Consider the following 269,666-nt stretch of genomic DNA (forward strand, 5'->3'; position numbering starts at 1 on the left):
CCGCACAAGAAGGATACGAATATTTTGTCACGGGAGCCATCACAGGACTGTCAGGTCTTTTGTCTGTCTGCTTCTCATGTCTGTGTTATTCTCAGGTCTGTGTTTCATTCCCAGTGTTTTTCCACTCACCTGTGTTCATTTGTAGCTCCGCCCCTTCGTCCCAGGTGTTTCCTGTTCCCTGTGTGTGTGCACCTCTATTTAAGGTCCGTGTTCCATTTCCCCGGTGTCGATCCTTGTACGTTTATCGTCTGTCAGTGCTCCATGTTTTCCCAAGTTTCCTCAGTCCTGTTTTTCGGTAAATCCCTGTGTATTTTGTATTTGTGTTCGTTAATAAATCCCTTTTTGTTTGCATTTGCGTCCGCCTCCGCGTCCTCCCTGCACCCGCACCTGACAGAAGGATCGACCTCAATATGGACGCAACAAACAAGTGGACCGGCTCCAGGTTGGCGATCCGCCATGCACCATGCGGGACCCCGGCGTTGGAATCCCCGAGGCCTAAAGGACGCCACAGGCCTCGGGGTAGACGTTCTAAGGGGTCCCGCCAGCATAAAGAGGATCCCTTTACGGGGGAGGATTTTCTTGGGGGGGCGCTAAGGGTTGGTGCGTTGAGCCTCGGGTCTCATCCCGTGTTTGGCAGTAGCCATGAGTACCCGAGGCAAGTGGCGCGCAGCCCGTGGGACTACCTGGGATGTGCGCCCAGTAGCTCCGAGGAGGAGGAGGAGCTCTACCCCGCACCAGCCCGTACTCCATTGCCGTTTCCCCCAGGGGCTGTACTCTACTCGCGCTCAGTGACTTTCGCGGCCGAGATGCCACGCTCCGTGAAGCCAGCGGATGGGACGCCACGCTCTGTGACTCCCGTGGCTCATCCACGCTCCGAGAATCCCGCGGCCGAGACGCCGCGCTCCGAGTATCTCGCGGCCGAGATGCCGCGCTCCGAGAATCCCGCGACCGAGACGCCACGCTCCGTGAAGCCAGCGGATGGGACGCCACGCTCTGTGTCTCCCGTGGCTCATCCGCGCTCCGAGAATCCCGCGGCCGAGACGCCGCGCTCCGAGAATCCCGCGGCCGAGACGCCGCGCTCCGAGTATCTCGAGGCTGAGGCTCCGCGCTCCGAGACCCCCGCGGCTCATCCGTGCTCCGAGAAGCTCGCGGCTGAGGCTCCACGCTCCGAGACCCCCGCGGCTGAGGCTCCGCGCTCCGAGACCCCCGCGGCTCATCCGCGCTCCGAGAAGCTCGCGGCTGAGGCTCCGCGCTCCGAGACCCCCGCGGCTGAGGCTCCGCGCTCCGAGACCCCCGCGGCTCATCCGCGCTCCGAGAAGTTCGCGGCTGAGGCTCCGCGCTCCGAGACCCCCGCGGCTCATCCGCGCTCCGAGAAGTTCGCGGCTGAGGCTCCGCGCTCCGAGACCCCCGCGGCTCATCCGCTCCCCGAGACTTCAGCGGTGGCTGAGGCTCCGAGAAGTTCGCGGCTGAGGCTCCGCGCTCCGAGACCCCCGCGGCTCATCCGCGCTCCGAGAAGTTCGCGGCTGAGGCTCCGCGCTCCGAGACCCCCGCGGCTCATCCGCGCTCCGAGAAGTTCGCGGCTGAGGCTCCGCGCTCCGAGACCCCCGCGGCTCATCCGCTCCCCGAGACTTCAGCGGTGGCCGCGCCGCCCCCCGAGAAAGCGCCGGCGGCAGCGCCGCTCTCTGAAGCTCCGGCTAAGCTAGCTAGCCTGCTAGCTCCACCGCGCTCTCAAGCCCCACCTGCTTCCAGCTCTCAAGCCCCACCTGCTTCCAGCTCTCCAGCCTGGCCGGATTCCAGGTCTGCGACTCCTGCTCCAGAAGCAAGCTCCGGTCCGGTTTCTACAGCCTCGCCCACTGCTGAATCTGCGGTTCCAGGCCGGATCTTGGCGGCAGCCACACTCTCAGCTCCCGCAGAATCGGCGTCTTCGCCAGCTGTATCGGCGCTGCCCGCGGCTCCGGCCGTCTCTGTATCAGCGCTGCCCGCGGCTCCGGCCGCCTCTAACCCTGTTCCCGCGGCTCCGGCCGCCTCTGACTCTGTGCCCGCGGCTCCGGCCGCCTCTGACTCTGTGCCCGCGGCTCCGGCCGCCTCTGACTCTGTGCCCGCGGCACCCGCCGCGCCTGCCCAAGCTGCACCCGCCCACGTGGTGCCCACTGCTTCGGCTCCAGTGCCAGCGGTGCCCGCCGCTCCTGTGTCTGCAGTGCCTGCCACCCACGTGGTACCCACTGCTTCAGCTCCAGTGCCAGCGGTGCCCACCGCTCCTGTGTCTGCAGTGCCTGCCACCCACGTGGTACCCACTGCTTCAGCTCCAGTGCCAGCGGTGCCCGCCGCTCCTGTTCCTGTACCTGCTCCAAGAACAATGTTTGGCCCTAGGCCCCGTGTCCCTAGGCCAGCAAGGCCTCCTGACTTTGCCACCAGTACTGTGCCCAGGCTGTCCCCACAGACTTTTGCTGGTCCTGGGCACCCTCCTATGTTTTTGGTCCCCCTGTCTCTCCCTGTCCTGGTCCCCGTATCTGTGTTCGTTCATGTTCCTGTCCCCTTAGGTTTTTCTGTTCCTGTCCCCATCACTGTGCTAGTTTCTGTCCCTGTAAGTGTATTTGTCCCGGTTCTCTCGTCCACAGTCCAGTCTCTGTCCCAGTCTAACGTCCAACCCCCTGTCCAGTCTTTCGTCCAGTCTCCGTCCCCTGTCCAGTCTTTGTTCATGTCCCCTGCCCTGTCTGCATCCCTGCCCGATGTACAGCCCTCTGTCCAGTCTCAGTTCTCGTCCCCTGTCCGGTCTCTGCTTTTCCCACCTCCCCGGTCTCCATTCCAGTCCCAGTATGTATCCCCTGTCCAGCCCGATGTCCAGTCTCCGTTTGTGCCCACTGTCCAGTCCCCTGTTCAGTCTCGTTTCCCATCCCCTGTCCAGCCCAATATCCAGTCTCCATTTGTGTCTAGTGTCCAGTCTGACGTCCAATGTCCGTTCACATCCTTAGTCCAGTCCCCTGTTCGATCTCCAGTCCAGTCCCCTTTGTTGTCTAGTGTCCAGTCTGTGTTTCAGTTTCCTGTCCCGTCCTTTGGCCAGTCTCCTCTCGTCTGTGCTCAGTCTTAGTCTTGTTTGGTATCCTGTTGTGTTTTCCACCCCCTCTTGCCCGGCTCCTGGGGATCTGTTTTTACGCGCCCCGGGAGTTGCGCGTTAAAGGGGGGGTTTTGTCAGGTCTTTTGTCTGTCTGCTTCTCATGTCTGTGTTATTCTCAGGTCTGTGTTTCATTCCCAGGGTTTTTCCACTCACCTGTGTTCATTTGTAGCTCCGCCCCTTCGTCCCAGGTGTTTCCTGTTCCCTGTGTGTGTGCACCTCTATTTAAGGTCCGTGTTCCATTTCCCCGGTGTCGATCCTTGTACGTTTATCTTCTGTCAGTGCTCCATGTTTTCCCAAGTTTCCTCAGTCCTGTTTTTCGGTAAATCCCTGTGTAATTTGTATTTGTGTTCGTTAATAAATCCCTTTTTGTTTGCATTTGCGTCCGCCTCCGCGTCCTCCCTGCACCCGCACCTGACAAGGACAGCTAAGCGTGCATACAATAAAAATAGTTCATTAAAAGAGAACTCCGTTGTAAAATGGACTTTTGATGTAGTAAAACGTGATAAAAAGTACTTACCTTTAATCAATAGCACACCTCCATTCTCCCACAGCGTTCCGAGATCCAGAAATTTTAACAGTTTGTCCAAACACCCTCTAGACTGGGTGACACGGGGCATAATTTACCCCGATAAATCGTTTTTTTTACCGTTATCCAGGCTCTAAGTAGCTCCACACCTCCTTGCTAGAATCCGGAGAGCCCTGACATTTAAAACGGCATTAATAACTTAAAAAGTCCACAAGAAGCTTACTAAAAACCACTGTTCACATCCCATAGCGCTAGCTGAAAATAACATAGACAGCCGGTGCCAGGAGGCAGTGACGACATATGTAAACCATGCCACACCAAAACGAGCTTTCAGAGGATCTAGAATAACATTTTTGATTTACATAAAGCTAAAAAAAGGTAATTTTAGAAATTTGTCAGTCTACAGTAAGGTAAACAATCTATAAATGGAGACAATTTGGGACTGTGGCAACTTTGCCAAGAAGTGGGCATCCAGTCACCTCCCCAAGAGCACAACTTACCTCAAGAGCACAACGGAGACTCATCAATGTGGTGAGCCCTACAGAAAAAAATCTCGAACAGGCGTGGTGTCTATGTTAGGACTCCACAAAGGAAGCCACTGCTTACTAAAAGCACATTGCTGCAAGCCTGAAGTTTGCAAAAGAGCACATTTACACTCCTTAGTTGTATGTAGGAAAAATATTGTATATATTGTTGGATATTGTAAAACCAGTGTGTAGAGAACATATCTGAGCAGCTCCACCCAAGACTTACATCACTAAGCACAAAGAGAACCCTTTTATTGTTATATAGAGGTTCTCAATAATAAACAATATATAAAAATATCACCTATTACCTTAAATATCAGAGGCTTTGGAGAATTTATTATGTGATACCTAAATTGAAAACAGGGCAGTGATGATTCTCAAACTAGTCATCATGGCCCACAAGAAGGTCTAGGATTAAACTGAGATCTCAATCTCTTGGCAAATCTAAAGAATGTTCTCTTTTTCAGCCACAACAATAAAACCACTGTGATGTTCTAGATGACTCCAGATGACTCAAAACATCTTCAAAACTTCAGGCAGGTATTGTGGGGTGTTCTCGGTATGCAGTGGTCAGTAGCTATCTACATCATGCAATAGCTTGGGTGTTTTGAATTTTTATCGAAGGGGGTGGTACCCTCTAGGGGACATACCATGCAGCTACAGGCTTTACTAGTCAAACAACCGGGCAGTTCAACCACCTTCCAAATTTCCTGAATGCAACCAAAATAATGTCATAAACATACCCTGTTTGTGTGTGTGAGCAGATGTAGACCTGCAGCTTTTAATAACCACTGGTGTATTTCCAAAGGTGCCTGCCAATCAAAGCTGCTGGGCTTTGGGGAGGTAGAAGATGGAATCTGGCAGCTTTACACCAAATCACACAAAGCCCAAGCTGATTACCTCCAAACCAGCAAACAAACAGGAGTGGAGGCACGTTTTGCTGGTGTTGTGAGTGTGTTTGGAGGCTGTAATTCTGTCTGATACTCTGTGTGTTAGTGGATTAGCTCTAATTTGCGATTAGTGGTCAGAACATCTGCATGCTCCGCTGAAAATGAATCACGGTAATCCTGCTCCTACCACAGACCACATCAACACACACATAACACAGGCCTCTTCGCCTGCTTCCCCTGCTTCTCAAAAACACAAATCTTTTTTAATCTAAGAGGTCGGACATCTAGAGGCGAGTCTAAACAGGGTTTAGTGAAGAGTACCAACAAATTAGGTGAAGGTTCTGCAATAATGTTCTATTTTTGTGAAAACATACCATAGCATCACCAGGGGCAGAGCAGCCATAGCTCCACTCTGCTATTTTATTTTATCAAGCACAAAAACAGAAAAAAATAATAAGCAGTCACAGATACCATTAGAAATCAGCCCAAGTTTGCCTGGTGATTGGCATCAGAGTTTCAAAAGCGACGTGGGCCGGCGCTCAGAGGGAGCAAAATTAGCCCTGCTCCCTCCGGGTGGGTAGATGGTGCTCTCTCCCTTTACGCTTAAAGGTGGTGCTGGGCGGCACAAGGCGTCTGTGAACGGATGAATCGGAACCTAGCCGCTGTGCTTTCCTGCTAGCTGCTCAGGCAATGATTCATCAGCAACAGCTCGAAAAAAGAGGTGATGACTTCACACGTGTCGGAGAAGGCATGTGCTCGTCTACATCCTCCAAGGGTCGCAGGTGCCACCGGTGATGGGGACACAAAGGGGTGAGACAATTGGATAACCAAATTGGGAGAAAAATCAGAAATAAAATTATTAAAAAGAAACAGCAACAAAGCTAATTAAAAGAACCCAAAAAGTGTTGCCTCGTGCACATATATTGATTTTATGCACCGATATTATTAACAGCATTTTATTTTTGTTTTATTTGCTTTAATCTCTCGCATTAGTGCAAAATAAACTCCCTGTTTTTATGATAACCGACCAAAAGTATAAACAAATGTTTTTTTTTAATGGCATCCATTTCCATCCTACCAAAAAACAACACATGTCAAGTCGTATGGTATTACACAAATGCCTTAAATCTAAATTTAAGGAAAAATTATAATTTTTATAACCCACACAGAAAATTTTTATCAAATATTTCTAAATGCATTTAACATATACTTATTCATAAGAATGCATGTTTAACTGTATATTAATTGTAGGCTTGTTGGGAGCATCAGCTAAAAGAGCTGTGTTTTGGCCGATGAAGTTTCAGTGGACTTTTATTTTGAAATAAATCTCTGACAGTTGCTGCGTGCACTTCACAGAGAGAGAGAGAGAGAGAGAGAGAGAGAGAGAGAGAGAGAGGCTGTGATTGGTGGGAGAGTGTGATGGCTATGAAAAGGATTCAGAAGGTAAAGATCCGCTTTCTTTAATATTTTATTGTAATAAACTGGAGCGGACAGCGGGCCGGCTGTGCTGAGCGCTGTGTAAACGGTTCCGTTTGGTCCTGAAAGGAAGGGTCAGTTAATGGATGTTTGTTGAGGCACTTATCAGCTCAATGTCGAGAACAAAGCCGGCTGTGTTGGAGTACAGAGAAAAGCAGGGACACGATTATAGCTGTTTACTGAAGCAGGGCTCGCTGCTGATCGGTAATAAGTTCCCCTGTGGGTGGCCGATACGGTTAAAACACCGTATCGCCGTATCGAGTCAAGATATTTATAGACACGTTTACTATTGGATTGCGAGTCAATATGATTGTTTGGCACAGAAAACAAAACGCATCAGTCGAGACAGGTTCTTAAAAACTGATATAGAATCTGGGGTTTCAGTCAGGTGAGTTTACTAGTCAGGTGTGTTTACCATTCAGGTGTGTTTACCAGTCAGCTGAGTTTACTAGTCAGGTGTGAGTTTACTACTCAGGTGTAAATTTACTACTCAGGTGTGTTTACTAGTCAGATGAATTCACTACTCAGGTGTATTTTACTAGTCAGGAGTGTTTACTGGTCACGTGAGTTTACTAGTCAGGTGTGAATTTACTAGTCAGGTGTGAAAAATAGGGGTTTTGCTTGCTGGAAATGCCCAAACAGTTTAAAATTAGGTGGGTGAACAGAAACACCGCCTATTCCACTTTGTTAAAAAACATAAGGATGCCAGAGACATTTCTTTGGATTAAAGGCACACTTTGCAACCCTTTGTTGATTTTCTTTCCTGGTGTGCTGCTGTTCCTCTGGGTTCTTACCCTAGCCATGCTTGATTGTTTTAAGTACAACAGATGGCAAACACAACAAAAAAGGTTTTGGTCATTATATGGTTGAAAGTAAAATACAATCAGAAAAAAATTATCAGTCTAGGGTCATCAGTAAACGCTAATCTAGACAGACTCACATTGTTTTTTTTACGCTAAGGAGTTATTATACTGTGATATGAATTTGTTAGACTCCACTAAACACATGTAAACAAGGTAGTTTAGAAACTACATGATACAATAATTTATTCTGTATTGGGTATGTGCTTCTCACTGTGCCCCGAAATTTTAATAGTATTAATTTATTAGACATAGCTCGTCTTAAAAGTACTTTCCAGCACTTTGTTTAATGCTTTTAATGCTTTTAATTTTAGTCCATTACCTAATGTTACCTATACAAATAACGTATATTACTAGAATTACTCTACAAAACTGAAACTCGTTCCCTGCCAGTATGATTTGGCCTGTTTTCAGGGTATGGTTGCAGTGTTGATTTCAGCTATCAAACTGTGTGATGTGTGCATAGGTTTAGAAACAGTGTAATTACATGGCTTACTCCAAAGTGTTTGTGCAGCCATGCCAGCAGTTGTCATGCCACAGACAAACACAGGGAGACTTTTCCAGTCATAAATTAGGCCCAAATGCAGTATTGGACTAGATGTTTCTCTCAGAAGATCCTTTGTGTAACTGAAGATCCTTTGTGGACTGTTATATTTCTTGCTTTTGGAGTGATCTTTGTTGGTTGACCTCTCCTGGCAATGGCTACAAATTTATTGGAGTTACAATGATGAATTTCTGCACAATCTGTCTGACTGAGGATTGGTGTATAAAACACTTCATGATACACTTCCACAAATGTGTTGTGAAAATCAAACTTAGATAGATCCTCAAAAAAATGGGGCTTCACCCACTCACACCTGATCAACATCCCATTGATTGAAAACAGTTGGAGTAGATTTTGCCACATTTCTGTGAGGGTTTTTGTTTGCATTGAGAGACTCTATAAGCATTAGCCAGGTGAGGATGTCAAATGATCATCCTATGATAAATCCCACTGTAGTACGAGCACTAAAAAGCACAATATAGGACTATTTATTTTTTATTTTTTTTGTAAATGTTTTATTGAAATTCTTTGTAATATTTTTGGGTGAATTATTTGGGTTTCTAATTTTATTGCTTTTAACACTAGAGAGGATTACCACCTACTTTTGTTATATCTGGTATAATGACAAATAAAGATAATTTTGATGGTCCATTATTCCAGAAAACACAGTTCCACTGCTGCACACCTCAGTGCTGGGGGGCTTTATACTTCTTTAACCCATATCTATCTTTAGGTTGGCATGGCACTAAAAGTTTTTTTTTTTTTCAGCTCCAAAGACTCCTGTTGTATTGTCAATACTACTATCTCAAGCTGTGTGTGTGTGTTTGCACATCTGTGTCAGCAATGGGTGCACTAGCTAAATAAATGCATTTATTAGAAGGGGTGTCCATAATCTATTGGACATATAGTGTGTGGTCACTGCTCAGCCTGATTGCTGTTGGGCTGTTACCACAGCATAGCCTTAATGTTTGGTTCTTTAATCTGGAGTCAGTTTTCGAATGGAAATGAAGTCACCATTCCTGCAGTTCCCTGGCACTGGCCAAAATGAGCCAGCAGGGGCTTGGGTATAAGGATGGTAATGCTGTCAAGCTGTTGCCTTCTCAAATTCCTGCAAACTGACTTCACGCTAAAGGACTAGCATCCTGATTTATGGATTTTTCCTTGGAATTTTCCATTACAGTAGGCAAAACACATATGGAAATGTTGTACAAACAGATTTTTCGGTATCTAAAAGCAAAGAACTGTTCTAAAGTGTCTCTATGTACGTGTGTGTGTGTGTGTGTGTGTGTGTGTGTGTGTGTGTGTGTGTGTGTGTGTGCGTGTGTTTGCAGGAGTTACAGGACTTGCAGCGAGACCCTCCTTCACAATGTTCAGCGGGACCAATGGGCGAGGATTGTGAGTATTTCTTTAAGCATGGTTCTCAGCAAACCGCAAACATGCAGTCACATACACTGATCAGCCATAACATTAAAAGCAAAGAGCTTCATTGAGTTAACTGATGATCTGTAAATGATCTGAGTGGATATATTAGGCATCAAGTAAACAATAATTTCTTAAAGTTTATGTGTTGAAGCAGGAGAAATGGACAAATGTAAGAATTTGAAACACTTTGACAAGAACCAAATTGTGATGGTTATATGTCTGGATCAAATCTATCTTAAAAACATCAAGTAGCTCTTTTGGGTTGTTCCCAGTTTGCCATGGTCAGTAGCTACGAAATGTTCTCCAAGGACGACCAACCAGGGATTATGGGACCAGTCCTCACTGATTCTTATGGAGGCTCACCTCACAACCTACTGAACTGGTGTTGCTAGATGATGTGTTGAATGTTGTTAGAATAATCTTCTTGCCAGAATATCCAGATGTCAGAGGTGTTTTAGTAGCACAAATTGGGGGCGTGAACAATATTAGGCAGATGGTTTTAATATTTTGGCTGATGGCTAACAATATTCTCAACTCTCATACATTTAGCAGATGAATAAAGGGAAATTAAATGGTTGTTGTTCTCACCCTGCTGTGTGTTGTGTTTCAGTGTTTCACTGGCAAGCTACTATAATGGGACCAGTAAGTACATTTCTTAAAAATGCATTTTAAATATACATCAACATGCCAAATGTCATGGGACAGGAACTTGTATGATGTCCCATGACTTTTACCATGTTCCATGGATGTAAAAGAAGCTACACTGACCTGTGGAAGTGATTTCTACTGAAGTCACTTGTTTGTGTTTCTAACTCAGAGCTGCCGATCACAATCATTACCACCCACTGCACTGTCCACTGTGGGTAGTAACGCCTTCTATGATGTATTCCTGGTGCACATGTTGAACATGTTTATATTTTTGGTGAACGCCAGACTGAATAACTCAAAGTTTACAAATAATGAAAATTACTGTAAACCACCAGTGGGTACAAGCGTTGGTCATCTCATGCCTCAACTTCTTCAATGCATTTTCCTGGATCGAGCAGCGCACATTGTCTTTAACCAGCCAATACGGCCACGTCACTCCACTGCTCATTGAGCTGCACTAGTTGCTAATTGAGTTGCTACTCGTATTAAATTCAAAGCTCTTAAGATTGCCTACAAGATGATGATGGAACAGGCTTCTCCTACATGCCCTCGCCCCATAAAGTTCTATGTTACCCCCTGACCGCTGCACTTCTCCAGTGAACGTCGCCTAGCTTTACCAAACATTCACACAAAGCAATCCAGACTGTTCTCATACAGAGTTCCCCAATAGTGGAACAAACTACCTTCCACTACCAGAGCAGGAGTGTCCCTCACTACCTGTAAGCACCTGTTAAAGACTGAGCTTTGCCATGAAATGTCTATTAGAGGATATTGACTTACCTCCAAGTGGTTTTAAGAGACGGTGTGTTAGCTACATCACTTGTTAGCTGCCTTATTTAAATAGTTTAAGTGTAAAACAATTTAATTATGTTATTAATGTTGTAACACACTATATGTTACTAATTTTCAATTTCTTCTTTCCTGCTCTCAGGGTGACAGTCCATTTCAGGGTGGTGTTTTCTTCTTGACTATACAGTTCCCTACAGACTACCCCTTTAAACCACCTAAGGTAAGCTGAGAAGTAACCTCAGGATCTGTGATCTACTATTCTGTAGATACATTTTTGTTTATGTTTTTTAATCATACAATGCCAATTACAAGACATAGACATAAAACATAGCATAGAATATAATGAAATTTGTATTTGTTACATTATTTTTTTGTTGTTTCTTGATAAAAAAAAATTTTTTTGAAAAGCCTGTTAATTTTTCTTTTAAGTGGTGATATGATTCTAAGCAACATGCATTGTGGGAGGAGCAACAGAGCTGAGTATGTGGGTTGCTTGTGGGTAGCCTATTCTGCTGTTGACTCGTTTGGTGTTTGAGGATCTTCTTGGGGTGTTGTCTTCTTGGGACGCCCAGTCTTCTCTTCCTAAAGCTGTCTCTCCCTCTTTCTTACTTGCTCTGTCTCTCGCTAACTTTCATCAAATGAGATGTTTGGATAAATCTGGAGAACTGTGTGCAAGGGACAAGGCAAATAAGGTCAAGGGGAGTCAATATTGGATGCTTGTGATCTTCAGGCAGAACTGTCTTAAGGGTCTCATTCCATCATTTTTTATTCATTTTATTTTTTGTGAGTGCTCAAGTGTTTCTATTTAGCCCTGCTTTAGATCACTGAATTACTGGTCTCTGACGAAAGACAGGATTTGGCTCTTGCTCATAAATATTCATACATGCAAACATATCACCTCTGATTGGCTAACAGCACTGCAGTAGAGAACGCCTACCTGCCTTCCCCGACAGTCAAATTTACAGCTCTAAAACTCAAAAGACAAAATGTTTTCAGAGATACAGCCTCAGTTAAAGATACTGAGTGCTAGGTAAAGTTAACCCTTAAACTTGGCTTAACATCAGACTCTCAGCATCACGAAGTCTCATTATCAATGCCGCGGTGCGAGCGTAGGCTGCCTGTTGCGGCGCTGCTCTGATCACACTGATCGACATCTTAATTCTCTCTTACCCCTTAGGTTGCCTTCACAACAAAAATCTACCATCCTAACATCAATAGTAACGGCAGTATCTGTCTAGACATCCTGCGCTCACAGTGGAGTCCTGCCCTCACCGTGTCTAAAGGTGAGGTTGTAAAGAATTGACTGGCCTATGTATAATAGAGACTGCTGAAGGTTTATGGGTAAGGTAAGACAGGGGCTCTTGAAATTTTTATTACATGCCACATAACTCTGGGTGATTCATGCAACATCTGAATTATAAGTATAGTATAGGCTTGTTTGAAATGGGGATGTACTAGTATTATTCATTATGTGATGGTTCACTGCATGCAGTCATGGATAAAATATATGATGAATGCAATGTTAGCAAGTTAGCCACATGCCACCTTAAGCTACGCTTAGCCTAAGCTGATTGCCGCCTGACAATGGCAGGTGCAAATAACACACAGATCAGACTTACTCTTTTCACTGAATGCAATGAGATTCTCACAGCAATGTTTCAGAATGTACTGTTACTGCAGCAAACGCAGGATAAACTCTATTTAATACCCTTTAGTTTGTAACAAACTATGAATGAGCAGATGTCCTAATACTTTTGTCTATATAGTTTGTGTGTGTATGTAAGTGCCCTTTTTTTTAAATAATGCTAGATTAAACATAGTAATTAAATCTGACCTTTTGTGTTTGTGTTTGTTGTCTTCCAGTGTTGTTATCCATATGCTCGCTACTGTGTGACCCAAACCCAGACGACCCTTTAGTTCCAGACATAGCGCACACCTACAAATCAGACAAAGACAAGTAAGGCATCTTTCCATATCGCACTCACACTGATTAGACCTGAAAGTGCAACCTTTGCCTTTATATTAGGGTTGCAACGGTATGAGATTTTCACGGTATGATAACCGTCTCAGAAAATACCACGGTATCACGGTTATCACGGTATCACAGTTTGTTACATATATTATTAAACTGAACCTTAAAGAAATTTCAACAAAGGTTTTTTGTTCAATTAACTATTTATTGTAGAAACCTGGAACAATTATATAGATAATGTCTCCTTTAAAAAAAATAAGCTGTACACCATCAGGTGAAGGAAATTAGTTTTTTCCACTACTCTTAAGGGCATTAAGAGTGTATATATATAAAAAAAAATATATATATATATATATAAGTTTAAATTATTTAATATCTGATAAACTGAGCCTGGGTCAGTGTCTGATCAACAACTGTTGTAAACGTTCGTTTTACTGCCAAGTTGGTATATAACCAGATACTGCAGAAAGAGGGGATTTATTTCTGACATGATCCTCACAATAGAGATTACTATTTTAAGGCTTTCACACCGAGTCTGGTTTTAACATATGAAAAAAACGTGAGCAGAGTTGCACATGCGCGGGTGAGTTTCTCCGCTGGCTTGCGTTTTACCGGTAATAAGCAAATACACACGGTATGATAACCGTGCATTTTAATACCATGGTATACCGTGAAACCGGTTACCGCTGCAACCCTACTTTATATACTTTTTTATATACTTCTAAAAAAAATAGCATTGGATTGGTTAGACTGTTTACCAATCATTTTATTTTGACCATTATCTGACATCTGTCTGAATATTTTGCACTGTGTAACTGACACACATGCATAAAAGATGACGCTTCACATTGAGGGCGAAGGATACATCGGTTGAGTCCCTGCAAATTGCTTTGAATGTCAACCACATTTCTAGGCTGTATATGAAGGAACAGACAGTTACGGTGGTGGCTGAGAAATGCAGCCAACCTCAGCTGTCACCCGGGTACAGGAACGTGGCTTCTGCCTGACTGTAACAAAGAGAATGGCATCTATATCATTCCCACTCTCAGCTGGAACACTGCTACTGCACTACTATGGAACTTTACACAGGAGGCCCCTCTACACAACTTCATAACACTTTAACCCAAGATATATTTGTGTAAAATATTATGCTACTGCCTCAGTCCACATGTTTTCTTCCACTTCCACAGATGTTTCTTCTGTATAGAGTTTAGATTGTCTGCTCGAGCCCGATCCAATTCCCAACCTGAACTCCCGGTTTCCCACCACTTTCCTCAGGCTCTGCTGGGTCAGGTTCTGGAAAATGGTCTATGATGTAGGCCTATGTTTTTAATGCTATGTTTATGATATTTGATCAGGATATTGCAAAGTAACAAATCACACTGCAATGATGACGTTGTGATGATACTGACATAATCATGCAGCGCTGCTCTGTGCAGTGGCACACCACAGCTCCTCAACTTGTTTGCAGCCGAAGCCGTTCACTCGGCGTTAAGTAAAAGCATTTGCTCATCGGTCAGTTAGGGCGCCGCAAACGTCGTGGTGCTGTGTATGTGGCCACCAGGCACAATAATAGAAACTTTTGTTGGGCAAAAATCTGGAAGTAGCTACAAGCACCTACAAATTAGAATTGTAATTGACAAGGGTGGTCGATATGCCCCTAGAATAGAATCATGATATTTCATGCCTTTTTTGCGATAATGATACTTATGACAAAACACTGAATTGAAAAAAATGTATGTGTGTTCAAGAATACACTACTGTAACAAAATGAAAATGTAATTTTATTATTGCATAGGATATTATATGGCACACCTCTAACTGAGATATAAAAAAATGCAAGAATTTTATCAGATTTCTACTAATAATGCCCTCCAAATATCTCCATATATTCAGAACTGAAGTAAAATAAATGATATTGGACAGATGTCTCTATGAAAATAGATATATGATGGGAAATGAGAACAGTATTCATTTTTCTAAAAACAGCAAAAAAGTAGTACCCTCATGTAATAATTAGTGTTGGGTGATATGGCACGATATTTCAGGATATAATATTGTTCATGATATTTTAAAATGTTGGCAATATTATTGCATACAATACAATATGGCACCCCCTACTACTTACTAAAAACAATGATGGCGTTTAAATCAGGCTTGGGCTCATAATGGCAGTTTTATGGGGCAGACCAGGTCGAGCTCGAACAGATCTTGCACAGGCTCAGGTAGAGTTGGGTTGAAATTTTGGGGCCGAAACTCTATTCTGTATCTCTCAATTCATCAACAAATGCACATGTACAGCAGTTCATAAGGGACATGTGTATAGCGGTGTAAAAGTGAATTACACTCCCCACCTTTAACAAAATATACCAATTCATGCCTATTGCTGCTTCAAAGTTATTGTTGCTGGCTAAGTCCTGTCACTATGATCGGGAGGTCACTGTCATGTAGCTCACCATCAGCTGCCGGAGTCCCGTGAGCGCACAAGTAGCAGTTGAATAGGCCTAGCTACATTGTGAGAAAATAGGAAAAAATGTATAATAAAGTTAAGTTTGATGCTAAGCCGTGTCTCTTTTTTTTTTCTGTCTCTTACCCTCTCACTCTCAGGTACAACCGACTGGCTAGAGAATGGACTCAGAAATATGCCATGTAATTGCCTCTGCCACCCAGGATGGGCAGGGTTTCAAATGGTTGCATGTGGACAATAGTGCAGATGGTACTGTAAAGCACCTGAATCAAAACTGGTTGAGTTTTTTTCGTTTTCTTTACAGAGGATATCCTGTAACTGAAGCTGCTTTACGCAGTGAAGCCTTTTGCTTTTATCTTTATTTTTTTCTTTTTTGAAAAGATACAAAGGATCGCAAGAGTCATCGTCAACCAGCTAACTGCTTATAACAGAGTTTGGGAATTTGGGAAAAGCCAAAACAACAAAATGCAAGAGGAAATATTTTGAAAGTGATTTCTTTTTCCTGTGTTATAGATACACCCTTTTCTTTTAGATGTTTTATTGTATAGTAATAACAATCTATACTGAAACTATTTTTATTATTTTGCATTAAAAAAAGAATAATAAAAAAAACACTGGTGGCTGATTGTTTTGCAGTAATCAGGAAATATTGCTGTGTAAGGTTGTTATTTACAGAATGTGTGATATGTTTGTGTTATATAGCTTTGATGGTTTCTTTACACTGGACTAAGCAAACAAAAGCATTATTAGCATTATTTTATGGCTACAGGTAATTTTAAACTGTATTACAAATAGGCTTATTTTTCATTAAAGTTTAAGATTGTAAAACATACCATATCAACCCTTCTTGGATACCATGACAACCACATAGCAACCATCTAGCCACACCCAGGCAACCACCTAGCAACATCTCATAATTATGACTTAACATATAGTAACTATGGCTTACCATGTCATAACTTTGACTTAGCATCTCATAATTATGACTTACCATCTCAAAATTATGACTTAGCATTTCATAGCAGTCTGATTAAAACATAAACCCGACTATGTGCACTATGTCTCCTGCTCTCTCTCTCTCTATATATATATATATATATACAGCTCTGAAAAAAAAATAATGGACCGCTTAGAAATTATGAGTTTCTTTGATTTTACAATATGAACTTGTTTTCTTTGCATTATTTGAGGTCTGAAAGCTCTTAACCTTTGTTGTTATTTCAGCCATTTCTCATTTTTTGCAAATAAATGCTGTAAATGACTATTTTTATTTGGGAGAAATGTTGTTCGTAGTTTATAGAACAAAACAAAATGCTTATTTTACTCAGTACCTATCTATTTAGTATTCATACACTATTTAGGATTTCGTAATTATGACTTAGTGGAAAGCTTATATTTTAAGTGAATAAGTGCAGGAAATATGCTTCCATAAAAATGTGATCTTACCTTTAAAGATTAAATTTCACGTGTATTTAAACTTGAGCGCGAGGGAATTCTGGGGTCCCGCCCCCTCCTCGCGCTCGAGATTGGAACGCTGGGGGAGGCGCGCGCTGGGCTTCTGATTTTGGCACGTGAACGTTTTAAAAAAGTTCGTTAAGTTTTCTTCAACGGTTTTCAGCCTCGGCCGGAGTGGCAGGAGAGGGTCAGCGGGAGGATGACGGGGGTTAGACGGGCTTTCTGAACGGGGACTCGAACAGTAACGGGCAAGAAACGAGAGAAAGTACGTCTGCTGAGTCGTTCTATGAAAATCTCCGTCTTTCTGTGCGTGTGGAGAACAGTGGCCTCAGAGCAGCGGCGTTTCTGTAAACCATGGCCGCCCAGCTTACCCCTCCGAGCAGCTACTCTCCTCAGCCGGACCCGGGCTCCCTCTCCAACAGCGAGCGGAGCGCCGACTCTCCGCTGCCCGCCTCCGAGGACGATTTCAGCGGCCACGTCTCTCCGCCGGACCCGGCCTGGACGGAGGAGAGGTTTCGGGTGGACCGCAAGAAGTTAGAAACCATGTTACTCGGTAGGTTTAAACGAGAATAAAGTTTGTTTACTGCGAAACAACGTTTTACACAACAACACAAGACATTCGTTTCTTACTTTTATGTACTTTTCCTGAGGAGAAAAGTAAAAAAATAGCAGTTTTTTGTTACCAGTAAAGGGCCGTTAACCTAACGCTAGCATCCTTTTAAACATAGATGTTAGAAACGAACCTAGCTAATATGGTGACCTAGTTAGCCAGCTAGGGCTGATTATTCGTGGCGAAGTGCATATTAATACAGTTTTTTGTTTCACATGACTAACTTTTAATTATTAATTTTAATTATAAACTTTTTTCTTTGTGAATTTGTGCTGAATATAACTGTGGTTAAACTGTGTGTCAGTGTCTCACTCAGCCAGCAGATGTCGCCACTGAGCTTCATGTGTGTCTTGGGTTTGCCAGATTGTTCCATTGTAAAATATGCGTTTGTGTTTCAAGTAGCGTTAAATAAAATAGTTGCCTTAAAAATATTTTTTTTATTTATAATATTTAGTAAGCAATAATTATCATTTAGAAAACCCTGACTAGCACAGTATAAGGCTTTCACAAACAAATTTTGTGATAAAATGGTATGTTTTTATATCGTTTTAATAATAATAATATAAAAACCCTTAAAGGACAACTTAGATGTGCTCCTTTTTTAATGCATTGCCAAAGTATCGGATCAGGACTCGGTTTTGTCAGATACTCAAAATCAGATGACTTGGACTCGAAGGCAAAAATCAGGAAATATTGTAAAAATATATATCTTGATATTCTTCTAATATATAAACGATTTATGATTACAATATAGATTTTAGTTCTTAGATAACAATTTCATTTTTTTATTTGTAAAAAGACAGCTCAATCCTAATTGAAATGCAGTTAATTGAGATCTGGGGGTGTGTTGTTCCCAAGCTCCTTTGCTGTTTGTTGGTAGAATGTTGTAAAGGACACTAGGGGGAGCTCTAATGGCTACATTGCAGTAAAACTCACATTTCTGCTCAGAGCGGTGCCTAAAGGCAATAATTAAATATCAGCCAGCCAATATATTGTTCGATATATAATGTTTCTTATTAGTTCGATTTGGTTCTTTGCTTTTAGAACATGTGAAAATATAATGCGATTTTACTTCTTTTTTAAACTTTATTTGGTAGGGCAGCTTGTGTGCTTGGATCGTTGTCTTGTTGCATGACCCACATTCTCTTGAGGTTCAGTTCATGGACAGACATTCTGACATTTCCATCAACCATGGCAAGTTGTCCTGGCCCAGATGCAGCAAAACAGACCTGACATAGTCCCTAGGGGATTGCAAGAGTGATGTTAACAAAGGGTGTATTCTCAGCAGAATGTTTGAAGGATCAAATCCGGATATTATCCAGAGTTGTCCTTTCAATGAATTACCCACCCGTTCGCCTTTCTGCTCGACTCAACTCATCTTGATTCAGATTCAGTCATGCATATATGGTCTACACATCTAGGCTTACTTGACTTGGCTTACTTGACTTGGAAACCAGTGAAAAGGGTCATTTTCAGAAACGTAAAATCTCATTTGGAACTTCTTTATGTCTCAGTACATCACACTTAGTGATTAAACATATATAATTGTTATTAGAGTAATGCCTAGGATTTGTTTATGTGAAGGAAGGGGTTGCAATATTTTGACCTCTAACAGGAAGTGGGACCTCTTCTTCAGTATAATGTCTTTAGAGCGTGTAAGAAGTCACCTAGAATAGCAAGCCTGAAATGCATGTAACTTTTGTCTCTGTGGTTGTCTGGTTGTCCTCCCCCACTGACCTTTACCCTGTCTGAGGTCACAGGCCAGAATAGGTTCAGTAATTGTAGGAGAAGCGTGAAGCTTTTAAACCAGAGCTGCTTCACCGGACCAGAATGAGGCATACACAAACATACACTCATCCAGCATGATTCACAGTCATGGTCCTGACTGTCCAGCCCACATGTGTAACATCTGGCAGTGTTGTGATTGGCTGGGAGTGTGTGTTTATTTGGGAATCAGTCCTATAATTGGTCAGACTTTAGAGTGGGTGTGATAAGAGGTTCATTTTGTGGAGGCTGGGTTTTATTGCATGTGAAGGAACTGAAGACCCTTTCCAGGAATTGACAGAGGGAGGATACGAGGAAATCATCATTGGTCAGTTCTGTAATTTCATGCTCATTGAAAGAAAGGAGGAGTACCTTTTGTGTGAACTGACATTTCACTGTATGTCATTTTTAATAGTTTAATGTAATGTTTAATGTATTGTGTCTAGGCATGTCCTGATCAGGTTATAAGACAATAGTAGAAGTAGGGGAATTTTCAGTTCTTAGATGCATCTCAGTTTGAATGTGGACAATTCTGAATTGATTCACAAATGCCAAAAATGTTCACATTTTGCGTAACAGGTCTGCATTTTGACTTCCTATTACGCTTGTACAATTCCATGTTCTAAAATATCGTTTGATCTCATATCGTTTGATCTCATGTTTTCCTCAAATTTGTATGTGTGCTCACGTCTGCTTGCGCTGTAGTGCTTTTGTTTTAGCAAAAACGCAAAAACAGCAAACTACCTACTAGGGCTGCACGATTTGGGCAAAATATCTAATTGCGATTTTTCCACAGAATATTGCGATTGCGATTTAAATTGCGATTATTTTTAATCCATCAAAAACCTAAACCTGTATTAGTGGTTACCATACCTATCAAATAAATTTATAAACTTCTTCCACATAAAATATTCACAGGTATCTCAGATTAAATGCAGTTTTCAGTTTTATTTTTAAATTGCAAGTAACAACAAAATAAATAACAAGGTTTAACTGCAACATCAGTAACTGTAAAGTCTGAGTTTTGAGATGCATTTTTACAATATAAATTAACTTAAAAGTAAATCAGTTTTTTTGCACATTAAATGCAAAAGTAGCATCATTAATGCTTGCATGCACAAAAGGTATAACTGCAACATCAGTAACTGACTGGTCCGCTGTGGACAGTAATGCCTTAGCAGAAAAGCTAAAAAAAAAGCAAAATATCGGTTTTATCCTAAACTCTTTGAGTTTTGAGATGCATTTTTACAAATAAATGAACTTAAAAGTAAATCAGTTTTTAGCTGTTAGCTTCATACTGGTAGCTACCAGTGTTGGGCACGTTACTTTGAAAAAGTAATTAGTTATAGTTATTCATTACTTCTCCAAAAAAGTAACTGAGTTACTAACAGAGTTACTCCACTATAAAAGTAATTAGTTACCAGTAAAAGTAACTAATCGCGTTACTTTTTAATATTCGCCCATCAAAAAAGGAAATCAATTATACATTTACTATTAGAAAAATAACAAACGAAAATAAACCCAAAATGTTGACAAAAATATAATCTAACGAATTTAAAAAAAATAAAACGAAATTCTCCACACAACCAAAGAAAATTACTAAAACTTGTAATACTGAAAAAAACGGAAAAAACGGAAAAACGCGTCTGGGGATGAAATTAAACATACCAAGCCACCCTCAAAGGAAATATGTATATATAAACAAAAAAAATAATGGACAAAAACAACAATCTAATGACCGTTAAAATGGTATTAATATAACAACAGCCTTGCCAAAAGAGAATAGAGCTTAGATCAGGCCCAAAACGTGCACGTTTTGCAAGAGAGAAAGAAAGAGAGAGAGAGATTTCTGGTGTGAGTTACTACTCACAGGTAAATATTCTCACGCTGTATCTGCTGTTTCTCTTTCATCTGCCTGGCGCTCATATTGTAATCCCATAGATAGTTCTGCAGTTTCTCAGTGTTTTCTGTCGTATTTTGCGGCTAGCGCGAGCGCTTTACACAAGAACTAACGCCACGGACCAGGTGCCACGCGCTCGGCACAACACCGCCCGCTGTACAACTCCGCTGTACAACAGCGCTTTTAAATTAATTTAACACGAAAATGAGGGTATTCTATCAGTAATTTCAGTTAGTTGTAGTTAGTTTTATAAACACAAAATACAGTTCGAGATAGTTATGTTATTTTCTTTTAATTGCCGTTTTTATCAGATTCAGTTAACACAAATGTTTTTCACTTTCAGTTTTCGCTATTTCGTTCGCTTTAGTGAACAATAATAATTGGTTACTTAGCAACATTATGATTAGCACACCAAAGCTTTATATAAAATAAAAATAGGAGCCCGATTTCGGGTCGGTCCTCGGGTCAGGTCAGGTTCGGGCAGAAAATCTAAGCTCTAAAAGAGAAAGCAGCAGCACCACAAACATCGGAGCAGCTAAAAAGAGCTTAACGTCCTTAATTCGGAACTTGGCTTGTCCACGGCAATCACTGAATTGATTAGAGCAGCAAATCGTCACAATTGTGCCTCACTTCACCACGCCAAACCACAGGCACAGCGGCCAGAAGCTGTTTTAACGCCGTTACTCCCAACACTGGTACAAACTGATATTTATTTATACTGTTTATATATTACTTTTATATTTTATTTAATAATCCCCAAATACTAATAAAATTACAATATAACGAATTCCAAAAGATATAAACGAAAAACGGCACGCAATAGCAGAAATAAAATAAAGAAATATTATTTCTGCCCCAAAAAGACGCGTCGTCACCCCGGCGATGTGTGCGGCGCAAACCGATTAACCCACGCGCGGAGCTTTAAACAGGCAGAGCTGCAGCTGCTGACACGCGTGCAGCACTGTGTGATTATAACAGTGTAACTTGTGGTACATCATAAAGATCATAGTGTGATTTGTTGTATTAAAACAGATCTACCTCACAGACCATTTTCTGGAGCACCATCTGACAGAGCGCAAAGGAAAGCGGAGGGAATTCTCTGCTGACCCGGCGCGAGTTCGGGCATCAAGTCAGGTTCGGGTTCGCAGACAATCTGAACTCTACAACGCATTTAAACAATTGCACAGTGTCCGCCTGGCTTTAAATTATTTTATCCAAGTCTTCCACTCATGTCCAAGCGCCACTTTAAATTTAATTCACCCTGATGTAGCTGCAATGGAGAGAGCGGCAGTGCATGCTGGCTTCGTTGCGTTGAACGCAGCCCCGCCCTCCAGTGAAAAAAATATTCAAATGAATCCAGCCCCTGCTGCATCAGGCCAATCGGAGAAGAGCAGGCGGTGTGCTCACACACACACACAAGCCTCTCAGACACAGAACAGGCGCTTTTAACCACATAAGTTGGAAACACTTGCAGGCTATTGGCTAATTCAAATCGCAGCTCCTGCGATTGAAAAATCGCGTCCATTCAAATCGCGATTTCGATTAAAAAACGATTAATCGTTCAGCCCTACTACCTACCTACTAAGCCATCCGCTTCATTTTCCTCCAAACTGTCGAAAAAGCGTTGCTGTGCTGAAGACTCTTAGCCTCTCTCTTACTCTCTTTATCTCTCTCACTCACTTTGTGATGCACAAACACAGCTTATGGCACAAATATGCAGCTACACTTACGCTTAATTCCTTCATTAAAGCTCCCAGTTACTTCATCTTTTACACTAGAAGGCGCACTTAAAATACTTCAATTTTCCTAAATATCATCAGAGTGCCTTATAATCTGATGCGCCTGTATAAATGTTACCAGCAAACAAATGTTACCAACAAATTTTGATTTAGTTTTAGTGTCTTATGACAAAAATAGCATTTAGTGTTAGTCATACATTAGTTATCTGAAATGTTTTTAGTTTTAGTCGACTAAATATCATAAGAATGTAGTCGACTAAAACTACAGTAAATTTAGTCGACTAAATTTAAAGGGTGTAAATGTAAATGGTTTTTCATCAGTTCCCTTGAATTATTACCTATACACTTTTAAAAAATCACTTATTTTATTGTTATATTTTCATTACATCTCTTTCCTTTCTGACCTGTTCCTGCTGTCAACACTAGCTAAATGTGGGACTAAACAGATGATCTTAATGAGTGAGTTCTGTATCAGTAAGATTCCCTTTACAGAACAGCAGTGGTGTGTTTTAGTATACAGCCGAGTTAAACACACCATCAGCTCATGAAATAACATTAGCACTGAAACGCTGATCTTTGCATGCACGCTGATCTTTGCACGCTGATCTCAGGCTTCAGCATGTTTGCAGAAGCTGAAAGATTTGTATTGTTATTACCGGAGATGGAGTTGCTTCACACGGTTTACACGTTGTCGCGACATTAAAGGAGAAATATATCGCCTCTTTCTCTCTGCTGACGCTGTTGAGTTAACTCCGAGTCGAGCCCCGTAAGTAACGACAGTTTACGCGAGTCTGTCCTCCTGGGTTTTTTATGTGAACGCTGCAGAAGAGACAGGTACTGATTGGTTGACTACTCCGCTTGTCCCGCCTCCCCACTTACGCTAAAGTAGTAGTGATTGGATCTCTTCCTAATTGGTACCTACCTTTCACAAAACTAAATCAGTTCTGATTGGATTTCGTCCCTGCCAAACATTTTCGTCTCGTTTTTATTCGTTGACGAAAATGTCAGTTAATTTTGTCTCGATTTTATTTTTTTTTATTCTGGTTTTATTTAGTTATCGTCTCGTTTTCATCTTGAAAAAAAGCTTTGTTGAGGAAAACTATGATGAAAATTATTCGTCAACGAAATTAACACTGGTGCATTGTTATACAGGAGTTTTAGTTTAGTTTACCAGCACCGAGGCTGGAGCAGTATTAGCGTTAGCTGCTAGCTCTTTCGCCATTCAGAGGTGAGTATTATCGACCTGTAGCCTGCTGCTAACCCCAGCGAGCACTGCTGAAGTAGCATTACCCGCTAAACGCTAGCTCTTTCGCCATTCAGAGGTGAGTATTTTTGGCCTGTAGCCTGCGTGTTTACCATGTTAAAACAAGTTATGTGGGACGAACCACTAGCTAATATTGCCCTGGCTTACCGAAACACTCAGGGTTCCTCAGTGTAGCGCTGTCGGGCAGCATTTACTAGCACTAATCGCCAGTAGCGGTTAGCCGCTAATGCTGCTGCACCCAGCCTTAGTGGAAATTTAGAAATCTTACTGAAAATAAACAGAATTGCTTTACTCACCCAAATAAGAGTTTTTTAGGAGAGAAAACTGTGTACACTAACAAACAGCATTCATTTGACTTTAAAATATATATATTTTTAAAGAATTACAGTTTTGTTTACCTAGCTCAGCTTTACTTAACTCTTACCTATCCTTATTGTTTGGCATACCTTGAGTTATCTTGTGCATGTACTCACACCATTTTCTCTTGATGGAACTTACATATGGAGGTTATACAAACTAGTTTTAGCAATAGGTTCCTTACACTTAAAGAATATATAGTAGTATATAATAGATGTATAGTGTATGAGAAGTGTTATTGTTCTGTTTTTTAAATGCATACAGTTAGCCTCTCTGTTTCACATTGCGTCCTTGGTGCAGGTGGTGCATGCGAGACCTGCTAATGACTCTCAGCTGGCTGTGATTTAGAGCCTGACTGGCAAATTCAGCTAATATTACATTTTATTATCCAACTGCTCAGAGTTAAATGTGAAACAGAAGGTAGAATCTGTCTAAAATGATTTGGTGCTTGTTTGTCTTTAGTATTGTTGATAGATTGTTGAAGTAATACTGGAGTTGAAGTAAGCTAAAAGAACCGAATGCCAGCGTCCCATTGAAACATTTAATACAGTGTGTGCATGTGTTTTTTTTTTTTATCAAAAGCATCAGTATGTAGTAATTGTACCCTTATATCAGCAGCTTTAGAGTCATGTTAATGGTACACTAACTGTAATATGGAGAACCGGTGTGTCCTCGCCAAACTGTGTAACGCTGCATAACCCTAGTCATATTTCTGCAAAATGCTATAATATTACTTTAGGTCTTCAGTCCACGTTATTCTTTTACTTAATGCTTCTTTTGTATTTATTTGTGTGTCAATAAATTCACATCTTTGTTTATTGTATGATTTCCTTAAGAAGCAGCATCAGATCAGACTTTCCCCATGGCATATGAACTTTAACAAGGTGGGGCTGGGCAATATTGTACATTTTTTGTAAAAAAAAATCTTGATATTCTTCAAATATTTAAGCGATTCTCAATCACAATTTAGATTTTTAGTTCTTACATAACAACTTCACAATGATGCACTGTAAATGGTTAAGTAATAACTTATTATTTGTTTGTTCATCAAAGAACTATCTGATTCTCTCTGTGTGAATTTCAATCGTGTGATCTACTGTGGCTTTATTTGTCTTCATATGGCCTTATGTTAGATGTAGCACTGTCAAAATGCATGGTGGTGTGCTGTGGCAGCTGAGAAAATGATTACTCAACAATGCATCAACATATCAGAATAAAGCATATATATGACTGCAAAGAACAACAGAAAATCTTATTGTTTTTAAAAACTACGGCGTTATCGCTCTCCGTGATTAGTCCATTGTAGAAAATAATAATAAACACTTCTGCAGAGTGTCTTTCACAGTAACTTTCTGTGACTGGTTTCCTGTTTTTTTTTATTTTATTTTTTTTATCTCCAGTTCTCAATTCTGAAGTATAACCCAGTGTCTGAGGAGAGCTATGTTGTTTCCCCTGTGGCTGTGCTTACACCAACTTAGAACCTCATGTCAATGCATGGGCTTGTTTTGAATCATTGAGTAAAATTTACACTCAATGTCTGAACCGATTTACTCAGTGAGTCAAATCTACACTTAACATCTTTTCTTCCATACACTACACATATCACATGATAATTCACTAAATATTAGCGGATTTTCAAGTTTAAATGTCTCTCAGCCGCTAAGCAATAATTTTGGTATAGTGACAACAATGTTTGTGACAGTTTGTTGCTATATATACACATTCACAGTGTGAATTTAATATAACTATATAATAATAATAATAATAATAATAATAATAATAAAACAGTTATCTAAAAAGGATACCAATTGGTCGTTCATTTTTAAGTAAAAGGTTGTATTTTCTCTTGTGTATTTATAATTGTTAAGCAAGCAAAAGTTTTATCTGATTACTCAATTAATTGAAGGAATTTTCAGTAGAATACTGGATTACTAAAATATTCTATAGCTGCAGCCCTAAACTAGAGCAACATTTAGTGAATAATTATAGGCTGTTTCATAGCTTTTTGAGGGTTTGGATTTTAGAAGGTGAAGCTGGTCCCAGAACAGTTATTTTTGTCGGCTACTAAACATTCTTCTTCTGTTTCTGAGCTCTGTGGAACTCTGTTCAACTCTGAGCTGAGAGAAACACATTGAGGCAATTAGCTACTCTCATTCACTCGCTTACTCAACACATTCCTCGCTCTCTTTCACAGTATGAAATTTGCCGGAGCTTAGTTGTGACTGTGTGCTTGAATGTATAAGTAAAATCGAGAGAACCTGCGTCTCATTAGCACACAGGAACACACTCAAAAATTGAGTTCTGCTGAACTACATTCCATACAGAGCAGGAAAGAGCTGAAATCAATGCCTGCTTTTCTAATTCTCTCTCTTTCTCTCTCTCACTCACTTACTCTCACACACACACACACACACACACACACACACACACACACACACACACAATCCACTTAACATTCTATCTGGTTAGTGGTTTGCTATTTTAGCCTTTTCTTTCTGTTGTCTCTGTATGTATGCTTGCATTACATGAGTATATGCTTCTATAGTATATTTTGGTGCATCTTTGTGGAAATGATATACTACATTACATATTTAAATTATGTTCATATAAGTGATGCTTGTGCAATTATGTAGAAGTATTTTAAATACAATTCCAAATTAGAAAAGGTTTGGGCAGTATGGAAAAGCAAATAAAATGCAATGTTTCTTTACATTTCCTTTGACTTTTATTTAATTGCAGACAGTATGAACCCTGTATATTAAATTTTATTTGTTAATAAACATCCATTACTGTATTTCAGGCAAGCAACACATTATTTATTATTATTAATTAAAATACATGGATATTCCTGGCAAATATACAATCTTGTAGCTGCATATGTTTCTGTTTGATCTCAATGTACATTTTTGCATTAATGCTGCATCACAGAAGTTAAGTAACTCCTTAAGGTGACAGATTTTGATTTTGAACTGATAATACGATTGGTGGTTTGTAGATCCCATCACTGACTCCTGTCTATTGGAGGATCTGTTAGGATGGATATAAACTTGCTGTTTACTACACGTTTATGTACGCATGATGGCTGCCCAGCGTATCCTCTGTTTGTCTGAATTGTTGGTTGTGCACGTCCTTCAGAAATGTATGAGATCCGTACGCAAGGTACAGTGCACACAAAACCACTAGTGCAGCACTCGGCGACATTAAACTGATTTAAAGTTGTGAGGTGCAGTGGTATAATGTGTCCTTTCCTCTCCATAGAGATACATACTTTTTAGAACCACTGTAGAAAGATCAACATTGTTTAAAAAGATGTTGTGGAAACGTGTATATTGAAATAGTAACAATCCGAACACAGCTATGTCTGCACACAGCAGGAGATAAGCTTCCAGACAATACCAACCCTGGGTCGACGTTGGGGATTTTACTTGTTTTACAAATTTTGCTATGAGACAGATTGTTACATTTTACCAAGGTTACATTTCTGCTGCTGCTTACAAACCCCTTTTTTTAGGGAAGACCGTGATTGTGCAAACATTGCTGCACAGTAAAATAGTGCACCACCACTAACTCGGCTAAACTTTCCTAAGCCCTTTTCACACAAGTGGCGTAACCCAAAGCTTTTCGGGATATTTTCAGCTGTATTCAAAATTTCATATCAGTCATACTGGACATTATCTGAATATTGTCCTGCCAGCCCTGAACTGAGTTATTTACATGTGAACTTTTGGAGTTAATGTTAATGATTATATTTATTGCTCTTCCAGATTTCATCTTGACCTCCACAGTTCCCCTGAACTAATTTTTTTTTTATAACATCCTGCACTGTGGGATCTTTAGGCTGAAAATTCTTGGCAATTGTCTTATATTTCTTGTCTTCTGGACATCACTTGCTTTTGTTTTCAGATCTTAAGACGTATGCTTAGATAAACCTATGGTGTTTAATGAGTGTTGGAACAAATTTGGAAATTTAATTCAGCTGAGATTTTCTGATGGACATTGTTGTGCATCGATCAAAATCCAAACATTTCTTGAACATCTTTAAAACAATGCTCCCAAACATTTAATAGCCCCAAATATATTGTGTGAAGGTCTCTTCATCCTTACTTTGCTTTTGATTTATATTTTGCTTTTGTTTGTCTTATCTTTTCCTTTAGAAGTCTGGTGTTGTGATTGCCTAGTTTTGATAGTCAGTGTGATACTTCGGATCAGATGGATTAGAAGATAAACACATTTTTGCTTGGTTTGAACTGATCTGACCGGATATGCCATTAAACATGCCTAATTTAATTAGCTCTGTTTTCCTCTGGAATGAGGATAATGTTATTTGAGTCGGGTAGAGGTATTAATTTGGGGTGTTGTTATAATAACAACAGGTAATTCATGTAGAGATAAAGGTCATTAACAAATCTGCCTCTCCTTTTCTCAGCCTTGTATGATTCAGTGAGAACTCTTTCTGTATAGATTCCAGACTCCTAGTGTTTCAGGAAACAGTGGTCAGTTCTTGTTGCAAAAGTTTATAGAAGAGAGAGGAGAGTGGTTACACTTTGTGGATAAAGTACTCAGACATCTGCTTATTCATTGTTTTTTTTTCTGAAGTCAATATTATTGAAAGAGTTTATCATATGCTTTTGTTGGAGCAACTGTCTCTACTGTCCTGAAAGGGCTTTCTACTAGATTGTGGAGTGTTTCTGTGATCATTTGACTGTTGTGATTGCTGTTGGATGATCACCATCCCATCTCATCCCCAACTCCTGAACTCATCCCAAGAGTATTCTATGGAGCTCTGTCATTCCAGAGAACACAGTCCTTCTACAGTTTCGCAGCTCAGTTCTGGAGAAAGGCCTCGCTTCACATAAGGCATGGTGCCAATGTTTATCTGCTTCAGCTAGTCCTACTGTTTTGGCAGTACTTCTTTAAAGGGACAAGACAAGGTGTGTGTTTGAATTTGCACATCTGTGTCAACAATAAGTGTAAATTAAAGTATCTGATTGCATTTATTGTAAAGACATAAAGTGTATAGTTCTATTCATATCACAGCAGTTTAGCCCCGCCCACTCACAGTGAAGTTACTAGGAGAATTTCTGTGTTTTGTCTTTTGCCAACCCTTAAATGATTCTGTGCTTGTTTTTTGTTCATGTACCATAACATCCATCATTGTACCACTCTACTCTGCTCCAGTTCGTTCCACTGGTCCGGCCAGTGACCGGGGAGCTGATGAATAAAATGCACCTTCTGAGTGAGGAGGTGATGACTGGGCTGACTGAGCGGTTCAGTTTCTGGGGTCAGCGGTGTTTGATTTGTTTTCGAAGGAGAGCCCTGGGCTTCACTTCTTCCCGTCTGGAGCTCCAGTGTGTTGCTGAAATATGGAGAAACATGTTTATGATTATCCGTGTAATCAGGTCTTCCTCGTTTCAGCCTGGCCGGCCCTGATCCCTATCCCGCCTTTGGCAGCGGCAAGGAATTCCCGGATGGACAGATGGGCTTTCAGAAAAGTGATTTGTGGTTGATGCGGAGGGGTGCACGAAGGGTCTCTCTATCTTTATTTCTCTTTCTCTCTCTCTGTTTTTCACCCTGTCTTCACAGATTGTTATCTGCACACACTTTCACACACAGGCCTGGATACATTTTAGGCTCCTAAAGCTACCAAAAATAATAAGCTGCAGTGTTTTTATTAGCTGAGAGTTGTCTGTGCTTCAATGCTCAGTATAAGGTAGTATGATATGGACAAAAATTGCAGTTTGTGTTAAAAGTATTCTATATCCTTATAAAGATAATGTGAAACGAGATAAGTAAATAGATTTTTGGACCCTTGGCTTGGCCGCATTCATTTTAGTTTAAGAAGCAGTTTGGTATGTGCGTTCACTGGGGACCTCTACCTTCCTCTACATCGCTCTGCCTCCAGCTTAGTAAGGTGAAGTGAGTGATATTACGCACTATATAGTGTACACACGGGGATAATGGAAATTGAGCTTGGTGTTGTTCACAATGTTATCAAAGCTCTGACAATGTGTTTATCATGAAAAGTCATATCACCTTAACAGCGCTATGCGTCTGGGTTGTTTTTACCTCTCCAAGTTTGGCACGTTTATGCATGTTTCATGCAAAGTATCGAAAACAGGCACCACATTTTTTCTTTCGGGACTTGGTAGTACTGAGACATTTCGATACCAGAAGCTATGGTCCTCAAAACCTTTTGTCTACAACAGATCTAAAAAAATGTTGGAACCACTCGTTTAAAATGTGGGTTCACCTCATCATAATTCATTTCCATTAGCAGTAAGAGCAGAATCAAGCACTGCTGAATATTTGTGTGACTCTCTTTTCTTCTTCCTTCCAGCAGCGAGTGGAGGTGAAGACTTCTTTCAGAAGGTAAGACTGCCTCTCTTTCTAGAGTTTTCCTGTGTTTGGATGGTTTAAATGTAGGGTGGGGGAACGCTGGTCCTAGAAGTTCAGACTCCTACACATTGTGTTGTGATTTTCCAGCTTTTCCATGCTCACCTATTTCAACTCCCCTGGTTTGCTGCCGGGTTAAGGGGGTGTGCTGGGGAAGGGAATTCAGCAAACTGTGCTGGACTCCAGTCCTCAGTTTTCACATCCTTGGTTTAAATGGTCCATGGCCAGGTTAGAGAGTAGTTTGTCGGGCGAGATGTTTATTATTACTTATTGGTGTTTTGAGCTGCATTTAACAGACTAATATGTGCTATTCAGGGTTAAGACTGAATTCTAAGGATTCTGAGGTTTCTGCTCTGAATTTTGTTTGTAATTATGGTATATCAAGTATTTCTGCTTCTCTCTTTGTTCTGTTGTGATAAAAAAACAAAAAACTATATTATCGTCAGGACTGCATGGCATTAGCACTCGCTGCTTTACCATTGGCCTCTTGTTTTTATAGTTTCCCTGGAATCAGCAGCGGAAGTCAGGGAGACATTGTGTTGAAATGTTACAAGCTCCCTGCTGAAATACCACTGAAGTGGGTCACATTCGTTTGTATTTCTGCCCTCATGAGGACCACATGGTTTCTCTCACAGGTGTTGACATTTTTCTCTCCGACTTTAGACAAAACATTTGCCCCAACATCACCTTGTCTGACATTAAGACGCAAAGGAATTTCTGAATCACAAATTTCAACATCCCTTTTTAAATCCAAGTTTTTTTTTTAACAAGTTGTTGTTATTTAAGTGCCATATTCTTAGGTACACTACATGGTAGGGCTGGGCAAAACAAATTGTAAAAAACAATCGTTATTTTTTTCAAATATATTCTCAATTACAATTTTTTGTTCTTACATAACAACTGATTTTTTTATTTGTAAACAGCACCAATTAGTGATTTAATTATTTTTTTCCTTTTTATATGAATAGTATGCAGCCCCCTTGAACTTTTTTGAGCTTTTATATTAAACACGGTGTGAACATAACCTCCATTTTAGTCAATGAAAAGTGTAAAATATGAAAATCACTGTTATATGAAAGTTATTTACAGGTTTTTCTATTGAAATTTCGCATTAAAACAGTAATTTAATTAATCAAAATACATTTAATTAACCTCCCAGCCCTACTACATGGACAAAAGTATTGGGACAACTACACATTACACTACACAAGCACTAATGACATTTGGTACTAAATTCCTAGGCATTAATAGGGGGGTGCAGGAGTGCTTCTGTCGGACTTTTGGCTCATTTATTTATTCAGAAGTGCATTTATCAGAGACTTAATGCTGGATTTAATAAAGATCCCTATTCAAGTTTATCCTAAAAATGTTTGGTTAACCAGGGTCATGGTCTGACCGGTCAAGTTCATCCACCTCTTGCTTTGATACCTAGAGCAGAATTCATGGTGAAACAGAAAAGGGGCATTTGCCCAAACTGATTAAACAAGGTTGAAAGCCTAAAGTTGTCCAAAACATTTTGGTATGCTGAAGTATCAGGATTTTCCTTTACTGGAACTAAAGGGCTTGAGCCAAATTCTAATAGCCTCATAGCATTATCCCTCTTTCACCAAACTTTATAGTTGGCACAGTGCAGTCAGGCAGGTAACATTCTCCTCATGTTTTCCAAACCCAGACTTGTCCATCAGATGGCCAGATAGATAAGCGTGATTCATTACTCTGTAGTGGATAAGCAGATATGAAGATGAATGAATGAATGAATGGACGGCTAAAATTGATGTTAGCAAATCAGTCACTGTGACACCAAAAGTCTTTAAACTTATTTTATTTGTAAAAAAAAATGTTTGGTGCATCCGAAGACATCCAACACATCGAACAGGGATCAAATGTGGATTTTGGACTTTTATGTTGCTATACCAGATCTAATAAAATATGCCTGGTTTGGTTCAGTACATGCCAAAGTAAAAATGTAAAAAAGTTTTATTTCTGAGCACAGTGAATCATGTCTAACCTATTATCGGTGGTGATAATCACCATGAAAGAGATGCAGCAAGTGAAAATCAGAATGTTATATGCCTTTAAAGAGCTGGCCAACTAGATCAGGTGTTATACTTATATATTAACATATCTGTACAACTGCAAATAATAAGTGTCTCACAGAGGTATGTTATGGGTCTGTCGTTAAAACGTATATCAGACCACTTCAACTGTGTGTGTGGTCCACTGGAGATCTCTTCCATCTGCACACTGCCAAAAACAGCAGTGAAACGGGGGCTGTGGGAATGTGCTAATACCCATGGAAAATACCACCATAGAGCGTCATGAAAAGCATCGTGAGCTGGGTATGATCCTGATTTCAGTGAATTTACAGTTATTGTGTCTGTTTAATATTGTTTGCATGTGTTTAGGGCAATTCTGTGTACACCAGGTCACTTCACGTAAGTAGTATCTAATGTATTTAAATTCAGCAGTCTAGTTGTTCAGCAGACCAAAATCTGTGTGGGATAGAATATGCAAATTTGCATATTATGTGGAAATCATATTTTATTTTTTCATTTAAGAAGTTTGTTTGTACATCTGCACAATAGTTACATTGCAGGAAGTGCGATGTTAAATTACATGCAAAATTTACACTGTTCTCATTATGTGAAAAAGATTCGGATCACTGATTTATTTAACAAAATTACAGTATGTTAAATTGTTACTCCACAAGTGCACTATAGATAGCTGCACTTGCTTAGTGACAATACCCATGCTGTACTGACACTGGCAGCGACACACACAGTCCTTCATATCACCCAAGTTTGTCTGTTGTGAGTGTTCCTAACCACTCACATGCACCCGCATATGCACACACACTCACACACACAGCCTGATTTGGACGCTGATGGTTTGTATTGAAGCATAATGAGATTTTCATGTTCCCACACAGTGAGTGTTAATTTGGGATGCTAAAGCTCTATAAAGATGATACATGTTGGTAAAATGACTTGAGGTAATGGCATAACTACTGTTTCATAGTAGTGCTGGGCGATTTTCACAATAAATTGGGTTAATTTGAATTACAGTTTTAATGCAATTTTCAAAATGAAGTAATTCAGATATTTTATCTTTTTAATCTAAAATATCCGAAAATGCTACTCATTTCTGAAGTGTTTATCCTTCTTACCTTACTTACTGGCACCTCCCACAGACTAACCTGCGCATATTTTCTAAATGTTCCGCTAAGGACTGAGCTCATACCGAAAATCTTCATGCACTTGCAACACACACACTTGGTTGGATAAAACATATATTTGGCAAGAAATAAATTCTACCGCTTCTAAAAACTGCAGCATCATCGCTCTCTGGTGAGGATCTGTGATTATGTGGAATGGTGGAAAACAATAAGAATCTCTCATTCAAAGTTTCTTGTGTGACTCATTTAGTGTGTTATTTCTTATTTTTTAGTCACATGATTATTTAACAAAATAATTGAATATATATAAGTTGAAAAAAAAAAGAAAAAAAAAAAAAATATATATATATATATATATATTCATTGATTAAATAGATTAAAATCGGAAATCAGATTTTTTTTAGATCACAGGGAATCTGCCAGTCAGCTTGCATTATGGGAACTGGTTCTAAGTGCTTGTGGTTCAGACTCTTGAATTCTTTCTTTCAAGGTCACGTGTTGAGCATTTTTAGATGACGTGACTTTTAGCATCATTCCTCAGCTTTTCGCTGTTGAGTTTGGATTACGAAGTGCTGGAAAAGCCTCTATTTCCCGTCAGAGATGTGACACAGGTTTGCAGTGTGTTTAGACGGTTAATAGCTCTGTTGAAATCCAAATTACAGCCCTGTAACAGCTGGGCACACATGATTTAAGACAGAAGCTGCAGCTGTATTCTTCCACTTTCGAGACATTTTCCCGCACTGCAGAGAAGGTTTCCTTTTATTTTGGTAAATTTCAGTGTTGGTGGGAGGAGGATTTGGTGACACAAACCAGAAACACGCTTTGTAACACAAGCCTCCCGAGCTGATTAGAATTAAGAGGAGAGATAAATTCTTCAGTGAGACGCAGACCAGAATGTTTCCGAGTTATTGGAAGCATTTCATTTGAGGGGAACCTATGAATAGAGCGATTCTGTGTGCGGTATGCGTGGGTTTGGGGAATTAACGTGTCAGTGGAACATTAAGACCATGGCTTGCTCACGCATTTGAGGACGGTGTCCTGGCTGCGTTCTGGTGTAGTGCATTCATTTGCACGCCAGTGTTCTCGTGCCTGTTGCTAGATATGACCCATCACACAGCTTTTAGCTATTATATATGAGCTAAGAGGCTATAATAGCTGTCTCAGATACTGATATATTAGATAACTCACTGTTGATTCCTTTAAGACTTGGAGAGATTTAGATCATTATGAACTGGATTTCCACATTGGGCTGTGCACAGATTTATACTGTCCAGGGAACAGCTTCAGGGTTTGTTTTATTGTTGGTAGGTGAATCCTATGCACTGTAAGCCTGAATATGTTTAATTTGCTTAAATAATTTGAGACAACCGTTTGCCTTTTATGCTTAGTGCAAACTAATTAAAAATTCACTTAATTCATGTTTTTATTATATCAGTTGCATTGCACAATAATTCTACATCACATTTTATGGGCAGGTGAATAAATTTATTGTAATATTAAAGTTTACAATCTACAAGTTTACCTAAGTCCTTGATATTTTCGTATTATTATCATTAGCAATTTAATATTATTAGTGTGTTCTGAATTTAGATCAAACAGAAATGTTAATCGAATGTCAGTGGTTGGGTCTAGATGGAAAACCTCTGGTTTTAATATCATGTGGCTGTTGGTTGATGACCAACAAAGCATTATAGTGTTGAGCATCTTTTGGACCTCAAGTAGAACAGTGGTTTTGTTAGCTGTAGCTCATGCAGCTCCATATAAACACTTCATGAACAGTGGTAAAAAACGATGGTGTGTTTTGTTCTGAAGTCGTTCCATGTGGAGGCTAAATGCCTGGGAGACGTTTTAGAGCCAAAACCTCTTTCATGAGGATCATGAAGTACACAAATCTCCAGACCTGAGCCAAGAGCTTTTTAGAATAGAGAGGGAACACAGAGGAAGTATGTGCAGCTCCACCAAGCTGTTGCAGTTCGGTTTCAAAAGCAGAACCAATCTTTTCATGATATTTATGTCCACATTACTCTACATGCTTTATTTATGTGCTGGTTTTGGTTCTTTCTGTGCAAGCCTAATTAGCCGTGGTTCTGCTGGACTGAACGTAATCTGTTTCTGGAAACTTAAACAGCTCTGCAATCAACCATCACCTGCCCACAGTTAGATACGTCTACAGAAAGAGTTTTATAGTGGAGCGTGTGTGTGTGTGGTACACTTACATCTGTCTAGAACTGGTCAATATTACAATATTTATGGTAATAAATTAGGAGTGTGTGACGCATAGACATGTGTTGTGTATAACCTCAAACAGGAGCATGATAAATTGAACATTTTACCTTGATTATGATTAATGATCAATTATACAAAAAAATCTTTTACTTGCTCATGTCGTATTCTGGAGGTCATGTGACTACACATGTGGCAGTCCAATTTCAAACCTTGAGGAGGAAATTATTACCAGTATTGAGTTAAATTTCATATCATATTCATATTTTATTGTATTAACAGTATGATCTAATAAAAATATTGAGGATATAATCAGTACTTAAAGAACACTGACCCAACTCCACAGTTAATTAAAGAGAGATAGATGATATTCAGGAAAGAATGAATAAACATCACTTTACTTTTTAGGAAAGAGTATCTAAATAGCAGAACATCAGAATCTGCCATTGCTGAGGCCTTTTGACTATGTGTACATGTTAAATGTATTTGTTGTGAAATAAATTTTGGCCATATTATCTCGCCCTATTACAGCTTAAGCTTTCTGGGTAGGACTCTCATTCTCGTCTACAATTATCAATCTTTGTCCACATACATACAGTTTCCTTTCGTTTTTTTCATTCACCTTCTGTTTCTGATATTCTGGACTTTGAATAGTATCCCTGACAGATAAGGTAAAAAAAACATTGATTTTTTTTTTTTTGTATCTGTCTAGCAAGTAAACAGTCAGTTTGGGAATGTTTGTGTTAAGCAGAAAAATTAGACAAACGTAAGAATCTGAGACACTTTACCAGATCCAAACTGGGGTGACTAGTAGGGTTGGGCGGTCATAGTAGGGTTGGGCGGACTAGTAGGGTTGGGCGGGGGGGGGGGGGGTTGCATAAGCTGCGTAAGTCCTGTGTTTATGTGGCTACAATACCATCAAATTCTGTTATTTTTAAGCTGAAAAAGGATCAAATATAAAGTTCATTTTTTTACAGACTAAGTAAACACTGCACACACATTTAAGTCAATCACACATTTAATGTTGAACCATCAGTCTAAGAGATTAAAAATGTTTTAAAAAAAGCTATCACTTTCAGAATTAGTTGAACATTTTATCCTAATTAACTGATGATTAATTTACAATAATTTCAAAGAATTATGGGCTAACCTTTTTTTCTGATACAGTTGACTCGAGTTTCTCAATTGGCTCAGTTGTTGAGTTTTCCACCAAATTGTTTACATGTTGCAGACAAACAGTGACGGGAAGTATAAACAAAATAAATTATTACAATTACAAATTGTTACAATGTGCTAAAATAACCATAAGCTGCTCTTTCTCTTTAAAACAAAAATGAATTTGACTTGTTAACCATGACTTGTGCCTGTTTATTTGAATATTTTATTCCTTTTATGCTTTATTCCTGTACATGTCCTGCTGTGTTACAATGCTGGTTGGATTTGCTTCAACACACAAAGGACAAATGCCAGGCTGACTGGCTTGTGTTAGAGAAGATAGCTGGTGTGTGTGTGTGTGTGTGTTTGTGTGTTTGTGTGTGTGTAAGAGAGAGAGCATGCTGCAGCCCTGGAGATGTTTTTCAGGTTTTCTCTGAACAGCTTGAACACATTTGTCGGATTTAACATTTCAGCTCGCTCATTTTAGCGTAATTGAATCGTACACACATTGGTCGAAGTTGTGGGCGTGTGTTAAATGTCAAATCTGTGTTTTGTCACTTGTGCGCCTGTGCCATATGTGCTCGTGTGTGTGCATAAATCTAGCCTGGTGAATGTACGGGTGTCTTAAAGTGCTTTTAGTGTTAATTTATGACTTCATAAAACCTTTGGAAACAGTTTAAAGAACAAACTTGGAGTTATTATAGGATGCATAGTGTTCTCTGTAGGATTTATGTTTCTCTGTTTGTTTGGAGCAGATGGAAATAAAGAGCCCTTACTGTGTGCTGCAAAGCCAGTGTGACAGTCACCAAATTTATGATGTAGTTTAATTACAGTCTTATTAATAAGTTTTAGTTAGAAATCATATTGTGCTAAAATGTCAATATAAATTCTTGTCTGAACATAATGTAGATTGTTGTTGTTAATGCTTTAACATTAACATGTTTCATTACAGAGTGGGTAAAATATTCTTCCAAATTAAGTACTTAAATGCATGGAATATTAATAGTAATGATAGTTCATTACTAGCTTATACATTACTAGATAAATTGGTTAAAATTAAAACATGAAGTGATTCCTTGTCATGTGTGTGTTGAAGTTGATCATATTTAATTTAAGTATAGATGCACCAGAATATTAATCATATATGCAGTTACCCATAGTTTTATTGTTATCACAATATTTTTCACAACAAAACACATTGTAAGAGCTGCAGGATTGCTTTAATTAACATTAAATAACAGCTTCAAACCATATTTTTAAAACTAACAGGTTAAAATAAAAGAATAGGCTTATTGAAAATAATAAAAACATAAATGCAGTTTGCTTAATCAATTAATTTTAAAGTAGTGCGGCCAGCATCAGCCAATTGTAGTAGTGCCTTCAGTGCCGCTTGGTCCCTTTCCAGCATACAATAAATACATCAGCAAGTAACGGCTTCAAATATTATCCGTCATTGTGCATCCCAAATAATAAAATATGCTGTTTTAGTTCTTAAGTTGTAACAAATGGTAACAAAAGCATCGTAGCTTTAACCCATCTGACTAAATTGTCTGATTATTTTTCCACATCTCCTGCATCTGTCATTTCAGAATAAGAGCCCTCTGCAGTGTTTTGTAATTGCAATAATAATTTTGCAGTGTTGAGCGAAATTAAACAAAAAATCTGATACTTTTTAAAATTGATTTTAAAAATACATTCAAATAAATAAATAAATAAATAACATTTTAATTTATGTGTTTTATAAATGATAAAAAAACTGTTCTCTGTGTTCAGATTTGTGACTAAATCTGAAGGCACATTGATATCATTGATAACTGTGTGGTGTATACAGTATTGTGGATAATTGAGTACTCGATTCTACTCTCACTCCTTTATCAATACTAATACTACTAATAATAGTCAGTGTTTGTAGTCACTGATATAGCATGCATTAAGTGTGATGTCTGACCTAATGTGTGCTTGTGTGTTTTTTATGTGTTTTGCAGGTAATGGATGAGACCAACACTCAAATCACATGGCCCTCCAAACTGAAGATCGGAGCCAAGTCCAAAAAAGGTCTGGACACACACACACACACACACTCACACAAACAAACATGCTCACATTCACACACAAACATCCACAAATACACACGTGCACACACATACAGTCCCCTACCAATCACTAAGCATTTAAAGGGGCAAATAATGGGAAAGCTTCCTAGTAAGGGGGCAGATATGAATTAAGGTAACACTGAAAAGAAAAAAATGTAAAAAGTCTCCCTCCCTCTTTTTTACAATATAAACGCACTTGTATTCCTGTCTTTGTAAGAAAAATACCATGTTTTTCTATAGATCCATGGCGGTTTCATACTCTTTCATTGTGTGCGTAATATCACAATATGTTTGTTATTAATTTCATAATATTATACTGCAACTAATAAATATTAAAGTTTATTTAGTATAAAGATAACAGTTTCATTCATTCAATAGAAACAAAAAATCTATGGACAGTAACTTTACCAAGACTTTGATTTTATATAGAATAATAATGTGTAACAAATTAAAAAATGTTAATTTGTTTAATTTGTTAAAAAAAATTTTTTGTTTGTAATCTACCATAAAAGGGAAGTGAAGCATATTTAGTGTATCCATATAAACTGCAAACAAATACAGTAAATAGCAAAACAAACAATAGGCTGCTTTCAAAAATTTTATCACAGTGTGATTTTTTTTTTATTGTGTCAGAAAAGTGTGCAATGTTATTGTGTATTATACGATATGGCACACCCCTACTGTGTGTGTTCTGTAAACAGTCTCATTGTCTATATACAAAACCATAATGTATGAAAGTTCATGTGTGGCTGCCAAAGGCTGAATGATTGTGTTTATTCACACACAAACACACTCTTATACTTTTAACAGCATTCTTTTCAATGTGCAGGAATTAACACACACACATAAACACTGGAAACTGATGATTTCCATATGGCAGGAAGGGAAACCATTTCGGGTGTTACACACACACACACACACACAAACCACCTCTAAACTACAGCTCACGTGTGTGTGTGCGTGTATGCGTTTGTGTATACACCCTATCACATCACCCTTGGCTCAGTCCTGATCTACTTTCCTAATCTCCTAAACTCAGTCCAATATTTATAAATGTATACACACTCCCAATATTCCATAAGCAACCCATAAACATGAAAGAGAGTAAGTGACAGAGAGAGAAAGAGAGAAAATGTTTATTTTTGTTAAAAATGCACAGAAATTAACATTTTTAATCGACACTGAAAGCAAACAAAATGGAAAACATTTTTTTTCTTTTATATTCACACTTTTTTCCGCCATAACACAAATTAAAAAACCTAGATGTATTTTTCTAAAAAAAAAAAAAAAAAAAAAGCAATTACAAAACTATAGTTAATAAATATGTATTTACCAACAAACTTCATAACATCGCAGCAGAAAAACTAACAAAGGGCTTTTAATTATGAATTAAAGATGCAGACACACCAGCCTTCTACCCTAGGTCTGGAGTAGCTTAATCTGGTTGATTGCTAACAACCAGATTAAAGTATGTAATACTGCAGGCCTCGAATGGGCTGGAGAGTTTTAGCTCAAATGCTAGCCAACTGTTTTTCCCAGCTGGATTACTCGCTTAGTTAATGACAGACCAAAGTCACTGTGTGTGTCTTCAGACATCTCTGTGACTACAGGACTAAAGCCCTCCTGTCATTTTTTGGCTCAGTTTTGGGTTTTAGAATCCAGTGCGATTGCTGCTGAAAATCATCCAAACGTTAGAGCAAACACTGCAATATAGCCTAAAATAAATTAGCAATTTTTCAGTACAAATTATTCAGTCTTTTCACTTATTCAGCAGAACTCTTTTTTTGGGTGGCCAAATATTCAGTGCATTTCTAGCTTTTGTGTATTTTTAGTATTTCATTGTATTGGTGTCAGTGCAGATTAGGGCTTCAGTTAATTCAGACTGTAGTAACTATCATTCTCTCTCTCAAAAAATCCGACCCGACCCAGCCCGAGCCCGTGCACGTTCTGCCCGAGCCCGACCCAACCCGAACCATGAACTGTCATTATGAGCCCGACCCGATCCGCCCCATAATTTGGCTGTTTTCGGGTTGATTGAATGAGCGAAATATAATTAGAATTATGTTAATTAACACTGTAACATAGCATAAAACTATTATTTAATTAAAATTATTTTTAAGAACAGCTACACACAGTGCTGCAAGTCAAATGCGGAGGCGTTCACGTGCGCCCAGAGCTACGTGATTACATTTTTCATTTTTATTATAGTTTAATTTTATTTTGTTTTTATTTTTTCTCCTACAGTTCAGTAAGTTTTAATTTCTTTTTAGAGTGGGCTTGCTAGTTTTTATTAGGTTTCACATATCTCATTAGAGAGATCAATCTAAGAAACGAGAGAGAGAGATAGAGAGACAGAGAGAGAGAGAGAGAGAGAGAGAGAGAGAGAGAGAGAGAGAGAAAGAGATCTGCGTGTTCTGGTATGAGCTACTCACAGGTAAATGTTCTCACACACTGTATCTCCTGTTTCTCTTTCATCTGTCTTGTGCTCATATTGTAATCCCATACATAATTCTGCAGTTTTTCAGTGTTTTCTGTCGTATTTTGCGGCAGCACGAGCGCTTTAAACGAGAACAAACGCCACGGACCGCGAGGTGCCGCGCGCTGCCGCTGCTGTGCCGAATTCGACTCCCTGCTGAATCCGACTCCGCTTCTCAAACAGAATCGGCGCAACACCGCCCGCTGTACAACTCAGCTGTACAACAGCGCTTATAAATAAATTAAACAAAAAAAAGAGGGTATTCTATCAGTAATTTCAGTTAGTTTTAGTTAGTTTTATAAACACACAATACAGTTCCGGTTAATAATGTTTTTTCACTTTCAGTTTTCGCTACATCTCGGACTATTTTCTGGAGCCAGACCCGACCCGGCCCGAGCAATGTGGTGGGAAATCTCGGCCCGGTTTCGGGTCGGTCCTCGGGTTAGGTCGGGTTCGGGCAGAGAATCTAAGCTCTAACCCTGAGATATTGTAATAAAGTAAAAAAAGGTTCTGTTTTGCCAGGTCTAAACCACACTACTCTATTATTACTGTCCCCTCACAAACACAGGGAAAAACATGCATTAAAAAATTAATTATGATTATATTGAATATTTAAATGACAAAAAATACTAAAATAAATATAATTTATTTTTGTCTAATGCTGCTATTTCTTAAAAAGAACTCCTAAAAATAAAGTGCATCCAGCAGTATGCTTAGGGAAAATATTTATGGTTTAAGCAGTTTAAGTTAGGTTTTTGTTCTTAGTAAAAGCACCACAAACAAAATGCTTATTGTGTTTATGGTGACAGTATGAGAATAAGATAACTCAGGTTAGCTGTTAAATAAATATATTGTGGAAGAATAATTCTTGAGTTTTGCTTTTTTTTGTTACAATTTAGAAAAAGGTATTGAAAAAAAGTATTGTTTGGGTGTCGGTGTTCAAAGTATTATATCGTGATCTAACATTTTAAAACAATACCCAGTCCTAATGCAGATAATACCTTTTTATTTAAACATAAATTAGCCATTACATTAACATAACTGACTGGTGAAGTGAAAATAAATAATTTTCTTCACCAGTGGTGGGTGCTAGGGGTGGGCGATATGGCTCTAAAATAATATCACGATATTTCAGGGTATTTTTGTAATAACGATATACTTGGCGATATAGGAAATAGTATAACAGTATAATCATAATGTGGCAAAATAAATAATATAGCATAAAATAATATAATGCAGCAAATAATATTGCAGAATTTTTAGTGCATGCATATAAACTGCAAACTAAAACAATTATACAATAAATACACCTAAAGCTTCACAGTAAATAATAGACTACTTTTAAGACAGAACAGCCCTATTATCACGATATGGATTTTTAATATCATGATATTTTTGTGTCACGATATATTGTATACGATATAATATTGCCCACCCCTAGTGGGTGCTGCCAAGGTAACTGTGTGAGAACATTTTCAAATCATCAGGGGATCATGGGACCCAAGGCGTATTGATGGAGACCACAGCTCTTAATCAGGTCTTGGTGCCAGATAGTACAGAACTTCTTCAGAAACTGTGCTTCAATCAATCCTACCATGGACCTATACAATCTTAGACAAGAGGCTTTAATGTTATGGCAGGTCAGTGTATATTTTTAGTACTGATCACATAATATAAAACACATGGGAGAGATTTTGATACCACATGCTGACCATGTTATAAAGAGTATAAGAACAAGCCTCTTTAGCAATGAGTACAGCCCATCATGCACTCTTTACAATCAGCTGGAGAGGACTATTTTTAGAACACAGCTATAAATCTCATGCACATTCCACGTGGTGTGTGTGTGTGAGTAATGTCGATTTCAAGGGTAAGAGTGTGGCTTACTGGAAAGTGTGTGTGTGTGTGTGTTTGTGTGTTAAAGCTAGTAATTAGAGGAGTGCTGTGATTTCCTCCGGTAAGTTGTCCAATCTGAAAGCCACAGTCTGTAGAGTTTATTAAAGTTTTTTGTTAGTTTTTATATTGTTAGAGTTGCCATATTTGCATTTTTGTCTATATTCATTTTACATGGGATATACACTGACAAGCCACATATCATGGGTGGGGCTGGGTATTATAATTTGATACCAAAAAGTTACCGGATAAAATGTCTTGGTACTACCAAAAGGTACCGAAAGCTAAAAAATAACACACACACACACAATGGTGCCCTGACACACAGTTGTGGCGATTGCACACAGAAACACAGGCAGCGAGGTAAACATGTCAAAGTGCTCTACCTCTAATACACCACTATTATAAATATTATTTAATTTTGTCAATCTAACGCTAATTGTTTATTTATAACCTATTAATAAGTGCTTCATAGAAATTATTGTTGGTGGGGGCAGCACAAGTGGTACTGTTGTTTTTGTTCTTAATAAAGCGCCACAAACAGAATGCTTATTGTTTTCGATCCAGTAAGATCGAAAAAGATGACGCCCCTTATAGGGACAGTATGAGAATGAGATTACTCATGTTGGCTGTTGAATAAATACCGGTATGTAATATTTTCACTTATATATTTATAAAAAAAAAATTGTATTATCACTTTTTGCTTTGTTTTTGTTAAATCTTACATCTAAAAAGGTGTTGGTGTTTCCAAGCTCTTGGTACTTCCAAGAGGTTACACTTCAGGATCTGTTTTACAAACTCCTGTCCCATGACTTTTGGCATGTTAGGGTGTTATCTCCATCTTTCAGTATTGTTCAAATGATATCCAATGTCTTTATGTTTAAGAATGTTTAAAAGATGGGGTTTTATGATCTGTCCTGATTTTTTCACGTGAAGTTTAGGTAATAATTTAGTAGCCATAGCTGTTAAGTAATGCAGTACTGTCTGGTCTCGTATCTTTGACCCTTGTTCTTTTTCCTGTTTCTTCTCTCCAGACCCTCACATCAAGGTCAGTGGGAAGAGGGATGATGTAAGAGAAGCTAAAAAGAGAATTCTGTCTATCCTCGACACAAAGGTGAGTCACACAAGATGTGTATAGCCTTTATGTGTAAATCTTGTGTATAGCCTGTGTAATTGAATGTACAGTTTTTTCAGTGTGGTCTAAGCAGTGATGATATACACAAGACTCATATGTCGAAACAACAAGAAAATTTATCACAGTACGAAAAAATTATTGTCAAACTCTGCTGTGTTTCGTACTTTGCTTTCGGTTGTTAGTGATCCAGAGTTTTCAGTGTCATCATGTGTTTACTGTGACTGTTTGATCCCTGCAGAGTAACCGTGTTACGCTGAAAATGGACGTCTCACACACAGAGCATTCTCACGTGATTGGGAAAGGAGGGAATAACATCAAGCGTGTTATGGAAGATACAGGCTGCCATATTCACTTTCCTGACTCCAACAGAAACAACCAGGGCGAGAAAAGCAATCAGGTACATACACACAGGCATCACAGTGGCTTTCTGGTTAGCACAATTGCCTCCTAGCGCTGTCTGGGGTTCAAGACCCTATCTGTGTGGAGTTTCCCTGTTCTCCCCAGTTTCCTCCCACAGTCTGAAAACATGGAAATCAGTATGTGTGTGAATGTGTGTATGAATGTATTCCCATATAAGGATTGGCACTCCGTGCTTGTTCCTCTGTCAGTTCCTCAGTGCTGTATGCAGTCCTCCAGGTGGATAGTCATTTCCAGTTGAGAGTACACTGTACACAATTGGCTGCCACTTCTCACCGGTGTGTAATGATTGGTTGAGTGCTGAGTGTATATGATTGTGTGTATAATGTTATTGTAAGCGTCCTTGGGTGTCTTAAAAGGCAATAATGCACTATATAAGTCTAATTGTAAGTAAGCAAGTAAAAAAACAACACAAACAGCTAGGAGAGGACGAGTTACCAGGTAACAGTAACATGCTCTAAATTGACTTAAAATAAAAATGTCTTACATTGAAAAAAAATAATATCTAAAAATGTTACACATTTTCTTCCATTACCCTGTTTCTAAGTACACCCAACAAAAAAGCAAACCGTATCCTGTTCTCTGGCTTTGCTTGAGCTAGAGAATGAGAACCAAAATTTCTGTATGGAACCGACCTCAACTTCAATCTCACTCAGCTGAACATGGAATAACCAATAATTATCAACTGATACATTACCTGAAGTGGCTGTGTTGATCATGGTTTGAGACCCTAACCTGAGTCTTAAATCCAACCCAGACCCTGTGTGGAGTAGATTATGATCACTGGCTTATAATGTAAAAATCATTTTCAGATCAACACGTTTGCTATCGTTCATATACTCTCTGTGTTCAAAGTCTGCGGAAAAATTTGACCACATACTAAAGGGTCCCGATGGGGGCTGTCCTGCAGTTAAGTGATTTTCATTGGCAGAGAAACAAGAAGCTGATTTTTATTGGCTCAGATGATGCAAGTGTTTTGTGAAGTGGTAGATCTGATTGGCTCAGGGTTGTGAACCATTTCATATGAGGTGCTGACAGCTCCAAGAGGGTGTGTTGACAGACTTGCGCACTCTGATCTGACCCACTGAAATGAATTGTAAAGACTAACAGCTCAGTTATACTCTCTTTACATATAAAAATAGATACATTTGTGTTTAATGATGAATCTGTCAAAGCCCACATATTTATGTGTGTCTTTTGCATTGGCATGGGGAATTAGCAGTACCCTGTAAAGGGCAATTTAGAGTCAAAATTCTCTGACGACAATCAAAATAGCAACAGTTTTGGACGTAATTATCAGGGTTGGTTTATGGAAAGCCGATCCACTCCGAATATTTGCTGCTATGTCAGAAAAGAACAGCAAATACTAAGGGAGCCCGGGGTGAGTCTGAAATGAATGGAAGCTAATGGAGTGAATGGAGCTAAACGGCCAAAATCACAATAAATTAAAAATAGCAAACTTTCCAAAAATAACTATACACTTGACAAGGAAATTTATTGAATTTTGAGAAGTAGAATATTTTAAGTATTATAGTATATATTATGTATAAGTATTTTGCTAAAAAGGCAAAGACAACTTGCCTATATTGGTCCATATTTCTTCAGCAAACAGGTTTCAGACAATATATTCCTTAGCATTACTGCTACTGTAAGCTCTAAATGAACCCATTCATTTTGCACTCACTTGCTAGCACCCTCTGGTGGACAAACAAACCCATAAGAGTGGGTATTCTCCCGTCTATTAGAGATTCTCTGATTATGATAATGTAAAAAGATGAGTTTATTTTCTGCCAAAGGTTAGCGTTCATGTTTCCTTTGAACTATTGAAAACACTGTCAACAGTTTTCTGCGGTACTGCTCATCTGTGTCCATCTGTATCCATAAGCTTTTACATAACGTGCACAAATGCGTACAAAATGAATGCAGAATATGGACAGAAGTTGCTGTCCTTATCTGTACTTAAATGTAAATGCAACTTAAGATGACATCCTAATGAGCCTAAATATTATGACAACTTGGTCTGTCTAGGCCTACGGTTCTGAAGATAATATACATTGTCCCAGAAATAATTGCGATAAACCATGTTATTGTCATTTTAAGATTTTTTGGCACTGATATATTAGCAGTAGCACATTTTATCGTTCACACTGCCAAAGATCTGTGTCACATGATGGAACAGATAATATTTGGGCCACTTAACTGCATGGACTGACTAAGTGAAATAGCATTGAAAGAACTCTCTCTCTCTCTCTCTCTCTCTCTCTCTCTCTCTCTCTTTCAGGTATCTATAGCAGGGCAGCCAGCAGGAGTAGAGGCAGCAAGGGCCAAAATACGGGTAATGTAATACTATAGTATGTTATGCCAATAATAATAATAAGTGTTTGTTCTTTGCCTCTATCTGATTTGTTATATTGTTTTCCAGTTCTACCAGTTTATTTTGACATATTTTAGGTACTGTTGTTTTGTTTACTATATTAGTGAAGCTTTTTGGCTCTCACTGCTTTAAGGTATAAAACTTTAGGGTGAGTATTGTAATTACATTTCTTTTACTTTCTCACTGTCTTTTTTCTCTCTTACTTTAGGAACTGCTGCCATTGGCTCTGGTATTCGAGTGTGGGGGTTTGCTGGAGCAGTTAGACTGTAACTCTCCAATCGTCCAGCACATCTCCCAGTCCTGCAATGTCACCATTGCCTGTAAACCGCCTTCGCATCTCTATGGCAACACTGGCGTTGTCCGCGGCAACCAGAGCAACGCCGCTGCAGTCAAGGTTAGAAATAAGACAAGAGTCAAGTTACAAACCCAATAAAAGTTGTTAACAAATTGGCTATACTAAATTAAATCTACAGTGACTTGCAAAAGTATTCATACCTCTTGAACTTTTTTACATTTTGTCACCTTACAACAACAAACTTAATATATATTTTATTGAAATTTTAAGTCAAAGACTGTTCTCAGAGGAATTATTAGAGACACAATGATGCGAAAAGACAGGGCTAAAGAGACTGCTCTGTGTTTAGCAAAGAGTTTTTAGTATAGAGAGAGAGAGAGAAACTAGGTCATTGTGTGGTGAGTTAATGGGAAATGGAGAAAGTCTGGCTTCACTTTCTCCAAAAGTTACTCTCTCATACACACATACAGAACAGCAGTCTTCTCAAACACAAGCCTGTGACCCTGTCATTTGTTCTTCTTTTTGTGAGTGTGTGGGGGGTTATCGGTCACATTGGTCACCCCAAAGAATTTCTTTGAGGTGAGGAACATTTTATGATGAAGTGATTTCATCTCCGGATGATATTATGTGATCTGAATCAGTGGCTGCGCCAGGACTGCCGACAAATTCTTGGGTGGGCCGAACCCTTAATTTTATTCCTGTGGGCAAGGGAGGGGGGCTACAGACTTCAGTACAACACTAACCATAACTGAGAATTCACTAAGCATTAAGTTTAGCACAGAGGAACAATTTCTAAACACAAAACATATAGTAAGAACATAGTACAAACTCTCTTATGGGTGATTCTCATGAAGACCTTCACATTAACATAAAAACGTTTTTCACCTCATTGCAGCATTTTTTCAAGTTGAAAAGCTAAAATAGAATGTGTATTTTACTATATTGATTATTTTTTCATATAATTTTTTAAAAATAGAATTTTATTACCATTTGAATCTGAAATGATCCAGAATAATTCTCATTACCGTTACAGTAAATGACGAAGCTAGATCAATGGTTCAAAACATTTTTTGATGATTAATTTCATATTTCCACAACATATTCCATCAACTTAACAGCACAGTCCTTGACAATTATTTTGATCTTTTTATTTATTTATTTATAGTTAAGCAACTCTCATTACCGATACAACATTTGTAAAATATCTTTTAATTTTTTAATTAATGGAAATGATTTTAGAATATGTTTGATCAAAAACTCATGTGGACAACAGGTGAGGGATATACTATAATAAAATGAAGAAAAGTTGTGATAAGATGTGAAACATTTAAAAAAATTTAAAATTTTAGATCCATAACGGTAATGAGAACACAATAAAACGGTAATGAGAATAAATGTAATGGTAATGAAACTTAGTTAAGGCAATTGTTTAACAAAACATGGAACCAGAAAAACAAGCAAATTTCAAGAAACTGCAGCCTTGGCTGCTGCCTTCTTGCGTTCAATCTCTGTCAGTCTTTAAAAAATGAATATAACCAGTAGACTAATCAAAAGAGTAAAAACATCAATGACATTGTTTATATATATTGTATATATATATATATATATATGTAAAACATTAACACTATATATATGTATATATATATATATATATATATATATATATATAATAATTATATATATATATATATATATATATATATATATATATATATATATATATATATATATATATATATATATATATATAATTTATCATTTATGGTAATTTATTTTATATATATATATAATGAATTACCATAAATGATCAAATAAACTCTTTTAAATGACTCTTTTAGCAGTCTTACATAAGAATCTCATTACCAGCTCAATGGTTCTTATTACCGTTATGGCCCTCACAATGCATGGTAATGAGAATATTGAGTAACGGTAATGAGATGCTCTTGGCTAATTTCACAAATAACTTAAAATGCTAATATGCTAACAACCTATAACTTTGCCAGATGTCAAAGCCTTATATTGTGATAATATTCATGAAATAATTTATTTTTATATTTCTTAAAGTAATGAGTATTAAACCATAACGGTAATGATAATAGACATTGTAACTGAGGACAGTTTTATCAATATTAACACAGATTTCTCAAAGGGAGAGAGTGACCAACTGACCTTATCTCCAATTTGAAGCTTGTCTCTGAAGTGATGCATCATGGGATAGCTGATCAATTTAAAGGCACAGTGTAATTTTTATAGGGGATGAAATCATGAAACGGTAATGAGAAAAAAATTGTTCGGACACAGTTATTTGTTTAAAATCAAGTACATTTTTTTGTTCAACACAAAAAATATTTATATTATGTATAAATATAGATATTTTAAATGGCTTTACCCTATTTTATTTATTTTATATGCTTAGTAATTTTTATATGGTTTAACTTAAAATTAGAAAGAAGGAATATGGACACATAACGGTAATGAGAATTTCCATATATTTTTTATTTAATTTATGTAAAAATAATTTTATATGATGATGAAAACAATTGATCCATACAGTACTCCCTATTTGCTTTACACACAATATCAGAGTTTTTATGAATTAAGTATTGATTTAAAAAAATTGTCATGGACATGTTCCCTGCAGCTTCATGAGAATCACCCTTATAGAGATATTTAAGCATATTATTCTTCTCCTCTTCACATTCTAACGTAGTGAGTTGGGGAGCATGCGATCAGCCATGCTACAGCAAGCATGGAAAAGAGATGGTCTAATACCATGTTCAAGGGCACAAATGCCTTGTGCTGAGCGACATCACCCTAGGAGTGATTAGGGGAGAGAGCACCATCTACCCACCCGGAAAACAAGGCCAATTGTGCTCCCTCAGGGCTCCGGTAGGCAAACTGCATGAACAGGATTCGAACCTTCGATCTTCCGATCATAGTGGCAGCAATGGCAAACTGCATGAACAGGATTCGAACCTTCGATCTTCCGATCATAGTGGCAGCGCTTTAGACTGCTGGACTACTCGGAGCCCACTCAGCTGAAAATTAAATTTATTCTAAAATATGAGTATATAATGTATTGAATACTGCATTTAAATACTGAATACTGCACCTGTGTGTGTGTGTGTGTTTGTGTTTTTCACAGCGAGGCACTGCTCTCTTATTGGATCATCTGGCCGGTTCGATGGCTGGATCTGTCCTGGTCAGCACTCAGCTGGACATCGCGCCTCAGCACCACTTGGCTCTTCTGGGCCGAAATGGAGCCAACCTTAAACACATCACCCAGCGGACCGGCGCCCGCATCCACTTCCCCGACCCCAGCACACACTCCCACTCACACACCAGCACACGCCGCTCCACCGTCTACATCCAGGGCAGCATAGATGCTGTGTGTGACGCCAGACAACAGCTCATGGTATGAAGCACTCGTGTACACATACACAAATACACACACTTGCTTTGGGCGCTGGAATGTTAACTAAAAGCAAACAAAACTGTAATTCTTAAATTAAAAACACTTTCTTTTAATGTCAAACAAGCACTGAATGTTAATCTACACAGATTTCTCTCCTGAAAAATATTTATTTGGGTGAGTAAAGCACTTCCGTTTAGCTTAGATTGCTCCTTACAACCTGACTGGTAAAATTCATACATAAGGTGCACCGGGTCACTTGGCACAAAACTTAAAAAGTTGCTGTATATTGTCCAAAAATAATTGGTTATTGTGACAGGCCTATGTGCTTTTATCACAGAAACGTAAAGCAAGCACTGATTCTCAACAGTGCAGTTAAATTCAGCTTCATTCGTATAGTGCCATGATGAATCCACTTTATAAAGAGCAGAACCCAGAACCCTTCTTTCTGAACCACCATCCACACCTCAGTACAGAGCTGCTCAGTGTGCTTAGAGAGCAATAATCACTCCACTTGAACTGGGTGACCGTGCAGGTTTATCAGTCCACGCATGAAGCAGAAGCTCAAAGGGGTTATGTAGGCCAGGGTGTGAGACAGACAGAGAGAGAGAGAGAGAGAGAAAGAGAGAGAGAATGGTTGAATTATAGAGTATCTCTTTGAGAGGAGGGCTGTGGTTTAGCCGTGAGTCTGCAACAGAAGCTTGTGTATGTTCTTACTGAAGTGTGTGTTTCAGGGCTGCCTGCCGCTGGTTTTAATGTTCGATGTTAAGGAGGAAGTGGAGATTGAGACCCACTGTATTAACACATTAATGGAGCAGCTTGACGTCTTTATCAGCATCAAACCCAAACCCAAACAACCCAGCAAGGTAATACATACGTGCACATACATTACCAGTCAAAAATTCACATTCCAAATGCCCCAACACACACTTTCTCTCTCTCTCTTGTTTTCAGTCTGTGATTGTGAAGAGTGTTGAGAGGAATGCAGAAAACATGTATGAAGTTCGTAGGCTGCTGCTGGCAGTGGAAAGCAGCTGTGGAGCATCTCCCAGTATCCCACTTTCTCTCAGTCCTCCTGTTTCTTCTGAAGCTCCTTTTCCTCCTGATACTAGCAGCATCTCGGTGAACGGACACAGCCCTGCCTCCCCCCTTCTTAACCCTGTGGGTCTGGATATCTTTGCCTCAGCTGGACTGGGGCTGAGCACTCTAGGTAATGTGGGTTTGTAACTGTTTGTCAGCCTCTTGAAAATCAAGTATTTCAAACTGGAAACTTTGAGGAAAGTTCTAATATAAGTTGGCTTGGAACAGCTAATAATGTTGAAAAAAGTTAAGGAAGCTAAAGAAAGAAAGAGGGAGCGGTACAGAGAGAAAAAGCAAGAGGTAGAGAGAGTGAGAAACATTTTGCTCAGTAAAATAATGTGAGCTGATTTTTACAGCAGCTGCTACATACGCAGACAGTAATGAAAAGCAGAGTAAAAAAGAGAAATCAGAATACTGATTTTTACAGTTCCTGCTACAAAATGTGGACAGTAGAACTGTTTAAAATTTTAACAGGTTTTTAAACACTTTTACAGTGATTCCTATGGGAAAAATCTGAGCCGAAATATGCCCGCTGTACAAAAAACCTACAGACATAATGCATGATTAGATTAATCAGAATTACTTATATGCAATACAAAACTGTTCCTCTCCAGTAAGAAGAAGACAAACTAAATGATATCTTCATGGATTCAAACAGAGGGAGATGATGATGGTAATCCAAAAGCCCAATTTTTGTATCATCAGAAATAAAAGACAAACTTTCAGTGCCGACACTTAACAAGAAATAAACAAAAATGGGACTTCCTACACAATGTAGTTTGAACACCCCTTCTAATGAATGCATTCAGCTGCTTTGAGTGAAATTCACTGCTGACACAGCTTTTGTAGTGCCTGTAGAGAAGTACTGTATAAAATGTGTTAAACTTTCTGAGGTAGAAAAGGTTGAGAACCCCTGTTATTGATGATGAACCATTAGTGTTACCATTTACAAACTCAACATCAAACAGATTCTTTATCATTAGCAGGCACTTTCTGAGCTAATCACTGTAGTAATAGTGTGAGCAGACCCACTTAGAGCCTTTGTGCATCAGTATCTTGTAAACACTCCTAATGCTGCTGAATATGTGCCATGCTCCATATCTCATTGGAGTGTAATTACTACTGTCTGTGTCAGCAGATTACAGCTTACACTGCCAAACGTATCCAGATTTAGCTTCTGTTTTACTCATGTGCTTGCACACGTGTGTGTTTGTGTGCTTTACTTTTCATAAGTAAGAACACTTCATTGAATACTGAAAAGAAGAAGTCTGTTCATGTATCTGGAGCTGCTGGGTTTGTGTTAAATAAGGAGAGGTTTAGTAGAGAGGAGTGTGTGTCTGTGTATAATTGTCCTTTAAAAGGAGAATGTACTGATTGTAGTTTCTAAATATATCATATGAGTTATGCTGCTCTAAAGATGTATGAGCTGCGGACAGTTGCCCCATGCTGGGTTATGTATTTACTCCTGCCAGTGGAGTACATCTGAGAGTCTCTATAGCTCAGATGTTTTTCTTTCTACAGAAGAAGCTTGGCTTATGCAGTGATCCTTCACTCCATTTTTTCTTTTTTTTTCTTTTTTTTGCAAACGTACAGATGTCAGAATCATTTGCACAGAATGTTCCCTTTAGCCAGTTTCTCTTTATTCATTTCGGATACCTGGTGGGAAGTTTAAAGTAAGCACTGTGTAAAATACTGTATTTTTCGCACTATAAGGCACAACAGATTATAAGGTTCATTATCAATGAACGTCTATTTTCATACATAAGGCACACTGGATTATAAGGCTCATTCAGCGACACCAGTAAGGAACAGGGGTGTCGCCATGTTTTCCTTTTAATTCAGCAGGTCTTGCCACTGGTTTTGAGACCTGTAAAGCTAAGCCAAGTTAACAAATCTATAATTCATTTTCTTCATTTCTCAAGTCAAATGAGCACTGGATGTTTATCTACACAGATTTCTCTCCTGAAAACTGGTTATTTGGGTGAATAATCCGCTTCCATTAATTTATAGTAAGGTTACATTTCCAGATTTTCACTAAGGCTGGGTGAAGCAGCATTAGCCACTAGTGCTAGCTGCAATCAGGGGCTAATGCCGCCCTATAGCTACACTGGAGAACCCTGAGTGTTTTCCGGTAAGCCAGGGTGATATTAGCTAAATTGACGTAGACACAGAACTTTTCCTGATCAACTCGTTTTTTGAGGATTTTATTTTCTTAGCTACTGCAGACAATGGGGGTTGAGGAAGAGTTTTATGTGCAGCATGCATATACAACACAGAGAGACCTATAGTATTTAACAAAGAACAAGAAAAAGTTGATTTTAGCAGAAGGAGACCTTTAAAGACAATACAAAGTGTTTAACAAATGCATGAGCAGTGCGAGATTCTGATATTTTGCTATTTAAAAGCTGTTTAATGTATAGTACAGTGATTTTATACCCTTTTTTGCTGCACATCATCTAATTAAACAGGATTTCTTACACTATCTGTAAACAAATGTACAGTTAGGTCAGTGTTCTTTTAAGTACTGATAATACACTCAATATTTTTTTTTTGTTGCAATTATATCAATATTTTGCCCAGCTTTTGTCTGACCCTCTCGTATTACCAGAACAAGACACACTAACACACCACTGTCATAGCAGTGTTACTGCAATTCTGAGAATTACCTAATTATACTGCTCTGTGATGATCCTGACTATTGAAGTGCTCCTATATGCTCAGTGGAGCTGAAAAAAATATAGAGAGTGTAGAATCTAGGAGGTGGTTTTGCTTATAGCTGGTGCATATTAAAAAGTAGAAACTAAGAACATAAAGCATCAGTTTTTCTTAGTGATTCTAAACTAACTAAATTAGCTAGTTTGTATGTGTATGATGTTTTTACCTACAAGACCTACTAAATATTTAAACAGGAGCAGGGTCCAGTGAATGTTTGACTAAGTGATGTACACACTTACATAAATCAGGGTTTGTACAGTCATGACAAACCTGGTATAGTCCTGAAATTTGAAAATATTAATATCCAGGCCTGGATACGTTTTGAAAAAATAAAAAAGTTTTGGAAAAGTCATGGAAGTTTGGTGCACAAATATTTGTGTTTTAGCTATCAATGGAGAAAATCTGTTTTGAGCTAACAAATACGTCAGCTCAGAGTTAATTCAGTAATTTAGCCCACACACAATGGAGCTCTCAGGATCTGACACACATTTAATTACTGAAGATTGTGTGTCAACATTTTATTGGTTAAAACGTTAATTTAACTGATAATTACTCTCTTAATTTTTCTCTGCAGGCCTCTCTGGTTCCTCAGGCATTTCTTCTCATAACAGCTCTTGTAGCCCAAACCCAGTTCTGACTGGAAACAGTTCTGCTCTGAATGGACCTAATAGGACAGTCAGCACACTACAGGACAGCAATCAGTCCAATAACACACACTCCAACACCCATGTGTACACGCCCACACTCTCATCTATACACAACCCCTCCTTCTGGACCACTACACTTAGTACAGAGAGTAACACTGCAGGTAGGAACCGTACGGTTTACTTCTATTTTCTGTGATCTGGATCTGTTTTGTTTGCTCCCTCTAGTGGAAAAAAAGAGAGCATAATTAATCTGGGTTTTTTTCACTCTCATTTCTGTCTCAGTCCTTATTGTTTGTCTCTCCCCACTTTTATTCTATTCACTTTTTTTTCGTTATTTTTCTTTCTTGTTTCTGTTTCTTTCTTTCTACGTTTTTATGAACATTTCTCTTCTCCTTCTCCCTCCTTCCTCATTTTTTCCTAATCACACTTCTGTCTTAATTACTTTCTTCTTTCTTTTTTTTTTCATTTTTGTTATTTAGGATATGTCCTATGTCCATTCATTCATGTCTCATTGCCCCTTATCTCTCTATACATTCTTTTTGTCTTTCTCTTATACGTCTGTCTCTCTCTCTCTCCCTCCCAGGGTTCTCCTCTGTTCTGATGATGCAGTCTGTCTCTCAGGGATCACTCAGCGGTCTGCTGCTCTCTGGGGTCCACAGTTTCAGCCCGAGTCACACACACAATCACACTCACTCTGCCACTCACTCTCAAGTCCACACACACACTCCTTCCCCTCCACCAGGACTGGCGCCTATACACAAACCAGTCACCCCAGAGCAGCTCAAAACACATGTGAGTGTCGGTCTGGAGATGGAGTTGGTTTGTTCATGTTAAAATACTATATTTTAAGTAATACTTAACTGTTTCCAAATGTTACAAATAAATTACTTAACTTTAACACAAAATATGCATGTGTGTGTGTGTGTGTGTTGCAGATTCCTGGGTCTGTGTACCAAGGAATTTCGTCTCTTTCTGAATCTTTACTTGGCCCCTCCCACTGCGACTCAGTCCAAGAGATTAATGGACACAGCCAATCAGAAGCTCTCTCTAGCAAGTCTAGCTCAAATGAAGGTAGAAAGTTCACACCCTCATTCACTCCCTCTCATTCAGTCTCTCTCACACACACACAAACCAGCTAAAAATTGCTAAGCTTGAATACGCTTAAATTTTTATACACACATATAACTTTTATTTAGCTGCTTAAAAACATTCGGTAAATATGTGATAAACAAAGATATTTTTTACATTCATTCATATGTTTTTTTGTTTGTTTGTTTAACCATCATCAAGGCTCAGATACGTTTGTTGAAGTAGGCATGCCCAGAAGCCCATCTCATTCAGCCAATGGGAACGACCTAAAGCAGATGCTGGCCTCCTGTTCAGTATCACCTGGGAAACGGCCCATGGAGTTGCTGCAGGGCAAAAATACCCATCTCCAGTAGGTTCCATACTCCTTATCATGGCTTCACACACATTCTCACATATACTGTATAGTCAAATGTAGTGCTATTTAATGGCATTGATGTAAAGATCATACAGTGTGTTCAAAATGCAGATTTTCTTGTTAGTTTCGTTTTTTTGTTTTTAATCAAATCTTAAAACTGTCTTAAAAATCTCCCTCCTGTGTTCTCTCTTTCTCTCTGTCAATTACTCAGAATGTTAGAGTTATAAAGGTGCTCTTTCTGTAGCTCTTCCCAAGTGTATAGAAATATTGTGTGTGTGTGTGTGTACAGTTCAGATTGCCTGTTGTCAGATTCAGAGGCTGATGCAATAGCTGATAAGAGAGCTCCAGGCAGTGAAAGAGCAGCGGAAAGGAACAGACTGGCACCTCATGTACAGGTCTGGACACTCACACACTATATTTTTCTGTCCCTGTCTGTCTGTTATGTTTACTTGTACAGACAAAAACATTCAGACATGTTGTAGAGCTGTGCCTGATTTGTGTCTGTTAGATTAATTCAAATGCTCTTTTCTGTCAGAACCAATTTAGGATTCTAGAAATGCTACTGTGACTCCAAACTACATCGGTCCCATCCACTGTAAAACAGACCATCATTAGATGTTTCCCTGTCAGTGTAACTGGTGGAGATTGTGATACTTTAGGGGTTTTATGTTACACCCCACCAACTGTCTATTTTCACACCTTGTACCCAAGCCATGTAAATACCAACAAAGTTTATGAATATGAATATGAATATATTTACGGCAATGGATGTGGTGAACTTTGAGGTGTATTGTAATCTCAGCAACGAAAAACACAGGTGTGCCACTAACCAATTTGAACTTAGCTACGCAGGTGCACAAACACAACTTTTACATCAGCAATAAACAGAATACATAATAAAATAACAATTCTGTTCTAATAAATTAGCTGCTTTCGCACCTTCACAGCCTAAACACGCAGGTCAGTTTCCTCTGCTGAGAATGGCAGAAGCGCTGCATCATTAAAATAGCAATCCGCCAAAGTCAGAGCACACCATGCTCTTAAAGGGAATGGCCAGTGACATGCTCATTATGGTTTTTTTTTCACAATACATCCAATAACACACCAATAATTAATTAAGAGAAATAGTTAATGACTTTTGCACATTTTTAGCTCTGCAAGGTATACTTTTCCTGTCGTTAAGATAGCAAAGACACAGTGATACACCTTAAATGGTGTGGGACGTAGGTCTTTATATCTGCCTGGGAAGTCCTGACAAACAAGAAAGGTTGTCTTACTGGATCTTCCCAGATCATGTAAATAGACAATTTTCCATTTGATCCTGTTGTTGCCACCAAAACGTAAGAAAGAAATAAGTCAATCACTGTAATTCTTGCTTTACTTGTGTAACAGTTAAGATTACAAAGAAATGTAATTTTTTTTGTGGAACCATCAAGGCCTGAAATACTTCTAGGATTCTTCGCTGATGAACAAAAACAAAGTGTACAGGGATTTCATGTATCTGTATGACATTGTGTATTTGTGTGGTCTCTCTGCAGGCATACGATTATGAACAGAAGAAGTTACTTGCAACTAAAGGTTAGTGCATATTTATTCACAGTAATGCAGTATAGTAAGTAGTAAGTAGTCTATTGTTTTCTCAAATTACTTAATTAGTTTTTTGTTAATCTAAGTTAATCTATTGACCACAATGTTGCTTTAAACTTTGCATGTGTGTGCTCAATTTACAAACCTTTTTTATCATTCTAGTATATACCAAAATAGTTTAACATTCTTTAATTAATTGAATGTACAATGATGTAAGACCATTAAAGTAAACAGAGAGTAGGGTTGTCACGATACCAAAATTTTGACTTCGATACCGATACCAACTGTAGTATCACGATTCTCGATACCAAAACGATACTTGGAAGAAAAAAAAACAATAAAAATATCTGAACATAAAATGTTTATTTTTGACTGAACTGGATTGAACACTGAACAATCGGTGCAAGCGTTTTTATTCTAAAATGAAACATTTGAACAAAAAACAAGTTTTGTTATTATAACCTTAACTATAACATAATTATCTAAACACTTCCTAAAAACTAAAACTAAAACCAGAGGTAATGGTAGCCTGACTGTGTGAACCTGACGGGCGGGCAGAAGTTAAGTTCTGAATAAGGAAAATAAAGGACCACGAGGTGCCGCCGCGCTTGTGCCGAATCCGCTACTGAATCCGACTCTCGCTTCGCGGACAGAATCGGCACAACACCCCCCGCTGTACAACTGCGGGAGTGAAAACAGCGCTAATAAATAAAGTAGTTTAGTTTCACTTTCAGTTTTCGTTATTTTCGTTATTTTATTTAAAAATAAAAATTATTAAAAAACAGATGCCTACATCTCAGACTATTTTCCCACACTTCACTCCTCGCGCCCGTTTTGTCCACAAGTCACGGACGAGAGACATCTGTTATTTTAGCCGTCGCCATTCTACACTCGCTGCTGCTCTGCTGGCTTGCGCGTGAATCGATTCATTTGTTCAGAACACTAAGTTTGAATCCTGCCACACCGACTGCTGCGGTGTGAATCAGTTTTCTTATGAACTGAATCAAATCGCGCCTTTTAATTTGACTCATTTGAAGCTAGTGACTGGGCTATATACAGTATCGAAAGCATCGAACGCTAAAGAACCGAATCGTTTGTGATGACGTAGTATCGAAAAAGAATCGAACCTTCGGTACACCGTGCAACTCTAACAGAGAGATAAGTGCTGGTCATGTGTTGCAGCCATGCTGAAAAAGCCAGTGGTGACAGAGGTGCGGACCCCCACAAACACCTGGAGTGGACTAGGCTTCTCTAAGTCTATGCCTGCAGAGAGCATCAAACAGCTACGCAGAGCCAGCCGTACAGCATACAAACCTGCTGTCAGAACCACGTATGAGGTATTTGTACAAACAGGCACTCAAAATGTTTTATACTTGAATATTTTATGATACACATGACTGTTCTCACAGATTGCAGTACACTCTGTATGCTTACATAGCTTCTGTTGTTTTTCTGTTTATAAACATTTCAATTACGTTATACCTATGTAGGGCTGGGTATTGCTTTAAAGTTTTTGATACCGATATCCAAATTATTTTTTCCTAATGTAATAAAAAATACAAAAGCAATAATTATTTAACAGTTGACATGAGTAATATGATTCTCATATTGTCACCATGAGAGGCTCCATCTTTTTGGATCTTGTTGGAACAAAATAATGAGCATTATTTTGTGGCACTTCATTAAGAACAAAAACAGCAGCATTACTTACTAACAGTTTACACTATAAATATTTTTCTTTAAGCATCCTGCTGGATTTCCTTCTAAGAAATATTAGCGTAAAATGCTTGCTCTTTCCTCACTGATGGAATCACCTGCTGTGGAGAAAATCCACTCCAGAATTTTATGAGTATTTTTTTATTTTTTATTTTTTTTTATTTGTACAATTCACAAAAAGTTCTAAAATTTTGAGGAGAATGATAATAAAAGTTTTTAAGTTTTTTTTTACATTATATAAAAATGTAATTGTAAAAGTTTTAGATTGTGTTAGCCTTTGCTTAAAAATATTACAATATTACCTGGTTCTTAAAGGATAATAATCAATATATTCAATATTGTTATTGATATATGTTCAATATATTAATGGAAATTGTATATTTAAGGCATTTTTTATTTACTTGAGTGCACATATCAAACAGTCCACATAGCAGTCCTAAGCATTTATTAAGGGGGTACTTAAATTTAAATAAAAGAATCAACATTAGATTGGCAAATTTTAATTTAATTAATTAATTTGTAAAAATCCTTGCTGAGCGTGCTTGCCGCATTTGGCATGTATATGTGCTTATATTTCATGTAAACTAGGGGTGTAAAAATATCTATATATCGAAGTATTGTGATATTTTGTTTTGCAATGTTGTATTGATTTTCAAAAATACAGTATTGATATTTAATTATTAGCTCAGATGTAAGGATTGGTGGTTCATTTTTTGTTGTGATTAAACCGTGACCACTAGGTAGCATTCTATAATTAGATACCACAGTTCTGACTGGATTAAAAAAAAATTTAATTAGATTTTATAATTATGTGTTTTTGTACTATAACTATTTAAAACTATTACATTAAATTGTGTTATTTACAATATTGCAAAATATTACAATTGAATCCTGTATCGTGATACGTATCATGTTAACAATAAGCATGTGTGTGTGTGTTTTCAGGGTCCTCCTCTCTCCTGTGTGGGCAGTGGAGGAGCTTTGAGTAATGGCAGCAGTGGGGACAGCTGGAGGGAGAGGAACGGAAGTGCTGCTTGTAACAGTAACGGAGCAACAAACGAGTTCCCCACGACTATCAGCCCACCAGAGAGGAGCAAGAGCCGTACTGGTGAGATAAAATCAGCTCGAAAACTTTTGGTCTATATTTGCATAAACACTGCCAAGAACCCTGTGAAAGATGTCTGTGCTACAAAGTTATTAATATGAATTTACTTTTGGTCTACAGGGGCTTGCAAATGTATTTGTACACCTTGAAATTTTTCACATTTTGTCACCATACAGCCACAAATTTATATGTACTTTGTTAAGATTTTTAGTGATATACCAACACAAAGTAGCACATAATTGTAATGTGCAACGAAAATGATACTTGTTTTAAAAATTAGGATCAAATAAAAATCTGAAAAGTGTAATTTTATGTGACTGTGTTGGTCAATTACTTAAAATCTCAATAAAATGCAGTGTGTTTTACAGGCCTTTACTTTAAAAATTACATTATATACATTTGTGTATTTTTACAGCTATAGATCAGTATTTGAGCAGCAGTAACTATATGGACTGTATCTCCTCCATGGGTGGAAGTAAGAGCTGCTCTCTGAGCTCTTCTCTGAAAGGGACGGACTTGCCAGAGCTCTTCAGCACTCTGGGACTGGGCAAATACATTGATGTCTTCCAGCAGCAGGAGGTATACACACACACACACACCTAACAGCAGATTTATTCTTTTACCCAGCGTTCACACTGGCAGGCGAAAATGTGACAAGGGACACACACATCGAGATTTTCTCAACTTGCAACATGCAAATTACTTGTGATTGAATGAAGCGATATTCTGCAGCGATTGGCCGAACAAGTTCTTCTGGCCAGTCACAGACACGGAGGTCTGAGGTCCTCACCCTCTGCTCTGTGAACTTTTGACTCCCACTGTACTTCATTCATATCCCCAGCAGTGTTTTATCGTTTGTGTCTTATTATTTGTGTTGAAAAGACTGAAGCGTTTACACTGCTCAACATGTGCTTCAAATGCGTACGCTTGTGTGATTCCATGTTCTAAACTACGCATTTCATTTCCCACAGCCAATCAGAGTGCTTAATTTTCACCCAAACACTCTACCCGCCTAGTTTTAGTTTTAAAATGTTTGTTAGTTTCAAGCAAATCAAAAAATGTCTTGAATATATAGTTTCCATTAACAGATTGAGTAACCAATCCTTGAAGTGCAGGCTAGTGCAAAATAACACTTTTACAAACATTTTTGAATAATGCCAAATATCACTTGTTGTTTGGTTTCTTGCAGGCTTTGAGTGTTATATTCATATAATTTTTTTTCAAGTTAGCACTTAACTTAAATATCAGTTTATAGAACCAGTTGCACAGTGTGTGTGTGTGTTTTAGATTGATCTGCAGACGTTCGTCACACTGACGGATCCAGACCTAAAAGAGCTGGGAATCACCACATTTGGAGCACGCAGGAAGATGCTGCTGGCTATCTCAGGTGTGTGTGTGAGTGTGTGTGTTGCTGTATGACGCAACCTGAAAACCTATATATACTTCTAAAAAAAAATGTAGATAACTTTCTCTTTAAAATATATGGATTCAGGATTTTTTCTAACCAGTACAGTTTTTAGTGTAGTTTTACATATTTATTGATTTATCAAAACTGATCAGTAACAACAAAATTTGGTTCAAATGTTTCCTAAAGAATGGGACTTTAATTTTACAGTTTTGCTGTTTGCTTTGTTTTGTCCAGAGGTGGAAAAAGTACTGAAAAAATGTTTTTAAGTAAAAATACCTTTACTTTGCCATAATTTTACTCAAGTAAAAGTAAAAATACCCATCTTTAAATCTACTCAAGGAAAAGTAAAAAAGTACTAAATTTAAAATGTACTTTGATTAAAAGTTACATAGTTACTTTTAATTATTTGATGTAAAAAAGTACAACAAATCATAAATGAAATCTTTTTAATTAACTATTATTCCAAATAATAATTTGGTCCTTTTAGGCAGTATTTGTTCAGACCACCACATAAAACATTTTCAAGAACAAGTGGCATAGGTTTCTATGATCTATTTTTTTCTTTACTGTTAAAAAAAAGGTCAAATGGGTGACTCAAAACTGTATTTTTATAGTTTTACAGTTCATTATTATTTTTTAACGTGCCATTGCTATGCTTTAACTACTATTTACATGTATTTTTTTTACATTCAAGCAGATTGTTTAATGTTTTTGAATAAAAACTTAAGGAATTATCATTAAAAACATGAAATCATACAAAAAAAAAATGTTGGTCGGCGCATGCGCAGTATCATAAAGAAGCACATATCTATATATATATATAACAAGTATATAAGCATCATTATAAGTAATAAGCATTACTGGGAAAAGTTTAGCTGCTGTACCATGGAGAACAAAACTCATTTTTTTTAATTCCTTTTTAGTTTTAGTTTTAGTTTTTTTTTTTTCTCCCAGTATTTAATTATTTACTCAGTAATGGGGAGTTTTCCAACGTAGCGAAGTAAATTACTTGTCATAATGTACTTGAGTAAAAGTAAAATTACCTATTGTAAAAACTACTATAAAAACTACAAATTACTCATACAATCTACTCAGTTAGACAATTGTGAGTAAATATAATCCATTACTTTTCACCTCTGGTTTTGTCTGATATCAAATTTAACTACTTCTTTTTTGTGCTTTTGTTTCTGTTTAGAACTTAATAAAAGCAGGTGGAAGCTCTTGGAGCCAGCAAACATCCCCTCTTCCTTTCTGGATGGCGGTGCAAGTGGACGACTCTCACGTCAGTTTCACGCTGACATGGCGAGCATTAGTGGACGCTGGTGAGCTCCAGTCCTCAGGACTCGGCCATAAAAGGACTGCTCTACTGACAGTGCCTCTACCTGGGCTGCACACGCCCCTAACCCCACCCACGAGCCTGGTGCTTCTGAGTATGTATAGCAAATTCTATAGAAATGTAAAGGCACCCAAATTGCAGGTTTATAAAAAAAAAAAAAAAAAATCCTATAGTGCCAAAAAAGAAAACCAGATCCTCAGATATATGAAGGGTTGGCTGCTAGTATATTGATGGTGTTCTTTCTAGTTATTGATGAAGTTAATCTAGTCTAAATGTTTCTAAAATCATGAAGATTTGATGCAGTATTAACAGGAAGTCTGTGCAGTTGTAGCAGGAAAAAGCAGAACAGACATCATATTATCTTTGGTACTCTCGCCGTTTCCGGGCAGGTATCAGTTTAAAGCACTTTAAAGAAGCTTTACCTGTGGTTCTATCTGACTTTGTTCTGTGTGTATGTTGTGTGTATGTTTTCCTAACCAGTAAAGGTTAGCACTTACTAAGCTTCAGTGTTCAGGCAGAGTTCATGTATTAGTCAAAGCCATGTTCTTCAGTCCTCTGTAGACGCGCTCAGTATTGTAAGGCTGCACTTATTCAATTATTGTATTACTTTACAAGCTTTTTTACGTTTTAATGGGTCTATTTTGTGTTTACCTTTAAAATATTGCGAGTTTACATTTTCAGCACCAATTATTTTACATTGGATATGAGTTGTATTTTGGTTTGCTTGTTTGTTTTGGCACCCCATCTTTAGAATTACTATACTTGTCCACTGGGGGCAGTAGAGAGAACAATTTAATAATTAAATTGCCTTAAGTAATTGTTGCCCTCTGCCACAAATTAACTTTTACTGTTCTAAACTAATGTAATACCAAATAGAGTCTATAGAGTTTATTCCCTCCTGCTAAAATCAGAGCTGATAGGGTGTTAACAATGAAATCCCAAGCTTTTGTCTTGCAGCCTAGAAATACCTTTAAATATAGAAGATGCCACAGAAAACACTTTTTGGTTCCAGTAAGAACCAGGGTTGGGTTGACTCCCCTTTATACCACCAAGTTGAGTCACAGGCTCTGAAGGTGTTCTGTAAAATACAGCTCCAATGCTAACATTAGCATCAGATCCTTTAAATTCAGAAAATTGGAGCAACATGATTCCTTAAGAGTGTATAGAACAATAGAAATGTTTATGAAACATCTTTTGGAATCAAAAATGGTTCTACTGTGACATCACTTAAAAAAAACAATTGGTGTCCTGTAATACATCACATTTCTATAAAAAATACAAACATTTCTCAGGGAATTAGACAGTCAAGTTGGCCTTGTTTCAGGATTAGCCTGTGCATTAAATACGGAACCCAAACAAAAAGTGCAAAGACGTTATCTGGACAATAGAGGACATTATATGTGTTTCCTTCATGAATAAATGCAAACAAACATTAATCCAGTGGAAGGTTTGAGTATCCTATGAGTTAGAAGATCACAGGTTTGGTTTGGCTATAGGTTTCTTCTTGATGCCACAGCTATTCAAATATCAATCAACTTGTTGTCTTATTCATGAACTAAATCATGAGTTATATTATTGCTGCAAATAATGCTGGATACTACAGACTAATACCATTTATATTAATGTTGTTTGTAGTTTTTATCCTGATATTATTATAGTACATCAATCAGCCTTAACACATGTAGGTCCCATTTGTCCATTTGTGCCTCCACAGCAGCTATTAGCATAAATTTGACAGGAGAGAGTGTGTTTTTTATAAGTTTTATATTTTCTGTTGGCCATACTTTTATTTTGCTGTTTTGTATCATTATACTTTTAATGTATTTTTGTATATCTATTTTTTTTTACTTGAGAAGCTTTTTGATTTATGTTCTTTATGTTTTTATACAAAGGGATGAGCTCAGAATTCCAAATGTTCCAGTCAAATGCCTTGTAGCCTTTGGATTACAATGTGTATGCTTGTGATTATTTTCAGTGATGCTTATAGTAGGCTAACGGTAGGCAGGAGTGCACAACCCCAGTCCTGGAGGGCATGTTCACAGCTAAATTTGGTAGTTGCCCTATTTAACACACACTTGACTCAACACATTACTCATAATTAATTCCTTACCAGGCAAGGTAGGTGTGGTTGGTAGGACAGTTACTAAACGTACTGTTCTTAAAGCTTAAAATCTCCAGGACCAGACTGTACACCCTTGTTATAGTGCATTTAAAGTGCACTTTGGTAATATTGACACAATCCTGATTGTATAGAGCCTTTCTTTGTTTATGCTTCTGTTTTTATGCAAGTCAATGTTTAAATGCACAAAAGGTACCAAAATAGGAGTTTTTTTATAGTTTACATTTTCCAGTGAGAATAGCCTTAAATTTACTTATCATTTAAATATGCAGAGTATTGATGCATATATATATATATATATATATATATATATATATATATATATATATATATATATATATATATATATATATAGAACACTCTTAAAAATAAAGATGTGGCAAGATGTTTTTATTTGTTCTTTATGTGGTTCCATAGAAGAACCACTTAAACGTGAAGAACCTTTGAAAGGTTAAACCAGTGGCTCTTAATGCATCCTGAAGTGGTCTTCTATGGAATCTTTCAAAGGACCCTTGGCAGCACCTTAAGTTTTTAGAGTGTACTTACACAGTACATAATTAACTGCAGAGAGCTAAAACATAAATATCATACACAGACTCACCTACAAAAGAAATATACAGGTTCTAAAAAAGCCACTGGAAAAAGATTAATTAAAATCACCTTTTTGATTCTACACTCACTGCTGTTGAAGTTGTATAATAGTTCTGTATCTGTTTTTATTTTTTGCATATTTTTTTATCATTCTCCTTTTGCTCTGTTTTTTAATACTCAGGACCCCACAGGATAGACCACCACAGAGCAGCTATTATAATTTGGGTGTTGGGTTGTTATTCTCAGCACTGCAGTGATTGATTAGCACTGATTAGCATGGTGGTGGTGTATGAGGTTTTAGTGTGTGTTGTGCTGGTACGAGTGGATCAGCAGTGCTGCTGGAGTTTTTAAACACCTCAGTGTCAGGACTGAGAATAGTCCACTAACAGTGTCCTGTAGGCGACATCTTGAGAACTAAAAGAAGATCAACACTGTAAACTGTGCAGATTCTGTCTCTGATTTTATCTACAAGGTGGAGCAGCTACTGTAGGTAGGAGTGTGTAACAGAGTGGAGGACAGTGAGTGATTAAACACAATGTTTAAAAACTCCAGCTGCACTGCTGTATCTAATCCATTGTACCACTGTACCAGCACAATAAACACAAAAACCTGATACACCACCACCATGCTGATCAGTGTTGAGAATAACGACCAAACACAAAACACCCAAATAATAATAGCTGCTCTGTGGTGGTCTGTCCTGCTGGTGGTGTCCTGAATATTGAAGAACAGGGTAAAAGAAGAATAATATTGAAGTATACAGAGAAATGCAGACATAGAACTACAGTCTTTAATTATTATAGAACTAAAAAGCGATCCTGTATAATCAAATGGACAGTGCATGTAGAAACTAGGTGGTGATTTAGATGAAGTGATCAGTCAATGTGTTTACAAGTAATAATATTATGCCAATGGCTTTTATAGAACATGTATATTCTTTCTGTGGATGAACTGTGTTGTCCTTGAACTGAGTTTGTTTACACAGTGTTCGACTTGAGCAGTATCTCAAACTCTGACTGTGTTCAGCTGTGTTACTGTGTTGGTCTGTTGCCAGACAGTTGTTGTGGAGGTCTTTTTTCGTCTTTTAAGAATCCACACCAAAGAAAAAGCTGAAAGGAGCCCCTCTTCTAATAATCTAAAAAAGGGAACCGTTTTTTTTTTTTTTTTTGCCTTTAAGATTAGTGTCCCTATAATGGCAGAAAACAGCCGCTCCACTGTGATTGTTACAGCGATCATATCTCTATGTTGTGGTACAGAGCTGTATTCTCTTTCTCTCACAGGAAAAAAAAGCAATAATGCATAAAAATAATGTGTTAAAATAAATAAATGGAAAAACAAAAAACACAAATCTCAATGTGTATATCCATTGTCTAAACCAGAAGTCTGGTGTTCACTAAAGTCCATTAATAATATGTAAAACTGCTTTTCATGATGGATTCACAGAATTCAAGGTTGTGCAGCTGAATAGTTAAAATAAGGGTTGAAAAAACAAGAAATAGAAGAGTGAGGATGAGCATGTTTAGAGCTTAGGGACCTGGGGTGGGTTTCCCGAAAACGATCAATCTTAGGGAATAACGAACGAACTAACGAATGACGTGAGTAAAGAACGAGCCAGTTCTGCGAGTGTTTCCCAAAGAGCTTCGCAAAGTGAAAATTAACGAACAAGGTTAAAGAACGTCTTTGTTGACTCCTCCTCCGACACAGCGCGCTCAATCGATCCACAAATATCGATTCAACACTGCATATATGCAGTATTTATTCACTATTAGACCATAAAAACGTAGAACTGTGTTGTAATCATCAACATTATACATATTCTGAAATTTAAATTACAAAAGGATGTACTTTGGCATTAATAAAATACTCCTAAAGATACAAATGACTAAATAAATAATAAAAAATCTAATCTATTTTAAAACATTAAACTTTTCTTACTTTTTTAAAATTATTATAGTTAATATATATTATATTAATAGATATTATACTAATATTATTAATAGTAATATTGATAGTAATATTAATGTATTATTATTATTATTATTATTATTATTATTATTATTATTATGAATAATTATATAAAAATAATATAAAATATATAAAAAATAAATTATATAAAAATAATATAATAATACTTATACGTATGTATATAAAAATATGTTTTATATACACTCTATGAGGCTCCTGCTCATCCTAAATCACTCAGTTGAGTTTAAAAGTGTAAAAAAATAAAAAATAAAATAATTAAATGAGACGTGTCCAACTTTTGACTGGTACTTATATATTTGCGAGTTGACACACCCCAGAGTTTGCCCAGATGAACGGCCACAATGTTGGTTAGAAGCACCTGAATAAGGAATATTATTAAATATTACCTGCACATTCACCGATACCCTTTACAATACGTATAGGTGGGATTAAAGACACCGCAGGCGTCCCCTGCACCGGACCTACTTTGCAGCTTTGCTTAAACCGTGAGCATCATCTGCAGGAATTCACTGATTGCATTTCTTGCAGCATTAATGTCAAGAACTCCAGCATCGCTAATCTGGATTTTAATGATTTATTCGTGGGTTTGATTGGTCAATTCCAATATGCCCAGTTATACTACAAGCCACAGACAAAGTTGGCATTATAATATAATATAATATAACATAACATAACATAACATAATATAATATAATAATATTGATAATTATATAATAATATAATTGATTATAATTAATAGTAATATAATATAATTGTTCAACCACGGAAATAATATTTTTTCTTCTTCAAAATTGGCGGTCCCTGGTGTTTAAGGTGCTGAACTGCAAGTCGAGATCCCCTAAAGAAGCTCTTTAAAAATAACGACTGGGTCAGAGCACTCGTTAATCTGCGAGCGAGTTTACGCAGTACTTTAGTTACGCACGGGTTTGGGAAACACTCTTTAATTAACGATCAATCTTAAGTACGAGTTAACGAAGTTCTTAGCGTTACGAAGCTTTCGGGAAACCCACCCCTGAACTGAAGGAGTTCATGCAGTGTGGTGGTTATAGAGTGAATAAAGTTCCAGGCCTTGGCAAAGGATGAAAATCAATTCAAATAAACTTTATTTATATAGTACATTTTACAACTGATGTTGTCACAAAGCAGCTTTACAGAAATGTGGTAGCAGGACAGAGAATCAGCCAAAACAGTAAACATACACACAAAACCTCCAGTTAGCAACAGAGGCAACAACTCTCAGAGCTGGGGGAGGACTACTATAGTTACTATTACAAGTACTACCACATGTACTATCACATGTACTATCAAGGCTAATATATAAGGGGGGATCCATCTTCCTCTGGTCAGACAATGTATAAACGATTGTTATAAAGTCAGTATACACCAGCACAGGTCTAATATATTTAGATGAATATCTACACCAGCAGTGGCAGCAGTTATATAAAAGCCTAGAGTTTATATAAAGCTAGTCTGAGGCAGGTGGAATAAATAGGCAGTGAGCAGCTTATCTGTGGTGGGATGACTTGCCAAAATTCAGTCTGGCTGGACAGAGGGTGGAACGTCCATTGGTTATCAGATTGGATAGGTAGGCAGTCAGTAACTTGAAGGAAGTCAAAAAGATGGAATTAGTTTGGACTGGATTTAAGAGGAAGAGACAATAAAATTCAGCATTTTCAGAGTGTGGCTAATGACTCCGGCAGATATTAATATTAACAGCCTAACTAAAGGAAGAGCACCAGAAGGTAACATAGACACGGAGGCACCCTCAGTGAAAGTCAACGTACATTTAAGAAACACTGCATGTTTATATTTTTTTCATTTACCGTACTGTTGGGGTTGTATAAAACTCGTGCATTTAGTCAAAAAGGTGTGAACAAGCTCACACAGTCTGACAAAAGCACATCCACATTTAATGCAAGAGATACCACACGCATATTCACAGTTTAATTGTGTTCTCTGGAGAAATGAGGGGGCTGCATCCAATATCTCTAGGATGAGTTGGAGAACAATCAATCCCTCTTATAGCGAGGTTAATTCACTGTCCTGTGCAGTGGGCAGTAAAAAGAACTAAATGTGATTTGTGCTGTACTGGTCACCTCCAGCAGGAGGCAGCACTCGCCGTCTATCAGGTAGGTCTATTCAATCTGATTTACCCCACCACATTGGTATTATAATAATACAATCATTCTTCTTTCTTTTCTCTTTCTTTCTCTCCTTACTTTCTCTCTTACTCTCCCCTCTTTCTTTTTCTGCAACTCTCTGTCCTATCTGTTGTTCTCCCTTTCTCTCCTGCATTTTTTCCTTTCTCGCTACCCTATAGCATCTTTTTTTCTTTCTTCTCTCTGTCTCCTTCTGATTCTTCCTTTGCCACACTCTTCTTTATATCCTTTTTTTCTCTCACTGCTTTATCTCCCCTTTCTGTCTTTTTCCTCCCTAATTTGTCTCACACTTTCTCTTAATTCCTTTTCTCCCCCTGCATTTCCCTTTTTTCTTCATTTATTTCTCTTTTGATCTTTCTCCCATCTTTCTTTCTCCCTTTTTTTCTTATTCTCTATTTATTTCCACATTTGTTTCTCTCTCTCTTTCTCCTATTTTCGTTTTATTTTTTTGTTTCTCTTTCTTTCCTTCTCCTACTTATTTGTCTTCTCTCTCCCTTTCTTTCACTGACTCAGTCTCTACATTCTTCTTTGTTTTTCTTTTCCTCTCTCTTTATTTCTGTCTATCTTTCTTAAGTGTCTTAAAAAAATCTAAAGACTTAAAGAGGGGAAAAAGATAAGGGATATTGACATTTAGATTTGTTAAAGTGTCTTTCTGTGAAAATAAGTACAATTAAATAATACAAAATAAATAGACAATAAATAGATAAATTATTATTATTATAAAATTTAACATAAGGTTATTCAGGTTACACAAAATGAATATGCTACTACAGAACATATGCACATGTCTCTAGTTAGTGGATGAATAGTTAAGAAATATATTTTTAACAAAAATCAGCTGCTATTAAATTATTAAAAGCTATTAATTTCTACAAATTGCTGTGTATTTTTCTTTATTTTATATTTAAAATATGGACCTTTTTATTCTCCTGGTAGGATTACTCGAAACACCCCTAGTCTCTCTCTTACTTTCTCTCTGTCTTTCTCTCTTGTTGCCTCTGGCGTGTGCGTGCTCGCGCGAGCTCTGCTGAATGTTCGCGCATTAACAGAGTTTCAGTCTCGTGCTGCTCGGCGCTGTGGAGGCGCGAGCCCCGTTTGGTACCAAATAAGGACATGAGCACCAGACACGATGACGTCAGTGAGAACGGATAAGGAGAAATGGAGGGAGCGCGAGGAGGAGGAGGAGGAGGAGGGGCAAAAAATGAGATTTAACTGGAGAGAAAAAGCCAGTTACATAACAGAGAGCATAAGAGAGAAACGGAGAGAAAGAAAGCATGAAAAAGAGAGCATTAAATAGAGAGAGAAGGGAAAAGGAGAGAATAAGAGTGAGAAAGCTGGTTTGTGTGAGGTGGAGGTGTATTGGTTCTGGATTAACACTGTTCTAATGACCATTCGTTTGTTTGTTTGTGTTTATTGTCTCATAGTAAACACCAATAATGAGGCTGGAGGATTCCCCTCTCCCTGGGAATGATTCCCAGTGGAACAGACAGAGTGACACCTAAGGAGTGAGATAGTCAGCATAAGAAGTGAGAGATACTCAATAAGATTGTGAAGTGGGAGTGACGAAGAGTAAGGCTGGAGAGTGAGCGTCAAAAGAGTGTGAAGAGGAGAGAGAAAGTGAGATCAAAAGGGACAGAATAGAGTAAGAAACAAAGTATGAGAGGTGCTGGACAGAATAAGTGAGAGAAGAGAGCAGAGTACGAGACTGAAAGGGGGGGAGGTTCCTGATTGGAGCAAGAGAAACAGAAAAAATCTAAAGGAAAAGATTGAATGTCAAAAAATGAAGAGAAAGGAAAACAATGAGACTATAAAGTAAGAGGAGACAACAGTTCTGAGGAGAGATAGAAAGAAATAGTGAGCAGGGAGGGATAGTCAGAGTAGAGGAAAGAGACATGTGAAAAGAGAAAGCGAGATGGGGGTTATGAAGGGAGAGAGACAACAGAAAGAGTAAGAAGAGTGAGAGACTGGACTAAAGGTGTGAGAGGAATGTGAATTGACAAGAGGCAGAAAGCTTGACTAGAAAAAGCTTGACTATTTGAGTAGAAAAAAATAAAGAAGAAGGAAACAAAAAGATGAAGTGAGAGATGAAGAGTGTCAAAGATTGAAGAGGAGAAAAGCAAGTGAGACTGAAAGAAATAGAGGAATAAAGTAAAAAGGAAAGACATTAATAGTGAGAAACAAAATGTGGGAGGGGTGAAAGAGTGACAGGAGTGAGAGGGGTAAGTGGATGACAGGAGTGAGGGGGTAAAAGAATAAAAAGAGGGATGGGGTAAGAGAATGACAGGAGTGAGAGGGGTTGTAGAATGTTTTGGAGAGATTAAATAGACAGTGACAGGAGTGAGAATGTTGCAGAGAGAAAAGAGTGAGAAAATGTGGGAGGGGTGAGATGATGTGGGAGAGAGAGAGCGTGATTGGAGTAAGTGAAGTGAGAGAATGTAGGAGAGAGAGCGACTGGAGTAAGATGAGTGAGAGAATGTGGAAGGTGGAGAGAAAATAAAAGGCAAAGGAGTGAGAAAATGTGGGAGGGGTGAGAGAATGTTGAAGGGGGAGAGAAAGTGAAAGGCAAAGGAGTGAGAAAATGTGGGATGGGTGAGAGCATGTGGGAGAGAGAGTGTGATTGGAGTAAGTGAAGTGAGAGAATGTAGGAGAGAGAGAGCGACTGGAGTAAGATGAGTGAGAGAACGTGGGAGGGGAGAGAGAGTGAAAGGCAAACGTGTGAGAGAATGCGGGAGGGGTGAGAAAGAGTGAGATAATGTGGAAGGGGAAGAAAGAGTGAAAGGCAAATGAGTGAGAAAATGTGGGAGGGGTGAGAGAATGTGGGAGAGAGAGAGAGTAATTGGATTAAGTGAAGTGAGAGAATGTGGAAGAGAGAGCGACTGGAGTAAGATGAGTGAGAGAACGTGGGAGGGGAGAGAATGTGAAAGGCAAACGTGTGAGAGAATGCGGGAAGGGTGAGAAAGAGTGAGATAATGTGAAAGGGGAAGAAAGAGTGAAAGGCAAAGGAGTGAGGAAATGTGGGAGGGGTGAGGGAATGTGGGTGGGATGAGAGTGACTGCTGTAAGAGGAGTGAGAGAGTGTGGGAGCAGTGAGAAAGAGTAAGAGGAGTGAGAGAACGTGGGAGAGAGAGAGTGACTGGAGTAAAAGGAGTGAGAAAATGTGGGAGGGGTGAGAAATTGAGAGGAGTAAAAAAATGTGGGAGGGGTGAGAAAGAGTGAGAGTGGGTTTGGAAGGGTTGAGAGTAAATAAATAAACTTGATATTTAGATTTGATCCGTTTATTAGTGGGTTATTAAATGTTATTAAATATTATTAAATATTATTAAATGTTATATCTAATGCGCTGTTGGTCACTAATCTACTGACCGTTGGAGGCGGGGCTGCGGATGACGAGTCACTGACGCAGAGAGAGAGAGTGAGAGAGAGAGACTGACCGCCTCCAGAAGGGTGAGGACCGCTCGTGCCTCTCTTTCCTCTCCTGCTCGTGCCAAAAAATAGAAAACTCCCCTTTAACCGGATTGCTGTCTGACTGCGCGCGAGCCGGACAGACATGGAGGCTCCGGGTCTCGGCCGCGGCGTCCCGGCGAGCCCGCGCGAGGGCCTCGTGAAGAACGTGAGCCTGGAGTCGCTCCAGCTGTGCGAGAGAGACGGTAAGAGCCAGGGGGGCGGGCTGGCGAGCAAGCGCGCGCGTCCGTCCGTCCGTCCGTCCGTTTACCGGCGAAACGCGTCCTTTGGGGTGACGCTGCGTTTTTACGGGTCTGTTGCTTCTAATTCATCTCCGCGCATACCTTTCATCTCGCTTATTGGCTCGTGCGCTGGTGTCATGACATTTCTTGGTCTTTTTCTTTGCATGAGCTCGAGATGAGCATGCCGAGTCATCATCGTCATCTTTATCATCATCCTTAGCATCAGCATCCTCATCATCATCAGGCTTTAGGTTCTGAGGGCTTTTCTTAATCCACAAAACCACCGCCAGGCTCCGGTTCAGCACCAAATGAACGGTGGCCACCAGCCCTGCCTCCTCCCTGCAAGCTGGAGCTCACACCCTACCTCGAACCCCACCTGCCTGATCCTCCTAATTGCTGCCTTCAGGAATCCCGGGGTCCCTGATTAAGCTGAGCGAGATGATTTGGTAGTAATTTGGTAGATAGATGTCCAGCAGGACGGTTAGAGTGACCACTGCTTTCTGTTAATGGTGCTAATGGACTTTACAAGAGATAATTTCAGAACCACGGACAGCATCATCTGAATCTCTGCACCAGATTTAGACCAGCTCTGTCCATGGTTCTGAAACTAAAACTAAAAACCCTTCTAATATAGTAATGAATCTATGATACTAGCTTGTGTGGAGTATTTATCTATATGTATATCTATATATACTGATCAACCAAAACATTAAAACCTGTATATTTATTGCACTGAATATTCAGCAATTTCAGCCAAAAAATATTTGGCTGAAATTAAAAAGAAAAAAAAAAATTATTTGCGCTGCAATAGAAAAAGCTCTGGGTGAACTAATATTTATGTTTAATGTAAAGGAGTCCAAAATAATTCTGAAATTATTTAATGATTTATTGGCAGCGATGCCCATGTATATCTTATTAAAGGAGGTGTTGAATTTAACCCAACATGATTGTACTGTCTCTACTAATCAAGATGTTGTAGTGGATTTTTAGTAATCTTTCAAAAATGTAATAATTTACACTGAAAAAGGATTCATTAATAATTCATCATTTATCATATATGCTTTGTTGGTGTGTCCAAACATTTGCTGGAATGTTTAAAAATGTTAAGTGTTTGGCTTATTTATTCCCTGTCTAGGAAACTGACCAATAGGCTATTTCATTAATTTAATAGTGAAAAAAGTGGCAAAAAGGATGAATAACTAAAACCTGTGCATATTCTGCATTCAGCAATTGGTATAATTCCGCCTACAACCAAATGTCTTATTTTGTTGGATTGTGATTTAGCAACAAAAAAAAAAAAAAATTAATTGCAGCCTTATTTTAAAACACCTACCCAAAAGAATATAGGTCCCCCCAAACCAACAAAACAGCTCTGACCCATCAATTTCTCTAATTCCTCTTATTCCTCTCACTGTTTCTTACCATCATTCCCACATTCTCAATCCTGTCTGCTCCCATGAGCTTGGATGAGGTGTGGCCTGCATGGCCATCAGTGTTGGAGTCTTAGATGCCCATTTCCCCCCTAAATTCCGCTGCTGATTTACCAGGTGTCCTTTCTTGGAGCATTTTTGACAGGTACGTTCCAGCTGTGTACCAGCAGCATTTACACTGGTGCTATGGTATGGTAATGCTAAAATATAGTGCAGTATAAACTATATACATTTCAGCATATCATAATGTAGAAGTCTACTATAATGGTGAAGATATTCAAACCTCCCCTGGTTCCCTGGTTGTAAAATGTTATTATAGCATTATGTTATGATTACTATAGTAATGGACTCTGTATAAAAAGGGTTCTAATGACAGTAATCAGTCAGCACAAATGCCAGCATAATTGCTACTGTAAGGCGGTCAGCAGGCGACCGTAATGTTTATTTTCATCCTCCTTTGGAGGCCGAGAGGCAGACAGTTCATCAGCATTAGCATTATTGCAGTATTTCCCCACTCTGCTCTGGATTCCCCCGACCACATTACAGTGCTTCTCTGATTTAACACACCAGTAAACCTAATGAAGAGCTCGGAAATGAACTTTCAGCCGGGGAAGAGTGAACATGTGCGGTAGAGGAATCCTAAAAACAGACAGACACATAGACAAATTATATTCCCTGTATACTGTGTTTTAGGATATTTCTGTCTATTTTTGTTTTAAATTAATGTTTTGTTCTGCAATAAGAGATCTGTTGCTTCATTAGTTTCTGTAGATCTGTAGCACCAGAAGGAAGTCTTGTAATCCTGTAGATGTGTTGTAATCATGAACATCCTATAGATCTTGTAGATATGAAATCATGTAGCCATTGTAGACCTGTTGCTCCTGTAAACCTATACATGTAGACATGCAGATCTGTAGAGTTTTATCTCCTGTACCTCCTTAAGACCTGTTGCTCCTGTAGCTCCAGTAGATCTGTAGATCTATACCTTCTTTATATCTGTACACCCTGTACCAGTCCTACTTACTGTTGATCTGTATACCCTGTAACTCCTGTACCTCATGTACATTCTTTACCTCCAGTGGATCTGTACCTCATGTACACTCTTAACCTCCTGTACAAATCCTGTAGCACCATGGATACCTATAGTCCTGTAACTCCTGTATCTCCTATTGGCATGTAGCTTCTGTAGTCCTGTTGCTCCTGTAGTCCTTTATTCCTTTAGCCCCTGTGGTTCTGTAGACATGTAGCTACTGTAGCTCCGGTAGATCTGTAGACCTATACCTACTGTAGTCCAGTAGCTCCTATAATCCTGTATTCCTGTAGCTCTGATAGTCCTGTAACTCCTATAGATCCTGTAGCACCTTGGATGCATATAGTCCTGTAACTCCTGTATTTCTTATTGTCATGTAGATCCTGTAGCTCCTGTAGTTCTGTATTTCTAAAGCTCCTGTGGTTCTGTAGACATGTAGCTCATGTTGCTTCAGTAGATATGTAGACCTTGTACTTCTTGTAAATCTGTAGCTCATGTATATTCTTGATCTCCTGTAGCTCCTGTAGTCCTGTAACTCCTACAGATCCTGTAGCACCTGGCACACCTGTAGTCCTGTAACTCCTTTATCTCCTATGTCATGTAACTTCTGTAGTCTTATAGCTCCTGTAATTCTGTGGACATGTAGATTTTGTAGCGCTTACAGACCTGCACCTCCAGCACAACCTGTAGACCTCGTAACCTCTATAGATTCTGTAGCACCTGAGATGCCTATAGTCCTGTAACTTCTGTATCTCATATTGTAGCTCCTGTGGTTCTAAAGACAAGTAGATTTTGCAACTCCTCTCCTGTAGACCCTGGTTCTCCAGTAGATCTGTACTTCTATACTTCCTATACTTCTTTTAGATCTGTAGACTCTGTGTCCACTGAGACACTGTGTCCACTGTAGATTCTTTACCTCCTGTAACCCCTATTGTTCCTGTAGCACCTGGGATGCCTATACTTCTGTAATTTCTGTATCTCCTATTGTCATGTAGCTCCTGTAGTCCCTGCTACTATTCTGAATCTGTTTTTATATTTCAGTGTTTATGAAAATGTGCCCACATTGGAAAGTGTGACTGACTGCAGAAACGTATCAGTCTGGCATCTTTCAGAGTGTTATTTTTCACCGTTTTGAAGATCCCATCCACACATGTCTATCGGGGTCACTCGTATTTGCTGTATGTGAAATACTCATGGCGTTTGCTGGGGTTTGTTTTGCCAGATTCAGTGTTGCTCATAACAGAACACAAATAATAGACGTGTTTGTGTGTACACTAGAGTGGTGACCAATAGCACCGCAGATCTGAGGAGAAACAGAACAGATTACAGAACTGTTTACTGTGGGGATTGTACAGTATAGTTAGAGTAAAGCTTTTCAAAGTAGGTTCTGGTATTGGCATTTCTTAACCCCTTAACGTTTGTTCACCTCTGAGTTACTGTTGAGTTACTTAGTTATATTCAGGGGCGTCAGAAGCATCTTTAATATGTATGTATGGGGTGGGCCGTTGGTTACTTTTTTTTTAATGAACTAAATGCCTTTTCCTGCATTCAGGTGTATTTCTGATAGTATGTTTAAGGTCTCATTCCATCATTTTTTCATTCATTTTAAAATGTCTAGTTGTGGTCCCTAGTATATATGAATTTCATGTGAGCTTTTTTTGTGTGAAAAAAGTGCTCCATTGTATCTGTATAGCCCTGCTTTAGATCACTGAATTACTGTTCTCTGAAGAAAGGCAGGATTTTGGATCTTGCTCATGAATAATCATACATGCAAACATATCGCCTCTGATTGGCTAACAGCACTGCAGCAGAGAACACCTTCCTGCCTTTTCCCCTCTTAGTCAATTTTACAGCTCTAAAATTCAAAGGACAAAATGTTTTCAGAGATACAGCCTTAGTTGTTAAGATAGCACTGAGTGCTGGGTAAAGTTAACACTTAAACTTGGCTTAACATCAGACTCTCAGGGTCGCTCGGCTTGATGCCCGCCTTTACCAGTGTTCTGACGAGTTGTGCTAACTTGTTAAACCATGCTTCCCTAGTGTATATTTAAGAACTCTGTAAAACGTGGAATCCACAGGAGATCCAATTTAAACCTATAGTTACTTACATAAGATAGCTAACATTACCTAGCTGGTGTAAACAGAGCTGTAAGCTCTGTCAGCTCTGTCTCCTCAGCTCTGTCTGTGAGCCGTCCCGAGCAAAGGAGGCAAGGCCATGAACGATGCTTTTCCTGACCAAGTATTTTCTTTTACTAGCTGCTGCAGACAATGGGGGTTGAAGGCTTCAGAATTTCATATAATATAATACCCTCTTGATTTTTTTTTTATAATTATTTAAAGGCACACTGACCTATAAGATGTGAATCAAAGTCATGCTTACTGATTTATGAGTAATAAAGCCTCACAACCTCAAGCACTCAAGCCAGTGCTTCACCCGAGAGCATTGCTGCGGTCCAGTCTGACCCTGGAGGCTGAAATAGTGACTGAAGTGCTCATGGCCGATACTCTCGGTATCATCCAGCTGCTCCTGGGTCTGACCGCTGCCGCTGTCCTTGAGAAAGCCTCTTAATCCCAAAGCGCTGCGGGCAGCTCAAGCCAGGCAGCCCCGTCACCCTGACACGCCTGAGCGCTGAAGTGGAAAACGGAAAAGAGCAAAAACACTCAGTTTCATCCCTCCAAGCCTTAAACGGCATTACTCTCTGCTTTTAATAAAAAAACACCTGTGTCCACTTTGATACAACAGCGCTGTAATGTTGTAGCAGTGTAATACAGATGGAACTATAACATTTAAATAAGTGTTTTAAAGGTGTCCTTCTACTAAAATCCACTATTTCTTGTTCTTTGTGAAATACAATAGGTCTCTGAGTTGTATATGTATGCTGCACCTAAAACTCTTCCTTAACCGTCCGTAAATTGCTTCCATTTATTTAGAGTAAGCATAGATTTCCAATATATTTTTTTTAACAGCACGGTTAGCAGTAAAGGTTAGCAGTGCTTAGCGCTAGTAAATGCCGCCTGACAGCGCTACACTGAGGAACCCTGAGTGTTCAGGTAAACCAGGGCGATATCAGATAGCTGTTTGTCCCCCGTAGTTTGTTTTAACACGGTAAACACGCAGCCTACAGTCCAATATACTTACCTCTGAACAGCAAAAAGCTAGCACTACAGTTAGCAGCTAATGCTAATACTGGGACAACTTTTGTTGTAAAAAGCGCTATATAAATAAAATTAAATTGAATACTGCTTCACTAAAGCCCCTTTAAAACGCTGCTCTTCAGTGGAGTGGCTTTACTGCTCCTTAATAGCTGACTGATAAAATTCATACATAAGGTGCACCGGATTATAAGGCACACTGTTGATTTTTGGGAAAATTAAAGGGTTTTTAAGTGCACCTTATACACTGTGTTCCAAATTATTATGCAAAAAGTGTTTAGGAGTGATAAAGTTAGATTTTATTTGTTTGTCAGTTAAACTCATTGATGGTGATGTGTGTCAGGGCTCTTTATATCACTGAAAGCAATTGCAGACACCTGTGCTAATAAGTTTGGCAGGCGTGTCCAATTAAAAGCAAGACTACTTAAGAAGGCTGTCCCACATTATTAAGCAGCCTACATTTTAAGCCAAAATGGAAAAGAAAAAGGATGTGTCGGCTGCTGAGAAGCAACAAATTGTGGAGTGTTTTTGTCAAGGCATGACTACAATCAACATTGCCAAGACACTTCATCATGATCATCGCACAATCCAGAAGTATGTAGCTGACTCAGAGCACACACGTGTACGTGCTGATAAGGAAAAATTGAGGACTCTTTCCAACAGGCAATTACAACAGGTTAAAAGAGCAGCTGCAAAAATGCCTTGTCATAGCAGCAGACAGGTTTTTGAAGCTGCTGGTGCCTCCAACATCCCCCGAACAACAAGATGCAGGGTCCTTCAGAGGTTTGCAGCTGTGCATAAGCCATCCTGTCGACCTCCTCTATCCACTGCACACAAGCAGAAACAGCTCCAGTGGGCCAAACAATACATGAAGACTGACTTCAAAACTGTTTTGTTCACCGTTGAGTGCCGTGCAACAATCGATGATCCTGATGGATGGAGTGGTGGATGGCTGGTTGATGGACACCCCATGCAAACAAAGCTACGGAGGAGGTGGAGTAATGTTTTGGGCTGGAATCATGGGGAGAGAGATTGTCGGGCCCTTTAGGATCCCTGAAGGGGTAAAGATGACCTCCATAATGTTTGTGGAGTTTCTCAAACAGCACTTCCTGTCATGGTTCAAGAAGAAGAACCGTGCATTCCACAGCAAGATCATTTTCATGCATGATAATGCACCGTCTCATGCTGCAAAGAACACATCTGCATCTCTGGCTGCTATGGGCATAAAAGGGGACAAACTTATGGTGTGGCCCCCATGCTCCCCTGACCACAACCCCATTGAGAACCTCTGGAGCATCATCAAAAGGAGTATCTAGGATGGCGTGAGGCAGTTCACATGTAAGCAACAGCTCTGGGAGGGTATTCTGTCCTCATGCAAGACAATTGAAGCAGATACCATCCAAAACCTGACAAATTCAATGAACTAGAGAGTTCAGAAGATCCTTTCGAACAAGGGGTCCTATGTGCAAATGTAACATCACCTAGAATAAAGTTTTGACTGGAAAACTGTTTGATTTCAGTTTGTAATAACTTGCTAATGCTTATAATTTCACAAATGACCATTTTTTTGTTCTTCATAAAAATGAAAAGGTTGAAAACTCTGCTGTGCATAATAATTTGGAACATGCATTTTGAGTGCATTTTGAGTGTATTATTTTTTTTTATTATACTGTTATCATTGGCAGTTTGTTCAAAAATCTTTCAATTGTACTATAATAGTTGATGACTGGAAAATTACAATAACTGCAATTCATATAGGTAATTTTGGAAAATCTGAGAAAATATTATTTGCATAATAATTTGGAACACAGTGTAGTGTGATAAATACGGTACTATTTGTAGCTTGAACTCAATAACAGTATAGGACAGAAATATTAAACAAGTAACCATGAACTCATAATAATCATAGATCACAGAAAGATAAGTGTCCCATTAAATATAAGTTGTAACAAAAAAAAAAAAAACAATCAAACAGTTTTTTTCCAAGGTGCCATCCAGAATCACAACTGCATCCTCCTACTGTACATCCTAATCAGTTCTGCATTTGCATGAAAAAGACTGTGCTGTTGCTCTTTAGAACCCGACTCTTGCTAATGCTAATTTCATGCTAATGCTAGCAGAGTGACTCATCAATTTTTTTCTCTCTCTGTTCGTTTAAAGAGCAGTGAGTCTTTATGGTCCTCATGTGAGAGACTGTTAACAGCAGTATTAATCAGACTACACCAGGGCCCTGTTTTCTCACTGTGTGTTTCCTCATCTCTTTCACACGCCAGTGTTCTGCAGGTTCGCTGCTTTCATGTGTAGCAGCTAATGGGCTGAATAAAGTGAGGAATGATCCTGGCTGTGGATCTGGCACGTTTTTTGGGGGAGAACAAAGGCACAGTGTTTCAAAGGTGCTTTCCAGAGAGTCTGATCTGAGCTAAAAACACATTGAGGCTGGGCTGCGCTGAGGGGATCCCCAAAGATGCTGCCAGTTTTTCTGTCTCTTTTTCCTTTACACTGCCTAATAGTGTTTGTGAATACTCTTGCTAATGCTTATGAATGAGCATAGGGACCAGCAAACAAATGAATAAAATGTTGGATAAAGTATCAGACTGCAGTGCTAGTCGGAAGGAAGATAAAGGTTACCAGGAACGATAAATTATTTAAAAATGTAGACTTATATGGGCAACTCTTGGTCATATTTATTGAGCTACACATACAGTAGTAGTGCGTAGTGCATGTGTAATGCTGCAGCATGTCAGCATGTACACTCTAAAAAGCAATTCTGATGGCCTTTAGCCAATACTTAAATAAATCCCCTGTTTTATTAAGTTGTAGTGACATAAAAATGTCAAAAAATGTTGTTTCAAAACACTTTTCTGACTAACCCAGACTAAATATATTTCATTAAACACAAAAATACAAAAGCCATCTTCTTCTAGTTATCTGTAGAGGACAACTTAATTTTCTCGAGCTGTGTGACCAAAGTATCGAATAAAGTTAATTATACTTTTAAATAATGACATTGTTTGACTTTATTAAGACAACTTCAGCAAAACTGACATTATAGGGGAAATAGAGAAAGTTGAGAAAATATATTATATGAGCAAATCAACAAGATTAATAAATCATTTTTGGTAATGGTTATGCTACACTAAAAAACAAAACTTAAAATTATCAGCTAAACAAGAAATATTAAATTGCAACATAAACTATAGCAAACTAATTACCTCAACTAACTAAAAGTTGGCGTAACTAAATCAATTTTGTTTCCATATATATATTTTTAATTGTAGTTAAACTTTAGTTTAGACTAATCCAACTACTCTGCACTACTGCACATGCTCAGTTTAACTCTTTAGTTAAACAGGCTCTAATAAGCACTTATGCAGAGGCTTTCACCTGATGTTGGTCACGCTATTTGCATTTTTTTTTATCACTATTAACATCAGTTTTCATTGGAACACCACATGATCTATCAACAGTTTACTACAGTTTCTGCACTACAGTTAATAGATAAATAAGGTAGTAAACACTGTAGTTCACTGCTCAGCTCTCTTGTTGTTTATTTTCCTCTGTTTAAATCCTGATTCTGAAATTCTCAGCAGGATAAAATACTGTTTTAACCAGAAACAACAATCAAACAAACAAATTATAAACCATAATGCTATTTTACAGACTGCGAAAGAGTAGGAAAGCTCCACACAACAGAAGAGTAAAGAACAATTGGCAAAAGATATAAACCATTTAGCTTACTGTGTATAAGCATGTGTGTGATATGTGTATTCCTGTGAAATGGCTTATAGGAGGTTCTTAGTTTTGATTTTAGTTTTAGTTACGTGGTCTCACTGGCCTAGTAGATCTGGGCTAAAAACCCTTGTTTGAGCAGGGTCTGCTCTTAGATAAAGACTAATGGCTCATAATTGAGCTCACAGTGATGCATGAGGATGGATCGTTAGCTCTAATGTGCACAGAGTAAATCATTTCATCCATAATTTTTTCCAGGAACCTTCTCTGTAGCCGTGGCGGGATTCCCGCTGCACAGTTCCTGGCAACAGCGAGTGGAGAGTCAGGTTTAGACACCCAGAGTTACAGTGTCCTTAAAATACATATACAGAGTTCTGCAGTTAATCATATTTACAGCCTGGGGCTTACAGTTAATACCCAACACCTGTTAAACAGAGAGAGAGGGAGAGAGAGAGAGAGAGGCTGACAGAGATAGAAAGAGACATAACATACTTCAAATAAATAAATAAAAACATCAATCTGGTGCTGGCTCAGTACCAACTGGGCTTAAATCACTTCCTTTCCCACAGCTATCCTCAAAACTCAACTGTAGGACAGCTAAAAATCAAAGTGTTTACTAATAATGTTACTGTGCAGCTAGCTAAATCAGCTAATACACAAAACTAGCTACTGCTAACCCAGCAGCTAGGCTAGTTTTGAAGCTTGGTTAGCAACTCTGGCTAACACTAGAACATTATTAAATATTTTTACATTTAATTTTACCTATCCTATTGTTATAGCCGCATCTCTTGCGGTAGGTATAAAATTACATAACCTACAGTACATGAAAAACAGTTCATAATGTCCAAATTGGCTAGCTATCGCTAACTAACTAGATAACTAAGCTAACTAACTAGCTCTTTTTGTTGCTAAGCTTGTGAGCCTTAAAATGACATAAACTCCAGCTCAAAAGAAATTTAGGAACAAAATATGAAAGACTATATCAAAAAAACAGATTTTGTACCTTAGAAATAATAATACAAAAATACTGACAAAAATACTGTTTTTTTTTTCTGAAATCAAGGGTATTAAAACGAGTCTATTCTGTTTTTTATATTAATAAATTAAATTAATGAATTAATAAATCAAATGATTTATTAATTCACTATAATTAAGTTGTGACCCACTCTAAAAAAAAATCAATAAATACTACAAAGAAACAAACTATTATTCTGTGTGAGCAGAGAATTGTGGGTGACCAAGGACTGCGAAGAATACATCAGTTGCGTCCCTCAAATCGCTCCAAACATTTCTCCACTTTGGAGTGTAGATTCAGGTGGTAAATTTTACAACATGGTAATAATTTTTGGCTTCATTTCTGTAGAATAGAAGCGAATGGAGGAATCATGTTTATATACAGTCAATATTTTCTCCACTCTGAGCTAGCAGACTGTGGTCTTCTAACGAGTCAGAGTGAGTCAGAGTGCTGATGAATGCTCTTCTGTTTGTTATACGACCAGGAGGACCCGATCTCTGATCCATATGGGATCTGATCTGAGTAATAAAGTTAAATCGTCGTTATATTTACTCCCAGTGCAGTCGTGTGGCTCCCACTGATGTTGATGTATGAAGATATAAATGGTGAGGTTAACACACCTCCAAGACCTATGCAATAACTCATAGCTTATTCTTCAGTCAGAGATGAACTAATGGAGTGTGTGCAGTGTAGCCTGCTTCGGTGATGCTGTAGTTGGTAATAATATGGATGGGTCATTGTACTTTTATACTGTGCCTTTTTTCATCTTGTAAAAAAAATTAAATAATAAAATGACAATATTTGTCATATTAATAAGATACATGCATAAATCACATTGTCCTATCTTAGTCACTGTTTATTTTTACTTATTTATGTCATGCATGCGTCCACTTTGTTACGGCAAGCTACAAGGCAAGGCAGACAATTTTTGTAAAAATTAGCATTTGATGTTGTTGACCTACAGTTGCAGACAGTTGTTAATGATGACCTTGTTCTAATTTAAAGGTATGTTTAGATTTTCTAAAATTAGTTTAATTATTTTGATTTTTACCAACATTAAAATTCATAGTTAAAACTTCCAATGTTTCAGAACTGTCCAGTGAAAACATATATCTCCAATTTTTTAAATGGAAGTCAAAGTTTAGTAGAGTTTTTTTCAGGTCATTTTAGAGAATATGTATTGGTCCATTTATCAAGAAATTGTAAAGTTAAACTGCAAACTGCAAACATAGAAAACACAGAAAACCCACCCTTTACGTTAAAGATAAACTGTATAAAATCTACAAAATGTACATAAGATAAGGGTGAACATTTGTCAATATTTGTAATAACGTGTCAATTCAGAGTAAATCATGAAAAATATATTATTATCAAGTGTTTGTGTGAAATTTAAACAAATATGCTGTGGACACAAAAGACATGTCTTATTAAAATTGGCCCAGATGGGCAGCATGACACACTGATATTTTTACTGTAGCCAGGCAGTGTTTGCTCCGTTTGCACTTTTTTTCCCATTATCGCCTGTTTCAGGCTAATGCATTAAACCCTGCTGGGACTAGCAAGTGAAAAGTAAGTGCTTTAAAATGCTGGAGATCATTATTACAGTATGTAAAGTCAAGTTTATTTATCCAATGTTTTACCAACAGGCACTGGCCCAAAGCAGCTTCACAGAGATCCAGGTCCTACCCCTGAGCAAACAATAGTGTCAAAAGTATTTACATTAATTACTCATTACTCAGGTAGAAGTATAGATACTGGCGTCTAAACTATTTCTTTATAAACTAAAGTATCAACTCAAGCATTTTACTCAAGTGTAAAAGTATCGGTTTAAAAACTAACTAAACTATAAAAGTAAAAGTAATGTTAGGGGTAAAAACACTTTTATTGCCAAAAGCTTAGGTCGTGCCAAAGGGTCCTATAGTGCACTACCCCCACACTCCAAAACACATTTTTCTAAAATCCATAATGACTATTATGTTATATTAAAATGTTAATGTTGATACATTCGGGATGTACATTGGGGATGTACATTCGGGCTCACTGTTTCAGCTGCATATATGCTCATTGAAAATTTATGTATTTTAGTAGAATGCAAATTAGTTGGACGTTTGTCTCGAGTTTTCTTCAGTCTATGCACGGATCATCTTCATACAGGTGTGATGCATGGTATAAGCCAACAGGGTATCAGAATGGTATTTGAGTCTCTGGGATCAGGCATCAGAGGTGATCATGCTAGTAAGGTTCTCAGGCTTGGGTGAAGGGTAGATCCAGGGTGGTGGATTCAAACTACAAATCAAGCAGCTCTCCTTGGTTGACTAGAATCCTTTTCAGGAGCAGAATTTAGTGTAGTTTATCTACCCAACTAACAGATTAGCACCAATTCCACCAGTATAAAACTTAAATTTGTATCAAATTCTAGCTTTCAGCAAGATTACAGCTTTTCATTTTAAATACTCCCATGTTTCGGAGGCTTTGTGTTTTACAGTGCTCTCTGCTTAACCTGAAAATAAGCCTCCAGTGGTAAATATGGTAGGTATGGAAAATAAACCACCCTATGGCTAGCCATTTGAAATACCAATGAAATAATACAAACTGTAAAAAGCTGATATGCTATTTGTAAGTTTTATGTAAAATGTATCTGCTGGTGGAATGGGCAGTAATGTGTTATGTATCTAGGTATTTATGTTGATATTGATTTGCGATGCAGTGTCTCTGGCAGGCCTCACTATAATAGCCTAGCTAAAAAAGGCCACGAGGAAGCATAGACATAACTCTATGTCCAAGAACCTTTTGATTTGAACCCTTTATCTAATGGGGAAAGTTCCAAACACTGACTGGTTAATGCCAACCTGGGGGTCATTGGTCTTTCTAGCAAAATCAAAAATATTTAAAATAGTTTATCATGCTGTTATTAGAGTAAGCTTTTTGTATTTGTGTAACAAGATACATATTAATGTGATCAAAATGTTGGCTGATCACCAACCCACCTCATCCCCAACTCATCAACTCATCCCAAAAGTGCTGGATGGAGAACCATCATTCCAGAGAACACAGTTCCACTGTTCCAGAGCTCAATACTGGAGGACTTTATACCCCTCTAGCCCACTCCAAGCATTAGGCATGATACCAGTAGGTTAATTTTATCTGCTCTATCTGCTTTAGCAGAACGTTTTTACAGGGACTAGAGAAGTTGTGTGTGTTTGTCAGGAATGGGTGCAGCTTAAAGTAGCTGAATACAGTCATTAGAAGGGCAGGTCTGGTGTTGTCTGTTCTGTGTGCCTGAGGTCTAAAAGCCAAGACTAAGTGTATCCTATTTGCATTAGTCTCTGTGTGTGTGTGTGTGTGTGTGTGTGTGTGTGTGTGTGTGTGTGTGTGAGAGAGAGAGAGAGAGAGAGAATCCCAGAATAGTCTGCAAGCCCCAGCGGAAGCTTTTAGCAATCCAGCACAAGAGCAGAAAGAGTCTGAATATATAACCTCTCTCACCCTCTTTACTTCTATCTTTCTTTCATATAATAATTACTCTCCCCCTTTGTCTTCCCCCCTTTTTTTCCTTTCCCTGTACTCTACCCTCTGCCTTTCTCTTTCTACCTCTCGATACACCCCACCCCCTCCCCTTTCTATGTCTCTTCTCTCTCTGCCTGACTCAGCAGGTGTGTGTGCATGTGTGTGCTCACAGTATTTCCAGAGCAGATGCCTTTGGAAATATTTCAGATTTGGAGTCATTTTAGGACACACTCCCATCTATGTAAATTGCTGGATACTGTATTTCTACTCTCCTATATTTCAGGTGCTTTAAGCTGCACTGTAAACTCAATAAAGGTAGGCTAAGAAGCTTGGCCTGGAAGCAGGGGGCAGGTCTATCCAATGAGTAGAGGCTCTTCCTTGCAAATGCATTCAAACACAATTAGTGTAGTTCCTGTAGAGAAGTGCTGCCAGTAGTGTAGGGCTGTCTGAAGTAGATAGTCATAAACCTACTGCTACCATGCCTAATGCCAGGTTTGATCTACAGGGGTGTAAAGTGCCCTGGCATTGAGCTGTGGAAGAACTGTAGATCTGTCTTCTCTGAAATGATGGTGCTCCATTCAATACAAAACCCAGTAGGATTATTTCCCCCTGGACAGTAGAGACAGTTATTTCAACAAAAGCAGGATAAACTCTTTTCAATAGCCCTATTTTAAGAAGAAATAATAAATGAGAAAATGAAATGGCCCATCACTTTTGTCCATTTTGGAGTATGTTTGTTTTAAACCAGGCAGGTTGTCTTGCTGGAATTTTCCATGCTGTTCAATGCTGTTCTGACTGGAAGCTCAACGTTTCTGTTCACAGCCAGAACTTTCTCTTTAAATGGATCGAAATGCACTGACGAACCAGCTTGCTGTGTTGTCATGGAAACTGCTGAACCTCTGTGTGTGTGGAGTGTGTATGCGGAGAGTGTGTGCCGTGTGTGTGTGTGTGTGTGTGTGTGTGTGTGTGTGTGTGTGTGTGTGTGTGTGTGTGTGTGTGTGTGTGTGAGAGAGAGAGGGGAGCGAATTATGTTCCCATGACAAAGACATTTCTCTTGTTCTGGGTGTAGCAGCACTGAAGCTACATTACTGGTTATTAACAGTACAGTGTTTTATAGCAGGCCCTGTATACGCTGTTCTAAAGGCTGATTTTAATTTTAATTACTTTTTAAAATTTTATTCATACAAACCAAGCACTGTATTAAGAAAACAATACTGATATACTACTAAAGGTATCAATTCTTTGTGGCATGGATTCCACAAGATGTTAGAACAGTTCCTTCAGGACTCTGATCTATGTTAATATGATCATATTACACAATTTCTTTTGGTTGGAATGTGAAATAAACCAATCAGTGTGTCACTTGCCATTCCCTTTAAGAGCCAGATGCACTCTGACTTTAGCAGATTGCTATTTGCTAACGATGAAGACCTTTTTTTAGCGCACCTGTGTAGCTAAGTTTATATAAATTCTGATGGAAACTTCTGATGGGTGACTGTTGTCAGGGTTTAATTCAATCAGTGGTGCACCTCTGTTTTCCTTTGCCCAGATAGTAATACACCAAAAATTTACCTGAACACCCCTAACCTTCTGACCACCATGCCCATCAGTGTAAATATATTTGTAAACTCCAATGCTGTTTTAATGGCACAAGATGTGAAAAGCATTGGGAAAAGCATCGGCAACACAGGGTCACGAATTACACCATTTTTCATTGTCGGAAATCTCAGCCTCATTTGGCTGCTTTCAAACACATGTTTTGCCAAGAAAACTAAAGGACTAAATGCACATGGGAACTAGTGATACCTTGCAGAAGATACATTGGTTGGAAACCATTGGTGGTTCTGTCTCTTTGTGGGGGAGAAGGTAATTACAGCAATGCAAGAAAAGGAAGAAAATGGGAGTAGAATTTGATAAATTACACAAGCATTCTAAAAAGTAAAATAACTGAAGTCCAGCTTATTGTTTTCTCTGATGCACCCTGGAATCTAGTGTATGTTTTTGGAGGAGAATAGCTGATAACTGCTTACAAATTATGAGTTTCTTTGATTTTACCAAACTGAAAACCTCTGGAATATAATCAAGAGGAAGATGGATGATCACAAGCCATCAAACCAAGCTAAACTGCTTGATTTTCTGCACCAGGCATGGCATAAAGTTATCCAAAAGCAGTGTGTATGACTGGTGGAGAACATGCAAAGATGCATGAAAACTGTAAATAAAACCAATGTTACCAAATATTGATTTCTGAACGCTTAAAATCTTATGAATATAAACCTGTTTTCTTTGCATTATTTGAGGTCTAAAAGCCATTCAGACATTTCTCATTTTCTGCAAATAAATGCTCTGAATGACAATATTTGTATTTGGAATTTGGGAGAAAGTTGTATAATAAAATATATGAATAAAAATAAAATAAAATAAAATGAATAGAACAACATTGTTCATTTTACTCAAACATATACCTATAAACAGCAAAATCAGAAAACGGATTCAGAAAGTGGCCTCATTTTTTTTCCACGGCTGTACAGTACATTTCACATCCAGAGAGCAGAATTAATCCATGAATTGTCTTTGATTCTGTTAAAGCAACCAGAAGAAGTATGTAGTGTGGAAGATGGAGCTACAGTTTAAAGTCATTGCTAAGAAGAAAGAGAGTTGTAGAGGGAGAAACAGGAGGGTTTAAAACTATTAGCCCAGAAGATACTTTACTGTTTTTAGCCTTCCTATTGTAAAGTTTTAATCTGTGCAGCAATTTGGACAAGTTTATGTTGTTTTTTGCTCATTGAGACTGTTATTCACATCACCCCATTCTGATGTTTGAGGTAAGCTGCATCTGCATGTATGCATTGCACTGCCTGGTTATAAGTGCAGGAGGGTGATAGTAATGTCAGGGAGGATCCGTTTGATAAGCTTAGTGTGTGAGAGTCTTCTCTTTATCTTCTGGACACACTCACTTTCTCAGCCAAGTAGCGGTTAGTTTTTCTGTTAGGGGATAAAGACACTCAGGCTCTGAAATGGATCAGCTTTGTGAGTAAAATTTACTCAGGGGGGTGTCAAGGGAGTGGTTCGTACATGGTGTCCTGCTGCTGAGCTTCTTATGTTCGTGTGAGTGAAGTTCAGTGTGTCGGAGCTGAGAAAAGAGGTGTAACTAAGGAATATTCTGTAATGCTGCGCTTTAAGGCTACTCACTGTACATTCACAGAGACACCCGAGAAATAATCTGGAGAACTACTGGATTTGGGCCCAGGTTTGCAAAAGCTGGAAAAGAGAGAGAGTTCTGTGTAATGCTTGCTCAACCATTTAAAGAATCAGCTTTGTGAAAAGATGCTTTTAAAAACTCAGCCGATGCCAGTAAGTGTTTGAATACATAAAAGAATATTAGAATATATACAAATGTATGTGTGTGTGTCTGTGTGTGTTAGTTTAACCATTTTCCGGTGTTTTCTTGGAAGAATACTAACGCAGAATGATAACTGACTGTTTTTAACTGCAATAAGTTTCTCAGAGGAGAAACTAATTTACCCGATTTATGATCATATGATTTATATGAGAAAAACATAAAGACTGAAAAGGTTTTTAAACATATTTTTCTCTTTTTATTAAATTTTTAGGTAACACTTTAGAATAAGGATAATTAACAGTACTTTATGACAGAATGTCTCAACTATTTATTAATTGACATCAGTGTAGAAATTATTAATCATTACATTACATTTATTAATGTCTAAATTCTCAAGTATTAAATGTTAGCCATGTTAAATAAAGCCTTAACTAGTGTCAATAATAATTAGTTAAGATATACTGAACCATTTAAGTGTTTATTACTGTAGTAAGTACTGTTCACTGTGTCCCTTATTCTGAAGTGTTACCAATTTGTATTGTAAATATAATAACATCCTAAAAAAGTACATTTTATGCTAAAAATATGCTAAATATTTATTGATTGTAGATTAAAAAAAAAAACAGCATTACTAATAGCATTATCATAAAAAATGTCTTTTTATATATGGCAATGTTGTAAATAGTTTGTGTCAAAAAATGTTGAATCAACGCTCAGCTCATTTCAACGCTTCGATGGCAGACATGATTTATGAGTATATTTATTTTATGTTGAATCAACATTGATTTAATGTTATGCTTTTATATGTGATATATGTGATTCTATTCTTAAAGCTTTCTGTTGTGTTCTTGGTGTGAAAAAAATGACATTAAAATAATAATAACAATAATTATAATAATGTTTTATTATTTGTGGGAAGCATGTTTTACCTAGCATTGCTGTGGGTGTAGATTCAGAGCCCCAACCTTTCAAAACCATTTAATAACATTGATTCAATGTCAAAGTTTCAACATCAATGTTCATCAACAACATTAAATGATGTAATGCAACCAAATAATGAATGCTTATTCAATGTTCTTTGCTTTCAGGGAACTGTCTTACTAGCTTTAATGTGAAGAAATAGCATAAAGTTAGGTTAAGTTTGAGCTTTAGTGTTATATTTCAACACAATTAAAGATTAGTACTAGTATTAGTATTCTACCTTAGCTTTCATAACATGGTATGATTATCACTCTCCTGAAAGAAGACTTAAAAATTTAACTAGGTTAGCTAATAATTAGTTAGTTAATTATCTATTATTCTCTCTCTCTTTTATCTTTCCAAAGATAGAGACTATCTATCTATTTTTTTATAACTTTAACAAGATAGATATAATTATAGTTAATAATTTAGCTTTCAATTTGAATATTTGTTATTCTAGCTTTAGCATGTAACAAAATGGAGAATAATGATTAAACTAGTTAGCATTGGTTAGCTAGCTAACTAGCTAGTACTAGCTAGTTAACCTAGTTAATTCACTATTATTCTTTCTCTAGATTTAACTTTCCAAAGAGGTTAGTTAGTGATTTTTCCAGCTTTTAACAAAGTAAATGTTAATAATTTTGCTTTTGATGAGAATATTTATTATTTTAGCTTTAGCATTTAACAAAATAGATAACAGTGGTTAAGCTAGTTAGCATTAGCTAGCTAGGCAACCATCTAGCTAGTTAGAAAACAATCTAAATCTTAACTTTTGAAAGATAGTATTACAGATTTAGTTTTCTTTAGCTAACTAAGTTTTCAGTTTTCAACCCCCCCCCCCCCAAAAAAAAACTAATCTAGGTTAGCTCTGGTAACGCTAGGTTAGCTTGTTACAGTTATTACTCTGCAATTAACTTAAAACTTGTAAATATAGAGATAGATATTACTCTAGCCTTAGCTTTAAATTTAATTAATAATAGTTACATGAGTTATTATTCTAGCTTCAGCTTTTAATTTAAGAAAAGATATAGGAATTAATATTCTAGCTTTAGCTTTAAATTTAATAAAAATAGTTATGAGTTATTATTCTATGTTTAGCTTTAAATTTAATAAAAGATAGTTATATGAGATATTCTAGCTTCAGCTTTTAATTTAAGAAAAGATATAGGAAGTATTATTCTAGCTTTAGCTTTAAATTGAATAAAAAATAGTTATATGTGTTATTATTCTAGCTTTAAATTTAAATTTGTAAAGACAGATGAATTTTATCTTTCAACAAAATATAGGATAGTCAGCTTAGCTAGTCTGAATTCTAGCTTTAGTTTTAAACACACAAATAGCTCATCAATCTCCAGTATTAATAACTGTTGTTACTGTTTGTATTTCTGGTGCAGTGTTTATTTATTCTAAACTATTTGACCAATTTACTCATTAATTTACAGGGCAGAGAATTCTATAAACTTGGATATATATAAATAAATAAATAATATATTTAGTAATAATATATTTAGTAAGTTTTCTCATTGTTAGGTCATGCTTGTATGCTTGATTCTATTTGCGTAGATCCCCTAGATCCCCATACTGTGATTTATTGTTTATTATTTATTCTTGTGTGTAGGTAAGGCGGAGGACAGTGGAGTAGTAGAGATGGAGCTTCCAGTGCCTGTGAACATTAGGATCAGTAACATCACCTGTGACTCCTTCAAGATCTGCTGGGACACGGACCCTCGTACCAAAGAGAAAATCACCCACTACTTCATCGACCTCAACAAAAAAGAGAACAAAAACTCCAACAAGTTTAAACACAAGGTAAAAAAAAAAAACACAAAATCATATGAAAAAATTCATATTAAATTATCTGAACTAAATATGAAGGAGTATCATGTGCTGTACATAATGATCCTTAAATCATTAAATAGTTGTTTTGATATGAGGTTCATTATTTAATTTATATATAAAATATATTCTTGAGTGAGTGCCTCAATACTAGAGATAATTTACAATTTAACTGCTTAAATCAACACTTTAAATCAAATCAAATCATATGTTCAGGTAATACATTTGCAAGGTGCAAATGTTAAAGATGTTAAACTGCTTTATTAATTCAGAAATGCCTACTTTTAAGAGAACAAAGACATTCAGTGCTCACACTGCAAGATCCAGGCAATAAAGAGAATTTGCTTTTTTTATTGTAAAAGAAAAAATAAAACACACTAACACACCAACACCATGCTAATCAGTGTCACTGCAGTTCTGAGAATAACCCACCATCCACCAAAGTTGTGTTTATTTTATCATTATTATTATTATTATAACTATGTAACTTATAGCTTGTTTTATCTTATTGCATTTTATTGTATTATTATTGTCATTTTATTATTTGTTTCAGACCTTATCATTATGGTGGTGTGTTATTATTTATTTTTTTTTAATAATAAAATATATTCACAAAAAATATTATAGTATTATAATATAATAACCCACCATCCAGCTCCTTGGTGGTCTATTCTGTGGGGTCCTGACCCTTGGAGAACAGGCTGAAAGGAGGATAATAATGTATTTAGAGTAATAGATACAGGTAGAGTGAAGTCAAACCCATATTTTACTGCAGTGTAAAACATTCAAATACTGTGACATTAAAAATGTTTAACTGTGCCATTGGAAAACCAGCCGTGACATATTGCATCTCCCCTTCCCTCCATCCCTGTATCCAGGATGTTCCCACAAAGCTGGTTGCCAAGGCAGTGCCGCTGCCGATGACAGTGCGAGGCCATTGGTTCCTGAGCCCGAGAACAGAGTACACGGTTGCTGTGCAAACTGCATCCAAGCAGAGTGATGGAGACTACGCTATTTCTGAGTGGAGCGACATTGTGGAGTTCTGCACTGCCGGTAAAAGGCGCTTACCTTATCATCAGCATAATTTAATAACACTGACATCTCTGGGTTAATCCTAATTAAAGGTTTGATTAAATATTATTCCATACCTGAAGGTAACCCCCTCATTCCTTACCTCTGTCAAATGTTTGGAGACACCAAGGTTTTTAATAAAGGTTTAATAAAATTTTATAAAATTGACTGTTGGCAATAACTTAATGATATAATGATTTTATGTTTATGACACATTTAATAGACTACAAATGTACAGTAAAATGAAAAAAATGAGGACATTGCATGAAAATCTGTTTTTGCACCTATATATTTCTGTGGGACAGGGATATACTGTAAGTAGTTTAAGTTTTAAATTTGAGCATATAGTGCCACTAAGGTGTTTAAATTGGTGTGAAATGGACATTTGTCAAATAGCCCGCCTCCATTCTCCAGCATTCTCAAATACAGTGCTTTTAGCTGATGCTCTCAACAATGTCAAAAAACAACCAATTTTTGTTATACATTATTTCCCCAAACAAATAAAAAAAATGTATTTGCTTAAATGCCCTTTCTTGGTGAGGGCATTTAAGGCTCAATCACATTTTGAGATTGTAATTAGATTTAATTAGATTTTTTTTTTTGTAAAATTTGATCAAGCTGTCTGTCTTGCCCTGCAGATTACTCCACGGTCCATTTGACTCAGCTACTTCAGAAGGCTGAGGTCATTGCTGGCAGAATGCTCCCTTTCACCGTCTTCTACCGCAATCAGAACCAAGAGTACTTCGACCACTGCAGGTATGGGATTCCCATCAATCGCATCAGTTTTGAGGTCAATCACAGAAGCACACAACATGTGTTGGACAAAAAACAGTGCATGTTTTAAAATAAAAAAGTTTCAATACCCATTTTGACTTTTAAGGTTTTCTCCTTAAAAGCTAAAAGCTGCCTGATACTCTGAATTATCTATTGTAAACATTGTAAACTAGTCAAAAATATGTATAATAAAAGTACATTCATACTGCAGGTTAAGCTAACACTCCACTGAAACAACATAATACTGTAAAACCAACTAAACCGGCTACTGGGTTTGGAACAGTTTTTACAATTTTCTGCCATTCATAAATCCAGGGTCTTGCAAAAGAAAAAAAACTTTTCACATTTTGTCACTCTACAACCACAAACTTAAATGTATTTTATTGAGATTTTAAGTGGTAGACAAACACAAATCCATGAAGTCCAGTGTGATCAATTGCCTTCAGAAGTCACTTAATTAGTTAATAGAGTCTAGCTGTGTGTAATTTAGTCTCAGTATAAACACAGCTGTTCTGTTAAGCCTGTTAGATTCTTAGAACCAGAAGGCCTCTGGTTTCTTAGAAAACACTAGAGAACAAACAGCATAGTAAAGACCAAGGAACTCACCAGACATGTCAGAAATAAAGTTGTGGAGAAGTTTAAAGCAGGATTAGGCTATAAAAACATATCTCAAGCATTGAGCATCTCAAGGAGCACTGTTCAATCCATCTTTCAAAAATGAACCCGAAAATGTATTCTACAATTGCAAACCTACCAAGGCATGGCCACTCAAAATACCAAAAAAGTAACACTGCTCATCGATCCGAACACACCATTCCCACTGTGAAACATGGTGGTGGCAGCATTATGCTGATGGAATGCTTTTCTTTAGGAGTCACAGGGAAGTTGGTCAGAGTTAATGGGTGGGGAAGATGGATGGAGTTGAATACCGGACGATCCCAGAAGAAAACCTGTTGAAGGCTGCAAAACACTTGAGACTGGGAAGGAGATTCACCTTCCAGCAAGACAATGACCCTAAACATACAGCTAGAGCTACAGTGGAATGATTTAGATCAAAGAATATTAATGTGTTAGAAGTTCGAACACAAAGTTCTGACCTTAATCCCATTGAGCTTCTGCGGCAAGACATGAAAATTGCTGTTCACAGACACTCTCCATCTTGAGTTATTCTACAGTTTGGAATAGAATGCTTTTACACATCAAAATTTCCAAATTTTTTATTTGATGAAAAATTTGAAAACCATGTAGAAGTTCCATTCTACTTTACAATTATGTGGTAAACTGTGGCTTAAAATCTCAATAAAATACATTTAAGTTTGTGGTTTTAAGGTGACAGAATCTGAGAACGTTCAAGGGGTCTGAATACTTCTGCGAGCCCCTGTATTTTGTTAACTTAATATTCTAGAACTAAGCACTAAGAAGTAACAAAATATTACATTTATAGATGTAGGGAACATGTATGAGCTGGCACATCAATTTGCAAATTAGACCATTCAATGCAAAAATATGGTAAAAATGTACATATTTTGGTTTAGGCACACAAGTAGATCTCATGTCCATATTAAGATCTGTACCAAAACTAGTCATGTTTTCTTTACAGAGACTCACAGGGTGGTCGAATGCTTCCATCTGTGAAGGACAACAGTGGCAGCCATGGCTCTCCTTTGAGTGGAAAGCTGGAGGGCATCTTCTTCAGCTGCAACACCGAGTTTAACACGGGCCAGCCACCACAGGACTCACCGTACGGTCGCTACCGCTTCCAGATCCCGGCTGGGGAGCTTTTCACTGCAGACACACGGGCCTACTTTGGCGACTTCTACTGCATGTATACGGCCTACCACTACGTCATCCTGGTCCTGGCACCGCGAGGCTCCCCAGGGGACATCTACTGCAGCGAGCGCCTGCCTGAGCTCGACGTGACCGGTAACCGCTTCCTGACACGCGTGTGCGGCCCAGACGGGCGCGTGGAGTTTCGGCATGCACAAGACGTCATCCTGGAGATCATCTACACAGATCCTGTGGAGCTGGCACGGGGCAGCGTGGCTCAGATCAGCGGACATCAGCTCATGAGCCTGTCCACCGTCAATGCAAAGAAAGATCCGAGCTGCAAGGTCTGCAACATTAGCGTGGGGCGCTAACGTGGGAAGCTAGCGGACGCACACAAAATTGAGCTGGACCTAATGACACACCTCAAGAACTCTTATCATTACTCTAACATTAGCATGGACTAAGTCATCACAACATAAACAGATTCATCCCAAACACACTAACCAACTGTGTCCTCACCCTAGACGCTGCAACATTAGCATGGGGCGCTACACAGGCTAGCACTCGTGCACACTCAAGCTGGACTTAACCATTTATTAACCAGTTACCCTCATGTCTTAACCTCTAACCTGGACTAACACATCCACATCAACTCTCAACATAAACCTGCTAACTAACTGTATCCAAACCTCAGAACACACACAGACACACACACATACACACAAGAGCTGCAACATTAGCATGGGATGCTAACAACACCATTACTATGAGGGACACTAATACTGTATCACAGTCATTCGCAAAAATTAGACTGGACCTACTAACTAACTGTTTCCAAGAAATCTGACCACACACATCATTAGAGCTGCAACACTGGTGAGAGAGGTTATAACTATTAGTATGCACTGCTAATACTGCTTAAAACAAGGTTACAGAGTTTATTAGCGCAGGCTACACTAAACAAATGCAAACGTACTGTAAATTAGAGGAATTTATTAGCCAATTGTTGCAACTATTTTTCCAAATTTCTGCACAGTCCATTCTCTGAAATGTAATAATTTAAAGTCATTTAGAGTCAATTTTGATGTGAAATTGTGGTAAATTGTAGAGAAACATGCCAACTCTTAATTTCTTCACAGTGGTGGGGAAGGGAAAATTGTGATATAACTACAACACAAATACAATATAGCTGTTTTATTTAGCTAAGTTTTGAAGATATGAACTACTGATGTAAAATAGTAAAAAATTGAGAAAAACTCTCTGGTAAACTATTGTTAACACCTGTTTTTCTGCATGTATCCCTACACCATAATTGGATTTAAACATACAGTACATTCTATACATAATTGTTTGACCACAAGAATCACAAAAATACCCTGTTTACACCTGGTCCCTTCATGTGACTAGTATCTAAATGGTACTCAGATACGATTTTAGCCACATGTATATACACTTGGACAGGTCTCTGGTTAGTAGAACTGATTCCTGATTGCTGTATTGGACAGAATATGCAAATTTGCTTGCTGTGCAGCAGTTATTACTGATGCATCTTAGATCACCTCCTGAAGTGATTTATTGGAGTGATTGGTTTTGTATCTGTTTTAAATGTGCCTTGAGTGCGTTTAGACTTTTTTTCAGATATGCAGAAAGGGACCAGGTGTAAATGGAATTAAAGTACAAAAATGGAAAGTTGATTCAGATTTGGAACATTTTAGGGCCTGTTCACACGCAAAACATGGTGCTACAAAATCTCAATTTGGGCTGAGGACTCGATACAAAGAAAATGGGAGGCTCTCATTGTAACGGGTGCTGCCTCCTCCAGTCTCCAGAAATATAATCATAAGCGCATTAAGAGATGCATTTAAAATGCCAGGTATGAAAGACTATGAGTTTTGGCAGTAATTTGGGATCAGATCAACCAGAACCCTTGTTAATGCAAGATAATGAATAGGGTTGAATGGAAGCGCACTCTCAACCATTTAGTTTAAAAACTGAGCTTTTAAAGGTTCAGACATCTGCCTCCATTCACCACCACTGTAAACAATTCTGAATGGAAGCGTATAAAAACACAAATTCTGGAAAAAAAGATGGATATTTGGGAATATCAACCTGTTTTTTGTGTGTAAAGATGAATACCTTATCTAAAATGAAACTTCAATGTAATTGCAATTTTAAAATCCCCCACACACCATACACATTTAACTTTAGCTTAGTTTGCTAGCCTTGGCTGTTAGAAGCTGACATATAACCTACATTTATGTAAATGTAGAGATTTCTCCTTTATTATAGCACAGCTGTGCTAACCACAACATTCAGTTTGTTATTATTAATAAAATTTTAAGCAAAAAAATATTAATATTAAGAAACACAACAGAATAGAAACCTGATTTCTGATTTCTAACATTACGCTACATAACATGGACCCACACACAGAAACACACAGAAACACAGCTTGTTCATGCTGATGTTTTCCAACCCCCTTAATTCTGCCACATCCTCAAGACCCCCCTCCTGCTAGCTTCTGGCTATCCGGTTAGCTGTTTTGGTTCAGACTGCAAACCAACGCTGAAGAACTTCTGAATGGACTCCAAAAGGAGAACACCAGTGAAGCCATGGCCCTGAAAGTTTATAAGAAGAGAAATAAATGAAGGACACCACACATATCATTCCTGGATGCTTCTGTTTCACATTGTGTGTCTTAATGAGCTACAAGCCGAGGCCTAAACCTACGGACGTTACTGAAGCCAACTGTTCCGTTCCTGCCTGCTCCCAAAATCCTCTCTGCAAAAACGGAAAAGAAGTGAAGAAGAGTAGAAAGAATGCAACTTTATGAGCATCTTTTATCCCCCCTGTCCTGACTGTAAGCCACTTATATTCTTTAAAAAAAGAGAGAGAGAAGAACGAAAGAAAAAGAAAACACAGAAAACCTGGCCTTATCTGTTCATCTTCACTACCTGCTTAAGTTTAACCCAGATTTTTCAGGTAATAATGATTTTTTCAAGCTTTATCCGGAAACAAACAAACAAACAAAAATATTGAGTGAAGTCTCTCCATTATTAATATAGTCAAAGACAGGGCTTGCAGTAGAATTCTACTTTGATTCTGCTAAATTCTCCCATACTTTAGTGTATGAGATGTCAACAGAGTCATTCAGAGTGGAGGTTTGATGTGAAACTGTGCTTTCAACAACACTAATATAGCCATGGACTGCTGAAGCACTGCAGAAAATGTCTTCTTAGCAATCTTAGCAAGTGAAATGGTATTAAATATAGTCTCCTAATATCTAATATATCTTATTTTAATACTCGTAGTAATATCCTAAGAATCAATGTGTTATTTCTAATTTTGCTTTTAGTGATTTCACCTTCTAAACGTATCTTAGTGCACTGGAAGGTAATTGACTTTTTTCAAGAAACAACATATATTTTAGTCTTGGTTAAGAAATACAGTTTGAAACAAGCAAAAAGATCTGCCAATGGAATAAGACACTTAGACAGTAGATCAAATTACTTAAATCAAGCCAAAATGTACACAATACACAAAATGGCTGTGTATGAGAGAGAAAAAAATAGTGTACTTTTAGTGTTTAAGTGTATAGTGTGAGTTTATATATTTTGTCGAGGGTAAAACTGTGGTAAATCTGAACCGTTGTTTCTGTTGTACAATGCCCTGCATGATTCCCTTCAGCAGTTTAATGATATGCAGTTTTAAAATCACATTATAGGCCCAAAACTTTAGACCTCAGAATTCTGGTAAAACTGTGTGTGAGGCATCAGGCAGTTGGATTATTAACTATTAGAGGTCATTTTTTTTCTGTGAAGAATAAATATATACAGTTTTAGAGCTTCAGCCCTCTGCTTTCATTCACCTCTACGGTCACACCAAACCTCACTCAGAATGACTGTTTACAACTTAAAGGGAGAAATCTTGTGTGAAATTCACTTGGTTTATAGTGAAACATGGTAACGAGTATGAGCTTTTGTTGAATAGCCCACCTCCTTTCTCCCCCAGTATTCCCAAATATAGTGCTTTGAGCCGATGCTCCCAACAGGTTTACGATGCTAGTAGTAAGGGTATACCCATGCAAAGAAATCACTATTTTTTACACCATTAACAAACTCAAAGTAGCTCCACATTTGATTAAGGCCCTGACATTTAAAACTGAGAGCTTTGAAAGTGCACAGTTAGTTTATTAAAACACTGTTTATACACAGAGTACATTCAGGCAGTTCTCCGGACGACGCCATCTTGAAATTAATATGATGATAATTTGACTGATGGGCACAATTGAATAGGTAAGATAAGGGGAACAGATATTCAGTGAAAAAAGCATGAATATTAAAAATACTTTCAACAACTGTAACAGCTAAAATTCATGCATTCCTATAGAGTTCATTTCTGTTAATGGTGTACAAATAGTGATTTCTTAGCATTGGTAATTTTATGCCCCCATTACTAGTATTGTAAGCCTGTTGGAAGCATTGGCTAAAAGCCGGGGGAGAACATAGGTAGGCCATTTGACAAATCTTTGTACTCATTATCATGTTTCATTACAATCCAAAACCATTTCACACCAGAGTTCAACTTAAACTATTAAATTATGCAGAAATTTGAATTCCTCTTTAATCTCTAATCAGAAAAGCAGCACATTCTGCAGGCTTTCTTCTTACAGTATTTCATCAGTTGTTTCACTGATTTTATGCCTTTTCACTGTTCTTACACAGTTCTCCTTTAATCAGTCTTCATTTTTCTTTTTTTTGTATGTTTATGAAAATTGCTGTTTTACTTTATCTGAAAGTTGTTTTTTATTTTATATTTTGTAAGAATGAAACCTTGTGCATTATGTGTGTGTGTGTATGTGTGTGTGTGTGTGTGTGTGTGTGAGTGTGAGGAGAGGTGTTTTGTTGGACTGCCCAACAGTGATTTTTTTTTGTGCATGTTCATTGTGATATAGTTGTAATCTTGTTAAAATCTTTTTTGACGTTTGCAGACCCTCAAAGCTGTGCTATTGTATGCCAAAGGTATCGCGGTGAGAAACGTTTAGCCGAACTGTGCTTAACACGCACCTGAACACGCGGCAGAGACAACACGAATCAACCCAGTTACTGCGTACGTGGAGGTGAGGATATTAAACAGAAAACACAACAGCCAATTCACCTGGGGAAATTTGATCTAATTCTACATTTCTTTAAGCAGAAATGTTTATTTTGTGGCCAATATGAGTTTGTTGCAGCTGCACAAATTCGGTTCTGTGCATCAAAGCCTTAACTGTACAGATGCTTTGTTCTTTTATTATTATTACTGATAAATTGTACATCAATTAACTACAGCTTAATCACTTTATATACTGTTGATCAACTGCTAAGTTTTTGAAATCAGTTCAATTAAAAATGGCAGTGATCCACCTGAATATCTGCACTGTTACACAAAAAACATTCTTCACTTTTTGACATAATGTGAATCTTGTTATTTATATTTTATCAGAATTTCATAAAAAATGGACCAATAGCAAGGCTGCAAAATGTAGGAATTTCAATCCTTTCTTGTTAAAATAACAGTAGTAAAATGAAAAATATGTATGTACATTATCTTAAAGCCACTAGGGGAAAAATGTTAAGCTAACATTTTAGCTGTTAGCTTATGTTCTTTCTCAGATATGTGCTTTTAAACTGTGTTATTAGTATTAATGTCAGTATTTGATTATAGGTTTTGGTTTAATTTAAGTTGCCAAATAGTGACACGGAAGTGTAACTAGTGGCACATTCCATTCATTTACAGCTATAAAAAATAAAATATGTTCAGTTATATAAAACAACATTTTATTAAACACACCTGCACAAAAAAAGGCTAGAACAGTAAAAATAAAAATTCAAAAAGTCATTTTTAGCAATTTTATTCGTCTATTTCTCATGAAATCTGATAAAATATTACGAAAATTTTTCAGACTTACATTATGTCAAAAAAGTGGGAAATGCAAAAATGGAGACACAAGGTTTTAGCGTGACAGTGAAGTGTATACAACATTACGCTAACAGCAGCCATCTTGTAGCAGCAGCATTGACAGACATCAGCTCTGAAAACTCACATTTCATATGGGATTAGGATTACCATACGGTGGTCATTTTGATACTCTTTTTGCCAGTTGTGGTCACTGTGAAATGAGCTGTGCAACATTTAGCCTTTGGTAATACAAAATAATTTATACAAAAGTACTCTTTTTCATTTTTTTTTTAAACAACGTGATTGCATATTTGCCACTGATAACATTTTTCATAAATAATTATAAACGATTTCATATTTCAGCGCTGCACAGACAACAAACTGTATCTCTCAAAATTACAAAATTACAGTCCGTTAACAAATACGCTCCAGTCTTCAGCACGGCAGGGGCTAAAGCCTCGCTCACCCGGCTGCTTTCACAGTGTGTGTCTGTCCCAGCATCCTTTTCAGCAACTTTAGCCTGGCTTTCAGAGTTTCGTAGCGGTCGTATTCCGCCGCCATGGGAACCCGGTCCTCTCTCTGTGCGCTCCTGCAGTAAAGAATAGAAAAAATTGAGAGAGAGAGGGATCTATAAGCGGCACTCGTTTGCTCGTCGTTATTGCCTTACTCCGATAGCTGTGTATAGAGACGATTCAGACTGAACCTTTAAACAAGCTGTACATACTGTATGTATTATACAAAGAAGCCACCCTGTCTGTTTAAACATATCTATCCATCTATCTATCTATCAATCTCTCCTCCTCCTTCTCTCTGGGTGGTGGGCTTCACACCGTCATATCCTTTGGCAGTTGCTGTTCTGTGAATGTTTTTTTCTGTTTTGAGTTACTTGATGTGTTCCTGAAACAAACAAAAAAAACTAATGTGACTGTTCAATAAAAGCTATGTCTGAATGAGAGCTGTGTCCTTTTTCGTACAGTTATGGTAACTTTTAGAGTTACTAACAACAAGTGGACCTCAGGCTGGGCTGTAGTTAAAATGACCAGTGTGCCGTATCGTATCATACACAATAACAGTGTTATATTTTTTAAATGCTAAAAGTTCAGGTAGTGGAATTTATTTAGTTATTTACTGTAGCTGAATTTTTTATGTTTGCAGGTTAGCACTAAATATTCTACACTGTGGTATTTTTTTTTTATGTTGTTTTTGTTACGGTATTATTATTTTGGTATTGGGAGGTAGGGCGGCAACGAATAACTGTTTTTTCATGGTCATTAAGCCTGTTTATTATTGATTAAATATTAATATTTTCTTTTAGTGACAGCTCTGTTATTTTTCTTTGGATGAGCTGTTTGATGCTTTCCTTTTGTCTGTTCACATGAGTCAATGTTCTAAGCTTTTTACTGAAAAAAATGATCTGTAGAAACAGAACACTTTTTAAAAAGAGGGGTTTTGTTTTATGTTATCCATAGTAAAGTAGTACAGTACAGTAGGTCTGGATACACTTGAAAAATATATAAAAAAAAAAAAAAGTAATTAAATATGGTCACATTATCTGCAATGCTTTCACCACTATTGTTTTCTTCTGAAATCAAGGGTACTAGATCGGATTGCATTCAATGCTTTCACCAATACTTACCAATTAAAAAAAACATTTAAAAAATATGTTTAATTCTACCCAACCAATCCCTCTTCGTAAGTACTTTCCATTAAGTCTTTTATAAGAAAATGCATTTATGTATTCATATGAGATAAATATTGGAGTTGTGGATGAGACATACTTGCCAGTCTTCAAGAGAACCGTCTCCTCAAACTCTTTCAGAATCTTCCTCTGCCGTCTCTTCTCTACCCTGGTTTCTTTCAGTTGCATTAGTATCTCAGCCCTACAATCACACACACACACACACACACACACACACACACACACACAAACACACACACACAGAAATCATCTATACAAGTTTGTAATGTGCGCTTTGTTTAATTCTGTGTGTACAGGCGTGTGTGTGTGTGTACCTGTTGATGGAGTGTGTGTTGTTTGTCTGAGCTGTTGTCAGTTTGATCTCCTCCAGCTGCGAGATGAAGGCAGGATTACTGGCCTCTTGTGTCGGCAAAGTGCTACAAAGTGTCTGCTGGATCAATTTATCCAAGCCCTTATCCCCACTCTGCAACAAAACAAACACACACACTAGAGGTGTGCCAAAAAATCGATTCACATAAGAATCTTGATTCTCATTTACTACGATTCAGAATCGATTTAAAATGTCCCAAAATCGATTCTGAGGGGCGGGTTTTAGACTGATTTTGGGCTGGGTATTTTTGTTGGACCTGGCAACCCTGGGGATAGCGCTTGTCCTTTCAAACGGAGATCTTCCAGACACACACAGAGCGTAGGTGTTTGAGAATCACCGGTAAGATGGCAGAACAAGCACTATATTACATTAGATTAACGTGTAGTTTCAATGTTTTATGGCAGAATGCTTCATAACAAGCATAAAAAAGATCGCTAGTAGTTAGTTTCAGTAACTGTTAGCTAGCTAACTAGCTAACTTTCCAGTTCCACCTTAAATAACGCTACAGGTGGCAAGGGGCTGCTGCATTTAAGGCGGAACGGAAAAATACAATAAGCTAATCAGAGCTAATTTCAGCTCCTCATCACAGAGGAATTAAGGAATGGACCATATGAATTAATTTCTCCACCTCCTGCCCCCTTTCTGAAGAAATACAACGACCTTAAATTAACTAGTTAATCAGCAGCTGCTCCTGAACTTTAGCGCTCCACTGCTATCATCACATCAGCCCAGCAGCGTCACCTACACACCACCGCTAGTAGCCTGGTAATAAAGCAGTGTTATTTATTATTTATTTATTGTTCATTAACGTCATTGTGATATCCCAGTGATTCCTCTGTCACTGAGGACCCACATTCCTGCACATTTTATTGTTTTTGTAACACATTACCTGCTCCAGGACCAGTGTATATTATGGAGGGTTTTTTTTCAATAAGATTCATAAGCCAGAAGCAGAAATTTTTATAAATCAAATCGTTTTGAATCAAAAATCGATTTTGAATCGAATCGTGGCCCCCAAAATCGGAATCGAATCGAATCGTGAGATAGTAAACGATTCCCACCCCTAACACACACACACACACACACACACACACACACACACACACACCCATCCCAGTGTAGTGTAGGTCTACACAGCAATGAAATTCAGTTATTCTGACGTTCTTATTTTCTATTTTTAGATGTGTCAATAAATTTATATCTCGCTTATGTTTAGCAAACAAGTTTTGCTAAACTGGTTGTCCATTCTCTTTTTCCACTGTTCCACCTTAAATTTCACCTGAACAGACAAGTTTTAAAACGTGTCTTAGTTCTAAGATAAGACAATGTTAGTGACAAGTTTTTTTTCTAACTTAAGGTTACTAGAGTCTGCTAGAGTAGTTAAAAGTCTATTTTCAGTCATTTTATAGCTCACTTATGTTTAGGGAACAAGTTAGAGTTCTCTATTTCATCTTTTCCACCTTTGGAGAAGCTAGCGTTAACAATAAGTTTTAGTTTTTTTTATTAAATTGAATTGAATTGTAAATCTGACTGCCTTGGCATGAGTGAGCTGGACAGTGTTCAACTGCCCTCACAAGATAACTACTTACATCTTAGGTGTGGGTGTAACACTTTTTTAACTTCTTTTCATAGTACATCTAAGTGTTCATAATGTTTTGGTTCATTGGTGTACATGTCTGTACATGAGGGAGACTGAGAAAGGGAGGCTTACCATCGTATTGGTCTGTCTGTTTGATGAGTAGAACGCCTGCTTTACCAAATGATAGCGATCGTACAGATCTCTCATCACACTCCTCTCCTCTTTTGATCTCTGAACAGGACACACAGATAAAAGTACTAGATTTAGAACCATCATTTCCACTGCTCCACTGCTCAGGAGGTTCTTAGATAGTGAGGGACACTCCTGATCTAGTAGTGGAAGGTAGTTTGATCCACCATTGGGGAACTCTGTATGAGAACAGTCTGGATTGCTTTGTGTAAATGTTTGGTAAAGCTTAGCGACGTTCACTGAAGAAGTGCAGCGGGGAAGAGATAACATAGACCTTTAGGAGAGAGTTCAGGTAGGAAGGAGCTGTTCTGTCATCACCTTGACATCACCATGTGGCCTCAGTTGCTCGATCCTGCCGCTTCACGCTTTATAACATCAGAAAAATTCGACCGTTTCTGACACAACAGGCCACCCAACTCCTGGTACAAGCAGTCGTCATCTCACGCCTCGACTACTGCAATGCCATACTAACTGGCCTCCCGGCCTGTGTACTAAAACCACTCCAAATAATCCAGAATGCTTAGATCAGCCAAAACGGGCTCATGTCACCCCGCTGCTCATTGAGCTCCACTGGCTACCAGTTGATGCTCGCATCAAATTCAAAACTCTTACAATCGCCTACAAGGTGATGACAGAACAGCTCCTTCCTACCTGCACTCACTCCTGAAGGCTTACGCTACCTCCCGCCCGCTGCGCTCCTCCAATGAACGTTGCCTTGCTTTACCAAACACTCACACAAAGCAATCCAGACTGTTCTCATACAGAGTTCCCCAATGGTGGAACAAACTACCTTCCACTACCAGATCAGGAGAATCTCTCGCTATCTTTAAGAGACTCCTGAAGACAGAGCTCTTCAAAGAGCACTTACTCTCTTAACACCTCTAACTAACTAACTACTTCTAACCCCATTTCCTTCTTCCCCTCCTTCACTCCTCTATCCCATTATTTCCCTTTGACCTTCTTTAAGCCCTATCTAAAGATGTTTTTACCTTTAACTTCTATTACGGGGAGTAGTCAAGGTGTGAGATGACCACAGCTTGTGTTAAGAGTTGGGTGGCCTGTTGCACATTAGGAACGGTCAAATTTGTCTGAAGTTATACAGTGCATAGCGGCAGGACCGAGCACTTGGGACAACTTGGTGTGAATGTATTGGATACATATATATATATATGTCTGTGGTCGCTTACCGGTCTGCCATGAAGACTCTCGTAGTAAAGCAGACTCTTCTGCAGCGTCATCTTCTCCAGAGCCAGCTGATCCAAAGACATGTCCTACACACACAAAAAGGAAAATAAGTAGCTATATTTATCCACTTGCTGGTCTACCATCATTATAGCAATTAGAAATGTATCCAGCAGTGGCTACTGAGCGTAATACCTGTACCTGTAAACGCTCTGGCAGGTTAAGTTCCAGTCGTTTTTCTTTCAGGTGTTGCGTTAGTGTTTTCACTGTGTCCTCCAGTGCAGGTTTAGTCACGCTGACCCCCTGCTGGACAGTAGAAGAACTGCAGAGCTTTACTGATCCGTCCACACACTGCCTCGATTGTAGGTCTATAGGAAGAGAGAAAGGATGCAAAAATCTATCTATTAAACCCTTAAATCTACTGACACCAGAAACATGAATTATACAGCATTCCACATACCTGTAAGCTGCTTACGGGCTTTATCCAGGTCAATCATTAGACTCGCCACTCTAGGATCAGCCACCTTATCATTACGTCCAGCCTGCATTGACAAATAAACAAAAAAAACATTAATAAATAATATCACATCTTGCTTTGCACATCTTTGCATTTTCTCAGTCTGTTTTATGAGGTAGAATCAACAGGAATGGCTTTCAGTTAACAGCTGTGCTGAACTGGTTAAGAGTTAATTACTTAAATTTCTTGTCTCTTAAAGTGTTTGAGAGCATCAGTTGTAAAGTTGTGAAGAGGTAGTTTGTATACTCAAAGTCAGTAAATCCAAAAATGTTTATGCTGTCTGCCACATCTAATTTAAATACATTTATTTAAATTGTTCAATTAATTTAAAATTGAACACAATTATTTCATACAAAATAAATAGCAATACATATATTGCATTTGTTTTTGTTATTGCATTGACCATATGATAATGTGAGGAGTGTCAAAAACACCCACAAGAGACAAACTGTGGGTAATGTGAGCCACCAGAGGGCGACAGAGTAGTAAATTATGAATATACAGAATAGACTCCTAAATCCTCTCTATTAAAAATTACTGTGAACACCATAGCACTACACTGCAGCTGTGGTGAGGGTAGGTGTTTGCATCTTAATAGCAAAAAATAAAATAAAATAAATAAATAATATTTAATAAAAGAAAAAGGACATTATCAATAAATACAATATTAAAACGAATTACTAACATTAATATTTTCATTAACAGAACATCTACATGAAAATAAACAGCAAAAAGCTATACCTACAACCTGTATATTTTATTTTATTTATATTTTGCATTATATATACAGATATACATTACAATATACAAATAATACATTTAAAAAAAGACATCTGATAATACATTATGAATGTGATCTTGAGTAAACTACAGTAACTACTGTGGCATCATCTCAATACAGAAACAGGTCAACAGGACAGGATCAGTTCACTGACACACACACACACACACACACACACAGATACTCACAGACATACATACATACACACACACACAGACACAAAGACACACGCACATAAATACACACACACATATATGCACACACATTTACACAGACACACCTTGTAGTACTGAGTGTACTGGAAAGAGTTATCCAAGCCCCTGACTGCTTGTTTGAGGTTGTGAATACGGCGCTGCAGCAGAGAGACGGACGGCTCAGTGGAATCTTCTGCACTATTCTTACTGCTAATACAGTCAGACCTGCACACACACATGCAAACACACACACACACACAGTAGCCAAGTGACCAACGCGTTCAGAGTAATCATTCAGCTCTGTGGAAAATGTCATGCTCATGTTTATAGGCTAAACATATAGTATATATAGCTATTAAAATAAAAATCTACATCTTGATATCAAATAAAGAGTATACTATATTGTATATGTTATATTCCAAGACATTATCATATATGATTCTTTTGTCATTGCATAAAGCTTGTTTGTATCTAAAAGTTCATTACATAACTTACATAACTTGTGACTGGCTGGAGGAGACAGAGCCTTGCTCGCTGCTTAAGTGCTGATTCTGACTTAAGATTGGAGCGTGAGGAGAGGGAAGTGCACCCACAGGCCTCCAAATAGGAGCTACAGAGAGAAAGAGCGGGGAAAAACGTCAATCTATTAAAATGTCCAGAAATGATAAAAATATCTGGAATGATATATTTAGTACACTTTCAGCTGTTATTGTGACACTGATTAAACCAGAAACATTAATTGCATTTTTGGTTTTCTCATCCAGTTTACTACTTTCACTTTTATTCGTGGCTGTGATAGATATTTGGAACTTTGTATATTAGGATTTCTTTTTCCCTTTCCATTTCCAAGTGAACAGTGTACACTGTTCTTTAAGGAACCAAAACTGGTTCTTCTATGACAGCGGTTCTCACACTGGTGGTACTCAAAGCATCCCAAACTGGTACACTAGATATCCTCAGAAAAGAAATCTGCTTGCATTTAAATATTAAGGACTAAATGTATCAAGTTTAATAGAATGTAGTAATTTTGCTAACATTACATTAGTTATTGTTTAGTTTTTACCCGATAGAACCTGTATTTAAGCTACATTTCAGTCCTTCACAGTAATCTAGACGTGTAAGTATCTAGAAAAGAAATATGCTTGCATTGAAATACTAAGGACTAAATGTATCAAGTTTAATAGATTTATTAACATTACATTAGTTAGTGCTTAGTTCTTTACCAGTTAGAATCTGTATATATAAGCTACACTTTAGTCCTTCACTCTCAGAACTACAGTTTTATCATTTTTAACATCGGTTTCATTGGTCCTAGAGTTGTGGAATACCACAAGATCTGCTCTATCAACCAGCAGTCACCAACAATTCACTACAGTTTCTGCAGTATAGTTGACAGATACTTACACGTCTAGATTACTGTGTATGAAATGGCTTGTTTGGTGGAACCCAGTCTAAAAAGTTTGAGGACCTCCCTGAAAGAACCTTTTGAAGCACCTTCTTTTGTTAAGATGATATCTATGAATGCCACCAGTACAGGAAGAGTGGAGGAAAGCAGATAATAATGAAGATGCTGATAAAAATGCTTTACCCCTGCTGTCACAGGTGGGCTGTTCACTGCCGGATGGTGGGCTGGCTCCTTTTTCCTGTGTGTCTACATTTTGAGTGTTGCTGGACTCTGTGGAGTGTATGTGGTGGCTCTGCCTGTGTGAGCTGCTGGTCTCTGGGAGTGTGTGGCTGGACTCTGTGGAGTGTGTGTGGTGGCTCTGCCTGTGTGAGCTGCTGGTCTCTGGGAGTGTGTTGCTGGATGTGCAGTGTGTGTGCTGGCTCTGCCTGTGTGAGCTGCTGGTCTCTGGGAGTGTGTGGCTGGACTCTGTGGAGTGTGTGTGGTGGCTCTGCTTGTGTGAGCTGCTGGTATCTGGGAGTGTGTGGCTGGACTCTGTGGAGTGTGTGTGGTGGCTCTGCTTGTGTGAGCTGCTGGTATCTGGGAGTGTGTGGCTGGACTCTGTGGAGTGTGTGTGGTGGCTCTGCTTGTGTGAGCTGCTGGTATCTGGGAGTGTGTGGCTGGACTCTGTGGAGTGTGTGTGGTGGCTCTGCTTGTGTGAGCTGCTGGTATCTGGGAGTGTGTGGCTGGACTCTGTGGAGTGTGTGTGGTGGCTCTGCTTGTGTGAGCTGCTGGTCTCTGGGAGTGTGTGACTGGACTCTGTGGAGTGTGTGTGGTGGCTCGGCCTGTGTGAGCTGCTGGTCTCTGGGAGTGTGTTGCTGGATGTGCAGTGTGTGTGCTGGCTCTGCCTGTGTGAGCTGCTGGTCTCTGGGAGTGTGTGGCTGGATGTGGAGTGTGTGTGGCAGGTGGTTTTGGTGTGTGAACTCCTGTTTGGAGTGTATGTGTGGCTCCGGGTGTATTTCACTCTGGTCTTGGGGTGTGTGTGTCCAGTCCTGTTGCTGGTGTCTGAGTGTGTGCCACCGCTGCTCTGGGAATCTGTGCTGCTGTATAGGGTGTGTGTGTTGTTGCTCTGACTGTGTGAGGTAATGGTCTCTGGAAGTGTGTCGCTGGTTTTGGTGTGTGTATCCCGGTTTGGAGTGTATGTGTGGCTCCGGGTGTATTTTGTTTTGGTCCTAGAGTGTGTAGTGTTGCTGGTTTGCTCTTTTAAATGTGTACCGCCACTCTGTGAGTGTGTGTTGCTGTACGGGGTGTGTGAGTGTTTGTTGTTGTTGTTGTGGTTTGGAGATGGCGGCTCTTCTTCAGTCTGTCTCTCCTCTTCTTGTGTCCTTTTCTCCGCCTCTGATTCATCTGAGTTGGAGGGGAGTGTGTGATTGCTGTGGGGCAGAGATACGGTAACACATCTAAATCACTTCAAGGGAAGAGTAGCATTTAACAATTTTCAATGTCCACAACTTATTAACTTCAAATACGTATTAATTATAACATTAATTATGGGTTTTTGCTTTGCTTTGTGCAATGGTGTGCAGTCATGTTAGAACAGGATGCTAAAGTATTAAGCGTTCCTTCTACTGGAACTGGAAAGGGCCCGACAGCATTATCCCCCCTCCACCAAACTTTGCACTTGGCACAATGCAGTCAGACATGTTCTCCTGGCAACTGCCAAAAACATACAGGATTCATAGACAATGCTCTACGGTGTCCAGTGGCGGTGTGCTTTACACAACTGCATCTGATACTTTGCACTGCCATTAAAACCACTTCTTTCCATGAAGCTCTTCTTGGGCTGAACTCAAGAACGTAGCTGCTGCTTTTATACACCTGTGGACATGGAAGTGATACAGGAACACCTGAATTCAATGATTTGGATGGGTGAGGAAATACTTTTGGCACTAAATTTCCTTCGGAATCAAGAGTGTCTATCTGTCTATCTATCTGTGTGTCTGTCTGTGTGTCTGTCTATATATCTATCTATCTATAATAGGTTATATACCCTGAAACTCCCATCTGTTTTCAATATGTTGAGTACACTGGAAAACATTTAAAGGATAAAACTACTCTTAAAGGAATCTAAAGATCATTGCATAAACTGCTATTATACTATAATCAGAAATACAAAAATAAACAAATGGTTAATTACAAGATTTAAATTAACAGGTGATTACTGTGTAATCATTTATTTCTCTAACTATATAAAAAATCCTTTTAAACCCCTATATCTATTATAAATATGACAAGTCTAAAGCCAATGTGCAATTCCAGGGGTGTGTAAGGGGTAAGGAAACACACCTGCTGTTCAGTGCTTGGGTCTGTACTGCAGTCAGTAGGTCAGCTTTCATGTCTGTGTCCTTGCTGTGATCAGTAGGTTGGCTTGTATCCGTGCTACTGTCACACACAGCGCCCAGATTACAAGACTGGACCTTTAAAACATGCAAAATTACATTAAAATTGATACATCTCATACTGTCCTTATACAAACACACACACACACACACACACACACGCACACCAACACAGTGCTTTCTCACCTGGTGTAGCTGTGCCATATCTGCTATAGGAGGAGGTGGCAGTGTGAGGTCCCCGCTGTGTGTATTTGGCATCAGGTGTTTGTGTTTCTCCAACAGATACAGAGTGAGGGTATTGCAGACCGTCTGTTCCTCCAGCATCTTGGGGCCCTCAGGGACTCTGCATGCACACACACACACATGCACACATTTAATGCAAATCCAAATTAACTATTTCTATCTATGTATATATTTAGTGAGTATATATATTCTACAGCTATGGTGATTATTGGTTGGATATGCAAACAGGGTGTTTGTACTTTAAGTTAAGTACTCACATGGGCCATTACCAGGATACCAGGATCGCTACAGAGCTTGGACAACCAGTAAGTAAAGAAAATGACTTGGCTCAATCTCTCACATGCACCTACGAGACGCAGCTTAACTCACTCTAAAACTCTTACAAACTTTCAGAAAATAAAATACAGATCCTTCAAAACTCACTCTTAGTTCACAATTACAGTATAAACATCTAAAATGACATCCACAGTATATACGAATACAAAATTAGCATTGCTGCTCACCAGTTTAAAAAGTGTAATAAACTGAATAACTCTAAAAGTTGTGTTATGTCTTACGTCTGGCAAAATCACATTCAGAAGTTCCCATTGGAGATACAACTCTATTGGTGTACAAGATGCTCTTGCAACGTACAGGATGCTCTTGAACTTATATAAAAGTATAAATCTTAAAACAACAAATACAGGAAATGGAGAAATAAAGGCAGGCAGAGGAGAGAAAAGAGAAAATTGAATAAACTAGCTGATGTTGTGTTTTACAGGTAATTCACAACAAAATGTAAAATTTGACTAATACTGTAAAAACCAATACTAATTGTAAAATTAAAGCCATGTGGATAGTATGAGAACCACTGTGAATAGATTTAGTGAGGGAAATTTACACACAGAAAGGAAACCTGCCTTTTCATAAACAAACAAATGCTAAAGCTAAGTTAGCTCAGCTAACGTTACTATCCTGCCCTGTACAGCTCATACCTTTCAGCTGTAAAACAGACAGTTTTAAAGAGGTACACAAAGGAATATTACCCAATGAATTCCATTTAATTTATGCCAGTAGAGTTTAAAAATGAACTTGAACCTGGCATTTACAGGCTCTCCTTGCCAGGAGGTGGTGTAAACCATGGGCCTGGAGCTGCTGCTTGAAAAAGAGTAAACTAGAGTAAACACTTCATCGTGTTTTGGATTGTTTGGCCACTTACTCATGCCATATTTGCGTCATTCACTTTTTTTGGTATTATAGCAAGAGGAAACAATTCAGAACCTGAACCTGCTGATACAGAGTCTTAATCCAGTGTGGATGTAATTCGGAATTATGTAAGTATGCAATTCATTATGTAATTACACTAATCCTAGGTGCTAAGGGTTAATACACTTCAAGACGTGAAGAACCTGAAATCCAATTCACATTATCAAATCTACTACAGCCTGAGTAATCCAATCAAAACAAGCACAAACCCAGTGACAGAGGCCTAGAAACAGAGGGCGAGAGACACATATAACAGCGAAAACTCATCATCTTACCACTTGCATAGCTGTAGGTTTCCATCAGGCCATTCAGGGGCACTGCTATATATATATATATGTGCATGTATGTGCTGATGTAGGTACACATGTGTTTTAATAAGGGGTCAAAACTGGTGGGTGTGTTTGGAGCAGGTGCTCTTGTTGTTGTTTGTGTGTATATGTGTGTGTGTGTGTGTGTGTGTGTGAGTGTCCTTCTGGCATGGTTTGAAGAGGCGGAGCATTGCAGCAGGGGTTCATGGGAAAACAAAATGCCAAACATGGCGGAGTGATATTAATAGCGTTGTTTATTAGGAAGTGATAGAATCTAATAAGCTGAGAGTCTCTCGCTGATGTAAAGAAGAAGGCTTCATCCATCATCTCCCTCCTGCCCTGTCTGTCTGTCGCTCTGTCTGTCTGAGGGTTTCTTCAACCCCCTCTCCCGTTTCACACAGTCTCTGTGTTATGCACTGACAAGCCTGGAAGATCTCTCTCTCTCTCTCTTACTCACTCGCTCGTTCTCGCTGGCGCTCACATTTCCTGTGGTGTTTGGATCTGGCCTGATCAGCTGCACTGACTCAGCTCTGTCCAGTCATACAAACACATCCAGATACACACACACAGCAATCCAGCACACGCGGGGGGAGACACGGACCGCCGTGCCCAGAGTATAAATAAAGATTTTTCCATCTGGAAGGACAGAGAGGGGAATTAAACAGGGTCATGTCTGTTTACTTACAGCTTCTGTAAACAGAAGCTTCAATACGTTCACACAAACACACACCCCCGGAGCAGCCCTCCAAACAGCCCCCCCCAGTTTCCAGCACACCCCTTCAGCTGAGGTGGCCACCAGTCATTAATCTACTTCTCCTTTAAAGGAACTGTGATGGAACTGGGTGTGTGCCAAATCCTATCGTAACACAATAATATCTCCCTTCGTTGCTAAAACTATCAATAATCTATATTGTGTTAATATTTCTGCAATATTCACCCTGGAATCTGGCGGTCTATTTATATTTGTTTTGCTATTTACCGTGAAGCTTTAATGGTATATTTGTATTTGTAAGAGTTTTGGTTGCAAGCATATAAAATCCAAGCAATTAAAATTCTGTATATTATATGTTATTGCAAAAATACCCTTAAATCTTCTGATATTATTTTAAGGCAATATCGCCCATCCATAGCATGTACACATGTTCCGGGTCTGAAATGTGCACCTTTAGTTTTGTACTAAAACTACAAGGCTATTTTTATATATATATATATATATATATATATATATATATATATATATATATATATATATATATATATATATATATATATATATATATATAAACCATTGCATTAGAACCACTGACAGGTGAAGTGAATAGCTAACATTGATAAACTGGGTCCAAGGGTACCTGTTAAGGTAATGATAAACAAGCCAATATTACCGATTTGATGTGAAAAATGGACAAGTGAGAACAGAATTGTGAACTGTGATCTATATGACTCGGTCAGAACATCTCCAAAACATCAAACATCAGTTTTAAAGAAGGGCGGCAAGTTAACTGCAAACAAGGTCATAGGTGTCCAGATCATATTAATGCTAATAGATGCATCACCTCAAAACTTAAAGGAATAAAAGAAATTTAAAGCTTATTTTTCTTCTTTTTATCTGATTTCTGTTTTGATTGCCTGTCATAATTGTGCGTCATATAGAGAGAAATGGTGAAGGACTCCTTATAACTTCCCTGTGATTGTGTGAGGTGGCGTTGCTGTTGGCTGAATAGGCAGGTCAATATAAAAAATGTACAGCACCAATTTTATCACATGTAAAAGAAAGAAATAACTAACTTATGGCAAATATGGCACTTGTCTGCATAGGTACAGTATCATTTCTAAATATTTGCCAATTTTAACACATTATAAATTATCTAATGAAATGTATCACACTTTTGCTTATTTATCCCAGCTTCACTCTGTGTAATAATCTGTATCAACCAAATGGACCAATAGAAACATTCCAAAAGGAACAACAATTACACTGACGTCCAATGAAAGCTAAGAAGAATTTGCTATCTTGCGCATATGATGTAATAAATAAATAAAATGAAACATAATGTATATGAGACATGCTTTATCTGTTGTGCATACATTTGAAGTTGTATTATTTGTTCATGTGAAATGTGTTAACTGTCTATTACCATGCAGAAATATAATATATGATATATACTAAGGCTAGGAGGTTAATCAGATTAATTTGATTACTCGAATTTCTGTTTTAATGCACTTTTTTACATTACATATAGGAGCTGCAGAGGGAATCTCAATATACAGACATTTGCTTCTGTCAGAAACCTATAAAGTCTCTTAAAATGATTTTATGTGGCAGTGATTTTCATATTTTACACTTTTCCTTATATTTAACTAAAATTCAAGGATGTTCATGTATATTTCATCCTTGTTTAATATAAAAGCTGCAGACATAGAAGGTAGAAGGTGTTTTCATAGAAGGTAGAAGCTTTTTTTTTGTAAAAAAAAATACATTAATAAAAAATAAGAGGAAGGAGGAAATAATGTGTAAAGAACAAAATAGCTGGCACATCACTTTAAATGGTGCTATTTGTTTGCAAATAAATATGTAAGTACTAAAAATCATAATCGTAATAAAGAATTGCTCATATATTTGAAGAATATCAGGATTATTCTTTTTTCCACAATATCATTTCATCATATCTTATTATATTATATTATTTAAAGAACTATTCCCATATTTATGAAATATGGCTGTATGTAATTTTGTTGTTTGTTTTTTTTATTTCCAGATATGGACTGGTCAGACATGATGGGATGAGAGTGAGTGCTTTGGGAGTGAAATCATTCAGAGGTGGCTGTCTCAAAAAGTGAACCTTGCGAGTGCGTTTTAACCCATGTTTTAGATAACTGTATATCAGTGTCTACTATAAAGAAGTGGACAGGCAGACAAGCGAGCAGCCTGTGGGTGGTGGGAGACTCCAGGCTCTAATCTCCCTCAGCTCTCGGCTCTGTCTCTTTGGCTCAGAGCGTAGCACTTAGCCCCGCTCACCTCCCCCTGGGGTGTGCTTATGAAGGACAATGTGTTCCCACTGCTCTCTGCCTGCTTTAAAACAGCTTCCAACAACACTCCCAGCTGCCAGAAAAAACTCCTGAGAGAACATTATGAGGAACTTAAAACGCTGAGATCGACCGTGCGGTGCAAACTGTCAGAGAGGTCAGAAGATATAAACACACACAGACACACACACACACACACACACACACACACAGACACACAATCTCTGTCAAACTCACCGGAAAATGCACGGCCCAAACACTGTGGCCAAGTTTTCTGAGGTCATGTGATTCCACTGGCTGTGGGCGGCCACTCTGGACAGGAAGTGCAGGAGGTACGACAGGATGTTGTAATTGTCATCAGGGAGACGATTCAGGGTTTCTTTCAGTGCCTCAAACAGCTCCGCCCGGCCTTTATGGTCTGAACATACAAACGCATATTAAACTTTAAAGCAATAGTTCCTTATTGTTTTAATAAGATTTTTTCCTTATTGGATGCACTTTCTTATACTTGAGAATACTTTTAAAGTTCTTGAAATTCTAAATCAACTGAAGTATTTTTTATTTACTGAGTAGTTCTTGACATATGGAAGAGAACATTATTCAAAAACTCTACCCCTTTACAACACAACAGATGCTCTCAAACACATTAAGAGGCAAGAAATTCAGGTAATTTACTCATGGTGAGGCACAGCTGTTAACTGAAAGCCATTTCAGGTGAAGCTGACTGAGAAGATGAAGCAAGAGGTGCTACTTTGAAAAATCTAAAATATATAACATATTCTGGTTTGTTTAACACTTTTTTTTCATTTGCTTAATTATTCCCTTTGTCTTTTTTCATATGTGACTTTAGTATTAAATCAACAATGCAGAACATTTGAAAAGAATGAAAAACCACTGAGGTGGTTTAAGTTGACTACATGATATACAGTAGTATGAAAAAGTTTGGGCACGGCTGATCATTTTTAGGATTTCGGATCAGCAATTTCAGTTAAATATATAGTCATATAGCTGATGCACACAGTGATATTTAATTGAGTTTATAGGATTTACAGAAAGTGTGCAATAAAGCAGGTGCATAAATGTGGGCACCCTTGTCATTTTATTGATTTGAATCCCTTTAGCACTATTTATATGAACACAATATTTGTTTGATAATGCACGGTGAATCTAATTATGAGAAAGGGCTAATGTGGCCAACTGCAAGTTTTTTCTCCTCTTTGCATCTTCTCTGAAGAGTGGCAACATGGGAGCCTCAAGACAGCTCTCAAATGACCTGAAAACAAAGATTGTTCAACATCATGGTTTAAGGGAGGCATACCAGCAGATATTAGCAGATTTTTGATCTCATGCTCAGAAACCATCAAACCTGACTGAACTGGAGACGTTTAGTAAAGAAGAATGGTCAAAAATACCTTCAACCAGAAGGCAGACTCTCACTGGAAGCTATAGGAAGCGTTTAGGGGCTGTTATTTCTGCAAAAGGAGGTTCTACTAAATATTGATGTAATTTTTCTCTTGGGGTTCCCAAAACCTTCCTAATTTTGTTTCAAGAATTATTGCACATTTTCTGTAAATCCTATAAACTTCATTTCACTTCTCAAATATCACTGTGTTCGTGTGCTATATGATATTTAACTGAAATTGTTGATCTGAACAACCAATGATTTGTAAAGAAAAATTATGAAAATTATCAGGGGGGCCCACATTTTTCACACCACTGTAGCAATGCTAGAATTGTCAACTGCCAGAATCAATAAAGCCAAATCATCTGCTCTTGAGAGAGGGAGGCAAATGTGCTGGGCCGTAATATATAGATTGAAAACATGACGTGAGGCATAATAAACTATTTGTATGTATATGTTTTGTAATATCTATAGGTGTATGTGTATAGGTATAATTAGAAATGTATGGACCAGTGGGATTAGGGGGAACAGGGAAGAAAAGGGTTTCAATTTTCTTTTTAAATGTTTCAGTTGTATGTGTTTGTTTGTATTACCTTGATCTTAATATTGCATTGTTAATGAGTATGCAGTGTGTATACACTTGTAAACACTTACTGCATGAATTTCCTGTGTGTGTGTGAGTGTGTGTGTGTGTGTGTGTAGTCGCATGTGCCTGTAAGCACGCAGGGTGTGTGTGTGTGTATATCTGTGTTTGTTGCTGGGAACATGTGCTGGATAGATGAAGACTGCATGTGTTTACACTTTGTGTGTATCCAAAAGAGTTTGCTGGATGAACCAGAGAGCTCTTGCTGCACGTGTTTATTCAGTTTATTTATCTGTGGGTTTTTGGCAGATCGGTGTGTATGCAAGTGTGTGTGTGTACCTGTGAGTGCCTGCTGCATGCACTTGCTGTGTGTGTTTGGTATTAGTCCACAGGGCAGTTCCCTCAGAAAGAGTTTTAGCAGAGCGGCCACAGTCGGAACGTCTCCTCTCACCAGATCCAAAGGTTCTCCGCGGTCCAAACTCAACCTCAGCAGCTTGCAGCGCGGGGCTGATCCACACACTCTGAACACACCACTCTGCTGAAGACCTAGGGACACGTGGACACACACACACACACACAGACGACAGGCTGTGTGTTGGATATGATGTGCATCACAATACAGGGGTTACCATTTAGTACACAATATTATACACAGAAAATCACAATAAATGAAAAGTATCCAATCAGAACAGTGGGATTCTAGATACAGCACTACTATCTAGCAATCTATTTTAAACCCAAAACTAAATTAACTGAAACACTGTCATCAATATTTACCTTGTAAATTTTTAACAATTAACAATTTACAGATTTTTTTAATTGATGCAACATTGCAAAATATAATATCAAAATACTCTGATATGTCAATATTTTCTTGCACCCCTACATTCAACTGGCCAGTGTCAGTAGCAACCGCCACACAAAACCATAGTAGGTTTTCCATAGCAACCACCTGGGTTTTCCATAGCAACCATAAAATAAAAGAGCAAATTAAACAGGTGGTGAGTGCTGTTTTCACAATATTGTGTGTACATTTTGCAACACCAGTTGATTTGAGACGCATACTAATTAGTAACTTATAAAACACCATTATTTGTTTTTGTTAGCTACTTTAGCCTTGTAACATCAGTGCATAACTAAATAAAAAAACTTTATTGTGGTATAAACATATATTGGTGGTATAACACTAATAGCATAAAAGTATCTCCAAACAGAGAGTGAGAGCTCACTAATTGTCACTCTCTGAATAACTCAGGCCCTCCATAGTTTAGCAACTGGCGAGTTAAAGGAGTAAAAGGAGTCTGCAAAATGTGCCACCAACAAGTTGAAAACACTTCTTAGACCATTCAATCACTGTGTGCTCTAAGATTTGAGGATTATATGTCTTCTCCACGACACATGACGTTATCATCGTCAGCAGCAGCCGCACTGCACCACCCCCATAATAAACATACCCTAAATTAATATTTTGAGAAAAACTGTGGATATCACCCAGACCTTTCCCCAACACACTCACCGTTCTTTTCCAGAAACTCCACCATGTTTTTCAGCACTACTGGTACCCCATGCTGCAGCTTCCCTGCCTCCCTTAGCTTTGACAGAGGGATACCGAATACTGCCCTGGGGTCTGGATCTGGGGCCTGGGGCTCTGGCTCCACACGAGCACTGTGCTTCAGAACCCTCACTGATGACTGACTTTGCTGAAATCAAGCAAAAACAAAAAAGGATCCTTTTCTATTGGCAATATGTCTGAATAGGGACTAAAGCTGTGTCAGCAGTAGATGCACATTAATGTAGCTGAATGCATTCATTATAAGAGGTATACTCACACATAGACAGATAGACAGACAGACAGACAGACAGACAGACAGACAGACAGATAGATAGATAGATAGATAGATAGATAGATAGATAGATAGAAAAAATGCAGTGCTTTTAAACCTCAAATAATGCAAAGAAAACAAGTTTATATTCATTTAGAACAACAATACTAAAGTTTTATCTAAGGAAGAGTTCAGAATCAATAACTGGTAGAATATCCCAGATTTTTAATCAAAGCTTTCATGTGTCTCAGCATGCTCTCCATCAGTCTTTCACACTGCTCTTGGGTAACTTTATGCCACTCCTGGCTCAAAAAATCAAGCAGTTCAGCTTTGATTCATGGCTTGTGACCATCTTCTTCTTAATTGCATTCCAGGGGTTTTTAATGATGGTTCAGGGCTGGAGATTGTGCTGGCCATAACAACCAGTCCCCAGGGTTGGGGAACATAGCTAGAGCAGAAGGAAGCAAGTTTTCTTCCAGGATAACCTTATATGTGGCTTGATTCATACGTCCATCTCAAACATGAACCTGCCCAATTTCAACCTTGCGGAAGCATCCCCAGATCATCACTGATCTTCCACCAAATTTCACAGTGGGAGCAAGACACTTAGGCTTGTACACCTCTGCAGGTCTCTATCTAAACATTTGATAGCCAGGTGTTGAGCAAAGCTGAAAATTGGATTAATCAGAGAAAATGATCTTACTCCAGTCCTCTATGGTCCAACTCCTATGATTTTGCACACTTCAGCATGGCTCTCCTTTGCTTCTCATTGAAGTAGGTCCTTTTTCTAGCTTGAATCCTGCCTCTAAGAGATTTTTTTGAACTGTTCTTGCCATGCACGTCACCCTAGCTGCCATTTGCCATTCTTTTTATATGTCATTTGATGTTATCCTGCGGTTGCTGACTAAGTTGATGTTCAATCTCCAGACCTGAACCCCATTGAAAAACTTCTAAATGTAATTATGTAAGATGTAAGTTGGAGAACCAGGAGTGGCATAACGTTATCCAAAAGCATTGTAAAAGACTGGTGGAGGAGAACATATCAAGATGCATGAAAACTGTGATTAAAAATTTGAGTTATTACTCCAAATATTGATTTCTGAACTTAAAAACTTTATGAATAAGAAGTCTGCATCTTTTTTGTTATTTCAGCCATTTCTCATTTTCTGCAAATAAACGCTCTAAATGACAATATTTTTATTTTGACTTTTGGAGAAATGTTGTCCGTAGTTTATAGAATAAAAGAACAATGTTACTGAAGTGGTCTTTTAATTTATTCCAGAGCTTTAGATAGATAGACCTACAGATAGACAGACAGACAGAAAGATAGATAGATAGACAGACAGACAGACACTTTATTGATGCCAAAATAAATAAAGGAATGTATTTGTTCTGTAAAAGAAGAAAGGCTATACAGATAAAGTGTATTTAAACGCTTCACTGCAGTACTTATATAGACTCAGTACTGTTTGTAAAGCCTGTAAATACTGGTTAATTAGTTCTAGTTGCTCTCAGCTGCTTTACTCATTACTGTTCTTCACTCTCTCTCTTTGCTGAGAGCTTTATAGCTAGCACTCCAGGCTCTCCTGCTGCTGGAGCCTGACCAGCAGTCTGTGGTTCTAGATAGCTTGGTTCTCTGGAGGGACTGAAGTTACTCACACAGAGCGACAGTGAAGCTCCTGCTCCCATTTTAATCTCCTCCGAGGGCAGAATCCATTACCCCGCACCGCGGCTCAGCCCGCCCGCCCTGCTGCTGCTACTGGAGCGCTATCTTAGCTTAGCATAGGTTAGCCTGCTAATCTACCGCGTGACAGCGCGACCAGCGGCCCCAATTTTAGCTCTGCTGAGGAGAATAGCGCTTTATTTTACTCTTGATTAACTGAATTAATAAAATACACTGTATTCATAACTGCACCGCGGCTCCTCAGCCGGACTGCGGGGTTAGCATTAGCGCTAGCTCTGAACGCGCAGCTCACCGCTGCTGTTTACATGTTGCTAGTCATGTGACTACTGTTCCGTTTCCATAGAGATGGTTGTCATGGTAACAGATGCGCCATGTGGATATCAGTCCGGTATCAAATTTATAGTAATCATAATCGATCCGTTAACTATTAATAATAAGTATATTTAAAAATTAACTAATAACTTCTAAAACTAAAACTATTTTAAAAATAACTTGATTAATTAAAAAAAGATCTGAAAATAATCTGATTAATCTCCTCAATCTTCTAAAATTGTCAAAATGGAATTATGTTTATATTATTGTTGTCAATCGATTTAAAATAATCATAATGAATTACAACATATAACCACAATAGTGTATATAAAAATCTGAATAAAAGAATAAATGTAAAATTGGCAAAATGGAAATATATTTATATTAGTGGTGGCTAGAATTCAATATCTATCATCTCTGGTCATCTGCCCAGTTAAGACCGACATCATGAAGGTTCATTCATGAATTTCTCACAGATTGAGATTAACCAAGTTTTTTTATTGGCACTAAAAAACAAACAAACAAACAAATAAACAAACAATGTAAAGCATAAACAAATAATGCATACAATAAAGAACAGAATAAGACAAAGTAGAAATCTAAGATAACAAAAAACCAAGCATTTCGTGGCATAATATTTTCTGCACATCTGTATCAAATCAAAACTTTCAGACCTCAAAAATCCTAAAAATAGCCAAACAATTCTTAGTGACAAACTCAAATACACATACACTCACATACACACACACACACACACACGCACACACTGTTGTGAACACACCCGTTCAGTGCATGTAAAAGGGTTGATTTTCAAATTCACACTCATTCAAACTTAATGAAACAGACGTCAAATCTCAGGGACCAGCCTGCTTAAGGACTGCCGACGGCTAAACTACGTCTGAATATCACACACATCACAGAAATCGCACAATCGCACTGGTTCTTCCTAGAGTTGTCTTTTTTTTCTCTTTTTTTTTTCTACATCTGTGACTGAATTGCTAATCCTCAGTTTTATTTGTGTGGTTGTTCACCTGGTAAAGTACAGTAGTAACAAACATGCTGCGGCTCTTCCTTTACTTAATAAAGATAAAAATAAAGGTGCTTCAAGTGGTCATTTGAGCGATGACACAAAAAACATGTTTCTTATAGGTGGACATTATGGTATGGTATACGATGTGGGGTCACAGTTTGGTGCATGCAGTTGCACAGAGAATACACACTATACCGTACACATACGTTAAGGCTCAAGCTCTATACAAAATACAGATATGGATATGGACAATCCTTCTAAGGCATCACTGAAACATCCCTTTGAAGCACCTTGCTGAGTTTGTTTTTACAGTAAGGCTGTTTGCTGGTCAGGCATAATGCATGAGTGGTGGACTGTGGCATAGGAACAGTTCAGTCCACCAGCAACTTTGGTTTAACACTGAAGGAATAAAAGTAGGAGGAATCACGAGGAGAAGGACATAATGGATGATAATGTAAGATCTGTGTGCTTGAAGAGCAGATAGAAGAGTTGTGAAAAGTCAAAATCACACATCAAGTTTTCCTCTTAAGTCAAACGCGAGCAAGACATGTTTGGTCTGTCGACTGTTGTGACGAGGCCAAAAAATAAAATATTCTAACTGAGCACATCAAGTATGTCTTGGACTGGGAGAAAAAACTGTGTCGGACTTTTCAACGCCGTGAGGAACCAGTCAACAGGTAGCAGATTTTCTGATTCTCTGGTTATGAAAGAGCTAAGAGCTCTTGACTGGGCCTTTAAGGGCATTTTCGCAACTGATTTTTTTCATGTTCTCTGGTTCAATTAGAAATTTTCACAAACTGGTTTCTTTGGGCGGGTGTAAATACGGTAATTGCACTTGGATGTAGATCAAACTCTGTAGACTAAACACACTGAGACACTTAAGGTGATCCAATACTTGGTTGAATTAACTAAATGTCCGGTTTGTTTGTGCTGAGAACTCTGCAGGTCTGAGATAATATGTTTTTACACTATAAGGCACACTTTATGTGTGAATTTTACCAGTCAGGTTGTAAGGAACAGTAAAGCCACTCCACTGAAGTGCAGCGTTATACAGGAGTTTCAGTAAAGTTCTCCAGCAGTATTAGCTTTAGCCGCTAATGGCGCTAAGCACAAGCTCTTTAGCCATTCAGAGGTGAGTATTATCTGTCTGTAGCTTGCTGTTAACCCCAGCTAGCACTGCTGGAGCAACATTAGCATTCCCTGATAGCAGTTAGCCACTCTAAGTAAATCTAAGTTTACTGTAAATAAATGGAAGCGCTTTACCCACCCAAATAAACAGTTTTAAGAAGAGAATTCTTTGTAGATTAACATCCAATGCTTGTTTGACTTGTCTAACTTTTTTTAGGATTGTTAGACCAGAAAATAGACGTTTATTTGTAGGGTAAAAATACGGTATACACTAGTCCAGAACACAGGACCTTCTTCTTGTATTTATTTTCTTTCTTTGCTCCAGACAGGTCCCACCAGTAAAAATAAAAAAGGAGAGGTATCACGTATCACATATCATGGTTTGTTGTGACGTGTGTTTTTTTGTGCACTTGCATCTTTTTTATCTTCTTTGTGGTAACAAACCAAACCAAGGGGTAAATGTTAACTGACACAGGCCAGAGCAAACCAAATATAAATGTGAAAATGCCCTAAAACGGATTCCCTACATGATTCCAGTCTCTGTCAACATTCCCTGGATGATTCCCACCACCTTAAATCTTTGGAGATGGAATTTGGCGCAGGTGGTGGAGCGAGACAGCCCAGCAGTGAACACTGGGCGTTCCACTGCTCATCTGAACAGTCTAAGGCCTTTTCTTGTTAACGTCTCATTGCGGCGTTAAATTCCCGGATTGTCTTTACTGTGTCACATTGCTTGTGTCACAAGTCTTGATTCCAGACGTCTTCCAGGCTACAGTGCTTGGACTCCACGTTGTGTCTGGCAAGACTGAACAAAGGCTCCTCAAATGTTGAAAACCCACTGTCTGCTAACTGACTACTAGTACACTGTTGCCACTGCTGATGGGCCTCCATAAATGAGGCAGTAATTATTAGTTTACAGGTACGAGATACATAAAATAGATACATACTAAAATTAAAACATCTCTAGAAACTATACAAACACATACAAATTGCATTCAAAATCAGTGAAAAATCAGTCTTTTTGTGTGTTTCTCTGGTCAAATCTGGCACTGAAAAAGAGTTGTCTAGCTAGAGCTAGCCAGGCTTACTGGTAAAGCAAGAAATAAAGAAAGAAAGAAGATAAATTAAAGCATTACAGTATACTGCAATATATACTGAACTATTTGGCTGCAGTAAGGCATTGCAATAAGGAAAGGGTCAGGGCTAGAGGGCAGGCTCCAGTGCTACTCTAAACTTTTGTGGTTTAGCCAAAAAAAAAAAAAAAAAAAAAATCACACAGCTGTTTGAAAATACATAGGCTGTGTGTTTAGTTTTACACTGGAGCTAAACTGGAGATAAAGCTAATAAATGTAATAGAAATACAGACAAATCCAAAAGCAGTACTAGAATCTGAAAGCTGTGAGTCCAGTTATGCTCTCTGCGATTCCCAGTCACGGAGGGCTGTGGCATCACTAAAGACTGACCGATGATCTCCCAGTGATACCTAGACAGACCAAGCGCTTAGACAGTCACCCCACTCGGGAGCCCTGCACCAAGCATGGTTGGACTGACTATAATTAGGCTAAGTCTGAAGTGTGTACTTGGCTGATCCTGCACTTCAGGCCACAGAAGCCACTTTATCACAGTCAGATGGGTTTTGTTTATCTGGATCAATCTCAGGAACATTCCTCGCTTTCTCCCTCTGGTCCCAGCAGGGCAGGGCAGCCAGAAACAGAATCAGGCCTCCCAGCACCACACAGCACCCACTGAAGTAGAACGCCAGGTCGTATGACTGGGTCCAGTCGTAGAACCAGCCTAAAACAGAAAAAGAAAAGAGAGAGAAGAAAGAGAGAGGGAATTAGTAACAAGAGCCTGGCTTACTTCTGTACAATGTTGAACTGTTGAACTGATTTTTTTATATGGACATTATCACATACTGTGGAACCCCTGTGTCGATAACTAATCAAAATCAATAAATGAACATCTCAAAATAATAACTGATGAAATGTAATTATTTTCCCCTCTAGAATTTTTATTAGATATTTACTTTATGATTTTGCAGTACAAAGCAAATTGTACTGTCAGTTTTTCACTTTTGAATGTAACAGTTATTCTTTTTTTATTGAATGAAATTTCTTTGAATGGACACACAGAAATGTTTATACTTTCTTTGAAATTTGACAAGATTTGAAAATATTTTGCCCATATAAATTAATGTGTCTTCCAATTTACATTTTTGAGATACACAATTTTTGTGAGACAGTGATGATATTCATAATATTATATTCCAATTAATCCATTTTTTGACCCCTTTTAGGGGGGCTCAAGCACCTGTAAAATAAGGCCCAGCACCCCTAAACTTAAAAAGTCATGTTTTGTTGTTTTTTTTTGTATCTGAAATAATATACATAAAATGAAAATCTTAGAACATAGATTATTAAACAGAATGTAAAAATTTAAATATAGTAGTCTCCCGTTTGCAGCATGATCCATTTGCAGTAAGAGAGAGGCTAGCTCTGCTGCTATTGGTTGGTCTATGTGTTTATATTAAAACTGGTGTGCTGAGCTATAACTGTCTATATGTCTATCAATTAATGCTCCAATAGCTAATGTGGGAGTGATGTTTGAAAAATAATGCAAAAATGTAGCCTTAAACAGTATATTTCAATAGCAATGAAAACACTGAAATGCACAGAAACATCTGATAGATTTAGAAAGAATGGACAATTACATTTAGCTGGTCGATTTCCATTTGCCCAGTAAATTGGCCACTAGGGGGCCTGTTCTATAAAAGCCTTTTAGCATTGTAAAACTTATACATTATTTAATAAAGACTCAAAAATGACTAAAAGAAGCAGATGTTTAAATAGTTAATCTTTAGTACCATACAGATCTCTTTCTATAGCTTTAGGGTTAGTTTATGTGTGTGTGTGTGTGTGTGTGTGAGAGCTGGCAATGTGACAAATCTGAGGACTGTCTCCATACCTACGACAGGAGGTCCCAACATGATCCCAAAGCCCCCGAAGCACATGAGGACACCATGAGCCTGGCTGAGGCGCTCGATGCCTACGATGCGAGTGGTGATGTAGGACGTGAGCGACCAGTTGCCCGAGAAAAAGCCGAGAGCAGCAGAAAGCACCTGCAGTCCCAGGTAGCTCTTCCACCCTGGCACCAGCAGCAGCGCCACACCAGTGCCCACTACCGTCAGGGCATAGAGGAGCAGGCCGCTCACCCACCTCATGTCCACCAGGGCTCCGAGAATCAACTTGCCCACTCCGGTTGCCATGGCAACTATGGAAACAAGTGGAATGATGGCCACATGCTCAATGAGGCCCTCGCTCTGGGCCACGTCCTCCATGAACAGTACAGGTGGGAAAGCTCCCAGGCTGAAGAGGAATAAGGAGATGCAGAAGGCCGTGAAGGTGCGGTCCTGGAAATATTCCCCCATCGTGTGAAGGTATTCCACCTGCGGCCGGAGGCGCCTTTTGATGACCCGTACCACTTGAGTACACACAGGCTCTGCCCCCGGTTCGCCAGTCTCCATTGAAATCAGGAGCTCCTTTACTGGTGACTTGTGGGCGGAGCTTTCCGTGGCACTGGAGTCAATGATGACGATGGGCTTCTCGTAGAGTGGTCCGTCCTTGTGCTCCAGAGCGGCCTTCTGTTTGAGGTAATAACCAGGAAGGTTTAAGGGGCGCATGGGGCCGGCGCATGCCATCAGGTTCAGAGCCAGAGCGCCGACAATCAGCAGGCAGCCGTCCAATCCGAACAGCTCAATCAGCTCGTTCTGCGCTGTGGCGTACAGAAAGCCCCCGGCGCTGGTCCCTGAGGAACACACACACAATATCAATGTTACAGTATGTTTAATTTAATCATTTTATATGAATTTATTGGACCATTCTATAAAATTGTTTTAATACTGGAAGTCTTGTAAACCTTCAATCGATACAAAATTTGTGTTTTGAGTTAAAGAGAAGATTTTAATACTATTATGGTGTGAGTTTAATAATGTAACACCTAAAAAGGAAATAAAATCATACTTCATATTTTAACTTTGTAGCTACATAGTTTATAACATGTACAATATAATTTAGGGTAGATTCCGAATAGTTAATTGAACAAACAAGAAATTATTGAATAATTATTTGGGGCTAATAAATAATAGTTGATACAAACTGATTGAATAGTGGACACTGAACAGATTAGAGTAGGTACTAAATAATTCATAGTGGATACTAATGTTGGCGTGGATCCATACCTGTGGTAACAATGCCCAGTGCGAGGCCACGCCTCTTGTCAAAATACTGACAGGTGATGGTCAGAGTAGCTGCATAGACAAGACCACAGCCCATTCCTGTCAACAAATAAACAAAACTTAAATTATCATTACAATTACAATTACAATTATCATCAAATTACATTAAGTTGCATCATTGTAACAGATTTGCAAATGCACACACAGCTCAAGTCCCTGTTCAAAAGTATTGGCAATAGAATAGGACTCCCTGGAGCAGATAAATGTGAACCTATTAGCACTATTCCTAATGCTGGGTATGTGCTAAAGGGCTACAAATGATCTCTTTATTTATAATTTATATATAAACATTTGCTATTCTTGAAATAGGCTAGTCAATGAGCCTGTGGTTTTACAGTACAGTTAAGCCCTTTGGAGTGTGTAATGTAATGCCTATAAAGCAGAGCCAAGCTGGAGAACCCAGACTAAAATCTGAGAATCCCCTCTGGATGATCACTCTAAACCTGGGACGTCCTGCTCCGGTCCTGCAGCGCTGCAGTCCAGCACTATTTCATAATTTTCAGTGCATTTAACTTTAATGAACTGCATTTAACAGTGCTGAACCTCAGCCCACCTGGTGCACAACTAACATAAATACTCTATATCCATATACCCATAGTCATTTGTATGAGATAACAAAAAGGTTAAAGATTTCACTTCTGTAACTAAAAACATAATGCAAATAAAGCCTTCATTATAAAATCATCAGGTCCTTCTAGGCTTTCAGAGCAGTCTGGGTAAATTTTGTGAAATGCTAAATGTAATGATGGCAAAAAAATGTGTTCTCCCATTGGTTGTGGCTTCACCCATAGAACCCATATGACCTAAAGTGTTATATTAACAGCCAATATCAACATCTGGAGACATTCTGTCCCCATATGACATTAGGACATTACATTTCTACATGCTACTTCCCTGCAGTATGATACAGAATGTTTAAAAAATTGACCTTTGGCCTCATGTGGAGACACTGCAAGTACCATCTAGTGGTCACATGACAATATTACACTCAAGATGGTGGGAATTCCAGTCAAAAGTTTCTACAGCCAGTCCAGACAGAAACATGGGCCAGGTTAAACAATTCATTTATTTTTTTGTTTAAAGCTATTTCATTTACTTAGTGTAGACAGCTAAAATTCAGTTTTTGGGGGATTCCAAATGGCAAGAGATATTTTTAAAATGTTAAAAGTTAAAGGTTGTTGACCTTCTGTACAAAGATAGTTAGGTCCTACTAATCCCAAATTGTTAGGGAAAATTAGAAATGCACACAGAAGAAAAATCTCTACTCTCAGGACAGTAATAGGATTTGACAGAGGATTTCTGGGGGTTGGGACTAGGGCTGCAACGATTAGTCGATATAATCGACAATGTTGATTATTTTAATTTGTCGACTACAAATTTAAATGTTGACTAATCGTTTATTTGTAACAGTACCACATTACACAAAGTGCTGAAGACAGAAGCGCAATGGGTGATGGGTAAATGGTTTGCTCACACAGTTTACAATCAAGTTTACAGTTTACAATCTCCAAAAGTGCCCAAACACAATAGATTACATATTTAATGACTAAATATCAGTAATTTCCATGTTTAAACAACATTCAGATATTTAAATGCCATTTAAATCTAATGTTCTGCTGTTTCTATCATTTTTAGAGATGGCAGAAATAATCGTTGACTAATCGACTAATCGAAAAAAAAAAAAAAAAAAAAATCGTCAGATTAGTCAACTACCAAAATAATCATTAGTTGCAGCCCTAGTTGGGACCAGTTTGGTCTGCAAAAAGGCCACTCTGCGAAGCTCATATGTGGTCTGAAATAAAGAGCAAGCTCATATAGTCACGCACCACCACTGATGTATTGTTTTCATTTACTAAAATCACTGATATAGAAAATTCATGGTACGAGACAGAAAGTACAGAAAGTACAAAATCTGTTCTTTATAAACTAAATGTGCTAATAGAAGTACTGATATACTGAAACAGTGACCTGCCTTCCCCCCGCTTTATTCTCCAGCCCACCTCTGCTCTAAAGGCATTATATTACACACTGCAGAGGGCTTAAGTGTACTGAGAAACCAGAGGGGTATCGACTGCAGCTATTCGAAGAACTGGACAACCCGGACCAGCTGGAAAACAAAGGAGAGGAGAAAAGAAGAGAAGAGAAAGGGAAGAAAAGAGGGGAAGAGAGTAGAGGCAGAATGAGAAAGTGTGGAAGTTTTACCGACGACGATGCCGTAGGAGAAGATGAGGAAGGAGACGTTAGGAGCGAAGGCGCTGAGCATCAGCCCCCCCGCCACCATCACTCCACTGAAGATAGTGACCGGCCGAGCACCAAAATTATCCACACACGCACTGCACAGCGGACCTGAGAGAGAGAGAGAGAGAGAGAAAACCTGTTAGAAGTGTAAAAAACTATTTTCGCAAAACGGTGATAGTAAGAAAACATTTATTGAAAAGAGGAATTATGGATACTAAACATTTTTTTTACATACTTCAAAACTTTGAGAAAATTTGAGAGAATGTCATTACTTCATTGCTCTAAAATCATCATTTTTATTATTATTATCATTATTTTAATTTTTTTTATTATTGGTAGTAGTAGTATTATTATAAAATTTAAAAAAGGAGGAATAAATAAATTTAAAGTCAAAAATGTGTTAGTACTATATACAATAATAAGCTACAAAATAAAAAAATATATATTTTTATAAAAGGAGCACATTTTTTATATTTTAAATCTAATAAATATATATATATATGATATACATATGATTAAGTCATATACATTTACATACATACATATACATTTGATTACAGTTTTTCTCGATTGTTTACACACAAATATTGGTACTTGAAACACAATGACCACAAAATGTAACTCATGCACCAACCCCCTGAACCAATTCTGCTAAACTACAAGCACAATTCCTGCTTTACACTCAAATTGCAGTTCTAAAACACACTTTTCCCAAAACTCAACACACAATTGTCATGAAGAAAATCTCTTGTTTTCACAAGGAACACACTGTTATTCAAAACTCTAAAGTTAATTGCCCTACTATGCACACTGACTCCTCACATGGGCAAACACCTAACACACATGTTTCCACTCAGCAATCAGAGCTTTAGCATAAAAGGGCAACAGGTGAGCTCTTCTGTTTTGGAGCAATGGAGGCCAATGTTGTAAACAGAGGCAGAGCCAGAGCCAGAGGAGTGAGAGTAAGAGGAGGACGATGGGGAGGACGAGGACGAGGAAGGCCAAGGACAATCATTTCTGATGAGATCCGAGCCACTTTGGTTGACCATGTGGTCAACCATGGCCTAACAATGAGGGAGGCTGGGCAAAGAGTACAGCCAAATTTGAGCAGGTACACTGTAGCATCCATCATCCGGACTTTCCGCAATGAGAATAGGTAAGAAATCTACTCTCACTACAAAACTGCAGTACTGCATATCAATACAGTACTCAATGAGTACAGTAGTACATTATTACCTGTGGACTGTTCTGTAGGACGTGTTTCGAGTATTTGGGAAATGTATTCCTACACAGTATTTACAGTATTGCACTCTTTGTATTGCAGAACTGAAAGATTACCAACAAGAGGTGGACGGGGCCGTCTTCTGTCTCCTGAACAGGAAACAGAGATCATGAACATGGTTCTTGAAAATAACGGCATTACCTTACGGCAAATACAAAGAAAAATAATAGAAAACAATGAGATATTTCAAAATATTGATAGGGTAAGTTTATCAACGCTGGACCGTGTCTTGCACAGAAATAAACTGAGGATGAAGCAGGTCTACAGGGTGCCATTTGAGCGCAATTCAGAAAGAGTCAAAGAATTGCGATATAACTATGTGCAAGTACGTCCTATACATTCCCACCCTTGATGCATACTGTCAACATTGTATAAATCATACATATTTCTTTCTATTATATTGTAATCATAATGATTGTGCTTCACAATAGTGACCGCTCCATGTCTACTTCTGATATTGTCATGTGTTTCAGAGAGTCCTTGAGCTGGAGGTGGATGCAGTGGAGCACCAGTTCATCTTCATTGATGAGGTTGGATTCAACCTCACAAAAAGACGAAGGAGGGGAAGGAATATAATCGGCCAGCGTGCCATTGTTGAAGTCCCTGGCCAGCGCGGAGGGAACATCACAATGTGTGCAGCGATGACCCACCATGGCATCATCCATCACCATGCTACCCTTGGCCCCTACAACACTGCCCATCTGATCACATTCCTGGACACCCTACACAACACACTCATTCCACCAGATCAGATAGACGGCCCAGAGCAGCTCAGGTACGTTGTCATTTGGGACAACGTAAGCTTCCACCGGGCTGCTCTGGTTCATAACTGGTTCACTGACCACCCACGCTTTTCAGTTGTTTATCTCCCTCCATATTCTCCATTCCTCAATCCTATTGAGGAATTTTTTTCTGCCTGGAGATGGAAAGTGTACGGCCTAAATTCAGAAACGCGTATACCCCTTTTCCAAGCTATGGAAGACGCATGTGGAGATATAGCAGTTGATGCTTTTCATGGCTGGATTCGCCATGCTAGGCGATATTTCCCCCGCTGCTTGGCCAGGGAAAACATTGCTTGTGATGTAGATGAGGTGCTGTGGCCAGACCGAAACAGAAGAGAGGATGCAGCATAGTTTTTTTTGTTTTGTTTTTTTATTATTAACTGTATTACAGTTTTTCTCGATTGTTTACACACAAATATTGGTACTTGAAACACAATGACCACAAAATGTAACTCATGCACCAACCCCCTGAACCAATTCTGCTAAACTACAAGCACAATTCCTGCTTTACACTCAAATTGCAGTTCTAAAACACACTTTTTCCAAAACTCTACACACAATTGTCATGAAGAAAATCTCTTGTTTTCACAAGGAACACACTGTTATTCAAAACTCTAAAGTTAATTGCCCTACTATGCACACTGACTCCTCACATGGGCAAACACCTAACACACATGTTTCCACTCAGCAATCAGAGCTTTAGCATAAAAGGGCAACAGGTGAGCTCTTCTGTTTTGGAGCAATGGAGCCCAATGTTGTAAACAGAGGCAGAGCCAGAGCCAGAGGAGTGAGAGTAAGAGGAGGACGATGGGGAGGACGAGGAAGGCCAAGGACAATCATTTCTGATGAGATCCGAGCCACTTTGGTTGACCATGTGGTCAACCATGGCCTAACAATGAGGGAGGCTGGGCAAAGAGTACAGCCAAATTTGAGCAGGTACACTGTAGCATCCATCATCCGGACTTTCCGCAATGAGAATAGGTAAGAAATCTACTCTCACTACAAAACTGCAGTACTGCATATCAATACAGTACTCAATGAGTACAGTACAATGAGTGAAGTCCCTGGCCAGCGCGGAGGGAACATCACAATGTGTGCAACGATGACCCACCATGGCATCATCCTTCACCATGCTACCCTTGGCCCCTACAACACTGCCCATCTGATCACATTCCTGGACACCCTACACAACACACTCATTCCACCAGATCAGATAGACGGCCCAGAGCAGCTCAGGTACGTTGTCATTTGGGACAACGTAAGCTTCCACCGGGCTGCTCTGGTTCATAACTGGTTCACTGACCACCCACGCTTTTCAGTTGTTTATCTCCCTCCATATTCTCCATTCCTCAATCCTATTGAGGAATTTTTTTCTGCCTGGAGATGGAAAGTGTACGACCTAAATTCAGAAACGCGTATACCCCTTTTCCAAGCTATGGAAGACGCATGTGGAGATATAGCAGTTGATGCTTTTCATGGCTGGATTCGCCATGCTAGGCGATATTTCCCCCGCTGCTTGGCCAGGGAAAACATTGCTTGTGATGTAGATGAGGTGCTGTGGCCAGACCGAAACAGAAGAGAGGATGCAGCATAGTTTTTTTTGTTTTGTTTTTTTATTATTAACTGTATACAGTAAAATCTTCTGCACTGTATGTGCAACTTTGTGTCGGTTGGGATGTACACTGTGTACATTGTTTTGTGGGAAAAATAAAACATGTTTGTTACAGTATATTTGTGTGTTCTGAGTATAAAAACAATATTTTGTTTTACAACGCACTTATGTATTTAATGTCTGTAGTAAGTGTAACACTGAACAAAAAGTCATTATGATGAATGGAGAATGGTGTTTTACACTGAGCACATCAGTGTTTAAATGCTTTTTTTAATTGTCTGTTCATATGATAGTTTGTGTGTGTCATCTGAACACAAAATGGCCTTTTGTGAAGAGATAAAACTGTTTTGAATGTAAAGTTTCATTTTGCAGGAGAATTGAAGGGTTTTGCCCATTGTGTGTGTGTTTGTTGGATTTGTGTGTAGAGTTCTGAGAATACGAGGCATGTTTTCAGAAATGTGTGTAAACAATCCAGAAAAACTGTATTAACTCTTCTGCACTGTATGTGCAACTTTGTGTCGGTTGGGATGTACACTGTGTACATTGTTTTGTGGGAAAAATAAAACATGTTTGTTACAGTATATTTGTGTGTTCTGAGTATAAAAACAATATTCTAAAATATTTTACAACGCACTTATGTATTTAATGTCTGTAGTAAGTGTAACACTGAACAAAAAGTCATTATGATGAATGGAGAATGGTGTTTTACACTGAGCACATCAGTGTTTAAATGCTTTTTTTAATTGTCTGTTCATATGATAGTTTGTGTGTGTCATCTGAACACAAAATGGCCTTTTGTGAAGAGATAAAACTGTTTTGAATGTAAAGTTTCATTTTGCAGGAGAATTGAAGGGTTTTGCCCATTGTGTGCGTGTTTGTTGGATTTGTGTGTAGAGTTCTGAGAATATGAGGCATGTTTTCAGAAAATGTGTGTAACCAATCCAGAAAAACTGTAAGTCAACAATTAGAGAGTAAAAATACTTATTCTAAGATTCAAAATTGATATCTAAAGGGGAAAAAGTTTAATAGTAGTTAAAATAGTAGTTAAAATAATATGTTTTTATGATACAACATAAAACATACAGTCAGATGTGTCCAAATGTCTACTGTTATGTCAGTGTGTGTGTGTGTCTGCGTGTGTGTGAGTGTGTGTGTGTGTGTGTCTGAGTGTGTGTGTGTGTGTGTGTGTGTCTGTGTGTGTGTGTGTGTGTGTGTGTGGTGTGTGTGTGGTGTGTGTGTGTGTGTGGTGTGTGGTGTGTGTGAGTTGTGTGTGTGTGAGTTGTGTTTGTGTGTGTGTGAGTTGTGTGTGTGTGGTGTGTGTGTGTGTGTGGTGTGTGTGTGTGGTGTGTGTGTGAGTTGTGTGTGTGTGAGTTGTGTGTGTGTGTGTTGTGTGTGTGTGTGTTGTGTGTGGTGTGTTGTGTGTGGTGTGTGTGTGTGGTGTGTGTGTGAGTTGTGTGTGTGTGAGTTGTGTGTGTGTGTGTGTGTGTCAGTGAGAAAATGAGGTCTGTTAAAGACAGCGGGCCAGTGGATGCCCTTATTTATTAAACTGTCCAGACAGTGAATGTTGAACTGGGGTCAGTTACCACATACCACTGAGTGCAATAATGTGGGCACAGTTATTCTGACCCATAAATACAGCCCACACTGTCTGGGTCGATGTGTGTGTGTGTTTGTAAAGACCGGTTTTACCTAGGCCTAGTTTTATATGTGTCATGTATTGTGCTGCAGGCAGCATCATTGTATAACATCCAAAAATAGTGGGTGTTGTGTGTGTGTGTGTGAGTGTGTGTGTGTGTGAGAGAGTGTCTGTGTGTGTGGCTGTATCAGCAAAGGGTGTGTGTATTTGTATTGTGTAGTGTTTATATCTGAACCAAACTGGATAGGTGTGAAAGATCTAGTCAGCAGTAACTTACAATTATGTGTGTGTGTGCGCGCATGTGTGTGTGTGTGCACGCGTGCATGCATGTGTGTAGGTGGGGCTAGAACAAAGGTACAAATCCTCTGCATCAGCATTGCTTTGAACTAATGTTGCACTGGGTCTTGCTCTCACTCAAAAACACATACACACACACACACACACACACACACACACAGACACACACATGTCCAGTCATGACTTTGACCCGATTGGAACAGTGACAGAACTCATCTTTGCCTGGAAATAAACCTGACACCTCTAACACACACATACACACACAGACACACACTCAGTAAACCTGTGTAACACGAAACTGGCATGTCTGCCCTTCTCTGAGAACATGCTGTATTGTTTACTGTTTAGTTATATATATGTCAGTATATTGTTCCTATTACTGTAACTGTATAAATGTTACTGAATATTAGATATATTTATATTTATAAGTATAAAACACCATCTGAAATGAAATCAAATAAATTGCAAACTTAATTTTGATAAAAATGAATTGAATCAAACTGAATGAAACTGAACTGATATTGTATTCAACTAAACAGAACTGAACTGAATCAAACTGTATTTAACTGAACAGAACCAAACTGGAATGAATCGTGCTTTATTCATCTGAACTGTACCGACTTGACTTTTACTGAACTAAACTGAATTGCATTTCCCTAAATGAAACTGAATACACTTGAAACAAAACTGAATTTACCCAAATGTTGTTATTCTTTCACTGAAATAAAATCAAATGAACTGAACTAAACTGTATTCACCAGAACTGAATCAGACCAATGCACTAAAATTAGGTAATATCATAATATTACATCATCACTTCAGTGGGTAGTTAATTTCCTTCAGTCACTTGACAAAACATGTCTGATCTCCAACTCTCATTATCCCTTTCTCTCACTCTCTCTGTCTGTCTTTCTCTCCCTCAGTATCTCTTTTTCTCTTACTCTCTCTCTTTGTCTCTGTCTGTCTCTCTGTCTGACTCCCTCACTCTCTCTCTCTCAGTGTGTCTGACCCTCTCTCTCTCTCTCTGTGTGTCTTTCTCTCTTCCTCTCTCAGTGTGTCTGTCTGTCTCTCCCTCAGTATCTCTTTTTTCTTATTCTCTCTCTTTCTCTCTTTCTGACTCTCTCTCATTCTCTGTCTCTCTCTCAGTATCTATTTCTCTCTCACTCTCTCTTTGTCTTTCTTTCTGACTGTCTCACTTTCTCTTTCTCTATCTCTCTTTCTCTCTCTGTATCTCTCTCTCTTTGATCCTGATTCATGACAGCATTTTCCTTTCCTCAGTAAATATACTCACAGCACTAAACTGAACTGTGTGTGTGTGTGTATGTTACTACATATGACTGACCATAGAGCCCAGCTCATTCAAAAATGAATAATTTCTCATGATTCTGTCATTTTTTTTCTTTTCCTCAGTAAGATCACACAAAGCACTGATCTGACGGTGTGTGTGTGTGTGTGTGTGTGTGTCTGTACAGGTTAAACACACACACACTGATGACAGATCATAGAGCCCAATGTACCACAGGAGGTCATCAGATCCAGCTTAACTTACAAATTCCCACAAGTGAGCGGTCAGTGGTCGGTCATATGAGACTAGAAAAGCCATATAGAAGTAAACATCTCTCGCTTGATCTTTCTCTCTTCCTCTCTCTCTCTCTCCCTCTCTCTCTCATGACTCAGCATGTCTTTTTTTTCCTTATTAAGAACACACACAGCGCTGAACTGGCATTGTGTGTGTGTGTGTGTGCACACCATACTGATTAAACATACACACACACACACCGATGACAGACCATGAAGCCCAATGTACCAGAGGAGGTCATCAGATCCAGCTTAACTTACACTTACATTCCCACAAGTGAGCGGTCAGTGGCCGGTCATATGAGTCCATAAAAGTCATATAGAAGTAAACATCTCTCTCTCACTCTTTCTCTCTTTCTCTCTCTCTCTCTCTCTCTGAACTTTACACACCTCTGCTATCAGGTGCTGTGTCAGGTACAGATGAACACACTGTTCCAGCTTCTCTTTAATAAACGCACTTTACTGCTGCAGCTCCAGCATAACCTTCTAAACCTGCTTAGCTCGGCAAACAGCCCTTTATGGCACCAGCTGGTTTAAACCAGCCTGAAACAACAGCATAATAAACAGATCCTGTAACCAAAGGCCACAAGCACACACACACACACACACACACAAACCCTGGTCAGGTAACCTCCCTCCTCCGCAGGCGATTATATAACAAAAGGAACCTCCAAGCACCATCACAACAAACACCACAACACACACAATACAGCATGGATTAGTACACACTGGGGTCGCACGTCATTCATGCAAATAAAATCAACCCAGCATGTCAGTTACTATACTGTGATACACTGTGATAAAACGATATATCAATATACTCTATGTTTAAACAAAACCTATTATAATTACCATTTATCTAGAATTGTTATAATTTTCAACAATTTTTCACCAGCTCTATTCCTGCTAGTTTCAGTCCCTTTCAGAATAAGCCATTTAAGGGCTCTGTCACTTTTATATATAACAGCAAATAAGCTGTTTCTGCAAGCTGCCAAGTACCATATATACGCTTAGTGTTTACCACACATTATTGTTAGCTTGTGCTAAATAAAAATATATATGAACAAGCTAGTTAATGCTTAACTGGGACAGAAGCACAAAACTAATTATTTGAAAGTGCTTAAATCTCCCTCATCTGCTGACCTGCCACAGACAGTGGTACAGACAAGGTACAGATCCCTCCTTCAGACAAAGTCTGCCTGCTAATCCTGCTGTGTACTGTCCAAGATTCAACTGAAGATTTAATAAGTGGGGCTCTGGTGAGGGGGTTGACAGGTGAGGGGTGGTACAAGGGTGGTTCTATAAAGGTTTCCTTATTGTGACCTGACCTTGTATTCCTGACATATTTACTTTTTACATAACTTATCATTACAAACATATGTCCATGTCCATGAGATCCCGCTGGTGGGGGTTTTCTCCCTTTCGATGTTGAGCACAAAAGTGAACTGAATGATAAATGATCTCCCTCATGAAGAATAGATTTGATTATCGAGAACTTCATGTGTCAGTCATGTGATTTAATCAAGTACTCCTCAGTCGTTATGATGTTTGTATGATTTGTACGCTAAATATGTTTAGAGAGTCTCACTAATGGGTAAGAAGGGTTTATTTTGATTGCACCAAAAATAATACAGTTATGCCTCAATATTTTCATGCCCCTAATGAATATGTTTTATTTTCGAAATGGCATTAAAACAGGCTATTGGCACTATTGTATTGACCATTCACACACACACACACACACACACACACACTATACAAATGCACCATACTCACTTGCAATGAGTGCCACTCCTGACACCAGGGAGCCCACCCACGCGGTGGTGCCCTTGCCCTCATGGAAGGCGTTGAGCCACTCCGGGTACAGGACTCCCACCGACTGGGGCGAGCCAAACGCCAGCAGCTGGGCCATGAAGGAGGCCAGCACGATGACCCAGGACCAGCCGCCGTCCAGAGACGAAGCCATGGCCTCAGCTGGACCACACAGGGGCTAGATTGAACACACGCACCCACGTGCGCAGGGACCTGCAAGACACGTGGACATTCGTTTTATATGTAAAACATACTTATGTGGGCCAAACTGTACACATGTGTGATTAGGATAGGATGTACCAACAGGGTAACAACAGGGTAACAGGGTAACCTGCCTACAGCCCAAATTCCACCCATGTGAGAGCCCCACATGAGCGTGGTGGCTGGGTAACTACTTTAACCAGCTTAAGTGTTTCTGAAGTCATGCTGTGATTTTCAATAGAAAGAAAAAAAAATCACTGATTCTTAAGTTTTATAATATTGGGGAAGGTTTTTTAAATATATTTTAAGATCACCGTTTTCTCAGAACGCACTTTGTGATGTATCAGGAAGTGTATTCATAACCCTTTGGTGTAATAACTTTTTGTTTGCATCTTAAAACAGTTACACCGGCTGAATTTAGACAAATCAGTGGAATTCTCAATCAGCATTCCCAAAGTTTTCTTTAAAGAAAAGGCAAAACAAAAGAAAGAGATAGGAAGGGTGAGGGAGAGAAATAAAGAGAGAGAGAACAAAGAATACACAAAGAGAGAGAAAGACAGAGAGAGATAAAGAAAATGAGAGGGAGAGAGAGAAATATGTTTAAACATTCACCCTCTTTCTACATCATTCAGCATAACTAATAAAGCTTCGGTACAGTGTTTAACCATATATAGGAGTATATGACAGTATTTACGAGTATATAACATTATTTAAGCGTATAGGACGTTTATTAAGAGTATATAACAGTATTTAACAGTATATAAGTGCATGTAACAGTATTTAAGTGTATATGACAGTGTTTAAGAGTATACTACAGTATTTAAACATATATAACAGTATTTAAACATATATGACAGTATTCAAGAGTATGTAACAGTATATAACAATATTTAAGACTATATGTCAGTATTTAAGAGTATATATAACAGTGTATAACAGTACTTAAGAGTATATAACAGTAGTTAAGAGCATATGACAGTATTTTACAGTATTTAACAGTATGTATATAGCAGTGTATAACAGTATTTGTGAGTACATAGTTGTATCTAACAGTATTTAAGAGCATATGAGAGTATTTAAGAGTATATAACAGTATTTAGAAGTATTTAAGAGTATATAGCAATGTATAACAGATTTTGAGAAGTATATATAGCAGTGTATGACAGTATTTAGGAGTACATATACACTCTAAAAAACAGAGGTACGATATGAGTACTTTTTTGTACTCGAAGGTACATTCTTTATAATTGTACCCTCAAAGGTACAATATTGGTCTTTACAGGGTCAGATTTGTTCCCTCTGAAGTACAAAGTCATTTCTAACAGCAATAAGTACAAATTTGTACCATTTAACCAACCAAAAGGTACATTCAGTATTCTGCATCACTGTACTAATGAACAGTATATATTTAAATTGCACATTTTTTATTTGAAAGCCAGACAATTTTGTATCATCAAGTTTTTGAGCCATTTTTAGTTGATGACAATGTTTATAATCTTTATAATCTTTACTGGCACAAAAACCATGGGTACAAAAAAGTACTTTCACTGAAAGGTACTTTTTTGAACCTTAATATAAGGTATTTCTTAGAGTGTAGTGGTACATATCAGTTTTTCAGAGTATATAACAGTATTTAGGAGTATATAATGTTGTATATGTATATACAACATTATATATAACAGTATATATTATTACAGTTATAGTAATAGTATAAGTGTATAACAGCAGTCTATATGAAATAAAAGGGTCTCGCGCTATACCTCCCTGGTGTCCGCTGCTCTCGTGCACGCCGGAGTGGCGCTCCGGCTCCGTCTCGCGCCCTCGGGCTCCGCCGCTGCGGCTCCACGCGCTCACAAACCGCGTTTTGACCGGGCAGAGCGGAGACCACGCCCCTCCGGAGCCCGCGCAGCCTCGAGAGCAGCGTCACCGCCAAGCGCGCGCTACGACTCAGATTACAGTAGAAGTGCCGTTTCTTACAGGTTTAGTCCACTGATGTTTATGAAGCTTCTGGTGGCATCCTCTCTAAACCAGGGCTAACCAAGGTCTCCCTCAGTTACTTTGTTCTTCTGCGCTTCTTAGTTTTGTCTAAGACTTCTGTAATTATCTCATTCTTCTGCCTTACTAGGGTTGTTCTGTGATGTAAAACTTATCTTGTTCTCCTGAAATACTAAGTTTAACATAATGACATTGCTGGTGCAATTTACATTATGTAATGTTAATAAAGAGCTGTTGAGTACTTGCAATGAGTCTCACGAGTCCTCCTTCCTCTTCCACGCCACAATATACTCAGTTGTTTATGTGATCACCATATGTCTTATTATGTAGTGTCTACAACTTATGTAATGATTACGTTCTCCTCCCTCACTAAGTTGTTTTCATGATGTCATAATTGTCCTTTTAACAGTTATTAAGTCATGCCTAAAACGTAATTATCTTGTAGTAGTTTTACAATACAACATACAACGTCATTACATGATTATCTCATTCGCCTGTGCTACTAAGTTGTTTCTTTGATGTAATTTTCTTGGTTTTATGCATTTCTAACTTTTTAACAACTACTAAGTCTTGTCTACAATGTAATTATTTTGTAGAAGTATTTAAAACATCTGTAACAACGTCCTTACATACAGCTCTGGAAAAAATGATGAGACCACTTGAGTTTCTGAATCAGTTTCTCTGATTTTGCTATTTAAAGGTATACGTTTTAGTAAAATGAACATTGTTGTTTTGTTCTATAAACTACAGACAACATTTCTCCCAAATTCCAAAAAAAAAAAAAATTATAATTTCATGCATTTATTTGCAGACAATGAGAAATTGGATAAAATAACGAAGAAGATGCAGAGCTTTCAGACCTCAAATAATGCAAAGAAAGCAAGTTCATATTTATAACATTTAAAAAGTTCAGAAATCAATATTTGGTGAAATAACCCTGGTTTTTAATCATCTTTGCATGTACTCCTCCACTAGTCTTACACACTGCTTTTGAAAACTATTCCACTCCTGGTGCAAAAATTCAAGCAGTTTAGCTTGTTTTGATGGCTTGTGATAATGCAATTTCATCTACTTACCCCCCAAAACAGTTTTCTCTCCTCCAGCTCTCAGTGGTCCCCCTGGACTAGTTAAGAAGATTTTTTTTTTTATGTTTCAGAGGCTTTACAGCTCATGTTGACCATGAGTGTGGGATCTGCTCAGCAGTGTTTCCAATAAAGCAGTGAAGAGAAGTAGGGGAACACAGAGGAGAGGTGGTGTACTGAAGGTCAGTCAGAACCTGTTACCAGGAAGGGAGGGGGGGGGGGGGGCAGGTTTTGGCAGGGGGCAGTGTTCAGTCCTGAGTGTGTGAGGCAATGGAATTCCAGCTTGTGGCACCTCTGAACTCATGTAAGTGATGATTCAGATTTAGGGTAGGCATATACTGTATATTATACCACAGTTGACCCTGTAGTGTGATTGACTGAGAGGCGTTTTATGAGTGCCATTATTAGACAGTAATGCACTGTAAACGAAGCTCTCCATGTATTACTCTGCCACATACAGCTAACCTAGCAACGATGCAGCGCTTACAAGCCAACCAGAGCAGCTATGGAACTATTTTAACTCGCAAAGATTTTATAACCAAACAGATCATATTTTCTCAACTTTCTCAACTTAAAATCTTTTAATAAACTGTGATAATGGAACTGTGGTATAATCGCAACAATACACTCAAGCTTTGTGCTATAAAGTGTCATATCGGCCACTATTACACATTATAGCACTCCCTCTCGTGTATTATTGCTCAAATATTCACCATTGGAGAAAAAGAAATGTAACACTGGTGAACCTTCCCAGGAGTGACCAGCCTACAGAAATTACTCCAAAAGGGCATGGACAACTCATCCAGGGAGTCACCAAAGAACCCAGAAAAATATTGCAATTTAATTAATAGTGGACATGCAGACCTCTCTTTGTCTTGCTGTTTTTCCCTTTTTCCAACTTTTTGTTTTATCTTTTCTCTGCTTCAGAGAGATAATTCTTTTTCTGAGACATTCTAGTGAATCTACTTTAATTCTCACATTTATTATCCACCACCCAACAGTGGCAGCAACCAACAGCAGAAATCTATTTACCTAGTATTGATGTTTTAAAATTAACTATTAAAATAATATAAAAATCACTTTTACGTGTGTAATATTGCTTCATTTGTATTATTAAAAAAGTAATTTTAAGTTTTTTTTATATTTCATATAATGATATCTTGGTATTGTATTCTATTCATAAGTTAATCACATTTGCACATCTGTGTCAGCTTTTCGATAACTAATTTTATTATATTTTATTGTTTGATGTTTTTTAATTGTTTTATTTTTTTTTTCTTTAAATTCATGTTTATGTAAAGCACTTGGAGTTAGATACTGTGAATAAAAGGTACTCTACAAATAAACTTGTCCCTTGTAAATGGTGCAACTAAAAGTACTAGCTGAACGCATTTATTGGGTGGGGTGTCCAGTATTTGGGTGCCTTTTGCACAGTCCTGTTCACATGTACACACACATGCATCCGCAATCACATGCACAAACACACCCACACATGAATACAAACACACACACACACACACACACACACACACACACACACACACACACACTTGTCTGGGATAAAGCTTGCAGCAGCTGTGTGAGTATTCCCCATCGGAGGGTAAACACTGCCAGTCCAGCTTGGGTAGCAAGCACACACACACACACAGTGGAATTATATTTATTTTTGGTGGAGTCAATGGCTTACCATATATTCAGTTATAAATCATGATAAATTGAGGAAAGTTTAAATGATGGTCCTTCCCTGTATGTTCGAAAGTGAGTGAGGTAATGTGCTGAGTAAAAGTTTAATGGAGAGCCTTAGGAGCCCTATGTGTGAGACAAAGGAAAAAAGTCAATAAAGTGAGTATTCCCATTTATTTTTCAAGTAGAAGTATAGATAATAGAGTTTCAAATACTTCAATAGAAGTTGAAGTATCAATCAAACGGTTTACTCTTTAAATAAAAGTGTACTAAAAAGTACTGGTTTCAAAGCTACTTAAAATATAAAAGTAAAAGTAATGTAAGCAAAAAAAATGCCATTAAGCACAAAAGCTTAAGCCAATCCATCTGCTATGTTTTTGCTGGAATGACGGCGTGACGTCTGCAGGTGTGATGGATTGTATAAACCAGGGGTGTCCAAACTTTTTTTGTTGGGGGCCAGAAGGAGAAATATATTTAAAGTCACGGGCCACAGACTCTATAATAAAACAAATAATGAAATATACCACTTTAAATAATACTTTTTTCCTGATTATTTCATTTACACACCATTTTACTTGACTTACAATCTTTATCTTTGACAGTGTTGTGTAAACTAAGGTTTTTCAAATTGATGTTTAATTTCATGATGTCTCTTAATATTAAACTTCTTAATTACGGCAACTTTTAGACTCTTTGACCCGTTTTTCTATGCTAGAACTGCGCACTCTCTCCGCTTTTAGACTCTTTTGCCCCGTTTTTCTGCGCTAGAAATGCGCACTCTCTCCGCTTTTAGACTCTTTGGCCCGTTTTTCTGCGCTCGAAATGCGCATCCTGTCCGCTTTTAGACTCTTTGGCCCGTTTTCTGCGATAGAAATGCACACTCTCTCCACTTTTAGACTCTTTGGCCCGTTATTCTGCGCTAGAAATGCGCACTCTCTCCGCTTTTAGACTCTTTGGCCTGTTTTTCTACGCTAGAACTGCGCTCTCTCTCCGCTTTTAGACTCTTTGGCCCGTTTTTCTGCGATAGAAATGCACACTCTCTCCGCTTTTAGATTTTTTCCCCGTTTTTCTGCGCTAGAAATGCGCACTCTCTCCACTTTTAGACTCTTTGGCCCGTTTTTCTGCGCTAGAAATGCGCACTCTCTCCGCTTTTAGACACTTTGGCCTGTTTTTCTGCGCTAGAAATGCGCACCCTCTCCGCTTATAGACTCTTTGCCCCGTTTTTCTGCGATAGAAATGCACACTCTCTCCACTTTTAGACTCTTTGGCCCGTTTTTCTGCGATAGAAATGCACACTCTCTCCACTTTTAGACTCTTTGGCCCGTTTTTCTGCGATAGAAATGCACACTCTCTCCACTTTTAGACTCTTTGGCTCGTTTCTGACACCTAGCGTTCAAACTTTGAATCTCACATTATTAAAACCTGCTTAACAGCGGGCCAACTTTCATTCTATTTCTAAAATACCTCGCGAGCCGCTCCAAAAAAGGAAACGGGCTGCAAATTGCCCGCGGGCCATAGTTTGGACACCCCTGGTATAAACCAATAGGGTGTCCGAATGGTATATGTTTATACCTCTTATCCAACCACAATTTCCAGATTTCCAGATTCACTGAGATTTATCTGGATAGGGTTCTTTTTCTACTGAAAGATGAGAAGCAAGAATTAAAACCATCTGAAATAAAATAGGAGTACTGAAAAACTTTTTTACTAGTACTGCCAGTCCCTCTTTAATCCCCCTTCATACCTAACTGGTCCATTCTCACTCTTATATTTGTCTTTTGTCTCACTTATGTCTATATACGTGAACTTGTTGTATTGTACATTTAGTGTCTTATTCTTTTATATTTCTATTTTTATCTTGCTGTACTTGCTTTAACTTTTGGGAAGGAGAATAACATAATTTAAATTATCTTTATGTCCTGTACATATGCAGTATTGACAATAACATTACTTGACATGACTTGACTTGACTAACAAGGATATTTTTAAAATGTAAGGAGTAGAAAGTTCAGATAATTGTGTGAAAATGTAAGAATTAAAAGGAAAATGTAACCTGAAAAAAATATTACTCCAGTAAAGTATAAATAATCAAAATTTAAACTTCAGTAACGGAACAAAATATTTATATATTTTTATATATTTAGTTTTACACCTCTAGCTACCTTCTGACCTCAACAGTAGTGACATCACTAAATAAATCCGCTAATATGTCACTCCTCAAATGATCAATTTAATTGTGTTAATTAGTGATTAACCAGTTAAACTTTCCAGATTAGTCGCATGTGTCAACACATTAGTACTCAATCCACAAGCACAATATATGCACATCATACATACATCCTGCCCCATATAAACACATAGAGTGTTCACAGTATTGACTCATAGTCTTTTTCCTCTATGCACTTGACCTGGGAGACCACACACACACACACACACACACACACACACACTCATGTTCACACTCACAAATAACACCTGCTCAGTCTCCTATAATGGACACGATAATTGTACACCATCACTCACTCACACACACACACACACACTCAATTCTGCAAACTGAAACCGGCACATTCTCCTGTACCCCAGCCAGCAGCTGCTCCAGCACTGGACTGCGGACTGCGCTGATGCAATCTGACCGTGAATCAGCACAACACGCAGTGTCCACTGATTCTGAGACGTCTCTGAGAGATAACACACAGCAGATAAGATATAATTGCTTTATAGGAGTTACATGCATAAGATTATAAAGCACATAAACTATAAACTGCACATAAACTGTAATACAGAGCTGTTGCACATTTGCCGTCCGGAACCGTCCACAGGATTGTTTGTATTCCTAACTGATGATAAAATACTGATCAGTTACTCTGATATTTGGTAATTAAGTCATAATTCAGTTAAAAGTCCATTAAGAAGGCACAGAACCATTTAAACATGCAGATGATTCTGTTGAGTTATCATGATTTGATGTACTGTACAGCCACTGTTTTACTAAGGAACATTTGAAGAACCCCTAATAAATTTTGTTTAAGAGAGCATGGGTTCAGATTAGCCTGATGTTAAGTTCTGTCTATAATGTCTGTAATTAATGTTCTTAAATGTGTCCTTCCGCTAAAATCCACTTTTTCTTTTCATGAAACTGTTTCTCAACCTACACTGTCTGCAGTAGCTAGTAAAAAAAAATCTCAGAAAAAACAGTCGAATCAGGAAAAGCAGTATTCATGACCCCGCCCACCTTGGCTCGCGACCGCCCACAGAAAGAGCTGAAACCACGCAGCCAGGCACGTCTTGTCAGATAGAAGCTAACAACGAACAGCATGGCAGTTTGTTCCTGTGTTATTTGTGCAAATAACACATCAGTGTTTATGCTTTGCCCAGTAACAAAAGTTAGAATTTGTCTATGGAACAACTGAGATAGGTTGGTGTATTTACAGAACAGGTCGTTTTTGACTAGTTAAAAGTAAAATCAGCAATCATGAAGCCAGAAAAGAAAGGAGAGAGAGGAAGAGGAATAAAAGAAAAAAACAAGACAGCAGTAAGTGTCCAGCAGTTACACTGGACATATTAGTCCTACATATCGTATACAAACTGTGTGCTTTAGCAGCATATAGGCTAGCTAGTTAGCACAGCTTTTTGTGTCATATTTTGCTTGGAGCCCTTGAATGCCTTGAAGCAGCCCTAGTAACTGCAATGCTTTTCTGGAAGAAATACTTTTTCATTTTCTGAAAAAAAAAAAAAAAATCAAGGGGGCCAACATTTTTGGTCACGACTCTTTGTGTACACATCAGTGGATTTGGGGGATTTAGGGACCTCTCTAGTGAGAATGGGTAATTGCACTGAGCATGCGGAAGAATCATTTTAAATTGGGCGGGTGTGATGCGGTCTCCTTTCAGAGCGGATCCGATTCCAGGTTATGTTCAGTCAGAAACTTCACTTCTTCGTTTCTTTGGTTTTTCTATGAGTGAATGAGCTACTGAGGGCTGAGTTTCCCCTTCTGAAGTCTCCATTGCTTCACTAGACGCTCGCATTCAGTAAAACTGAGCGGGATCCTCTTTTAGAGGATAAACATGTGACGTAAGTACGTAAAGATGCGTGACATGGACAGAAGAACTTCCGCGAAAAGCGACCCGACACCACAGTTTTTAGAATGAATATATTAGGCTCAGCAGGGATGGTCGTTTCAGCACACTGGTACCATTAAACACAATATTTTGTTCCTTCTCCACTCAGAAATGCTTCTGCTTTCTGCTTTTTTTTTAGAAGCAAAATAATAGGAACTGCCACTTTAACTCCAAATGAATTTAATCTCTTTCATGCTGGAGCAGAAATGCTGGCTACCTTACTTCTTATCTCCATCATTCTTTCCACCCAGCCTCTCCCGCCCTCGCTCTCTCTCTCTCTTTTTTCTCCACGGTGGCCGGCGTTAATTCCTGCTCTGGGTGAGAACGTCAGAGTTTGGAGAGTTTCTGGACAGTTCCCACAGCCTCTCGGCCATCACACATCTCTAATCCCCTGGCCTGGAGAGGGGGAGGTGAAGAGTGAGAGAAGAAAGACAAGTGTAAGTACAGCGAGAGAACAGTAAAGTTAATTACTTTTGGTTAAAACATGCCCACCTCGCACAACCTCCCTGCTCTCTCGCTGAGGAGCCACATACTTCTGCCATACACATTTCTTTTGTTTTTGCTTTTTTTATTATACCTACATTTTTCAGATTTAGAAACACATTTTAATATCAGACAAAGATAACATAAATATAAAAAGCAGTTTTTAAATGATAATTTTATTTATTAAACCTAATAACTTGGTTGTGTCACCCTCAGCACCAACAACTGCAATCAACCATTGGTTACAACTGGCAATGAGGCTTTTTTGTTACAATCTTCTTTACAGAACTGATTTAATTCAGGCACATTGGCGGGTTTTCCAGCAGGAACGACCTGTTTAAGATTTTCCGATTTTGACTGGGCCACACCAAAACCTTGAGCCATTCAGAGGTGGATGTGCTGGTCTGCTTCGGGTCATTGTCCTGCTACAGAACCCAAGTACACCTGAACTTAAGGTCACAAACTGATGGCTGGATATTTTCCTTCTGGATTTTCTGGTAAACAGTAGGATTTATGGTTCCATCAATTACAGCAAGTTGTCCAGGCCCTGAAGCAGCAAATTAACCCCAGACCATTACACTACTACCACCATGTTTTACGTTCATGATGTTCTTTTTCTCAAATTATGTGTTGTATGAGTTTTACGTCAGATGTAACGGGACACACACCTTCCAAAAAGTTCCACTTTTGCCTTATCAGCCATCAGAACATCAGAACACCTTACTGAACATTTCCTCAGAAGCACATTCAAATTATCAGTGGGAATTTTGCTTGGTTATCATACCATCACATTAAAAGATTGGTAGTGCCTTTCTCTGCATGCAGGTACTGCGTCAATTTAACATCAGCCCACATCATCTGCTTTGTGGTACAGCCTGGTTAGAGGTTTTGGTTCACCTGTTCTGTAATTAATTACCCAACAACTTCTTCTTGTGTGCAGGAGGAACAGTATCTTCTGAGATCCAGTATCTTCTTTCAAGGCTCTAAAAATACTTTCACCTGTTGGGTTGTGTTGGATTTGTAAAAAATATAAAGTAATAAATGTAAAATTTGATAGCAGAGATCATTGTAGTTGGTGCAAATAGTCATGACTAGCCCAAATAACTGTGATTAGGCAAATATCTAATAAATATGATAATTTTTTTTTTTGAGTGAAATGTTGAGTATGTTAAATATGACAATCAGTTTTTATACAGTTCAGGGAGCCAACTACTTCATAAAATACAACTGAATAAGATAGAATAAGGTAGTCTGAGGGAAGCAACTACACACTGATTGTGAGTAAGGGGGGGAGGACTTACACCCTTTTCTTACTGTGTATTATTGAACTAACACAGCTGATTCAGTTACAGGTACTTGAGTGCATCTTTTAAAGTGAATATGGGACATTCAGTGTCCAGTTATCGGCAAACGAGCAAACTTAAAATTGATGTAGCAATAATTTATAACTCATTCCAAATTTCCACTTCATTAACCTTTAAACCTTTGAATTAAAAGGCTGATGACTTATAAACTCAAGTTTAAAGGAGAACTTAGGTGTGAAATGGACTTTGCGTGTAATAGAACGTGATAAAAAGTACTTACTTTTGTTAAATTGCCCACCTCTGCTCTCCTGCAGCTTTCTAAAATCCAGTATTTTGTGCACTTTTCCCAAACAGGCTTTTAGAATAAATTATATGGGGCTTTTTCCACAGTTATCCAGGCTAAATGTAGCTCCACACTTCATAGGTAGAATCCGAAGAGCCCTGACATTTAAAACAAGGCTTTTAAAACTTTAAAATTGAAGTTTTTTAAAAGCCACTGTTTACATCCCATAGTGTAGGTAAATCTCCGCACGCCGCCATCTTAGATTTAAGCCACAATAAGTCAACCAACTTATAGTAAAACCTTTTGCGCAATGTTTATGTAATTTTTTGTTGATTTATTGCATTCTAATATCGACAGTAACCAGATATTTTCAGTAACAGCTGGAATTCATGCATTTCCAAGGAATTTATTTTACAATCTGCCCAACTATCCTACCTATTTGATCAAGCTCGACGTTTGACTGATTGTGACTTAAATTTAAGATGGAGGCGCCCAGAGATTTCCCTATGCTATGGGATGTAAACAGTGGCTTTTAATAAACTTCTTGTGCAGTTCTAAAGTTCTAAATGCCTCGGTTTAAATAGCAGGGCTCTCTGGGTTCTGACAATGAACTATGGAGCTACTTTGAAGCTAGATAACGGTGGAAAAAGTGATTTATCATGCCCTGTCTCATTAATTCTAAAAGCCGGTTTGAGCAAAGTGCACAAAATACTGGATCTCAGAAAGCTGCAGGATAACAGAGGTGGGCTATTCAACAAAGGTACGTCTTTTTTATCGCAATTTAATACACCCAAAGTCCATTTCACACCAAAGTTCTTCTTTAAATCAACAAAATTATTTTTTTTTTCTTCAATGGATTTCTTGATCAGATTTTTACACCTTACTCTGATCTGGTAACTGTTTTAATGACAAATTAACTGCAGTAATCCGATTACAAACATGTACTGTATTTAAACACAATCACTATTATTCACTTTACATGTCAGTTGTTTAATGTTATGGCTGATTTTCTCCAGACCAGATCTCGGTGTGCTTGTAAAACTGCATCACACAAAGTTCAATGTGCGGCCAGGAAACTATTGGCCAACAAGTGTATCAGATCAGGCTAAACTTTTGGAACAATAACAGGGATTAATTTCAGCAAGTGTTTGTAGCACGTAATTCTGAGATTACAGAGCCAGAACTGTCGTGATTCTACTGATTTTAACACCTTGGTGGAGTCTGTTGGTTGGATGTATATCAGGGAGGGCAGATGAAGGGTGAGGAATGCTGGATAAAAGTCAGAGTGGAGACCTCAGATGACCCGTTCTGTCTGCAGACTCACATGTGGATTATGACAGCAGGCTTTGGGAAGTCATCCAGGTTGCTAAGCTAACGATTTAGGTCGTGCCAGCAGTTTAAATGGCTGTATGAAGAAAGCAACAGTTCAAACCATGGGTTCCGTTGGCTGAAGAGCGGCCATTTCTGAAGATTCCTCATCCTGTTTCTCAGACGACTTTCTGTCTGGAGCCAAGAGGGCAATGGAGATGCTCCACATGGGTTGGCACAGAGGCCTAGCTGCCAGTATTAGACAATGATCACAGTGGGTTTAGTTCTTTTTTTGTTGTTGTTGTTTTTTTTCTTGCCCAGCACTGAAACATTTGAGTTTGTATTCACACGATAAAGATGAGAGGACAGATCTTCAGAATTTCAGGTTTTATGTCATGATCTAGCTTTGACAAAGTACTTGTTTAAGTGTGGCACAATTTGTTAGAACCCTCTAATTTCTCAAGAAAGCACAAACAATGAAACACGTGACTGTAGGTTGATTGTTGTTGGCCAGGTATGCTCGAATAGTCTGATTATTACAATATAAACAGCCCTCTTGTTTAAAATCTGGGATAATTACCGGGGAGATTGATTTAATTGTTAAAAAATGATAAAACTATAGCAAGACGACCAGTTGACCATGAGAGGGGAAAAAATTATTAAAGCAATTTTCCATCTATGACCCAAGATGACCCTTGGTTATGTACAAGACCACTGCAGTCTTTGGTGACACTGATGCTATGCTAGGGACAGTCTTTATGTTAGAACTCATACTGAGTTCAATCTTCATTTTAAACAGTTGGGACATTCCAGGATTTTAGTACATTTCCTGTCCCACCACTTAAATTTCAAATGTACATATCCAAAATGACTGTTTTTTGTGAAAAATGTACTTGTTATAAGACAAACTGTAAAATTTGGTGGAAAAATAAGCTCCTTAGATACTATTCAAAAGACCAAATACTTTTGGACCACTTTAAAAAATGCCCGTTTTTTCTTGTCCCACACATTTGGCTAATTTAACAATTAAAATAAGCTCTAAATAAATGACTTCCTCTTGTATATTGTTGATATGCATCTCCTTTACTTATGAAAGCACCTTCTTTGGTCTACATTGTTTTGCATGTTACAGTTTTTATGCTATTAAGTTGCTATTAAGTCCCACAACATGCGCGCAACCCTGTTACCATAAGGTATTTTACCTGGCAGAGAAAGAGTTAAAAATATTTGACTACTGGCACAAAGGAAGTGACATCACAAGGACATTTTCTGCCCACATGGCAAGACCAAGACCATGTACTCTAACAATTTTCAAGGTTTTTTTTCCCAAATATGTTTGTCCAAGTTGTGTGTGTCACTCAGTGAACGCGACCCTGTTACTCATATTGTAAGACTAATAATGAGTCAAAAATTACTTTATATACATATATAACCATGTTCGTCCTTGATCTTGTATACATAGCTAAATTTTACAGTTAGCATCTGTTCCTGGGGTAAACCACAACTTAGCCTAGATTTGCAACCCTGTTACTCGCAACCCTGTTACTGTAAGTTACCAAATATATTGCATAATCTAATTTTAAAAACTGCTTTGATACCTGAGCTTGACGAATCAAACTTTTTGATAGTCTATTACCTGTATTTAATAAATATATGACTAAAAATGATCAAATTGAAGATCACATTTTCAGAAGTGACCATCCCTGATATGTACCAAAATCCTGGAATGTCCCAGTTTTGATTCTTAACCAGTTCTGACTGTGTGAAAAAAAAAAACATTTTTAAACTAAGTGATGAAGTGTCCTTTCATCCATTTGAAAACTCAAGCTTTTCCCAGCAGCACCAGGGATGGACACACACACGCACACACACACACACACACACACACAAACATGTCAATCACAACCCCAGCATGGCTATGGTCAGTCTCTCCTTCTCTGTTTTTTTCATCCCTTCGAGATTTTCTCATCAGTGTCAGGTTCTAGCCTGTGAAAACCCAGAGATTACCACACACACACACACACACACACAGCATTCACATTTTCTTAGAATGTCTCCACGTCTATCTTTCTCAAAGTTCTCTTAAACACACACACACACTCCCCATCACATTAGAGCGCTGGGCTGGGTGGTCAAATACTGTACACCGGTCAGGACGGATCTGAGCCGGCCAGAACCAGGTGGGACCAGCAGCGGCCGGATAGCCTTTCCCCGAACTGCCTAAACTCAAATACCTCAAGAGGAGATTAATACACTGCCTTGGGAGAGAGAGAAAGTGTGTGTGTTTGAGAGGGGAGACACTTTGACCGAATATCACTGAGTTTTTTTTAGAGATCCGTGGAGGTGATTTACAGTTTAGTTCTCAGCAGACAATACAAGTGTCTCAGTACAGGGATACCTAGACATTACATCTACAGGAGCATCCTATTCTAAATCCAAAAGCATTAAAGTAGATCTGGTCCCCCTTTGTATCCAGATAGATTGTTGATAGACCGAACAGCTAAAAACTACAGAACATCTGACAGATATACTGTGCCGTCAGTCATTTCGTAACCGATCTGATTTGAGAAACAGCTTTCACTCTTCTGGAAAGGCTGTGTGGGCCAGTCATGTTCATCCATTGAGCATTAAAACATAAATATAGTCATGCTGGAAGTAAATAGGGCCTTTCCCATACTGTTTCCACAAAGTTGAAAGCCTACAATTATCTAAAATGGTTCGGCACATTGAGGCATTATGATTATTGGCATTCCCCTTCACTGGGACTAAAGGGCCTAAGCTAAACCCTGAAAAAAAACAAAAAAAAAAACCTGTAGCATTATCCCCCCTCCACCAAACATTACATCTGGCATGGTGCAGTTCTCGAAACACAGACTTCGCTATCAGATTGCCAGATAAAGTTACCTGATTTATCACTCAACAGAGAACATGTCCACTTTTCCAGTGTACAGTGGCAGTGTGCTTTACACCACAACATCAAATGCATGGCATTGTGCTTGGTAATGTAATGCTTTATGCAGCAGCTTAACAAAGAAACCAATGCTATGAAACTCCTGGTGCTGTTTTTGTGCTGTTAAGTAATGCCAGAACCTTTACATGGTTGGACAATTCATGTCCAAGTTGCTGTGGTTGCTAAACGCTTCTACTTTAAAAAAAAAAACATTTACAGCTAAGTGTAGAAAATCTAGGAGGGATATTCACCCACTGCTTTTGGGTGACATTATTTCGCTCCTGGCACATACATTCAAGCAGTTCAGCTTTATCTGATGGCTTGTGACCATCCAACTTACATCTTACATGATTACATTCATAGGTTTTTTTTTAATGGGGTTCAGGTCAGAAGATTGACCGTCAACTTATTTGAATGTCAGTCAGCAACCGCAGGATGACATCAAGTGACCTATAAAAAGAATGCATGGAAAGCATGGAAAGAACAGTTCAGAACAATCTCTTAAGACACAGGACTCAACTGTGTGAAAAAGAAGAAAAGAAGAGCCAGGCTAAAGTTTGCAAAATATCATAAGAATTGGATTATAGTATAATAGTAAGATAATTTCCTCTGATGAGTCCCAATTTCAGCTTTACTCAACACCTGGTTGTCTAGCGGTTAGACAGAGACCTGCAGAGGTGTACAAGCCTAAGTGTCTTGCTCCCACTGTGAAATCTGGAGGAGGATCAGTGATGATCTGGGGAAGCTTCAGCAAGTCTGGCAATGATGCATGAATCAAGCTGCATGCATTTTTTCCAGGAGGACAACGCTCAATTCCATACAGCTAGATGAATTAAGGTGTGAATAAAGGACCACCAGATCAAGACATTGTCATAGCCAGCACAATCTCCAGCCCTAAACCCCATTGAAAACCTCTGGAATGTAATCAAGAAGAAGACACATGGTCACAAGCCATCAAACAAAGCTGAACAGTTTGAATTTTTGCAACAGGAATGGCAAAAGGTCACCCAAAAGCAGTGTGAAAGACTGGTGGAGAGCATGCCGGGACACTTGAAATCTGTGATTAAAAATCTGAGTTATTCTACCAATTATTGATTCTAAACTCTTCCTTAGATAAAACCTTAGTATTTTTGTTGTTTCTTAATGAATATGAACTTATTTTCTTTGCATTATTTAAGGTTTGAAAGCACTGATTTTCTGCAAATAAATGCTCTAAATAAAAAAACAATTTTTTGGAATTCGAGAGAAATGTCAGCAGCAGTTTATAGAATAAAACCACAATGTTCATTTTACTCAAACCATACATATATTTAAATCAGAGAAACTGATTTTTTTTCCCTAGACCTGTATATATATATCACACTCAGGCAGTTTGTATCAAGCTAGCATTCAAAGGTCTCAAGCAGTTTAACATTATTTAGGTAGCACTTTAAAAGTATTTAGTACCTGGGCAGTCAAATATCTAAGTAGCACTAACTAAAAGTAGCTAGCATGCTAGGTTTTGTTCAGACTGCCAGCCCAAACCCAGTCTTTGACCTATCTAGATTGTATCCATACAAATGTTGGATAGTATGAACTGCCAGAAACCACAGGAAATCTGTTTTTGCTAAAAATCTCTTGAAATGAATGGGGGAAAAAAAAGGTTCTTTACCTGGAACTAAAGGGACAATACCATAATCCCCCCCCCCCCCCCCCTACCAAACTTTACACTTGGCACAATGCCATAAGACAAGTACCATTCTCCTGGCAAAAGCCAAACCCAGACTCACCCATCAGATTGCATGCCTCGGTGCTTGGTTTTATACACCTGTGGCCGTGGAAGTAACTGGAACCTTAATTCAATTATTTGCATCAGCGAGTGCACAAACTACACAAGTGGTAAATAAAGATACACAGGAAGGCAGAGGTTTTGTACAAGCTTTTAATCGTATCAAGGTTAATTTTGTTCAACAGTACCTTGTATCTCACCTGCTGCTGTTGGTACTGTTGGTATTGTTTTATTTTAATGACAGTGACAGTTAAGTTGTGGGCATTTGCTTAGTCTTCCTCATTCTTCCCTCTGTTCTTCTCCAGAGCCTTACGATGGGGGTGGACAGAGAGGAGCCATGGAGGAGCGGCCCATGCCTGCAGATCTGAGACCTGGTTTGACCTCTCAAGACTGTTTTAAAGGTCTGGACTGCCTGTGAGGAACTTTATTAGATGTTCTAAGCAACTTTTCTTTTTCTATAATCCTAATTGAGGAAGCACTGCAGTTTCAGTGCTTCTTGTTTTATATACCCCAAAATAACCTTGAGAAGGATTTGGAAATAGTTCCAGTTAAAAGAACTGGACGATAATGCAACAATGCTTTAAAACCTGATCATACAATTTGGTTAAAGTACTGCACTGTACTGTAAACTGTATTTAACTGTATTTTATACAATAGATACAGCAGATAGATTGCTGGAAAGTTCCTCAAGGCTTAAGGCCAAGGGTGTCCAAAACTACATATTATTATCAAGAAATATTATTATAGAGCAGTCCTCATTTTGCTTTCTTTTAGATAGACACTAAGACTAAAAATGTGCTGGATTAGGAACTTCAACCAAACACTGCCAAACAAACAATGCTAACATGGCTAACAAAATAATGCTAACTGGAACAATGGTATATTCTGTATTGTATTCACTGTACTGTAGAGCGTAGAGAAGCAGCATTCAAAGACACAGTTTCAGTCTGCTTGAAGAAACTAACATTGGTTTTTGAGAAATATTGGCAAATCCAGGTCCGAAATGTAAAAATCCAGCCCAGGATTTTAGAGGTCCACTTTCTGGACCTGGATTTGCCACCCTAATCTCCCTCCGATCCTGTTCACACTTGATCACTTCATATGCATCACGAGTATCAGGATTACATCTGGATTAAGACCAAACCACTTAAAAATCTAGCAAGTGTAAACGCACCCAGAAACACTTTTACACAGATCAAACAAATCAGATCACTCAAACCACTGCAGGAGGTAAACTAAGAGGTATCTGAGACAAACTCTAGCAGAGTAAACACAGACGAAGCTCCTCCTTTCAGTGCAACCGAAAAAGGAGAATTTGCACACAAAAATCTGTCTTACTGAAGTGGTTCAAACCTGATCAGTGACAATCCAGATACTAGAGACAGGAAGCAACCAGGTGTAAAAAGCTTTCGAAAGAGCACCAGAAATCTTACTTAATATACTCACTTATTGTAAAATATATACCATAATTTGTTAAAAATTTATATTTGTATTTAGGGCTGTCACGATAATCAAATTATTGACTTATCGTACAAAAAATGCATGTTAATCATAATTAATCATCGCAATATCGTCTATTGTGTTTATTTGTACATTTGTTCACATATATAACAGTAAAAGTATTCCAGTAGTGTATATACTTCCCAAACTATGATTAATTAAAATGTTGTTTTTAAAAGAGTATAATCAGTTATAATCAGTTTAATGGTCTAATAATGACTAATATTGTTTATCACAATCATTTCTGGGACGATATGTTGCTCATAAAAAGTGTAATCGTGACCGGCCTATTTGTGTTCATAGTGGTGAGTGGGCAATTTAAGTGAAATTTAAACTAATATCTTAAATTTAAGATCAGATCAAATTAATGGTGACTCCATGGCAGCACTATCTCCAATAGCATAGCAGTTGTTGGTTAATAAAAAGTTGACACCCATATTTTAACCTTTCCTATTTTATATTGTCATTACCCAGTTTAGGTTTTGTTTGTGCCATTTGTGCCTCTGTTTGATTTTAAAACAAATTTATTTATTTACCGGTTTTTACCATTTACGTCAATGACACCGGATTTTATCATATTATTTACTTTTTATTATGCAGTCTGCTTTCTTTAAAATGTTTAAATTGATACTTTTGGATTGTATTTCAATAAACACTATTTATCAACATCTTATTTTTTTTTTCTCCATCTAATGTAGTACTCAGCTACCCTGAACGAGGGCTTCCCTCAAGATATTTTATGAGCAAAAAAAAAAAAAAAAGCCATTTGCTGATAAAATGTGCTGCATGCTTTAAGCTTATTTGTTTGCAGACAAAGCCAATTTAATAAACAAACACCCAATTATTCAAATTCTTTAGGCCAGTATTTGAAAAAACTCTGGAATATAATCAAGAAGAAGATAGATGATCACAAGCCATCAAACCAAGCTGAACTGCTTGAATTTTTGCAACAGGATATGCATAAATCTATTCAAAAGCAGTGGGTAAGACTGGTGGAGGAGAACATGCCAAGATGCATGAAAACTGTGATTAAAAACCAGGGTTATTCCACCAAATATTGATTTCTGAACTCTTAAAACTTCATGAATATGAACTTGTTTTCTTTGCATTATTTGAGGTCTGGAAGCTACATAATGCTAATGATTGTAGCCAATCACAGTGCCAGAAGGGTTTCTCTCTGGGTGCTTTGATTAAGATATTTGTGTAATCAAAGTAAATGAGCAGATTACTTTGAATTAAAACAATTGACAGGTGTTTAATATACTATAGTATTAGCAGTATTCACAGCAGCAGTGATCATACTGTGTAGTTTTGAATGAACCGATTCCAACTCCATCTCTACAGGCCATTTCTTTTCTTTTTTTTTTTCTTTTCTTTTTTTTACAGAGAACCGTAAGCAAACTCTGTTGTTAGCACTGTTTGGTTGAAATCTTTAACAGTTACAAGAGCAAGATCAAAACCCGATCTCAGATCAGCTTAAAAGAGCAACTTCCACCAACACCAATTCACTCACACACACTCACACTGCACTCTTTATACACACATGCAAAAGTGGCAACAAGTGCTGTCGAAGTTTTTTGCCGTTACTGTCCTGCCTTTACCTTCTCTACACACTGCGTTTCACAGCCTCGTATGGGTTTTACAATAACCTAAAGAACAAAGAAACAAAATCAACCTGCTTTAGGCTCTCCCACATCAGCTGTGCTTTAGAGAGCACTTCCCAGCTCCTATTACTCCTTCTGGAGCTCAGCTTCCTCCTGTAAATGGGTCTTGGGTTGTATTTACACCAGTTACATTTCTATTTTCTGTAAGTTTTCTGTTTAATTCAGTAAACACCAGGATACAGATGCAGGCGTGTTTATACCTGGTTTAAATGGGAATAAATTGGTTAGTTTGGTGCAAAATTCACTCTGCTAACATTTTAGCACCCAGAGGGAGCAGGGTTGGGAAGCGCCAGACAGCTCCAAAATAAACAAAATAAAATAAAATAAAAAAAGAACCCCCCAAAAATTTAAATCATCTAAATGCTTCCCACAAAGCATCTCTTCCATTCTAAAGCAAATCACGTGACTCGATCGCGCTCTGAGTTTTAAACAGTGCGTTTGAGCCCAAATCAAGACGTTGGCCACCGGCCGACTCAACTCTCTTCCGCTAAAACCTCACAGTCCAAGTTGTCTCTCGTCCAGTCCGTCCGAAGCCGCCCCGCTCTCGCCCGCTTTAGCAGTGGCCCAGTGGAGGATGGGCTGGTAGTTGGTGGTTTGTAGCCTAGCCTAGCGTGTGGTGGTTTTCGCGGCGCATGCATTAAGGCTGGACGGAGTGCTGGGAGGGGCCGGACTGTAGCCCCGGCTGTGCTGGAGGAGGGGGCGGCGGGGGAGGGTGCTGCTGTGCCCCGGAGTGTGTGTTTGGAGAGGGAGGGGGCGTGGGGCGCTTGAACTTGTCCGGGCTGTTGCTTCTCCTGGGGGACGGCCTCTGGATGGAGAGAAAGAGAATGAACAAACAAAAATCCATCATCATCATACTAATGTCTACAAAATGTTTTTGAACTGTATCATATTTAAAACCAGAAAGAATGGACAACTGACAGTCAAATTAAGAACCGAGGATCTCATTTGCCAACATGTTTTGAAGGGTGCTCATCAGGGATGTCCCAGATTCTATCATGTGATCGGGAGTGTGCACATCATTTTTAAAGAATCGGAATTGGGAGGGAAAGATCCGGATCACTGTTTCAACAAAAATGTAACGGTACGTTGTAACTCCATGACTTCACTTAAGACATTTTCTCTTTCAAAAAAAAACGAAAGGGGGTGCCGAGTGGTCCAGCGGTCTAATGCACTGCCACTATGAGCGGAAGGTTGCAGGTTTAAACTCCCGCTCATGCAGCTTTGCCATCAGCTGTCAGCGCCCAGAGGGAGCACAATTGGCCCTGTTCCCTCCGGGTGGGTAGATGGCGCTCTCTCCCCATCACGCCTAAAGGTGGTGCCGTGCGGCACGAGGCGTCTGTGAGTGGATGTATCTGAACAGAGTTGCTGTGCTTTCCTCCAAGCGCTGGCTGATCAGGCAATGATTCATCAGCAGCAGCTCAAAAAAAAGGGGCGATTGACTTCAGGTGTGTCGGAGGAGGCGTGTGCTTGTCCACATCCTCCAAGTGTCGCAGGTGCCACTGGTGATGGAGACTATAAACAAAGGGGTGGGGAAAATTGGATAGCCAAATTGGGAGAAAATTGGGGAAAAAAAAATCATATATATAAATCTATATATGCCGCTACAATATATGCAGTCTAAATCTAAATTTAAAATAAATTAATTTTGATCTTTAAAATGAATCCTCACAGAATCGCTGTTGTGTGACATTTTTATTTAGCGGCATTGCCAAAATATCGGGACTAGGTACCGACTGATTCTCAAAATCAAATGAGAGCAGAAAAAAAAAAAAATAAATAAATAAAAGTGATCGGCACATCCCAGTTGCTTTCACAACTATCTAGTTTTGGTCCAAAGTAGAAAATAGCAGGGGCAAAATGTGCCGTTGTTGAAGCAGATGCTAGATGCTGTTGAAAATGTTTGGGAATTACTGGGAGTAATGTTTCATGTGTAGTCTCATTGTTTATGGCCATTTTATTCAGAACAAGCATAAAAAGCATCTCAGTAGCTAGGCTGCGGCATTTAAGGTCATTGCTGCACAACCTGCCACCTTTTTGAACACATACGATAAAGCCCTAAAGTTAACTAGTTAACCAGCAGCAGCTTGGTTGCTGCGCTTCACTGCTATAGCTATAAAATGCTAAAATGGTACGTTTTGATACCATTGTTTTAATAAAAATTAAAAATAAATAAAAAAAATAAATAAAAAAAAACGAGGTTTTGGATGAGTTTGTTTTGAGCTCCACTTCTATAGCTTTATCTGTACCGGGTGCTTGAAGGGTTGTTCAAATTTATAGGTGGAGGATGTAGCTCTGCTCCAAGGGGAAGGTTTACATGTCATAAACAAGAGGTAGGGCTACAAAAGAGAAATGGGATTGGGCCTTAGGCTTGAACATAAGTAAAAATGAACGGTAGTTAATTGGAGGAAAGACGAGCGTGAGTCAAAATTACAGAATTTTTTTTTGGAGAGATAGTCCTGAAATAGTACATCCAGAACAGTGTGTGCTGGTTTCCATCGGTTATCTACGAAATCATGTGTCCGATCAAAAATCTGCATACAAGCCCGGATCACACACTCAGACAGAACAACCTGGAAGTTTGGAATGAATAACAGATTATAACTGCACAGAGTTTGTTCAGGTAAACAGATCACTGGTGAAGACAGCATGTGTATAGATAGGTATGCGTGTATACAAGAGAGGCCAGCCCCTCTGTTGTTCTGGATTTATCCGTGTGAATGGATAGTGCCCAATGCACTACAGAATATCAAAGGACCCGAACCTTCAGTTGCCAAAACAAACATCTCTCGGCAACCACTCAGTCCCTGTAGCAACCAGTTCCGCTCTAATCCAGCTTCTTTCAGAGCAGCTTGAAGGAGTCAAATCACTCCAGCTCCCACTCTGTGGCGGTGAAAGTTTGAGGTGCTCACACTTGCAATCCTGTTCAGGGAATTGAGTCAGCAGCAGTGGAAGCAGACGGAGTGATTCTAATGATGAGCTTGTTTTTATGGGTCAGTAACGAAGAAACACAACCGTGAACTGCACCAGAATCCACCTGGAAAGGACCCTAGACTACCAATATAAGTGGACCACTCCTGGGCTTAAAAGCAGCTTCAAATGCACCAAACTCGCAGAGCAACAGAACAGAGTGAGAACAACCAAAGAAAAAAATGGGGCACAACTTCTGGAGTTTGTCAATTTGATCCCTGGCAACCATCAGTCTATTCGTGGCTGAATCAATCACTCTGACACATTAGAATTGGCAGTTAATGTTCTCTACTAATGGTAGAATTAGTAGAGAAAGAGTGCCTGTCATGATAATTACATTATCGACTTATTGTACAATGGACATGACCTAAATTGCTAAATAAGCAATATCTTCCATTGTGTTTAACATACATCCTATGCCACTCCACTAAAGTACAGCATTATACAAGAGTTTCAGTTTAGTTCTCCAACAGTATTAGCATTAGCCTGCTGCTAACCCTGGCTAGCACTACTGGAGCAGTATTAGCATTAGCTGCTAACTGCGATAAGCACTAGCTCCTTAACTGTTCAGAGATGAGTATTATCGGCCTGTAGCCTGATGCTAGCATCAGCTAGCACTGCTAGGGGAAGCATTAATATTTTCCGCTAACCTCTCCGCTAAGCTCTTTTGCCGTTTAGAGGCAAGTATATTGGTCAAAAGCCTGCGCATGTACCGCTTTAAAAAAAGATACATGGGACAAACCACTAGCTAATATCGCCCTGGTTTACCAGAACACTCAGGGTTTCTCAGTGTATCGCTGTCGGGCAGCATTAGCTGCTAACTTTTGTCAGCGCTAGCAGTTAACCGCTAATGCTGCTGCACCCAGCCTTAGGGGAAATCTGGAAATTTAAGCTTACTGTGAATAAACAGAAATGCTTTACTCACCAAAATAAACACAACATCCAGTGCTTTAAATTTTTTTTTTTTTAAGAATTACAGTTTTGTTTACTTAGCTTAGATTTACTGGTCTTGTCACCCAGCAGCGAGACCTGCTGAATTACAAGGAAAACATGGCAACCGGTTCAAGGTGCAAAATTCTGAACGGTGCCCATTACATGTTGGAGGAAAATTGTGGGCTGTTGTATGTGGAAAAAAATACAGATCTTCCAAACTATTATTAATAAAAAGTTTATCGATATGTTATTATATTAGTGGCATTTACAGGTCTTAAAATAACAATGATATTGTTTAGTGCAATAATTTCTGCAAGAACATATCCAGAACCAAAAATTAATATTGTGACATTGAGCAATGTGGGCTACTTGGAGGGAAACTGAAATTAATAAACTTGGGAGAAAACTACTAAGATACATTTTTAATTGTTTTAATTTTCACTCGGTAGCCCCCCCAATCACATTTCTGAAATATGTCTACCCAGTCTAGAAATTGCCGCATCAATAGCACAAGTTCAGTGGAGCAGAGAACAAAAGAGAGAAAAAAAGGATGACTGGTTGCCAATATTCTGAGTGAGGTGTACTTGTCTGTTAGGGGTGTGTCCTCACACCTGACATTTAGCTAATTGCTTTCAGGTTGGGAGTGGAGAGGTGCTGGGTTACTTTAAGGCTCAGTAATGAAGGTGTCGCTTTCTTTTACTTTCTAAAGACTGGGTCTGTTAATAATGAACATCCTAAAACAGCTGCCATGTGTGACTGTAAAACACAGCAGTGATATAGTGGGTGAGAGTGTGTGTGTATGTAAATGAACACTGGGTGGGTCCATGGTAGATGTGCAGTGTGTCAGTGGGATAATGCATTGTGTGCAGAAATAGATAGTTTAAAAGCGTACCTGAACTCCGTGGGAGGGTCCTGGGTGGATGTGCAGTCCTTGGGGGGTGTAGTGAGGGAGGGGGGCCCGGCTGAGCGTGGCTGGAGGCGTGAAGCCCACCGTGTGACTGGCGTACGACAAACCTGCAAAAAGAGGGGTCATTAGGTCACTATTACTACTTACTGGTTATCTGCTCACTAACATGTTCCTCAGAATCACGGACGAACTCGTTTTGAAGAAACTCTTGTGAGATCATACAGGAGAGAAGTTGTTGGGTTAATGTTAAAAGCAGCTGCGGTACTTCAAATTCATAATGAAAGTGTAAAAATTGCTTGACATTCTTTAAAATTGATCACCTGCAGTTTTGCATTTTGGAGTTAGTCAATTGTAATATTTCCAGTCATACAGCTCTGGAAAAAATTAAGAGACCACTTCAGTTTCTGAATCTTTGTTATTTATAGGTTTATGTTTGAGTAAAATGAACATTGTTGTTTTATTCTATAAACTACAGACAACATTTCTCCCAAATTCCAAATAATAATATTGTCATTTGGAGCATTTATTTGCTGAAAATTTCAGAAATGACTGAAATAACAAAAATGATGCAGAGCTTTCAGACCTTAATAAATATAAACTTGTTTATTTGTAATATTTAAGTTTTAAGAGCTTAGAAATCAATATTTGGTAGAATAACCCCGTTTTTAAATCAGTTTTAATGCATCTTGGCATGTTCTCCTCCATCAGTCTTACACACTGCTTTTGAATAACTTTATGCCACTCCTGGTGCAAAATTCTGGTTTGATGGCTTGTGAGGTTTTCAATTTGGTAAAATCAAAGAAACTTAAAATTTTAAAGGAATTTCTTTTTTTTAATCATCAGTGATGTAAAATTTAACTTTAAAATAATAATAAAAATACATATTCCATGATAATCAATAAATCACAAGAAAATTCTCGATGATATTTCACAGCATGTGTTACTGAAGAGGACAAAATGCTCCTAGATAATCAAACACCAGGAATTACTGATTTATTAGTGTCAGTTTCATAGAAATTCACAACAAATAACCATTCTTTTCCGCATGTTTACTCTATTCATTTGACTATAGCGCCACCATGTGGAGCAATGAAGCAGTAACCTTAATAAGTTATATACAATGTATATAAATATTTTGTCCCAGTCCTAACTGCAATAAACATCGCACACAAAAACGATTGCAATTTGTTTTGTTTTTCTACAGTATCGTGCAGCCTTAGCATGATTCTGTACTTCACAACACTACTCTAAAGTTAAAGCATAACATGCCGTTCCCACAGCTTGTTCTAATCACAAACACTTGTGTGGTTTACTGGAGAGCTTAATGAGTCGAGCTGTTCTGAGAGGAAAACCGGAAAAAAACGTTTAACAGTGATTCTCCACTGAGAAATCTTTTCAGCGTAAGACTCTTGATGGGGGAAAACAGGTCCTTAAACCCCTTAAGAAACGAGCTAATGAGAAAATTAAATGCTTTTCTTTATATTTTCACTTCCAGGGAAAACATTGTAGAGTTCCGTCAGATGCTCCATCCTCCTGTAAGCATTAGCCTTTATTCTGGTGCAGGTAAAAAGGTGCAGTCTGAGTAACTATTTTATCCTTGGTAACAGATCAGTTTGTAGAAACTTCTTAGAAACTGTAGAACAGTCCGCATGAAGCCTGGCTCTGAACTCTAAATATTCTCGATTTATATGCAAAAGGTGGGGATGTCACTGTAATTTGAATAGACAGAAAGGGAAAAATCAAGCAGTTTACTCAACAGAACAAACCAGAGAGATGGATAAAATATGGGGAAAGTGGGTGAACTATCTTTAACAGTTATCATGGAAAAGCGTGTTAATAACACTGAAAAATTACATTTCTGTTTCCTTCCGCTAGTATGATGTCAATCAGCACAAGGTGTCTGTGAGCTGATGTATCAGATGCTAGTCGGCAATGTTGCATTAGCAGCAGTTGGAAAAGAGGCAGAGTCTGACTTCACATGTGTCTGAGGAGGCATGTGCTAGTCTTAACCCTCCTTGTGTTGTGGCATCACCAGTGATGGGGGATATAGAGCTAAGTAGCAGCTGAATGGGTGGGAGAAACAGCCTCGCTAAATTGGTGGAAAAAACAAACAAACATGGGTCCAGCATCGAACGAGTCAGCGAATATAAATATCTCGGCATCTGGCTGGATCAAAAAATATATATATATATTTTTTTTTTAAATCCCATATTAACAAACTCGCCATTGAATGCAGACAAACGTTCAGATTCTTTTTTCATAAATCCTGTTTACTTACATACACTAGGAAAAGAATAGTGGAGGCAACCATACTAGCAATCCTGGACAATGATGATGTAATTTTTTTTTTTTAATCGTCCGCCAGTGCTCTCAACCCATCAGGTTTAATCCACCATTTGGCTCCGAGATTTATTACTGGCGACCCTTACAGTACTCACCACTGCACACCATATGATAGAGTTGGTTGGTCCTCACTATCTTCTTTAATCTCATTTAATAACAGTAATTATCATACTTGCTCCAGAGAATGGATTACCTGTCAGGTACTGACAGATTTCAGTAAACTGGGAATTCTTTACAGGAAACGTTGAAGCTCAGCTCGCTGGGGTCACTGAACTATTTTAATTTTTTAGATTCTAATCATCTTTAGAAAGCCTGTGATTGTTTTAAATGATTTTTTGAGTTTATCTTTTCCTTAATGATTTTTTTATTTGTTTTATTTATTTTGATTTATTCATTTACTACTACTATTTTTTTTTTTTTAATTCTAATATTTTTATTTTGATTTCTATGTTCTAAGTTCATTATTATTCATTTTATCATTACTTTACTTCATTTAATTTTTCTTTGTTATATTTCATAAATGTTTTACATTGTTGTTAATTTGTTTTTTCTATGAAAATTTTAATTTTCTATGTTTTTTCTCTTTTTACATATATATTTTATTAATCTATATGAAACGTTGATTTAAAATTAGCATTTTTTTTTTTTTTACACTATTCAGTCCCTATTATATGATGTTAAATGTTTTAAATCTCTTTTATACTGTAAATGCTCAGCAACACTGCAAATTTGGGTCACCTTCAATGTATTCCCAGAGTTAAAATAAAGGTTGATTGATTGATTGATCTAAATACTTCTGTCCATAGAATGTGGAGGCAATGCGCTATATGGAGATTATAGCTTAAGTGTTTTAGGGTTCATACAGTTTTTAATAAAGAAAAAAAAAACTACAAATATAATCAAAATTGATTACAGTAGGCCAAACTCTGAGCTGATGAATTTGTTAACTTAAATCAACTTTTCTACATCATTAGATTAGTAACGATTAGTAAATTGCAAATTTCCATGACTCCAAAACTTTCTGGGTATTTTTATTTTTCCAAAACTTATCCAGGCCTGGAAATTGCTATTTTGAAATTCCATGACTTTTCCAGGTTTTTAATGACCGTACAAACCCTGGTGTTTACGCAGTGAGCCTGGGGCTAGACTGGCAGACATTCCAGCAACCTACCTGGGGAGATGGGTCGGCTGGAGGAGGGCGAGGGAGTGTAGGGGATGGGACTGGACACGGTGCGAGTTCTCAATCCCTGAGCAGACATCTCATTAAAATACCTACAAACAAAGAGACAGACCTCATCTCAAACCTGAACATGTAGAAGCATTTGTAGGTTGACAACTGATTTCTCTTTTTGCGTGCCCACACAATCACACACAGAGCTTTAACTGCCAGATAAACCTGTTGCTAATCTCAGGGCACAATTTCTAACATTACAGTACAGTAGGGCTGTCCCTAACGATTATTTTTCAAACGATTATTCTAACGATTATTTTTTTCGATTAGTCGACTAATCTATTCATTGAGAAACATATTTAAATAATTATTTTACGTTTTAAAGCAAAGGATAAATTACTATATTTATATATAATAACAACAACAACAACACAAGCCTACTAAACCAAACCCCACACTTATAATCACTTACATGTACAGCACGTTGTTTAGATCTATAACGCTAAAAATGGATAAGCTCCCATACACCACAACCGTGTGTTGCACTGTTTTCTGTGACCGCTAGATTTTGTGACCACTGGCAAGTAGTTCTCAGCAGACCGGTGCACTGGCCGATTCAAAACGTGTTCGTTTCTAATGTTTACCCCGACTGGCCAAAACGGTTCAGTTTAGGGCTGAGGGTAAGGTGTAGGTATAGAAAGCTTCCGTTTTGCCAATGAACGCTCATAACCGTGAGCACTGGTCACAAAATTCCGACGGTGACAGAAAACGGTGTGACACCGCAGCGCCGACGGCGCTAGCTAAAATAACTTAAGGCAGCTAGCTTAGCTAAACACCTGAACTTATGAATAATGCTACTGTTTCTGGAAACTGCGAAATGCCATGCACAAATATAAACCAAAAATGTATAATTTCTGCCTGTGGCAGGTTTAAAACCTTTGGTAGACAGCCTTAAGTCTTTTTACGGACACCCGCGGAGACCCTGATGTAAACGGTAACTTACTGTGTGACCCTGTTGACATAGTGCTCCTGGATGTTTGCGCTTCAAGTGCTCCTTTTGCACATATGGCAGAGGACCACATTGTTGCCCTTTTGCGTGAAATGCTCCCAAACTTTAGATGCCCGCTGGCGTTTTTTTGTAGCCGGAGATTGCTCTCCGGAGTCCAAGCTCTCTAGAGCTTAGATTCTCTGCCCGAACCCGACATGACCCGAGGCCCGACCTGAAATCCGACCCGGGCTCCAGAAAATAGTCCGAGATGTAGGCGTCTGTTTTTTAATTATATTTTTATTAAAAAAAAAAATAACGAAAACTGAAAGTGAAACTAAACTAATTTATTTATAATTTTATAATTTATTTATATATTTCACTACCGCAGTTCTACAGCGGGGGTGTTGTGCCGATTCTGTCCGCGAAGCGGGAGTCAGATTCACCAGAGAGTCGGATTCGGCACAAACGCGGCGGCACCTCGCGGTCCGCGGTGTCAGTTGTAAGCGCTCGCGCTAGCCGCAAAATACATCAGAAAACACTGAGGGAGCTGCAGAATTATGAATGGGACTAGAATATGAGCACGAGGAGATCAGAGAGAACCTTCACCTGTGAGTAGCTCTCACCAGAACAAGCAAATCTCTCTCTCTCTCTCTCTCTCTCTCTCTCTCTCTCTCTCTCTCTCTCTGTGTCTCTCGCACGTGAACTCCTCCGCGTTTGACTTGCAGAACTGTGTTTAGCTGTTCTTAAAAATCATTTTAATTAAATAATAGTTCTATGCTTCTATGTTACCGTGTTAATTAACATAATTCTGATCATATTTCGCTCATTAAAACAGCCCGAAAACAGCCAGTTGGAATTTTTGGGCCCGATCTAACCTCTAATGCTCTCCACAGGCGCCGCCATGTTTACGACGCGCCGACGCACGTTATGCAAATCGATGTATTTTTGTAATCGATGACGTCGATTATGTCGACGCGTCGCCCCAGCCCTACAGTACAGTCACATTATACCCGCAATTGTTTGCGTGAGTGTGTTTAGACAAGTCATGCTGGTTAATTTCAGCAATATTTGTCCCTAATGGAGACAACAATGGGTTTCCCTCGTGGACGCTGGTACCTCTCATCATCCATCTCCAGACTGCTCTCGCTCTCGCTGAGCTGCCTGCACAGAGCCTCTCTCCTCTCCATCTCTCTCTGCAGCTTCCTCTGCAGACGCATGTTCTCCTCACGCATTTGCCGCTCTTCCTCAATGTACTGAGCCCTCTTCTCAGTGTCTGAAAAACCAAGCAAAAACAATAAATGTGGATGAAGGGGCAGAACATTAAAATAAAATGAAAATCTAAATCTTAAATCTGAAAAATAAACACATTACACTAGATGACCTCCGAAAAGGTAATGCATACACAAATATATTAATGACTGAAATCCAAAACATTTTTACCTCTAATTTTCACATCATCAGGTTTGTTTATTTAATGTGTTTAACCTGGTAGATCCTGTAAAAAGCTGCACTTCAGTTCTTTGCAGTTTCATAGGTCCAACAATTGAACCCTGTTAAACTCAACAGTTTCTGTATTAGTAATAACAGCAAAATAATTATCCTATGGTTTAAGGAGCTGTGCAGACTCTGCAGTTCACTACTCTCTCTATTCTCTCATACTCCTGATAATTCAAATTACAGCTATAATGCGATTTTTTTTTTACATACTTTTTTTTACATAATGTGTGAAGATGTGACAGGGTCTACCCCGTACCGGCATAAAGACTCAGCCTCAGCCTTCACTGAGAGATGCGCTACAAGTGAGAAGAAGGCTGAGGCAGAACGGAGTTGAGTTACGCAATTCCAGTCTCTGTGTGCCTCCTGACTGCCGGGCCATGGTGGTCACACCCTTATCCCCAGGGCTTACCTTGGTTACCAGTGCCTCCCTAATGTGTGAATATTTCTAAATATACCGCTCTGAGAGCTAAGCTCATACTGAAAATGTTTCAGAACTTTTGACACAAACACCTGATGGGATAAAGCATATATTTAGCTAGAAACTAATTTAACCTTTTTTAAAAACTGCAGCGTCATCGCTCTACGGTGAGGATCTGTTAATTATGGAAAACAATAATGATCTCATTTAATGTTTCTTCTGTAACTTATTTAGTGCGTTATTTCTCAATTTTAGTCACAACCCCCAGCTCTGAAGTATTATCCAGTGTCTGAGGGGGGAAAAAACGATTATAATCGAAAATCTAAATTTTTTGTGAAAAAATCTAAGATTTTTTTTTTTTAGGTCATAATCGCCCAGCACTAGTGGTAATTAAACATTTTGGTTTCATCATGGCTGGTACATTGCTTTACAAGTTTGAGAACCATTGTATTTCACCATTGCATCATCTCTTACAGCCATGACAGTGTAGAGAGCTCCACCTGGTGGCTTAACATTACTAACACGGATTCCTAACAGTGGCAGAAAAAATGGGGAACAATCGTGTGTGTGTGTGTGTGTGTGTGTGTGTGTGTGTGTGTGTGTGTGTGTGTGTGTGTGTGGTGCTCACGCTGTAGCTCTGTTGTGCGCAGGCTGCGTTTCAGCCTCTCCACCTCGCTCTTCAGAAAGCGAATGTGCCGCATCATGTTCTCAGGAGAGTCAATCTCCATGGAAACCTCCCGTGGAGAAGGCGGAGCAGACACAGGCTGGTCCAGCTTCTCCTGCAGGATCCTGCCAATTAGAAAAGAGAAGGGAGGAGTCAACAATACACACAATAAAGTATGAATGATGTCTGACAAATAGTCTGGAACCATCAAATTGCGTAAAATCATGCAGGTGCTCTGTGAGCTGTGTAAATAGTTCTGGATGAAATAGGACAATGGCAATGGAAAAATTACATATTTTTGGCTTTCAAATTGTGAAAGAATAAATTTTCAGGTAGATACAAATGTGCACAAAAAAAATCTAAAATCAAGAACGTTTTAAAAAGAAAGAAGAAATAAAGAACAAAGGCTGCCTAGCAGATCCAGTAGTACCAAAATGCTCACACTGAAAGGTTTTAAAAGTTTTATACAGTGAGTTACATCACTTTGCACTGTGCTAATTATTTCACAGGGCTCGTTTCACCAATAGGGAAGGTTAAAATCAATTTATAACAATACTTTCTAAAATGGCTCAATCTCAACTGCAACATAAACATAAGCCTTTCCATTGCATACCTTTTGCTGACAGAATCACTTCACTTTTGTCTGGATATAAGCTCTTTTCTATGAAGACTCCAAAATGATGGAGGAAGTGCTATCACAGAAATCTTCATAGATAGGCCCATCATGATAACTGTTTCTTACAAGAATATATACTGTCCCAGATATAACTGTGATAAAACAATTTTCACCATTGCCTAACCACAGGTGATATGAACAGAATTACTCAAATTAAACAGATCAGCACCTTTTCTCAGCCTCCAGTTTGTCCATCCGCTTCCAGAGTCGGTTCACCAGAGCTTCCTGTTCCTGTTCTAGAGTGTTCTCCAAGTCGATCTTCTCACGGCGCAGCTGAAAACACAGACACAAAACCCACAAAGTGATGCTCAACTCCAGACTCCAGCAATCAGATACTAATAGTGTCATTCACTTCAGAAATAGTTGCATTAATCACCACAAAATTCTGATTTAATCACAATTTACAGGAGGAACACAGTAATAAAACTTAGTGTACTGTGATTTAGATCTGGCAGACTAGATTTTTTCTTACATTACATTACATTTGGCAGATGTAAATTTTATCCAAAGCAACTTACAAACGATTAGGTACTAGGGGTGGACAATATGGCCCTAAAACAATATCATGATATTTCATGGTATTTTTGAGAACAATACTCTTGGCGATATGACAAAGTAAATTTTTTATTTTTTTTTAAATACACTATATACTGCAAGAAAAAAATGATAACATACAATATAATATTGCACACACCTAAGTGAGATATTAAAAAATACAAGAATTTTATCAGATTTAAAACAGAAGTCAATGATCCAGAATGTCATAATAGTAATAATAATGCACTTCATATATCTCCATATATCCAGGATTACAGTAAAATAAATGATACTGGACAGATATAATCTTTTTATAGTAGATATATAATGGGAAATGGGATGGGTGATATGGCACGATATTTTAGGGTATTATAATGTTGACGATATTATCGTGTAAGATACGATATGGCACACCCCTATTAGGTACATAAGAAATTTAACTTTATTATAAAGTATCAGGGCAGTTTTTGCTTGTAGCATTAGAATATTGTAAAGTGATGAGTTACTGAGTTTAATTGAGAGCTTTAATGGAGAAAATGAATGCTAGTGTAGCTGCATATTCCAAATGCAAAAAATGTGCAATCCGCTGTGTGTGTGCATGCATGCACAAGCATGTGTGTGGGTGAAGAGACATGGAGAGAGAGTGGGAGTGCCTAAGAGCCTTCAGCACAGTGACTGTGTCAGCAGTTCGGAGGAAAATGAAGCGCGATTGAAAGTAGTGAATGGTTTGAAAGGTAGCTTGCTGGATTAGCATTCGTGCTAACCAGCCAGCACGACAGCGATATGAGTACTTCACAACATGGAATCATACAAGCATACTAGGAGGTAATAATGTGTAGTAAAAGCTGGCAGGTCTGCTGAACACTTAGCAGTATGGTAGTTCTGCACAGCTAAGTTCATTGAGAGTAATAAATCAGTACAGCTATAGATGTATAGGTCTGTGTATAAACGGAAAACAGATGCTTATACACATGTATCCTTTTCTATTCTCCTCATGGATGAAGGTGAACCTTCAGGAGGCAAATTTAACAAAACAAAACAAAATAAATAAATAAAAACACAGCTCTACTGGATGATCTTCTTTCCAGCAGAGTTTTAAAGCTGGAATCAAGTGTACATGAATTTGAAACTTAAGATGTCTGGATGGTGAGCAGTAGAGCAGTGGTTGTAGATCATTTCTCATGCTCAGGCAGTTTAAATACATATTACTAAACAAAATTTAATGTGTCTTTAATGTGTCTTAAACCAGAAACAGCTGACTAATCAAGTAACGTAACATGCATATTAAACCATGCTAATTATATAATGTAATATCTGTTACAAATATAGAGTTTGAACCAAGCATGCTTAAGTAATGGCTAATTTTAGATACTGTAATATTAAATTAACTTGGCAGGTGGCACATAAGTGTTGAATTTTGATATGCAGCTCTAATTAGACAGATAAACTATAACTATAGAGTGTTATTCTCTTTTTAGATACAAAAGCATGCACAACATTTTCTAGTACCGGTGCTAAAGTAAACTCAATGATTCAGATGTCCTTAAAACTTATTAAAAATATGGCAGGCGTACTTGTTCTAGGGTGAGTTGCTTGGAGATGGTGTCGTTCTCCAGCTTCTTGATCTTCTTCATCAGCTTATTAACCTGAAACTCCTGCTCCTGCTCCAAATGCTGCTCCAACTCTGCCTTCTCATGCTGGAGCTGGAGAAAGAAAGATAAATGACATTGTTAGAATTTGTGTTTTGTCCACAGGTAGAGATGTCCAGATCACATGATTGTACTCCAGAGTTCGAGTCATTTGATTTTGAGTATCTGCTGAGTATACAGAGTCCTTATTTGATAGTATATAAAAAAAAAACTACAAAAAGAAAAAAAAAAAAAAAAAAAAAGAATGAAAGAACACATCCGAATTTTAAGATTGGTATCAAAACTTACATTACATTACAGTACACATACATTTGTAAAAGACTAAATATACTACCAGTGGGTCAATTTTATTAGACTTGGAATCACTTGCTAACTTATTTCTCAGACATTCAAGTGCTTGCTTCGGAATAAGATTCACATGGATGTCCAAAGAGCTAGCACGGTTAGTGGCTAAGGTTAATAAACTAAACTGAAACTCCTGTATAACGCTGTACTTCAGCAGAGTGGCTTTACTGCTCCTTACAACCTGGCTGATAAAACTCATACACAAGGTGCACCGGATTATAAGATGCACTGACGATTTCTGGGAAAATTTAAGTATTTTAGATGCGCCCTATAGTGTGAAAAAAAAAGATACTTGATAGTCAACTATTGGGGGTGCGAGGCGGGAAAGGTTTTAAAGAGATAATGTTAAGGTGGAACAAGATCCTGTTTATTATGCCCGTCCACCTGATTTGGCTGCCAATAAATTAACTTGTTTAAAAAAAAAAAAAGGACTAAATTGCCATTTTATCTGGGTGATTTTATCTGGGTTTATTTGGGTGATATGAGGGACTAATTGCTGCTAGTGTGAGCGCAGCATGTGCATTCAACAGAGTCTATAGTGAACTTTTTACATTTACGATACATCAGTGATCTGGATCTTTTCCACTCAATTCCAATCCTTTGAAGAAAAAAAAAAATTATTGTGACAGGTCTAGCTGAACAAAATTATATCCTCACAGCAAAAAGCCCAACACAAGCAATAAAGTAGGCTAAACGTTTTAAACACCCTAGAAATACAACAAAAAAAAAAAGAAAAAAAAAAAAGAAAGAATGAGCACCACAATACTTTTCTTCACTTTGTCCAGTGTAGATTTGGTATTGAGGTACAGTGTGCCCTTTGCACACTGGTAATTGGTCGTGTATGAACATCATTACAGGTGCTGGTCAACGAATTAGAATAATTTGAAATAGTGCAATCATGAAATTCTTTGAATGCATTTTTTGTGCAGAAAGCAAAATCAGGTGTTCACCGCACCTGTCCTACTCGTTAGACTAATCACAGAACTCGTTACCTGGAAAAAAATTTGCTCAGCTGAGCTTTCCAAAAGGCCCATTTAGGCCATTTAACTGTGACACTGTTGTTTTATTGAATTAGAATAATGGAGAAACCGTTTCATTGAATTAGAATAAATGCTCGAATTTTTGTTTTCTGTGAAGAGTGTTCACTGTGCAGTATAAAGTCAGGGTTGGCTAAACTGCACTAAACTGCACTGTTTGCTCCATTGTACCTCTTATGCAAAGCTAAAGCACCACAGTTCCTTTAAATCCACAGGGCTGAACCATTCAGTGACCAATAAAAACAAACACACAGTTCGGAGTGTTGTTTCTACAGAAGTCTGGTAGTGCTCCAGAAAATGTGTCACTACCTCCTACTAAGGCGCATACGGCGGAGGTGGTGACTCAACAACCAGCACAGATGCCCAAAATTCTTCCCGGCACAGCCAAGCCCATACAAAGCCTTGTTCTTTGGGTGAACTTTGGACTGTGGCGATCCCCCTTACAACACCCAAGCATGGCCTGGAGTATCAGAACACACCAAGCTAAACTGTTCTTCGTCAGCACAAGAGACATAAGACACTGTGTACTATGTATACCTGCTACTGGAGGTCCAGAATTTCCCTCTAGGATCAATAAACTATGTATCTATTAGATGCTACTGGCCCCACTTAAAAAGCTATGGCTTATCTATATTCATGACTTCAGATTAGGCCTGGACAATATTTCGATAACGGTATTTATCGCGATAAGAAATGTTTCAATAACGGTGATATCATTTTTGTGTCATATCGATATGTATTATTTACAGAAACACGGCTCGGCCGCGCTCCGGTCGGCCCCTAAAATCTCTCGCGCTGAAACTCGGCGCGCTCCGGTCAGCATCTAAAATCTCTCGCGCTGAAACTCGGCGCGCTCTGGTCAGCATCTAAAATCTCTCGCGCTGAAACTCGGCCGCGCTCCGGTCAGCATCTAAAATCTCTCGCGCTGAAACTCTGCCGCGCTCCGGTCAGCATCTAAAATCTCTCGCGCTGAAACTCTGCCGCGCTCCGGTCAGCATCTAAAATCTCTCGCGCTGAAACTCTGCCGCGCTCCGGTCAGCATCTAAAATCTCTCGCGCTGAAACTCGGCCGCGCTCCGGTCAGCATCTAAAATCTCTCGCGCTGAAACTCGGCCGCGCTCCGGTCAGCATCTAAAATCTCTCGCGCTGAAACTCTGCCGCGCTCCGGTCAGCATCTAAAATCTCTCGCGCTGAAACTCGGCCGCGCTCCGGTCAGCATCTAAAATCTCTCGCGCTGAAACTCGGCGCGCTCCGGTCAGCATCTAAAATCTCTCGCGCTGAAACTCGGCCGCGCTCCGGTCAGCATCTAAAATCTCTCGCGCTCCGGTCAGCATCTAAAATCTCTCGCGCTGAAACTCGGCGCGCTCTGGTCGGCCCTTAAAATCTCTCGCGCTGAAACTCGGCCGCGCTCCGGTCAGAATCTAAAATCTCTCGCGCTGAAACTCTGCCGCGCTCTGGTCAGCATCTAAAATCTCCTTTTAAAATCTCCTAAATTTCCTTATTTTGGCTGAAACACTTTTGTAGTTTATGTTGTATCTAAGTTATTTATAGCTATAAAAGCCTATAGGTTTGCTTATTTGACTGTGATATCATGTTCCTTTTATGTATATGAAGGCTTTTTTTCCTTATCCTGGTTGAAGCACTTTTGTTTTGATCTGTTAAATTTGTTTACAGAAGAATAAGAAGCTTTGCCTCTGTTGTAAATGTAAAGTTATTTATATTAGTAATATGTACAGTACAGGCCAAAAGTTTGGACATACCTTGTTATTCAATGCGTTTTCTTTATTTTCATGACTCTTTCATTTAATGACGCATTGAATAAGAAGGTGTGTCCAAACCTTTGGCCTGTACTGTATATAGGTTATAGGCTTGTGTTTGAGAGAGATGTCATGTTTTTATTTTGCTATAAGCAATTAAAAGTGATCATTGGTTTATTTTGACCATTTTTTATTTCTAAAATATTATATAGTTTTTTTGTGAAAGTTGGCTTTAAAGACTTAAATTAAAATTTCAGACAGTAGTGCATAGATTTTCATTGCAGGGATTCTTAGCAGTTTTTCTGAGGCCTTCAAAATATTTATTATCATATCGACCGAAATTATGGAATATATCATAATATAAATTTTGGCCATATTGTCCAGCACTACTTCAGATTGTACTTTTTCAATAGGAAAGTAATTGTGCAGGAAGCTGATGTGGTGTGGGTGTACTGGAGAAAATGTGAGGAACAATAGGGAAATGCCATAAAGATTGGAAAGTCACCTGATAAAACCACCAGCAGAGATTGCGGGCCTTTCCTGAATGGGGTAAATGTTTAAACGTTGGCCAATCTCAGTAAAGTCTTGATGCCTGATGCTTGGATGTCCATGATTCCAAATGAAGCACTACACTGAACCTCGACAAGGCTTCAGAAATAGATGTTCCAGCCTAATCTGGATCGGTGTACATTTCGCCAAAAAAACTAAAACTGGTCATTTATATTGTGATTGTAGGGTTTTGACTCCCTTGAGAATAAATGTAAAAATTAGTGATATTTCGCTTTGTTTGATTTGATTTCCAGAAAGAGACTGGAAAAAAATGGTCCCCATGGGGAGAGTTCCAAGGTGAAAACCACTGTTGACCAAAAAGAACACATACACCAGTCCTAACATTTGCCAACAAATGTATTCTGTGGACTGATGAAACAAAAGTGGAACTTTTCAAAAGGCGTGTGCCGTGTTACTTTGGACGTAAAACAAACACGCATTTTCAGAAAAAGAACATTATTCTGAAACTCAAACATGGCTGTTTACCACACAATCCTGAAGGACAATGTCTGTCCATCAGTTCATGACCTTAAGCTTAGGTGCACTTGGGGTTCTGCAGCAGGACAATGAACCCAAGCACACCAGCAGGTCCACCAAAAAACGGCTTAAAAAAAGCTAAATAAAGGTTTGGGAGTGGCCTAGTCAAAGTCTGATTTTTCAAGCAGGTTGTTTATGCTGGAAAACTCTCAAATGTGTCTGAATTAAAACTATTCTGTAAAGAAGAGTGGAACAAAATTCCTCCACAGAGATTCTCAAGAATCTTTCAAGATTCATTGCCAGTTATCCAATTAATGCTTGATTGCAATTGTTGTAGGGTTAGACATATGGTCCAGGTTGGTTTGAACAGATTTTTTCCCTTAATAAATTAAATTACAACTTAAAAACTGCTTTTTATATTAACTCAGATTATCTTTGTCCAATATTAAAGTGTGTGTTAATCTGAAAGAAAAAAAAATTCTGTAGGGGCAAAATACTTTTTCAAAGTACTGTTTTTAAAGAATACTGAGTTTTCTTTTGTTAAACACAATAAAATTGTGTCCCGATTCCAATTTGGAATCCCTAAAATTAAGGGGTAAATTGTTAATTGCAAGTATATCTCTCAATTTACTATGACTTTAATATGCAGGAGCTCTAATATCTTCACAGCAATAGATAAACAAATGGAGAAGATTGTGACGTTCCTGATGTAGACTTTTACTAAAAGGCTCCTGGTAAACCAAGATGCGTCATGTACAGTGCACACGACATGCAAAACCTTTACATTTTAACAATGTAAAAAACCCTCACACATACATGTACACACACTAGAGTAGAGCACTGCCTACTTACACCAACCCTCAACACCCACGCATCTCCATTAAAACGTGTCATCTGGTCAGATTGACTGGAGGCTGACTCAGTCTCTCCTTACTCACAGCACCTGCTCCAAACCACATACACACTCGACGTGTGCCCAGAGTGGGTGTTCAAATCACTGTAGGACTGAACCCAAACCCAGAGTAACCAACTCCACTGATTCATCCAGGCTGTGGGTGGAAGGGGCTAAATATCAGGACTCTTACAGTAAGAGTACTGACTGACTGACAGAGCTTAACGTATGACTCTGATGTGACATTTCACGGGCAATATCCAATGGCAAAAAAATTCATACACACTCTGAATACCGTATTCCTCACACTATAAGGTGCATTTCAAATTATTTTATTTATCCAAAAATTGTCAGTGCACCCTATAATCCGGTGCATCTTATGTATGAATTTTACCAATCAGGTTGTAAGGAGCAGTACAGCCACTCCACTGAAGTACAGCATTATATAGGAGTTTCAGTTTAGTTCTCTAGCAGTATTAGCATTAGCAGCTAACTGCCCTAAGTGTAGCTAGCTCTTCTAGCTCTTTGGCCGTCCAATTATCAGCCTGTACCCTGCTGCTAACTCCGGCTAGCACTGCTGGAGCAGCATTAGCATTAGCCACTAACCACAGCACTAGCTCTTCTGCTGTTTAGAGGTGAGTATTATTAGCATATTTACCGTGGTAAACACGATACGTGGGAGTTTATAACTTACGGTTGTCCAACAGACAGATTCAACCATTCATACTGAGACTAAATTACACACAGCTGGACTCTTATTAACTAATTAAGTGGCTTGTGAAGGCAATTGATTGCACTAGATTTTATTTAGGGGTTTCAGAGTAAAAGGGGCTGAATACTTTTGCATGTCGCACCTTTAAGATTTTTATTTTATAATTTTTTTTTTAATCATTGCATTTTTATTTCAGTTCCTTTTGTTGGTCGGTCACTTAAAATCTCAATGAAATACATTTATTGGATGTAAGGTGATGAAATGTGTTAAAAGGGGTTTGAATACTTTGGCACGCCACCATAATTGGTACATAGACTTTGTTTAGAAACATTGTCCTCATTTTATTTAAACTTTACTTAGGATATTCACAGATTTTTATGTTAAAATTCCTGCGTATAAATATTCTTTCTAATTAAAACTCCATTACATTATATTATATAATACTTATTTTTTCTTAGTCTTACCAACACAGGATTACTTAAGACACATTTACTCACACTATAATGGTTACAACACTCCTTAAAATCTCATACCGTTTCAAGGCAAGCTCCACCAGCTTGTGATAAGGATTTGGCCTCATTTAAACCTGATAAAATTTCAGATCGCACCATAAATCTGCTCAGACTACTTGACAGCTCTGCCAGGTGCGTGAGGTGAAAAATTTTGTACCCTGGAGGTTTATAGGCTTTATGTCAAGTTTTCTTGTGCATGCAATTTTCCAGGCTATTTAATTACTAGTTTTCAGTCTGTATACGTGAGGATTCTGGGCATAGTCCTATTAAGTGGCTGCTGTGGGGTCCCTAGGTCCATGTCATGGTCAGTGTACATGGAAATTTAATATATTACACATACTTGCCGATACACACGTCTACACCTACTTAGAACAAAGCAATCAGGAGCGATTATTTTTTTTATTCCAAGCTGAATCATTATAGCCAGTGTCAATGAATCTGTCTTGTTGCTCCAATTGTGAGCACGGACACCATCAAGGTATTTTGTGAGCAGTACAACGATTTGACAGCAACATAAAACTACTGATACTACTAATCTTCCATTTCTTCAAATCATATCAGCTACTTGTCATGTCTAAAAGCCCATTAATTTGTGGACCCTGCCAAGTCTTTAAGGTGTGTTTTTATTGTCTTGGTCCAATCTCTTACCTGCATGAGCTTCCGGGACAGGTCATTAGTAAGGAATTCCTCTTCTTTCTCATAGTTCACGGCCAATGTCTCCTTCTCTTTCTGCAGTGCCTGGATCTTCTTAAACAAAGTATTGGAGATAAACTCCTCCTCTTGTTCTGCCCTCGCTTGCTGTGGGAACATGAACAAAGACATACTTAGATCTGTGCAGCAAAAACAATAAAAGGGCACATAATAGGGTACCATATCTGCATGTATGGTGAAATTAAACATAATAATTTTTAAGTCCACAAAGACAGAAAATAAGAGACACTTTCGCAAAAGCAAAATGCTTTTTTTGGAGGGGGACTGGTATAACCCTGCTTTAGTCCGGTGGAGGAGTGGCTCTAGCTCATGAATATTCATACATGCAAACATATCGCCTCTGATTGCCAAACTGCACTGCGACACCAGTGAGAGACAACATTTTAAAAAAGACATTTTTACACTAATTACAGTCTTCGCAATGTCATATTTTACTTTACAAGGTGTAATGGCCTGCTAATGCAAAATCCACCGGAGATCCTATGTAAACTTACAGTTACACACAGAGGTGGGTAGTCCAGGTCCAGAAAGTAAAAATCCACCCCGGGCTTTTGTTGGCTCAGCCGCAACAGAGCTGCCCAGGCAGTTTGAACAAAACCCTGGGATGGATTTTTACTTTTAACTAGTGTAAACAGAACTGTTGTAAACATACACCTACCCATCTTAATTGTACTTCGCTGGTGATGTTCCACAGACAAATTATAACCATTTGTGCCTTAGCTCTGATTTACGGGTCAAAATGTAATTGATTTTCTTCCATATTTGGTAGCTCTAAATTGTGCTGGTTGTTGCTATTTTGGCATATTTATATATAAAATATCACAGATCTTCCTACTACATAAGATGTTTAGGAAGCAAGTTACCTAATAAGACAAAGATAGATCATATTTGATTAACTTAAATTTTATATCTAACCTGATATATCCCCAAACATGGCATCAGAACTGGTGACAAAGAATTCCAAATGATCTAAACAAAACAGCAGCAGCAGCATAAGCCCCTTTTAAAGCCATAATCTTTGCATTTCCTTTTCAACACTGAAAAGCCACATACCACTTCCAACTTATCTAAAAGCCAGCCAGAGGCATTTGTCATGCCCTAATTAAGAGGTTATTTTCCAGAACCCACTTCAGCTTTTTTATCAGTCTGGTACATTTATTTTATATTAACAATCCCCTGACAGGAAAAAAAACTGCTTTCATTCAGTATCAGATCTAATGTATAACTAATTCCAAGCTCTACAAACACCCACAAGGTTACGTAATACAGGAAAGGAAAAAAAGCTAACCTTATTGCTTTAGTATAGATAAAGGCTGACACTCCTTTTCCTCAACCTCTCTGAGCTAAAGAACACAGAGGATGCTGAGGTGTTGGATAAGTCATAACAGATCAGCCAGGCCTAAAAACAGAGCATTGCAACTTAGCTTATAAACCAGGACAATGAAAAGTGCTGAAACTGCATGAAGTTGAATGAGGATGGTAGAGATTTTGTTTACTGCATTGTAATTGGGATTTCAAACTGGTTGGTTTGGGACCTCAACACTTATCCAAAAAAAAACCTGTACTGATTTTCTATTGCTTATAAACATCCTAACATGTCAGCGTTACAGCTTACAGCACGTGTGTCATGGTTTACATTGTTAAGCTCTACAGAACACCCACACAGTTACATAACATCAGAAGTGGACAATGAAAAGAAAGGTAGCACCAATTTTACTGCTTAAGTTTAGATTTTATCATCCATTATTAAAAGTTTCAGTGTTAAGAAGGAAATATTTGTTATTCATATTTTTTGTAACCACTCGACAGGCCGAATGTGTCTCATTGTTCGATTTGTTTCTCCTAATCTAAAGGATTTCTGCTTGGAAACCTGCTGAAGTCTTGGATCAAATTTATTTAGAAATGTCACAATCTGTAAAGCACCACTGTAGATTATATCGGACGTTCATTTTATTTTCTCCAGCCTCTCTCTCTCTCTCTGAAGGAGAAGACAAAGAATGCTGAGGTGGTGAATGAATCATGTAGCATTAACCTTCATCAAGGACTAAAAACAGAGCATTGCAGCTTCATCCCATTTTATTAGGACAGTACAAATGGTTAAAATTACACATTTTTTCCATTAAAAGTACTTTACGGTGGATAATCAGACAGCTGACTCTGCTGTGGCAGAGATTTGGAGGTTTGGATGGATGTGATGACTCAGCCTCAACTTATAAGCATTTCAACTTAACAACGCTTCTTTAACACATTTAAACGGTTTTTTTTTATTATGTTTGTAAAGCATTAAATGCCCTGATAGATCAGTGTTAAAGGTAACAGCACACATGTAAGGATTTACACTTACAATCTGTGTTCAATGTTAAGGTGCAAATTAAAGGAACAAATGTTAATATAAATTAAATTCCACTTTGATTATCTTTCACTGATTGTTTTATTTTGACATTTAAATATACTTTATTATAGGTTTCGGTGTTAGGAAGGGAAAATATGTGCTTACATTTTTTTTACTGATTGACAGCACTGATTTTTCTCATCTCATTTAAATTGCTTCTCCTTATCTAAAGGTATTGTGCAAGCAACATTCATTGCATTATATTTTCTTCAGTCTCTCTTTGAAGGAAAGAATAATGTATAGCATTTTACAGATGGATGTATAGTATTAACCTTCAACCAGGTCTAAAAAAAAAAGAGCACTTTAGATTTATCCCATTTCACAAGGACAGTAAAAAGTGTTAAAATTCCTCATATTTTCCACTACAACTAATTTACTTTGGATGATCAGAGAGCTGATGTGTTAGGAAGAAAAAAACCGATCAATGTAGTTTTAAATTGAGCATCATCCCTAATTTGTCATCTTTGATTCGGTTCTCCTTATCTAAAACAGATTGAAAATGTCAAGCTGTGAAGCACCACTGTACATTACATGGAACATTCATTTCATTTAATTTTCCCAGTTTCTCTTTGATGAAGAACACAGAGAATCCAAAAACGGAGCATTTCAGCTAACTCATTTTACTAGAACAATAAAACGTATTAAAATGACATGTATTTTCCACTAAACCTATTTTACTGTGGATGATCAGAGAGCTGAATCTGCTGTGGCAGAGATTTGGAGGTTTTGGTGGATGTGATGACTCAAGCCTAAACTTAACGGGGGATTTCACTGGGTGGAATCTGTTTATGCTCATTATAACGTTTCTTCAACAAGTTTAATTCATATTGCTTTAAACGTTCTGATAGATCAGTGTCAGATGTGGGGTTTACAATGCTAGCTAGCTTTAACTATTAGTTAAATAGCTTACCATGGCTAAACTGCCTTTGTTATGATAGCTAGCTTAGCATAGCTTAGCATAGAGGGAAAACCTAAACCTAACGCTAGGTTAGCTTAGCTAATGAATCCTGGCTAACAGCTAACAAGATAACGCTACATTTAGCTACTCAGTTGACAGGCGGTGTTTTAGCGTTTATATCTAATTAGACGTGTGAAGTAACGTTAGTGTACTAGAGAATACATTAATAGTTTAATAGTGAGCCTAAATGACAAAACCTATTAACTAGTGTTAGCTAACTAGAGGTGGATAACCCAGGTCCAGAAAGCACAAATCCTACCCAGTTTTTGTCCCAACTGCCTGGGCGCCTCTGCTGCAGCTGAGCCACCCAGGCAGTTGGTACAAAACCCTGGGACGGATTTCTGCCGCTTTCTGGACCTGGGTTATCCACCTCTATAGCTAACTCAGCTAAGCTAACTACTTAGCTAGCTCCACTGCTATTCGCTTAGCAACCAGTTAGCCAAGCCTAGCTAATATCCAGCGTGCGGTGTGCTCTAAAGACAACAGAACCCAACCCCGAACTAACGCTAAATCACCCCGCTGTGACAAACGCCCGACACCCTTCTCCGAGCCCCCGAGCCGCCAGCCGAGGCCCGCACCGGCCTGTCACCCCCAAAACAGCCCCTGAACCCCCGGTAAAAGCCCGCTACTCTTACGATGGTGACGCTGGCTTTGCGCAGGTCGCGGTTCTCCTCCTGCAGGGATTTGCACTTCAGCTTGAAGGTCTCCAGCTCGATCTTCAGCACCTTGTTCTCCTGCTGCAGCGAGGCCAGCCGGTTCGTCAGCTCCTCCAGCCGAAACTGCGAGATCACGACGCCCTGCTTGCCGCCGCCGGGCGCTGAAGCAGCGGGCGAGGAGGAGGAGGAGAGCGGCGGGGCGGTGGCGCTGCAGCCCGCGCCGTCCGTATCGCTCTCGCTCGCGCTGTCTGCCATGGCCGCGCCGCCGGGCGAGAGGAGCGCGAGGAGTCAGTGAGTGAGTGAGTGTGAGTGAGCGCGTGCGTGCGTGCAGGGACTTGTGCGCGAATGTGTATGTGTGTGAGTGCGTGTGTGCGGGGAACCAGAGAAAACACTGCGAGAACGGGCGCGAGAATAGCGCGAAAGTAGCGCGAGAGCTGAAAGAAGGGAGGGAGGGAGTGCACGAGTGCAAGGGTGGGTGATTATTCATTCACACATAGGCTACGTTCACATTACTGGGCTGAAGTGACTCAAATCTGATGTTTTGCTTAATTTGGCTCAGATCTGATTTTTTCATGGCTATGTGAACGTGCCAAATCAGATTTTTTCAAATCAGATTTGAGTCACTTTGGCTACGTTCACATTATAAGCCACGTTGCTAAAATCAGATGTTTTTGCTCAGATCGGATTTGGCTATCTTGATGGTTGACATTCACAAATGTCAGTAATCTGTATCTCTGTGTAATATGAACGAATCTGTCCCTGAATGTTTTTCTAGCTATAGCTGCACGGCTGCAGCAAGAGATGTGTGGGTACAAGAGAGAAGCACGGTAGCGCATGTGTAAAAGCAAAAGATGTATGAATTCAGATTTGGCCGTTCACATTCATGTCGTATTTCCATGAATCTGAAACATATTCGATTTAGGACCACATATGGAAGTGGCTCAGATCTGATTTGAAAAAAAATTGGATTTGGCATGTTCACACAGCCATAAAAAATCTGATCTAAGCCACATTGAGCAAAAAAAATCAGATTTGAGTCACTTCAGCCTGGTAATGTGAACGTAGACTTTCATATGTGGTCCAAATTAGATATGCGACATGAATGTGAACGGAATCAGAATTTATGCATATTTTTGCTTTTACGTGCTATGTGCTTCTTTCTCGTACCCACACATCTCTTGGTGCAGCTGTGCAGCTATAGCAGCAAAAACAGCAAAAGCAAACCGCCTGGCCCAGTGGGGTGCACAGACATTTTGGGGGGCAAGTGCTCAGGGGGGAAAAAAGGGCACTTTTTAGCGCACGTGGAACACTTCATTATAAAAAAAATTACACGCACATGTTGAATGAAATTTGACTTTTATTTGTAACATTCTCTAAACGTGAGTTTTCAATGGAAAAATGTCACACCACCAACTGATAAAATACATAGTAGTTTGGTGCTGTATGAGACATTTTACTGCACATCAAAATGATTTCACGTTGGGCTTAGAGGCAAAACGGTACGATTTTATTTGATGTGTATGTTACCTGGCTGGTTGGACACGGGGGAGAAGAAGTCTGTCTGTTGCCGTGCGTGCTGTGCTGAAGACTCGCTGAACTGAACTGCTGCTGCAGCGCATCTAGTGTGCCTTGCGCGCGACCGCGCGGGGTCACGTGACAGAGGAAGAGAGAGGTCGGGTGTGTGCGAGCTGATTTCAGGGCATTCTGTTTTCACTCGTTTTTAATCGCTCAGGTTTTCAAAAGATCATTTCAAACCGGCCTTAGTAAAATCTTAATAATAATATTATTTTTTTTATTAAAAAAAAAAACGAAGTTTTAAAAGGGCACTTTGGTTGATAAAGGGCAGAGTTGGTGGTGCTTTAGAGTCGTCTCTCAAATATGACGTTATTTGTTGTTGGTGAAAAAGGCGATGTTTTTACATATATCAGTATGCGCATGTGAGGTGTTTAAGGGACAGTTTTGTTCACATTACACACAGATACAGCTCACTTACATTTGTTGAATGTGAATGTGAACCATCAGAATAGCTAAATCCGATCTGAGCAAAAACTTGGATTTGAGCAGTGTGGCTTCTAATATTAAAGTAGCCATAGGGTTCTAACCTGTCTTGTAACATATGGAATCATCCTTTCATCTTGTATATCGATCATTGACAGTAACACATTCTTTTGTTAATAATGTCACCAAAGTGCCATAAAAAAAGGACTCTAGATTGTTTTTAACCTTCAAAGTGCGAACTCTGGAGTGGTTCGCTTGTGGTGAGAACGTGATCCAGTCTCAATCTGACCCAGTTATTAAATATACTCCTTTTATTTGAGCTAAACTGCTGATAAGGTGCATTTTAATCATATATATTAGCCAGATAACATTATTCACCACAGCTATGAACAAACACTGTATCTGCTGCTCCATGCTGTTTATCTGCACAGCCTGTGCTGCGCTCACTACTCACAGCCGCGCAACTCCGTTTACTACATATACATCTGCGCTGCATGTCCCATTAAAAAACACTGTACTTAAAAGCACAGTATTAAAGCACCTTTACACTGCACAGATAAACACGCTGGAACACAGAATCTTCTCACTATGTTTACTTTCTTGCTTAAGCACCTGCCAGCTCTGACCAAGCTTGTGTGGTTTATTGGGGCACATTTTGATGCGTTTAGGTTCATGCCTGTGTGAAACCAAACCAAACCAAACAGAGGGAGAAAACAGTCTAAGTAAGGAACTCCTTAACTGATCCGGACCATAGAAACCAACTGCAGGTGTGAAAACGCCCTGAATGGTGCCATAGAAGCACTGATAAACACTTCCTGACTGCAACAATATACAAGCTGAAATGCTATTCCTGCTATTACAGATATTATCTTATTTATTTACACCACAAGTGTTTACAACGGTAAACGCTTCTTTAAAACCCACATCCTTTTGTTTAATGGTGCAGGACTTTTTTCTGCATATATTTTTCTTCTGCACATATTTGTTCAATATTTTAGTGATATTAGATTTTAAGGACAGATTTCAGACATCTTCTCAAAACTCTGGCTAAACCATGTCTCACACTTCAGGCAGTGTATTTCGAACCATTTGGTGTAGAGGTAATTGTAGAGCTTCAGATGCTTGTATTACATTTGCCTCCCATTAAACCCAGATTATTTTCTAATATATTACACAATTTGTGTGTACAAACAATGACTATGGAGTAGAATAAAACAGAAATATTGTTTAAAATAAATAAATAATTAGTGCTATAATCATAAAATGTCTGATATAATCCTGACGGACAGCAGAAAGTGGACTGCAGGATGTTTTGTTTTGTTTTAATGAGAGCAGAAAACACGTTTTTGTGGACTGTCTGTCTGTGTGTTTCTGTGTACTTATAACCTGTCTCACCTAAAACAATGTGTGGATGTGATGCTAGCGTTAGCATTAGCTACTTTTAAAGATGGAAAGTCAGTATTTTATATTTTTATATTGTACCATAAAATCTGTACACCGAATAAATCAAATGAACAAAAATATTGTTATGTTTTTATTTCCATTGCATTCGAAGCATGTTTGTAATATTTTATATTTCATATTGACCTTTTTATTTCATAAACCATCCCTAAAAATAAAAAAATAGCTGTTAATTTGCTTCAATAGCTTAAGTACTACTATTTTTCCAGTGCAGTGGGCAAGAAAACATATATATATATATTGTGGCGTGAGGAGGCGGGGGAGTTGTGGGTCCGCCCCACGCCAGAGCGCAAAGCCATGCCTGTCTCAGCTGGCCCGCATGAGGGCTGATTGAGCCGCCAGTTGAGATATACTCATATATACTCAGCCTCCGTCATCATTTGGGAGGACTCTTGACTGGGGAGCTGAGGGCTGAGGCTGCACGGACCTTAAAAACTACAAAAAAGAAACTACTGAACTCTAGAGCCCCTTTGGGCTGTGTTATGTTTGTTTAAGTTTATTCTGGGTGTGGTGGAGGGCATTTTCGAGCTAATAAAGGTATGATTTGAGTTCATTTACTCCCCGTGTCTGTGTTCTCTGTGTGCTTCCTCCTTCCGGGTCACAGTGGTCACGCCCCTAACCCCAGGTGCCTACCACAATATATATGTATATATATGCGCCCTGCTAACTGGCCTCCTGGCCTGCGTAATAAAACGATTCCAAATGATCCAGAATGCAGCAGCACGTCTGGTCTTCAACCAGCCAAAACGGGCACATGTCACCCCGCTGCTCATTGAGCTCCATTGGCTACCAGTTGATGCTCACATCAAATTTAAAGCTCTTACAATCGCCTACAAGGTGATGACAGAACAGAACAGTTCCTTCCTACCTGCACTCACTCTACCTCCCGGCCACTGCACTCCTCCAATGAACGTCGCCTCGCTTTACCAAACAAACATTCACACAAAGCACAAATCCAGACTGTTCTCATACAGAGTTCCCCAATGGTGGAACAAACTACCTTCCACTACCAGATCAGGAGAATCTCTCGCTATCTTTAAGAGACTCCTGAAGACAGAGCTCTTCAAAGAGCACTTACTCTCTTAACACCTCTAACTAACTAACTACTTCTAACCTCATTTCCTTCTTCCCCTACTTCACTCCTCTATCCCATTATTTCCCTTCGACCTTCTTTAAGCCCTATCTAAAAATGGGTTATTACTGATTTTGTTTTTGCACATGCAGTGTTTGAAGTTGAAAAGACTCTTTATGCATTTTGTTCTACTATAATTATAATAGCAATTATAATAATGGCTATGGATCAAATAAAGAGATGTGAAAGTCTATGCCAGTTAATATTTACTTACATACTTTAATTAAATCATTTTTAACAAAAAGTAATGATTGTAATTAATTTAAATTAATTAATCATAGAACATGTAATTAATTAGATTCATTGTTTAGTCATTTGACAATAATATATATTTACTCTCTGTTGGCAAAAGAAAAACATGAATAAATCGGAAAAGGCATTTTTGTGTTTACTGGGGACAGAAATCACATCACACTCACCTAAAGTATCTTCAAGTGCAGTCATAAAGACCATCATCAAAGTCCATTAGAGTTACCAGCCTCAGAAACCGCAGGTTAACAGCACCCCAGATAAGAGCACCTAAATGCTTCACATAGTATTTTGGCTTAACACCTTTAACACAAAATATACTCGGTACTTGGTAATTTATCAGAATATTCTGAGATTTCAAAAGCTTCTAAATTGTGTGATGATGCACCACGGCCACTAGATGACACTGTAGTATACTGCATTACTGTAGTATTTAAATGCATGCTTTTCCTGCAGTAGTGTTTGTAGTATTAACTGTTAGAGGATAAACACTACTTTATTATTGAAAGTGACTTAATGGCCCTATAGAGAATAGTCAGAATTGCATCAGACTGTCCCATAGGGTTTTTCATCTGATTTCCATCAGATACAGTAATAATACATCCACTGTGAAATCATTAGGAGAAATACCTGATGGTGTGGAATGAAGGGCCAAGAAATATCTCCTAGGACTAATTATTACTTACAGCTGCCTCAAAGTGTATTACAATTAAATTGATTCATCCAGACAGCCACCTACCATACAAATATGGATCCTAAAGCTAAGAGCCCTGTTGTGGATCTATTAGTACAGAAAGGCATTTAATCTTGAATATTTTAATTATTTATTCTCATATTCGTGTTCCTCATTTTTCTTTTTTAATATTTTGTTTTAATGCAGTTTAATACTACTTTGTGGCTATAAACTATTTTAAAGTTGACCATTTTTGTTGTTTTTGGAATTGAATGTGAAAGATGCAAAATGCTTTAAAATGAAATAAAAATTAAGTTTCTCCAAAAATAAGGAATAATACATATAATACAGTCAATGTAGATAATGTTAGGTTATTGTAATTATTTTATATGCTACTGTGTGTGTTTCTATGCATTGTCTTTCATTATGGATGTTTTTGGGGGTGGTTATGTGTATTTGTGTATTTATCTATTATTTACTATTTTTTAAAACAGCCACAACAACTTGAGTGAGTACTTCCCTGACTTTTTTGTAAATATTTTATTATCTTTTTTTTATATATTATATCTTTTCATGGGACAACACTGAAGATATGACACTTTGATACAGTGTAAAGTAGTCAGTGTATAGCTTGTAAAACACTGTAAATTTGCTGTGCCCTCAAAATAACTCAACACACAGCAATTAATGTCTAAATCACTGGCAACAAAAGTAAGTACACCCCTATATGAACTTTCTTGTGCATCCACTATAGATGAGGCTTTAGAGAGCAGGACACAGGCCGATAATACTTACCTTTGAACGGACGAAAGGGCTAGTGTTTAGCACGGTTAGCAGCTAATGCTAATGCTGTTAGAGAACTAAAATTCCTGTATAACTCTGTAATTCAGCAGAGTGGCTTTACTGCTTCTTACAACCTGAATGGTAAAATTCATACATAAGGCGCATCAGATTATAAGATGCACTGACAATTTTTGGGACAATTTAAGATTTTAGGTCCGTCTTATAGTGTGAAAAATACGGTCATTACAGTCTGAAGTTTTGCTATGCCAAAAGACACATTAACCATATTAAAAACGTGGTTTATTTAATAAAGTTTGTGTTGTGTCAGTTCTTTAGATTCTGTACACATTTTTGGGTGATTATTAACCTTATTAGCATTCGTTGTCAGACGAGCCTATTTTTTCACACACTGTCTGGTCACAGATGCTGGTCACTTGGCAGCGTCTTCTGTAAGTAAGCAGGCGTGTGAAGGTCTAAGCTGTGGGCTATCAGTTGTGAGGAGCGATATGGACGGTTTTCATATCCTGTTCTTTCAGTCGGGCTGAAAATACAGAAGGGCATCGCAAAGCTGAGAGGCGAGAGAATCTGTTAAAGCCAGAATGACGTGAGTGCATGTATAAGAGGGTGCTGGGCCAACAGATGGAAATTCATATGTGAGTATGTGAGGTGAATAAACTATGTGGACAAAAGTATTGGGACACCTGCTCATCTTATATATCATATTATCTCTTAATCTTTTTTTCTTCTGAAATCAAGCATATTAAAAATATTACGTTTATCCTGCTTTTGTTGGTATACTTGTCTCTACTCTCTGTACTCTGCTTTGTACTAGGTTCTGCTGTTTGATATGATGTGTGTATAATGGCTGTACATTACTCTGGACTTCAGTTATGAAGGTTAGAACACCAGCAGCAGGTTAAAGTGTATTTGTAGATGTCTAATTATGTGTATTTCTGTTTTATTTCTAAATTCCACTGTTATTCCACAGTTCTGTGACGCTGTCTCCATTTTCCGCACCACAGAAAGCGGCAGAGCATTGCAGTGGGAATGATATGGTCCTAATAAAGGTTCATCATGCTTTTGGTGGCACAACGGTCTCACTGTCATTATCCCAGAGAACACAGTTGTTCTACTGTTCCACAGCTTAGTGCTGGGAGGCTGCCCTTGTGGAAAGTCGTAGATTTAAGCAATATTACACAAGAGCGAGTGCTATAAAGCGCAGATATTACACATTATAGCATGAACCGTGAGTGTATTATTGAGACTATACCACAGTACCATTATCGCTGTTTATTAAAAGATTTTGAGTTAAAGTTAAAGATTTTGAGAAAATATGATCTTTTTGGTTAAAAAAACTCCACAAGTTAAAATAGTTCCTTTGCTGCTTTGTTTGTAGCTGCACTGTTGTGCTTGTAAGCGCTGCATCGTTGCTAGGTTACCTGCATGTGGCGGAGTAATACATGGAGAGCTTCGGTTACAGTGCATTACCGGCTGATAACGGCACTCATAGAAGTCCTCTCAGCCAATCACATTGCAGGGTCGGAACTAACTAACTAAGTAATATGTGCTTTAACTTGCAATGAAATATCTTGCTTTTGTTATACAAGTTTATGAATTTTATATGAATGTGATGAAAGGAGCTGAGGAGCATTTCTAAAATACCTTGTGGACCATTCCCCCCCCCAAAAAAAGGGCCGCAAATGGCCCATGGGCCGTAGTATGGACATCCCTGGCTTATACCCTTCTAACCCACACATGGCATTAGGCATGTTTCCAATAGGTCCCTGTTTAGTTCATCAGCTCTAAAGTGTGCTCTTCTATTAGCAATACTTCTCTAACAGGAGTAGACAAGCTGTGTGTTAGATGAATTAGATGGGGTATTTACACACATTCAGACATATAGTGTACCTACAAAAGTATGTCTAGTAAAGTAATTGCTTAAATTAGATCAATACAACAGCACTAATAACACTAACAGGAAGCTTGTAAAAAATGAACTCCCTGAACCACAGCTAAAGTGTGGTGTTCACTCTGCCCACGGTAAAAACCACCGGACTCACGTGTGCATTATATCACATGTGCCTTCATTTACTCCACCCGCCAGGCCTTTTACAAATAACAAGACCCTGGACGACCTGGAGCACGCTCTTCTTATGTTGTCATTTCGTGGTTTATTTGGTTGTTTGTTGATCTGTCTCAGCATTTCCAGTATTTTTCACAGAATTGAACAAATTAGGGCAATGGGGAGAACTGGCTGCGTTTTATGGACACAATAAAAGCGGTCACGCTAGTGTTTCAGAGTGGCTGTCTGAGTCTTGTTGCTTTTGGCTGAATAGAGAGAAGGTACGTGGGGAATTAAAGTACTAGATCAAGGTTGGAGCATTGTTTCTGAGCATGCAGCACAATGTTTATAGTGTCTGTATATCAAAAGCTGCTTTTCTTTGTGTCTTTGAACTGTATATATGTTTATTTTTTTTATTTCTTCTTATAGGCAATTTAGGGTAAGACAAGCACAGGCCTCCTCCGATACATGTGAAGTCAGCCACCACCTCTTTGCCAACTGCTGCTGATGTAGCGTTTCCGAGTAGCATCACTGCATGCTCGGAGGAAAGCGCAGCTGCTTGGTTCAGATACATCAGCTCACAGACGCCTTGTGGTGATCGACATCGCCCTAGGAGTGATGAGGGGGAAAAAGAGCGCCATCTACCCACCCAGAGAGAGCAAGCTGCATAATTGGGAATCGAACCAGCGATCATAGTGTATACATATCTCTCAGCACCCCTGCTTTCTCCCTTTTAACCTCCAGGAATTGAGATCAGATGGATTTGTACTGGTGAAACTCTGGTCTAGTTTGTTTAATCAAATGTGAACACAGTAATGTCATTTAGCTGAACTCAGCAGTCAGGATTGGAGAGGGCTAGCTTGGATGCTAACTGTATTCTGAGATTAATTAGAGGCTAATGTTTGATTTCAGAATGATGTTACAGTGCTGGTTAAATATGATAAGTTCTGATGTTTGATATGATGTGTGTATGATGTATGTATGATACACTGTTTTTAGTTATGAAGGTTAGAACATCAGCACCAGGCTACAGTGCGGGTAACTGCTTTTTTAAAGATTTCTAATTCTGTATATGTCTTTGTTCATATCTGAATTCTGCTTTTATTCCACAATTCTGTTATTCTGTCTGTATTTTCTGCACTACAGCTCTAGTAATTACTTATTAAAAATTATATTTCATTTAATTTTCATTTTTAAACATTCAATAGAAACAAAAATATATTTAAAAATAATTTGTCTATTTTGTAAACAACTTAAATTTGTACAAAATAATAAAATACACTGCCTGGACAAAAAAAAGTCGCCACCTGGATTTTACCCAAATTTAGCCTGTAAGGGCGAAGCTATTATCTTGGGTTTCTGCAGTTGGTCAGGTCTAGGTTCAGCAACAGTATGTGCTGAAAGAATGAGGTCAGCTGACTACATGAATATACTGAATATAGACCAGGTTATTCCATCAATGGATTTTTTTCTTGCCAGATGGCACGGGCATATTCCAAGATGATAATGTCAGGATTCATGGGGCTGGAATTGTGAAAGAGTGATTCAGGGATCATGAGATCATCATTTTCACACATGGATGAGTCCACATCTTAACCTCATTGAGAATGTTTGGGATGTGCTGGAGAAGGCTGTGCACAGCGGTCAGACTCTTCCATCTTCAATGCTGCAAGATCTTGGTGAAAAATTAACGCAACACTGGATTGAAATAAATCTTGTGACATTTCAGAAGCTTATAGAAACAATGCCACGCAATCAAAGCTAAAGGCGGTCCAACATATGTAGAAAATGATTTTTTAATCATATTATTGTGTCACAGTGTATTGTGTACAATATGATATGGTAAAACCCTAGCAGAGCAAATATTTTAGTCATGCCCAGCATTCTGGAGTTGGTACTGTTTTGGGGTATGGGGGGAACTGTCCCCTTTAATGGACACCCTGAGCAAATCCATTCCAAATGGATTTCTACTAAGTGGTTGAGAGCCGTGACCTGGGGCAGAGTTATAGAGGTGGACCAAGCTAATTAACAACACCTAGATGTGCCCCCTTCCAGGCAGAAAATAAGAGAAATAATGGTTGAGATATGAGTGGACAAAAGAGAGAGGGGGCGGGGGCACCGCAATATCAACCAAGAGTGAGGTGGACAGAGGGCAGAGAGAGGGAAAGGTCAGCAGGAGCAGGGCGTCCAGTCCATCTCTCAGCTTCCTCGCCTCAGGCAGTCAGTCCTTCAGTTTCTCCTGCAGTCTTCGGCTCACGTCGAACAGACCCTCGCTCAGTCAGTCTCAGCCTGCCCACATCCGAACACGGTGGGCGGTGGTTACATTGCAAATGTCTTTCATCATGCAGGCTCGTTTACTAACTGTAGATCTGCGCTGGCTTTGCTGTAGCATTTCACCTGAAGAACAGATGCTATATTCCAGTCCTGCTGCGAAATTACCATTCAGCAGATTCATCAAAAACACAAATAATAAGTAGGATAGCCTTTTCATGTATTGCTAATGTGTTGGAGTGTGTATCTGAGGTATTCCAGGTTATTTTCTGGATATTTCTCCAGGATTCACATTTACAGATATTTAAATGGTAACTAATGCAGACTTTACACCTAACGATTTCCAAGCGATTTCTCTGTCGCAGACAAATTTCCAGAGTCGGGATAAAATCACGAGAGTCTGGCTAGAGTCGAGCTGCAGTCAAGTTATCTTTATCATTGAGTGTAAGGTGGTTAGGACTGAAAGTTTTAGTCAGTCGGGTTCACCTCCCGGCGCTCCGATAAAATCAACCGTGTTTAATATTATATTAAGTCTTGAGACTGGGCTCACGCAAATAGAGACAAGAACAATGTCAACAACCAATAGGAGAGCTACAGGAAGAGGCAAGACTATATTTCACGTGACTTTTTACAAATAATTTAAAATACAACACATTTTCCAGTTAATTGGTCTTATTGGTTCTTACTTTAATAAGTACAGTATCTTAAACACAGGTAGCACTTTAAAGTCATTATATTTATAGTTATTTTATTTTGCACTACTTTGTCTTATTGTACAGTGTTTTTTTTAATAAACATGTTTACTAAATACACATTTTTGCTAGAATGATGTTCTTTATTGCATTAATTCTATCTAAAAGAATGTGATAAATGTGAATGTGATTCTTTGCTATACAAGGTTGTAACAAAGAAAAGGGGAGGAAAGAAGCGTATAATCAGAGCTGAACACAAAATGTATTCTATTAAAAAAATATCAAGAACTAACAGTGTGGCAGAAGAATTAACTGTTAATGGGGACAAATGTTGTGAGTCTCTGATAAATCACAGTATTGATATACACATTATGTGTAATTTAATATGTAATATGTATTCCCACCAGACGCACGATGGAAAATTATCTCAGAAATAATCTATTTGCAGTCTTGCAGTTAGTGATCCCCAGTCTTTGCAAAATCTTAGCCTGTGACTATTCTAAAAAGTCTATGACTTGTCTTTAGATGTAAAAGGGTGTGAGATTTCAGTCTGATAAAAGTCTTTTCAGAGTCTTTTCAAAGTCGTGTTGTGTATGGAGATCTTAAACCATCTGGATGATGTATGGGTTTAGGGGTGGTGCAGGAGGGAGAGCTGATTGAGCTGAGCAGTGTGCCTCTGATAGCTGTGAGACAGATGGTTGCAAAGACAGAAATTACCACCATAAAAGCGTTTTTTGAAAGTTAGAAAAGGTTTATGAAACTTTTAAGCAGGACTGGTATGTTTTATTACTTCAAAGAAATACATTTCAGTTATTAATAAAAATATATATAGTTCAGGGTTTAGTGCCTCCCTAAGGCATTTAGCAGACACCTTTATCAAGAGTGACTTACAAAGTGCTTCACTGTTTACTTTTTATGATATTCTTAGCTAGTCTGTGGAGTCTAAAATCAGAAAGATACATTACCAGTCAAAAGTTTGGACACAGCTCTTTTCAGTCAATCTTTGATTGTTTTTTTACATTATAAGCTTAATACTGAAGTCTACATTAACGCTAAACAGGAACGCATGCTGAATTATTATGTTAACAAAAAGTGTTAAACAAACCAGAATATGTTTTATACTTTAGATTATTTTTGGTATCACATTTATTGCAGTTGGTTTTTTTTACCTCATTATTAGTGCAATGTTTTCTCCGTTGCAACATTGTTTGAAATGTGTTACAGGGCTAAAATGCAGGAATAATTGTATTTTAATAAATTTTATGAAGTTAAGCAGGTAAAACATTAAATATCTTGTGTTTATGTTCATCTTGTGAAATGCAAATTGAGAAAGGTGAAACACTGTACTTATTTTTATTTGCGCTTTCCATGCTGTCCCAATGTTTTCTGATCTGAGGTTGAACACAGTTAATTAAAGATGCTGGAGGGTTCATTTAATTGCTACACTAAACTGAAGCTGTAGGCTAAATCTTCCCTCACTGGTCATATAGATTTGTGTTCATGTTTTGAGAGCAAATACTCCCGATTTCTCTCTCTCTGACTCTATTTCTCTTTCTGTCTCTCTCTCTCTCCTTTAGATGTCATTATTGACTTAATGGGGGTTGATCCATTAGAAAGAGCTGCTGAGTGCAATTTGAGTCTGTTTTAGTCACTAGAACCTGTTATTTATGTGGAATAACGTAGAAGTGAAACTTTTCCCCTTTTAACCCAAGTATAGTCAATCAGCAAATACATATTGCTTGTCTCTTTAGTTTAACACAGGGGATATGAAGCTAATGAAGCTAACTAGCAGTGGAATTGGTTGTACATGAATTAGCTAGCATGCTGTTAGCTGTGTATGTAAATCATTACCAAAAATTATCTAAAAGTGAGCAAAGTAGTTGTAATCTTATGTAGACTTACCTGTCTGGTTTCTGGCACTGATGCACCTTATTCATTATAAATGTTCACTAAAGTATAGACAAACTTAAGGTTAGTAGCTACCCAGCTAACAATTTTTGGTTAGAAGAACATTTTCTGAATGTTACAGTCAGGTGTCATTGTGAGAAACATTCTAGTAATGTTGTGATGTAAACTATTATTATGTCATGTTTTTAGAACAATGCTGGAACATTATTTCTGAAACACTACAGGCTAACCTTCCTGAAACCTTTTGAAAACATTGCTAAAACATTCTAAGAACATTCTCTGGTAGCTGGCTTATTGGCTGCTATTATTGTCTTTTGTATGCTAGTTATTTTATTCAAAATAATTGAAGCTAAATTGTGGCACCCAGTAGGCCTGTCACGCTGACTATGTTATCGACTTGTCGTAGATAACACAGCATTAACGTTGATAACAGCCATTGGGCGCGTGAGTTTGTTACATGAGAAGGAGTCGCGCTGGCTTTTGACGAATCTGTCAGACAGCGACATCTATCGGTGTGTGTATCTATCGGTAAATGAGTGCAGTGCAGGCGGAGCTTATGCATCAGTGACGGCGCCTACAAGCACGCACACACACACACACACACACACACCTTAGTGAACGTTATCTTGCGATCCCGGATAAACGTATGGCTCTGGTGTGGGAGTATTTTGGCTTTAAGCCAAATGAGCGAGGAGAACCATCAACGGGAATAAGCCAGTATGTTTACTTTATTTCAAAACAGTGGAAACGAATCTGAGATCTTATGTAAAGCACAACAATCCAGCCCAATTTTCCGAGCTAAGTATTAAATATGAATATTGTTACTCCATACAGATCCTGCCTCAAGCACCACACGCTAAATCTGTTGGTGTTCCATTCTCTGAATTTGTCTGACAGTTACATTAAAAAATACATTTATAGTAAGAGCTCTGGCCTGCTGAACCATCTGTGTCTTTGATCATATGGACCAAGGGCGTAGGAGCGGGTTTGATATTGGGGGGGGGGGGGGACACATTTGCCAATATGAACCCAAGCTCACCCTGTAGTTTCCTAGAACAACATTTGTGGAAATTACTTTAAATTAAAAGTAAATTATTATTAAAAGGTGACTTTACAACCTAAACATGTTACTCCACGTTACAGTTACTGTTGTTAGAAAAGAATATGAATGCAATGTCTGAATTGTATGCATATAACAAAAATGATCAGTTATCACCTAATATTTAAAGTAATATAACAAATTTGGTTATTATTATTATTATTATTATTATTATTATTATTATTATTATTATTATGTATTGGCATGTCAATTCTGTCATATCTTTACGTTTTCTCCTGCGCTTTATTTTTTTCTACTGAGAGCTCTTCTTAAGATGGTGTCCTTTTATGTAAAAGAATGTAACTTTACGTTTCATAGACATGTGGTCACTTTGAGCTACAAATTAACAGAAGTCACGTTACAGCAGTGTTTCTCAACCCTGTTCTTACATGTTATACTGCATATTAACACTGTTCTCCATATTCTAGAGCTTCCTCTGCTTTAAAGGCATTTAATAGAGTAAGTGGTGGTATGATGTGTTTAATACACTGCTGGATATACATGATTAATTTAGGCTCCATAGGGGGCTAAGAGATTTTAACAGGTAAACTCGGTAAATGACTGTTTATTAGCCGATCAGCTGGATCAGGTGGAAAACACAATTTTGGGGCAGTGATCAGGGTTAAGTAACTGCTTTAAACTAAAACATAAAGTACTGCACTATATTCTGGCTAACCACTACATCTGGCTTCTAGCAAACTAGTTAACTAAATGAATTTTCGTTCATTATAGCCCACAGTAAGTCCTGTAATCCTACATTAATAAACACAGTTTGACAAAATGAAATAGCGATTAGCTGATCAGGTACAGGTCAAGTTGAACATTACATATATAGTTTTTTTTCTTTAACCTTGACTCCCAATATAACTAATTCCAAAGTTAAGCTAACTCACTAACACAGCTGCAGTTTATTAATCACAGTGGGATTAAACTTTTTGCTGATTCAGAGACGTGTATTTTTAACCAGCTATCAGAAACATATCATCACTGTTGATGTGGTTAGCCTATCGTTACCTTTTTTTTTTTTTTTTTTTAAATCTCCGTATATCCAGATCTGTTTTTAAATCAGCTGCTGCTGCAGCCCGATCCCGCTGCTAAATCTCACAGCGAGGGGGCGGGGCTTCCACCACCAGCACACTGCCTCTCCTCCCCGCGTCGCAAAACCAGCAAGCTGATTGGCTGTTTCTACTGAGAGGCGGGAATTAATACATGAACTGGCTCCGTGATTGGTCCGGTCTGTCTCCTCATTAATAGTACAGCTGATCTGAGCGAAACGATATATCATTTTTGGGGGGGACAAATCCACCTGTTTCTAATATTGGGTGGGACATGTCCCACCCATCCCCCCCGGTTCCTACGCCAATGATATGGACACTTGTGTTTTTGAGGTAATGTGTTTTATAGCATATACATATATGATCAGAAAAAGGAATCTGCAAGTGCCTTTGTGTTATGTCCAGAGTTTTAAAAAAAATAATAATGTAAATGTTACTTTAATCTATATGCTGTTAATTTTTGTTGTTTAATATTTAGTGCAGATTTCTCAGAACCCACAGTGCTGGTTGTACTTTTTTATTTAGCATATTAAAATATTTTTATATTGGAAGCCCAATGTCGGCTCTTAATAATAAAAAGTTAGTTTAACTGTAAAATGGTGTAACAGTATTATGCTAGTATATTATTACTGTGACACATTGTCTTTAAAATGACAATATTATCATTTATTGCAATAATTTCTGGGACAATATATCGTCCTGAAAAATGTGTTATCGTGACAGGCCTGGCGCCCAGTGTATTTTGCATGTTGTCTACTTTTGTGAAGCTTTTATTTTAGCAAGCAGTTTGTTTGACTAAGATAAATCCCAAATAGATTATCATATATTACTAGTGTAGGCATGTAGCATGATCATTAAACTGGAAATAAACTGGCAAAAACAGCAAAACTATTTCAGCCTTATTTGAGCTTTTAGCCTTCGAATGAATGTGTAAAACCAAAACAAGGTGGTTTTAAATTGGAAAAACTTGTTTTTTGTTGGAAGTTTGGGGTTTTGGGAAGGCTGCTATGTTTAATTCATCTCTTTCTCTTGAGCTGGGGCAGTGTTTCCAGACGAATCGGAGGGAAAAAAATCTTAGTGCTTTGTTGCTTTATTTATTTATTTATTTATTTATTTAAGGGTTCGTCCAGCCCTGGGTGACAGTAATGAGTGTTGGCAGCAGTTATTTTGGGTCCTTGGAGAGGCCCAGGACTGGCTGCCTGGGGCTCGCCTGGCTGAGGCTGTCTACCGTGAAGCAGCTCACTCTAAAAATAAAGAATTTGGAAAATACTGAATCGATCGCCCAGTTTTGACTGACTCCCATTTTTCTGGCGTCACGGGTGCAAACCGAGTTATGGATTCTATTGTTAAACACGCATACACTCACACACACTTACAAACACATATACACACACAGTAGCCTGATACTACTCATACACTGGTTTGGATTCAGACTGTGAGCTGAAAGTTTCTGTCCTGTCACTCCTCCCTCCCCTCAAGAGAACTGGAACACTGCAGAAAGTTCTGAAATACAGTGTTCCAGGATTCTGTGGCCTCGGAATATTTGGAAATTCTGATTCAAATGTTCAAATGTTCAAATGCATAAGGTTGGAACTGTTGCATCCCAGCCTGCTAGCATACAGTATTTCTAGGCTGATATGCAGCAAATGTAATACATTCAACTGATATTATGCTCGTGTGGGTAAATGGAGTCAAATTTCTCCAGATGTTTTGGACACTTAGAGTTTTTCATCTAAACTGATAAATCATCCTGGTCTAAACTGCAGTAAAAATGGTCTTGCACCATTAAAATCCTATTCGGTGTAGATTTACAACAAGTCTGGGAAACCAGCCCACAGTCTTGTGTGTGCTTTTGTTTTCCCTAAGTTACAGTTATACACTCTAAAAATTATTGGTGCTATAAATGAAAGTATTGATGTTTTGAGTGATGCTTCTCTTTGAGACGAACCATTTTTGGTAGTGAGAGTTATACTGAAGTAAAAGACCGGCTGTAGTGCTTTAGTTAAGGAAAGACTCTAATAGACTTAACAGTAACAGTCAAAAACCTGCATTCATTGGGGAAAAAGTGAGTCCCAAACTTGTAGTAGCGTGTAGTGGAACTTTAGTAGCACTTATTAGCACATTTAGTAGCAGCATGAGAAGGGCTGAGCATCGAGATTCAACCGAAATGTCTCCGTACTACCGACTACCGAAAGCTAAAAAAAAATAAATGAATCAGTGCCTGTTTTCATAATTCGCATGAAACGCGCATTAACGCGAAGAGCGCGTGCAGCGCAGTAAAAACAACCGCGACGGCACCCTGACACACAGAAACGGAGAGCGCGCGCAAAAACGGGGTCGTTGTGAAGAAATCTCTCAGGGTTGCTCTGTCTCTTTCTCCCACACGCGCGCTGACTGCCTCGCTTGCGCTGTGTAAATATTATTTAGTTTTGCCAGTCTAATGGTGCAATTTCTTAAAAATGTCAATTACTAATCAGTTACATTTATTTTCATTCTGTACACACAGCTTGTATAATCTCCACAGAATAGCACTCAAATGAATGGGTGAATGGGACACTGAAGCAGCCATACAAATCACCATAGCCAACTAGGTGGTATTATCATACTGGTTAAAACAGGTTATATTTCCTGATAAAAGGTGAATATTGAGCTAAGTCTGTGTGCCTGGAAAAAAGCACGAGTTTAAAGAGAGCAGGGGATGCGTAAAAGCCCACCATGCGCACTTAGAAAGAGCTTAGACTAAAGTCACATCAGCTGTAGAGGTCAACAAACACGTGACTGCATCTCAGGTGTATATTATTAACAATATATTAGTCTGATTAATGGATCTAGACCATGTCATTTTAAACTGCAGGTCACAATGTTGACAATAAATGTTAGATCGATAACCACAAAAATAGAATTTAAAAACGAAAGGACTATCATTGATATCAAAAAATATAAAATCATGTCTGTAAATAAAATATTTATTATTGAATGGAGAGTTTATTATTCTGTTTTGTGTTTTAGATTCAAAAGAAATCTGTTTGCGCTTTCAGTATTTTTTTTTTATCTGTTGCGTTTTTTTCAGATGCGCTTCTGGATTAGTTTTGACCCTCTTTTTAGGGGTGGGTGGGGACTAGTCGGTTATTGGCTGCTGGAAATAAGCCCCACCCACTAAGGTCATTCACTCGCTTACAGCAGCACAACCCGCGATTTATGGTTTGTGGGAAATGGCAAAACTTTTCCCTCTGCAGGGCCAGGAGGTTTTTAACGCTGTTCCGCCTCTGTGTTTCTGGCTGGTGCTGACCCGTTAGCTTAACAATGCTAGCAGCGACCAGATCTTACAGAGGCGGTAAGGACGCAGTAGCGGTGCCCAGTCCGGCCGGCTAGCCCTCAGGCAGATTCCGTTACTCCCTCCCGCTGAGCGGCTCTGTGTCCCGAAGAGATTAGCTAACCGTGCAGACCCAGTTCGGTTATGAAGCGCACCGTGTGAATAAAACACCTGATCAGATCCTCTCTGAGCTCAGAACCGCTCGACAAACCCGCAGCAACAAAGCAGCTTCAGTGTTTGGACTGTAACACAAGTTCCATAAATATTATAAAATTAAAATTAAAGGAAATTTTACATTTGTATTTTACAATAATAAACAAAATATAACAACTTATGTTTTTCATTGTAAAATACAAAATTGTATAAATTGTATACAAAACAATAAATATAAGAGTTGCTTTTCAGACAAGGTAAGAATAATAATAAAAAAGGAACTCATAATTATTATTGTAAAATACAAAATTGAATACAAAATAAAGCTCTTGTAATATGTGGAGATAATTGGCATTCTGGCATTCAACTTCATTAATTTTAAAATTAATATTAATGGAACTTAAATAAGTTGTATTACAGCCCAAACACTGAAGCTGTGTTTGTGCTGGTTTGTCGAGCTGTTTTGAACTCAGAAAGGAGTTCTGTTCAGGTGTTTTTATCCACACGGTGCGCTTAATAAAAATCGGGTGCATTGTGGAGAGCTTACACTGCACGTTTGAACCGTTTGTGGTGTACGAACAACACCTGCGATTCATGCGCTCACACTGTACGGTCCGTCTGACAGGCTGTGACATAGCTGCTCACACTGTACGTCAATCGCAGCCCGTAGCCACAGCTCTGTCTGTGTATAAGCGCTCGGTTCAGCAGAACCAAGACAATTTCTAGGCATTTTCGGTCCCAAAGCAAAATGACAGATTATTAACTATAACATTAAATAAAGCATTTCTAAGCAGCAGTAGAGGTTAGATCGAGCCCGTGCACGTTCTGCCCGAGCCCAATTTAAACAAAACATTTTTAGTAGAGCGTTTAAACTGAGCTTTTTTAAATTTCGAACTTTTTGAATGAGCGAAATCTGTTCAGAATGATGTTAATTAACATTATAACACTGAAGAAGCACTGATTTCGCTCATTCAAATCTATTATTTAATAAAAGCGTTTAATAAGAACCGACCTCCCCTTCCACTCTAACATAATTAACAATGTTTAAGAATATAAAACAATTTCTGAACAAACATTTTTTTTGTTTTTAAACATATAGCCTATAACAAAACCGACCAAGAACAAAAGTATAATTTACACTTACGTTTGTCTACTCTAATATAATTAACAATGTTTAAGAATATAAAACACTTTCTGAACAAACATTTTTTTTTATATTAAACATATAGCCTCAATACAAAAAACACATACAATATGTTTAAGGCTATGTGGCGAAAAGCGGAGGATGTAACTGATATATTGTGATTATCACGCTATAGGTTTATATAAAATAATAAAAAATATATAATTAATTAAAAACCTAAAAAGACATAAAAAATTAAAAAGAGCCTGAGCCAAATTCAGGTCGGGATCAGGCAGAGAATCTAAGCTCTAAGCAACAGGTTATAAATAGCTAACTCATAGTAATCACAGCAGCCCTGTTATTCAGAGCGTTTGCACAGTATTGTGCTTTAAATGAAGCTTTTCACTGTTAAAAGCACATTTAACTGCAGTAAGCATTTAAGGTGGAACGGGAATCCGAATAAGACGCTGGTAAAATAAATCTAAAATCAAGTTCTCCTTCTGGTTCGTTTTAAAATTTTCCATTGTTGTTTGGATTACCAAAAAAAACAATACAAAATACAAGCCCTTGTTTTTTTTGGTATTATATTAAAAAACTAAATTATTTTTTTTCGATTTTGATTGTCAATTAAATATCAAATGAACGAATATATGTTAGAGTTGTTTCTCATCACCATGGTCACATATATTAAAATATACAATATATTTAATAACGTAATAAACATGGTCGGATGGAGTAAAATGAATGGTATAAAACACTATAATCAATGTCTTTACTGAAATGTTTTATTGTTGTTTGGCCAAAATGCGTGGCGCCTTGTCTCTTTCGCAGCGCGCGGCACTGAGTTCAGACAGAGATAACCATATCTCTGTTCATAACCCAGTTCAGTTAAAAACATTTAATATGAGTAAAGTTAATAAAATATTGTCAAAAATATATGAGAGGTTGAGGTTTTGGTGCGGAATATCTGAAGCATTGTCCACTGGCTATATGTATTCATTTTGTCTGCTGGTTAATTAGGTTAAATATTCAGTACCAGTATGTAACGTACTCTGCAATCTACAACACTGTTTTTCTCTATATGTAGATACAGATAGATATATGTAGATGGATAATATGAAGGGTTTTGTGAGCTGCTGTGCACATCATTTGAGGACGTCAGCTGCCTCCACGATAAAATTTCTCCATATATCCAGAAACAAGATACCCATATGAAAATGCCCATCACTCCCCAAAAAAGGCTTTTTATGGGTATATTTGCAGTGATTTTTGGGAAAACAGGTCGTGACGTTACGAAATCGGCAGGACAGCTCACACTGGGAGACAAGCGACCAAAATTTCAAGCATGTCAAAAATCCCTTATCGTGTCCGCTCAACCAAAGCTCGTTTGGGCAATTAATCGGACATCGGACGACGCACGATGAAGCTGAAATTCGGCCTGATCATGAAAATCAGTCGCATCCGACCACATCGGGCTTAAAATCGGGCTAAAATCGCAAAGTGTCCGCCTATCGAACTGGGTCTGCGCGGTTAATATCTTCGTACCCGGGGGGATACATAACCGCTCAGCGGAAGGGAGTAGCAGGATCTGCCTGAGGGCTAGCGGGCCGGGCCGGCCACTGCTACTGCGTCCTTACCGCCGCTGTAAGATCTGGTCGCTGCTAGCATTGTTAAGCTAACGGGCTAAAACCAGCCAGAAACACAGCGGCGGCACAGCGTTAAAAACCTCCTGGCCCTACAGAGGGAAAAGCTGCAGCTCGCCTGTGAGCTATAGTTCAGGACCGGTCCGCGAACCCCGCACTGTGACGGTTCGCCATTTCCCACAAACCATAAATCGCAGGTTGTGCCGCTGTAAGCGAGTGGAATGAACTTAGTGGGCGGGGCTTATTTCGAGCACCCAAACTAATTTATGAATCTAAAACACAAAACGGAATATTAAACTCTCCATTCAATAATTAATATTCTGTTTACAGACATGATTTACATTTTTTGGATAATATACTTTAGTTTGCAAACTTAAATGTTGTGGTTAGGGATTATACTTTTGGTTTTCGAAACTTTTGACCCTATTTTGACAACATAATTTTAGTATATTTTAGATTATTTCTCCCCTAACTGCATGGAATAAATATAAAATATTGGTGTTATTTGTAAACAACCCTGTTCTGATAACAGTGAATCCACATGCTTTTAGTTTGCTGCTATAAAGGCCAAACATAGGAACCAGTCAGTATTAATTACTTAAAATTATTGCTACATAGCCTGTAATTCAGACGCGCGTGACCAAGCACTCTAAACCAAAGTTTCTCCGATTAAGCATGATTTTTCGCATCTGACTGTTTATATGGCTACCTAAAAGAGATTTCAAATGAAAGGATTTTCTATATAAAAGCTCCCCTTCATTTTCCCTGTGAGCTAACTGAAGAAAGTACTGACAAAACGGGTGCGTTCGTTTTTCTTATAATGACAGTGATTGTATGTTCATATATAGGTGTACCACGATTACGTGGAAATAAATGTGACAGAAAAATCTTTTTAAATGTAAAAATCCAGAAGCTCTATTTTGTGGCGGCCTCCTTCTCACTGGTAACTCCACAGCTTTAGAATATGGACATCATTAACTCAAAACAGAAATAGAAACATTACGATTATAATGATCACGATAATATTAGGATTGGATTGGGTAACATTAGGCAATCACAGAGACTGTGCGTGTCCAAAAGTTTGGAGACTCCATTTAGTCACATGTAACTCCGTAAAATGCAGAATCCATATTGTGCCAGTCTTTAGAGTTACACAAGATAACTCGGTTGAACTGGTGTAAAACTGTACCCCTTCAGTAAACTCATGAATAAACAATATAAGGGAGACTAATTGATTATTAATAAACTAAACACATCGTTTACTTTGACCAGGTTCCACAGTTACTATTAAATGCTCTGTTTACAGGCCCAAGAATTGTTTGGTGTACCAATACTGGCTTTCCTTACCAAAAATACTGTTCTAAAGCCTCACAAGACATTTTTAGCTGCTCTGTTAACAAAACAAAAAAAAAGACACCGAAAACTATTTAAACTTCGCTTTTATTCTGTAATTTCTTGGAAGCTAAACATTAAAACACTTACTTGAAGCAGCTGAGGAACACTGGCAAACAGAAGCACCTCTGCCAATCAGCTCATTTATAGGGGAGCTTCCCACCTTTAGGAGTGAGACATACCATTTTGAGTTTAGAACAGGAATAGTATAATAGGTATAGGTAGCCTTATATTTCTGCCATATGTTTAATCAGATTTTTTTTTATTAGTTTATGCTCTAGTGTTTATCACTTGCTTCAATGTATTTATCTTATTATTCAGTGTGAGTCCTATGCTTCAGTGTTTATACTATTTGGTTTAGAGCCTACAAGTTCATGTTAATTAAAGTTTTTCAGATGGAATCGCCTGGAGGGAGGGGCTAAGACTGTATAAAGAGGAGGTACAGCGAGTGCAGGCTGTAGGAGACATTGTCTTCCACCCGGGGAAGCTATGAAGCTATGAAGCTATGAAGCTATGAAGCTATGAAGCTATGAAGCTATGAAGCTATGAAGCTATGAAGCTATGAAGCTATGAAGCTATCCCTCCTAATGGTTTAAAAAGAAATTTGTGCAAACATGCCATCCTGCTGGTCAAAACTGGGCCCACAAATAAGGCTGTATTACATAACTGGTAAGAAAATAAATTCATTTCTCAAAACTCTCACTTTTTCTCCACAAGCCAGCACAAATGCAATATTAACGAACGAGCCCACGTTGGTGCGATTGGCTGTTACCTAACGGATATAAAAATTAATTGTTTAATTTGTCAATAACAGAACAACTCAGCCCAAATGCAACACTAACGAATGGAATTTTTTTTATTCCGTTTCTGATTATACGAGTGGCCAACTTCAATCAGGTCACTTACTATTCAGTTAAATAACTTTTCATAGGTATTTTACTGTACACACAGCTAGTATCTCCACAGAATAGCACGTTTAAATGAATGGGTAAATGGGACACACTGGAGCAGCCATGTATATCACCACAATAGATGGTAGACAGGTTGTATTTCCTGGTAAAAGGGGAATGGTAAGCTGGGTCTGTGAGCCTGGTAAAATTCTTTCACTAGGGAGCTTTTGTTACCCAGTGAACGTAACCTTTAGTCATTTGCTCGTTTTGCAAACCATGCGTAACGAGATGTATAAAAACGCATTTCATGCGTAAAAGCCATAACTGTAACGTTAGCGCGGGATGCGTAAAAGCCCACCATGTGCACTTGTTAGAAAGAGCTTAGTCCCACCAGCTGTAGAAAACATGTGACTGCATCTCAGGTGTAGATTAACAATATATTAAATCTGATTAAGGATCGAGACCATGTCATTTTAAACTGCAGGTCACAATGTTGACTATAAATATTAGATCTCAGTTTAGAGGGCCAAATATTTATTTTTATTATATTTTAAAATGATTTCCATGGAAGTGTAAAATATTAGTGTTATTTGTAAACGAACCTGTTCGTGATGGTGTTTCCAAATACTTTTAACAGGCCTTCAACAGTTAACCACTCAGTGTTAATTTCTTCTTAAATTTATTGCTACAAATGCATCATAGAAGCTTCAGCCTGCAGTTCAGGCGTCCCTGTAGTTCAGACGCCAGTGTCCAAGAACTCCAAATGGAGCTAAACTAAATAGTGTGATTTTTTTGCATCTAATGGGTTCATATAGCCTACCGAAGTCAGATTTTAAATGAAAGAATTTTCTATATGAAAGCTCCCGTTTTGTCCTTTATTTGCTTCTTAATTTCTGTTACTGATCAGGAATTATTAAGTGGAGCAGAGAGAAAACAAGCTGGACACTCAAATCAAAGCAGTGGTAAAATCAAGCTTTTTTCACTTGAGACAGCTGGCCAAAGTAAAATCTGTTGTCCCAAAAACACAGTTTGAGACAGTAATCCATGCCTTTGTTACCACCCGGTTGGATTACTGTAACTCACTGTATACAGGAGTTAGTGGCTTCTCTCTCGCCCGGTTACAATCTGTACAAAATGCAGCAGCACGGCTTTTAACTGGCACACGTAAATATGAGCACATTTCCCCCATTTTAGTCTCACTCCACTGGTTGCCCATTTATTTTAGGATTCATTTTAAAATCCTTTTATTTACTTTTAAATCTCTAAATGGTCTAGCACCACCCTACCTTTCAGAGCTGCTACACACCTACAAGCCCACACGCTCGCTCAGGTCAGCTGACCAACTGTTTCTTAGTGTCCCAAAAACCAAATACAAATTTAGAGGGGACCGTGCCTTCGCTGTAGTGGCACCTAGGTTATGGAATAGCTTGCCCCTGCTCATTAGACAGGCCTCCACACTATCCAGTTTTAAATCGCTTCTTAAAACCTACCTCTTCTCCTTAGCCTTTGATACCTAGAGTGTTTATTGTATTAATTGTTGTATGTACCTATTTCTATTCTGAATATTCTTTTATTTTTATGTACAGCACTTTGTCCTTTCTTCAAAAGTGTTAAAGTGCTATACAAATAAAGGTGGATTGGATTGGATTGGAAGCAGTTTCTCCCTCAAACTTTAAGAATGTAAATAAGTTATTTTACTGCAGGGTTTTGTAGCTACACCTGTAGCCCGTATACGGGACAAGGCAATTTAAGGGGCTAACTGAAGACAATACTGGCCAATATTGACTGAAATATACTTACTGGCGTGTTAGTTTTTTTTTATAGTGGCAATGAATATATGTTCACGTATAGATTTCCGTTGTAGAACCAGTTATTTGGGAATGTGACAAAATTCAGTTAAAGAAAAAAAAGTCAGTCATAAACTATGAAGAGCTCTACTTTGTTGCTGCCTCATCACTAATAACTTCACAGCTTTGGAATACGAGGATAGATTGCCTCATTACACACTCAAAACAGAAATAGTAACATTAAAATATTTTTAGTATTGGATTGGATAACATTAGGCAATCACAGAGACTGTGCGTGTCCAAAAGATTGGAGACTCAATTTAGAGAGACTCAATTTATTGAGCTCGATTAAACACAGAATTCAACAAGAGCATTGTACCAATTTTGAGAGTTAGACAAGATAATTCATACAAACTAGTGTAAAACTGTACCCTTTCAGTACATTCATGAATAAACAATATAAGGGAAACTAATTATACATTAATAAATTAAACACATAGTTTACTCTGACTAGGTTCCACAGTTCCCATTAAATGCTCTGTTTGGTGTTTTTAATATGTTTTCTTATCAAAAACTGTTCTAAAGCCTTACAAGCATTTTTTTAGCTGCTCTGTTAACCAAAATAAAATATATAAAAACACACAGAAAACAATGAAAAGTACTTAAGATTTATTTTTATTCTGTAACTTTTTGGAAGCAAAGCATTAAAACACTTACTTGCTGAAGCCTAGGAACACTCACAAACAGAAACTCCACAACCAATCAGCTCATTTATAGGGGAGTTTCCCGCCTTTAGAAGTGGGACATACCATTCTGAGTTTAGGACAGGGGTATAATAGTGTAGCCATATGTTTCTGCCATATGTTTATCAGTTTTTTTTATTAGTTTATGCTCCAGTGTTTATCACTTGCTTCAATGTGTTTCTCTTATGATTCAGTGTGAGTCCTATGCTTCAGTGTTTATATTATTTGGGCTTAGAGCCTTCAAGTTCATGTTAATTGAAGTTTTTTTTTTTTTTTTTAGATGGATTGGCCTGGGGGAGGGGCTAAGACTTTATAAAGAGGAGGTACAGCAAGTTTAAGTTGTGGGAGACATTGTCTTCCACCTGGTGAAGCTATGAAGCTATGAAGCTATGAAGCTATGAAGCTATGAAGCTATGAAGCTATGAAGCTATGAAGCTATGAAGCTATGAAGCTATGAAGCTATGAAGCTATGAAGCTATCCGTCCAAATGGTTTGCAAAAAAAAAAGTGCCATTCTGCTGGTAAAAACCTTTATGGTTTTAAATATTTGTGAAGATCTCTTGGTTGTTTTGTAGCGTTGTTAATATAATCACTGCCAAGACGTAAAATATGGATTCTATACTCTTTGGCAAAAAGACAAACAGAAAACTTTTGTGTACCATGCTAAGTCTAAGCCTATTTTTTCTTACACTTCTGGTGCGCCTGAATTTGAAGTTGAGATAAATTGCCTGCAATTGCTTAGTAAACAAAACAGCAAAAAATTACATACACAACTTCCAGTAAACCACTTTAACATTAGCACATGTGTATGTGATCAACCAATTAAAAAGGAAAGTAACAATTCTATGTTAGTAACTATGTTAGCTAATGTGTACTTTATTTCAGTGTGGAATGTTTTAGTTAGATAATGTTAACTCCTTTATTTCAGTGTGGAATGTTTTAGCTATGTTAGCTAATGTTAACTCCTTTATTTCAGTGTGGAATGTTTTAGTTAGATAATGTTAACTACTTTATTTCAGTGTGGAATGTTTTAGTTAGATAATGTTAACTACTTTATTTCAGTGTGGAATGTTTTAGTTAGGTAGCTAAATGTAGCTTTAAACCCAGAGCAGATGCTAGCTAGTTTAATCTTATTATTTATCTTATTAAGAGCACAAGGCAGGAGCTATCATTTTGTAGAAAAAGCACTTAGACACACACCTCTTTTCCAAGCCAACCATATATTGTACTGAAAGCATTGCAAGCCTTCCAAGCTCAGATAACTTCGCTAGTGTTAAGTTAGCTAGCTAGATCTTTGCAAAAACAGCCTCCATTACAAATGGCAGCTAAATAAATGATTTTGATAACTGGATGAAGGATTGCAGAGCACAACACAGCAGTCTGTAAAGTCATGTTTTTTACCTATTATAACCCTGTATTCCATATTACACAAGCCTGAACCCCACTGTTGCAGCCAACTGAGGTAAAATAAAAAAAAAAACAATGTTTCAAAGGATGGTGAATGTAGTGTTAAGAGGTTTATAGAGTTGTAAGTTTTAATTCCCAACCGGGGAAGCAAAACTGATTCTTCCGCAGAGAAGACTATGTTTGATATTTAAAATGTAAGCTGAGGTTTAAAAAAAATCTTTACACTACCCTGGATGTAAAGATGTGTAAAGATGAAAAACCCTGTTTTTCTTTAGTTAAATAACTCTCAGACACAAAGTTGTAGTGATTATATTTACATTTATGTATTTTAATAACAGTGTCTAAAGTTGGTGGGGAAAGGATTGGTGAAAAGCTACGGTGTGGAACGAATGAAAATAATAGAAAGTGTTTGTGCTATTATTCTTATTGAAATATTAAACTTTTTATTAACTGTAATCTTTTTGAGAAATTAAACATCTGTGGCCAAATCTCACCCAAGTGGTCGCAAATGTCCAATGACCAGAAAAGTGCCAAAGTCGGAGCACATCTGCCTCTTAATGGGGACAAATTAGTTCATGCCTTTTGCGCATTACACACTACGCAAGGGGTGCTTTTTGATTTTTAGAAAAATCTAAACTAGGGATGTACAATACTGGGACCCAATTTTTTTAAGTATCTGTCAATGCCAATACCGATATTGATACCAGCTATAACTTGGCTACTCAATAGGTGCCTATTGTGTTGCATATGTATAGCTTTTATTTAGGAAAAGGCTGTATTTATTGTACCAAATAAAATAAAATAAGTTTAAATTAAAAGGGTTTACAGGTTGAGTAACTGAGGTCTTTATCAGATTTATAATTGATTTTAATTTGTTAAAATGGTAATCTGACCTTCTGTTCGAAGGCTTGTGTCATTACCAGTGAAAACAATAAATTTTTGCTATGGTTATGAGATTTTGTGTAGAGTGTAAATGCAGATTCATGCTGATCTTTAAGGCTGTGTGCTCTACATACACACTAACCCACCCCAGTGTTTTGGCAGGTGCTGAAAACTGTACCACAAGAAAAACACACACTCCAAGTAAGGTGCTGACTCAGCAGCTGCATGGGCTTCAAATAGAAATCCTGAACAACTTAAAGTCGAATGCGATCAACTTCAGAACTCACTCCAGCAGCTATTGCACCAAAAGGCTCAGTGCTGTCAGCAGAGCAGGCGACGGATTACTGCTGCTGACTAGATTTTAGTATACCCCAGACCCCCCAACATTTCCCTCTCCAAGTTCTACTTCACTTATGTTCCCTCGCTGTAAGCAATCTACACCTACAGTACCTTGCAAAAGTATTTGTCCCCCTTGAACTTTCAACCTTTTCCACATTTCAGGCTTTAAACATAAAGATATGAAATTGTATTTTTTTGTGAAGAATCAGCAGCAAGTGGGACACAATCCTGAAGTGGAACGAAATGTATTGGATATTTTAAACTTTTTTTTTAGAAATAAAAAAACTGAAAAGTGGGGAGTGTAATATTATCCGGTCCCTTTACTTTCAGCGCAGCAAACTTACTCCAAAACGATAAGTGAGGATCTCTGAATGATCCAGTGCGGACCTAAATGACTGATAATGATAAATAGAATCCATCTGTGTGTAATCAATTGTCTGTACGTTCAAGGGGGCCAAATACTTTTGCAAGGCACGCTATATGCCATAACAATAAACCACATATTAGGCTGCAAGTGAACAGTCCGTTCTTGTAGTTGTTGTGTTGAAGCAGGAAAATTGGTGAAAGAATCTGAGACACTTTGATAAGATGGGATGTTGTAGATGACTGGGTCAGGCAGGTATTGTGGGTAAACCACAGCACGGTCATGGGCGTTCAATAGTCAGAGCCCTACAGTGCACCCCGCACAAGGTGCATTGTGATGCTTGTGCTTTTTTACACTCCATCAACAGTCTATTTTCACGCCTTGTGCCCACGCTGTTAAAATAGCACACTGATTAGTTTATTTCACATTATGACCAAAAACACACCCATGATTAACTAAGGGAATTAGTACACACCTTTTATGTGTTTTGTGCCCCTCAAATACCTAAGGTTACGTTCATAATACCAGCCTGAAGTGACTCAAATTGGATTTTTTGCTCAATGTGGCTCAAATTGGATTTTTCATGGCTGTGTCGTATGTCGTAAATGTGAACGATCAAATTGGAATTCATGCGTCTTTTTGCTTTTATGCATGCGCTACGTGCTTCTCTCTTGTACCCACACATCTCTGGGTGCAGCTGTGCATCTATTGCTGCAAAAACAGCAAAAGCAAAACCCCTAGCCTTTTTTTATCACCTCTTTGACCTGAGCATGAACTTCAGACCAGCTGTTTACTCTCCACTCCAGCAAAAGATGCTCCACATATGAGCTGCTAATATCTATTTCACCATATTAATGTGGGCGTGTGAGGCGTTTCAGGGATAGATTCGTTCACATTACACACTGATACAGGTCACTTACATTTGTGTATGTTAACCGTCAACATAGCCAAATCCTATCTGCCAAAAAATCTTATTTAAGCAATGTGGCTTGTAATGTGAACATAGCCAAAGATAGCCACATCTTAGCCACACTGACATGCCCTAAATCTAGCTGCACAATCCACAATTGATCAGCGTGCTATAGATAGCTAAAATAGGGCCCTCATTGTGCCCATGGAGGTTCCACCCCACATTATAAGGTCTTCAAGGGTCTGCTGTAATGTCTTGGTGCCAGATACGACAGAACACCTTCAGAAGACTTGTAGAGTCCAATGGGTCAATGGGTCAAAGCATGTGCATGCATGCAAAAGACAACAGAGATACTTTTTCGTCTTCTATTGTTTAATTAGTGACGAGTGGTGGGAATTACAGGGTATCTCACAATATGATGTTATCACAATGCCTAACACACAATTAAGATGATATTTTAATACTTTGATACTGCAATACTTTATATATTGCAAGACGATCCTCAATGATGCTTTAAAGCATCTGTGTAACTGAAAAGGATAAAACATGTAAATAAGCAAATACCAGGAATTATGGATTAATTTTTGTGAGTTTCACATAATTTGCCAACCAGTATTCTTCACCGCAGGTTTATTAACGCTATTGAATTAATTATAGCACCACCACATGGAGTAATGAAGCAGTAACTTTAGTAAGTCTAGTTGAGGGGGGTTAAACTTAAGGAAAAATTTATATTTGATGCCGGATATCATGTATTGTCGCTAACAAGAATAATTTGATACATCACAATATTAATATTTTGTCCCACCGCTAGAGGACAATAGGCTTTCTTGGCTCACTGTAATTCGTCTGAAAGTCAGAATGATCTAAAACAGTGTTTTCCTTCTCCAAACAAACCAAACCATGGTTCAGTTGGACTGAACCATCTGTTATTATGGTTCATACCAAACAAAAAAAAGTGTGAAGGCCTGGAGCACCCAAATCATGTGTGAAAGCACCCTAATATTCAATAAAGTCAATATGCAGTTGCTGAAAAACATGAATTACTATTAAAATTGGCCTTTTGGCTTCTATTGTTGGTGTGTTTTGAGCATTAACACACTTTAAAAATGACAAACAGAGTCTCCTGCTTTCTCTTCAGGTTCTCTCTCTCTCTTTTCTGCCTATCTCCATCTGTCTGTCTCTTTCAGAGTGTGCCTGCTAATAACTCACAGTGTGAGTGACAGACAGATATTCATCTTTCCCTCTCTCTCTTTCTCTCTCTCTCTCACTCTGTCTCCCTACCCAGAGGTTTATTGCTCCCCCTCCTGTCTCCTCCTTCTCTCTCACCCCTCCTGTCCATCACAGAGGGGGTCGATGGCAGTGTGTCATGGGAAGATGAACGGTTGTCACTGGAGAGAGAAACTGTGAGGGGAATCTTATGTTACAGCGGTTCAGTGTGTATTGGCTCAGACATTCCAGAAATTCACACAGTTTATAGTGTTTGTAGCATTCTTTACAAATGCTCACTCCAGGTTTTGGTTTTGACTCAAACTCAGTGGCTACGTTCACATTACAAGCCACATTGCTCAAATCCGTTTTTTTGCTCAGATCTTGACGTTTCACATTCACAAAGGTAAGTGGCCTGTGTCTGCGTGTAATGTGAACGAATCTGTCCCTGAAACACCTCATATGTGCACATTAATTTTTTTAAAATGTCATATTTGAGAGACGACTCGTAGCTTTTTAAAGGGAAATGGATGTGTTAGCAGCTCATATGTGGAGCATCTTTTGCTGGAGTGGAGAGTAAACAGCTGATCTGAAGTACATGTTCAGGTCGAGGAGGTGAAAAAAAGGCCAGGTGGTTTGCTTTTGCTGTTTTTACAGCTATAGCTGCACAGCTGCACCAAGAGATGTTTGGGTATAAGAGAGAAGCACGTAGTGCATTCATAAAAGCAAAAATATGCATGAATTCTGATTTGACCGTTTACATTCATGTCGCATGTCCATTGATCGGATACGTATGTGGTTTTGGACCACATATGGAAGTGGCTCAAATCTAATTTGAAAATTGGATTTGGCATGTTTATACAGCCTTAAAAAAAATCTGATCTAAATCACTTCAGCCTGGTAATGTGAACGTAGCCCATGTATCCTGCTCCTGAGCTTGACTAGTTCTCATCTCCTGCTGGTCTTGGTTCTTGACCTAGACTCAAGGTGTTCTGGTCTGAATCTTTACTGGTTCTTGCCCACTCCAGGTTTTGGTTTTGAAACAAACTCAATGTGTCATGGACCTGGTCTTGTCTATTTCTGGTTTGTTTTATAATTGGGACTTCTCAACAATTTCTGGTCTTGGTGTTAACTCAGACTTAATGTTATTTTATACATCATTATCTTAGTCTTCAATTGTTCTTGGTCTTGGTCTTAACTTAGACTCATGGGGTCCTGGACCTGGTCTTTTCTATTTCCGGTCTTCATTTTGACTTGGATTTAATGTGTGCTGGTCTTGGACTTGAACATGTCTGTCTTGGTCTTTACATTACATTACATTACATTACATTTGGCAGACGCTTTTGTACAAAGCGACTTACAATAGTCAAGTACAAAAGTAATAGAAGTTAAAGGTAAAACATTTTTAGATAGGGCTTAAAGGAGGTCGAAGGGAAATAATGGGATAGAGGAGTGAAGGAGGGGAAGAAGGAAATGAGGTTAGAAGTAGTTAGTGTGTTAGAGGTGCTAAGAGAGTAAGTGCTCTTTGAAAAGCTCTGTCTTCAGAAGTTTCTTAAAGATAGCGAGTGATTCTCCTGATCTGGTAGTGGAAGGTTGTTTGTTCCACCATTGGGGAACTCTGTATGAGAACAGTCTGGATTGCTTTGTGTGAGTGTTTGGCAAAGCGAGGCGACGTTCATTGGAGGAGCGCAGCGGCCGGGAGGTAGCGTAAGCCTTTAGAAGTGAATGCAGGTATGAAGGAGCTGTTCTGTCATCACCTTGTAGGCGATTATAAGAGCTTTGAATTTGATGCGAGCATCAACTGGTAGCCAATGGAGCTCAATGAGCAGCGGGGTGACATGAGCCCGTTTTGGCTGGTTGAAGACCAGACATGCTGCTGCATTCTGGATCATTTGGAGTGGTTTTACTACACAGGCCGGGAGGCCAGTTAGCAGGGCATTGCAGTAGTCGAGTCGTAAGATGACGACTGCTTGTACCAGATGACGACTGGTCTTGACCTTTTAATTGATTTGTCCTGGACTTGGTCTAGTCTATTTCTTCTCTATATTTTGACTTGGATTTGATGTGTCCTGGACTTTGGTCTTGACATGCTCTTTTCTTTTACTGGTCTTCATTTTCACTTGCACTTGATGTGTCCTGATATTGCCATTGCCTTGGTTTATTTTGGATTATGATGTGCTTAGGTCTTCACTCGTTCTTGTCCTTTCCTGGCCTTGGTCTTGAGTTGGTCGTATCTGCTTCGATTCTCAGCTCCTAGTTTAGATGCTGCATTAGCTCTCTTTTCTCTAACCTCAGTTAGCTTGGCCTCTATAAAGCTGCACTTTTGTCCAAAAACATAGGCTCTTATCCCTACAGTGTCAAAAACACTTATTCATTTCTGAGTATCTCTTTTCCATGTAGCTTTATTGCTAGCTCTGTGTTCTTCAATCCTCTCTCACTGTTTCTTTTATTATTTCCTTTCATTTCATTCCCCCTCCTTCTTCCATTTTCTGCTATGATATGCCTCTTACTCTCTGTCTTACTCTTTTAATCTTGTCCAGTGTGTTTTTGTGAAATGGCAGGCTGAGATCAGCACTAGTCAGCTTGTTGACATGAATTAGCAGTGATGGGTTTTGGGATGTAGCTCAGAGAGAATAGCGGAGAAAGCAATGATGGGTTTTAGCCGCTAACTCAGAGAGAGCTCTTTTCATTTTTCAGCACCACTCAGATATTCTGTTAACGTCAGGTTCTTGGACAATGCTCATCAGGTTGCTGATGCTTTTAGCAGCCATTTGTGTGTGTGTGTGTGTTTGCGAAGTGAGTGTGTAGAGCTGCCCAGTGGATTGAGAGTGAAGTCCTGTGCAGAGTTTAGCAACTGACTACTAAAAGCTAAACTGATAGTAGTTTTTCCTCAAATCATGAAGTAGTTGTCTACTTGTGTAATGTGTAAGACATGTCTTGTGGAGGAAAGATAATAAAGACGTTTAACACCACTAACCTGATACCCCTCTCAAGAGTGCATTTTTCAGCCCATGCAGTGAGTGGGCTGGATTGGGACTGAAGTCCTGTGCAGAGTTTAGCAACTGACTACTAAAAGCCAAACACTCATAGTAGTTTTTCCTCAAATCATGAAGTAGTTGTCTGTTATATTAGTTCAAATAGTATCCAAAATGCATACTGGCTCACTCCAATAGCAGTAAATAATACAAAAATAATCTGTAGTGTATTGTGCTTAGTGATTTTGATGCATCTTTTGTTTTTTCATTTTATTATTCATGTCTCGTGGAGGAAAGATAATAAAGACGTTTAACACTTGATACCCCTCTCAAGAGTGAATCTTTCAGCCCATACAATGAGTAGCAATTAGCACAGCAACACAACAAATCTAATGCCACTATCCACACAAAACACAGTTTTTTTTATTAGATATGCGGGACTTTTCAGTTTTCAGAGTTCCACTGTACAGTTATGTACAGGAAGTAACTGGTCTTTCACAGCATTTTAATGTTTCTTTACAAAAAAGTAAAGAAAATTACATAGAGAGAGACGATAAGTACACAGTACATTACAGAAGCCACACATGATGATGCATTAGCTACCAGATTTACCTGGAAAAGGGTAACGTTGCCTCTATCACTGCCCATGATTGTATCAGCGATTGGCTGATCAAGCTAATAGATGATTTGGGGTTGTATTCACCCCAAATACATTGATTAGTTAATCTCTAGTTTAGACAGTAAATAAAATGCCTATATTTGTGGGGGAGCCAGAGTTGGTAAGTTTCTCAACAGTGAACCACAATATAGTCCTTATCTTGGGTTACAGTGATGTCTCCAGAGCTGTCAACAGTGAAAGGTCATTGCTATCTGTACGTCACACTGTAATATAAATGAGTGTGAGAACTGGCCTGTCCTGTTAGTGCTCATTTTTTCACTCATCCAAACTAAAGGGGCAAAGGTTGGGGTCCTGAGGTTGGGTTTATCCAGAGCACACTGTTCTTTAGACGATGTTCTGCACAGACTTCTGAAACATTCGCGCAACCTTTGTGTATGTATGCTTGATTTTACATTTAGCAAAAACATTTTATACTTGCTGGTTGCAACATTAATGGCACTTTCTATGTATTGTTACATATTTATTCCAATATTTTAAATTAGGGCTGGACAGCAATTGATATCAGTATTCATCACGATAGAAAACATATAAACAACGATTATATATATTATGTATATATTAACAAATGTTCAATATTTTAACACAGTGGATCTCAAACTGTGGTAAACTGTAGAAAAACTTCCTCCTTAAATTAAAATATTAAGTTTCCACCTGTAATTTTTCTAACATTACATTAGTTATTGTTTAATTTTGACCTGTTAGAACCTGTATATATAAGCAACACTTCAGTTCTCCACTCTCAGAACTACAATTTTATCATTATTAACATTAGTTTAATTGGTCCTACGTTCCAAAGTGGAACGCCACTAAATATGCTCAATCAACAGTGAGCAACAGTTCACTACAGTTTCTGCACTACAGTTAATAGATAAATAAGATATTAAACACTGTAGTTCACTGAACTACATTGACTCATGTTGTTTATTTTCCTCTGTTTAAATCCTGATTCTGAGTACGATAAAATACTGTATTAACCAGAAACAACAATCAATCAAACAACTTATAAAACACACTAACTTACAGACTACAGTGAAGAACAATTGGTTAAAGATGTGAAGATGTATATGTGTGGATTACATGTCTAGTTTACTGTGTCTAAATAAGCATGTGTGTAATACAAAAATGGCTTGTAGGTGGTATTAGGAAGTTCTAGTTAGGTCATTGGTAGTATGTTGTCTAAAAAGATTGAGAACCACTGTTTCAACATCACTCAGAACCTGTCTGAGATCACTGGAACAAGATAATTTAAGTTATTTATTTAATTCAGAAGCGTGAAACAATAAGTTTAAGTTTTAATGTTATGGCAGATCTGTAAATGTGTACTGAATTACATTGTGTGTCTGTTTGTGGGCAGCTAGTCTTGGTTATCATCAGAGGCTGAAGTAGGAGAGTGTGAAGCCTCCTTCTTTACACACACACACTTCACATTTCATTTCAGCTTATTTCAGATAAGACTTACACGCTTAACACACACACACACACACACACACACAGAGCTACATCACCTGCTGTGTTTGTAACACAATCTAGCTTCTCATTCAATCACTCTCTCTCTCTCTCTCTCTCTCTCTCTCTCTCTCTCTCTCTCTCTCTCTCTCTCTCTCTCTCTCTCTCTCTCTCTCTCTCTCTCTCTCTCTCTCTCTCTCTCTCTCTCTCTCTCTCTCTCTCTCTCTCTCTCTCTCTCTCTCTCTCTCTCTCTCTCTCTCTCTCTCCACCCCTTTTCTGTCCTTTCTTGTTTTCCGGGTTTGTTTGTTCCGTGGCTCCGAGCCGCTGGAGTGCTCTGGCTTTGAGATGAAGCCCACCGTCTGTCCTCTCTAATCTGGAGAGAGCGGCAAAGGCCACGCTTTCAGCTGGACTCAGACGCAGGAGCGTGGACCCGAGGTACAGATTGAAGAGGCTGACCTATAAAGAGACTGGATAAGCAGCCTGGCTCCCCTCTTTCTCTCTCTCTCTCTCTCTCGCGCGCTCTCTCTCCTTTATCTACATTTGCGTTAAACTCAGTATTCACTTTATAGCTGCGGTCCAATCTGAAGGGAGCTGCCTAGGTAGTCATTGCCTTCAAAGGCAGCTCCCTCGTTCGGCAGCATTTTCACCCATAAGGGATCTTATAAGGCAGCGCGTTCGGGACACGCTCTGGAGTCAGCATACGTCATCACGTCTAGCGCGCTGTGCCCGTGAGCTGTTTATAAATAACTAAAGTTAATGATCACTTACCTCGGGATAAATCAGTGGCAAAATGCAGCGGCAGCTATTTCTCTTTTACTCATCCAAATATTACATATGTTTAAATATTCATGATTTACTTTAATTCTACACTTTTCCTCACTTAATTCTCAGAGTATGGTCAGTTTTATTTATGTATTTAATTTATTTTTGATTAGATGCTTCATAGAAATGCATGAGTAATGAAACCATAATATAATAAATATTTTGTATGAGCCATCAGAGCTAAATTATCAAACTAAGCTACGTTTCACACAATAGTACGTTCATACACAGTCAGCTAATTTATCTTTACCTTTTAGTTGCATAAAACACATGATTCATAAACTTTTTATTTATTTATTTACCCATACCCACTAGTTGAGATGTGATACTACAATAAGCATAGTGACTATAAAACACAGCAAGCAAAAATAATAATGTTAAGAGAGAAAACTTTATTACATTCAAAGAAAAAAAAATATATTCATAAAGGGAGCTAACGCTGCCTCCAGCCGGTCTGACCAGCGTTCACCTTCCCCGGCCCACGTTCATCCCTGTGGAAAAAATAAATCTGAATTAGTAACAGTGGTTTATGGAGAACACGCTCATAATTCCACTATTTACACAATTAATCACTCAGTTACAGGTAAATCTAGTTATTCCCTCTAACAATTAAACTGTTTACGCATTAAATCACTAAATTACAGGTTATTCTACACGTTTACACTATTTACACGGTAAATCACTTAGTTATACGTAACAGTGACTTAAAACAGTTAAAACTTTTTATACTGGACGGCCAGGGTATCTTTGTTTCCTAGCGGGGGTTTCCTCAGCGCTGCAGCCGCGTTTGGTACTCTGTAAGTCGGCTAGATGCGTGTTAGCTTACCCGGTAAATTAGCGCGATAAGCTAACGGTAGCTTCCGCCGGTCAGGTCTTACATTAAATGAAGTACAGGCGAAAACAACGATGGAAAACAACTTAAAACAGTCTAAAATATGCTAGTTTGATAAACCCATGCAGCGGTGAGTGGAAATACAGGAGGGAATTACTTACATTTGTACAGAAACTCCGTGGCAGGCCGGCTCCGTCCGCCATGTTTTTAAATCTGAGCGCTGGAACTCTGAGCTGGTGAAATGCATCATGGGATTGCCTTCGCCGTGAAGGATACATCTCACGCTGCCTTCAGAATTGGGGTAAAATAAGGCAGCTGCCCAGGTAGGCAGCACATGCTACCTTCCGAATGGGACAGTTCTTTTTTTTCGGGAGCGCGCCTATGCTGCCTGCAAATGCTGCCTAGTTGGGCAGCTCCCTTCAGATTGGACCGCAGCTTATAACTAACACCTTCACTTTAGCTACACCTTGCTGGTGCACAAGGCCTCCCAATTCCAGTGCTCTGCTTGCTAGGTGTTTCTAATAAAGTGGCCAGTGAGTGGAAGTAAAAGGTAGATAGGTGTTTCTAATAAAGTGGCCAGTGAGTGGAAGTATAAGGTAGGGGTTTCTAATAAAGTGGCCAGTGAGTGGAAGTATAAGGTAGGTATTTCTAATAAAGCGGCCAGTGAGTGGAAGTATAAGGTAGATAGGTGTTTCTAATAAAGTGGCCAGTGAGTGGAAGTATAAGGTAGATAGGTGTTTCTAATAAAGTGGCCAGTGAGTGGAAGTATAATGTGGGATTTTTCTAATAAAGTGGCCAGTGAGTGGAAGTATAAGGTGGGTGTTTCTAATAAAGCGGCCAGTGAGTGGAAGTATAAGGTGGGTGTTTCTAATAAAGCGGCCAGTGAGTGGACGTATAAGGTAGGTATTTCTAATAAAGTGGCCAGTGAGTGGAAGTATAAGGTAGATAGGTGTTTCTAATAAAGTGGCCAGTGAGTGGAAGTATAAGGTAGGGGTTTCTAATAAAGTGGCCAGTGAGTGGAAGTATAAGGTAGATAGGTGTTTCTAATAAAGTGGCCAGTGAGTGGAAGTATAAGGTAGGTGTTTCTAAAAAAAAGTGGCAAGTAAGTGGAAGTATAAAGTTTAGATTTTATTCGGAGAAAGTCTTGTTTCACTCTTCTTTTACTGTGTTGAGATTCGCACATTGTTTTTGGCTCCAGGTTCAGGTGAAGTTTAGCCTCAGGCATATAACACTGCTAGCCCTTGGCTAAGGAAGCTGTAAACCAGTGTCTTAAACAGTGTGAATTACAATGCAGGGCAGCATCAGATTTAGCCCAGGGCTAAATGGGTTTGGCTCTGAGTCTGAGTTACAGGTTAGGCTGGGTGTACTGTGCTCCTCCCAATGAAGGAAACTTGCACATAGGGATATGACCCAATTCTTTTTTTCTTCTACCCCTACTCCTTGTTTTTGTGTGTCACCCTTCCCCTTTGAATTGAGTTATTCACAAGCATCTTGTTCAGATGACAGCAATTAAATTTTGTTGCCTTAGGTGACAGAATGTATATGCTGCATCAAATAAAGCAGATAAGAAAATGTAACTAGCACCTGAAATATACTTATAGTGAAGAAAATACAATGCTTATCATAAAGGTGAACTCTGCTGTGAAATGGACTGAGATATTGTTACTTGTTCCTCCTTCACCTGTGTCTAAAAGCGATCTTCCAGCTCTGGACTCCATTGCCCAGAATGCACCACACACTGACATCACTCATTCTCTCCCTCAAATGACACCTCCACAGACCACAATCACCTGAATATTAGGCGTGCTGGACTTCACACTGCTGTGCACAGCCTGGTCGCTGCCTGGCTCGGATCAGTGCTTGGCGTTTATTTTTTTTTTGTCTGACTTGAGTCCGACTTCAGATATCGGTCTGTGCTGATTTTCTAGAAAGTGACAATAATTAGCCTGATAAATCTACACTGTAAACGGGAAGGCTACAGTCTGATATACTCACCTCTGAATAGCGAAAGAGCTAACTAGCGCTTAGCGCAGTTAGCAGGTAATGCTAATACAGCTCCAATCTCGAGTCTCAGTGCTGGATAAATAAACTACAGAACTAAACTATAACACTGCACTTCAGCAGAGTGGTTTTACTGCTTCTTACAACCTGACTGGTAAAATTCATACATTAGAAACACCGGATTATTAATGTTCATTTTACTCAAACATATACCTATAAATAGCAAAATCAGAGAAACCGATTCAGAAACTAAAGTGGTCTCTTAATTTTTTCCAGAACTGTATGACAAGAAATATTAGATTTAGGCCACATTTACCTGCTTTGTGAACATAGCCTTGGGAGCCCAGCCTATGCATTCATTTATTTTTTGGTGCCAAAAAACCTCACAGCCTGTGTTTTCTCCATTAGAGCCTATATCGTGCAGAAAAAGTAGCCTGGCAATAACATATAGGAAAAGAAGGCAAAGCCCTGACAATTTCCTCTCAGCGAGACTGGCCTGTGTTAGCGAGATATAACTAGCATGTTTCATTCATGTGCCTGAAGATCAGTCAGCTTTCAGCAAATTAGTTTCAAATCCCTACCATATATAAGAGAGTAGAATGAGAGAGAGAGATAGAGAGGGAGAGGGTGAGACAGGTCTACAGGGGAGAAATACGTACTGGTCCATTTTGATATGCCTATGTGAGGAAAAGCCTTTCTGTAATAGCTCTACTCGCCCAAAGGCACAGATACGACCCCCGGCGAGAGAAGGACTGAATTTCAGTCTTGTTCCTCAAGGGTTTTGAACACCAGCTATTTGGATTTGCTTTGTTTCTGGCGGCACCTTTTTGCTACCAGTTACGTATTACATACTAAAGCCGTGGTCACACTGTACATTTGTGGTGTGTGAGTATCCTGGGCTAGTCTGGAAGCCTGGTCACAAGAATGTGCTCTATTTTAGTGCAATTATTGTGCTAAAATTAGCTAACTTCCCAACTATCAATGGTAAATTTGTAACTTACCATTGATAAAACTACTGGTGGAAGCTATTTTTGTCATCAAGACCGCTAGATTTGAGTCAGAGTCAAGACTGTGTCAAGACTGAGGCAAGGACTAGAGAATACTAGACTCAAGACCGAGGCAAGGGCAAGTCAGGTCAGAGTCAAGACTGAAACAAGGACATGTCGGGTATATTAGAGAATACTAGCGTTGAGTCAGAGACTGAGGCAAATGTATGTTGAGCATACTAGAAAATACTAGAGTCGAGTCAGAGTCAAGAACGAGGCAAGGGCATGTCAAGTATACTAGAGAATACTACAGTCGAGTCAGAGTCAAAACCAAGGCAAGGGCATGTCAAGTATACTAGAGAATACTAGAGTCGAGTCAGAGTCAAATCCAAGAAAAGGGCATGTCAAGTATAATAGAGAATACTACAGTCGAGTCAGAGTCAAATCCAAGAAAAGGGCATGTCAAGTATAATAGAGAATACTACAGTCGAGTCAAAACCAAGGCAAGGGCTTTTCAAAGACACTAGAGAATACTAGTTGAGTCAGAGTCAAGACCAGGATGAGAACATGTTGAGTATACTTATAGATAATAGAGTCGAGTCAGAGTCAAGGCAAAGATGAGAATATGTCAAGTATACTAGAGAATACTAGCGTCAAGACTGAGGCAAGCACATTTTGAGTATACTAGAGAATACTAGAGTCAAGTCAGAGTTAAGACTGAGGCAATGGCATGTTGAGTATACCAGAGAATACTATAGTCGGGTTAAGACCGAAACAAGGACATGTCGAGCATACTAAAGAATACTAGAGTCAAGCCAGAGTCTAGACTGAGATGAGGGCATGTTGAGTAAACTAGAGAATACTAGAGTGTAGTTAGAGTCAAGACCAAGGCAAGGGCATATTGAGTATACTAGAGAATACTAGAGTCGAGGCAGAGTCAAGACCAAGGTAAGGGCATGTTGATTATACTAGAGAATACTAGGGTCGACTCAGAGTCAAAACCAAGGCAAGGGCATGTCAAGTATACTAGAGAAGACTAGAGTTGTGTCAGAGTCCAGACCAGGATGAGGACATGTTGAGTATACTTATAGATACTAGAGTCGAGTCAGAGTCAAGGCAGAGATGAGGATATGTCAAGTATACTAGAGAATACTAGTGTCAAGACTGAGGCAAGCACATTTTGAGTATACTAGAGAATGCTAGAGTCGAGTTAAGACCGAAACAAGGACATGTTGAGCATACTAAAGAATACTAGAGGCAAGCCAGAGTTAAGACTGAGACTAGGACATGTCGAGAATACTAGAGTCAAGAGCTAAACAATGACATGTTGTTGAGCACACTAGAGAATACTAGGTTAGAGTCAGAGTCAAGACCGAGACAAGGACATATCGAGTACATAGGAAAATACTAGAGGGGAGTCAGAGTCAAGACTGAGACGAGAACATGTGGAGAATATTAGAGAATACTAGAGTCGATCCAGAGTCTCTAGTATACTCGACATGCCCTTGTCTCAGTCTTGAGTCTGGCTTCACTCTAGTATTCTTTAGTATGCACAACATGTCCTTGTTTCGGTCTTAACTCGACTCTAGCATTCTCTGGTATACTCAACATGCCCTTGCCTCAGTCTTAACTCTGACTTGACTCTAGTATTCTCTAGTATACTCAAAATGTGTTTGCCTCAGTCTTGACGCTAGTATTCTCTAGTATACTTGACATATCCTCATCTCTGCCTTGACTCTGACTCGACTCTAGTATCTGTAAGTATACTCAACATGTCCTCATCCTGGTCTTGACTCTGACCCGACTCTAGTATTCTCTAGTATACTTGACATGCCCTTGCCTTGGTTTTGACTCTGACTCGACTCTAGTATTCTCTAGTATACCTGACATGCCCATGCTTCGGTCTTGAATCTGACTCGACTCTAGTGTTCTCTAGTATACTCAACATGCCCCTACCTCGGTCTTGATTCTGACTCAACTCTAGTGTTCTCTAGTATAGTTGACATGCCCTTTTCTTGGTTTTGACTCTGACTCGACTCTAGTATTCTCTTGTATACTTGACATGCCCTTGCCTTGGTTTTGACTCTGACTGGACTCTAGTATTCTCTAGTATACTTGACATGCCCTTGTCTGAGTCTTGACTCTGGCTTGACTCTAGTATTCTTTAGTATACTCAACATGCCCTTGCCTCAGTTAGAGTCAAGACCGAGGCATGGGCATGTCGAATACACTAGAGAATACTACAGTTGAGTCAGAGTCAAGACCAGAGTATTCTTTAGTATACTCAACATGAGCCTTCAACATTTATCCAGAGCAACAGAGTCTTGCCCAATGACTAGTGGATTGGTGGAGTCCGCGACAAGCCCACCAGCCATGGTCCGTGCTCTACAGTATGTGATGATTCCAGATGTTTCCTCACTCTAAAGGAAAGGCTGGTGTTAAGCCTTTTCGCACAGAGCCAGACTTCATTTCATTTAAGCTCCTGCTCTCAGCCCGAGTTTCTCTCCCGTCTGTGTCATCAGTGCTGATCTCCAGCTCTGCAGATAAAACGCTGCTGAAAATAGTGCACCATTGTGCGCATACAAATGTGCCAACCGGCCCTGCAGAGAGCACAGCAGCAGTAAGACAGGACGAAGAGTGTGTATAATATGATGTAAAAGATGTTTGAAGGATGGTGAAATACGTCATTAAGCATATGGTCAATTGTGTAAAATGTTTGATTTTCATACATGTAATATTCATATTAATTTTAAATTAAGTAATGCTGAAAGTTATTATGGCTGTTTTTATTGTGACTTCAGTTTATATTACACATCTGTTTGCATTGTTTAAACTAGAATGGGAGAAGTGTATCAGCTAATTAGTATTACAGGATATAATATTTTTTACACTAGGCGCACTTAAAATCCTTTAATTTTCCCAAAAAATCGTCAGTGCTCTTTTTAATCCAGTGCCCCTTATATATGAATTTTACCAGTCAGGTTGTAAGGTGCAGCGTTATACAGGAGTTTCAATTTAGTTCTCCAGCAGTATTAGGATTAACCGATAACCACGTTAAGCACTAGCTCTTTTGCCATTCAGAGGTGAATATTATCATCCTATAGCCTGCTGTTAACCCTGGTCATCAATGCTGGAGCAGCATTAGCATTACCCGCTAACTGCACTAAGCACTGGCTCGTTCGCCATTCAGAGATGAGTATATCAGACTGTAGTCTGTGTGTTTACCATGTTAAAACAAGCTACGTGGGAAGAATACGTGAGACCTGCTGAATTAGAAGGAAAACATGGCGAAACCCCTGTTCCTTACTAGTGTCACCTAATGCGCCTTATAATCCAGCGTGCCTTATGTATAAAATTAGACCAGAAAGTAGATGTTTATTGATAGTGCGCCTCGTAATCCGGTCACCCTGTAGTGAGAAATATACGGTAATAGAGGAGAGAATCCCTAACTCATGGAACATTAAGAAAATTTTATTAAAACTAAATTTTGAGTAATAAAAAAATAATAAATGAGGGGTCATGTTTTTCTTTAGGGTATACCAAAGAGAACCTGTCCAGTATAGTGCAGACGCAATCCTTACAGTGTCTTACTAGCTTACTGTAATTTCTACTGTATGCAAACGATAAATCCATTAAACCAGCTTATTTATCACATACTACACAATAACCTTAATATTCAGGATCATAAACAACTCATTAATACATTAAATTCAACAGCTAGCTAATCCTACAAAAGATGGGTCTATAAACGCTGATGTGTGAAGTACACTGAGTGAGCAGTAGTGCTAACAAAAACTGTCTGCATTAAACCACACAAAGAACTAAACATTACAAAAGAGTTTGGCTGCCTGGTTGCTGAGTATAATACAGGAATTGACACAAACTCTTTGTGCCAACATCCACTTCCCAGTATAAACCACATTTGGTCTAATTCTGCATGGCCATTCTGCATGAGTTTCAGCAGATTTTGCCATTTTTGGGCCAATTCTTCATGCTATTTGGGTCATAGGCTAGACTGACTAACCTTAAGAAGCTGGTTTTCCATTGGATGAACATTTTTCAACCTCTTTAACAACCACCAAAGACCTGCTTAGACCATTGGAAACCAGATAACAATGGAAGCTGTGGGTTTTTCATCAGGGAACACCAACATCTATCTTCTCTTCGACTTACGAACACTAATGTTGTGTGGATTGAGAGATTAGGATCAGCACTTTCCACACAATTTGTCCATTTGTTTCAATGAAACAGCCAGTAAGAAATAATTAATCTAAAATCAGTGGATGCTTTTGTTATCGCCAGCCATTAGCGGTCCTTTCTAGGGGTTAAACCAATCAATATTCCTTACAGTAAAAGAGGAGGGATTGGTGTTAAGGCCATAAATCAAGGAAGTGTGTCCATTCTGACTGAATACACCACCCTGCTTTCTCTGTGAAAATCCTTGTTTCCTGTGTTAATAATTCATTGTAATCTGACTGGTTCTCCCAGCTGAAGAAAAATCCTGACTCCAGGTAAATGTTTCAGATACAGAATCCGGATCACCAGCGTGCCTCATTCAATACAAAAACATCAAGTACACAGAGAGAACATCTGACATTGTCTTCCCCTGGGAGTCGGTAGCGCAGGAGGTGCTGTAACGTTCAATATTTTACTGTGGAGCGGAACATTGATCACAGTATTGATCAGGAGATGCTGATCGCAGTCCATGTGGTGGAACTGTAATTAATTACAGTGTTTATGGTGAAAGGACAAACTGTGGGGCCTCCTAGATTGTATCACTGGCCTGTGGTGACTTTTCAACCTAATGTGGCCTCTTGTGGGTCTGGGCAAGGGTTGATTACCACAGATTTGACACACATTTATAATGGAAGTCAATGGACAGCTGCTGTGAATGTCACTGAACATTTCATTTTCACGAATTTCACGAAGGCGTTTGTAAATGAAATTGTACATTCGTATGAAGTGACCTTTCAGAGACTTAACTGGCTTTCCAGAGGGATTGCTGTAGTAATTCATTATCCGTGTGGGCAACGTTTTCACAGCCTTGTCTGAATAGCTCAAGAAAAATTATATACAATATCATTTCATAAGAACACCTTAGTGTAGACCATTTTAACCATCGATTGTGAAAACAAACGTGCACTGTCGTTCTATTCCTTTTCTTTCTATAGCAAATGTCAGCCATGTTGAGAAAAATGTGGCTAGAATCTGCGCAGTAGAGACCTACAGATTTGGTCGATTTGCTCCCTTCCTCCAAACCAAGAATGTCTCAGGCCGCTTTCATTGAGTTACAGTGCAGAAGCTAGTCAGATTTGCACCCTGGCTCCCTAGTTTTCCATTATGTGTAATGTCCTGATAGTAAAAGTGGTGCCAGAATGATCTCTTTTGCATTGGACACTTCATTCCTAGGTGTAACCTTGTTTCATTCTGCCATGATAGAGCAGGTCTCAGACTTTCGCAGATGCAAATCAAAATATACTTTATTAAATAAAGCCTAAGACAAAGGGATGGTCAGACAAAGCAAGGTCAATAGTGGAAAACAGCAGCAACAAAGAGATAACATACCAGGGGTGATAAACAGTCCAGAAGTCAAAACACGGCAAGGCAATATCAGAGGGCAGGCAAAAATCATAATAATACAAAGCAAGGTAAAAATTAGAAAGTAACAAAGGCCATAGAAAAAATGCACTGTATGAGGAAAAAAAAACATCAAAACTCAGCAAAGACTACGAGCAAATGAGCCCCTTTTAAAGGGCAAAACCACCTGAGTACACCTGGCTAGTACTCAGGTGACCTTCTTCCTAGAAGTGTCATGTGCTGTGTCATGTGATCAGGATTGGGTGTGATGTCAGTAGTCCAGAAGCTGCAGTTCACAGGCAGAGCTAAGTGTGGGAGATATAGGAGCGGTTTTAGAGGCAGGCGTGATACATTCTTTTGCTTATTTAGCTTATCTATAAGATTTCAGACAACAGATAATCCCAGCTTAATCATTTTATTTAATTATTTAAATTTTCTGCTAAGACATTTTGCACAACAGGATGAACAGTGCTATTTTTTGTGAAAATTGTTTTCAAAGATACATTTTCTTTTTAAATAAATATTTTAAATACCTTAATATTTTACCACGACATGGTGGACAGCTTATGCTTTATCTCAGATACACATGGAGACAAATAGAACAGTATGCATGTTGTGACATCACTGACGTCAAAGGTGACATCAGAATGTAATTCAGAACATGGCAGCATGACTCGTCTTTAGTCTTCCAATGTTCAGTCATGTGACACCTAGAACCCTGACTCCGGCCTACAAAGACAAAAACGGACCAGCTACCATGGGTGCACTCTGACTTGCTCTGGATTGCTATTTCAATGGCGCAGCTACCTGGACACTTCCAATGCTTCTCAGCAAAGGAAATTCCTGATCGTTCACGCTTCATTATATTTAAAGTTTGAATATATGCCGACAGGCAGGGTCTATGGGTTTGTACACACCTGCTTTGACAGTTCACTGCCAAGATAGCAATGAACGTCTGACGGTTAACAACCGTCTAGGATCATTTATAGTCAGTAGCGCATTTGTGTTTTCCATTGCCAAGACAGCAATACGGCAGATTTTAACCTGAACACTCTTCATTTCCAAGCCACCATGCCAATCACCGTAGATACATTCACACACATCGCTGCTATTTAAACAATGCAGGCGGAAGCCATGAAATTAGACTGCTGGTGGGGTGTAAGATAGCATTGAGCATTACGACGTGCCCTGCGGAGGGTGGAAGATAGTGTTTTATTACTTATAATGTTTTTTATGAGTTCCCCCAGGACGACAACGCCGGCAGAAACGTGTGGTTTATATGGTCCGAGCTAATGTGTGGAGACTTTGTGCTTTAAACACAGTAGGAGAATCAGTAATGTGTTAAATGAACTCACATTTCATTAAATGTGCTCCCGCAGAGTTCAGCCTGAGTCATCTGAACAGTTCCTCTCCAGCAGTTTAATTTCATCTAGGTGATTTTACCGTGTGCTCCAAATGAGCTTATGATTCTGACTGCCTCATTGACTTCAATGATTAAGCAATAAGCACAGGGCATCAGTGCTGTTTCACTTACTGTTAGAGTAACAGTTACTGCTGCGCTGTATTGGTTACCAATGCATTACTGTTTGTCTGTTTGAGCTACTGGTGCATTACTATTGGCCTGTCTCTGTTGAAGTGTGTAAATTACACTCACTGCTCTCACTACTATCAGTCTACACATGTGCAGATTATGCTACAGTTAGTGGTGCAATACTATTAGTTTATCTGATGTAATAGCGCAGTACTTCTGGTCTATTCAATTGCCGTATTTTTAGGATTATAAGGCTCATGGATTATAAGGATCACTATCAATAAACTTCATTTTCTGCTCTATTTTCATACATGAAACTCATTAAGCAACACTATTAAGGATGCCTACATCAAAGTGAGCAAGGGTGTCACCATGTTTCCCTTCTAATGTTTCTAAGAATTTGGGGGAAGTAAACAAAACTGTAATTCTTAAAAAAAAAAAATACATCCTTTAAAGTCACACAAGCACTGGATGTTAATCTACACAGATTTCTTTTCTGAAAACTGTTTATTTGGGTGAGTAAAGCTCTTTCGTTAATTAACAGTAAGATTAGATTTAAAAAAAAATTGTCTAAGGGTGAGTTCTCAATTTTTTCAAATTTCTCCATTACTAAGGCTGGGTGCAGCAGTATTAGCATTCGTCACTAAACGCAGCACTAGCCCCGGTTAGCAACTAATGCTAATGCTTAGTGCTGGAGAAACGGCACTGAAAACTCACCCACATAATGTTGTACTTCAGTGAAGTGGCTTGTTCCTGCTCCTTAATACCTGACTGGTAAAATTCATACATAAGGCGCACTGTCGATTTTTGGGAAATTTAGAGTAGGTTAATACTGAAGTTCTGCGATGGATTGGCGGCCTGTCCAGGGTGTATCCTGCCTTCCCCCCGATGCCGGCTGGGATAGGCTCCAACCCCCCCACGACCCTTGATGGATAAAGTGGTTGACGATGAGTGAGTGAATGAGTAATGATAAAGTTACACAATCTAATTGAATTATTTAGTAAACAACACAGAATATATATTAGATTTTAGATTGTTTAAAGCAGCACCTCTTGCTTAGATGACAGCTTTGCACATCTCTGCCTTTTTTCAGTCAGCTTTATAAGTTTCAGTTAACAGCTGTGCTGAACTTGTCAAGTGTTAATTACTTGAATTTCTTGTCTCCTAATGTGTTTTTAAGAGCATCAGTTGCAAAGTTGTGAAGACATAGAGTTGGTATACAGTATACGGTATACCATAACCATAATGATTAGTAAAGAAAAAAATGACTTCAAGTCAAGAAGGTCATTTAATCAGAATAAAATCAAGAACTTTTAAAGTATCCTCAAGTGCAGTCCCATAGACCATCAAAAATGTTATGATGAAACTGGCACTCATCAGGACTGCCCCAGGAAAGGAAGAGCAAGAGTTACCAGCCTCAAAAACTGCAAATTAACAGCCCTCCAGATAAGAGCACCTAATTGTGGTTTGTTTATCACTTCAAGTTACTACAGGATCCTTATGTGTTTCTTCAGTATTCATTTACAATAATGTAGAAAAAAAGAAAATCAGAGGTGTGTCCAAAAGTTTACACAACTGACTGCTACTGTACATTAACTGGGCTATATAAGTGCATATTACAGATAGATATTTTACTTAACCCTAACTGATGCAGTGAGTTGCTTCTCATTTGTTAAACAAGCATGTAAAAAGAAAGACCATGTGGTCATGGATTGATGCATCAAATTATTGGCATGCATCAATAATACAAAGAAAACAAATAAGATCTATCCAAGACATTATTAAACAGTGGAAGGACAGTGGGGGAACATCATCTTCCAGGAAGGAATGTGGTTAAAAAAAATTAATAATGATGATTGTCGATCAGTTAATTGTTTGGTAAAATTGTAGTTAAATTTGTAGTTAATTGTAGTTAAAAGTTTTGGTAAAACAAAGAAAAACAGCACTAGACCTCAGAGATATGTTTAATAGTGAAAGTAAGAGCTTTACCATATGCACAATGCAGTAAAGGGAAATCAGTGAATTAGGGATAAACAGCTGTGTAGCCTTAAGAAAAGTACGTATTAGTAAGGATAACCAGCAAAAACAGTTTGGATTTGCTACACTAGAGAGCATAAAGATTAGACTCTGGAGCAATGAAGGAAGGTGATGTGAAATTTTGTTTAACGGTTTGTTTTCCTGTACAAGCCTGTGGGGGCGGGGCTATGATCTGGGGTTGCTGCAGTTGGTCAGGTCTGGGTTCAGCAACATTATGAGCCCAAAGAAAGAGGTCAGCTGACTACCTGAATATACTGAATATATTCAGGTTTTTTTATTCCATCAATAATGAAGGCTAAAGGCGGTCCAACCAAATATCAGAGCCTACCTATTTTTGGACCGGCAGTGTATAATACACAATAATTTATGTATATAGCTATAGTTGGGTGTTTAAAGTGTAAGTAAAAGTGTGCATTTTCATTCATCTGTACATCGCTGCTAATGTGACGATTAATCTGATTTAATTAGATTTTGACTCTTCATGTTTAACACTAACCATAAAAGGAAAAAAAATGAATGAAAGTTAAGAGTCTGGTTCAGTAATTACTGCACTACTGCTGGCCTGCAGAGCTGCTAATGCATGACTGTTACATCAGAAAATTCATGAGGCCGTTTGATTTCTTTGTAAGATGTAGGTCACAACCCTGCGATGCAGCTTTGAAGCAGTTCTGTGTGATCTCATTTATGTTTAAGGAGACTGAGGTGCGAAGGAAATATTTTATTATATGGCGCTGTAAAAAAAAGTATTTGCTCCTATATACATTTCAGGGCTTTTTGTGCTTTTTTTTTTTTTTTTTTTAAATCATACTTACGTTTTTCAGATTAACAAACACATTTTAATATCAGACAAAGATAATCTGAGTAAATAAAATATAAAAAGGTGTTTTTAATTTATAATTCTTATTTATTAATGAAAAAAGTGTGTGAAAAAGTGTTTGCCCCCTAAACCTAGTAGCTTGGATTTGTCCCCCTTGGCAGCAACAACTGTTTTTCCAATAACTGGCAATGAGTCTTTTATGTCTCTGTGGAGGAATTTTGGCACACTCTTCTTTACAAAATTGTTTTAATTCAGCCACATTGTAAAGATTTTGATACTGTCTGCCTGCTATGAACTCTGACACACTAAAGACTCCAACTCCCAAGATGCACCTACACCAGACCTTCCGTACTCTGCTGATGTAACTCGCCAAGCTTCTGATTGCCTACACCTGGTCCTGTGAGTATATATACCCCTCATTTCAGTAGCTCCTCGCCCAGTATTGAATCTAGTTTCTAGCTCTTCTACTTAGCGTTTCTTTTGTTTATAGCTCTTTTGTGACTGACTCGTTTTTGTGTTTTTGACTACTCTTTTGCCTTGCCCCTTGCATTGATTGTTTTACCGTTGGCGACCCTAATTTTTGTTTTTAGACTACTCTTTTTGCCAAGCCCTTTTACATGTTTGGATATTTCATATATGACCCATTTTTGCCTGCTCTCTGTATGTTGTTATATTTTGCTTATATCTTGATTCTGACCCTGCCTGTCTCTGTCTACCTTTCTAAGTCTAGTCCCTTTATTTAAAAACTGTGTTTGATATCTGCGTGTGTCTGTTGTGTGTCTGGCTAGCATGACAGATATTAACGGAATAAATCTATTTCATTGAGTATAAAAGGTCATATTGGTTTAACAGCTGAAAAGTGTTCAGCTTGAAAACCTCATTTTTGTGAAACAAAAGATTATTAGGTGTAACTGATGTACATAATTTTTTCATGTAAACCCAACAGATATTTTGTTGGGTTTTAAAGGAGATAAATGTTACAGGCATAGTCCATTAAGCTGGCTAAGTGCTGCATAAGGTTCTTGCTAGCTTTAGGGGCGGTAATGACTTCTGCATTGATTTTTACACGTTTTTATCGTTAGTCATCATTTTTAGAAAAGTGAAGCTCCTACATATTTAACTCGGCTGGCAGTGCAGTGAGTTTGGACGTCGAGTTCCAGATGAAAAGTGAAACATCTTCAGCTCCAGTCTCGAGCAGATCTAACGCTGCTTGAGCTGCTATTACACGCTCAGAACTGCCATACTCTTTACTGCCTGACTGACTGTAGGAGCGTGAAGGGCTTTCTGAGTGATTTATGAAGCGTAAAACATTCATCAAACATGAATTTATTATTTGATGTCAAGGTATTTTCGCTTACATAGACTATAAGGACAAAAGTATTGGGACAACTGCTCATTGTTTGATGGTTTCTTCTGAAATTAAGGGCATTAAAATGAATTTTATTCTGCTTTTGCTGGAGTAACTGTCTCTACTGTACAGGGATGTCTTTCTACCAGCTTTTTGGAGCAGTGTTGTGAGGATTTGATTGCATTCAGTGACAAGATAAGACCAGGATGTTGGATGATCACCACCTTATCTTATTTCAGACTCTCCAAATCAGCCCAAAAATATGGATGGAGCACCATCATTCCAGTGACCATCACAGAGAATCTCTGCTCAATATTATACAATATTATACAGTATTAATACAATATTACACGATATGTTGTCCATTAGAACAATGATTCATTTAATACCGAGGAGGATAAAACCCTCCTAAATAAGCAAATACCAGGAATTATGTTTTTTTTTTTTTACAGTCAGATAAAACAATTGACAACCAATATTCTTTACAGCAGGTTTATTAACCCTGTTCATTTGATCATATCTCCACAATGTAGAGTAATGAAGCAGTAACTTTAGTAACTCAAATTGGGGGTGAGTTTCAGCGAGTTTACAGCTCCTATGTTTCAATAAAATATTGATATTTGACGCCCTGTCTATTATGTATCGCAAACAAAAATATATATACTGCTCAAACCAAGCTTCTGGTCTATAGAACTGTTGTCTTCCACCAACCTTTTTTTTATGGAGCAGAGTCATGGACCATCTCTAATCTTTACCTCTGCAGCATGGTATCCTCACACTCTGTCGCACCTTTGTAGACAAGACAAGAAAACAAGAAAAAAAAAGAAAGCCAATAGCATAACCTAGTTTGTTAAAATTAAAGTAAAGAACAAGAGAACACTCATGCTCCACCTAGTTCAAATCTTTGACTATTAACTATAAAAAAATAACTATTAAAAGAAGTGACTATAAATAATATTAAAGCATATTTATACTTAATTAATCACACAGAACACAGACCGACCACTCATGGACCATCTACAGCAGGCACCTGAGAATCCTGAAACAATACCAACGAACAAAAATCCCTACACACTAAGAAAAGTAAGTACAGATTTGTACTTAAAAGAGTACAAAGCTTGTCGCTGGGGCTGTACCTTATATTGAGGTACAAGAAAGTACCTTTCAGTAAAAGTCCTTTTTTGTACCCATGGTTTTTTTGTGCCAGTAAAGATTCTAAACATTCTAAACATTATCATCAACTGAATATTGCTCAAAAACGTGATGATCCAAAATTGTCTGGCTCTCAAATAAAAAAATGTGCAATTAAAATATATATTGTTTATTAGTACAGTGATACAGAATACAAAATGTACCCTTTGGCTGGTTAAATGGTACAAATTTGTACTTATTGCTGTTAGAAATTACTTTGTACTTCAGAGGGAACAAATCTGACCCTGTAAAGACCAATATTGTATCTTTGAGGGTACAATTATGAAAAGTGTACCTTTGAGAACATAAAAGTACTCATATCATACCTCTGTTTTTTAGAGTGTATAAAGTCTACTCCTGGCAGAAGGAAGGTCAGCGAGCCGTCAGTGAACAAAAGAAATGCTACAAAGGCAACATCAAGACCAACCCAAAGAAGTTCAACATACCTCTGGACAACTATGAGCATATTGCACTGAACGGGAACTTTTGGGCAGCTCATGAGTGGAAACTAACACTTCTCCACTATTCATTACCACTGACAACTTCCCCTGCCCATAGATTGCCCTCTACAGCAATCTTACAAATCCTTACAAAACCTACAAATCGATGACCCTACAGAGTACAGTCATACTTGTTTTGTGTGACTGCTGTCGATGACTGATGGAAAGGGAAGCCACATGATAAGCTGAAGCAGTTATGTTAAAAAATGAACCAGTCACATGACTCTATACATGGCACCGGGAGCAGAGAGCTTACACCAATGCAGTGGACTGCAACAAGCACTCCCAGTTCCTTTAAAAACATTCAATCTCTATTTTAATTATGGTTCTTCACAGAACAGAACATGGTCCTTCTATGAACCTTTTAAACACATCTATCTGTGAGCGTTAGATATGTTAGAAATCCCAGTAAGTTCAGAGTGAGCCGGAGTGATCAGTACAGCAGGAGTGATGTTGTGGGGTTCAGAGAGAGTTTACAGCGATCTCACTGAGCTCACCTCACAGATGCTGGACACGCCTGACAACATCGGTGGGAATCCCGGGGAAATTGGGTCTGACAGAGCAAGCTGCAAGTTCCTGGAAATAGCAGCTGCTCTGGACCTTTCTACGCTCTTTTTTTTTTTCTTTCAGTGATGGTATTCATACATTGCACCTGCTCATCATACAGCTCTGTCTAATTAAGTTTGCATATTAGTCTGGTGTGTCGACTTAATTACAGAAAAGCTAAACTTCCCAGAGAATAGTTTACATCTTGCTGAATATTGCCTGAAACGGTCATTTAAAACACTCTGAATGATGTAATCCCTCAAGCTTTTAGAGTTCTATGCCATTAATCTAGTTTACAGCTGGTTAATGCAGTATATGAATAGAAAAGTGTGCAAACATCTGAATCAACATTTATCCAACCCCAGCCATCAACCCTTAAAGCAGTGTCCAGACAGAATTTACATTTCTTGTTCCTGAGCTCCCCCTGCATTTAGAACATACAGCTCTGAAAAAAATTAAGAGACCACTTCAGTTTCTGAATCAGTTTCTCTGATTTTGCTATTTATAGGTATATGTTTGAGTAAAATGAACATTGTTGTTTGGGACAACATTTCTCCCAAATTCCAATTTAAAATATTGTCATTTAGAGCATTTATTTGCAGACCATTAAAAATGGCTGAAATGCCAAAAAAGATGCAGAGCTCAAATTATGCAAAGAAGACAAGTTCATATTCATGAAGTTTTTAGAGTTCAGAAATCGATATTTGGTTTTTAATCACAGTTTTCATGCATCTTGGCATGTTCTCCTCCACCAGTCTTACACACTGCTTTTAGAGAACTTTATGCCGCTCTTGGTGCAAAAATTCAAGCAGTTCAGTTTGGTTGGATGGCTTGTGATCATCCATCTTTCTCTTGATTATATTCTAGAGTTTTTTTAATTTGGTAAAATTAAAGAAACTCATCATTTTTAAGTGGTCTCTTATTTTTTTCCAGAGCTGTATGTTTGTTTAAAGCACAGGTGTGGTTGTGTTGTGCTGCTGATCCTTGGAGGTGCATATGAGGTCACTTCCTGTCCAGAAAATAATATTTTTTTCATCCTAAAAGTTCATGTGAGTCTCCTGGGGCCAACCTAAGCTTTTCCTCCAATCCATCCACTCGTTTCTATGGTAACTCTTTGTTTTTCTCTGTTTACTTTAGCGAGTCACCCTTCTGGACGGCGTGCCTTGTCACCGTACGAGGGTTGTCAGCGAAGGATCCGCCGTTTCGTCTTTTGGCCGCCAGCTTTCCTTTCATCTATTTTTCATGCTCTCCTCTCTATCTGCGAGACGCTCGCGCTCCTCGACTCGCCCGGCCGAGTTCCTGTTCTGCATGCATGTCAACAGGAGGAGAGGGGGATATGATTAGTGGAGAACAATGTGCTTCATGCGAACGCTGTGTCTCTCTCTTCAGTGCCTGGCATAAGTTTGGGGACTCCTTACTTTTCTTTAAAGCAACAGTCCTTAAGATTTAGAACAGCCGACAAATCTGGCCTGATGTTTTAGAGATGTTCTGACCCATCACTGTTTGTTTCCTCTCAAAGTGAATTTGAGGCTTAGTTCACACAGAAGGTAAAAGTGGCCCAATACATTTAAAACTGTTCAATGTTTCCAATGAAATGACCAAACATGATCACAGAACATGACGTCAAAGAAAAAAACATAAAAATGTAAAAAAAAAAAAAAAAAAACACAAGATCACAAACCAAAGCAGTAGCTGTAACAGGAATAAAGACCCCAAATAATTTCTTGGTCATAAGCTCAGCTGCAGCCACAGGAACTCCATGACAGCTTTTGTCCTTGTAGCAGAGACGAAACTGAAACTTTATGTGAAGCACTGCTTGAACAATATGAACATTTCTGATAAATGCCTCAGTAATTGTGTGAACACACTATAGTCTTAGTGATTGTTATACCATTTTTAGTCCATTTTACTAGTTTTAACACATACACTTTAAGAATTGACTGCTGACTACATGCAAGTTAAAACAAATTTAACAATAAAAAAAGCTAAACAGAAAGCAAGCAAGGGTATAGAAACTTAAAAACAAATAAACAAGGCAAAGCAAACTAAACTACAAAGACAAGACACAAGACTAGATGGGTTTAAGAAAACAAGAAACAGAAGAATGGAGACCAGACTAGGAGCACACAAAACATACAAAAGACTTGACAAGGAAGACTGAAACGAATGGACTTATATACACACAAGGAGGGGGCATGTCATGGTTTGTACAGAATGCAGACACGTACAGATACTGATAAAAGATTGTTTATTAAAAAATAAACAGATGTAAAACGTAGTCGGTACAGAAAAATAGGTGATCACCAATAACAGGAGCAACGTAGACAAAACCATACCATAAACGAGAATCAGTCCAGAGTTCATACACGAGATATCCAGTATCAGAGATAATCCAAGAGGTAGTAGTGAATACACAGTCCAGGTAATACACAGGCAATCCAATATCAGAGGCAAAGGCAATAATCGGTATCGAGAAAACAAAGGCAAGGTCATAAACGAGAATAAACAGTGACAAGAGATATAGAACGCTTTGTAATGAGGAGAACCTACAATACGCGGCGTGGGTGTTTGTGTGGTGTGCTCTTTTATAGTGCCAGTAATCAGTATTCGGGACTTCCTGGAGAAAGAAGGTGAGGTGTCACGTGATCAGGTGTGTGCGTGATGTCAGCGGGTGGTGCATTCTGGGTAGTGTAGTTGTTGACCTGAGAACCTCCGTTAGAGCTGGGTGTGGAAGGGACAGAGGAGCTAACAGCACCAGACGTGACAGGGCAGGGTAACTAAAAAGACAGTTGGGAACAGTAATGATAGTGAGAGATGAATGAGAGTGAGGCTAGGGTGGAGACAGAACAATAACCAAACTGTGGAACACTGAAAAAAAGAGGCTTATGTACACACAGAGGGTGAGGAACACCTGTGACCGGTAACAAGGGGGCGGGGTAACAAACAAAAGAACTGGGAGCTAGGGCAGAGACAGGACAATAACAAAACAGTCAAACACTGGAGCACTGAAACAAAGGGGCTTAGGACAATAATAAATAACAAAAAACAAACAAAAAAGCCTCTATACACGTAGAGAATGAAGAACAGCTGGGATCAGTAACGAAGGGGCTGGGAAGGAAAAAAAGGCAGGTGGGAACACTAATGACAGGGTGGGGATAGGATGGAGACAGGACCATAACAAAACTCTGAAACACTAGAACACTAATGACAGGGTGGGGCTAGAGCAGAGACAGGACAATAACAAAACACTGAAACAAAGAGGTTTATATTAGTGATATCAAACTCGAAACTGATTCCTTGTAATGTTTAATAAATGAAGCATTACACAAGCATTTCCCTACCTTGCAATGTAAAATGAATAATGTCAGCTATATAAATAAATTCACTGACTGTGTATCATAATGAAAAATACATCTTAATGACATCATTAAAACAACCCTGTTCTCTGCAAAATGATATGTTTTCGTGACTCAAATTTATTTAGGGACACAACATGCTATGGGGGAATATTTCTTTAATTTTTCATAAAAAACACATCACTTCTGTTTCTGTTTAGAAAAAGTTGTGGATTTAGGCCCTAGTTGCCCACTAGATGTCACTGTGGTGTGTGATGATTCAAACATCTCACAAGATTGGATCATTTTCCGAACCAATTGGTTCATTTGATTCAATCTCCCAAAAGCCCATTTTTGCCATCACTAGTTTATATACATGCAGAGGAACATCTGGAACTGGTAACAAGGGGGCAGGGTAACAAAAAAGACAGGTGGGAACACTAACAACAGGGTGGGGCTAGGGTGAAGATAGCGCGATAACAAAACACTAGAACACTAAAACAAAGGGATTTTTATACATGCAGAGGGTAAGGAACACCTAGACCAGAAACAAGGAGGCAGGGTAACTAACAAAACAGGTGGAAACACTAAAGACAAGGCGGGTCTAAGTCAGAGACAGGACAATTACACAACACTTGAACACTAAAACAATGAAACAAAGGGGTTTATATATACACACAGAGGGTGAGGAACACCTGGGACCAATACAGGGGTAACAAACATGACAGGTGAGAATACTGATAACAGGGACGAGCTAGGACAGAAACAGAACAATAACGAAATAGTGGAACACTGAAACAAAGGGGCTCGTATACACGCAAAGGGTAAGGAACACCTGGAATCAGTAACAAAGGGGTGGGGCAACTAACAAGACATGTAGGGACACTAAAGACAGGGTGGGTCTAAGTGAGAGACAGGACATTTACACAAACCACCGGAACCTTGAAACAAAGGGGCTTATATACACGCAGAGGGTAAGGAACACCTGGAATCAGTAACAAGGGGGCGGTGTAACTAACAACACAGGTAGGAAGACAAAAGAAAGGGTGGGTCTTAGTCAGAGACAGGACAATTACACAACAAGGAACACAAGACAGAACAGAGGACAGGAACAGAAAGGACCCAAAAAAAAGGAAAAAAGAGACAGACACAGCTAAGGTGTGATAATATGTATATGCTGATACGTATTATTTATTGATCCTGATATAGAAAGGCTCTTAAAGACTCAGGGCATGTTCTGAAGGTCTGATTATTGACTGATTATTAAACAGCTCTCGACGTGAACCTGAAATGATCTGTTGACATTCGGACTTCATTTTCAACATTGATTTCTCATAACAGCATTGATTCTACGCCACATTAAGTTATATACTGTTACAGCTGAATCAACAGCATGTGTGTGTGTGTGTGTTTAATCTCAGTTTACCCTCAGGGAATGTTGTCCTCTCTGGACCTTCTACATTTTTAGTGACCCCAACCACCACAGCTGTGTGTGGTCGTTTACAATTATTGTATTGAGATGTTTATAGGGCGATTAGATAGATGATATTCCACTGTTTACTAAACTAGAGCTCACAAAACGAGGCCCCTAATAACCCCCCTGCAAGACCTGGTTGACCAAGACCATCTACACTGTAAACCCTAATAAGTTAAGTCTACTCAAATCATTTGAGGTAATTCGTTGCCTCAAATGAATTAAGTTTTGAAAACTCATTTTTTTTAGTAATTTGTAATTACTGTATGGAGTTAAACAAACTTTAATTTTTAAGTTCAACAGACAAACCAAAAGTACTTGACACTCAAAATGTGGTGTAGCTGAAACTTAACATTGTAAATTAATGTAACTTTTGCACACTTATTTGTTTAAGTTTATTGCAATGATTACCTAGAGTTGTTTTTACTCAACATATGCTTATTGTACACTGTAAAACCCGATAAGTTGACTAAACTCAAAACTTTTGTTGTAACCGATTACCTAATAAATTTTAAGTTCATGTAATATAATTTTAAAGTACAATGAACTTAACAAATACATATACATATATATTTAAAATTCATATTTTCCTGAACTTGTATTTAGTCTTCTTTCCGGTTTCATTCAACATTTTTTAAAATACTCTTAGAAAAGTAGATGAAAGAAAATAGTAACGAATTAAAAGAACTGAGAGCACAGTGAGAACACAGAGTCACTGCAGCTCAGTAAATGATGCTGTTCTACAGCTACAACACAGAGACCAAGCATTTAATCGTAATATATGATCTACAAGTTTACCTAAGGTAGCCCAGGGGGAATCACTACACACTGATGGTGAGTGCTACAAACTGGGGGACACACCCAGTATGCAAATCGATTGTGACAGAAGCCAATGGAAAAGAAGCTGTTAATGGCAACAGACTAAACTCAGTTATTATAAGTTGATTCAACTCAGAGATCTCAGTTTGAATGTGTATGTGCCCAAGAATGTTCAACTAACTCAAAATAGTTGAGTATTGTTTAGAAATATCCAATTTTATGTAAAACAGACTTAATTTGTTTGAGTTCAAACAACTTCTGGGTTTACAGTGTATGTATGGCAGGATCTGCAACTCAACTATTTTGAGTTAGTTGAACGTTTGCGGGCACATATATACATTCAAACTGAGGTCTTTGAGTTGAACCAACTTATAATAACTGAGTTTAGTCTGTTTCCATTGGCAGCTTCTTTTCCATTGGCTTCTGTCACAATCTATTTGCATACTGGGTTGCCTTTGGTTGTAATAACTTGATGTTACTTAAAAAAGTTGAGCAAACTGGTTGCTTTAAAAAAGTTAAGTAAACTCAACTTATCCGGTCTAACAGTTAAACAAAAATAAGAAAAAAATTAAACCAATTGTATTTCATTACCAATTACTTGACTTTTTAAGGCAACCGGTTTCCCTCATTTTTTAAAAGTAAATGGGCTTACAGTGTAAAGAAGCTACAAAACTTGAGCTGAAGCGTGGCCTATGCTAAAGACATTTACTTTAAATTAAAGACTTTTCCTTCAGACATACAGTAGTTTCCCACAAATGCATTATTAATATTAATCATTGAGTAATGCTCACTTTTGGACTATTCTGATAGAACTGGCTCTTACAACTTTAGATCTTTAGAATAATCAAATAACTGCAGTAATTTCTTTATGAATTCTGAATTCATTCTAAATGAATGTAGACACACAAAAAGCTTTCCTATAGGCTCCTGGCACCATACAATTGTATTATGGGTGTGGCCTCTCGCTTACTTACCATCTTTGTGTTGCCTGTTGCCCAAAGCTACCTTATCCTAGGTGTGCGTTACTGTAATATATATATTTTACCTTTGCTCTGTGTTCTTAGAGATCACAGTGTGTCGGCTTACATATATATGTAATTTTTTTTAAACAAAAATTCTTAAGGTCACATTACTTGAAAAAAAAAAAACTGTTAAGTTAATCTAACTGTTGTTGTGTGAACAAAAGTCCGTTATTTGAATAAATTTAACTGAATTAAGTTATCATCTTTGTCTTAAGTTGAATGAACATAAAATGTTATAGATTTAAAACTTAAGTGAGTCAAGTTGAGCCAAAACCTTTTTTTTCCACTGTGGCAGTGGAGCGCTGGCTATGCTGTAACTAAATGTGACAAGCTGTAGTAGCCTTGAATTCACCTGAGACCACAATATTTAAAAATGTTTACTAGCTCAACTTCACTCAGTTAAGTTGTTAATATATAGAATTTTAAGTTTATTTAACTTAACTGAGTCAAAGCTAGATGGTAAGCTTAAGCATTTAAGATTATTTGGTGAGAAATTAAGATGAAAGAAAAAAAAAACTTAGCTATTGATAACCATTTACACTTTTTATTTTATTTTACTTATTTTGCACATGCCTAGGAAAAGGTAGCTTTGGGCAACAGATAACAAAAAGATAGTAAGTAAGGGAGAGGCCACACCCAATACGCAAATGTATGTTGCCAGGAGCCTATGGGAAAGCTTTTTTCTTTCAGGTTGAAACTCATTTTATTGAGTCATACTGGTTAAGCTCACTCAGCTTAATAATATTAGTTCTTCTGACTTAATTAAATACACTCTAAAAAGTGATTTTGTTAATGTTAGAATAATACAAAACAACCAAATATTCCAATATTAAGCAACAGCTGAAGCTGGACAAACTTTTAAAGCCTCTAATCAGACTTTCAGTTCTTAAGTAAAAGCAGTATAACTGTGTTGTTAAACAACACTGCATATAAGCTTTTAACCAATATATATATAACTTTCCTCAGCATCTAAGAGAAGATGAGAAGAAGAGCCTGAGGGGAACAACTTCACAATGATGGTGAGGCAGGCCACGCCCTTAAGTGTAATCATGGTGACGGCAGCCAATAGGAAGAGTGTGAGACTTGCTGACAGAAAAACTCCAGCAGGAGTCTGATCTGATGTGCTTCCATAACCTCTGAAATAAAGTAAAAAATATTATTCTAGTTAAATTATTTCTTTTAAGTTGTTTTAATAGGGAATGGACTTGCATTTAGGCAAACTGAGAGAAACAGGTTTAAACAAGAAATCATATTTTTTTATTTTTTCAGTGAAGCTTAAAGCAAAAAAGGAAAAGAAAATTATGGAAAGTTTATAAAATACCTAACAGAATTCAAATTATTTAATTAGTTTAAAATTATACATTGCTGTAACAGAAAAGAATCCGTTATTCCAGATTTAAAAAAAAATGTTAAAAAGTGTGAAAAAGGATACTAATAATACATAATCTTTTATCTGTGTTTTACAGAACTTTCCGCTACTAGGGTTAAATAATATATTTATTTTTAGATTCTAACTAAATCATAAATATAAATATAAATTAAAAAAAAAGAAAAGATTTAGGTGTAACAAATTAGAGCAATTTATTTAGGTTGGTCCAAAGTAGTCTACATTTTTTTTCAGTGCAGGGTCTACATGATTGTTTTAAGAAAAGGGGTTGAAATCAGTTATGCAGTTGTTTATTATTTGTATTTATTGTGCATGTCTGTGCTCGCCTGTCCCTCTCTGCTCCTCTCTCTGAGGTGTCCTGAGTGTAAAGTGACAGAGCTTCTGTCCAGGAGGTTAAGTGCTTCCTGACTTTCACCATTTCTGTTCACACTCACACACACACACACACACACACAACCTTCAGAACAGTCACCAGCGTCCTCCTGACCAGGGATGGCAGCTCCCCTCTCTCGACCTGTCTGAGCACCACATCGCTTCTCCACTGTTTACTTCAGTGCCTGCAGGCGTGGACTCCGGGCAAACATCTGACTTTTCCTTACATCCTTACTTCTGTTTACACTGCACTGTCAGGTCACTGTCATTCAAACTAGAAGAAACCAATCCCAACACACCATAGGGCCTACACTGTTTCCCAGACAGAGATTAAGCCTAGTCTTGGACTGTGAAGCATTTTCAATGAGATTTTCTAGGCTTAATCCCTTTCTGGGAAACAGCTCCTATCTGCCTGGACGGCTTGAAGGTTTTTATTTTCCCTTTTTTTCCAACTTTAGATCAGTGCACTGTAAAAAAAAAAAAAGACTTAAACACTGTAAAACCCGATAAGTCGACTAAACTCAAAACTTTCGTTGTAACCGATTACCTAATCAATTTTAAGTTCATGTAATATCATTTTTATGTACAATCAACTTAACAAATACGCATAAATAAATATTTGAACTTGTATTTATTCTTCTTTCTGGTTTCATTCAACAATTTTATAAAAACTCATAGAAAAGTAGATGAAAGAAAACAGTAAATAATTAAAAGTATTGAGAGCACAGCAAGAACACAGAGTTACTGCAGCTCAGTAAATGATGCTTATTCTTACAGCCTACAACACAGAAACCAAGTATTTAATCATAACATGTGACCTACAAGTTTAGCTAAGGTAGCCCCGGGTGAATCACTGCACACTGATGGTGAGTGTTAGTCAGAAACTGTTGGACACACCCAGTATGCAAATAGATTGTGACAGAAGCCAATGGAAAAGAAGCTCCCACTGTAAACCCAGAAGTTGTTTGAACTCAAATAAATTAAGTATGTTTTACATAAAATTGGAGATTTCTAAACAATACTCAACTATTTTGAGTTAGTTAAACATTTGTGCGCACATATACACTTAAACTGAGATCTTTGAGTTAAACCAATTTATAATAACTGAGTTTAGTCTGTTGTCATTGGCAGCCTCTTTTCCATTGGCTTCTGTCACAATCTATTTGCATACTGGGCATGTCCCCCAATTTCTGGCACTCACCATCAGTGTGTAGTGATTCCTCCCAGGCTAGGTTAGGTAAACTTGTAGCTCAACTATTATAATAAAATGCTTGGTCTCTGTGTTGTAGGCTGTAGAACAAGCATAACAAGCATTTACTGAACTGCAGTAACTCTGTGTTCTCACTGTGCTCTCAGTACTTTTAATTCTTTACTCTTTTCTTTTATTTACTTTTCTGTGAGTATATAAAAAAATACTTGAATGAAACCAGAAAGAAGACTAAATACAAGTTCAGGGAAATATTAATTTTAAATATATATGTAATTGCTAAGTTCACTGTACTTAAAAATTATATTACATGAACTTAAAATTTATTAGGTAATCGGTTACAACAAAAGTTTTGAATTTAGTCAACTTGTCGGGTTTTACACACTTAAAAAAAACAACTTGCATTTACAGGCTATTTAAAGTAGAAACAACTCAAGTAAACTGTGTAGATTTAACTATGATTTGAGTACACTTAAATAGCAAGCATAAAGTGAACTTAACTTGAAAATAACAGTAATAATTGCTTAACTTTTTCAAGGCAACCGGTTTCCTCATTTTTTAAAAGTAAGATCAACTTATCACATTTTACAGTGTAATGGCAACAGACTAAACTCAGTTATTATAAGTTGATTCAATTCAAAGGTCTCAGTTTAAGTGTATATGTGCCCACGAATGTTCAACTAACTCAAAATTGTTTGTTAAACAGACTTAATTCATTTGAGTTCAAACAATTTCTGAGTTTACAGTGTTTAAGTTGTTCTCCTTAATGTGATTTTTAAATCAGCTGAACTAGAAATATTGACTTGTACTTTAAACTAATTACCACAATTAACATTATTAGGTTTCTTGTTAAAAGTTGGTTAAAATTCGATAAATCATTTGTTTTGGCAAAATGTAAAAAATTTAGTTGAACTTTACACTGTAAAAAAGTATTCATCGGCTCAACTTAACTCAGTCAAGTCATCATTTTGCTTTGACTCAAGTTAAGTTGTGAATACTTAACATTTTAAGTTCATTCAACTTAATTCAGTCAAGTTTTCATTTAGATTTGACTCAGTTAAGCTATAAATACATACAATATTAAGTTTATTCAACTTAACTGAGTCAAAGATAGATGTTATTTTGACTGATTTAATTTGAATGAATTTAAAATTTTATGTATTCACACAAAGATGGTAAGTAAGTGAGGCCACACCCAATATGCAAATATATGGTGCCAGGAGCCTTATGGAAAAGCTGTATGAACCACTTTGTAGAATTGACATTGTGTAAGCATTGACTTGTGTAATGACTAAAAGTTGGTTCAAATCATATTTTTTTTATTAGCTCAACAAACATTTTTAATTTTTCTGGTTGAAGTTCTCTGAACTCATTTTATTGAGTTGTACTGGCCGGTAAGTTCACTCAACTTGGTAATATTAGTTCTCCTGATTAAAACACAAAATTACTCTTTAGAGTGTAGTTGAGGTCAACTTTAGGTTGAGGGCCAACTACTCTGCACTATACTGCACATGCTCAGTTTTACTCTTTAGTTAAATGGGGTCTACAAGGCAATTCTGCAGGGGTTTTCACCTGCTGTTGGTCATGCTATTTGCATATTAGGCATGTCCTCCCACCTCTTACTCACCATCAGTGTGTAGTCATTCTCCACAGGCTGGCTTCTCTCAGGATTGAGAGCTGTAATAGTAATGTATATATATATTTGATATATATTTAATATGGATATAGATATTGATATATATAATTTATAATAGTAACTGCCTGCTGTTCGTGTTGAAGGCTGTGTGAGCAAGTTACTGTGTTTTGTGTTGCTTAGTGTGACTATATGCTGAATGGGTCCAGCTGGTCATTTTTGCTTTATTGCAAGCCTATATGACTCTCAGTAAGACATATATTTAATTATCATAAAAAGGAGTCATTGTTGGCATAAAATAGTGTTTTGCTTATTTTTTAAAGTTTGGTTTATGTAAAACATGTAATTGATACAAGTTAATTGTTTTATTTTATCTTAAACGATAGTCAGCAGAACTTACCAAACACATTTCATATAACCTAAATGAGGCCAACTAACAACACAAAGTTATTTTTTTAGCTGGTACAATGCAAAATATGTATTTGGACCAACTGTATTTTTGTATTTGGTTCACAGATTTTTCATTGACTCAACTTATTTTCTTTAATTGGACCAAAATTCTAGGCTTGTCAGCATAATTTAAAATATGCATCTCACCTGACTTAAATAAGACCAACTAAAAGAAACTTTTTAAGTTGGCGAGAGTTAAACTTTGTTTCAGTGTTTATTGTATCATTATATTCTTAGACTTGATGCATAAAAGATTGCAAAAGATTGTCGTAGGAAAATTTATGCATTTGTTATTTTACTTATTTTGTACTAAAAAACATGTATGTTAATTGTAGATTTAAAAATTCTAATAGAAAAGAAATAAATATTACTGCCAAAAATATTCCCTTACCCATCCAAATCATTTCAGTAATAGGATGCAGCACCTGTGCAACAACAAGTCCACACCCTAAGAAATGAAACGCTAGATTTACTTAATCTAGTTATGTCAACCGGTCCCACAAAACTTGGTTGCTTAAATCAGAAAAATAATATACAATTAATTGCAACAATATATTCTAAGCAAATCTAACAAAATTGTTTTAATTAAATGCAACATCATGGAGTTATGTTGGATTAATATAACATTGTTGTCTTGAATTCACTTAGAACAGGTTGAATTAATTTAACAAGATTAAGTTCAATTTACTGAACGTAAATAAGCTATATTAATGGTTTAGGTTCACGTTGATTTTTGCTTTGACTGAGTTAAGTTGTGAATACATAACATTTTAAGTTAATTCAACTTAACTGAGTCAAAGCTAGATGATAACTTGAATCAGTTAAGTTTATTCAACAAAAAATTAATTAACTCAAAAGTTTTTTTTCAAGTTCTGTGGAGTTAAATAATTTAGTTTATATCTATCTATCTATCTATCTATCTATCTATCTATCTATCTATCTATCTATCTATCTATATATATATATATATATATATATACACACACACAGGTATTCTCAACATATTTAGTATATTATTATTAAACTTCCAATACTGACAGTATAATATTGGGGCAGTTTATATATATATATATATATATATATATATATATATATATATATATATATATATATATATATATATATATATAAATATATAAGAATTATTTAGTTTATATATGTAGTATCATGTTTATGTTGTTATATGTTAAAAGTTTATAGATATATAAATACTGATAATTATAATTTATATGTATATATATATATATATATATATATATATATATATATATATATATATATACTAAATAATATAAATGATATAATATATAAATAATATTTATAAATCTATAAACTACATAATACTACATATACTACATAATACAGCTGACACCGCCCTTTTCATGCTGAAATAAGCCGGCATATATATATATATATGTGTGTGTGTGTGTATGTATTAATGTACTATTTAGTTATAAGTATTGTTTAGTTTATATATATAGTATTTATATATCTATAAACTACGTAATATATATATATATATATATATATATATATATATATATATATATATATATATATAAATAATACTTTATTCTAATTTATTCTCTTTTTTCCAACTTCATTGCAAACGCCCTTTTATTTGTTTATGTTCAGTTCCACGCGTTCACATTTAAAATATTTAAGTAACTGCACAGTTAATTAACCTGGACTTAATTAATTTGGTACTTTGTGGTCTAAAGCAAACCTAGAATGAAAATCTCTGGCTCATTTCTCAGCTCTGACTTTGGTTGTGGAGGGTAGAATCTCAAACAGGAAACAGGAAATACTCCGTAGGGTAGACTGTCCCATTTCAGTACTGCCATCACAGCCTACCCATCCTTCGAAGGACAAACCCTTTGTAGACCGCGTCCTACAAAGGATGCAGCCCCTGAATTGGGACACAGAAACTGTCTGGCCATGAGCTCAGCACGTGAACAACGCAGCACCTGAACCACGCACCCTACTAACCAACGCGCTGATTGGTTGTTTCTCCTGAAAAGCAGAACTTTATCCTTGAAGCGGCTCCGTGGTTGCCGTTAAGAGATTTTCCATTCACACAGCGTGACAGTGTCCTGTCTTCTCATTAATAATACAGCTGAGCTGAGGGAAAGGAAATTTGGGGCTGCTGGAAAATTATTTGGGGCTAAAAACCCGGAAGCCCAGGCCAGGCAACTTTTAATATTAATAAAATAAATAAGACATGAGAACAGTGTGAATTTTCCTTTTGCTAAAAACAGAAAAAAGTAGTACCCTGATGTGATAATTAGGGATGGGTGATACTGCACGATATTTCAGGATATAATATTGTTCACGATATTCCAAAAAATTGACAATATTATCGAGTACAATATGATATGGCACACCCCTAATCACAAAAAAGTCAGGTGTAAACAGTGACTGCATGTTTAACTGGGGGTTGACAGGGTGACATGTGATTGGCCAGGTGCGTTGCTGATAAGGTTTATATGACCTTTTTTCCCCACATATATCTCTGGCTAGTTCTTCCAATCGTCTCCATGGCCAGTGCTTCCCTGTTTGGCTCTAAATTGGTTGAGACCAGGCCGGCTTTGATCCTCACTTGGCTGGAATCGATTACTTTTGGCCTAATTGGGCCTTTTTTAATGCTCCCCTGCCCACTGTGATTATGCTTTATTTGCTTAGTGCTTACTCAGGGGAAGATTGAGAAAACAAACAGGTTCTGGCAAATCCACAAAAAAAAAAAATAAAAATCTTCGCTTCGTGGGGTAATGATTCTGACCCTTAAAACACAGCAGCCGAGTGTGTCTGACCACTAATGAATATGCTAATAGATACAGAGAGGGTTGATTGGTTTTAGAGGGGAAAAAAGGCCCAGGGCAGAGTTTTTTTTTTTTTTGTTTGAGGATTTGCTCTGGTTAATTTGCATCTTGTGTCAATTGGTCTCCGATTGAAGGATAGACTAAATAAGCTTAGTGGACGCAAAACCTAACAACAAATAATGCATTGAGTGTGGATTGGTGTTTACCTTTAATTATTGCTCACAGGAAGGATTAGATCAACCTTAATAACCAGACAGCATTATTATGATGAGGCACAGGGATGTAAGTAGGCACTCACTGGAATCACTATGGCAATGGTTCTCAAAAAAAAAAATGAATCCATGCACAAAAACAATAATTTAGATTAAAATCTAAAAATGTTTACCTCTAATTTTTACAACATCAAGTTTGTCTGTGTTTAGTGTTTAACCTGGTAGATCCTGTATAAAAGCTACACTTAACATTTTTACAGTTTCATAGGTCCTACAACAGAACCCTGTGGAACTCCACTATTCATAACAGATTCTGTATTAATAATAATAGATAAATAATTAGCATAGGGTTTAAAGGGGGGCCGTGTAGACTATGTATTCCATACTCTCTGTTCGCTCACATTCCTGTTTTTTCCCTCTGGCTCAAGATTTTCCGGATGTCTCAGTAGGCATTAGGGGTGGGCAATATTATATTGTATACAATATATCGTGACACAGAAATATCACAATATTAAAAATCCATATCGTGATAATAGGGCTGTTCTGTCTTAAAAGTGGCCTATTATTGACTGTGAAGCTTTAGGTGTATTTATTGTATAATTGTTTTAGTTTGCAGTTTATATGCATGCACTAAATATTCTGCAATATTATTTGCTGCATTATATTATTTTATGCTATATTATTTATTTTGCCACATTATGATTATACTGTTATACTATTATACTATATTCCTGAAATGAATTAATTATTTTAGTTATCCTATATCGCCAAGTATATCGTTATCGCAAAAATACCCTGAAAGATCATGAGATTATTTTAGAGCCATATCACCCACCCCTAGTAGGCATACTGCATTTACAATAAACAACAATCAATAATTTGTACCCTCAGTAGTTAGTACTTGGGTTTGATTATGGGTAGTACATTGCTTTAAAAGTTTAAGAACTTAGACTTAGGCTATCTGATGTTTTTAAGCTGTTTGCACTTTTTGCATCTTTTTAATGTGACCCTTAACTGACCTACGTCTGACCAGTTTTTTGCTGTGTAACTGACATGCATGCCTAATAGAGCGATGCTTCACATGAAGTTTCAGTTTCATCCTTGCCAGAATTAGATGAGCTATTAGGTAGTTCTAGCGACTGACAGCTTGGCTTATCAATGAGAATGTATTTCAGCATGTGGTATTTAGCCATGGACACTGCTTTGGTTTGCACCCAACTTAATTTTAAAGGTTTTTATTTTCTTGTGATGCTGCAGCCATGTGCTCCTCTGGAGCTATTGCGATACGAGCCTTCTCTAATGTTATTAAAACTGATACATAATTTCACATATTTATGATATCTGTTACCTCACTACCCAGAAAATGATACCGTAATTTACTGCTGTCATCCTTTTTCTCCTTCTACTTACGTCCATGTTTATTTTTATTTTTCCCAATGGCCCCTTTTTCTCACTGACATAAAATTCTCATCATGCGTTCGGTATGATGTTGTTTTTCTGAAATTATTTGTTAGTTTTAGGCCAGATGTAATGGGAAACAGACCTTTTCATAAAAATTAAAATTTTGCCTTGTCAACCCTCATAATGTTTGCTGGCAAATGTGAGATGGGATATTGTTTTCTTTTTGGTCAGCAGTGGTTTTCGCCTTGGAACTCTCCCATGGATACAGTTTTCTATGTTGTTCTGGGTTCTTTTGGGACCTCCTGGATGAGTTGCTCATGTCCTTTTGGAGTAATTTCAATAGGTCTGTCACAGAAACTTAAAACTTAAAAACTGATTTTTGTATTTACTCAGGATATTTTTTTTATCTAAAATTAAAGTTTGTTTGATCTTCTGAAAAATGTAAGAAATCTGTAAGAGGCGAATACTTTTTTATAGCAATTTTACCATCTATTCATATAGAAATAACTGAATAAAATCTAAACTATGTAAAGTTTATGACAAAGCTAGTCATCAGGATTTTTTGAGCCTAGTGTGTGTGGAATCTCCAAAATGTTGGCTATTAAGTCACAACAAGAAGAAATCAGAGCATTAAAGTTTAATGGATTTAACTGGAGACGTGAGAATGAAGTATGGATCAAAAATACATAAACTATATTGGCATGGCCTAGAGGTTACTGCACAGTTTTTATGCCTGCTGGCTTCAAAGATGTTCGTATCGCAAATCAATTTACCTCTGTGGAGAATCCTCTTAGAAAGAAATAAGAGCCTGAGCTTGATTTTAATGCAGACCAAGTTCAGAGCAGAGTCTAAGAAAAGGTAAGAAACTGTTTCTACCATACTTTTAGGAACGGCATGTGCAAGAAGTTTCAATGCAGTTCTTGAAGTCTGCTAGAGAAGTTATGTAAGGTCAAGAGTCTCAGTTCAGAAAAGCTTTGTAATGCTAAGATCTTAATTAACTCGTACTTAAGATTTACCGTTAATTAAATAATGTTTCTAAACCCTTGCGTAAGTAAAGTACTATGTGAATTTAATTAGGAGTACTTCTTTAATATACAGCTCTGGAAAAAAATAAGAGAGCCATTTCTCTGATTTTGCTATTTATAAGTATATGTTTGAGTAAAATGAACATTGTTGTTTTATTCTATAAACTACAGACATTTCACATTACACTCTGCTTTTGGATAACTTTATGCCTTCACTCCTGGTGCAAAAATTCAAGCAGTTCAGTTTGGTTTGATGGCTTATGATCATCCATCTTCCTTTTGATTATATTCCAGAGGTTCTCAATTTGGTAAAATCAAAGAAACTCATCATTTTAAGTGGTTTCTTATTTTTTTCCAGAGCTATATAATTTTATTGAATTTCAGAAAGTGTATAATGATGTTGATGATATAAAAGTTCTCAACATACTTTCAGTATGATGTTCTTTTTCTGAAATTATGTGTTAATTGTGTGTTTTAGCCCAGATGTTACAAGACACACACTTTCCATAAAGTTCCTATTTTGTCAACCCTCATGATGTTTGTTGCCAATTGTGAGATGGGATTTTGCGTTCTTTTTGGTCAGCAGTGGTTTTCACCTTGGAATTTTTCCATTGGGACCATGTTGTCTGTTGTTCTGGGTTCTTTTGGGACCTCCTGGATGAGTTGTCCATGCCCTTTTGGAGTAGTTTCGATAGGTCTGTAACTGATATCATCATTTAAAAACTGCTTTTTATATTTACTCAGGTTATTTTTTTAATATTAAAGTTTGTTTAATAATCTGAAAAATATGACAAAAAAGCAAAAATATAAGAAACCTGTAAGGAGCAATTACTTTTTCACAGAAATGTACAGGGGTTGGACAATGAAACTGAAACACCTGGTTTTAGACCACACTGATTTATTGTCCCGAAGGACAGTTCTGGTGGAAACAGGAGAGTTGAGGTGCACACTGAATTCTGCCGTGATTTGGGCAGCCGTGGTTTTATGTTTTTTGGATACAATCCGGGTTAGCACCCAAACATCACTTTCAGACAGCTTCCCCTTGCGTCCACAGTTAATCCTGTTGGATGTGCTTAGTTCTTCTTGGCCTCCTTCCTTTTTTGAACTCTGGTATGTCACCCATAATGTTGTGTGCATTGCAATATTTTGAGCAGAACTGTGCTCTTACTCTGCTAATTAAACCTTCACACTCTGCTCTTACTGGTGCAATAATGTGCAGTTAATGAAGATTGGCCACCAGGCTGCTCCAATTCAGCCATGAATCCTCCCACATTAAAATGACAGGTGTTTCAATTTCATTGTCCAACCCCTGTATGTTTGTAATGTATGTATACGCAATTTTCGGCAGACTGAAGATGCAACACTTTTCTATGTTTTTTGGGCTTAACTGTGAATAAATACTGTATAAATATAAACCCTGATGGTCCTTAAGACAAGACTAAAGTAAAGAATGAAGCTGAAGTGACAGACACAAAGCCAAATGGCCTTTATATTATCCCAACATCAATTCTAATGATCATAAATTGAGACTGTATTAAAAAGTACTAAGATGACATATTTTACAGCATAGCACAAAGTTTCATATTAAATTTGATTGCTTCATATTTAAAATTATAGGAGTGGGAGTCATGCAAATAAAATACAAGCAGTGTAAAGGGGAAAGTGAGAGATTCACTGTGAGGAAATTGAAAATAAATCTATGTTACACTGCTTGAAGCTTGCTGGAAAGTTGTTTCAATCTGTATCACTGCTGCTGCAGCAAAATGAGTGCAACCCTACAGAGAACTGATTCTGATGAATGAAGGAAAATGAAATTTTCCTGAGTTTTGAGGTTTTGGAACGTGTGGAAACACATAAGAGTGAGCTAGCATAGCCTTAAGCTGCACGGTATGGTGCTGGGCGAGAGGAGTCGCTGGCGTGAAGCTGCCATCTGTCGGGTGGGTAAAGATGCCACATTGCTGACGGTGTTTGGTTTGTGTGCCATAGCCAGAGGGTCCTCAGTGGGTGAAAGTGTGGATAAAGAGTCTGGGTTGAACCTGTCAGTTAATAATCCTGAATGAAGTGAAGAGCTTCTCTGAAGTAGAAGTCCTATGAATTTTCTAATGGAATAAAAATAAACTGAGAAATTAAGGAGAACATAGGCTCTAATTTTGCTCTGATTTTCAGTCACAGAACTTCTTTATCTGTTTCTTCTTCAGTTAAGATCAAGTGTGCAAGATTAAGATGACATAGTCCCTAAATTCAAGTCAAGATCACACCTTAAAAGTCCCCAAAAACAGTCTATTTTCATGCCTTCTGCCTGCACTTTTAAAATAGCAAGAGAGTTCAGGAATATATATATATATATGCTGATGGGTGTGGTGGTTTGGTAGTGAGGTGTGTTCAGGTAAATTCATGGCGTATTGCTATATTGGTGATGGAAAACACAGGTGCGCCACTGACTGATTTAAACCCTGACAACAGTCAGATGTCCATACCTATCTTGGTGCGTACCCAGCTTTCACATCACCAATAAAAAGAATACAAAATAAAATAACATTGCTGTTTCCGTTAATTACCTGCTCACCCACCTTTACAGTGTAAACTTGCAGGTCAGTTTCCTCTGTTGAGAAGCGCAGAAGCACTTCACTGTTAAAACAGCAATTCGCCAAAGTCAGAGCCCACCTGACTCTTAAAGGGAATGCCAAGTTAAACACTGACTGTCATTACGATAGCAAAGACACACTGATACACCCCAAATCTCGCCAATAGATCACTAAAATAGGGCCCTTTAAAGTAGTGATGCCTTAGTCAGTAGATTTTATAGTAAGGTCTGAATCCACATAGAGTCTTTGTAGTAATTAAGTCAGAGTCAAGATTCACCCTCAATTATAAAGTAGTCAAAGAGTCAAGATATAAGATTTGAACTAGGCATATAGAATAGTTTTAGAAGTGACTTCTGAGTCAAGATCTAAACTGTATAGTGAAATTAAGTCAAGATTAAGTATTTATTGTTGTCAAGTAAAGATCAGGCTTTAAAAAGAGTCAAGATGTTGATTTTACCTTAAAGTCTGAGGCAAGATCAAGTCTTTACTGTAGTTAAGTCGAGATTAAGCTTTAAATAAATCTATAAAGTCTGTGTCAAGATCTAGACTATAGACTTGTTTTAAAGTTTGATTTAAGTCTTTATAGTAGTAAAGTCAGTGTCAAGATGAAGTCTTTACAAATAGTCAAGTCATACAGCATACATCTAAACCAGACCTGGGCATTGACTTTACTGCACTTGATCAAGCCCAATTTTCTAAACAAGAACAATGTGCTGAAAAACTGGAAATGATATTATTTAGATTAAGATCAAATAGCAATGAGACTAAATATTAAGTGTTTTTAATGCTGGATTTTACTGCAAACACATGAATATTGTTTATGTAAATGTTGATTAGTTTTATTGCTAATTGTAACATCTTCTCTTGCCAATAACAGCTAATCAAAACCATATAATCTCTACAAATTCTAGCAGCAACATGAAATCCAGAATGCATGTTTTGTTATAGCAGCATGGATGGATGGATGGATGGCTGGAGTGATGGATAGATAGATAGATAGATAGATGATCTAGACTTAGTAAAGTTGGAGTCAGGTTCTTTACATTTGTTGAGTTCGAGTCAAGAACAAGCTTTAAAAGCAGCAGATCCTGAATCTAAAGAAAGTCTTTATAGCTGTTGACTCATGATCAGGTCTTTGTAGTAGTCATTTGTGTGCCGTAGCCAGAGGGACCTTGGTGGGCAAAACTGTGAATAAAGACTCTGGACTGAACCTGTCAGTTAATAACCCTGAACAAAGTGAAGCGCTTCTCTGGTGTAGGAGTAGACGGTGCTGGAGTAGGAGTGTTTTGAATTTTCTAATAGAATAAAAATAAAGAAAGCTCAGGGGTGAGAATGTAGGCTGACAGCTGGCTGAGGTTACACAACTTACAGGACTCGATTTATAGGATTATTAGTGGTAATATTACAAAATCCAAATTCTCACCCAATTGTTTTTGGGTGAGAAGATGCTGCAAAAAATGGAAAGTACCAGTTAAAAGATTCGACACACCTTAAATTTAGTGGTTTTTTTTTTTTTCATTATTTTAAAAATGTATTGCATTGTAGATTAATATTAAAATCATCCAAACTGTGTTTAAAAAAATAGTTAATTACTTGGATTTCTTGCATCCTAATGTATTTGAGAGCATCAGTTGTAAAGTTGTGAAGAGGTATATAGTTGGTATACAGTTAACAGTCCTATTTGAGTAAAGTTCTAATCCATATTATAAGAAGTAAAGATAAATACTTAAATACTTTAAGAAATGAAGGTCAGTCAATCCGAAACATCAAAAAAACACCAAAAATGTTATGATGAAACTGGCACTCATCAGGACCACCTCAGGAAAGGAAAAGCAAGAGTTCCTTCTGTTACACAGAATAAATTCATCAGATTTACTGGCCTTAGAAACAGCAAGTTTACAGAACCCCAGATAAGAGCAAAGTATTTTGGTTTGTTAAACACTTTAAAGCTACTACCTGATTCCCTTCTGTATCCTGAAGAGTCTGTATACTGACTTCCTTTAGCATTCATTTACAATGTAGGAAATTGGGATCCATTCATACTGTAAATACTGGCCTAAAATGACTTCTAGTCTAGCATAAAATACACTAAGGTGACATGAATAATATTGCTGAGCCGGTTGAAGGGGTGGAAATATTAGAATATTTCAGTGAACAGTCAGTTCTACCAGCACAGCTCTTGCGACAAAAATGTAAGATGAATTTTGAAAATTCATGCAACCGCCTGTGCAACCGGACGGAACCACACTGCAAGCATTGGAGAAGAAAGCGTAATGATGCGTCTGCAGGTAGCAAATGTAGTGTGCAACTCACATAATTTTAAAAGCAGGTGGATGCTGGTGACAGGTCACGGAAAAAAGTGATGTAGCATTAGAGTCGCCTGGTAGAACTGTTGCTAAAGCAATCCTTTTTTTATGCCGATGGGACCGCATTGGTCAATGGTGCAAGGCACAGCTAGATTCAGGGCATGTAGGTGTATCTTTGGTTTCATGCAAAAGGCATGTACTAATTCTCTAAATTAATCATGGGTGTGTTTTGTAAAATAAAAAAATATATAAAAAATTGTGCCAGTTGACATTCCCTTTAAGAGGCAGCTGCGCTTAGACTTTGGTGCATTCGTATCTTAACAGTGCAGCGGTGAAAATAGACTGTTGACGAGGTGTAAGATATCATTGAGCTTGTGCAGAGTGTACAATTGGACCTAATGTGTTAAATGTAGGAAACCTGGACACGTGTAAAAATCTAAGATACTTTGTCTATAATCAGATTGTCAGTACAAATCTGTTTTTGGCATATCTAGATTGATTTTTTGATAGTCTGGACAGCAATCAGCTCAAAACCCAATTGACAATTATTGATCTCTTCTAATACAGATTGAAGTTAGTATGTAGGTCCACAAAGAGCACTACTAGAGTGCTTGAGGTTAGATACTGACGCCAACCTTGCTATCACATCATCCCATGCAGATTGGATTGTTGGATTCCATCTAATCACCTGCAAATAATCGTCTCAACTGATCTGATTCAGTTTGTCTGCAGTCTGAACCAAGAAAAGTTTGACAAGAACCAAACTGTGATGGCTGGATGACTTGGACTGAAGATCTCCAGGCAGGACTTGTAGGGTGTTTCCAGTACACAGTAGATGGTACCTATCAAAAGTTCTTCAAAAACCAACAATCAGGTGTCATGGGCACCCAAGGCTGACTATGTTATCCATGGAGGTCCAAACTCCTAACTTACAAGACTTACAGGATCTGCTTATAACTTCTTGCTGATAGATGTCAGAGGACATCTTTAGTGGTTTTGTGAAGTTCTGAGAGAAGCGTGGCTTGATAGAACAGAGCTCTTTTGGTGTATGTTTGAATGTTTGAATCCACTGCTCATTGAGCTCCACTGACTACTGGTTGATGCTTGCCTTAAATTGAAAGCACTTATGATTGCCTAGCCCATCAAGATGATGATGGAACAGGCTCCCTCCTACATACACTCACTTTTAAAGGCTAATGTTCCCTCCCTATTCTCACTATTCTTAAACAAATTTCCCCAATGGTGGAACAAACTACCTTCCACTACCAGATCAGGAGCATCCCTTGCTATCTTTAAGAACCTTCAAAAGACAGAGCTCTTCAAAGAGCACTTAATCTTCTAACACCTCTAACAAACTAACTACTTCCAACCTTATAGATCCACAGAACTGTGAACTAAGAAAAGGTTGACCAAAAACAAACTGGAAAAAGTCTCGCAGGACTTGTAGGGTGTTCCCAGTATACAGCAGGTGGTACCTATCAAAAGTTCCTCAAAGACGGACAGTCGGGTGTCCTGGGCGCCCAATGCTGGAGGTCCCAGCTCACAACTTACAGGACTTAATTTTTTCCTAACTATACATATGTTCGGACATCTATAGAGGTTTTGTGAAGATCTGAGGAGCGTGGCTTGGTGGAACAGAGCTGTTACATTGTTATATTACATTTAGATCAACAGAACAGAAATTAAAGAACATGTCCTTCAAATGCATTAATTTTTGCTGCCAATTGCTGTCTCGCCATCTGGCCCAAAATTGGAGACCATGACCAACCAGAGTGGACTCATGGAGACTGTAAACTCTGCCCAGAATCCTCTGTTATGTAGGCTTTATTCTCCGTGCCATGTTATTTGGGGTGGGACGAGTAGAGGTAAATTAGGGAGAAGAATCAAAGCTGACAACAGAAGGGAACTTTGTGAAAAAGCCTCGTCAGTTCCACAGACGTTCTCAAAAAACCGCTCCAACACACCTGCTTAAGCTCGTCAGCTAATTATCGTGTCCTTGATGAGACTAATCAGGTACGCTGGAGCAGGAAACACACTAAACTTCAAAAGCTGGCCTTGATACACGCTGTTCAAAAGATCTCTTCAGAAAGTTGTTGGGGTACATAATGACCCGGGTCCAAGTTATTATTGTTTATCCCTTCAAATAGGGAGCGTTGCGCAGAGCCGTGGGTGGGCGCTGGTATAAATAGAAAAGCTGACTGGTGCATCAGCGCTGTGTGCGCCGTTATTTAAGAGGCTTTATTGGTTACAGGCTCAGTTTAAGAGTTTTAAGAGTGTGTGTGTGTGTGTGTGGGTGTCCGAGAGGGAGGAAGAGATCAGAGTGTCTGAATCTGAACAACACAGTCTAACTGTTCGGTGGTAGCAGTACCTTCTCACCTTCTTATGACCAGAGTTTGGAAAGGTGAGCAGTGACCAGGACATTTCACCAACTTTAGGGGGTTGGTGTAAAGCCAGACCTGCTGTTTAATTAAATATCCAATATCATTATATCTACAATTCTGGTTTACCTCTTTTATATTATATATACACAGCTAATTTCTGAAGTTCAAAAATGTGTGAAAGTGTTAAATTGTGAGAGTTTATTCTCCATCTTAAACTACAAGTTGAGTTGAGGGGAACTCTTTGGTGGTGTAGAGTTTATTTCAGAGTTTATTCCAAGGAGTTGAGGAGCATGACTGAACTCTAATCCTAGCTCACCGTCAGTGTGGAGTCTTGCCCAGCAGGGCTCCTTCCATGGGGTATTTCATGATATTTTATATGATGGTTGTTTGCCTCACTGACTTGTTGTTGGCTATAAGAGCAAGTTACCATTTTTTTTGTACTGTAATTTGTGACAAAGTGCTGGCAATGCACTAAGAACTGCAATGCAACGCAGGATTAAAATTGCCATGCAATCAAAAATACACTGGTGTAAACTTTTTTGAGTATGAAATTTATTGTAATCAGGGATGATTTTTTTTTTCATTTTCTCCTAAATGTCCTGGGTTTTAAAATATGATATTGTTTTTAATTATATTAGTCTAATAAAACATATTTCTGCTTTATTTTTTAACACTGTAAAGATGTTTATGGTAAAATGAACTCCAGCTGAGAGCTGTATTTTACTCTGGATGGGATAAATATTTTAACTCCCACAACAGTTCAGATTTAACTCCTGAACAGAGTCAACTCCTGAAAAGTTACTTTAACTCTGTCATAGAGTATATTGGATGGTCACGCATATGCTATTAAAATTAGTTGATATTAACTCTCAGAGAGTTTATTCCAAAAAAAAAAAAACAGATTTTGCTGTGTAGATGGATGATATGAAGGGTTTTCGTGACCTGCTGCTCATGTCATTTAAGGACTTCATCTGTCTCCTCGAAAGAAAGGCTTTTTTATGGGTATATTGGCAGTGAATTTTGGGAAAACAGGTTGTGACATTAAGAAACTGGCTCATAAGACAGCTCACACTGTGAGACATTTACCAATTTTAAAATTTCTGGCACGTCAGAAATCCCACCTTGTGTCCGACTGCTCATTTTCAGCTCGTTTGGGCAGACAATGAGCATTAAAAACGACGCACAATGAAGCTAAAATTCATCCCGATCATGAAATTCAGTTGC

The 269,666-nt window shown here is 38.2% G+C and overlaps 7 protein-coding genes and 1 long non-coding RNA gene across 19 annotated transcripts; 4 read left to right on the plus strand and 4 right to left on the minus strand.

Annotated features, from left to right (window-relative positions):
* The first annotated feature begins 6,409 nt into the window (after nucleotides 1–6,409).
* On the plus strand, nucleotides 6,410–16,068 carry ube2d1a (ubiquitin-conjugating enzyme E2D 1a). 4 transcript variants are annotated; one of them, XM_015604604.3, is made up of 7 exons: nucleotides 6,410–6,501; nucleotides 9,270–9,333; nucleotides 9,971–10,002; nucleotides 10,940–11,017; nucleotides 11,975–12,080; nucleotides 12,661–12,754; nucleotides 15,377–16,068. In XM_015604604.3, the coding sequence occupies exons 1-7, from the start codon at nucleotides 6,478–6,480 to the stop codon at nucleotides 15,420–15,422; spliced, it is 444 nt and encodes a 147-aa protein (XP_015460090.1). In that variant the 5' UTR covers nucleotides 6,410–6,477; the 3' UTR covers nucleotides 15,423–16,068. The 4 variants fall into 4 exon arrangements, with proteins under 4 accessions (XP_015460090.1, XP_007244676.1, XP_049320039.1 ...); XM_007244614.4 differs by lacking the exon at nucleotides 6,410–6,501 and adding an exon at nucleotides 6,550–6,608; XM_049464083.1 differs by lacking the exon at nucleotides 6,410–6,501 and adding an exon at nucleotides 6,902–6,922.
* A 689-nt stretch (nucleotides 16,069–16,757) lies between these two features.
* bicc1a (BicC family RNA binding protein 1a) lies at nucleotides 16,758–68,462 on the plus strand. Of its 4 annotated transcripts, none has more exons than XM_022672761.2 (21): nucleotides 16,758–17,244; nucleotides 30,663–30,694; nucleotides 39,257–39,326; nucleotides 44,768–44,847; nucleotides 45,107–45,265; nucleotides 47,567–47,620; nucleotides 47,868–48,053; nucleotides 51,100–51,369; nucleotides 52,101–52,232; nucleotides 52,321–52,576; nucleotides 55,736–55,969; nucleotides 56,392–56,600; nucleotides 56,744–56,879; nucleotides 57,099–57,246; nucleotides 57,542–57,647; nucleotides 58,791–58,830; nucleotides 60,022–60,176; nucleotides 61,501–61,663; nucleotides 62,076–62,239; nucleotides 62,948–63,047; nucleotides 64,264–68,462. In XM_022672761.2, exons 1-21 carry the CDS (start codon nucleotides 17,046–17,048, stop codon nucleotides 64,392–64,394), a joined length of 3,024 nt encoding a protein of 1,007 aa, XP_022528482.2. In that variant the 5' UTR covers nucleotides 16,758–17,045; the 3' UTR covers nucleotides 64,395–68,462. The 4 variants fall into 4 exon arrangements, with proteins under 4 accessions (XP_022528482.2, XP_022528484.2, XP_022528483.2 ...); XM_022672763.2 differs by having other exon boundaries at nucleotides 60,022–60,050; XM_022672762.2 differs by having other exon boundaries at nucleotides 30,666–30,694.
* Nucleotides 68,463–74,653: 6,191 nt separating this feature from the next.
* phyhipla (phytanoyl-CoA 2-hydroxylase interacting protein-like a) lies at nucleotides 74,654–105,446 on the plus strand. 2 transcript variants are annotated; one of them, XM_015604625.3, is made up of 5 exons: nucleotides 74,654–74,905; nucleotides 94,724–94,914; nucleotides 95,820–95,994; nucleotides 96,651–96,768; nucleotides 98,387–105,446. In XM_015604625.3, the coding sequence occupies exons 1-5, from the start codon at nucleotides 74,806–74,808 to the stop codon at nucleotides 98,922–98,924; spliced, it is 1,122 nt and encodes a 373-aa protein (XP_015460111.2). In that variant the 5' UTR covers nucleotides 74,654–74,805; the 3' UTR covers nucleotides 98,925–105,446. The 2 variants fall into 2 exon arrangements, with proteins under 2 accessions (XP_015460111.2, XP_007244673.2); XM_007244611.3 differs by lacking the exon at nucleotides 74,654–74,905 and adding an exon at nucleotides 91,836–92,156.
* Nucleotides 104,727–125,423, minus strand: LOC103028846 (protein FAM13A). Of its 4 annotated transcripts, none has more exons than XM_049463311.1 (17): nucleotides 125,075–125,423; nucleotides 123,109–123,292; nucleotides 121,932–122,180; nucleotides 119,845–120,025; nucleotides 114,971–115,127; nucleotides 114,732–114,862; nucleotides 113,294–113,818; nucleotides 112,593–113,230; nucleotides 111,500–111,614; nucleotides 111,091–111,229; nucleotides 109,973–110,054; nucleotides 109,714–109,880; nucleotides 109,518–109,601; nucleotides 108,274–108,372; nucleotides 106,507–106,655; nucleotides 106,272–106,373; nucleotides 104,727–105,082 (listed from the first exon to the last, which is right to left on the minus strand). In XM_049463311.1, the coding sequence occupies exons 1-17, from the start codon at nucleotides 125,102–125,104 to the stop codon at nucleotides 104,956–104,958; spliced, it is 3,159 nt and encodes a 1,052-aa protein (XP_049319268.1). In that variant the 5' UTR covers nucleotides 125,105–125,423; the 3' UTR covers nucleotides 104,727–104,955. The 4 variants fall into 4 exon arrangements, with proteins under 4 accessions (XP_049319268.1, XP_049319267.1, XP_049319266.1 ...); XM_049463310.1 differs by having other exon boundaries at nucleotides 112,593–112,771; nucleotides 112,835–113,818; XM_049463309.1 differs by having other exon boundaries at nucleotides 112,593–113,818; nucleotides 121,932–122,138; nucleotides 125,075–125,422.
* Nucleotides 125,424–126,393: 970 nt separating this feature from the next.
* On the minus strand, nucleotides 126,394–146,498 carry slc16a9a (solute carrier family 16 member 9a). Of its 2 annotated transcripts, none has more exons than XM_022672760.2 (6): nucleotides 146,373–146,498; nucleotides 143,065–143,313; nucleotides 134,066–134,209; nucleotides 131,807–131,902; nucleotides 130,534–131,373; nucleotides 126,394–129,363 (listed from the first exon to the last, which is right to left on the minus strand). In XM_022672760.2, the coding sequence occupies exons 2-6, from the start codon at nucleotides 143,252–143,254 to the stop codon at nucleotides 129,167–129,169; spliced, it is 1,467 nt and encodes a 488-aa protein (XP_022528481.2). In that variant the 5' UTR covers nucleotides 143,255–143,313; nucleotides 146,373–146,498; the 3' UTR covers nucleotides 126,394–129,166. The 2 variants fall into 2 exon arrangements, with proteins under 2 accessions (XP_022528481.2, XP_022528480.2); XM_022672759.2 differs by lacking the exon at nucleotides 146,373–146,498 and adding an exon at nucleotides 145,062–145,167.
* LOC125780957 (uncharacterized) lies at nucleotides 134,660–136,545 on the plus strand. Its single transcript, XM_049463313.1, has 3 exons — nucleotides 134,660–135,257; nucleotides 135,426–135,708; nucleotides 135,857–136,545. The coding sequence occupies exons 1-3, from the start codon at nucleotides 135,013–135,015 to the stop codon at nucleotides 136,514–136,516; spliced, it is 1,188 nt and encodes a 395-aa protein (XP_049319270.1). The 5' UTR covers nucleotides 134,660–135,012; the 3' UTR covers nucleotides 136,517–136,545.
* A 13,919-nt stretch (nucleotides 146,499–160,417) lies between the features above and the next one.
* On the minus strand, nucleotides 160,418–189,546 carry ccdc6a (coiled-coil domain containing 6a). Its single transcript, XM_022672758.2, has 9 exons — nucleotides 189,169–189,546; nucleotides 185,121–185,270; nucleotides 178,118–178,246; nucleotides 176,176–176,279; nucleotides 175,295–175,455; nucleotides 173,868–174,024; nucleotides 171,764–171,864; nucleotides 168,235–168,356; nucleotides 160,418–164,247 (listed from the first exon to the last, which is right to left on the minus strand). Exons 1-9 carry the CDS (start codon nucleotides 189,442–189,444, stop codon nucleotides 164,080–164,082), a joined length of 1,368 nt encoding a protein of 455 aa, XP_022528479.1. The 5' UTR covers nucleotides 189,445–189,546; the 3' UTR covers nucleotides 160,418–164,079.
* A 37,474-nt stretch (nucleotides 189,547–227,020) lies between these two features.
* Nucleotides 227,021–227,831, minus strand: LOC111195053 (uncharacterized). The gene is made up of 2 exons (XR_007424193.1): nucleotides 227,642–227,831; nucleotides 227,021–227,139 (listed from the first exon to the last, which is right to left on the minus strand). It is a non-coding gene; the product is annotated as an uncharacterized LOC111195053 (long non-coding RNA).
* Nucleotides 227,832–269,666: the final 41,835 nt, after the last annotated feature.

Source organism: Astyanax mexicanus, chromosome 14, assembly GCF_023375975.1.
Source record: "Astyanax mexicanus isolate ESR-SI-001 chromosome 14, AstMex3_surface, whole genome shotgun sequence".
NCBI lineage: Eukaryota > Metazoa > Chordata > Actinopteri > Characiformes > Acestrorhamphidae > Astyanax > Astyanax mexicanus.

Excerpts from the sequence above, each read along its gene's own strand:
- ube2d1a (XM_049464082.1), top strand. The coding sequence starts at position 6,621 with ATGTTTGTTGAGGCACTTATCAGCTCAATGTCGAGAACAAAGCCGGCT. Across the intron at positions 11,018-11,974 it reads ACCCCTTTAAACCACCTAAG|GTTGCCTTCACAACAAAAAT; the intron begins GTAAGCTGAGAA and ends CTTACCCCTTAG. Across the intron at positions 12,081-12,660 it reads TGCCCTCACCGTGTCTAAAG|TGTTGTTATCCATATGCTCG; the intron begins GTGAGGTTGTAA and ends GTTGTCTTCCAG.
- bicc1a (XM_022672761.2), top strand. The coding sequence starts at position 17,046 with ATGGCCGCCCAGCTTACCCCTCCGAGCAGCTACTCTCCTCAGCCGGAC. Across the intron at positions 17,245-30,662 it reads GTTAGAAACCATGTTACTCG|CAGCGAGTGGAGGTGAAGAC; the intron begins GTAGGTTTAAAC and ends TCTTCCTTCCAG. Across the intron at positions 55,970-56,391 it reads TACAGAGAGTAACACTGCAG|GGTTCTCCTCTGTTCTGATG; the intron begins GTAGGAACCGTA and ends TCTCCCTCCCAG.
- phyhipla (XM_015604625.3), top strand. The coding sequence starts at position 74,806 with ATGGAGGCTCCGGGTCTCGGCCGCGGCGTCCCGGCGAGCCCGCGCGAG. Across the intron at positions 94,915-95,819 it reads CCAACAAGTTTAAACACAAG|GATGTTCCCACAAAGCTGGT; the intron begins GTAAAAAAAAAA and ends CCCTGTATCCAG. Across the intron at positions 95,995-96,650 it reads TGTGGAGTTCTGCACTGCCG|ATTACTCCACGGTCCATTTG; the intron begins GTAAAAGGCGCT and ends CTTGCCCTGCAG.
- LOC103028846 (XM_049463308.1), bottom strand. The coding sequence starts at position 125,104 with ATGGGAGCAGGAGCTTCACTGTCGCTCTGT. Across the intron at positions 120,026-121,931 it reads CATGCAGCAGGCACTCACAG|ACCATAAAGGCCGGGCGGAG; the intron begins GTACACACACAC and ends TTGTATGTTCAG. Across the intron at positions 111,230-111,499 it reads TCCAGCCAGTCACAAGTTAT|GTCTGACTGTATTAGCAGTA; the intron begins GTAAGTTATGTA and ends GTGTGTGTGCAG.
- LOC125780957 (XM_049463313.1), top strand. The coding sequence starts at position 135,013 with ATGGAGGCCAATGTTGTAAACAGAGGCAGAGCCAGAGCCAGAGGAGTG. Across the intron at positions 135,258-135,425 it reads ACTTTCCGCAATGAGAATAG|AACTGAAAGATTACCAACAA; the intron begins GTAAGAAATCTA and ends TTTGTATTGCAG. Across the intron at positions 135,709-135,856 it reads TGCGATATAACTATGTGCAA|AGAGTCCTTGAGCTGGAGGT; the intron begins GTACGTCCTATA and ends CATGTGTTTCAG.
- slc16a9a (XM_022672760.2), bottom strand. The coding sequence starts at position 143,254 with ATGGCTTCGTCTCTGGACGGCGGCTGGTCCTGGGTCATCGTGCTGGCC. Across the intron at positions 134,210-143,064 it reads AGGAGTGGCACTCATTGCAA|GTCCGCTGTGCAGTGCGTGT; the intron begins GTGAGTATGGTG and ends TCTCTCTCTCAG. Across the intron at positions 131,374-131,806 it reads ACTGGGCATTGTTACCACAG|GGACCAGCGCCGGGGGCTTT; the intron begins GTATGGATCCAC and ends TGTGTTCCTCAG.
- ccdc6a (XM_022672758.2), bottom strand. The coding sequence starts at position 189,444 with ATGGCAGACAGCGCGAGCGAGAGCGATACGGACGGCGCGGGCTGCAGC. Across the intron at positions 174,025-175,294 it reads GCGCACAACAGAGCTACAGC|ACACTGAGAAGAGGGCTCAG; the intron begins GTGAGCACCACA and ends TTGGTTTTTCAG. Across the intron at positions 168,357-171,763 it reads CAGCCGACCCATCTCCCCAG|GTTTGTCGTACGCCAGTCAC; the intron begins GTAGGTTGCTGG and ends CTCTTTTTGCAG.